Genomic DNA, 247,003 nt, shown 5'->3' on the forward strand with positions numbered 1-247,003 from the left:
GAAGACAAGGACAGGCCACAAACCCTGGCTTGAGACCTCCAGTCCAGCAACAACACAAACTTACACCTGCACCAGATAAACACAGAGGAGGCACTGAGCTACTCTGAAGGATGTGATACCCATTACAGATGGCTGGTTCAAGGCAAGCTTGTAACTTCTGCTCTTTCTTGAAACCTCATTGAAGTGTGAAGGAAGCTACTTTGGGGTTTCTCCAGAAGCTCCATCTGTCTTGTCGTTATCACTGTAACTGTGGAGGGGTCATAACAACAGGATTCTAGAAACTGGACAGCAAAAGGCCAAATGCTGATTGATTTGATCAAAAGTGCCCTAAGTTACAGAGAGCCGAAGACACAATTCATCTAACATACCCAGGAAATGCAGGCGCTGGAAGGTGTGGAGCTGTGGGTGGAGCATAAGACTGAGGGGAGTGGGGTTGGGGATTTAGCTCAGTGGTAGAGCACTTGCCTAGCAAGCGCAAGGCCCTGGGTTCGGTCCCCAGCTCCAAAAAAAAGATAAAAGAAAGAAAAAAAGACTGAGGGGAGTTCAGAGTAAGAAACAGAGGTGTGGCTGTGCAGGGAAATTCCTGAGACTCCTCCCCCTCCCCCAGGCTCAGAGGAATGGAGGTGTGGCTATGCTAGGAAAGCCCACAGCAACACACACAGACACACACACACACAAACACACACACAGACACACACACAGGCGCACACACAAAGACACACACACACAGACACACAGACACACACAGACACAGACACAAAGACACACACAGACACACAGACACAGACACAGACACAGACACACACACACACACACACACACACCTGCATCTTGTAGGTCAAAGGGGTTGCAAAGGACCTTTTCTGATGCAGGATGTTATGAGTTAAGTGAATGCCTGCACTGAACTGTGAGGAAGTGAACAATCACTCCTATTTCTTCAGACTTTATTTTGAATTTTAAGTGCAACTAAATCAAACTAGGATAAAATACTAATAGTAACTACAGTAACTGCTAATTACATTATAGCTTCCATGATCTCTGAACAAATTCCTGGAGGTCAGACAGTCTGAGAACTCTGAAAATGTTTGTTGATATAACATAGTACGAGGATAAACACTGCCTTGCATTCTAAGTAGAGGAGGGGCAAAGTGATGGAAACTCGCTATTTCTTCAGTGAGATATATAAATCCAGGAAGACTCCACGCCAAGTGAGTGAGTAAGAAATAAAAGCCACGTCCCGCCTCTTTAGGTCGGTCTTGCTGACAAATTAATTTCCATGTCATGCTTAAAAACAAAAGTGGATGTCAGGGTGAAGGCCAGGCTAGGTTAGGTTAGGTTAGGTTAGGCTAGGCTAGGTTAGGTTAGGTTAGGTTAGGTTAGGCTAGGTTAGGTCAGGCTAGGCTAGGCTAGGTCAGGTCAGGTCAGGTCAGGTCAGGTCAGGCTAGGTTAGGTTAGGCTAGGTTAAGTTAGGTTAGGTTAGGCTAGGTTAAGTTAGGTTAGGTTAGGCTAGGTTAGTTTATGTCAGGCTAGGCTAGGTCAGGTCAGGTCAGGTCAGGTCAGGTCAGGCTAGGTTAGGTTAGGCTAGGTTAAGTTAGGTTAGGTTAGGCTAGGTTAAGTTAGGTTAGGTTAGGCTAGGTTAGTTTATGTCAGGCTAGGTTAGGTTAGGTTAGGCTAGGCTAGGCTAGGTTAGGTTAGGTCAGGTCAGGTCAGGTCAGGTCAGGCTAGGTTAGGCTAGGTTAGGCTAGGTTAGGTTAGGTTAGGCTAGGCTAGGTTAGGCTAGGTTAGGCTAGGTTAGGCTAGGTTAGGTTAGGTTAGGTTAGGCTAGGCTAGGCTAGGTTAGGTTAGGTCAGGTCAGGTCAGGTCAGGTCAGGTCAGGCTAGGTTAGGCTAGGTTAGGTTAGGTTAGGCTAGGTTAGGCTAGGTTAAGTTGGATGAGGGCAGTGGGCGCTCACACACTGAAAGCAGCCCTGAGGGCAGGTAGTCATGACCACGGCTGTGTTATGAATAAACTAAAATACACTTAAGAGGAGCAGAAGGTGGGGCTGGGGAGAAGGCTCCGAGGTTGGGAGCACTGACTGCTCTTGCAGAGGACCTGGGTTTGGTTCCCTGTGTCAGTACTGTGGCTCACAACTGCCAGAAACTCCAACTCCAGGGCACCTGGTACCTTGGCTGGCCCCCACAAGCTTCTTTATGCACTAGCATGCACTCTTGTACACACATGCACATGCACACGCACGTGCACACACACACACACACTCTAAATTAAAAGAATATATTTCAAAGAATAGCTAAGGTAATGTATTTTATTGTTTATTTCACCACCATTTTTTAAAAAAAACTGAATAAACACAACGTTTGGATTTTAGTGCCTTTTGGGATTTCAGATCCCAGAGCTGTGGCCACAGGTCAATACTCGAATAAGGACTACTAACCCAATCTCAGAGCCGGTTATGGGGCTGTCTGTGCCTCTCTTCCCTTTGCAAGTCAAAGCTGCCACAGCTCTTGGCATCGGGCAGTGGCTGCGTTCACACTGTTGCTGCTTGCCGAGTTTTCTCTTTGTATTGACACAACTTATGAGGAGCAACAGCTGGAGGGAGCACCCAGGCAGTGCGGGTGTCCAGAGGGAACGTGCTGGGAGAGCCTCTGAGGGTCAGCACTGGGCACCCTGGGAGAGCCTGTGAGGGTCAGCACTGGGCGCCCTGGCTTTTCCCAGTGATTTCTCAGCAGCAGGGCATCGAGCAGAGATCCCACTGCAGACAAGCACACATCCAGACATGTCCAGACACAGTGGGTCCCCCTTGCTGCCCTGGTCAAGCCACGCCCTGGCATCTCAGGCCCGTGTGTCATGCCTTCAGTTCCTTCTGCTCATTTCACCTCCGTTCTCTTCTCAGCCCCTAAGGTACAGCTCTTTGTAGTACATAAGTTAACAATGAGCACTGTAGGCATCTATGCGAATTTGTAGGGAGACTTCCCTCTTCCAAGACATCTCACTTCTGTGCTGCTGGAGGCCTTTGCCCCGGAGGTGGAGGAGGATGAAAATAATCCCTGTTAAAGCCTGGGTTTCTCAGGCACTAGTCCAAGTACTCTGTGCATGTTATTAAAGTGATATTACAAACTTATATTTAACAGTTAGAAAAATGGAGGCTGGGGTTGGGGATTTAGTTCAGTGGTAGAGCGCTTGCTTAGGAAGCGCAAGGCCCTGGGTTCGGTCCCCAGCTCCGAAAAAAAGAAAGAAAAAGAAAAATGGAGGCTGTGAGGAGATTAGTTTTTTCTGGTCACACAGCAGGTAGCAGTTCCAGGAAAGGCATGGAGGAGTCACACATCCTCGACCTACCTCAGCCTCTACAGAGGACTGTGACTGTCAACACATGGCAGCCAGAGCAGAGTGCTGTGGAATAGGCAGAAGCCACCCCGGGACTTCGACAGCCCAGCAGGTTCTCCTAACTGCCTCTTCCTGTGTTTCAAGCGGAAGGCTCTTTCTCAGAGTAACTAGCGAGTAGACATATTGCTACAGATCTCGTGAGATGCTCGGATAAAGAGGTAGAGTGAGGCTGTTGGTGAGCCCAGTGCCACGGAGAAAGAACGGTTAGAGCAGAACAGAGGAGCGAATACTAAAGTTCCACAGAGCCTGTCCTTAACACAGATCTGTGCCTGTGCAGAGAGAAGAGACTCTCGGATTGGCCGCAGCGAAATGAAGTTGCTTTCTCTGCAGGTCCTTGGCTGGGTAGCTCAGTCGGGCCACCTCCCACTCCCCGACTGAGACTGCCTTAGACAACACAGGAGGGCAAGAAAGGGCCCACTGCTTTCTCTCCACATACAGAATGGGGTCTAACATGAGGCCCCTCGTGCACTGGGAACAAAAGGGAAGTCTTCATCCCTGTCCCCAGAGCTCTCAGTCTCTTACCACATCCTCTCATTCTAGCGGTCTCTCCAAATCTCTAAACTCCTTCCCAGTATGCAGCACTCTGTCTCCCAGCAGAAGCAGGTGCAAGAGGAAAACATTTAGAAAACATGCCAAACACATGGGTGTTCCATTCTTGTCAGGTGCAGACACATATGCACTGACATCCCAACACGTGTGTTTACCTTAATGTCACTCTCAGGGTCAAGTATATGACACAGTGGCTATCCTTAGAGTGTCATGTTAATATACAATATTTACATGTAAACTACAGCCCTAATTCCTAGCTCTGGTCACACCCCACCAGTGTGTGTGTGTGTGTTTGTGTGTATGTTTGTGTGTGTGTATGTGTGGGTGCATTTGTGTGTATGTGTGTTGTGTATGTGTGTGTATGTGTTTGTGTTTGTGTGTGTATGTGAGTGTGTAGGTGTGTGTGTATATGTGTTTGTGTTTGTGTGTGTATGTGAGTGTGTATGTGTGTATGTGTGTATATGTGTATGTGTGTGTATGTGTGTATGTGTGTGTATGTGTGTGTATGTGTATGTGTGTTGTGTATGTGTATGTGTGTGTATGTGTGTGTGTGTATGTGTGGGTGCATGTGTGTGTATGTGTGTTGTGTATGTGTGTGTATGTGTATGTGTGTTTGTGTGTGTATGTGAGTGTGTATGTGTGTATGTGTGTGTACATGTATATGTGTGTATGTGTGTGTATGTGTGTGTATGTGTGTATGTGTGTGTGTGTGTGTGTGTGTGTTACCTCTCCTGCACCATGTCGTCAGAAGGCTCTGAAATGCACTCTAACAGTGAAACGGAGAATAAATCTTGGGAGCAACAATCCAAGCTTTGTTGTAGTTCACAGGAAGATGCGAGACTGAGGAGAAGAGGTGAACACGCAATAGCACAGAGAGGTTGCTATGGTAACAACTCTTCAACTGCAATCCATCTGCGCTATTACAACCCGGCAATGCCAACACTCATTTCCTCCTGGCCGAGCTGAGGTCTCTGCCGTGAGAGCTACTTACAGGGCAAGAGATTTTCATTTTACCAAGATTCGTCTGCCTTTTCTAGAAATAATAATCGAGATACACAAAGTAACGATTGATTCTCCCGTGCAGGCATTCCTCGGATATCAAAAGAAACATTACGCCCACAGATGTCAGCCTGAACATTGTCAGCACTGCTCTCTCTGTGCATGAATGGCAGCATGGACTTCCCGAGGGCTCAGGACAGAAGTCCACACCACTGAGCAGAGAGAGCACGGCACAAAAGGGTCAGCCCAGCCCGAGGGAGACCAAGGCGGAATGCGGCCACGAATGTGAAGTTACACAGGGCTACATAGCATGACCTCAGCTCCAAAACAAACAGGCAGCTTATAAAAAGTGTACCTACAATTTTACACACAAAGCAAACGTGTGCATAAGAAGTGCCCGCTACCTTTAAGTAAGAGCTCTGCATGTGGTCTTTAAACTTAAGTTTTACTACTAATTCCAAAACGTGCCCCAAGGTGCCTCCAGCTTCATTTATCTCACTGTTAATTAATCTCAAAACAAACAACAACAACAACAAGAACAACAAGAACAACAAACCCACCAACCAACAGCTATGCGCTACTCTCAGAGTCTGTCTACTGTCCAACGGTCCAGCCAGCCCTCTGCCAGCTGCCCGGAGAAACGAGCCGCCCTCAGGAACAGGGATGCTTACCACTGTGGACCAAAAGGTCACACCAGCTCGAGCAAACGTGAATCTAAGCTAATTTAGGGCTGGACAGGAGAAGACATGCAATGGATGGGAGACTCTTCGGAGAGCTTAGCCTTCGATAAGCTGAGAGGATTAAATGCAAGGTTCTCTTAGGGCTAGTTAAAAGAACACCTGTGCATATTCTTTCTCTAATACCCCTGATTATTTTCATAGAAATATTATCTAGAGGTGGCTCAGCAGTTATGACTACACACTGCTCTTGCCAGAGCCCTGATGTTCTCAGCGCCTGCAAGGAACCATGGCGTTGGCCTGAGAGGCATGTGTCATATGCTTTTTAGTTAGAGTCCATGGCTTCTGGGGCACAACATGCCTTCCGGTTCCTGAGAGACCGATGTGCTCCCTCAGGCAGCAAAGCAGCAGTCAGCCCATTAGCTTCTCTGTGTGCTCCCTCGGAAGTCAAGGAAGCATGGGAGCTCGACAGGCCGATCGGTCTTAGCCATTACTCTCGTGCTCCCTGTAGAACCTGCAAGCATCACGGTGTCCTGGCAACTGCATCTGCATCCATCATGGCAACCACCGTTATCTTCTCTTTCTGATAAGGGATACGATGTCTGCTCTCCATAAAACTGTCACAGCCTCGGTCTTGCTGTGGACCCTCAGATGCCTTGATTTAATTCCTTGTGGCCATATCAGGTGACCTTGGCCTGGTGTGGGTGCTTACAAGACAACACCCTTGTCAGGCAGCTCACATCTGCCCAGAACGCCAGCTCCAGGGAGGTCTGATAGCTCCAGCCTCTGTGGGCACTCACACACACATGCACACACACATACACACACACATATGCACACACACACATTAAATATAACAAAAATAATATTTTGAAAAGAAATCTCCGAAACCTAAAAAAGATACCTTTATTGACACCTTCCATTGCAAAGGCATTCATTATCTTGAGTGACTTCCAGTCAAAGGGAATCATGTGGTTGGTCATCCAGTAACAAGGATTCTGTGGACAGAAGAGGAGGTGGGCACACATTTCATTCCGAAGTCATACATAGTTTACTCTGAGTGTAAACTTATGTAGACATGCTGTCTGAACTCCTGTGTTTGAAGTCTGACTTTGAAGATTTCTAGGAATGGCTAAGTGGCACTTTGTATCACATCTCAATTCGTATTCAGACCCATTGGAAACCCTCACCATGTTTGTATGTAAAAGGCCATCAGACCAGGTTTTCCCACAGGCATCAACCTAACCGCAAACATCAACACACACACACACACACACACACACACACACACACACACTATTGAAAGTGTCACAGGCATAAAACTTAAATGATCAAAGATAATTTAGACAGGAATCTTGGTCTAAGGTCTATTCTGAAATCATAAACAAAAAATGTTTGGGTCATTTTGTGCTCCTTACATTTTATTAGCATATCAGAGGGGTCCCTATCTTAAAACTATCAGCAATTGTCACTTCAGTTCGGCATGAGAAAGGGCAGAGGCACCAGAGTAAAAGACTCTAGGCTTCTTCCTTTCTATGTACACAATATCATCATCAGCTCATAAGTACACAGCAGCAGCAGCAGTAATAAGTGTACGTTAATTAAACTTCAGACTGAGTTTTAAAAGAAACGAACAACCCACGCATCAATGGCGTGCCTTGTTTTAAATGAGGAGGTTTTTTTTTAACACAGGTGAAAATCACTGCAAGCAGAAACTGTAAGTGACCAGGTTGTGAATATTCCATGAGTAAAGTTTATCATTGCTGAAGGAATTACTGAATAGAGAGTGCGATTCCAGCTTTCTCAGGGTTCCTACGACAGGAAATGGAATTACAGCCATATCCTTGGAAGGCAGAGGCAGGTGGATCTCTGTGAGTTCCAGGCCAGCCTGCTCTACCTAGACAGTTCCAGGCCAGCTAGCATTACATAGAGAGACCCTGTGACCCTGTGTCTAAAAAGGGAAAAGAAAGAGAAGCTGGGTTTTAAGCAGTGTTTGTTGAACGAGGAGGAATGTGGCTGGAAGGAAAAGCAAAAGCAAAGACTTTTCCATTTAGAAACGGCATATGGTCAAACAGGAGAAGTGGATACCAAGTAGAGTGTGCGAGGCAACTTGTTTGGCTAGGTTATCAAAAGTTAAAACAACAATAAAAGACAATTGCACGTTTGTTAACGTTTGGGCAGGTGTCTTGTTGTAGAACATGTAGGAGCACAGCCAAGGGCAGCACGTCCTTAGAGTTGATTATTTGGAGATCATAAACCTGTGGCCAGGAGGCCAAGCATTAAGACTGCCTTGCTGTGAGATTTAGCCAATCATGGGCCTGAGCTCCTGAGATGAAGTCTGTCTGAAACATCAGATCTTAGAGCAAAGTAGGCAAAGAGAGGAGTTAAGCACTAAGACAGTGCAGGACCTAGGAACCCTGCAAGGTAATCTATTAGGAAGCCCAAGAGACCTGCAGGGATTAGAACACTGGCCTCCTGGACTCAAGGAGGGACATGGAACCGTTCATGGTGAGCCTCTCAGACAAGCTTTAAGACCGCAACCGTTTCGAATGGTTTTTGGATCTCTCAATCGTTATTTCTCCCTCTTTCACACTGCCACATCTGAGACCTGTGATGGAGAGGAGGTCACTGTGCCCAAGAAGGGAATGTACAAAGGAAAAAGATACACAGATATTTCTTTTAAAATGTGAATGAGGAGGCTGGAGAGATGGCTTGGCGGTTAAGAGCAATGGCTGCTCTTCTAGAGGACCAGGATTTAGTGGTAGCTTATAACTGTCTGTACCTCCAGCCCCAGAAATCTGACCCCAGTCTTCTGGTCTCTGTGGACACCAGGTGTGCATATGGTGCACAGACATACATGCAAGCAAAACACCTATATAAACTAAATAAACAACAACAACAACATGTTCCTGTGTACCATACCTATGCCTGGAACCCAGGGAGGCCAGTAGGCGGCAGATCTCTTGGAACTGGATTAGCAGATGGCTGTGAGGTATCATGTGGGTGCTGGCAACCAAACCTGGGTCTGTGGCAAGAGCAGCCAGTGCTTTTAACTGCTGTGCTGTCTCTCTGGAGAGACACTCAGACATTTACAGAGAATTAAGAAGCCAAGCAGAACTCACTACCAGTCCGCACTCTCCCTGCTTCTGTGAACTGTAAGGTCATCACTACATGATGTCACTAACTCAGGAGAGAACCCAGGACATAAAGTATTTGCATATAGTAAACTGGACTCCTTGTTTGTTTTGTTTTTCGAGATGGGGTTTCTTTGTGTAATAGTCCTGGCTTTCTAGGAAATTGCTTTGAAGACCAGGCTGGCCTCAAAGTCACAGAGATCTGCCTGCCTCTGCCTCCCAAGCGCTGGGATTAAAGGTGTACACCACCATGCTCAGAGTGAACTTTTATTTTTTCATAAATAAAAACAATTTACCCATTGAAACTCCAGGAGATCCCAAAAGCTTGGCTGGGTGAAAAGCAAACTCTGGCGATGTTGGCCCAAAGGACTGACAGTTCTTGCCCAAGTCCTGGCTGTCCTCGGCGGGTCCACACTGCACCGGCTCACAGGCTTCCCACGTCTTCGGATTTTCATCAAATCTCTCATTCGCAAGTTGACGATCAGAAGACACCCTCGGAGAGCAACAGGTACTAGGCTGGCTACTTAAAACTTCTGAGAGAACAAACTCTCCATCAGTTAGCCTGCAAGCCACTCTTTCCTGACATTTGAAAGTCAAAGGTGTTCTTTTGTTCTTAAAAGATACCATGCAAAAGGCAGACAGGTAATGTAGCATGAGAGAAGGGACAGGGTTTTTATAAAAATACACAGCACACCCTAGTCTGTTAAAGGGTAGGCGATAAGAACAGGACTTCCCAGTCACACTTAGAGACTCTTGGAGGAGGGTATCAAGGTAAAACCATGGCAGATGGCGGTCGAAGATCATCACTTCTTGCTTTCCCTCAACTTTATTGATTATATCAGAAATATCTTTCTCCAGAGAGAAGGTGTTCAGCCTGTGACTCTCTGTTAAGAGGTCGCATTTCTCCTCTTCCGGGTTGATATGAGTCTGTCCCAGTAACTTAAAGTCTGGTGGCAAATTGCAAATCTCCCACTGCATCCCTCGTGCTCCCTTTGCTGATTCACAGGGGTGCTCTGGGGAGTTCAGATTGGGGGCATCGATGCTGGAGACATCTGCTCCTGGGCTTCTGGGTAAACCTACAGTTTCAGCTTTGGGAGACAAGTCTATCAGCAGCTTCTTCTCCATTGGTATTTCTGGGCTGCTTCCTGAGACTGCTGCTCCTTCAGAAGTGGAAATCAACTTAACCAATTGTTCCTCCCTGTCATGGCTGCTCAGTCTACGAGTCCTAGCTCTCTTGGGTCTCTGTTCACACACAAACTTATGAGGTCCCTCCGGCCAACTGTCCAAATATGGCTGACTCTCAGACCCGAGCTGCGATTCTTCATCACACAAACGGGCTGTAAAAAAAGCCCAGCAGTCGCTTTGGACTCCTCGTTCCTTTTGCAAGATTTTCTCTGATGTCCTGGTTCCACCCTGATGATTCACGGCAAACTCATCTGGGCGACTTTTATCCATCACCTCTGTCTTCCACATAAATGAACACCGGGTTTTAGCAAATGCGTCCTGGGTGTCTAAGATGGAGTTATGTCTGTTCCTCAGATGCTGTTCCGCCCTCGCGGCCGGGTAGCCGTCCCTCACTCCACGGGAAAGATGAGTGCTTATACGCCAAGAGGCGGATGGTAGCCCTCTTCCCTCATCGTCCTCCCCCTCCTTGGGGAAGCAGTCCTGAGCTGTCTCAACTGTACACACAGTAGTTTGGAAACTGTTGGAGAGCTTTCTGTCTCGCCAACTTTGCTCTCCATGGTCGTTTCCACCACTGGCTGCTTCATTCTGTAGGCCACCAGTTAAGGGATACGCTGGTTCTCTCTTGGCCTCTTCAAAGCCTTCTGCTTCCCTGTGGGACAGACCCTGGCCTCTAGGTGCAAGGCGGCCTATGGTTGAGAGTGAGTTCTCATTACAACCGTTGTTCCTTTTCTTTCCTGTCCTGTTTTTCTTCTGCTTGGTTTTGTCAAGAGTGTATCCACTTTTCCTTAAGACTCTTCCTCTGAAATACAGAGAACAAAGAAAACGCATAACAGGTTTATGTGAGATTAGCAAACTCTAAAATATTACTGTGCAGAGCTCGCTGGCATAGGAGTGCTGCTGTACTTTGTACTGTGTTTATAACCACTCTTTTTTTTTTTAATATTTTTTAATTTATTCATTTATTATATATAAGTACACTGTAGCTGTCTTCAGATACACCAGAAGAGGGCATCGGATCTCTTTACAGATGGTTGTGAGCCACCATGTGGTTGATGGGAATTGAACTCAGGACCTCTGAAAGAGCAGTCGGGACTCTTAACTGCTGAGCCATCTCTGCAGCCCGTTTATAACCACTCTTAATAAGACTTTAAAGTCTGCTACACTGACATTAGGGCACGCTGAGGAAGTTAAAGTTCACAGGCACCCACACCTTTCATAAGCCAACAGCTTTATGAAAACCTAACATTTATAGTAAAGGAAATAAGAAGCATGTACAGAATGGATATCTACTATTTTGTGATATTTTAAAGGAATTGGTGAATTAATTATAGCCCTGTTTAGAACCTCAGCAGCAGCTATCTTAGAATGAAACAGATGTTATAATACTTTAGATTAGAAAGGTAAGAAGTGGCTGGAAGAGCCTCAGTATGCCAGCTTCCTCTGTAGTTTTAATGATCAGGCTACGTAGACCAAAAGACTGACAATTAAGGTGTCCCATCACATTTTACGCAGTACTTACTAATGGCGATATATTTGGAATGTGATTGTCTTGCTAGTGTTGACCCTAAACCAGAGGCTAGGCCCCTTTTATGTGAGGTATTGGTGGCCACAGTGACTGGAAATGTGTTACAGCATATGACACTGAAACTAACAACCCTGGGATGCACAGTGTGACAAGCTATGCCACCTGGAGAGAAACAAGATCCTTCTCATCACTCACAGTAGATGTGCGTAGCTCTTCAGAAGTGAACATGATACTTGTGGCTGCTGAGCACATCCAACCTGTGGCCCATGAGCTCCATGCATCCCAGAATAGTTATGAATGTAGCCCAACACCGAACTGCGAGCTTACTCAGACCACTGTGAGGTTTTTGCATGTGTGCTCTTGTTTCTCTCTCTCTCTCTCTCTCTCTCTCTCTCTCTCTCTCTCTCTCTCTCTCTCTCTCCTTCCCTCCCTCCCTCCTCTGTCCGTCCCTCCCTTCCTTCCTTTACCTCAACTGCATAGTTCTCAGTCACGCATCTTAGAAATGAGGACATGGCTCAATGTCCAAAGGGTGACACTCCTGAAAGACGATGCCAAGGGACCATGTTTGGTCCTTTTGTGTGATTTAGTGAACATTCTAATTGTGCACATAAAGACTAGTTTTCCTCCCTTCCACAGTGAATGAGCAGAGTTAGAGACAAGGCGTAGACAACTGACTAGAAGGAGAACAACAGAAACAGGAAACGGGCTGAAGAGATGGCTCAGTTGTTAAGAGCACTGCTCTCACCGAGCGTCTAGGTTTGGTTGCCAGCACCGGCATGGTGGCTCGCAACGGACTGTGACTCCATTCCAGGGGATCAGATACCTCTTCTGGCCTCTGAAGGCACCGAGCATGCACCTAACATACATACCTGCATGTAGGCAAAATGCACATACAAAATAAATAACTTTAAAAAAAAAGAAACAGGACAGAGACAGCAAGGATAGAGCGATAAGAAATACATGGGCCCTGGGTTCGGTCCCCAGCTCTGAAAAAAAGAACCAAAAAAAGAAAGAAAAAAAAAAAAAAAGAAAGACATGGAAGTCAGCAAAGAGACAAATGCAGAAGGACAAAAATGCAAGAGTTGGCGCTCTCTCTCTCTCTCTCTCTCTCTCTCTCTCTCTCTCTCTCGGTCATGTGAGTGCATGTGTATGTACAGGTATACTTGCCTGTGAGTGTCCAGAGGCCGGAGGTCAATGCTCCCTGTCCCCTCTATCACTTACTACAGTTTAAGGCCTCCTACTGGACCCAAAGCTCACTGATTTGGCTAGACAGGCTGTCCAGCAAGTCCCCGGGGCTAGCCTGTCTCCTGCCTCCCCAGTGCTGGAGTAGCATGCATAGCATCGCCTGGCTTTCTGCTTCCAAACGTAGGTGCTAGGGATCCACTCAGCTCCTTAAGAATATGCCTCAAGCACATTACCCACTAATGCCATCTCACCGGCCTCACAGATATGATTTGTAAACCCACTGTGGTCTCTAACCAGTATTCTACGCTGCTAACTTCTCAGAGACAGGATATAGGAACCCTTTGTGTCACCTAATTGTTGCTGCCCTTGCTCACACATCCCCAAGTGTTGGCTTAGAAAGACAGGAAGGAAGGCTGAACACTAGTCATAAAACCCATACCTGAGCCATCCTAGAACTAAGTAGCCTTGTCTCACTCTGCGATCCTCCGCTCAGGTGTTGGGGGTGACGAATGTGTGCCGTCGGGACCAGCTGCTGCTCCCGCTGCTCTTAGTTTTCTGAGTCTCCTATGTGGCCTCGGATGGCCTGGAGCTCAGTTTGTAGTCCAAGGTACCCTTGAACTCTGGGAGGTCTGCCTGCCTTTGCCTCTTGGATGCTGGGATGAAAGGTCATCACACTCAGCTGTGTTGTTGTTATTATTATTATTGTTAAGTTTTATGTCAACATGACAGAAGCTAAAGTCATCTGAGGGGAGGGCACCCCCAATTAAGAAGATGCCTCCATAAGATCTGGCTGGATGGAGCGCGTAGGGCAATTTCTTAACTAGTAATTGATGGGGAAGGCTCGAGCCTAGTGTGTGCGTAGTACAACACTGGGTGATGGCTCTGGGTTCTATAAGAAAGCAGGCTGAACAAGCCATGTGAACTAAGGCAGTAAGCAGAACCCTTCATGGCTTCTCCTCTGTAAGAGTTTCTGCCTCCAGGTTTCTGTCCTGTTTGAGTTCCTGTCCTGACTCCCTTTGAGGATGAACAGCAGTCCTGTGGATATAGAAGCCAAAAAACCCTTTCCCTCCCAAGTTGCTTTAGTCATGGTGTCTTATCACAGCAATAGTAACTCCAATGGGGACCATTATTCTTATTTTTCTAGACAGGGTCTCTCTGTAGAGCCCTGGCTGTTCTGGAACTCACTCTGTAGCCCAGGCTAAAACTCTCGGCAATCCTCTGCCTCAGCATTCCAGGTGCTGGGTTTAGAGGCGTGAGCGACCACACTTCAAATTCACGAATGCTCTCTCAAGTTACCGTCCTTTTTCTAGAAGCAGTGAGCCAGGCCTTCTGGAAAACAATCATAAATCAGCAACCTTGTTAAGCTGCTGTGAGACAAGAGGTGGTGGTGGTGGTGGTGGTGGTGGTGGTGGTGGTGGTGGTGGTGGTGGTGGTGGTGGTGGTGGTGGTGGTAACTTCCGTTGGAACGTGTTTGCCTCTGAGGTAGCTGATCAGTAGATGCATTTTCCTCAGGAACATGCATCTACACACTGTAAGAGGCTCATCAGAGTTGTGTCAAGGACTGTCGAACCTGATCTCGATTGTACTGAGTCACTTAAGGATGAATGGCCCTGTTAGGAGAGAAAACATCACTAAGTACGAGTGAGTCATAAGCAGGAAGTCGGGAGGGCTGAAGGCGCAGCCTTGACAGGAAGGGAGAAATGAGAACCAAGCCAGGTAAACACATCTGTTATGAGTAAGACTAGATGATGGCTCGGGGCAGGGTGGGCAGGAGGAGCACAATGTACTTCTCAGGAATTAGAAGGGGCTCTTGGGGACGAGCTAACCTGACCAAAGGTTAGAGAGCATCCACATGAAGCCGGCCCAAACGGACGATGGAGAAAAGCAGGGAAAGGGGGGATAAGAAGAAAGGCCCTGGTAAGCAATGAGTTCATGAAGAAAAGCTGATTGGGAGAAGGTGGGCACACCCACCGTCCATCGCCCACCGCAGAACCCCACACACCATCCCCGGTGTATGTGCTCCTTCCAATCGGAGGTCAAAGCACAGCAGATTAGAAAAACTCTTGCAGCTTTGTGGAAGGACTACAGTTGGGGTAACCCAGATCAGGTCTGATACTGGCTCCATAATCTGCTAGCTGGTAGGATCACAGATAGATGTGTCTCCTTCCTAAAATGGGGGTAATGTTTCCTTCTTGTGGAATGGCTATATAGATTATTAATACAGGGGCTCTTAAATGACATCTATTTAGCTGATAGGACAGATGACCAAATCTTTCCTCTCCCTCTTTTAAATGACAGGGACACAGGCTGATGGCACACTGAATATTCCCAGCTAGATGACTGGTGGCATAACATGGTCTTTTAGCTTCTAGTGTTTAGAACTGTGCTTTTCAAAGAGCCAAGGAGCTTATCCTCAAACCTGTCCCTATCGGTTATAACTGGTAGGATAGTGATGTGGTTTATCTTAGGAGAGGTGAGATGCTAAAGCAGTTGTAACATTTGTCTCAGAAGTCATGAAACCCTGTCACCTCGCCCTCATACTGCTTCGAAAATGTTTGTAGGTTCATTTTTTTTTTAATCACTATAAACTAGAAGTTCCTGGCAACCCATTGCAGGCCTGGCCTATGTGTGAAAGGGGAAACAAGAGAGGAAAGGCAGGGATGAGGGCTGGGAATCAGAAGGTCAAAGCCATGGTCGTGTGGATGTCTGTGAAGAAGCGACTGAGACGTCCCTAAGCTCCCACTGGTCTACAGAGTGAGCTACAGGACAGCCAGGGCTGCACAGCGAGACCCTGACTCAAGAAAAAAAAATGCTATTTCTCATGCACACCACTGGTGCAGTCAGAAGGCAATGGTAAAAAGAAAATGTATCTTAAAGTTCTTTTTATTTACTTAAAATTCCAAGCACATGCAAGGCTTTGACTGTATTCACCCCATCCCTCCTTCCTTCCTCCTTCCTTCCTACCTACCCCTCTTCCTTTCTCTTTTCTTTTGTGATCCACTGTGTTTTATTATTTTTGCACATGAGCATGGGGGATTATTCACTTGAGTAAGGTCAACTTACCAGTGGCTATGCCCCCTGTAGTCCTTACTTTAACATTAAAAAGTTAATATAAACGTAGTCATTTGATAGACAAGAGTTCTATTCCCTGGGAACTTGCTGAAATTTGTAGGTGTTGTTGATGTGTGTGAGGCTGTCTACCTTCCCTGTACTGTCACTTTAAATGTGTCACCACTCCTGTGCTACAAAGAGAGCTAACTTACATTGCTTTTGGACTATGAGAGCTAAGTAACCCTGTGTGGGATTTTTGATTTTGTTTTTGTTTGTTTGTTTGTTTTAGTCTAACTGCATTCAGAATTTTTTTTTTTGGTTCTTTTTTTCGGAGCTGGGGACCGAACCCAGGGCCTTGCGCTTCTTGGTAAGCGCTCTACCACTGAGCTAAATCCCCAGCCCCCAGAATTTTTATATCAACCATTTTCAAACTGTCTGGTCTAATTTTTGACTATTCTCTAAGTAGCTGACCCAGCTTTGACTTCTACCACACAGTACGACAAAAAGCACACAGGCCAGGGAGGCTCCTGATCTAACCTCACTAGATCTTTGCACACAGACCTGAACCACTTCCAATAGAAAGGTTTGAAAGGTACTCATGGGGACTTGGTGCGCAGAGCATGTGGCATCGACATTAGCCACTGAGATGCTTCATAGGGACATGAGTCACATATCACAGTTAATAAAAAGGAGAGGACCCAGATATAAATCTGCACACCTATGTGAAGGAGCCACAAATGCATACCATTAAAAGAAGACAGCATCTTCAACTAATGGTGCTGGTCACTCTGGATGTCCTCAAGAATAATACCAATAGATCCATACTTATCACCCTGCACAACGCAACGCCAAATGGATCGAAGACCTCAGCATAAAACCAGGCTAAACCTGATGGGAGAGAAAGCGTGGGACGGCTCTGAACTTACTGCCACAGGAAAAGACCTTCAAGGCAGAACATCATTAGCACAGACACTGAGATCAAGAATAAATGAATGTGATACCACGAAACTGAAAGGCTTCTGTGTAGCAAAGGACACCTCATTAACACAAAGTGTCAGGCTACAGAATGGGAAGAGATTTTTTTTTACCAGTTACACATCTGATCGAGAGCTAATATCCAATATATATTAAGGACTACAGATATTATAAAAAACAAACAGTACAATTAAAGACTGGGGCAGAGAGCTAAACAGAGAATTGTCAAAGAAGAAACTCAAATGGCTGAGAAACACCTCACAGAATGTTCAACCCTTAGCTATCACAGAAATGCAAATCGAAACTCCTCTGGGATTCCATCTTGCATCTGTCAGATGCTACGATGGTGACACAGATGGTGGCTCATGCTGGTGAGCGTGTGACATAAGGGAAGCCTCCTCCATTGTGGGAGGGAGTGCAAGCCTGTGCAGCCACTGTGGAAGTCAGTGTGGGGTTCCCCAGCAAGAGGGGAGAATCTCCCTAAGATCCAGCTGCAGCACTCGGACACATAACCAGAGGACGCTTCGTCCCACCACAGAGACACTTGCTCAACCAAGCTCGCTGCTGCTATTCGTAATAGCAAAAAACTGAATGTCCCTCAGTAGAACAAGAAACGTGGTATGAGCACGGTGGAGTATTACTCAGCTGTTAAAAAGAAAATGATGCCATGAAACCTGTAGATAAATGGATGGGACCAGAAAGAATCATCCTGAGTAAGGTAGGCATCCACTTACATGTGGGTATTAGTTGCTAAGGCAAAGATACCCAAGCCACAATCCACGGAACCACAGAGGCTAGGTGTAGAGTCAGGGACTTGGGGAGGGGGAGACAGATATTAGGGAAGAGAAATAGGATAGTTATGAATGGACAAGGTGGCTGAAATGAGAAGGTCAAGTTGGGAGGGAGAGGGGGGAGGGAGATGAGGTAGGAACAGCTAGAATTAAAGGCCCTCTGAGGGCTAGTATGGAGACCTAACGTAGTAGAGGCTTCCGGAACCTCTCTCTCTCTCTCTCTCTCTCTCTCTCTCTCTATATATATATATATATATATATATATATATATATATACACACATATATATATACATACACATATATATATATATATAAAGGCCCTCTGAGGGCTAGTATGGAGACCTAACGTAGTAGAGACTTCCGGAACCTCTCTCTCTATATATCTATATATATATATATACACATATATATATAACCGGACACCTCTTGTCACCAAATGAAGCTTGCAATCCAGGAACGGATTACATGTAATTGAACTGTTGACCCCATGGGACCCCCCATATGACCCAGGCTGTTGCTCTCCACAAATGGATTCTTTGACCATGGAGAAATCCAGCTGGTGCCCACCCCTTGTTCTGGCATCTTTGGTACAGGGAGGTACTCTGCATGCTACCAAAAGAGAAACGTAAGTACCAGTTAAGCCACAGTCTCTTGGATAGACAATGGTGTCCTGCCTGCAAGCTATGCCAGAGCAATGGTAGTGCGGGGCTCTCGGGAGTAGTCAGCCAATCACTGATTTCATTTAAGGCTACCTCCCTCCATACCCATCAGTGCTTGGATGGCCGAGAAGCTGAGCTCCAGGAACTGGGGTAAAACCAAACATTACTGTTTTGGGAAAAAGAAACACAACAATAAAATAGCCCTGCGACACCCTGCTGTACTCACAGATCAGTGTCTTGCTCAGCCATCATCACAGATGCTTCCTCCTGCCGCAGATGGGAACACGCGCAGAGAGTCACAACCAGACACGCAGAGTTAGACCTAAAGGGAATGTCTCCGTCAAATCCCTTCCCGCAGGACTCAGGGAACCCCTTAACGAGGAGGCAGAAAGCATGTAAGAAGCAGAGGGGATGGAGGTCGCTGAGGAAAGGCCTTGTAAGTCAACGTGATCGAAGCTCTTAGTGAACTGAGGCAGAGGCAGCATGTGCTAGGCCGGCAGGAGGCAAGGCCAGGTCCTCTGTGGGTACATTACAGCTCTCAGGTTAGTACTTTTATGAGATTCCTGAATGCGTGAGTGTTTGATTCTCATGCCTTCTCTTTGGCTCTTTTCCTTTTGTTTGTTTTGTCCAACGCCAATGTGTTAGTTTTATTTTATTTTAAAAATGTGGGAGTTGGGGATTTAGCTCAGTAGTAGAGCACTTGCCTAGGAAGTGCAAGGCCCTGGGTTCGGTCCTCAGCCCCCCCCCCCCCAAAAAAAGAAAAAAAAATGTGAGCACTGAGTGAACTGATGTATTTGTGCTGCGGGTGAAAATGTATCTAATACCAGAGCTGAAATACAGCAGTGCCCGCATCAGTGCAGACGCTCATTCTTGTGTGTGCATCCCTTGCATGCAAGCTGGTCCTGTCTACAGAACGGAACGTGGGGAAGATGAGGAATAAAAAGGCCTCTTGCTTTTGCCCCATTCGTCCTTATTCTTTAGACTGTTGGTGTATAACTTACATGCAGGTTGGTGTACCTGAAGATACAGCGGGCCCAACAGCCCTTCCACAGCGTGTGTGCTCCCTGGGTACTGCACCGGGCCGAGTCCTTCCGGCCACAGGCATCGCTCAGATGGAGCATCTGCCATTTGCAGAAGCTGCCCAGGGCACTGTCTTCACCTCGAAGGTGGAGTAACACGGCTTTAAGCCACGCTTCCGAATACATCTGATTTTTACTTCCTTTTCCTGCTTGCAGTTTTTACTGTTTGATTCCTATTACTTCCTACAAGACCCTAGCAGATATATCGCCAGGGAAGTGATCTGGAAACTGACTTTTCTGATGGACCAGCTGACTTCTTGGATATTATGTATCCTGAGACTTAAGGACTTACATCTAAAAGGTCGGAGTCATTGGCCATAGAAACCACTGTCTTTTTTTTTTTTTTTTTTGCAGAAAGGTGATCCACACTCATTACTCCAATGTCCTGTCCTCCAGCCTTGGCTTCATTACGTTATACATGCACTTGTGGGGCTATGGGGTGCTGCTCTTTTGGTACTGGAGACCACACCTATGACAGCTGAGCTACACACCCAGCGGCTGGACCGTAAAAGCATCCATGTGAATGGTATGTTCCTGGCTTCAGTCTTCCGTGGGCTTTATCAGCATCACCGCATTTGTTCGACAGAATCACTTATAATTAATAGTTCCGGGATGTTGGTGAGTGGGGCAAGTTCCTTGGCCCTTCCACAGCCAAAGAAGCTTCACGCCAAAGTTTTTTATTTAAAGTCAGAATGGGGGTACAAAACCAAGTGGCTAAAAGTGGGTCTCTTTTCAATCATGCTCCATGTTTTTAACATTTGAAAAAAATCAGCCTTTGCACAGCAGCCCTAGAACCCGTGTGGATTTCTCTTTAAGCGGGGTTGACAATGAAGCACTGAACCTACCGACTATGACTTCACATGCCAGTCAGGGGCAAGATTCAGATATGGGAAAGAAGGACGGAAAGACTGGAGTCCTGGAGGCATGACGTCCTCGGCCTTCCACTGACAACAGAGTAAGGGGATCCGCCTCTGAGGACTTCCTCTCCTATGAGAGGAGGAGGAGGTGGCCTACACATTTAGCACTAAGGGCCTAGTCCTGTAGCCTGTCACATTCTACCAGACAGAGATCAGTAATGATGTTTAGTATCAGAGTCTATTAAAAAGAGAGGGGAGGGGGACAAACGTATTCTCTCCATGCTGTAGGAGGTGGAGAGAGCTCTGACTGAAGTCCTAAGTGAATGTGTGTGTTGACAAGAGCCAGATCTGTCAAAGACCCCAAAGCCTCAAACCCAGGAAGGAACGCCATAGCAAAGCCCTCACTGGGACCCAAATGGGATGGTTGACAGTGTGTGGACAGTCTACGATGGCTCTCTTCCCCTGGATGTTTACTGACTGAAGACTGCTCCCCTACTGACATCCTGGTCAAATTATATAAACCTGTCTCGTGTTTGGCCGAATGTAATAAGGTGCGACCTTTGCCCAACCGTCTACACTAACTCTGAGTGTCTGCTCAACACCACACTGAGTTAAGTGCTGTGGTTTTCCCAACCAGGGGTCTGGACAACCCGATCCCAGCTTTCTGTCCATCGGTCTGCCTGTCCGTGTGTCTTTTCTTCATTCCCTCAATGCCCTTGTCAATGCAGCTTGATGCAAAAGTCACGACTGGGCAGCGACTTGTACAAGCCACGACGCTGGAGCGTCCGTCATGAGAACAGTGATCTGTTTTCTTGATGTGACTGAAGGCCATTGCTGCTTCACTACCCCCGGTGAGGTGTGAGCTCTCCTCACCACGGAAAGCTGCCATACTCTCTAATGTTCTGTCTCCTTGCTCAATGTCTCCACCGTATTCTCTCCCCTCTTTAGTCCCTACCTTAGAGTGTCGCCATCCAGCCTGCCTTGTTTCTTTTCTAAGAGCCCACCTCCAGGTTCTAAGTGGAGTGTCTCGTTTCTGACATTATTTGTATTAAGTGTCCATCTAAATGTTTACCCAAATATTGTCTCTGTCACTTCTACAGTCAACACTCACTCGGAGCCCGTGTCTTGAAATGGATACAATACACACGAGCGTCAAGGACTGAGAGCTAACAGATTCTTTGCACTGTTTGTCACACGGTTTGTGTGTCTTCCTCTGTGACTGTCCCTTCATTCCCCCGTTCTCTTAGCTCCTAACCCTAGAAATGAATAAGTGAAATTCTCCCTTTAAGTTCTCTAAAGGCACAGACTTCCCCAGGTGGTCACTCTGCCCAGCGGTGACCTCCAGGACCTCAGCTCCATCACTAACAGATCCGGCCACATCAACCACGTCTCTGCTCCATTAATTGTTTCAGTTTTCAGACTTATTCCTAAAACTGGGAGGTATAGATATACATCATCAAACTATTAATCATTAACATTCTAAGTATGAAGCCATCCTCTACTTCCTGGACCCAGGAAAGGTTGAAGGTGTAATTCTAACCTTCAGTTAGCAAAAAGCAGATTTGAGAGGGGCACTAATCACCCATATCAACCACTCTTGTTTCAGTTCTCTGAGACTCCACCTATTCCATCCAAGAATTAGGAGGAAAAAAAAAAACAAACCAGCAGCAGATACTCAAGAATATATACATCCCAGACATCGAGGGGCTAACCTGTGGTCCCAGCTTGCAAGACTACTGAAATACTTATCACTAGGCAGATGGAGCCACCAGCCTTCCTAATCATGTAGTTCAATCCTTCAAGATTTCTACAGATACATCGACTAACAGGACAATGACTGGGGACGCCAAAGAGTCCCTAGATTCTTTCCTTAGCACAGCAATCAAGCTGCACCCTGACTGTTTAAAATCCACGACATTAACTTTCCATTCCCCCCTCCACCCCCACTGAAATGTGCTTCTTGAACCAGAAGCACGTTTCTGTTCCCTTGAGTTTCTTATAGGCTAGCCTGTGCTCTTCCTTCCCCTGCCTGGCCCTCTGCCAGACCTTCGGAGGTTAGTGGGTCTTGACAGGAATGGAGCTGCCCTCCAGCTCAGATGTGACACCAAAAGCATGAGTTTTGAATGAAGCAGTTAGTAAGAGAACAGATATGCTAGCTAGTCCCACTATACTGCTACATAATCTCTGTATTATCTTTGTATGAAGACACAGGCTGCTAGGTTCTCTCTTTTGACATATTTATAGTCTGCTCTGGTGAAGAATGTCAGACATTTGTTCACTATACCAAAGGACTAAGTTAATAAGCAGACACTACCAAATTCCTCAGGGCCATCTTGTCCTGCTCCTCACTCAAGAGTTCAAGATAACCCTTGAATCTGTCACTCTTGTGGTATTCTGGCCTAAGACAAGTCAACCCTATGTTAGGATAGGGAGGGTGGGAAGGACTGTGTGGAGAGCAAACCAACTGCATGGACTCCTACTTCTCAGAGACAAACAAGGAATGGGGACATGCTAGGGAACCTGATGTCCTTGTCAAATGACTGAACCCATTTCCAAAGTAAAGCTCATGACTTCTATAATAGAGAGAGCAGCAGAAATTAAGGAGAAACACATCTTTCATTCTGGTGCTTTCTAGCAGAAGAAAATAGGAACCATGCCCAGGGAGTGGTGCCTCTCTCAGGACCAGGACTGTGTACTAATGGAAAAAGACTAATGAGTCAACTAATTGTCACACAAATTCAGAGACTCCCATGCTATGAAACGTTTAGGTTTTGTTGTTGTTTTCTGTTTCTAGTAGTGAGCAGTCAATTCAGGCCTAGCACAATCTAGGCAAACCTCCCCTGTTACTAAGACAGCCTTTCCTTGTTTGCTTTGCTTTTTGAGACAGGGTCTCACTAAGGCACCAGGCTGGCCTTGAACTTACTGTATCACCCAGGCTCCTGCTTCTGCTTCCCATGTGCTAGTTGACAGGCGTGTACCATACCCTACTATGTTTAGTTTCTCCTAACCTAGATGTTGGATAGTTGAAGACTAAGAGGTGATTCTCTATGTCACAGGCTCTGGAACACCAGGTGACAGAAGCCACCCTGAGAGATGTCTCACCCCAGTACCTTGAGATATTTACGATCACCAAAATTAAGCCAAAAAATCAACTTGATTAAGTATGAGGTAGCTGAAGCTACACTGAACCAAGATAAAAGGAGCACCATTCCCTGGGGGTGGTCCCAATTTTCTTCTGTTAGAAAGCACCGGCATGAAAGACATGTTTCCTCGATGTCTGTCTCCCTCTCTATTGTAGGAATGTTACCTTGGAAATGGGTTCCCAAGCATGCTCCCTTTCCTTGTTTGTCTCTGAGAAGTAGGAGTCCCCAAGGGAGAAAACTAACTGAGAAATAGAGGAAACTGCACTACTAAAACGGCCAGAAATGCTCACTCAGTAGAGTAACCCCACTCCCTGTATTAATCTTGTGCAGTTACCAACCAATGCCTGTAGGTGCTCAACCTCTCCAGCTGTTCAACATACAATGTGTTTGACCTCCTAGTTGGTAAGACAGCCAGAGGGACCTTTTCTACTGTTACTAACAGGGCAACATAAATTGTTACCTTACAGAGGTAGGGCAGGAAGAGTTTTGTTACTTGTTTATCAGATAAAGAAGTTGTGGTTGCATTGTTTAAAAAACTTCATAGATTTTTGACAGTATTTGTATGTGTACTGGATAAAGTATTATTGTACAGTTTGGTGTACTGACCTGTATTTTAATTTTTTTTTCTAGGAACTCACCTTAAGTATATGGGTGGATTTTTTTTTTTTAAAGTAAGGGTTTCAGGTAATTCAGACTGGCCTCCAACTTGCTACCTGGTCAAAGATGACTGTGAACTTCTGACCCTCCACCCTTCACAGTCCAAATGGTGGGATTACAGTCGTGTACCACACTCAGTTTTGTGTAGAGCTGGGATTGAACTTGGAAGCTGCACATAAGAGGCAAGCCCTCTACTGACCGGGCGCCACCTCTAGTCCCATGGGATATTCTCAAGCTCTACTCTTATTAGACTGAGCAGCAGCTATTTAAAGCAGGTAAGTCTGACTCACTTCCAAAGAGGTCCAGGGACTTCCTCGGTGATTCCTGTTGTCTAGGTCCTGGTTTGGTCTCTGACCACTTCTCTGGAGCAGGACTTTCAAACAGCATGACCGGTAGCTTTTCCAGTGGGTGACAAACAGAACCTGTAAGGGGAGCTCCCAGGCTTTCGGAGAAGCCTCTTCGGTCAATTCTAGCATAGTCTTTAAAGGAAGCAGAGAACGCTGAGACTCACTGAAGTCTCCTACCTTATATGCCAAATATGCTCCCGTCTTCCCCTTGATTTCATTGTCATTGTTTTAAAACGTTTTTGTGTACATATGTGGCTGTGCAAGGAGTCCAGAGTCCAGTGGAGTCCAGTGTCCTGCTCTCCCCCTCTCTCCCTTGAGACAGAGTCTCTCACTGACCTGCAGCGGGTAGCAAGTCCAAGTGATTCTTCCTCACCAACCCACAGCCACCGCGGTTACTGGTGCGCATGACCCTACCTGGATTTTTACATGGGTTCTGGGGATTTAAACTCAGTACCGGACATCTGTGCAGCGAGGGCTCTTACCTGCTGAGCCGTCTCCCTAGTCTCCCTTTGACTGAGGTCACAGTTGCCTTACACGGGTTCCTGCAAGTTATAGAATCCTGCCGCCATCTTGCTACAGTAAAGTCATTCCATAAATGGTAGGCGGGCTGGTCTGCCCTCTTTGCTCAGAAATCAGCGGCCTCCTTTCTCAGCGTGGTAAAGGCCCACAGGCCGCAGATGATCTCGTTTCTTGAGTTTTTGACCTGCTTTTTACTGTACTCTGCCCTAGCCTGACTGGGCTTCCAGGTTGACCAGTTTCTTTGCTTTTCCTTGACTACAGTCTCATCTCTCCAAGACCCCCACTTGAAGGACTCTGCCTGAAATGCTTCTTCCCTGCTCTCTGCAATTTGCTCTCAAGTTTCAGTTTAGATGTTGCCAGTCACTCCAAGAAAAACGGCAGCCATTTCCTTCCTCCTTGCCTTTGTGCTCACACTCACAGGGCCTTTTTACCCTTCGTGGTGGACCGTATGACTTCTCTATAGCAGGGTGGCTTCCCCGCACTGACTGGGGAAAGGCAGAGGCCATTTATTCCGCCAGTGCAGCATCTCTGCCACACAGCACAATGCCGCTATTGTAGGGGCTCAAGAACGACTGTAGTGCAGATTCCCATCCCCTGCACCCAGTGCAGCCATTCAGTTGCCACCGCCTACGCCTTTCTATATCCTTGTCTTTGCTAAATCCCACCTTTAGACGATTTAGTCATTAATTCCCGTGGACACTTTCCCCCGACACTGCACTTTCCCCTCTGCCCGTTAATTATCCTCCAGTAAACGGTGGAAGCACGATGCCACTGTGACATACTTGTGCACACAACGGATGTTCACTGCCTCCTTTCGCTACAGGCTTTCCAACCAGGAAGAAGCAATTTTTCCTGCCCTCGAATTTCAGCTCCCACCCATTACTCTCCACAGCAAGAACTCGTAGGAAAAAGCATTCTGAGCTGTGCATGGTAGGCCATGCTTGTAATCTCAGCACTCGGGGGTGGGGGTGGGGGGGCGGAGGCAGGAGGATCACAGGTCCAAGTGTTGGTATTCTGTCTAAGCTCCATCCCCACTGCTACTTGGCAACGGCCAGCTGTGCCTGACTATAAAGGGGGTTGCTTGCCCCTCCTCCCTCTCTTACCCCCTCTTGCTCTTTGTTCTTCGCTGCTCTTGGCCCCCCGACCCCCTCCAGCCCCTAACGTGCCCATGGCTGGCCTCGCCTCTCCTCTTCTTCTCCTCACATTAAACCTCTCCACCAGGATCACAGGTGCAAGGCTACCATGGGCGGGCTCTACAGTAAGTTCCGGGGAGTCTGGGTTACAGAACAGAAACAGAAACAAACAGAACACAAAGGCTTTCTTCTTTTCCATACTTTCCCCATTTTCAGTTACTAGGCTATTTTTTCCCGGGCCCTGAGTCATTTGCCCAGTCTAAACTCAGTTTATACGTCACTGGTTTTGGTCTATGGAGTTAATCTTCATGCCTCTGCAGAACTTTCACAATAGAGTAAGAATAAATGGAAGAAATTTCCCTCTGCTCACGCCTTACCAAGCTCCATGTCTTCCAAGGGCAGTAAAGTCAGTGAAGGAAGGCTCTAGTCCAACCTAAAAATGTATCCCTCCCAGGCCGGGTGACACAGTGCACACTTGTAAGGCCATTACTCAGGAGAAGGGGGAGGCAGGAGGACCAGGAGGTCAAGGTTATTCTCAGCTATACAGGGACTATGAAGCCAGCCTGGACTATATGAGAAAGTGTCAAAAAAAGGAGGAGGAGGAGGAGGGAGGAAGAAAAGAAGAGGGAAAGGAGGAGGAAGAAGGATCCTCCAAGTCTAGCACCAGGGAGCTCCAACATCTCTAAACTCAGCAGGCACTTGCACGCACGTGTGCATATCCTTATAGGCACACGATTAAAAATGTTTCTTTTAAAATGCAGTAACTAGCCCCTTATCATAAAACTCCAGCAAACAGACAAATAAAGCAAGCCTGGAGGAGTCCCAGACCACTCACACCAAGACTGCAATTCTTTTCTCCATCCAACCATACTCAGTTCCACTTTGGTTCCTGACAACAGACTGTCTGTCTGTCTCTCATGCCCTCTTCCAGTCTTTTCTCAGCCTAGCCTTTCCGAGCACAGCGTTTGGTGTTAACTTCCTTTTACTCTGGTTGCCTTAGACAGATGCCCACCAGAGCTTCAGGCCCAGAGATCCATTATGAACTCTGTGTCTTCAGCAGGTCAACCTAGCTTCCAGGATGGAGGGATTTATAACACTGAACACACAGCTCTCGGTGGGCTGGGCTTGTAGCTCAGTAGTAGAGCAGGCTATTAGCATGCTTGAGCCCTGGATTTAATTCACAAAACTACATGTCTCTGTACACACACACACACACACACACACACACACACACACACACACACACACTTCTAGAGAGCTCTGTACCCATTCTATATTACAAGAACTGAACCACATCTTGCTTGTAAGGTTTTAGTGATTAATAAAACTGATAAGCTGTCTTTTCTTGATTGCTTTTCTCTGCTGAACGCTATAGATCTTGCCTACTAATATGATTTTTATTTTTTGAGACAAAGTCTCCCTATGCAGCTTAAGTTGGTCTCCAACTTATGATTCTATTAAGTCCATCTCTCGAGTACAAGAGTTAAAGTGTATATCCCACATCTGAACAAATAAAATCACGTTTCCATGAACTGCATCTAGACATTTTTTCTGAGTATGGGAACCTAAGTGAAATGAGAGCACTGGCACACTATGGAGAGGTCAGAGCAGCGCTCATTTAAAAGTCAACAGGCTGACGGGGTTCTATCGCAGGCTGTGTGTGTGTGGGCGTCTCTCCTGCCCCTCCTGTGCATGCCTGCTCACCTGTCTGCTGCCTTCCCACAACTCTGTCACTTCCGTAGCTGTTTATAGAAACACACCCTGCGTCTGCTCAATCTGATGTTCCTATCTTGAATGACTCATTCATAGGAGCCCAGGCTGCAATTAACTAGCAATTTCACATGGGCACACGAACATCACACAGAACGTTATGTACTCTGGGGCTGGGGGTGGGGGGGTCCTCCATGAAAAACAAGAGGCCGGAAAAGAGGGCCGACGATCGCCATTGCTCTTTACATTGTTTTAAATGGTTTTTAAAGGAAGAGAATGGCATACAAACTGGACGTTAAAACAAAACCCTGCTTTGTTTCTTTTTTAAAAGAGTATCTGCATGGGCTGTTTTATGACTATCCACGAAATAAATGCTACAGCACTTGGTCAGAAATAGGCTTATTATCCGCTACTCGTTGGTAAAGCAAACCCACAATACACAGAGACAGCAACAAAATACTAATTTTTGTTTCGTAATCATACTAAATTATAAAGAACTAGGTGTATGAACATTCCAACCTCAAACAGGATAGCAGTTTTACTGAATTCTACTAAAACTCCACACAATGTAGGTGAAGAAACATCTTGCCAGTATCTATAGAGACACATATGTCGGGGCTGCAAGAATGGCTGAGCAGGGAGAACTTGCAGTTCAGTTCAATTCCCAGAACCTACGCCCTGTTTCACAAAGGCCTGGAACCCCAGCTTCAGGGGGAGCCGATGCTCTTTTATGACCTACACGGGTATTACATGCATGCTATGTACATATGCACATATACACAGGCAGGCAAGACGCTCATATACGTAAAATAAAAACAAGTATGATTTTTCCTTTTTTCTTTTTTTCGGAGCTGGGGACTGAACCCAGGGCCTTGCGCTTGCTAGGCAAGTGCTCTACCACTGAGCTAAATCCCCAACCCCAAGAAGTATGTTTTCAAAAGTACATGTATCAGTGAGTGAATCATTCTACGGGCTAATTCCTGTCCATGAGTAATTTTGGCAAGTCTAATGAAAAATAAGTTTCACTCTTCTGGGCCTTTCCTAGCATCTCTAACCAGTTTAGAGAATCTAATCTAATCTAAAGGTACGAAACCAGACCTCAAGAGCTCTGAGAGGGATGTCACCAGAAGTGTTCACAGGGCACCAAGTGCAGTGACTCTGGCTTTAGACGTTTTTGGAGTCACCTTAGGGATGATTCTAAAGGGCAGTGGAAGCTAGAAACCTCCAATATGATTTAGAATTGCAAGTAGCATGAATCAGTGCCCTTAACCACTGAGCCATCTCTCCATCTCCAGCCCAATATAATTTTTTTAAAATATGCATAAATTGGAAGTACTTTGTGGCTTAAAAAGAAAACCCATGGGGGCTGGAGAGGTGGCTCAGAGGTGAGGAGCACTGACTGCTCTTCCAGAGGTCCTGAGTTCAATTCCAAGCACCCACATGGTGGCTCATAACCATCTGTAATGGAATCCAATGCCCTCTTCGGGTGTGTCTGAGGACAGCTACAGTGTACTTATAAAGAAAGCCCACTAATTCCCATGTAGACGTGGAACAACGTATGATTTTGCTCTTGATAGCACTGCCTTGATACTGACGGCTGCTGACTGATCAGGATGGTGGCTGCTGCTGGTTGTGGTATCTATGGCAATGGCTTAAAAGGACGGAGTGTCTGTACTGCCTGACTCTTCCATTTATGAGGTTTTTCTGTAATGTGAGCTGCTGTTTGACAGCCTTCTGTACATGTAATAAAGTTCAAATCACCGCCTACATTGATACAATATTCTCAATTTTGCTGTCATTTTACCATCACTCACACTTTTTGAAGGATAGACCCCAGGGAACTTTTCTTTGATCATATGTAGGAAGCAAACTCCAACTGTGACATTTTACAGTGAGATTATACTCAGGTATATCTTCATTCTCGCTTATAGCCCTGGTTCTCTTGCTATTCTGTCATCTCTGCGATTAACTTGTCCCCTGAAGTCTTTAACCACTCAGAGTCATTCTGGAAGGCAGAATGTTCTGTTCTCCCATGAATCACATCTTATAATGGTGATCCTTTCCGGCATTTTGGTTTCACTTTGATAGATTCTCCAAGGGACTCAGCACTTCAGCTAGAGCCTTATGGTTTTCCTTTAAAGGTTAGACTTAAGAAGGTGGAGTTACTCCTTAATTCATGTGCTATAGAATGGATTATGTCATCAGGCAGGAGAACTGATCTCATCATACGTTTCCATCAGCATTCTTCAATGACAGCCCAGGGGTGTAGCCACAGAATGCTTTTGCTCATCAGGTCTCAGTACTAGACTAGACCCAGATGTGCTGTTATCAAGGTTCTGTTGATGCATTTGTTCAGTATAGACAGGGTACCTTCCAAATGACTGAGGCCCTAGGACTAGTGAATTTGGTAATTAAGCACTAGATGCAACTTAAGAGTTAGCAGTTGTGGGCTGGAGAGGTGGCTCAGCGGTTAAGAGCACTCACTGACTGCTCTTCCAGAGGTCCTGAGTTCAAATCCCAGCAACCACATGGTGGCTCACAACCATCTGTAATGAGATCTGATGCCCTCTTCTGGTGTGTCTAAAGACAGCTATAGTATACTGAATAAAAACAGTTATAGTATAAGTCTTTAAAAAAAAAAAGTTACCAGTTGCCAGAAATCCTGATGAGACATTTTTTAGCTCTTGAAGCCAAGGCTTCTCAGTAGCCATGAAAGTCCTGTATGGCATTCTCTTCCAATTAAAAACCTTAATTTACAGTGAATGGTGTTTAGTGTGGCCACCTTCCTCAATTACCTTAAGGTCTTTAGAAGTGATGAAAGCACTACACGGCATCTTCTTTAAATGGTCACCCTCACAGATTACCTTAGCTAGGTTTTCTGGATGATTTGATTCAGCTTCTGTGCCAAATTTGCTGCTATGACTGCCCTTTTCTTAGAGATGGTGTCTTTCCTTAGCTCTTGTGAACCAATTTCTGCTAGCTTCAAACTTTCTATACTCAGCTTCAGTAGAACTGACGTTTTTTGTTAGGGCCATTGCTTACTGGAATGTTGAGGTTAGTTTGATGGTTCAATGGTCAAGAGTACTGGCTGGTCTTCCAGAGAGCAGCTATGTTCAATTCCCAGCTCCCAACTGCGGTGGCTGAACAGCTCTTAACTGCAGTTCTAGGGGTTCCAAGCCCTCTTCTGGCCTCCACAGGTGTCTGGATATACATGGTGCAACACCAAAGAAGCAGGCCAAACACTCATGCACATAAATACCTTAAAGCTCTCTTTTAAATTGAAAACAAATCTTTTATTCTGCATTCAAATCACGGCTGATTGCTTGGCACAAGAGGACTAGCTTTTGGCCCATCTCCGCTTTCAGCATACCTTTCTCAATGATCCTTTACTTAAAAAAAATAACAATTATTTACTTTGTACACGCTTTGTACACATGTGTGCATGCATGTGCATGTGGGTCAGGCCACTGTGCAACTGTGGAGGTCAGAGGACAACTTGTTTTCACTCTGTGGATTCTAGGCCCTTGGCTTTTCAGATTGGCAGTAAGTGCCATCACCCACTAGGTCATCTTGCTGGCCATTTTTTTTTTCTTTTTTTTTTTTTTCCGGAGCTGGGGACCGAACCCAGGACCTTGTGCTTCCTAGCCAAGCGCTCTACCACTGAGCTCAATCCCCAACCCCTGGCCATTGTTTTTTAATATTTATTGGAAGTAAGACTTCCCTTTCTCTAGAACACTTAGGGCTACTGCTGGGTTAAATCGGTCAACTTTCAAAGATGGCGGCAGATGGAATAACTTGACCTTACTTTTCTGGTCCCACCACTCGCACACACACATTGTACTCATTGGTCATTGTGTTCAGTTTCTCAGAAGCCTAAAAAAGTCAGGGCTAGCACGATGACTCAGATGCTTCACAAACACAAACCCACAGGAACTAAGTGATGGCATACACTTGCAATTGCAGGGCTGCAGAGAGGGATGTAGGTTCCGAGAGCCCACTGCTAAGCCAGCCTAGCCTAACCGGTGAGTTCCAGGCCAGTGAGAACTTCTGATTTATTACCTCATCAAAGGCTGCCCACCTGCGATCATATTCTAAGTACAGGGATTATGACCTCATACACAAATGTGAGTTGGACATACTCTAGTGTACAACACTGGCAAAGGACTCTTTCTGCAGTAGCCTCCCAAATTTAACCCATTTTCTCAACTCTTACATCCAAAATCTCATCTAAGTGCCTTTAAAATCAGGTATGGCAGGACTCATGATTTATTCTTCCCCTTTTTTTTTTTTTCTTTTTTTTTTTTTTTTCCGGAGCTGGGGACCGAACCCAGAGCCTTCCGCTTCCTAGGCAAGCGCTCTACCACTGAGCTAAACCCCCAACCCCTCATGATTTATTCTAATGCAGAATTCTCCTCAGCTATGAGCCTGTGAAGCCAGAAAAGTTATCTCTTTCAAAATTCCAAAGGCGAGATAAACACGAGACACCCCCCTCCCAAAAGCAAGAAATCAGAATACGGTAGGCCACATAGTTAAGTCCTGCAATCTGGCAAGGTAAATGCCATTACTGTTTTTATTGGCAGTGATGGTTTTCAGACAGGGTCTTTGTGGTTCAGGCTGTGTAGCTGACTGACCTTGACTTTTTGATCCTCCTCCCTCCGCCTCTTGAACGGTGTAGTTACATCTTCTACCACACCAACTGGGGACTGAACCTTAGAGCCTTGCTTATGTTAGGCAAGCACTCTTTTTTTATATATAATTTTTTAAAAAGATTTATTTATTATATAAGTACACTGTAGCTGTCTTCAGAGACATCAGAAGAGGGCATTGGATCCCATTACAGATGGTTGTGAGCCACCATGTGGTTGCTGGGAATTGAACTCAGGACCTCTGGGAGAGCAGTCAGTGCACTGAAGTGCTGAGCCATCTCTCCAGCCCCTAGGCAAGGATACCAAATTGAGTCCACACCCAGCCCTTAGATTAATTCTCACAAATCCCTTTGAGCAAGATATAGTAAGACCTATAATCCTATGATTTGAGACTGAAGCTGTAAGTCTGAAGCTAGTCTAGGCTACTGAGTAATTGTTTAAAAGGAAGAAAATTCTTTCTAGGTTCCATACTGCATTATTTAGCTTAATATGAGTGGGAATTCTGCCTTTTAGGCCCAGGGTAAGAACATACCTCTGCCACACTAAGGGGTGCCTTATAGTAAGGACCTGACTCCTCTGCTCCTGTGCTAACAGTGGCCCTATTTAGATCTTCTGGATCAGTGTTCTTAACCTTCCTTATGCTGTGACCCTTTAATACAATTCTTGATATTTTGATGGTCCTCAATCATAAAATTATTTTTGTTGCTACTTCATTGCTGTAACTTTCGCTAGGTTATGAATAGTAATGTAAATGGTAATATAAACATGTAAAGAGGTCTTGGTTTGAAGCCAGTGTTCTGACCTGTGTTTTGTTGAAGATAACACAGAGGCACAAGGAGCCAGCCCTCTAGACACCCATGTTGGAATCCCTGACCTCTGGCTGAAGCCCTTCTCTGCTCTGGCTTTCACTACTTGCTGCTCACATAGCTGTCAAGATACACCCTTTCCAGATCATTACTTGTAACTTCTCAATATGGCCTGAGCGTTTTTCTAAATTTTCAAGTTTTAGTTCTTCTGGGCTTAATAAGTCATTCCTCAACTTTCCTCTATCACATTTTACTGTAAGCCACAAAGGACATCAGGCCACACCACTTTTTCCTTAGAACTGTCAGCTTTAGGAGCTGGCAAGATGACTTAGCAGGTAAGGGTGTCTGCTATGGACCTGACAACCTGAATTTGATACCTTGATCTCATATGGTGCAAGTATCAGGTCCAAAGGAGATTCCAACTCCCTAGATTTCAAAAGGCTGTCCAATATCCAGAGATGATCTCAAAGTGGACTACAGTCTCCGCAGGCTAGATAAAAGCTGGCACTCCTCAGGAACTTGGAAAACTGGTCTCTGGGACAAATGGCAACCAATGGTGCCTATTTGCATATCAAGTTCCTGCTGAGCCACACAATGAGGCATGCCCTTTAATCCCAGCTCACAGGAGGCAGAGCTCTCAGTTCAAGGCCAGCCAAGAATCCAGAGAACCCGTCTTAAAAAAAAAATAAAATAAATAAATAAATAAATAAATAAATAAATAAAAATCAAAGACCAACAGAACCTGAAACGCTGACCTCCAGGGTTCCTCGGTGCCTGTTACAAATTTCCAAGTCATTCTAGCTTTCTAGCCCTTCTCACAACTTCCTCTGCCCTCAGCTCCCTCCAGGTCATAGGCCTTCTCTCCTCCAGCTACTCTTTTTTTTTTTTTTTTTCTCCTTAGCTGAGGACTGAACCCAGGGCCTTGCGCTTGCTAGGCAATCGCTCTACCACTGAGCTAAATCCCCAACCCCCCAGCTACTCATTCTTACAGCTACACTATTTTCACGACGTTTTCTCTATTCCCTGATGTTCATGTGCAGTCTGCTGGTCATGGTCAGTCTACATGTTTCTCTGCTCTGGACTCTTCCAGATGCTTCTGGCTTTTCTCTTTCATGTCTACAACCAAAACCTCCCCTTAACCACATCACAGTCATTGCATTGTCAGCTCACAAAACAAGGAGAGAACTGACTCTCCCCGAGTCGTTCCTGACCTTTCCTCCTGCCTGCCATGCACAAGCATGTGCACACATGCATATACTGTATCACAGTGCAGTGAAACCAAAACGTTCTAGCTAAATATCCAAACTCATCACTTATGAGTGCAGGTATTTTCTACAAAACATAATTTGGGGGCTGGTGAGAGCACATACTGCTCTTGCTTGTAATGCCCTACCTGGTGTCCTCTGGTGTCCTCATACCTTCAGTTCTTGGACTAAGTCTGTGAATCAACTGCTTCTTGTCCTTGAAGGATGTGGTCTCAGGTACTTACATTGTACTATATCTACAAATGTAGGCATGTTCTGAGTACTAGAGGTTAGAATTTCAATGTATGCATTAGGAAATCACAGTTCAGCCTCAAACAAGTTGGAATAAGTTGGAACTATGTTCACTTATCTAAAAACTGAGTAACACTTTTTGCAGCCAACATGCTAGCTGATCATGCAATGGAGGGGCAAAAAAGATATAATCCTTAACTCACAGAGATGGCGGTTCAGTGGTACGGGTCACAGGCAAGTGAAGGAAGGAACGAAGGAATATATAACAATATACTGAAGTCCTAGAATGTGCAGACAGGAAGAGTATGGAAGCAAAACATGTGCAGAAACTTCCAGAAAGAGGAGATAAGTCAGTGCATTCAAGGACAGTAAAGCAAAAAAGACAAGACACAGGTCTGCAGCTGGGTGAGAAAGAGGGATGATGTAATCCAGCATATTAATTACCACATCACGGTTACCAGACTTTGTCCTAAGAACAATAGGGAAACAACTGAGGCTTTAAACATAATTATGCTTTTCTGAGATAGGGCTTCTCTGTGTCGCCCTGGCTGTTCTAGAACTAAGTAGATCAGGCTGGCCTCAAACTCAGAGATTCACCTGCCTCTGGCTCCTGAGCACTGGGATTAAAGGACACCACTCCCTGGCCACGATGTTTTCATTCTGAAAAGATTACTGGAGGGAAGAGACACAGGGTTAGTGATACTGTTTTGCCTGAATACAGGGAATAAGAGCACTCCTTGTATGAAAACCTGTTAAATGTTGGCTGTTAAAAACTCACATTCAAGAAGTATTTTAGGTGGAAAATTCACAAATCCCCTTTGATGGATTGAAAACAAGCTGGGTGGTGGTGCAGCCTTTAATCCCAGCATTCCAGCAATGAGGCAGAGGCAGGTGGATCTCTGTAAATTCAAGTCCAGCCTGGACTACAAAGTGAGTGCCAGGGCAGCCAGGGATATCACACGAAAAAAATCTTTGTCTCAGAAAAGCCACCAAAAAAGAAAAAAAAAAAAAAAAAAAGTCACCTGCTTGGGGCTGTTGGATCTCTGAGTTTGAGGCCATCTTGGTCCAGGACAGTCTATACCGAAACACCATGGCTTGAAAAACCAAAAACCAAACCAACCAAAGCAAAAAAGAAACATACCACCCCCACTAACAAAGAAAATGAAAAGTATCAGGTTTCAAGTTCTCCATTTGCAAAACCCAATGGGAAGGTAAATACATCTACACATTCCAGAAAATTTTGAAGACCTGGATCTGGAGAGACCACAGGTTTATTATTATTTTCAAGCCTTTCAGGATCGAAAACAGAAGTCTGATTATTCAGAACAAACTAGAGCTGAAAAGAGAAACAGAGATATAGGAAATACACTTGGGGTCATTACTATTCACTCCTACAGAATGACAAACACTGGTTTAGGCTTTTGTGGCTGCAGCTATGAACCAAACAAACTCTAGCAGGGAATGGTGGGTGGGACATGTCTTGATCCCCAGCACTTCAGAGGCAGAAACAGGCAGATCTCTGTAGGTTCCTGGCCAGCCTGTTTTACATAGTAAGTTCTAGGCCAGCCTCAGATGCATAGTGACAAACTAAATAATACCTAATCCAGTAGTATTGACAACAGAACAGTGGATTGGGTCAAGGAAGGTAAGGACAGTAAAGATGGAGAGCAATAATGTAAATAAGGAGGGCTATAAACGAGGTCCAGAAGAAAATGCAAAGAACCTACTATGTAGAATTAAAGGAGAATTTTAATTAATGTGTATAAATATACATATATATATTACTACTGAGTCACAGTTCCAAGGTCTTAATTTAGACTAAACTAGTTGCTGTGTAGATAAAAATTATGGGGTAGCAGTGGGGAGGAGGGGCCATGACTACTACATGCAAATGAGAAATAATGAGGTCACTGGAAAGGACAAGAATAGGAAACTGTCTATAACTGAAATGTAAGGAATTTGAAAATTAAAGAGTTAAGAGGAATAGAAGGCAGCAAAGAAGTCTTTCAAGAAACACAGCCAGAGATAGGGACACAATGTCAAAGAAGCATAAAGTATCTGCCAAGCATTATTTACTTCTTATGTATGTGTGACTGGACGTCAACTCATCAAGACCATAAGAGGAAGTGCAGCTCCCTGGAGCCGGAGAAGTGGTTGAGGCACCTGATGTGGGAACTGGGAACCAAATCCTGCCCTTCTAGATGAGTACGAAGACTTTTAACTGCTCCTGGCATGTGTTATAACGGAGGTGGGGTGGGTGTGCCAAAGCACATATATGGAGACTAGAGAACAACTTAGCAGAGGTGGTTTTCTTTCTACCTTTAGACAGGTCCTGGAAATTGAACTGAAGTCCTTGGCCTGGGCAGGAAGTGCTCTACCCAGTGAGTCAGGCCAGCTAAGGCTAAGCATATTGTTGTTTCCTTGTTTTTTTGTTTTGTTTTGTTGGGTTTCTCTGTGTAGTCCTGGCTACCCTGAAATTGGATCTGTAGATCATGCTGGCCTCAAACTAAGAGATCTTGTCTGCCTCTGCCTCCTGAGTGCTGGGATTAAAGGCATGTGCCAGCGCTGTTGGACAATGCTAAATATCTTAATGAAAAGATTCAAAACTCAAATGCTACAAAATAGCCAAAGATAAGCAATGAATAATGCACATCAATATAAATGAACATTCTTGAGATTTCCATGTTAAGTAAAATGAGAGAGTGGGAATTGGTTGACTATAATCAATAACAAATGAGGAAATAAGACATTAAGTACAGATTGTTTATGAGGTTTAAAATTCAGTGAATCTTGCCCCCCCTCCCCAAAAAAAATGTTTAACAGAGGCTTGAATGTGTTTAAATGCTGAAGCAAAAATCTCAGGAACAAGGATGGGGTTGCAGTCAGAAAAAGAAGAAAGACCTGGTGATATAAACTGAGATTCCAGACAAGTGAGAGATAGAGCCACTAGCCTTCATCTTAGGGCTTCACTGCTGTGAACCAACATTATGACCAGGTAACTCTTAGAACACCATTTAATCGGGGCTGGCTTACAGGTTCAGACTGTCATCAAGGCGGGAGCATGGGAGTGTCCAAACAGACGGCTGGAGAAGCTGAGGTCTACATCTTCATCTGCAGGCCTCTAATACAAGACTGGCTCCCAGGCATCTAGGACAAGGGTCTTAAAGCCCATGCCCACACTGAGACACCCACTCCAACAAGGCCACATCTCCTAATAGTGCCCAAGCATATACAAACCATCAGAGCCTCTAACGAAATGGAGTGTAGATAGGATAAATGTGGGCTCACACTGCATGACTCATTTAATAATAAATTGTTCTTTTCTTACTAAAAATCACAACCCAGGAACATTTTGAAGTTTCCTAAGACAATAAAAAGTTGGGATTAGCTTGAATCAGTTAAATAATAAACTGATTAATACATGTTTTAAAAATTATGGACTGGAGAGATGGCTCAGTGGTTAAGAGCACTGACTGCTCTTCCAGAGGTCATGAGTTCAATTCCCAGCAACCACATGGTGGCTCACAACCATCTGTAATGAGATCTGGTGCCCTCTTCTGGCCTGCAGCCACACATGCAGGCAGAATGCTGTACATAAAATAAATAAATAAATCTTTTAAAAATTATGTAGACAGATGCACTGCAAATACTAATCTTCACTGTCATAAAATATATGTTCAAAGTTCATCATGTTCTTGGAAAGGAACGGGGGGAGGAGGGGGAGTGTCAGGAGCCATCTAGGAGAGGCTAGCAGGTGATCTTCCAGACACATTTCACCTTGAACTACTATGAATGAACCTTTAGAGGCAATGCCCAAGGGACAAATCTCAGGATTAGATTCCTGCAGCTGATAAACCTTTTCTGTCCTTATAAAATTAATATAATAACCCCTGGGCAATAGCCTACCATACCACTACTGGGCAGGTTTTCGGCAGATCGTCAAAGATGTTCTGTCTTATGGTGATGATATACTAATTATTTCTTAAGTCCTAATGATGACTCTATAAGAATTCTTAAGATTCTTCTAGTAACTACTAAGTACTTTATCATCAGGGCTGCAACTAGAGCTCTCTCTGACATGAAAAACAAAAAACAAAAATCCCTGCCAGTCTTCAGGAACCATGAGTTAACTGTGTCTGAGATAGAAAGCAGGCATTTACCACTTAGAATACACTCTACAGAGCTGTAAAACAATTAACCACGGGTCATAAAGGAAGGAATGATGTGGGTTCAGGACAGAAGATAAAAGATCAACTGGGCTTATCTATCAAAATCTTATTGTTAACTTAGATATGAGAATTAGAGTTTTTAACTTTCAATGAACTTATGGAGCTAGGGACAGAAGATGTATATCTAGTTAAATAACTAGACTTAATGAAAACACATGTACACATTTCTGTTGTAAACTCCTATTCAACTTATGATTTGAATTTGTTTAAATTTGTGGTGAGCTTTGAGATAGATACAATGTGATCTATTCTAAAATAGGTACAAAAACATACAAACAAACAAACTAGAAAATATGGCATCAGGAGGCAGGAGAGCGGAATTAGAAGAAAGAGAGGAGTGCACAGAATGCAGAAAGAGGCGAAGGAAGAATGCAGAGCGTGGAAAGATCAGCCTCTCTTCACTACGGGGCAGAGCAGTCTTCTTAACAGCAAGGCAAGCTTAGTCTTACTGAAGAGGAAATATCTTTTTTTTTTCTTACAGATTCGGGTTTAATTCACTTAGCAATAAAAGGGTAGACGCCTTTTTCCTCTATGCAATAAAGGTTGAAAGCCTAATTTTCATCCAGAATGAGTTCTTTCTACACAGATGCTTTTGCTCCACATGCATATGTGTGCACGCGCTCATGTATGAATATGAAATAAGTAGCTGGGCCCCACAACAGTGTATGAGGTACATGAATGTGTGTACATGAATGAGTATATGAATGTGTGTGTTTATGCATATTTGCTTGTATATGTAAAAATTCTTGCCTCTGTGAGCTGACTGTCTCCTCCTGGTTCAATACAAGTTTACTGTTCTACGACTCCTTCCTGACTGGCATGCAAGAAGCAAGGCGCCTGGGCAAGAGAGAAAGATGCCCCAGTAATTAACCCTTTGCCTAACCACCCCTACCCCTTCCGCTGTTAATAAACACGTGTCAATTCACCAGAGGCCTGCTGCTTCTGGCTTCAGAGTAGCTTAAAAGGCAGGTAAACATCACTCTAGAAGCAACCTTAATGTCTCTAAAGACCAAGTCTTGCACCCACCAATGCTCCTTCCTGACTGCTTCACAGAGAGGACCCAGGTAGGAGCTAAGCTCCCAGCTGTGGAGAGATTTTCTGTTTTGAAATGTATACTGAGGATCAGACGCCCCACTCCTTTTGAGGACTTTAGAAAAAGCTCATGAACATTCTAGTGGATCACTTAAGATCAGGATAACAACTATCTGGACTTTTTCTTTTCAGATTTGTCTAGGGAAGTGCTGATAACTATAAATGACCTAAAAAAGTAACCAAAAGTATTAACAGACTTGATCATAGCTCATGATCATCTCTAAAGTCTCCTGATAACGTCAATCTGGAGAAAGGGGCTCTGGTATACACCGTGTAGTTATATCTGATTGTTTCAGGGAGAAGCCCAGGGCCCAGTGTCATACTTAACCATGCCCATGGACTTCGGTTAAAAAAAGAGTAAACCTGTACAGATACCACAAACATGAAAGAAACAAGACCCAAGCTTCCACGGCACTGAAATTCTGAAGACGGTATGACATGACAATCTTTCTTATTGTTTCATTCTGGCCTCTCCTGGTTTTTAAATGGCAAATGGTAAGGAGGTCATGGGATACCATTTTCAACTATTGTTCCTTAGAATCTTAAGGATATCATTTCTCTTATTCTTAATTATTTAAAAATGTGGGGCTGGGGATTTAGCTCAGTGGTAGAGCGCTTACCTAGGAAGCGCAAGGCCCTGGGTTCGGTCCCCAGCTCCGAAAAAAAAGAACCAAAAAAAAAAAAATGTTAGCCCATTTTCTATGCTTGTATTTGACAGAATTATAAATAAAACACTGCAAACTGGAACTGTAGCCAGTGTTATAATTTACTATTTTCCAAGAATAGTACATCTACTGCTTTCCAGTTCATGAGTTCAAAGTTACCATAACCCAGTCATAACTTTCATTTAGCCTTTCTACTTAGAGCAAAATCTAAATTGTCATCAATAAATGATACTACCACAAACTACTCTTAAGCAATTTTTTTTTTCAGAGCTGAGGACCGAACCCAGGGCCTTGCACTTGCTAGGCAAGCACTCTACCACTGAGCTATATCCTGAACCCCGACTCTTAAGCAATTAAGAAACAAAAGTCAAGCCTAATTCATTAATTTATTTTAGTAAAAACAAAGTCAAATACTCAACTCTCCAGTGCATAAACATTTTCCTTATAAAACGTATTTAATTCCATGTTATTTATAAAGCGAACTTAAAAAATTGCTTCCTCTACTCTTTAATTTTTGAAAATTAATTTAAAGCATCAAAAAAGGAAAACAGATGCAGTTTCCACAACACTTACAGCTAATACAGCTAAGATAATAAGCAGGCAAAACAGAAAAAGAAATGAGACCATGCATAAATAATGTTTACCTATTTTAGGGAATGCTGTCTGAAAATTAAGCATTACTAAAAAACCCAATTTGTGCAATTTAATAATCCATTTATTGAATACTACACACTTCGAATGTGAATTAAAATGAGAAAATTTTAAAATAAATGTCAAGCATTAAAAACACAACAGCAAATATTAACATTTTTATCAATATATAATTTGTGTAAAGCACTTAAACATTGTTATTGGGTTGGGGATTTAGCTCAGTGGTAGAGTGCTTGCCTAGCAAACGCAAGGCCCTGGGTTCGGTCCCCAGCTCCGAAAAATAGAAAAGAAAAAAAAAAACAACAACAACAAAAAAACAACATTGTTATTAATTTCTCCTCTTTCAGTATTGACTTTCAAAAACCGAGTAAGTACTACAGATTTAATCTAAATAAAAAGCAGGCTGTGTGGTTAAAGATAAAGATACAGTCCTCTCTAGATTTAAAGTTTTCCATCCCTCACTAGAGAAATATACATAGGACAAATTGTTCGACTTAAATGATGTTTCTTTTTCTAAAAGCCTGCACTAGCACTATGACTAACAACTGCAGGCATTAGCTGACGGAAGTCATTTACACAAGTGTCAGTCAGACAACTCGTGCTGCAACAGCACCACTGAGTGAGGCTTGACTCTAACAACGATCTGTGCATCAGTCTTCAGCTGTAACCCAGCAACTGAACCTCCATCACAATTCGGTGCCAAACACTTCCTCCTAAAAGCTATACATCAAATTATTACACCATGTTTAGGAGAATCTCAATCAACGAGTACCACAATGATAGAGTCTTAAAATAAACCTTTCAAATAAGCCTTTTTTGTTTCAAAACTGTACTAACCCACAGGGTCAAGAGAGTAAGTGCTGACCTGCTGTGGCGGGCGGCAGGGGAAGTCCATGCAGACGCTGGGTTCAGTGGCTCACAGGAAGGAAAAATCAGTTACATAGTTTTGCTAGGCACTTACCCACCATCCTCACTAAGAATGCCATGGGGCCACAGGAAGCAGAAAACAGAAGGAAAGCACATACAGGAAAAGACTATGGAAGAAAAGAAACATGACTTCTAAAACTATAAGAGAAAATCTACAAGCCCTTCCTAAACAAATAGTCTTTCAGTTTGATGTATATAAAAACAAAGCAAAGCCAGGTCAGAGCTCCAACAGGAGGCGGTGTAACACCAGCTAACGGAGGTGAACTCATTAGCCTAAAGGTAACGTTTAGGATTCACATATGAAAAGACAACCAAGACTAGAACACAATGAGCAACCCCCGAACAAACCCCAATCTTTTAGTGAACTCTAGTAAATGTAAACACAAGTTTAACCACAAATACAACCAAGAGGCCAACAACCCAGGGGCTTCTTTCTCAGTTTCCCATTCATTTACAAAAGGTGTTCAAACTTTGTAAAAAGTGAACAAGAATTACTAAGAGCTAGATGTGGCCTTTAATCCCAGCAATTGGGAAGCGGAAGCAGGTGGATTTCTGTGAGTTCTAAGCCAGCCTGGTCTACAGGGTGAGTTCCAGGATAGCCAGGGCCACAAAGAGAAGCCCTGTCTTGAAAAAAAAAAAAAAAAAAAAAAAGAGCTAGGCTATCACCCTCAACACAAAGTCCAGTCTTGTCCAGTCTTCAGTTCCCACCAAACAAGTGTAATGCTAGGCAATGTGATTCTGTCTGTAATTCTGAGGCTAGTGCTTACACCATGGCTGTGTCTGAGCTACAAAAACACTGTTATTAACACAGCTTACTGACGTTAACGAATCACATGCTGAGAGGTGTAGAATGTATATCATCATTGCAATACAACACCTGAAATGTGACAGGGTTACTAATAAATCTTTGAAGAAAAATAGATTATTCCTAATACAAATAACTAAAGCTTCTATTAAATATCGAAAAAAGATCAATTAAAACTTCCCAATTCAAGGAAGAATGGTGGTGCTTCCTATAATCTCAGCACTTGGGAGATGGCGGCTGGGAAGATCCGGAGTTTAAGGTCCCCCTCAGCCATGCGGTGAGTTTGAAGCCAATTGTGGGTTATATGGAACCACACTTTTTTTTTTTTTATAAAAATGGTAAGAATCATTCTCTTTACTGTTGATGATCTGATGATCTTTCCCCCAAGAATTATCTTGTGGGTCTAAGAATGGCTCAGTGGGTAAAAACATTTGTCACCTCAACTACCTGAGTTTGAGCCTAGACCCTCACTCACATGATGGGAGAACCAATTCTTCCAACACACGTGTATGCATGCAAACACACACTGGCACAATTAAACATGCACAAAACTCGAAGAGTTATTTGTGGCACAACATCCTTTTTCCTGTATGAAACCCGAAAGTGACAATGTGTTAAGAATTCACAAGGTTGTTCTAAATCATTGTTTATATACAGTCTATTCGTTATAATCTAGATACTGACACTATAATCATTCTTCCACAAGTCTTCCAAGTTTAACTGCACTAAATCAATACTACTATACCATTCAATGTTTCCTCTGAAATTTAAAAAGCACAAAATGGTGAGAATTCTTTAGGCTTAAAACAGTTGATAATTTGGAAGACAGAGAAATAACTCAGTGGTGAAGACGACCAGGTTCAGTTCTCAGCACCCACCTGGCAGCTTACAACCATCTATAATTCTGCTTCCAGGGGAATCCAATGCCTTCTGACATCCTAGGGTACTGCATTCATGGTAGACACACACATACACACACACATACATACATACATATATACATACACACACACACACATATACATACAGGAACAACATTATGTATAAACAAAAACAAGACAATGTGAATCAACTAAATTGAAATCAACCTAAATATTCCTTTTTAAAAAAAAGAACAAAATTGGAATAATCACTAATGGCCCTTATACAATCTATTTCAACAGACAACTCCTTGCTCCCCTGAGGACAGTCTAAAGAAAAAAAATTTGGCACGTATACAAAGAAATTATTGTTTTAATAGTACTTTAATTTAAAAACAAACAAATTTTTTTTTTTTTTTAGAGCTGAGGACCGAACCCAGGGCCTTGTGCTTGCTAGGCAAGCGCTCTACCACTGAGCTAAATCCCCAACCCCCCCAAAATTTTTTATACCAAGAATTTTTTTTGACACATGGTTTCATTGAAATTTGTTATGTTGGCCAGTCTAGCCTTGAACTCGAAGACATCTATCTATCTGTCTGCCTCTCCCTGTTGGTGCTGGGATTAAAGGCATATGTCTCTGTGCCCAAGATGTCAACGTTATTCTGTAACAACTGCCATCTCCAACAAGAGTAAACTTACAATATAACTGATAATTTAAATGGGGAAAGTCATAAATTGTTCAATACATAAAACAACTTTAAAATCACTAATCTAATGTACCCTCTATACCATCACTGAATTATCTCTTGAGTAACCTTACTATCAAAATGGAACTAAAGTCTGCACAACTCTAGTGCACACATCACTGTACATGGAGTATAAATTAGAAAGTTACAAAGTTAGCCCTTCTTAGTTAAAGGATTCATGAAAACACACATTTGCACACCAGTGGACTAAGAAGTAAACACGTCTGTTGAGGACACTACTAATGACAGTAACTGTGAACTGTATTTCTCCAACATTCCAAATGCCCTAAATCTGATTTAACACACTACTCATTTCACTTATCATTACTCAGAAAATTGGTTTCTGACAAGTCTGTAATAAAGATGTAAATAAAATATGAACACTTTGATTGAAATTTATCAATATATAAAACTAGAAAGTTCAATAATCTATATTAAATAAGAAATAAGCAAGCTTCAAGTACCTAAATCGGGGTTGGGGATTTAGCTCAGTGGTAGAGCGCTTGCCTAGCAGGCGCAAGGCCCTGGGTTCGGTCCCCAGCTCCGAAAAAAAGAAAAAAAAAAAAAAGTACCTAAATCAACTGTCACTTTAACAACAAACCCAATTATTTTATTTCATAATATTACTTTTAAACAGATAAAATACATAAAGCAGTGTTTTCTTTAATGGTGGTAAAGGAAATAAATAAAATAAAACTACCTACTTGAATAGCAATACTGAAGTTCAACTTACTTATATTGAGTGCTTTAGCAATAAAATTATAACAAATATAACTATAAATGTGTTTATCATATTTACTCAAAGGCTAACACCAGAGAAAACCCCAAGTAATTCTAATTTGATCTTACTGAATTAGAATAGAGGCCGTGTGACAGATCTTAAATACAATGACTAATGGCTACTGGGTTCTGTGTGGCCTTGGTAACATTCAATTACATTCAAATAAAAGAAAAAGATGCTGAAAAGGAATAGGTAAATTTTGCATTGGCTTTTTAGCACCCAATGTCTCTGATTAGTTGATTTTAATAATTTTCATTGCACAGTCACTCATTATTGTTACTTGTTTTTTAAAAAATTAGTCACAATGCTGAACCAGTTTTCTACCTTTAAAGGGTCTTAAAGAATACTGACTTTCCTGCTTTAAACAGAATTAGCAATTTTAAAAATTAAACAGAAATGATCAATGCTCTCTGAATGATTTTGTTTTCTGTTTGGGGGGGGGACACAAAGTCTCACTATGGACCTCTAGCTGTCCTAGACTTGCTCTGAAGACCAGGCTGGCCTCAAACTCAAGAGATCGGTCTGCTTCTTTGCCTCCTGAATTGAATATTAATCAGAAATACAAGGAAATAAATCTGTCAAAAAAAATCTAGGAACTTACTTATTCATAATCTGTATCTTGCAAAGGCAAGTCTCTATCCTGTCAAAGATGGCTGGCTAACTAAGAGCTCATTATTCAAAAAGCACTAGATTAAGCTGGGCATGGTGGTTGTAAACCTTTAATGCCAGCACTTGGGAGACAGAGACAGGTAGATCTCTGAGTTTGAGGGTAGCCTGATCTACAAAGTGAGTTCAGGACAGCTAGGGCCACACAGAGAAACCCTGTCTCAAGAAACCAAACTAACTATACCAAAACAAAGCAAAGACCAACCACACACTGGATTATTAGCACTCTGAAATGAAGCCTTTAAATCATGTGTGCATGGACAAGTCTGCACATGAGTACAGGTCCATGACAGGCGAGAGGTACTGAGATTCCATGGAACTGGAGTTACAAGGCGTTTTGAGCTACCTCATGTGGGTACTGGGAATCAAACTTGAGTCCTTTGGAAGAGCACTTGGTCTTAACCACTGAGCCATGTCTCCAGTCCTAAATAAAGTTTCTTAAAGACACAGCATATCTAACAGTTGTTTTACCTATCCCTAAGCTTAATTTTTTAGTATGACTTTCAAACTGTGCCAATCTAAATAATATACTAGAAAACATACATCTAAATTAAGAAGCAATCTTATGTTAAAAATATGTATAACCTATACGTATATATGCATATTATACCTACACCTACACATGAACATGTGTCAGCATATTTTTACTGTGTGTTTAGTTAAAGATGAACAAACGCATACAAACATTCATGTGCTAAACAAGGTAAATGGCATAAGTTGGGCTCTACTCAAATATGAGCAGCGTAGAGCAATGCAGGGAAACACAGTCACAGCAGCTTAGTGAAAAGACCTTGCCTGCAATGCTACATTCTCAGTCTCACGACTTGAAAAAAAAAATCAGCAAAATGTTTTAAAATAACACACAAAAATTACACAATTTAAGATAGGCTATTTAGAAAAAGGTTGAAAGTGGTAAAATATTAATATGCAAAGCATACACAGGATCAGGATAAATTAACTTGAAATCACCCTGCAATTAACTAGGCTTTTTCTTAAGAAAATAAAGCAGAGATGTAAGATTTTCTGCACAACACTGGAAACAAAGGTACTGTAGTAAGAGTCGGGGGAGTCTCTCTCCTGGACTACTCCCTAGGAACAGATGAGGCAAAGCTGTGCCTGAGGTTGGGAATGAATTACAGCTAAGTCTTTAAATTCTAAGTAAAGAATATAATCTGGGGAGGGGAGCTGCTCAGTGAAAGAAACAGAACTGGCTTCACAGTGAGAACTAGAGCCAGAGGAAACACACCTCACAGGACAATGCTCTTTGCCAGCACTAACAACTGTCCAAAATATTTTTATATCAGAATTATATTACATCAAATTGAACAACAACAATACTAAACTGCACCATTATCAGAACTGCCTGCCAGGTTTTTAAACTATATGACCTGACTTGCCTCTGTTGGCCTTCTACAGATCCAACTAGAAAGTAGGGAATGGTCTAAGGATGACAGATGCTGTCACTGGATTAGGTGAACCTAGAGAACAGAGAACCTCCCAACTGTGCTCCCTAGGAAAGGAAGGGGTCTTCACATGCTTTTCTGTGTTGGTCCTACTGAATCCATCCCAACAGAGATGGACATCATACGTAAATAAATGACTCATGAGGTGACTACTATACCCACGGTCTAACACTCGCTGGGAAATTCTGTCTCAACTAAGTTGGAATGCTAATTATGACTTAGGGCTAATTCTGTCACATTATGAATTAGCTGAAACATAATTTACTGGTATGCCAAATTAAAGGAATCAACTATAAAGTATTTTATAAAATGCTGACATTTCTGTATATTTAGGGTAAAGAAACAAAAATGCTGGGTTTTATAAAAATGTAAAGTATGAACTATTAAAAAAGCAGTTCAACTGTATTGAAAAATAGATAAAGAAGTTTAAAATAGTTTTAGAAAAAAAAATCCTTATTCTTTTTTCATTCTATCAGTCACAATAATCAGAAATATTATCACAAAAGATTATAAAAACATTTAAAATACAATTTTAGGCAATTTTTATTTGTATTTTAGTATCTAAACAACTTGCAGGGAATACCCTTGTGGAGCAACAGAGTGGTTTTATTTGAAGCTATTTGAAAGTCACGACAGGCTCACTACTATGTTCTCAAAAGCAGTCAATATGTCAGCCAGAACAGCCAACTTCTCAATAGTCATCTGTGATAGATACTTGACTATGTGAGCCTAGAGAGCCTCCCCACCTCTGGTCCCCCTGGAGAGGAAGGGGTGTTTGTGTGCTTTTCTGTGTTGGTTCCACTGAATTCATCACGATGGAGATGGACATTTGAAATTCATAACGGTCTAACATCTGAGCAATCTTCTTTCGAGACACGCCATGTTTATTCCTCCTACCAAAAAAAAAGGAAAAAGATTTTAAATCTTTTTTTGTCTAATTTTTTAATAAAGTATAGGTTTAGAGATTCAACTGTTTTAAATATAAAGTCTAAATGATATTTTATAAACACAAGAAGAAATAATTAGCTTTAGAAGCAGACTCATACTTGCTATTTTAGAGGACGACATTAACTATACCTTCTTATAGAACGGCTCATTGAAAACATTAGGCATATAGCAAAATAAAAGATGTTTTCTAAAATTTGTTCTGTTAAAGAGAGAGAAAGAACATGAAGTTGGAGGGTGGGATCTGGGAGAGGGGAGGGGAAAGAATACGATCATGCAATTTCTTTAAACATTTTAAAAGAGAAAAATTTTAAATTTTAAAAGAAGAATGATTATGAGATAGTGTTATGGGAGTTACACACACACACACACACACACACACACACACACACACACACACACACAAATGGATTTCCTAGTATTTATCAAAAAATAAAAAAAAATCAGTTACTTTATGACGCTTTTTTATCTTGTTAATTATTATTGGGTTTTTGAGGCAGCTCTGTTGTTGTTGTTATAGGTTTTTTTGAGACAGGTCTCAGTATTAGCTTGGCTGTCCGAGAACTGACTGTGTAGACAAGAGACCTGCATCCATCTGTCTGTGTCTGTCAAGCGCTGGGATTGAAGGTGTGCACCAGCTTTCCCCACTTCCCAGCTTTTCCTGCTTTATTTAAGACTTTTCTATTACTAGGACCTTCTTATTAGGAGTAAGCACGATGCTGATTGAAAGATTAGGTACAAATAATACGTAATATATGATCTCATATTTACACATGTTCATGTAAGCTGGAAAAGGGCAAAATTAAACCATAATATCAAGGCAAAAATTACAAGGTAAAGTTTCCAGAAAATGTAAGCAGTAAGAGATTACCAGGTCTTCCCCCAGAACTGGATTTGACAATGTTCTGAGAGAACAGTTGTGTTGTCATACGGAGGTGACAGCTGAGCATGTGTCACATTCAGCTTTGGACTCTCTATGGCCTGGATTACAGGCATGGGGCACTAAGCCTAGCTCTTCCTGTAATTTTATGTGAGTTCTGGACAAAAAAGTCATGTACTCTTATAGTTTCTTACTACATGACTGACCTTAAGACAACACATAGGAGCAGGCTTTCTCTATTTGTAGCATTGTTCCTGCTTTAGTAGCTATTTTTTTTTCTAGAAATAGGCCATAAATGCATCTAACTTTTCTAATCTAATTTTGTTTTATTTGAGACAGGGTTTCTCTGTGTAGCCTTGGCTGTCCTAGAACTCACCCTGTAGACCTGGGTGCTGGGATAAGACAGGCCTGTGCTAATCTGCTCCTAATCTGATGTTTTACAATCAAAGGAGTAAGAGCAACCACAGAGACAGACGGGCATAATAAAGAGATACAAGGTTAAAAATCGACAGGAAATGGAATAGGGGAATTTGTCAATGGGAGATCACCAGCTCAGCATTCTTGAAACCCTAGGTTCAATCCCAAACACAACAACTGAAATATGATTTTAAAAAATTGGTAAAATATGATTAAATCTACAAGGGCCAAAATCAGCTATTTGATTCTATTCAATTCTTCCAAAATTCAAACTATCATATCAGTTAAAATAAAGTGGCTGCTAATTTTTTTTTTTTTTTTTGGTTCTTTTTTTCGGAGCTGGGGACCGAACCCAGGGCCTTGTGCTTCCTAGGTAAGCGCTCTACCACTGAGCTAAATCCCCAGCCCCGGCTGCTAATTTATATGAAGAAATTATTGTGCTAGGCATGGTGGCTCACATCTTCATACTTAAAAGGCTGGAGCAGGTGGATCTCTGAGTTTGAGGCCTTCCTGATCTACACAGTGAGGTCCAAGACAGCTAGAACTAAAGAGTAAAAACCCATTTCAAAACAAAACAAAACAACAAAACAACCAAAACTCTAATGACTACAGTCTATCAAACGTAAATGAAGCCATAATTATAGGACAGTGTAATCACCCAGTCATTTGCATGCCATGATTCAACTGTCTTTAGTTTAAATCTCCATGTCTTCTACTTCCAGTGCAGTATACAGTTGGTATGCAAATAGTGCCCACCAGGTATCATCATCAGCTCACAGCACACCAGTCACCAGGAGAGCAGTTAAAGGAATGGAAGATGGAGAAACACTTGGGCTCCACACACAGAACAAGAGCCTGAAAGCTAAGACACAGTTTATGGCAGAATGTGTGCTTGATGTGCATAGAGGAGGGCTCTATAAACACTAGCAGAAAATAAAAAATAGCATTTTGAAGCAAGATGGGGCAAACTTCGATGGAAGATGAAGAGTGAAAAGGACAGTTTAAAAAGAGGACTGACATTTCTACAGTTCTATGAATACACTAAAAATCACTGAATTGAATACTTTATTTAATGGGGAAGTTGTAAGGTATATGAACTATACTTCAATAAAATTGGTACTGAAGAGGAAGGGAGTCAGAGCAGGGAAAGGAAAGAGTGAGGAGACAGGCAGTGGCGTGAAGGGAAGGGCACTGCAAGCACAGCCGAGAGCGAGGCTCCAAGTCCGGAGTCCACAGTCTCTCCTGGGCCTCTCGTTCTGAAATCTACAGGGATCTGAAGCACGCTTGCCTAGCATGCATGTAACTCTGGGCTTACTTCACTAAATATGATATAAAACAAAACCTCTCAACAGCCCAGAAACAAAACTCACAAACCCTTTGTTTTCTTGGGCAGAAAATAACCTATTTACAGAAACTAGAACATCCAGACTCTTACTTAACAGGATTGGTCATAATTTGCAGCAGAAATGTTAAGATGTCTGAAACAGCATATTGCCCCCAATTCTGATGAGTAAAGACAAGTTAAACACACCACATTACCATTCCAGAAGGAAACTGTGTGGCAACCCCCACACGCTGAGCTGCCAAGGCTCTGGCACAGAATTATGGGAAGATGGAAAAGCCAGAGCAAGATGAAAACACAAGGCACAAAGGCGACGGAGGGGCCCACCAGGGGACATGATGGTGAAGGGATGATGGCAAGGCCCTAATGTCACATAGTCAGTCAATAAGCTTATCTCAAGAATTCATATTAAGAAAAAACCAAGCACACTTAGCAAAAGATAACTGGTAAACTTTGACAAGGCAAAGCTCTTCAAAAACTTGCTCCTCTTAAAAAAATAAATAGTCCCTGGTCCCAACTGGCAAAGATGACAAGCAAGGGCAGAGAGAACCTAACCATGCAAAGATAAATCAAAGAAACAAGATAAGGATTCAATAAAATAAGGCTCTTACTTTTCTAATTCTTCAGGGTCAAACTTCCACCAAGTTTCCGGTTCATGAAACTCTACTCTGTATCCTTTTCCTATGGCCTACACAGGGGAGGGGAGACAAAACCCAGAGAACAATCTTAAGGAAAAGAAGGCACACAGATACAAGTTTCATCTGACAACAAGAAGGCTGCCCAACCAAGAAAGATGCTTCTTGGTAAATGTTTGGGCTATATAACTGGACAACTTCCAATTACTATCTTCAGGTCCAGGAGTAACTAAGGAGAGGAGCACATTCAATCATCATGAACACCATTCTCTCTCTCTTTTTAAGAGACTATAAAACTCAACAAACTTATTTAGAAAGCCAAGGGGAAATAAAATAGCTTGATGATAAAGATCACAGACTAACCTAGTTTTCAGAATATGGAAATCTGTTAAGAATAAATAACAACTCACATGTCTATTACTTACCATTTCCACATAGGGTTTCATTTCCCAGGCTTGTGTATTAGTGTTGTCTATGATAACTGGAGATCTCCCCTGATCGATAGCTTGTTTTGCTGAAATAAAAGCATATAAAAAAAAAACCTGTAGCATCTCTTTAATTAGTGCCATGAAATACAAGACATGCCAGGTATATTCTTTGGACTAGATGTTGGTTTTAACAAACAAATCAACAAACCACAAAAACCATCTTGGACCATTTTGTTCACTTAACAGCTACTGAAGCTTTCAGTCGAGATGTAATAACCTCAATCAATCAATCTCTCTCTCTTTTAAAAAGATTTATTTCATGTGTATGAGTACACTGTCTCTGTATTCAGGCACACCAGAAGAGGGCATCAGATCTCATTACAGTTGGTTGTGAGCCACCATGTGGTTGCTGGGAATTGAACTCAGGACCTCTGGAAGAGCAGTCAGTGCTCTTAACTGCTGAGCCATCTCTCCAGCCCCTAGACCTAATCTCATTAACAGGAAATATAGGTGATAAAAACACAGAAAGCAAAAATTAACTTACATAGAAAAAATTTTCCTTTCCTTTTTTTTTTTTTTTTTTTTTTCCGGAGCTGGGGACCGAACTCACTGAGCTAAATCCCCAACCCCGAAAAAATTTTCAAATGAAAAGTGTAACACTGAAAAGCAATCGTAAGCACGAATAGGTCAGAGTGGTAGGCATTTCTGTAAAATAAATGATGTGCGAGAGATGGCTCGACAGAGAAGCAGGACAATGGTGCACATCTGTTGTCCCAGAACTCTACAGCAAGACAAAGGCAGAGACAGAAAAACAGACCTAGACCTTACAGTGCAGTCAGCCTGGACTACAGAGCACACCAACAGAAACAAGAGGACCCTAGTCATAACAAGATGCAAAGTGAGAATCACTCCTGAAAAGTGTTCTCTGATATTCACACAGACTGGGCTCATGTGTTCCTGCCCTCATACATACATGCATGCATATATACATACATGCATGCATGCATATACGAAGACACACATAATAAATACAAATGAAAAAGGATTTAAGTGATGCATTTGAAATGCTAGTGTAAAAGAAAGACATTATTCACAAGTAAAACTTCATCTATCAAGTAGCTCGATACCATGTGATTTCTTAGGATCATGATTCTCGAATGTGACTGAGGAGAATGCAGCATTTAAAAATAAAAGATTTATTTATTATGAATGTTAGTACCCTGCCATTCTCTTCAGACACACCAAAAGAGGGCATCAAATCCCATCACAGATAGTTGTGAGCCACCATGTGGTTGCTGGGAATTGAACTCAGGACCTCTGGAAGAGCAGTCAGTGCTCTTAACTGCTGAGCCATCTCTCCAGCCCTAGAATGCAACTTTAAGTCTAAACTCTAGGGCTGGAGAGATGGCTCAGCCGTTAAAGGCTAGGCTCACAACCAAATATATAAGTCTAAACTCTATCACTCTGTACCAACACCATCTCTTGACTATGAGGGAAGAAGCATTGTTATAGTGATTTGTTAATTGACAGCTGTGTTTGTATACCTCAGGGATATCAGATAAAAAACCATTAACTTCAGAAAAATTTTAAAAGCTTAACGCAAAGACAGAATTTTCTTGATATTCAGGACCCAGACCACTAAATTCAACATAACGTACTAAGGCATGTCCAGCCTACAGTCCACATGTGGCTCAGTGCCGCCATGATTTGTGGCTCAGTACAAAATTGTAAACTCATCTGAAATACCATGAGGCTTACTTTTTGTAAAATAATAATGATCATTCATACATACATACATACATACATACATACATACATACATACATACACAGTTCTCAAGAGTGAACGCTGTAGAGGACAGGGGTGTGTTGCAATGTCAAAGGATTGGATGTACCTGTTTACAAAGGAAGGAGGAAATGCCCCTCACTGGCTCACCAGTTTGAATAATCAATCCCTAGATGGTAGTAACACTGTTTGAAAGGGCCAAAGTAAGTACCTTTAAGAGGTGGGGCATGGCTGGAAGAAATGGGTCATTGGAGGTAAGCTTTTGAGGTTTGACAGTCCAACTCCTTCCTATACCAGTCCTGTACGATGCACCACATTCCTGTTATGCCTTGCCTCCCGTGTATCCCTTCTTAAACCTTAAGTTGCTTTTTGCTGTCTATTGGGTCTCAGCAAAAAGAAAGCACTTAATACAGATGTTTAGGGCAGGCATATTTTAAAGACTAGTTTGACTTACTTACTGAGCCATCTTGTCAACTTAAATGTAGGTTTTTTAAACATAACTTATAGTACATATGTTTTTTAGTTCTAGATCTGCACATTATAATCATTTAGAAAATTAAAAACAAACAACTTAGAGCAAGGCGGGTGGCTTAGATGTTAAGAGCACTGGCTGCCCCTCTAGAGGACGTAGGTTCAATTCCCTGCACCCACAGCTCTCTATTGTGGTATACCTATTGGCTCAAAAATTGTCTGTAACTCCAGTACCAGGGATCTACAGCCAGATAAAATGCCTATAGACATAAAATATTTAAAATGAAAACATTTTTAAAGGTCCACAGCTGCTTGGGCAGTGGTGGTGCACACCTTTGATCCCAGCACTCAGTAGGCAGAGGTAGGTGAGTTCTAGGCCAGCCTAGTCTACAGAGCAAGTTCCAGGACAGCCAGAGCTACACAGAAACAAAACAAAACAAAAAATTTTAATTGAAAAAGTTTAAAGATCACAGCTTTTGGGTCTCATTCTAAATCAAACTGAAGCAGCATCTTCAGTCTGAGTCCAAGGAGTCTGCAATTTTTTTAAGGGGGAGGGAGGGAGGGAGGGAGGGAGGGAGGGAAATCCCTCACCTGATACAAGTGGGCTGTCAGGATTAAAATCACACTCATGGTATAAAGAAACTGACCCCTGTTTTCTAAAATAAATTATCAGATAGGGTTCTTTTAGTATCAACCTGTATAGCAAAACTAAAATCGGTATTTTTATTAAGATTTAAAGACATCAGCATTATTCAGGGTAGAAATAACTTTTACACTACAAAACAAAGGTATCAGAGTCCTTGGAATTATCCCTAAGGTGTAGAAGAAAACAGCCTACTGAAATTCACAATCTTACAATCTTGACCAGAGAAGGCAAACAATCATTACCATGTCTTACATAAGAAGAAATTAGGACTCCAATCTGTTAACAGTTTGTCAAAGCCATTCAGCTGCTAAAAGTGTAAGGCAGAAATAAAACCTAGATACGACTTGTAGTTAATACTCCATCCCAGGAGCCTTGGCCCAAAACAAACCTCTGTTCTGGTTCCAGTCATGGGCATCACCAAGCTGATTAACATTGTACCTGTACCCATCTTGATGATGAAAGTAGTCATCAGTGCTGAACACGATGCCATCACGACTCTGACCAAGCAGAATTCTGTTAACAAAAGAAATCATAAGATCTAAAACCAGACAAAGGAACCACGGGACAAACAAATTAGCAATGGAATCTTGGCATTGACTCCTTAAGGTTCTGTGGCAGAGCAGCAGAGGAACCCATGATTTCAGACTCTTCAGATTTTAAACATCACTTCATATTTCACTCTATCCAACCACAGAAATGAAAACTAATCCAGCATTTGATTGTAATTTTAGAACAGCACGCATTGCTTTCCAATAACATCAGTTAACAACTATGCCTGCTTTAGCTTTCTGTGAACTGGTATTAAGAATAAGTAACCTAAAGACCAAGTAAGATTAAGGACGCCATCCATCTGGGAAAATGTATTTGACCAAAGACAGCTTTCAAATTCATTTCCATTAAACACAAACATACGAACTCACATGTGAGAGTAATAAAGAGCCCAAGACATAAGACTGAAGGACTGGAGAGATGGCTCAGTGGTTAAGAGCACTGACTGCGGGGCTGGGGATTTAGCTCAGTGGTAGAGCGCTTACCTAGGAAGCGCAAGGCCCTGGGTTCGTCCGAAAAAAAGAACCAAAAAAAAAAAAAAAAAAAAAAAAAAGAGCACTGACTGCTCTTCCAGAGCTCAATTCCCAGCAACCACATGGTGGCTCACAGCCATCTGTAATGAAATCTGATGCCCTCTTCTGGTGTGTCTGAAAACAGAGTGTACTCATATAAATGAATGAATGAATGAATGAATGAATGAATGAACAATCTATCTTAAAAAAAAGACTAAAAACCTATGATTCTCTAAAGTATAACACTAAATTTAGATTGTTACATGAAATTAATCACTGAATACTAAATAAAGTTTCCTCAGATCATGTCAGTTAACAAGTAAGCTCTGCCTGGAAAATAAAGCCAAAAAATGGTAGCATTTTACAGTAATAATTAGTAAGCAGGAAATATGAACAGAAAGACAAACAATGGAATTTGAAAAGAATCCAGAATCCCAAACCATCAGTTCCAACTGAAGCTTCTAGTTATTCAATCACAGTATTATTCCACAAACAGACAAACAGCAAAAGAAAATCAAATACACTATACTTACCTCGGCCTGTACAAGTAATTTACACTATGTAAACTCAAGGGAAAGAGTGTTTCTCTTGAAATTATAATTGTTCCCTGGTATTAGCAAGGGAGATCCTTCAGATACCAAAATCTGCTGATACTTAAGCCTTGTGTATACAATTGTGTGGTATTTGCACACCACCTACACACACCTTCCATGTGCTTTAAATAACTTCTGGATGACTCAACAGTACCTAAAACAATGTAAATAATCTTATACCACGCATTGCTTAAGGAATGATGAGGGGAGAGAAATCTAAAGCAGAAACTTCTCACTATCAAGAGGATCTCCACAATCAGAGAGACTGGGCGTGTACTGAGAAAGGGAAAACACAGAAAGATAAGGATTTGGATCCAACAAAAGTATTTTGCAGTTTCACGCCTCCCTCTCAACTGTTCAGCAACCAGGAGATGTGAGGATTGCAGGAGGGGTAGACAGTGGAGAAGCAGCTTGAGATTCAGACAAGCAGGTCCTGGGGTGAGTCAAGAGCACTTCCTACCAGAAGGCAGGACATCAACTGTTAACAGGACAAACCACTCTCCTCTCCACAGCCTATAAAATGTTGTGATAGATACAAATGTCTCAAAATAGGCAAACATAATTCTAGTTACAGGATTATAATGTATTACATTATTTTAGAGCAAATTATACTAATCACACTAAATGAAAATGAATGTTTGGTTGTCTTGTGTACTTCTTTGGGAGAAATGGAACTGGATTTTTTTTTTTTTTTTTTTTGGAAAAGACTAAGGAAGGAAACCAGTTGGGGTGGGGTCAAGGAGTGAAAATTTACATATAAAATGCTACAATGGCATTGGTTAGTTTGTATAATAGCCTAGTTTCAAAAATCCATGGAAGATAAAATTTTAAGTATTTTGTGAATGGGAAAAAAAAAAAGGTTGTGGCTAGAGAGATGGCTCAGTGGTTAAGAACACTGACTCCTCTTTCAGAAGTTTTCGGTTTGATTCCTAGCACTCATGTCAACCATGTTTAACTCCAGTTTCAGGGGATCCAATGTTTCTTTCTGACCTAAGGACACCGGGCACGCACATGCAGGCAAAACACTTAACAAAAATTTTTTTAAAAATCTAAAAAGTTTTTTAAAAATTAAAATGTCATAATAATAGCATTTAAAACCAGAGCTCAATCACTCAAAAATATATTTTGATTATGACTAACCACATAACTAATTATATTCAACAATACCAGAATCTAGATTGTCATTCTAGATTCATGCTTTTATTTGGTTCTATAACCTATTAACAGATGGTTTTTGTTTTTGTTTTTTTTATATTTTATTTATTTATTATATATGAGTAACTGTAGCTGTCTTCAGACACACCAGAAGAGGGCATCGGATCTCATTACAGATGGTTGTGAGCCACCATGTGGTTGCTGGGATTTGAACTCAGGACCTTTGGAAGAGCAGTCGGTGCTCTTAACCACTGAGCCATCTCTCCAGCCCTAACAGATGGTTTTTAAGATACTAATAAAAACATGAACAAATCTCCATCAAGAACTTCTTAAATATATAAATAATGAGCAAAAGTTGAGCCTGATGAGACATTTTCTTCCCAGACAGCATGAAGTGTACATGGATCCTTTTCAAACTCAACAACCATCTTAGGTTATGAAGATTTAATTCAGGAAATTCAATTAGCACTTATCAATCTAGGGAGATGGGAATATCATACTAAGCATGTGAACCAGAAATAATAACATCAGTATTTTAGAAATCCTTACACTCAGAATTATCTCCAGTCAGGTATTCTAAATGAATTCTCAGAATGCTAATATTCTGGACTAATTAAACACTATTAGTGGCCATTTAAGTCACACTTTGTCAAGAGTCATCTTTGTATGTCTCACATATATCTAGTCAATATCATTCAATTCTCAAAACACTGATAGTCTGGCATTAAACAAGCCCAGCACAGAAAGTAATAATAAAAGCTCAAACATCAGAGTTCAATACGTAGCAGCAGGTAAGGTTTTCTAAGTGGATTTGGTTACCAGCTTCTAAGGTGGATCACTAACTTCCAGGTGAGCCATGGGGCCTACATAGTTCTAGAGTTCTAGGCCGGACAAGGCTACCATCTCAAACGACCAAAACAATCAAGTCAGTGGCTCTTAACTTTAAAACCCCCAACCATAAAATTACTTTGTTACTACTTCATAACTGTAATTTTGCTACTGTTATAAATCATAATGTAACTATCTGATATGTGACCCTGTGGAAGTTCACCCCATAGGTTGAGCACCACTGATGCTGAACCTGGCACAGGTGAAACCCTGGAAGAGGAGTACTGATGGCTATCTACTTAATATTTGTCGGATAAGAATAAAGAACTATAAGACCACAGACAAGTATTTCTATTGAGTTCAATAAAGACCATTCTCTCCCAAAGGAAGTTAGGGGGAAAAAAAAAAACAGAAAAAAAGTCACTTTCAAACAGTGCTTTACTGTAACCAATGATCTGAAAACAACCATTAATTTATCATCTCGTAGTTTCGAAAATCAGCAGTTTCACTGCAAGAAGTGGCCAGGCCCGTCTTCTTTCTCCAAGCTTTGGGGAGCTGCCTTGTCTTTTCTCGTTTCTGCAGGTTAGACATAGTATCTTGGTTTGTGGGGCCTTTGGCCCTTAGTACAAACTGGGCAAAGTGGAGTCTCCACTCTGACTTCTGCTTGTCTGTGACCTTCCTTCCTGCCACATTCAAATTAAGAAGCTTTGTGATTACACCAGGCTCACACAAGATAATCACGTCATCTCAAATATTTAACCTCAAGACCCTTTACCTCAGAAGGCAACATGCACAGCACTCACAGAAAATGTTTTAAGGGGCTGGAGAGATGGCTCAGCGGTTAAGGGCACCGACTGCTCTTCCAGAGGTCCTGAGTTCAATTCCCAGCAACCACATGGTGGCTCACAACCATCTGTAAAGAGACCCGATGCCCTCTTCTGGTGTATCTGAAGACAGCTACAGTGTACTTATATATAATAAATGAATAAATCTTTAAAAAAAAAAAAAAAAAAAGAAAATGTTTTAAATTAAAATGTCAACATTAAAAGTTGTTTTCTAAAGTTCTTTCATCTTTTTATATCCTGGATTGTAAATGATCAGGGATTTTTTAGCAACTCTTTACTCTTTAGCCACATTTATTTTGTGTTTTTGGGGGGCAGGGGTTGGATGGGGTGGAGGGAGATGGGGACATAACATGTGGGTTCCAGGGATCAAATTCTGGTCATCAGGTTGACAGCACTGAGACATCTTGCTAGCCCAGATTACCATATTTCCTCAATCCTTAACTTTTTTCCTAGATTTTTTTTTTAAACCTTGGTCCTTTATCCATCTAGAAGTCATTTTTGAATGTCATTAAGATAGAAGGTAGAATTTTAAATATTTTTTTTATAAATCTGTTAAATATACCATTACTGAACATTTTCCTAACTGCGCTAAAATACCAGTAACTAATAGCATTTACATTGTACTGGGCATTTTAAGGAATCCACAGATTATCTAAGTACACACGTGGGAGAGTATGTATAAGGCCTATGTAAATATGATGATGTCCTTAAGTATCAAAAGTGTTTGATACCTGTACAGGAGCCTGCAACAAAATACCAAGAGACAACTGAATAGCCTCTTGCCTCAGAATCCTCAACAAAAGCTACACATGGCAGTACTAGTGGGAAATTCACAAGTTTTAGTACACCTTGCACTACACACTGACATCTGGAATGAATGAATGAATGAAGTCATCAGCAAAAATGTCTTGGGCACTTACCATGCTGGAGACAGTATGGTTTTAGGCAAGTTTTGGAGTTGCCTCTAAAAGTGCAAAGATCTAGTTCTAGTATTTACCAGGGACATGCTAAGAGATAAGTCTACTAAACCACTGTATATCCTAATTTCTGTAATTATTATTTACCTCCACTGAGGGTCAGAACAAATTACAGCTGTTGTTACCAAGCTTGGTACAACAATACTGAGCAGATTTAAATATAAAATATATTATATTCAACACAATTGTTATAATTTACCTTAAAATATTTTAGCACAGATGAGACCATTTGGATAATTAGGCTGTACCCTAGGCAGTTGCATAATCAAAGAAATCATATCCCTTGCTAGTTAAGCCTGGACTATTCTCCAAATGTACAAACTAAAAGCTGTTACAAGTATTTCAACAACCTGCTACCTTTCATAAACACCATAAATTTTGCTGATGAACTAGACCGCTTGTTTCTGAAAATACCCTCACAAGTGAAAAGCAGAGTAAAAGAACTTCAATTAGATAAAGTATTTTTAACTATCCCTCTTCCCTTGCACAATTTAACAACACTTTGGATCTATACTCTACCTGTCTAGAAATAACACCCAAGGCCTGGTCTTTAAATGGTTCTACGTCCAAATAATGGATCAGAGTACTCTGTTTACCTAAGGACAACTACAATGGTAACAGAATTCTAATCAAATATCCTTGAATCCTGTGCCTCAGATGAATCTGTCAAAGTGTTGTTAGGTAGCCTGGAAGGGCAACCCCCACTCTACCACACTTACAAAGGTGATAAGAAATGTGTTTCTCCCTTGCTTAGTTCTAAGTATCGAAAGCCAGCATCTGTGTTAGAATTCAGTCTAAAACTTTCATTAAAAGCTAGTTGCAAGCCAAGTGTAGTGATTTATGCCTGTAATCCCAGAGTATAAAGAGCTTCCTAAGTTTGAGGCCAGCCTCTACTACATGGCAAATTTGAAGTTAGCCTGAGATTTCTTAGAAGATTCTATCTCAAAAAAAACAAGGGCTAGCTAGGGATAAAGCTCAGTGATAGAATGTTTGCACAGTGTGCTTAAGGCTCAGGTCTATCCCTAAGTATCCCTCCCCATCAAGATCAAGTAAAAGTAGGAGTAGTAATCAATAATATTTACCCCCCAAATCAAGCAATAATAATAATAATAAACAAGCAGGTGCAGAAACAAGTAACCCTTGCCTTCTTATAACCAAAATGGCTTAGATCAGCCATCAATAAATGAAAAGATAATACTGTCTTATGTAGCTGATACTGAACACGAAGTAGAAAAGTTTAGTAAAGGGTATATAAACTTAGAAATTACTAAGAACACAAAGATAAATAAAACCCTCAAAAAGTTAGTGTCCTGTCTGCAATGCCAACAGTTGGGAAGCGAGAGCACCATAGGGCATGAGTTCCAGGACAGCCAGAGCTCCTTACTCACAGTGGGACTACACAGTAAGTTCCAGACTACCTCAGGCTACCATACTGAGACACTGTCTCAAAATGAAGAAACAAACAAAAGGCATTTAAAACAACCTTCAAATAAGCCACTGTATCAGCAGCAGGAGTGAACAGTGCTAAAGGGATGGAGATGGTGAAATAAAGACTACTAGGAATGGGACTCACTATATCACACTGAAACTAATTTAAATTTCCAAATCTGCAGGGTTCTTATCTAACAATTCATTCTTTTCTTCAGACTTGTTTCTGAAGCTAATGCTTCTATGAAAATATTTCTTACCAGAAGGTTTTACACTCTGTGCCAAACAATCCAAAGGTTAGTGATTTAAACATAAAGGGAGGGGTTGGGGATTTAGCTCAGTGGTAGAGCGCTTGCCTAGGAAGCGCAAGGCCCTGGGTTCGGTCCCCAACTCCGAAAAAAAGAAAAAAAGAAAAAAACAAAAAAACATAAAGGGGTCAAGCCAGATACGGTGGCATACACCTTTAATCTTGGGATGTAGAGACAGGCAGATTTCTGTGACTTTGAACTAGTTTAGTCTACATAGTGAGTTCGAGGACAGCCAGGGCTACATAGAGACAATGTCTCAAACAAAACAAAAAAAACAAAAAAACACACACACAAACAAACAAACAACACCCCCCCACCCCCCCCACCCCCGCCAAATAAATCAACCACCAATCTCTGTTCTAAGTAGCCTGAGGTAGGGCTGGAGAGATGGCTCAGCGGTTAAGAGCACCCGACTGCTCTTCCAGAGGTTATGAGTTCAATTCCCAGCAACCACATGGTGGCTCACAACCATCTGTAAAGAGTTCCAATGCCCTCTTCTGGTGTATCTGAAGACAGCTACAGTGTACTTATATATAATAAATAAATAAATCTTTAAAAAAAAAAAAAGTAGCCTGAGGTAGTCTAGGACTTACTGTGTAGTCCAGCATGTCCTGACATGTAGTAGATACTAAAAATGAATACAGGGCTACTGAGACTCAAATATAGTAGATAGATGGATAAATAAAAACTTAAAGCCTTTAAAAAATAGAAACACAGGGGAAAATATATTATCATTTTGATCTCATTGCTTCTCAGTTGGGGGGGGTCTTAGTTTCTGATAACCTCAACTATTTCCTCTAGGTTTTATTCCTGTAAGAGGAAAGCATAACCCATCTCACCAAGCTTCCAGGTCAGTATAGTCTCCAAATTGAAAATTGTGATATAAATGGCACTTATTAGCATGCATCCATCTTTCCACTCTTTTTCTTAAAAAATATTACTGTCACCGTGATCTTCAGACACACCAGAAGAGGAGGGCATAAGATCCCCTACAGATGGTTGTGAACCACCATGTGGTTGCTGGAAATTGAACTCAAGACCTCTGGAAGAACAACTAGTGTTCTTAACCACTGAGCCATCTCTCCATTCTTAAATGTTTGCCTTTTCTCCAATCAAATATACCCATAATTACCTCTACCAAATCTCTCACTACATTTAAGTGTTCTTGGAATTTTACTGAGCTTAATTTCAACATTCTCCAATCTGTTGTTATATTTTTCTATATTCAGTTCTAGCTAGTTCTAACTAGTAGACTTACTTTATTCAATTTTCAAAGCTTAACTATTTTCTGGTAGTCGAAATCTAGAACACTGTCTCTTTGTACAATTTCACTCTTCTGAGTCTTAATTTCATACTCTCTACAAAATCTTTACCTAAATAACATGAATCAAAATACAAAGAAAATTTAAATTGCTTATAATCTAGCTTGAAAATCTGTATTATAAACTGAATGTCTGGTTTTTGTCTAAAGAAGTGGCTCTCAACCTGTGGTGGGTCCCAACCCCTTTAGGGACTGAGTGACCCTTTCACAGGGGTCACCATGACCACTGGAAAATCCAGATACTTACATTACAATTCATAACAGTGGCAAAATTCATTATGAAGTGATAATGAAAATAATTTTATGGTTGGGAGTCATAACATAAGGAACTGTATTAAAGAGTCGCAGCATTAGAAAGGTAGAGTTTAGCTCAGCGGTAGAGCGCTTGCCTAACGAGCACAAGGCCCTGGGTTCGGTCCCCAGCCCCGGAAAAAAAAAAGAAAAAAAAAAAAAAGAAATTTTATTTTCTTTGGACCATTATTAAAGAAATTTCTTTAGAGCATACAAAGGAATTTTATTTCTTTAGACCATATTACAAGTAAATATAAGTTCTTCAGATATTTTTTTACCGAGTGATAACCATTTTAAAACCTTGATTAGCATACATCCTATGTAACTGCAAGAAATTTACAGTTATTTTCCAGTTACAGAAATTGTGCTGTACTGTCTTTAAATTGTAAACTAGAAATACGAAATATTTTCTAACACAATAAAAATACTACCAGTTCTAACTCCACTAATTCAGAGTGCTCAATCCAACACATTTAAAAATTTAAAACTGGTTCTTAAAAAAATAAAATAAAATAAAAATTTAAAACTGCTCAGCGGTTAAGAGCTCTGACTGCGGGGTTGGGGATTTGGCTCAGTGGTAGAGCGCTTACCTAGGAAGCGCAAGGTCCTGGGTTCGGTCCCCGGGGGTGGGGAGGGGGGGAGAGCTCTGACTGCTCTTCCAGAGGTCCTGAGTTCAATTCCCAGCAACCACATGGTGGCTCACAACCATCTGTAAGGAAATCTGATGCCCTCTTCTGGTGTGTCTGAAGACAGCTATAGCGTACTCATGGTTTGGTCCCCAGCGCCAAAAAAGAAAAAGAAAAAAAAAAAAGAACACTGGACGCTTTTTCTAAGGACCAGGGTTCAATTCCCAGAACTCACATGGTGACTCACAACTGTTTGTTAACTCTAGTTCCAGGAGATCTGATGCATTTTTGGTCTTCAGAAAATGGTGCACAGATGCACATGGAAACAAAACACCCATAAACACAGAATGAAAATATGTGTGTGTGTGTGTGTGTGTGTAAATCTCTCATAATCAGGCATGAACATGGCATGATGATCAATACACTCAATATTCCTTTCCTTTGATTATCTTTTTTTTTCAAATTCTAAGAAAATAAACATCCCCTACTCCCCTATTAAAGAAAGCAAACTTGCTCATCAGCAGAAAGTAAAAAGCACCAAGCCCATCCCAGGTGAACTGCGGAATCACGGCTTCCAACAAAAGGGAAGGAAAGAAGCTACAGGCAAATCAGAAAAAGGAGCTTCTAAGAAATCACACACCATGGTATATGTGTCCTCGAAGTCAACCCCAGAGATGCAGTGCCCACAGCAGTACTGAGGTGCTGTGTGGTGGGCCTTGCTAATCGTGGGACAACTTTGTGGAGCATATGCATAAACCAGTGCTAAGACCTAGTATGTTCATGCCTCTGTGACCAGGAATTCAGATGTGGCTGTGATTGTGACTCAGAAGTTCCTTAAGTGATGATCTTGCTCAGAACTATGAATCACAGGGATCACACCATTATCAGAAGAGAAAGTTATAATTCAAACCTCTTTGCTGTATTGGATATGGAGTTTGAATATTGTGATTAAATAATGTATCTTAAGAACCAAAAATTTAAAAATAGAACACTTAAAATTATTTATTATAAAAATAAAAGTACCAAAGCCCAGCTTTTCTAGTAGAATCTAGCTGTTTTTGAAGTTATAAAGGCTAGTTAAGTAGCACTGCTTTTGTTACTGTTTTAATGTAGCTTACTTTTAAAGCTCTCAAGAGAAACTAAATGTACACCAATTCCTTTTCCACTATTATACATCTCTTAAAGTATTTCCAGTCAGATGTCACTCCCAAATACAACACATAAAAGATTTCCTACAAGAAACACAAAAGCACTTATCAGTGGTAAGTCATTTATTTTTAAGCAATAATAATCTAGTATTCACTCAGGATCCTGTACTTACCGAGACAATGTTGTTTTTCCAGAACCGGGGAGGCCTCGCAGAAGAATAAGTAATTTCTGCAATTTATTTAACCTGTCCTCTTGAAAGCACTGGTTCACAAACCTGTCTGCTTCATTATGCATGTCCATGGAAGGATCTTGCCAGCACTCTCTGATTTCACAGAAACCATTCTTCACACTGTCATCTTGTACACCATAGCCATTTCCAAAGGGGTGGACATTGCCAGGCACATCATAGTTAGCATACTCATCGTTCTGATCCAAAGTCAAACAGCTCCAGCCGTCCTGATAACTGTCTATGTAACACCCACTCTGCAACCGAGCGTCATCTCGCGCATGGAAAACGCTTGGTGGTGGATGTAGTGGGGCACCAAATCTTTGAATATTAAAGTAATTAAAACTGGGCAGAGGATCATGGGGTATGACAAAAGGATGTACTGACTGCCACTCAGGCCTGAAGGAAGGAAATGAAGTATCACAAAATGCAGGTATCAACTGTTCATCACAGGGATAGTCTGATTCATCTTCCAGGTATGGTTGATAGCCGCAGTGTGACTGAAGAACAGTGCTCAGATCTTTACTTTCCCCCTCAGGTTTTAAGGTATTGCAGGCCTGGTCATGAGAAAGAGTCTGTTCCTGGGAAGGTTCTGGTTCCTTACAACTGCCTTGGGAAGCTTCATTTTCATTTTCCAGTTCTTCGATTTCTTTGTAAAACTGCGATAACTCTGTGTCAATCTCCAATTTTTTGGAGTTAAATTTTTGTTTTTCCTCTTGTCTTCTTTTGCTATCTGTATTATTGAAAGTAGCTGTCTCATTCTTCCTCTCACGGCATTTCTTTTTTTCAGGGGGTTTGTAAATGGGGCCTATGAATGCTTTACTTGTGCTATAGATTTCATCATCCCTGGCTGGTGCTAAAGGCTTTCCATCCTGCAAAGCTTGTGAACCGATGGATTCAGTGCCACCCACTTTATCACCAGGCATCTCCTTGTGCAAAGGCTTTAACACATCTGTACTGGTTTTGTCTTCTCCAGGACAAACACGTCTTCTGAAGTTAATGGTGGCCACAGGGAGCCTATTATTTTTAGTTTTCTCTTGGATTCTGTGACTATCAGGTCCACCTCGATGGGGGAAAACACCATCATCTACAGCTGATTTCAACTTTTTATAACATGGTTCCCTTGTTAGTTCTTTTCCAGGTCCCAAAAACTTAGCTTCAATTTCACTATAAGGCATCTGAGGAGTAAAGCATACAATTATTAGGACATATTTTTTAAAAATATAAACAGGGGTTGGGGATTTAGCTCAGTGGTAGAGCGCTTGCCTAGCAAGCGCAAGGCCCTGGGTTTGGTCCCCAGCGCCGAAAAAAGAAAAAAAAAAAAGAAAGTAAAAATATAAACAAAAGTGTTTTCTTGAGAGGAATTTTAGGATTTTTTTTTTTTTTGGTTCTTTTTTTCGGAACTGGGGACCGAACCCAGGGCCTTGCGCTTCCTAGGCAAGCACTCTATCACTGAGCTAAATCCCCAACCCCGATTTTAGGATTTTTTACACAAGCATTTAATAGTAGGATCTTCTCAACTACAGTCAAACTATAATTTTATAATCACGTATTTCTTAAATATTTATTTATTTAGTATATACCATACAGCTTTCTGCCTGCATGTATTCCCACAGGCCAGAAGAGGACACTAGATCTGATTACAGATGGTTGTGAGCCACCATGTGGTTGCTGGGTGTTGAACTCAAGACCTCTGAAGAGCAGACAGTGTTCTTAATCTCGGAGCCATCTCTCCAGCCCATATAATCACGTATTTTAAGTTCTGTTATAATAATTTATGGGAGGAGTCTGAAGTTATTATCATCTAAAAATATATGTGCACCTCATTTTTTGGAGGTACAGAAGATGAACTTATCTCATGCAAGCTAAACAAACACTCTACTACAGAGTTATGGCCTATGTCTTCTTCATGTTGTGAGAGTGTCGAAGTTGACAAGGGTGGCCTTGAATCCACTCTGTAGAATACAGTGAAGCCCTGAACTTTGCATCCTTCTGAGTTGCTGAGATTACAAGCCTATCTTTAACCAATCCACTCTAGAGTTTAGGAACCTAAATTTGGAAACTTAAATCCATATTGTGTGTATTTATATGTGTATGTATAGATCCAGAATTGAACATGTGTTTCTAAATTGAATTTAAACATGAATACCTTCCTGTTTAAAAATCACCATGTCTTTTGGAGTATAAGCTTCAATTTCCAAACTTCAATCATCTCTCTTTAGCATCCAAATACCAGATCAACTAAAATGCAGCCTTGGGGGCCTTTTCCTTTCAAGTAGTGTAAAAGCAGTTCCCAATTGAGTGTAAGAATTTGAAAAAAAAAAAAAGTTTTGAGTTTCAGTGACGATACAAATTATGCTCAGGAAAAATAATCAGGAAACTTTAAAAATCAAAACATTCAACTTTTCTAGTAGTTTCTCTAACTTAAAAAGTTCACTTTTCAGGCAGGGTGGTTTATGGCTGTAAACACTAGCGTTTGGGAGATGGAGAAAGGAAGATCAGGAGTTTACAACCAGCCTGGACTACAGAGTAAGTTCAATTACCCAAGACCCTGTCAATAAACTAACTTAATTAAAATTACACTTCTCTTGACAGGCCATGGTAGCTCAAACCTGTAATGCTGTCAATGGGAGAGTTCCAGTCCAGTATGGGCTGTCTACACAAATGGCTTCCATAGCAACCTGGTTTAGAGAGACTATGCCTTAAAAAAAAAAAATCACAACTTCGCTTCTCCTATCTTTTTTTTTTTTAACCGTTAAGAAACCAAAAGCTCTCTTTTAGTCAGTACTTCACTCGGCCTGCTCTTGGAAGCAAAACTAAAACCCCCACAAAGTAGGGAATAAAGGAGACAGGCCATTAGCAGAGATGAAGGAAGCTCCAACTGCGGAGAAAGCCATTTTCCCGGAAACAGCCCCCACCTCAGCCACATCCTCCCATTTCCTCATTCTAACGTCAGAGATACCCGAGGAAGAGCAGAGGGTGCACTAACATCGCCAGTACCCTACCTGGGCCCCCAGGCCTCCTGACCCCTAGGCAAGCTGCCAGGACAGAGGCGTCCCAGCTTCTCCGTCCCTAAGGAAAACGTCAAGATCCCTTCTAAGAATCCGGGGAGGCCTCGAAGGCTGAAAGGTTTCTTTTGGGGCTTCCACGCTCACAAATAGAAAGAATCGCGTCAAGCCACCAGTGAAAACTCGGCCGTTCACCTCAGATGAAACCGGAAATACCTCCCTTAACTACACCGGGACGCTTGCTCACCTCAAGCCACAGCTCTGTATGTACTTCCACCACCTTCCTCCCCAAGTCCTCCCCCAAAAAGAACTTCCGCGAATACACGAACCTCTGGGAAGTCGAGAGACCGTCCAAAACGTAGCTACTAAACGGAGCTGGAAAGAGACGCGAGACTGGAGCAGTTCCATACACAAGATGGCCGCCACCTCTTGGATTACCCATGCAGCACCGCGGGCTCACGCCAGGCATTATGGGGATTGAAGTCCGGCGTTCCCTGCAATCCTAGTTTACCTCGTGCCACCGAGACTCAGTCTTCCAGAGTCCATTGCATGACGCCTGTGCTATTTTGGCCACAAACGTAGACTCAGTCTTGTTCCCAGTCCTGGAGTTGGGGAAGTTAGTTAAAGAAACACCAACTTTGTAAAGGCAGCGACGTTCTCTGGCGTTCGCGACTAAAGGAAAAGAACAAGAGTGCTTGGCGCCCCCAGGTGGATGCGCAAGCCTCTGTGGTGAGTGAACAGTTTTCGGGCTTTTTAAGAGACAAAAGAATCAGACTAGGCTTCAAAGGAGAAAACATTTTGTATAACGGAATTCGGTTGCTATGGTTTCTCAGAAAGTAATTATACTTTCTGAAACTCCCACTCTTTGTTTCATTTGGACCCCCACAAGAAAATCGGCCATCTCGTATTCGAATAGGTCTTGGCTCCAACACAATAATGTTTTAATTTGAAAGTATAATAGCTAAAAGTCACAGTGTAGAATATTTACATTAGAATGCTTAACACCATTATTATGACCCAGAGGGCTCACAACCTATCCTCTTGCAGGATCTTCTTGAAATACAATTTTTACAGCAACTTTTGTTTCCTCGTATTTAGCTTCAAGTTCTGCATCATTTTTATAAAAATAAACACTTAAAAAATTACTATGTGTTTTATCTGAGTAAACACACACACACACACACACACACACACACACACAGAGTGAGTGTCTGGTGCACAGGAAAACCAGGAGTGTGTCAGATCTCATGGAAACCAGGTTGACCTTAAATGCCATATAAGCCAAGGTAATTTCACCTAGAATTTAGAATTTCTGATTCTCCTGCTTGGATTACAGGCCTGCACCTCTATACCCACCCTAAGGGAAACATTTTTCTTTTTGACATTCATGGTGATGTCATCTCATTGTAATATCTTACATTTTAATAACATGTCATTGAAAAGTTAAATAGTAGGAATACTTTTATTTTCTCATTTTTCCTTGCACATGCTGAGCTGGCAGTTTTCTACTGCCATAACTCCTGGCCAGTATTGGGTCCTGGGGATTGAGTTCAGGTTGTCCAGGCTTAGCAGTGAGTGCCTTTATCTACTGAGCCCTCTCACCAGCCCAAATAAAATTTCAAAGATGAAGTTTCCATATACTTCCTGTGTTGGTCCATTTAAACTGTTAAAAATGCCTTTCTTTCATTTTTAAGTATTAGAAATCTAGAGGTTGGGGATTTAGCTCAGTGGTAGAGCGCTTGCTTAGCAACCGCAAGGCCCTGGGTTCGGTCCCCAGCTCCGAAAAAAGAAAAAAAAAAAAGTATTAGAAATCTATTCCCATAGTTTTTTTTTTTTTCTTTTTTTCGGAGCTGGGGACCGAACCCAGGGCCTTGCGCTTGCTAGGCAAGTGCTCTACCACTGAGCTAAATCCCCAACCCCTATTCCCATAGTTTTGGAGGTTACAAAGTCCAAGATAATTTGTGAGGGCATCTCCTTGGGTATAAATACTGCATCTTCTAGCCATTTCTCCTATCTCTCAACATGGACAGACAGGGCAAACAGCACCTTCTAAATTTATGTGTGTGTGTGTGTGTGTGTGTGTGTGTGTGTGTGTGTGTGTGTGTGTGTAAAAGTATGTGTGAGCATGTGCATTCGCGTATATACCATTACGCTTGTGTAAAGGTCAAAGGGCAACTTTTCAGGAGTTGGTTCTCTCCATCCGCCTTACTTTGAGGCAGGATCTCTCTTGTTTTATTGTTGTACTATGTCTCTCTTGTTTTATTGTTGTACTATGTATTCTAGGCTAGCTGGTCTCCTGTACACTTCTGGCTGATTCTCCTGTCTGTATGGTCCACCTTGCAGTAGGTGCCACCTCACCCAGGTTCCTATCATGGCTTCTGGGGATTGAATTCGGGTCATCAATTGGGCCCTACACATCCATGTGGGCTCTTCAGCAATGAGTTTATCACCCTTAATGCTATCAGTTGGTGACTGAGTTTCAAATGCGAAGGGGAAGGACACATGTAGACCACACTATCTCTGCCCAGAGATGAGAGGATCTAAAGAATACCCCCAACAAAGCAGAGTGAGTTCTAGAGAGTCAAATGTCATAAAACCTGGAGAGGTACTTGAGGGAGGGACAGTGACAGTGGACACTTATTGAGAGTTATGAGTGTTAAAGAAAGGTCAGAGTAAAGAGGTGAGAGTGAAGAAGAAAAGGCCGTTCATAAGAGCATTGTGTAAGAGAGAGAAAACCCATTTACTTCTGGAAGCAAAGAAAAGCTGGATGAGTGTCTTGGCCTGCTTCTCCAATCCCATTTTCTACCCTCCTATTGTGAAGACTCTGGTGGAGTGTTCTAGAATGCAACACCAACTCTATTGTCTATTCAGCCCATTACCCCTAGCAACCTCCCACATCCCATCATCCCACATGTCGTCATCCCACAGTGGGTGGAAACGTGTTCCTTTAACATCTACTGGCTTTGCCCTTCAGTCCTAAGAGTAGAACCTAGGACCTCAGGTGTAGCAGGTAAGCCCTCTACCACTGAGCCATGTGTTCAAGCCCCCACTGACATCTTGAAATATATTTGGTTTTCATATAAAAGTGTACGTACCGCCTCCTTCAGTCTGGGCCTTCTGTGGAGCGCTGGAACCTGAGAGCATCCTCTGGATATAGACACCCTCTTAAAAAAGATTCTGGTGTCGCTGTCCGAGATCACATATATGATGGCTATTCTTTCTTTCTTTCTTTCTTTCTTTCTTTCTTTCTTTCTTTCTTTCTTTCTTTCTTTCTTTTTTTTCTATTCTTTTTTTCGGAGCTGGGGACCGAACCCAGGGCCTTGTGCTTGCTAGGCAAGCGCTCTACCACTGAGCCAAATCTCCAACCCCATGATGGCTATTCTTGGTTGTCAGCTTGACTGTCTGGAATGAGCTATAATCCAGACGTGGAGGGCACACCTCTGAAAGGTTTTCTGCTTGGTTCGAAGTCGGAGAAACCTTGAGATGGGAAGTCACATGCCTTTGATCCAGATCTTGAGGTGGGAAGAGACGCCTTTGACTCAGACTTTGTGGTCATACTTTCAGCTGGAAGTATATAAGGACATGGGTGCAGGGAGCTTTTGCTCTTCATCTGCTTGCCCTCGCCTTGCTGGCACATCCATTCCTTCACTGGCATTGGGGCCTTCTTCTTTGGGATTCCAGCAGATACAGAAGACCAGCTGAGATATCTAGCCTTGTGGGACAGAGCAACTACTGGGTTCCCGGACTTCCCAGTCACAGCTGCCCATTACTGGATTAGCTGGACCACAGCCTGTAAGTTATTCTAATAAATTCCATATATGTATATATATATTCATTCTATAAGTTCTGTGACTCTACTGAACCCTGAGTAAAACAGAATATTACTTACCATTTGCAGTATGTAGCAATTTGATGTGCCGTTTTGTACATCTGCTGTTGAGATTTTTCAGAACTACTGCAGCGTATTTCACAAGTCTCAGTTGCTGTGATCTGTATTTGTAAACTATGGGCTTTCAGTCCAGAGTGCTCATATATAGTGTGTCTGAAGACTTTCTAAATGAATCATGTATTTGATTCAGTAGATAGTACTAGTCTCATCTTTATCTTACAAACCCAAAAATGGGGGGCTTTGAACATTGTTCAAGATCCAATTCTAGTAAGCAGGAGAGACAGAAGAGTTTGAATTCAAGCCATCTACTCTAGGTAATGATCACCTTGGGGGCTATCCTGATTGATTGATTGATTGATTGATTGATTGACTTAGGTTTTTGAAGACAGGGTTTGTCACTGTATATCCCTGGCTGTCCTGGAACTCATTGATTAGCTCTGTCTGATGTAATGTCCTTTCAATTATCAACTAAAACCTTGGGAATGCAGCTACCTAGCAAGAAAACAGCTTTCCCCCACCAGAGAGCTAAGAATGTCATCACACACAGCTTCTGAGACATGACATTTCTCACTGGACAGTGACCTGCCTTCCTGCTATTTCCCACCAGTTTTTTTTTTTTTTTTTTTTGGAATTGCTATTCTGTATGGTTGTGTTTCGTTCTGAAACTATAAAAATCTGGGCTGGGGAGATGACTGAGTGGGTAAAGTGGCCTGAATTCCCTCCCTTGCATCAACACAAGAGCTGGACGTAGCAATGTGTTTCAGGAGTGCTGGCTGCTACTAGGGGGTCAAGACTGGCAGATTCTATGGATTTACTGGCCGGTCGGTCTGACCAAAACAGTGAGCTCCAGATTTGGTGAGAGACCTTGTCTCAGAAAAATGTATATGGAATGATAATGGAAAACATCTGACATCCACCTCCACCTGCACATATGGGCAAGTGCACGCACGCACGCACATACGCACGCACATATATATCACACTCACACACACACACTAAAATGCATGCAACTACTTCTGTTCTTAAGAGTCAGAGGAAGGCAGATCTCAGTGAGTTCGTAGCCTGGTCTATACAGTGAGTTCCAAGCCAGCTAAGGCTACATAGTGAGACCCAGTCTCAAAATCCAACCCCACCCCCCAAAAAATCAGCAACACACCCACCCAACTTCAAAACAGAACCCCAAACTGAAGGAGCTATTGAGGCCACTTGAATCAATGTTCTTGGGCCATGTTGCTCATGGATCGGAGAAACACTCTCTCATTTCCTTTTAGGTAAGATTATTGGTATTAAATTTTTATCTGGAGGCTGGAGGGATGGCACGGTGGTTAAGAGCAGTGGCTGCTTTTGCAGAGCCCCCAGCATTTTCCCAGCACCCATGTGGTATCATGACCATATGTAACTCCAGTTCCAGGGGATCCAGTGCCCTCTTCTGGCCTCTACCGACACCAGGTATACATGTGGTACAGAGAAAAAGTGCAGGTGAACACTTAAGTGCATAAAAATAAACCTTTTAAATAAAATGCATTGACAATTCCATAATTATTTTCTTTCATCTCTTTTCATGTACTGGGCTTCTTTCTCTAGACAATTCTGCCTCTCGCTTGTCTTTGGGGCGTGTGTGCTTTCTATGAGAGGGATCACCTCAAGTTATGATTCAAACAAGTGAGAGAAAATGTAGAAGTAAGGAAATTATTTCATATATTCCAAACATTGAAGAAAATCAGTAAAATGTAAATGGATATAGAGACCGGAGAACCTATTAGTTTTAAGTTCTCTTTATTTTCTGACGGAGTCTGCAGTGGCCAGAAGTGGGCATCAGATTCCCTGGAACTGGAATTGGAGGCAGTTGTGAGTCACCGTGTGGGTGTTGTGATCTGAAGCTAGGTGCTCTGCTAGGGCAGTCAGTGCTCTAACCATCTGTCCAGCCCAATTGAAAAAAGTGTGCTTAACTGCATGTCTGTCTGTGCACCACATGCATGCAGTGTTCAAGGAGGCCAGAAGAGGGCGTCATACCTCCTGGGACTGGAGTCACTGATGGTTGTGAGCCACTGTTTGGGTGCTGGGAATGCAACCCAGCAAGAGTAACAAGTGCTATTAACCCCTGAGCCAACTCCCCAGCCCTGGCCCTGGCTTTTGTTTTTCTTCAGATCATACTGTATTCTTGATTACTTTTTATACTTCTTTTTTGTCTTTTTCTTTTCTCTTTGTTTTTTTTTATTTTTATTCATTTATTATATATATAAGTACACTGTCGCTGTCTTCAGACACACCAGAAGAGGACATCGGATCTCTTTACAGATGGTTGTGAGCCACCATGTGGTTGCTGGGAATTGAACTCAGGACCTCTGGAAGAGTAGTCGGGTGCTCTTAACCGCTGAGCCATCTCTCCAGCCCCTTCTCTTTGTTTTTATTTTGTTTGTTTATTTGTTTGTTTTTCAAGATGGGGTTTGTCTGTTTAATAGCCCTGGCTGTCCTGGAACTCACTCTGTAGACCAGGCTGGCCTTGAACTCCAAGAGCTCCGCCTGCCTCTACCAAACAAGCACTGGGACTAAAGGTGTGCCACCCCTCTCAGCTATAATTTTTGTATTATGGGCCGAAAAGTTATGCACAATCTATAGATGTTTCCAGATGACTTTTGGCATTCTCCCACTCCCTGCAATTCAGACCCATTTCTCCTGGATTAAAGATAATGACTGTGGGGCTGGAGAGATGGCTCAGGGGTTAAGAGCACCCTGCTGCTCTTCCAGAGGTCCTGAGTTCAATTCCCAGCAACCACATGGTGGCTCACAACCATCTGTAAAGAGATATGATGCCCTCCTCTGGTGTGTCTGATGACAGCTACAGTGTACTTATATATAATAAATGAATAAATCTTTAAAAAAAAAGATAATGACTGTGGCATCCTTGCTTTGTCTACTGGCAATTTAAATCCTGTTGCAGACTGTCAGAGATCATTTATGTAGCCTTTCGGACGTGCCTTGAGTTAGGTTACTCTTTCTTCCTTTCCCCATGAGCTGCCAAGCCTGTTTTGCTGCTGTTGGGAAGCCATTTATAAAGTGCTGTACGTTCAATGGAGTCTAGTTAGGATTCTTGACCTTAACTTTGGACCCTATGAGGAATAACTACATAAGCAGAGTCAGAGTGATGTGATTGGCAGAATGTCTCCGAAAGATATTCATGTAGAACCTTTTAAAATGTAAGGGGACATTAAGGCATAAGAATGAATTAAGTTTGCTAATCAGCTCATCCTAAATGAGGCAGATTACTCTGGATTACCCACCTGGGCGCTGAGTCGTCATAGCAACTGAAAAGTGGATGAGAGGGGCAGGAGGGAGCTGGAGAGAGCCACAAGATGAGGGAAGCGGCCTAAAGGGATGCTGTGGTTTTGACTGAAGACAGAGGAGGAGAGACATAAACCAAGAAACCAAATCAACCTCCACAGGGCAGGAAGGGCATCCATCTAGCATCTCCCCCTCCACAGCCCTCCAGAAAGGACCACAGCCTTGCTGACACTGCAGTATTAGCTCAGAGAGTCACCTGTCAGTCTCCCAGCTGCAGCTGAATAAGGTAATTGGTGTAGTTTATGCACAAAGTTGATTTGCTGTGGCAGTAAATGAAGGATGGATGGGCACTGGATGTGCACTTTTCCTCACCAAAGACACTTGTAACCATGTCTATATAAGACCAACATTTTTTTTTTCTTTTTTTTTTTCGGAGTTGGGGACCGAACCTTCCGCTTGCTAGGCAAGTGCTCTACCACTGAGCTAAATCCCCAACCAAGATCAACATTTCTTTACACCACTCCTTTTCCAGGATTAGCAAATACAACTGAGTTTTGGGGCGGCTCCAATTCCCAATTATCTGAGGTTATATCCCATCCAATTATTTTATCCCAAGGAATTTCACATTGACAATTTCGAAATCCTCAAAATAGAAACAATACTTCTGTTGGGCTGGAGAGGTAGTTTAGAGGTTTAGAGCACTCACGGCTCTTGTAGAGGACCCGGGTTTGGTTCCTGGCTCACAGCTGCCTGCAACTCCAACTCCAGGGGATCTAGCACTGTCCTTCTGACCTCCAGTCCTAGACTCACAAGATGGTATTATTGGGAACTGGTGGAGACTAGGAGAGGAACTGTCATAGGAGGAAATGGGCCACAGGAGCCAGGCCTGGAAGTGTAACGCTGTTCAAGAGATATGTCCAGTAGGCTGCTTTCTGGTCGCCAGGAGGTGATGAGCTTTAGTGTGATGGTCCGCCTCACCCAAGCTTGGAAAGAATACAGCCAGCCAACCATCATACATGGAAACCTCTGAACCCGTGAGCCAAGATAATCCGCATCTTTCTTTTTAAGTGTTTTGGCACAGTGATGAACATTGATTAGTGGATTAATGCATGCGTGGTAAAACTGGCAACACCCCGGCAAATGATTAGCGGCTCTAAACTGTCAAGACTGTGCCCCCACCAGAATGGTGTACCGAGCACTCAGGTGCTGCGTGCCTTTTATAGCAATGGGAACCATGGCAGTGAGTAGTCTCTGCCTTCTTGCTCTCATTCTGTTGCTCCCAAGAAACTTACCTGTACCTTTAGGGTGTCTCAGAATTGAGAAAACAGCAAAGAGCTGGAAGCTTGTTTTCCTCCTTCCTTCCTTCCTTTCTATTTTGTTTTGTTTTTGAGACAGGCTCACACTGTGTAGCCTTAGCTGTCCTGGAACTCACTGTGTAGACCAGGCTGACCTCAAACCCTACTGAGATCTGCCTGTCCTTGCCTCCCAAAGGCTGAGGTGAAAGGTTGTGGGACCACGCCTGCCTAAGAAGCCAGAGCCAGAGCCTTTCCTTTTAGACCTGGGTAGATCTCCTACTCTTTCCTTGTTGGGAACACTGAAGCTGTATCAGAAAGTTCCCAAGGCTTAGTGGATGCACAAAATGAATGGAAGTCTGTAGTACGGGCTCTCAGAATAGTGAAGACAGAGCTGTTCCAGGAGCCCTGCTGAGAGAGGAAACGAATAGGTGGAGTAGGTGCGAGAAGCTGAAGGTGCTCGGTCTGCTAGGATTTATGGTTCACCTCTAGCACAAAACCAGTGGCTTATAACCCTGCGTTGCCTGCCTTTTGTTTCAAATATCCTATCATAAGCTCCTAATTCATCTCGGTTGCTCATTGTTGAAACAGACACTCTGAACCATACCTAATGCCAAAGGCATCGTAGCAGGGAGATCCTTCTCACTGCAGGGATGGGACAGCATCAAAGAGCAAAAGGTGACCAAGACTTGTCAGCTCTGGCAGGGACTTGGGGGTGAAGAGAGACCTCCGTCTTAGCCCACCCAGCCCACAGCTGCAACAGCGACAGCAGAAGCGGCAAGGGAGGATGAACCTCATTTTCTGGATGGTACCCTTGTGGTCTTCCAATTACTTCTCCCTTCATTAAGGGGGGTTCTTGAGCAGTGAGATCAGCACTGGATCCCTAGGCCTACCAACTAGTAAGGAGCCAAGTAGACATTGATACTCTTCCATTTACACAGCACATAATCCATGCTGCACCGCGGGGTTTAAAACATCGCACAAGTGGTGGAACACAATTTAAAAAATTAAAAAAAAAAAAAAGCCGGCATAGGCAGAGGCAGGCAGATCTCTGAACTCGAAGGCAGCCTGGTCTACGTAGTGAGATCAAGGCTAGCCTGGTGTATGTACACAGTGAGCTTCAGGCCAGCTAGGGCGGCAAAGTGAGACGCTGTCCAAAAAAGGTAAGAAGAAAAACCAAAAGGCCAAAGCCAGCGGCTTTTTGCAGTCTACAGATTTCCCGCCAAAAGCCTGGGAGGCTGAGTCAATGCTGAGAAGGCACTGACAGCTGCCCATCACTCTGCTGCCAAGGAGACAGAGGCGGCCGCGAGAGCAGGGCGGAGCCTGCGCGTGCGCGCCGCCGGATGGGGGGGCGGGGCCCGGAGCGCGGGCTAAGGAGCGCGTGCGCGCGCGCCTGAGTGAGAAGCGGTCTGGCCGGCAGGGGGCGCTGAGAACCCACGCGGCGCTCTGCCTGCCCCCCGGGCGCCGTCCGCCGCGGTTCGATTGGAGCAGCCGCGGAGCTGCTCTTGGCGCCATTTTGAAGCGGAGAGGAGGAGGAACGGCCTAGACTGGCTGCGGAAGGGGAGGGGGGGGGAGGAGGCGATTGGATGCGGCGGCGGCGGCGGCGGCGGCGGCGGCGAGGGCGGCGGATCCCCGAGATCGGCGGAGCGCGAGGAGTGTAGGAGCCGGGTGGCCGGAGGTAGGAGCGACTCGGGTAACGGAAAGGGAGCGCCTCTTCCTCGCCTCAGCGCCCCACGCTCCATTTTCCAGCGGGGTGTGCGCGCGTGGAGCCGTCGCCCGCCGAGCCTCGCGTGTCCCGGTGTCCTCGCGGGGCTGCGGTGGGGCCGGGGGCGGGGAGGCCGCGGGCCGCCGCTCGCACGGGCCCAGAGTGACCTTTGCGGGGGCCGCGGCCGCGCCCCTCCCCCTCCCCCGCCTCCCGAAGCGAAGCCCCCCGCGCGGCTTCCCCCTTCCGGCTACCCGAGGGCCCGGCGCGAGGGGCGGCGCGCTCGCCGCACTGCTCGAGAGTCGGGGAACAGCCGCGAGCCGGCCGAGAGAGTCCTCGGGCGACCGCGGGTGCAGCCCCACGGCGGTGCGGACGGCGTGCAGTGCGGGCTCGCCCGCCTCTGCACCGTTATTCCACTGACACTCTAAAAGTTTGCGATCCGGGAGAAGCCCGGGCGGCGGCGGCGGCGGCCGTGGGTCTGCTTTTTGTTTTGTTTCGTTTTTTGCTCTGTAGGTTAAAGACTGATGTATGCACGTAGGAGCAGGCATGTAGCATGCAGCCGACAGGTGTTTGCAGGGTTGACTGAACCCCGAAACTCAGCACCTGCTCTTCAGCGCTGCATGCTATTCCAGTACGAGCCCCGGAGGGGTTTGAAAGAAGAGTGATTCCCTCGCTCCATCCTCAGGAACCTTACCAAGAATTAAAAGTCTCCCACCCTCTCTTTTTGATTTCAAAGAACGCTGCTCTGATACTTGTGTTAGGAATTGATGGGTGACAGTAATCGCTCCAAGGAGCCATGTCTTAGTTGAATACTTGCTGAAGCTTTTGGATGTATTGTTTCATTTTGAAGGTTGGTCTGAGGTTCTGAGATAGTTGGGGAGGCCTGTGTACTTCACGAATAACCTTTAAAAAGCCAGGTGTATTTAGGGTAGGAGGTGGGCTATTGCTAAGTCATGACTGAAATCGTGAATGGCAATATAAGCATTGTTCTCAGCACATGTACGTAAGAGTTCCAGGAGTGGGTATTTTCAGTGCTAACTTTTATAAAAGTCAAGTAAAATGTCACAAGCGCGGGTTTCAGGGGCCATCTCTTGGCTGTGCACTAGGTATGTCAGATGCTAGTGTTTGGGGGACAGTAAAATGAACACTTGGGAGGTATGGCAAGTCACTGTGGAACAGTTAATCTTCCATTGCATGGTGACAGCATAAATCCTAACCCATTTCCAGCGGCCAATTTGGAAGTAAAAAGTTACACGTCACATAAGATGAATACATTCATTCCCCAAACTTAAATATTAAATACTCTTTGGGGTGGTGGGTGGGGTAGTGGCTCTCTGTGTAGCCCAGATTAGCCTGGAACTGGCAATCTTCCTGGCCTCACGAGCTGGGATTACATCGCCACACCCGGCTCATTAAAACCACCTTGAATCAAAATGTTATTTCTTTGAACTCATATTTGCATATGATGTAAATTTAAAAATACATATATAGAAAAGATGTGTTTTAAAGTTTACTACTAAAGTAGTAACTTTTTCCTTACAGCACAGATGTTTTCCTCTTAGTTGGGTTCTGTTTGAAGTGTCTCTGATGAGAGAGTAATGCTAGACTTTTGCCCTTTTTTTCCTTTTTAAAAGAACTTTGTCGTTTTGGTTGAACCTTTCATGACGATTCGTCATTAACCTTGCTTTTGCTGCAGCTTTTAATGTTCTGGTTGCCTTTAATCCCTTGGCTTCGGTCCCCTCTCCCCTTCTCAGTCGGAAGAGATCTTTTGATGATGGTGACCCTCGTCATGAGCTGATTTGAACTTGGCTTGTAGCAGGGTTCTAGACAGCTGTTTGAGGACCACTGTTTACATTTGAAGTGTATCCTGAGATGGTGCTATAGCTTTGGGTAACCAAGAGCAGCATTCCAAGGACCAGGCTCTAAGAGCCATTCATTGGCTCAGCCTAAGCAGAATAATGACACTTTGGCTTAGACAGGTCTTGCTCAGGTGAACAGAGAAGGGGTGGGAGAGCTAAACTTTGGGAGGAAAGGAATAATTTGGGGGCTGCGTTTTTCTTATTCCCCTTCACATATTTGGAGATGGTCCTTTGGCTCCCAGCATGTTACTTCTTGGATCACATTTGCCTAGCCTTAGTTAGGAGAGCTAGTTCACTCTGGTTTTCGGATTCTTAGGTGACATAGGATACTGTAAGTGTGGACGTTTATGTTTCCTTCGCAGGTGTTAGAAATCTATAGAGGAGCGTGAGGCTTGTTGCCAGCCCTCTTACAATTGAGAAGTTAGGTGTAGAGGAAATGGCCCTGCATGGTTACAGTCATCCTTAAGTGGGCGAATGAGACGCTGAGAAGTTTCCCGATGGTCTGTGCTGCTTTGTTTAGGACTTACCTGTAATTGAAGTCATTCATCCCCTCCATCTGTGTGCTCACTTCCCTCTCCTTTCAGCCTCAAAGTCAACTGACTGTTTTAGACTCTGGCTTTAACAACTGCTGTGCAGAGGGAGAAGTCGGTTCAGCTAACTTCTCTCAGAAGCTAACCAACCTCTTGGAGCCTCTGTCTCTAAGAGCTGCTTGCTTTTTTAATGACACTGTCAGACATCCATCCATCCACCCACCCATCCATCCATCTGACCAACAAGAGTTTAAACTTGGAAGCCAAAGTGATTTGGAAGAGTTAGTGTTGGACTTGTTTTGTTACTGTGTACATGAGAGCATTATTTACTCTGAAACTCAGTTCAGTGCACAGGTCATTTGTCACTGCTGTTTACAACACATTGTATTTGTTCTGTGTATCCCTGCTCCATAGATAAAGATTGCAGAAAAAATAATTTAGTTTAAAAATATGAGCAATTTCCTCACAAATATTAGCCTTTGCTTTTCTGAAACACTGTCTCACTCTGTTAGCCCAGGCTAGCCTCAAACTCAGGTGTCCTCCTGCCTCAGCCTCCCGAGTCTTAGGATAACAGGTGTGAGCCAGTGTACTCAGTGTTTTCTAAGTTTACTGAAGAGACGTTTGCAGTTCTGACTCCTTGGAGAGTTAGCCCTGTCTTCTCATTTTCTTTCATGAACCACCTGATTTTCAACATTTTCCTCGGTACTTGAAAAGTACTTTCTAATCCTTTCTCACTAATTAGTTCAAAATTACTAAGCGTGCAGCATTGAGCGTCACTGTGTTTACTGGCAGCTCGTTATGTGCCTTAGGAAAATTAAGGTGGTAAACTCCATGCATAAAACGTCAGTGCTGTGAAGCCATCAGTATGAGACCTTAAGTACCTCCATAGTCACGCTCTGCAGTGACTCGACGTGAGGAGCGAGCAGCTGTCGTGGTGGACTTTCATAAGACAACAAGTCAGGAGTGTGGAGGACACACAGAGCAGAGGAGGAAGGTGTTTGGGACATCTTTTAGGTCTAAAAGTGCTGGTCTGCTCTGCTGCCCGTCTGATGAAGAGAATGCTGTGAACGGATTCATGGAAAATGTATACTACCGACTGTCCATCGCATTCTAAGGACGACGCAGCGAACAGAAAGACCTGAGCTGTGGCAGGAGAGAGTGATGGTTAGAGACCTATGCTGCAGTGGTGAGGGCTGGGCAAAGAGCGTCTTGCTGCTGCTGAAGGGAGAAGGCAAGGCTCCTGAAGGAGAGTGAACTAGGCCAAGCTCACGTTACAGACATCTGTCTATGTTATAGACAGTGCTTAGGGCCCTGAGAGAGACTTGAGGGTTGTGTCACCCCCCCACCCCCCCACCCCCACACACTTTGATTTCAGGAACAGTGAAGAGACATTGAGGGAAGCCGTATTCTGAATGACGTATGGTCTTATTGAGGTTCTGAATGAAGTATGGTCTTAACTGAGATTCTTTCAGACAGTTTTAGCCTTCAGTCATGAGACTGGTAGAGGGTGGAGGGTAGGGTTGGTGAGATAGCTCAGTGGGTAATGACACTTGTAGTTCAGCTTGACCACCTGAGGTCTAAGTCTGGGACAGATGGAGGAAGAACCAACTCAGGCAAGCTGCCCTCTGATCGTCCGCACGCACACACCGAAATAAATAAATAAATTCAATAAAAAGAATTGTGTGTATATATATATATATATTAAAGATTTATTTATTATATATAAGTACACTGTCTCTGTCTTCAGACACACCAGGAGAGGGCATCAGATTTCATTACAGATGGTTGTGAGCCACCATATGGTTGCTGGAAATTGAGCTCAGCCAATGCTCTTAACCACTGAGCCATCTCTCCACCTCAAGAATTGTATATTTTAAGCTAAAAAGTTGTACATGTAAAAAAACGAATTCTTCTAGTGGTACAGAAAACTGAAAGTTAAAAAATAAAATTCCAGTAACCTACTACTAACAAATGCTAGAATATTTACTTAAAAATATTTCTAGGAGCAGTATTATGCTTTGTTTTTTTTTTTTGTTTTTTTTTTTTTTTTTCTTTTCTATTTTTCGGAGCTGGGGACCGAACCCAGGGCCTTGTGCTTGCTAGGCAAGCGCTCTACCACTGAGCTAAATCCCCAACCCCCTGTTGTGTTTTTTTAAGAAAGAAACTTGCCGGGCAGTGGTGGTCCACACCTTTAATCCCATCGCTTGGAAGGCAGAGGCAGGTGAATCCTTGAGTTCAAGGCCAACCTGGACTACAGAGTTAGTTCCAGGACAACCAGGGCTAAACAGAAAACCTGTCTTGAGAAACCACTACCACCACCACCACCATCATCAACAACAACAAAAAATAAAAAGAAAAAAGAAAAGAATAAAAAAAGGAAAGAAAGTTTCCCTCTTTAGGTTAAAGTGTTTTTTTGTACTGCCACAGAGATATCAACAGAATTAAAAAATAGTATTTTAGTGAGGGTGCCTACCACAGTTAAGTGATATTAGTCTGCGGGGGCGTTTGTTAAACTTCGTGCTGTCTCTATTTGCTTGTCTAAGAGGGAACACCTTTGTCTGAAGCGCATTACTGGGAAGTCGCTGGGGTCCAGTTGCTGTGCTTTCATTTCTTGCTGACCCCCTCCTCAGCTAGGACTAAGGCATCTGAGAAGGAGAGGTGAGACTGAACTTTGGAAGAGGAATGTGATTTGGACCTTGAGGGGAATTGGGTCTGGAAGGAGAGGCTAATGTGCTAGGAGGCTTTGAACAGCTGAGAGTCCAGCTCAGGGTATTGAGGGCCCAAAGAGGCAGAGCCAGGAGGAAGGGTTGGAGATCTGGGAGCCAGGATAGATGAATTTTGTGAGGAGTCAACTCTGCCTTGTACTGTCCCATCGCTCACCCTTTCAACTTTCGAGTGTTGTTACATTTTTATCCATATTGTCATTTGATTCATTACTCTGCATGAGTGACAGTCCAGACCCTGTTTCTCCAGATTTGAGAGCTTAGTTTAGCTCTCCTGAAAAAGGACTTGAGTGTCCTTCAGACCAGTCAAGGTAGCAGGTTTTTTTTCTTGGCATCCTTTAGTTCTATTTCCTGGTCCTTCCTGGGACCCCTCCATAAATGCTGTCGGTGGCCTCATATGCCGAAGTGTATAGAAAACTTGGACTGTAGGTGTGTGTGCTTGTAAGAGTTGTTAGTTTGTCTCCTGTCTTCCCATCCCTCCCTCCCTCCCCCTGCGGGTACAGGTGTACACAGCCTCATGTGTGCCCCAGTGCCTGTGGTGTAGGTCAGAGGACAGACAGGTTTTCAGAAGTGGGCTTTTACCTTCCATTTTGTGTTTTTTTTTTTTTTTTTTAATTTGGTTTTTCTAGACAGTTTCTCTTTTTAGCCCTGGCTGGTCACCATGTCTGGGCAGGATCTTTCTTGTATTTCTGCTGTTCTGGTACCCTGTGAGCTTTCAGACCAGTTTGTTTCCACCTCCCATCTTGTTACAGGAGTGCTGGGCTTATAGACAACAAGCTGTCACAATCAGGGTTTTTTTTTTATTTTTAAATGTGGGTTCTTTGGGCTGGAGAGATGGCTCAGCCGTTAAAGGCTAGGCTCACAACCAAAAATATAAATGTGGGTTCTAGGATTGAACTGAGGCCTTAGGCAAACACTTTCACCTGTCAGGCCGTATTGATAGCCCCGGCTCCACCTAAGAGGAATTTTTTTTGTCCTTTGTTTTTTTGGCTTAGGAGATGATTGGCTTAAAAAACCCTTCTTTCTGATTTTTTTGTGTGCATGTGAGTGCGTGCGCATGTGCGCGAGTGTGTGTCACACACATATTATCCTCAAATGCTGGTCCTTTTGTCATGTTTGCCCCTAGTCTAGGCTGTTGGTTAGTTTTAAGTGTCTGAATTTAGTTACTACAAATAGGGGACAGGATGGATTTGACACTAGTGGTAGTGGTTGAGGTCGAACATTTGGTGCTTATTTAGAGAGCATCCTTTTACCACAAAAGGTTACCTAGCCTAAAATCGTTAATTGTGCCAAAGTTGAGGCAATCCTGTCTGGGCCGAATCGTCCTGGTGGGCTTGTGTTCCCCACCGGGTTCGTTGAGCTGGGCACGCCCCAAACTTAGAGCAGCAAACCACAGTAGTGCTTCAGACTCTCACTCTGCAGCCCTGGGTGCTTTCTCCCTCCTTACTCTCAGCACCCTCCTTTTGACTTCCCTTTCCCCAGCTTGTGAGGTTTCATACTAGAGCAGGTTTTCTAGCATTTCAGACTGGACACCCAGCTAGTGTGATGGGGCACTCTTAGTCAGGCACTCAGGCAGAGCTCAAGGCCAGCCTAGTCTAAAGATGGAGTTCTGGGACAGCTAGGGCTACACAGAGAAGCTCTGTTTAGGGAAAAAAAAAAGCAAGACAGATGAGCAGACTGAAAATCCATAGTAATTTAAGCATTTGCTAAGTTGTTTAGTGATTGGAGTTCTGTCTAAGGACAACACCAAGAGCTTGACTATTGTTCATTTCACTCAAAATCAGGACAGCTAGACTTTCTGTCCTGTTACTAACTAGCCATGTGTAAATCCCCTAGTTTTGAAGAAAAAAAAAAACCCCCCCGTCTTTCAAAATCTGTAATTAAGTACAGTAGTAACAGATAACTCATTTAAAAATAGTTTTACTGAGGTAAATGAGGTACCATATGATTTTTCCTATTGGAAATATACAGTTAATTGTTTTCCCGTATGTTTACAGATCCATACAATCATCACCACAACCATCACATCTCCTGTTACAAAGGTGTTCCAAAGCAATCAGGCCGGCCGGCCTTCCTCCGTCCCTCTCTCTTTCCCTTTTAAGATTTATTTTATGTATGTGAGTACACTGTAGCTGTCTGCAGACACACCAGAAGAGGGCATCGGATCCCATTATAGATGGTTGTGAGCCACCGTGTGGTTGCTGGGATTTGAACTCAGGACCTCTGGAAGAGCAGACAGTGCTCTTAACCTCTGAGCTGTGTCTCCAGCCATAGGCATTACTTTTTTCACTTCTTATGTCATTAGTTTTTGGGATAAACTAGGACAATGGTTTGTTTATACTGGGGAAACATGCTAAAGACACAGTGAAACATGCTTATAACTTCTGTGTGAGGGCAAGCATGACACTGCGCATCCTAGGACTCTGTGGGTGTGGTGTGCTGAGGCAAGAAGATTGGGAGTTTGAACCTACTGTGAGCTACAAGTGATGCCCTGTTTCAGAAATCAACCAGACTTGTTTGCAGCGTGCTTGGTGATGAGAGTCTAACAGTGTGACGATCGTGAATGGATGTTTACATGTCTTATTTGGGAAAATGGCTCAGTGCGGCTGGAGATGGAGAGAAAAGATAGTCCTGTAATAAATATATTTGGGTAGGACAAAAGAGGCTGTTCCAGGAAGGCATAACCAACAAGGAATCTGACTGCAGACAAACGTGTTGTTCTGTGTAAGAGTCGTGTAATACACTTTGTCAGAGAGGAACACTTGGCAGGGTGTCAGTTCTGTGCTGCAGAGCGGAGCCATCTGAAGGCCATGGTCTCCTTCCCCTGTGTGCTGGTGTTCAGTGATTGCTCTGGGAGCCTCAGCCACACTTGGGCATCTCTGGTCTACTGTGAGCCTGGAAAGTAAGTTTTAAATTACATCTAGTAAGTGGTTGATGCCTCCAAGAAGAGGATATTAACTTGTAGTCTTGTGACTAAGTAACTAACTTGCCTCTCTAGTTTATTTTCTTGAGGTTTGGTTTCACCCCAGGTTAATTGACTTTATAGGATAAGTAATTCCTAAGTAAATTGGTTCTTATACATGTTTTCCTTTGTCTGCCCCTCCCCCATTATTTGCATCCATTTTAAACTCATTTTAAAAAATAATTTTGCTGAGGGATCACTCACACACATATGACCTTGCCTATTGGAAGTACAGTTTTTTCCTGGCTTGCTTTCCCTCGCTGTGTAGCTGTGCTGCCCCTAGTGTGACATCGCTCACTTTGTTCCTGTCTTCTCCTCTGACTTTCCCCATTTTCCTTTCAACTCACTAACAGACCGTCCAGCATCGTGTCAGACTCTGGAGTGCATCCCTGCATTTCTTCCTGCTCCCCCATCGTGTTAGTGATGTGTTAATGCAGCTGCTTACAGACACAGCCCACCTCATGCTTCCCTCAGTTTTACACTCATACTGGAAAGTTAACTTCTGCGCCCTTTTCTTTTTTTTTTTTTTTTTTCTTTTCTTTTTTTAGGAGCTGGGGACCGAACCCAGGGCCACACGCTTGCTAGGCAAGCGCTCTACCACTGAGCTAAATCCCCAACCCCCGCCCCTTTTATTTTTTACATTGGAAAATATACCCGGAGATCTCCTCTTACCTGTATGTAAAGTACTTTCCCTCTCTGTGGACAAGGACAGTGTTTATTGTTATATCACAGTTTCACTGGCTTATTGATTGTTTCCAGCTTTTACTGTGCGAGGACATTTTTATACCACAGTTGCACTAGGTTATTGATCCAGTTTTTACTGCTGTACAACTGCTGTTACTCTGTGCATGTGAGGATTTGTTTGTGGTGCAGGGTCCTAGCCATGGAGTTGCTGTGCCAGAATACAGCAGGTAGAATTCACACGGTGTCACTTTGTACATCACAGAGTTTGTAGCACTGCTGTATATGTGAAAACACTTGTTTCTCTGTAACATCGCCATATATAAAAGTGTATATATGTAAGTATATAATAAACCAGTTAGAAACCTTGTCAATCCGACAGGTGAAAATAGTATCACTTCTATTTTAATTTACATATTCCTGGTACATGAACCTGAGCGTCATTTCCTGTGCTTGAGCCATTTTATTTTTTCTGAGCCAAGTATGTTTTTCATTTCTTTCTCTCCCCCATTCTCCACTGAGTATGTTTTCATCTGTCTCTCTCTGTCTCTGTTTCTCTCTCTCTCATATTTGAGACCTCTCCCCAGTCTCTTTGAGTCTGCTAAAAGTAGGTTGCCTACTTAGCCCTGCTTTGCTGTCGTGCTGCCTCCCTTCTTGTGCCGCATCGTTCATGGCTACCCAACTTCTACTGGGGCAATCTGCAGAGCTTTTCTTACCTGCCTCAGTGGAAACTCCCACATTTCATGAGTTAATTTTCTTTTACTTTCTATTTTGTTGTTGTTGTTATCTTGTCTTTCTCTGTACCCCTGGTTGGCTTAGAACTTGAGATTTGGATTGGACTGGCCTTTAGTTCTACCCGGTGTTTCCTGCCTCTGCCTCCGCCGTGCTGGGATTATTGTTGAGGATCTCCGTCCGACGGCGTGGACAGCTTTGGTTCTGATGTTGTGATGATACCGATACTCTTTCCTGTAGTTATTGGCTGTCTCTGTTGTGGTAGAATCCCCCCGCCCCCCCCCCCTTTTTTTTCTTTTTTCCTTGAGGCATCATCTCACTGTGTAGTGCTGACTGCCCTAGAACTCACGTTTCTCCTGCCTCTGACTCTCAAGTGCTGGGATTAAAGGTGCGTGCCACCACACCTGACCTCTGCTAGAGTTTTTTTTCTTCAAAGTTTTTTGTTGTTAAAAAGTTGCTGTCTTGGGTCTGGAGTGATGGCTCAGTGGTCCAGAGGTCCTGAGTTCAGTTCCCAGCAACCACTGGTGGTTCACAACCATTGTAATGGGATTTGATGCCCTCTTCTGGTGTTCATAGAGATAGTGTATGCGTACTCATATACATAACATAAATAAGAATGTAGCTGTGTTAAAATGCTCTACGTTGACATTTGTCGTGTGTGTGTGTGTGTGTGTGTGTGTGTGTGTGTGTGTGTGTATATGTGTGTGTGTGTGTGTAGGCACACTGCATGTGGGGTCCGAGGACTGCTCTACTACAGGGGTTGGCTCTCTCTACCATGTGAGGTTTTGGACACCAAACTCTTTTGTTGGCTCCTGATTATCTTTTTGTTGTTGACTTGTAGGGTTTTTGGTGATAGAAATCAAACCCATGGCCTCATACATGAGGCAAGCATTTTGCCAGATGAGCAGGGTCCCCAGTCCTTCCTTAATCATCCTGGGTATTAATGCCTTGCCAGGCCACTGGCTTTCTCCCATCATGTAACAGATCTTGTTCTTAACGTAGATTTTGATGAGTTCCAGGTTTTAGTTGTTGAGCTCTAATCAATCAGTTTTAACTGTGCTATGGTTTTAAGTTATAATAACCCTCTACCTATCCCCAAACCGTGAAAAAAAAATTTTGTGCTTATTTTGTTGTGTAGAAGATTCTTAGCTGTGTTAGTCAGGTTTCCTTTATTATACCAGATAGGTGAGATAACTAGGCAATAAAGCATTAAATTGGGCTGGAGAGATGGATGGCTCAGTGATTAAGAGTGGTTAAGGTCCTGAGTTCAATTCCCACGACCACATGGTGACTCACAACCATAAGTAATTGGATCTGGTGTGTCAAGGACAGTGCAGTCATATACATAAAATAAATATTTAAAACAAATAAAAAAGAATTAGATTGCATTTAATTACACTTCAAGAAAAGTAAACAAAACGATTTTCAGTGAATGTGTGAGCTGATACTGTATTTATTTTCTTCTGTTGCCTCTGTATAGTGAGAGGTTCCATTCTGTGCTCTGGTAGCTATGTTGTTGGGCCTCTGGAGAGAGTACTGGCTGGCAATGGTGGATGTGCTGTGGCTAGAAAGGGAGGGATGGGAAGGAGCTTTTGAGGGACACTCAGTAACCTGAAGCCTCCCGCTAGGCAGCACCTTTTAAAGCTTCCGCCACCACTTGGGGATCACATTCAAGATCCAAAATCAGTAGTAGGCTTTACAGAGACTTAATCCATTTCAGAATAAACGAAAGTATGTGCCTATGTGAGTGCGTGCCTTTGTGAGTGAGTGCCTTTGTGAGTGAGTGCCTATGTGAGTGTATGCAGTAGTTTCATGAAAATGAAAATGAAGATTCATGAAAAGAAGGCGTCTTCATTCCCGCACCATTGTTAGCTTTCCTGAACTGAGTGAGTTACCTTTGTGTCCTCCCTATGTCTTTGAATGTTGTGTGAGCACCTTTGTGGCCGCTGTGTTTATTCATTCATTCATTGGCTTATCCTATGAAGGAATCAGACCATCTTGATATCTGTGGCATTATTTATATAGGGAGTTTGTTCTGTTTTTTCTTGTAGCCCTGGCAACCTTGGAATTTGCTATGTAGACTAGGCTAGCCTCAAACTCAGATACTCCTGTCTTTACCTCCCGATTAATAGGACTGAAGGTTTCTGCCACCAAGTCTGATTATAGTGAGCATTAAGAGCTTTCAAATTGGCAGACGGTGGAGAAATGGCCCAGCAACTTAAGCGACTTAAGTCGCTTATTGCTATTTCAGAGGGTTGGAGTTTGGTTCCCAGCACGCCTGTCAGATGGCTCGAAACTTCTGTAACTCCAAATGCAGAGGATCCAGTGACGACCCCTTCAGTGACTCCTTGCATGCTTGTTAACTTGCTTCCTCTCTCCCTCGGTCCTCCCTCCCTCCCACTTTCCTTCCTCTCTCCTCCTCCCTCTCTCCCTCCCTCCTTACTTCTCTCCTTCTCTCACCTTCACATAAACAAATAAAATCAATCATATGGTATAAATCCTCTTTAACATTTATTTTTACGGGGCTGGGGGTTTAGCTCAGCGGTAGAGCGCTTGCCTAGCAAGCGCAAGGCCCTGGGTTCGGTCCCCAGCTCCGAAAAAAGAAAAAAAAAATTTATTTTTACGCCATTCTAGTTGCCTATACATTTTCAAGTCAGTTTTGTCAGTAGTAGGTCTCTGGGTGCTCTGATTGTGGTTATCCCGATAAATCTGTGCGGGTATAACTGACCCCATAGTTAACAACACTGAATTTGGTAGCCAGCCTCTTACATGGTTTCTAGCAATCCCTGCCTCCTGCTAATTTGTGCTCCCTTGTAGCCACCCGTCTACATAGTACCAGCCTTGGTTTGATAACAGTTTATGAAAGATAGCATTGGTTATCAGTCGTCATTCCGAGGAAAGGTACTACTAATTGGAAACGTCTGGTAGTTTCCTTTTTGCTGGCAGATTGCACTGCTGCAGTTTCATGTTTGTTTAGAGGAGAAAGGAGACTCCTGGGTTAAGAGTCGAAAGATCTTCCATTCTTCCACTGACTGCAGACCTAAGTCACTTAGTTTGACTGCATCCTCGTGGTCCTGAGTCCTTGGGGAGCTAACTTTGACCCTTCCTTGCCCATGCGAGGCAAAGCACTCTACCACTGATCTCTGTCCGGGCCTGGCCTTGTGTATGGACACCTTCTATCTCCTCCCCTTTGCTGTCTTCTTCCTTAAGGCAGTGTCTCAGGTGGTACAGATTCTTGAGCTCACAGTGATCTTTCTGCTTCAGCCTCCTGAGTGCAGGATCGCAGCTTCCCTCTTGGCTTTTTAAGCTCCGTCCTGTAATTTTGTAGTGATGCTGTAAGGGATCCCTGCTCACTGTGGATGTTCACAGTTAGCATTAACTGTATCCCTGTCTGTAAAAGATCCTTACAGTGGCCTTGTATTTAACATTCACACGTTAAATTTGTATGTATAATTTGCCTTTTTTATGTTGCTTTTTTCTTTTTTTGCTTCAAATAGATTTTTAAAAAAGATTTATTTATTCATTATATATAAGTACACTGTAGCTGTCTTCAGACACACCAGTAGAGGGCATTAGATCCCATTACAGATGGTTGTGAGCCGCCATGTGGTTGCTGGGAATTGAACTCAGGACCTCTGGAAGAGCAGTCAGTGCTCTTAATCACTGAGCCGTCTCTCCAACCCTCAAATAGATATCTTTTAAAGAATTTAAAAGAAGATTTGAAGACCTTTGTAAATAATTACATATTTGTTATTTCAAGTTTTCTTTCTATCTTGTATTTGAGTTACTTCCTTTCAGCATTTAAGATCAGTCTGGCCTCTAGTCACCACACCCAAGGAAATATCCTTTTTTTTTTTAAAGATCGATTTATTATATATAAGTACACTACAGCTATCTTAAGACACACCAGAAGAGGGCATCAGACCTCATTACAGATGGTTGTGAGCCACTATGTGGTTGCTGGTATTTGAACTCGGGACCTCTGGAAGAGCAGTCAGTGCTCTTAACCACTGAGCCATCTCTCCAGCCCCACCAAGGAAATATTCTTAATGTTGTTGTAAAATACAGGTTTTAATGAAGATTTTAAGTGATTATATAGTTTACTCTTATTTTTCTAGTTTGTGGGGTTTTTTTCCTCTCGGTGTAGAATTGTAGCTTGAAAGTCTTAAGTACCCCCCTATCCCCTTTAGGTTTCCATCAGTTTTTAACAATTTGATGTTTATTTAGTATTCAGTTGGAGGCTTGCTAAACTTAATTTGCAATTGATATTCTCCAAATTTGGGACATTATAACCATTAGTTAGAGAATATTTTCCCTACCCAATTCACTTTTATTGTTCTTTCATGTTACATGCTATCCTAAAGGTTGGTTGGTTATTTTTATTTTTTGTTTTTTTGAGACAGGATTTCTTTGTATAGGTAGCCCTGGCTGTCCTGGAACTCACTCTGTAGACCGGGCTGGCTTTGAACTTAGAGTTCCACCTGCCTCTGCCTCCTGTGTGGGTCACCACCACCCAGCTTCTCTTCTCCTTTTAAACATTTATGTTTAGTTACGTGTGTGAAGAGCACATGGCTTCTTACAGAGGCAGGAGAGAGCTGCAGTTAGGTGGTTGGGAGCCATTAGAGATGGTATTGGGTACTGACGTTGGGTCTCTGCAAGAGCAGCACATGATTTGAATCTCAGTCTCACAGTCCCTTCGGTCTTCCTCTTCTGAATGCAATTATGAGTACATTTAGTGGCTGGCTGATTGTCCCTTTGTGGACATTGCACTGTGTGGCATTGTACTTAAGCCCGGGTGTCCATTCATCCTTGCTCACCTGATCACACTGCTTTCCTGCAGTGGAGCTCAGCCTATGCTTTTCTTCCAGCTTTAGTTGCTTTCTCCTGGGCTCCCTGAGATCTGAGTATGAAATTCAAGGATCAGTGAAGAACGGGGGTTAATTTTTATTCTGCCCTTTTAACTCTGAACTTTTTAAAAAATTTTTACCTTTTAATTTGCAACTACCATGTGATCTCCAGAATGAGGGGTTTTCGGCTTGAACCTCTGCTGTCCGGTCCTGCTGTCCTGCCCTGCTGTCCACTCTGGGAATGGATGCTCCTGGGAAAGGCTGTATATGTTGAAATCTCCCTCCCTCTCTTCTTCCAGAGCTCAAACCTCTACTGTTGTCTTGCTCAGGGTTGCTTTCTTCTGCCTTTTTCCTTAAAAATGTGTTTTCTAGACTGCAGCTGACAGGGGAAGGCTAATTTAGTGAGTGTGGTGGGAGCTTTACAGATTTATTTTCAGTTAAAGTCTTGAAAAATGCTGCTGACTTTATGTACAGCATGTTTTAGGGTTACGTGTTTTAAGACTATGGTAAAACTCGCTGTTGCTTTCTTACAATTCTTGGTATGAACAGGTAGTGGAGTAGACCAGGCTCTCAGATGTCTGGTGAAAGGGGCAGCTGCCTGTCTACAGTTGTCCTTCCTGAGGCACCGCATACACAGCGCTGTTACACATACTCAGATGATATTGGGGAAAAAATCATTTTTTAAAAAATAACTTCTTTTGATATTTTCCTTTGAGGAAAAAATCACTGAAATATAAGTATTTGTCTGAGTGGCTTCTATGTCAGATTGAAGGAGTAGTCGTGTGCTTATCCTTAAAATGGTTAGCTAGGCCTCGGCCCAAGTGCAGAGGACCATTCCTAAGAACCTGTGTCCAGGCTAGTGAAGTGTGGTTAAGAGGTAAGGGAGTGAGTGAGTCTTAGGGATGGTGCATAGTGCCTCTTAATGGAGTATTGTTTTTGTAGGGTTAGGACAGATGTAAGGCAGACTTGTATCATCAGAATACATACAGTAAAGTTTGACAGATTGTGGACAGCGATTACTTCTTTGTTTTGAAGTAAATCAATTGTGAGAAAGTATATTAAAACCCTTTAACATTTATTTACGTGTTTTCTTTGTGTGCATAAGCACACATGAAGTTCAGCATATATGTGTGGATCAGAGGACAATTCCTAGGAGTTCTTATTCTTTCCCACCCGTGGGTTCTGGGGATCTGTTAAGTGAGGCTGAATCAACATGCCAGGGTTTCCGTATATTCGCATTAAACTACAATGCCACACATTCAAACAGGCCACCATTAGGCATACTTATAACTATCTTCAAAAGAAGATAGATAGTGTGTGTGTGTGTGTGTGTGTGTGTGTGTGTGTGTGTGAGAGAGAGAGAGAGTATGTGTGTGTGTGAGAGTGTGTGTGTGTGAGAGAGAGAGAGTGTGTGTGTGTGTGTGAGAGAGAGAGAGAGAGAGAGAGAGTGTGTGTGTGTGTGTGTGTGTGTGTGTGTGTGTGTAAACTTTGCTCATAACTTTACCTACTGAACCATCTCACTGACCAGGAGGGTACATTTCAAAATTGGAATTTGTTCTTCTAAGAAATAAATGCCTTTGCAAGTGTTTGGTTTGTTTGTTTGTCTTTAAACTTAAATCTTCAAATAGTCTTGCTGATTAAAAGGCAATGAGGAAGGGGCTGGAGAGATGGCTCAGAGGTTGAGAGCGCTGACTGCTTGCTCTTCCAGAGGTCCTGAGTTCAAATTCCAGCAACCACATGGTGGCTCACAACCATCTGTAATGGGATCTGATGCCCTCTTCTGGTGTGTCTGAAGACAGCGACAGTGTACTCATATAAATTAAATAAATAATACTTTTTTTAAAAAAAGTCAATGAGGAGCGCATGACTCTGCGTGTGGCTTTCTGTTTAATTAGGTTATATGCTTACAAGGAGTGGCAGGTGGAGATAGTCAGCACATAGTGTCATGTAATCATAACTATATTTTTTTCTCTGTCAACTTTAATTTGATCAGAGAAGGAGATTGTTTTGTTGAGTGATTGTTTTTTTGTTTGTTTTTAAGATAGAGGAGTTTTCTCCTGAGTCTGATGGTGGCTTGAGGTCTGTAGGATTGGCAGTTTGGAAAGGGTGTATATGTGGAACTGGGGAGAAGAAAGGAACCTGCAAGGTGGACTTGGGAGTCCTGGAAATGCCTGAACTGTTAGCCCAAAGCTGTAACTTGTGAGGTTTGGACGATGCGGGAGCACACGGCTTTGAAGGTGGGCGTAGACCTCTCAGTACTGTGGGAGGGAGCCAGAGGAAAGGTGGCGAGAGCTAGAAGAGCTGTGGACCCAGTCACTGCCCCATCCTGTGAAGGTGAGCCAGGAAAACCAGAGGCTGAGATGGTGGCAGACAGAACTGTTTTTTCTGTTATTTTCTGAACATAAGCACAACTTCTTCACTTTCTGTTTTAGGAGTTTCTTGGAGGCCATCTATAATTCATAGCCATGCAGAGAAAAGAATTTGGAGAAAAGTAGTTGCAATGTAAAGACGTTGATACGGCCATTGTAGCCCATCCCTGTTAAATCACACCTTTGCTATACATTATTCAACTTTTGTTGTTCAGATAGCAGACAAACTTCAGAGAGCTTATAGTCATTTTCTCTGTTTTTGAAGTAGTTTCTCTTTACATAAGTCACAATTAATACTCATTGTTTTATAACATATTGTAGCATGAGATACCATTAATAGGTGGATGTGGGAAGGGAGATGAAACTGTAATTCGGTTGCTATATAATACTTTTGTATTAAAATAAGCAGAATCACTCCGTTATTTCTGCAGCCAGTTATGTGGTTATGGTATCTGTAATTACTGACTTCCCTCGTCGTTCCACAGCCCCTGTCTTTGGCAGGTATTCCCGCTGTTTGTGGTTTCCTGTCTGGTGAGGTGACCCAAACTCATTCTTTAAGGGGCTGGGCAATTAGAAGTTCTTCTGGACTGTTTCCCTGACTTTAATTATAGTACATGGAAATTGTAAACACATCCTAGAGGAGCTTCTGCACTCCGGACATGCCTTCTCTTAGCCCTCTTGTGCGGAGGCGAGCCAGCCACTCTAGTTAGCTGGTTGATTCAGACATGAGGACAAGGTGGTGGGGCAGCAGTCAGTTACAGTTAGTGACACTATTGCAGCCCCCCTTCCTTAGGAGCCAAGGGAGCGCCGCCATCCTGAGCCTCTCCCATCCCACCTGTGTTTCAGGAATGCCAGGTAAGAGCTGACACTGAGCCATACCCCTGTAAGAGCAGGAAGAAGAAAAGGTGAAAGAAATAATAACATCTATATACAGATAGAAATAAGCCAATAGCGGAAAATAAGTGACGAAGACAGAACTGGAGTAATTCCTTGAAGAAGAAATGGTTAATTGAAGGGTTGGTTTTATTTGGAAGTGCTTACTCTTATGTGAGCATACATACAGGAGGCATCGTCCGTGAGCAGATGTGCATACAGGCTGATAGATGGTGTGAATCATACGTATCAGTGACTTAGGAAGCAAAGCTGGCAGTTAGATTGAGAATGAAAACCTGGGATGGTGGTAGGTAGGTGCCTGGAATAAGTAAACAGGAAAGGAGTGGACTCACTACCGCACTAATGTTCTTCTCCTTCACCGTGCAAGTGAATCGTACCTAACAGTGCTCACCGCAGTGATTGTTACTACCCTTGGGAAGTGCAGGATAAACTGAGTGCACAGACGTAGCTGTTAGCAATTGAGTTCTTGTTGTAATTTTTTTTTTTCTTTTTTGGGAGTGTGGGAGGTTTGTTTGCCTAAGGCAGACAATTACATTAGAGTTTTTATTTTTTATCTTTAATACTACTTATTTTATGTGTATGAGTACACTGTCTCTGTATTCAGGCACACCAGAAGAAGGCATCGGATCCCATTACAGATGGTTGTGAGCCACCATGTGGTTGCTGGGAATTGAACTCAGGACCTCTGGGAGAGCAGTCAGTGCTCCTAACCACTGAGCCATCCCTCCAGCTTCACATTAGAGTTTTTTTTTTTTTTTTTTTTTTTTACATTAGAGTTTTTATAAATTACTTTTATGTCAAATGCTGAGGATAAGATATTTGCTCTTCCAGAAAGGAAGCTATTACTGTAGCGTGTATGCCAGTGTCGCTTGTGCTTTGGCTCTGGAAGTTCATGAACTGGTGATTGGGAGGGCGTGTTGGGGTCAGGCTGTACATCTGCACACCCACCTCTTCTAACAAAGTAGTTCCCAAATAGTAGTTGTTGAAACACTGAGTGTAGCTTTTCTGAACATACATGGCATTAATGTAATAAAGTGCTATTTACTAAACAACAGCGAATGCATTACCACACGCGAATCTGAAGAGCAGATGGGTAGTTTTAATCACGTGAGCTAGATTTGTCTAATTTCATCTGAGCTGATGGACTCTTCATGTATCTCGGCTACCTGGTAGGTTGGCTGGGGGACCTGCCTGGTCTAGGACAGCCTTTGACACTGATGGTGGGGTGGTTGATTCTCTGCTGGAAGACAGGGAAAGGGGGGCTGAGAGTCTGAGAGTGACTGGAAACATGAAAGGTCGTGCCGAGTCTGCACTTGGAGCTGCTTGGTGTCACCTGTTGTGGCCAAGGCAAGTCCGGAGACCAGACAAAATTGAAGATGTAGGAAAATCAGCTCCTACGTCTGAAGGGAGACAACCTCATTGTTGCATTGAGAGAGAGCATGAATGCCAGGAGGACTAGAGAGTTCAATTTTTAATCCTTTAGCCGCACAATTGTGACCTCACACAAATCTCTCTTACAGTCTGTCTCCAAACCTGTAGAAAGGATTAAGTAATGTATGTAAAATGTATGTAAAGTGCTTATGATATAGTTTCCCCTTAGGTAAGGCTTTGTCAGCCATACTCAGCCCAAAAATACTGAATGAGAACTTAAGAAGTACTTCACAGATTTTAGATTTCTGCTGCTCTCAGGAGTCGTAGCAGTATGAGAGCCTCTGTCCAGCCGTCTCTGTTTGTGTCTGGGGCCTGTCTGTTAGCACTTCATAAGCATCTCAGTTACTCGATTGGCTTTCCTGGCATGATGGGCCTGTATTCAGATAACAGCTATTTCAGTTGGTGGTGGCCCGAAGTGCAAGAGCAGCGCTGCAGACCAGTCGATGCTTCCCTAGGTGACGTGCTTGTTTTTGTTTGGCTTAGTAAGAAAAGAGAGAAAACCAATGCTGAGTTGCTAAGGGTAATTTATTATGTCTCGTTGATAAGTCAATCATGTATATGCAGGAAAATGCAAAAAATACATATGTTCATATATACATATATGTATGTGTGTGCATATGGTCTGATATTGTGGTTTCAAGCATCTTCTAGAGCTATTCAACTTACCACTTTCTTATTGGGAAGGGGGCTGTCGCAGTGTCTGGATGTCTGCCAGTAATGCTTAATACATAGGAAGCGCCATTGTTACTTATTAATAAGAATTACTCATGTACTTTTTTAAATGATTTTTAAAAAAATTTTTTATGTGTATTGGTGTTTTGCCTGCATGTGGGTTGAGTGCCCTGAAACTGGAGTTCCAGACAGTTGTGAGCTGCTATCGAGTTGCTGGGAATTGAACACCAGTCCTCTGGAAGAGCAGCCATTGAGCCATGTCTCCAGTCCCCATACTCCTGGACTTTTTATTTATGACTAAATACTTATAATAATCTGTGATACTTTATGATTTCCTTACATTTGAGGAGACATTCCTAAACTATCAAAGCAGTGTTGTCAACCTTTCTAATGCTGCTGCCCTTTAATACAGTTCTCGTGCTATGTTGGCTCCCAACCATAACATTATTTTTATTGCTATAACTGTAGTTTCGCTACTGCTGTGAATTGTAATGTAGATATCTGTATTTTCTGGTCTTAGGTGACCCCAGTGAAAGGGTCATTCAACCCCAAAAGGGTGGTTACCTACCAGTTGAGAACTGTTGTACTAAATTGTTAGTTAATGTAAACTCTCCATTTGTACACACACACACACACACACACTCCTACCCTTAAATATAACATTCTTCCCCTTTTCTTTTTCACTCATTATAGGGTCTACATGGCTGGCCTCCAACTCAGAGTTGGATCTGCCTGCTTCTGCCTCCTGAGTGCTGGGATTCAAAGGCGCGGTCTGCATGCCTGGCCCAGAGTTCTTCCTTTGAGGAGCAGGACAGTTGTGGAATATACGCCCTCTGGAACTTTAAGTCTTAGTCCTGCCCTTGTAGCTATTTAGTTCAGGACAGAGCTAATCCGTATCTTTAAATGCTTTTGTAGTTTCTGCTGCAACAGTCTCCACCTTGTTTCTCCTGCTTTATTCCCAGTGTTAATTTCTTCCTCCCTACTAATCGTGCGTGTCAGAGACTTATCTATTCTGTTTTCACACAGCTTTTTAAAAACGGTTTCAGTTCTTTTCACCTTGAATGTTTTAAGTCCTAAGGCTTACGGCTATCTTTAGTGGTTATGTTTTATATGTGTTTGGCTAATTTAAAGAATTCTTTTGTTTCTCGTTTGGGTGTTTTGACTTAATGTATGTGTGCAGCACATGTGTACCTAGTACCTACGGAGACCATAGGACGGCATTGGGCCCTGAAACTGGAGTTGCAGATGGTCTTGAGCTGCCGTGTGGGTGTGACCTGAACCCGAGTGCCAGTGCTGCTGCTCCATTCCTCCAGCCCATGTTGTGTTTGTTAGTTTTATGAAAGAGTTAGAATTATTTTATGGTGTGTGTGTTTTTACATTTCCTAACATATGGTGTGTCTTCTTGATTTATTAACTTAATTGCAGTTTCATTAAGCTTTTCTGCTCATAACCCCATCTTGCCTGAGAAATACTTATTTAACCTGGAGTATAGATGTAAGCACAGTTGAATATTTATTATTTGCTTAAGATTTATTTATTTTAGTTATGTGAGTACACTGTAGCTGTCTTCAGACACACCAGAAGAGGGCATTGGATTCCATTACAGATGGTTGTGAGCCACCATGTGGTTGCTGGGAATTGAACTCAGAACCTCAGTGCTCTTAACTGCTGAACCATTTTGCCAAATCCCTGAATATTTATTAATTATAAAGGAATTTGTTTGAAAACAATTTTTGGTATTCATATCATTTTTAAATTATCAAACAAAAATATATTTGCATGTTAGCAAAATAGATTTGCTTTTTTTTTAACATAAAAATTAAATCTTGGTTAAGTATTTGATACTGCAGAATTGAACATTTCAACATTTTCCAGTGATAAATATTTTGATTTTATAATCACCAGTGTTGAGAGTAACCTTCACAAAAATACATAGTACAGTATGGCAGATGCATGCTTAGGACTGTTTTAAAAATTGTTTGAAATTCTGTCTTAATCACAAGCCAAGATATGATTTTGTTGTTGTTGTTGTTGTTGTATGTTATAGTATGTATATGTCTGTCTGTCTGTCTCTCTCTTTGTGTATGTGTGTGTGTGTGTAGGTCAGAGGTTGGTGTTGGGTGTCCTCCTTGGTTCTGCCAACCTTTTTTTTTTTTGAGATAGATAGAGGTTTTTCCTCAAGCCTGGAGCTCATTGCTTTCGTTACAGTAGCTAGTTCCTGATCTGTCTCTGCTTCTCAGTGCTGGGCTTACAGATGACCGACCGTTCCCACTTTCAGCTTTGACGTGAGCACTGGGGATCCAGACTCAGGTCCTCATGCTTGTGTGGCTGACTAAGCCATTTCTCTAGCACCATATTTAACAATTTTTAATGAAACTCAAGTCAGCAATTCAGAACAGCAGTTTTCACAATCTTACATGTGAGCACAGTGTAGTACCGAGATGATCTGATGTTTAGATGTGGAGGAATGCAGTAGGAAGTAGTAACTGAACCACCACGCTCCTCTAAGAACAGGGAAAGCAGCACTGGCCACAGCATGCCTCTCGGGGCTCAGCTGAGGTGCTGTGAGGTGGGTTGGTGGATGTTGTCGTCTCTCACAGTGCTGCTTATTTAGCTCTTACTTGTGTTTTATCTTCATTGTGTATCTGAGTTTGCTCACTTACATTTTAACTCTGCTAGAGCTCACACCGTTCACATTCACTCACTTGATCCCAAATGGTGCTTAGGATCCACACTTTAAGAAGCTGGGCTCTAAAAATCAGTAAATCAATAAATCAATTTTGTTAATTGTGACCTCTAGTTTTTTCTAGTGTATCATCTATCAGTAGTGAGAAAGATATTTTAAAACTTCTCTTGCAAAACAAAAACAAAAACAGCCCCAGAATTTGTATGATGTATGTGTCTGACATAATCTGGGTCTATTAGTTGTCATATTTAATAGTTTATCACATTTAACAGTTTACGTACGTGAGTTTGAATCACTTTGTTGGTGGCTTGAATCATCATTTCAGGTTGACTGCCTGCGGGCCAGAGCCCTAGGGATCCTCCTGTCCCCACCTCCCCAGTGCTGGGATGCTTTCAGGGTGAGAGCTGCATTGGCTGAGCCAGCCTCTCCAAGCTCTGCTCACTTGGTCTCTAAGAATTCAGGTACTAGTCCAGCAGCGGTGGCGTAGTCCCCAGCACTCAGGAGGCAGAGGACAGTGGGTCTCTGAGTTCCAGGCCAGCCTGGTCTACAGATTTCTGGGACAGCTAGGGTTACCCAGAGAAACCCTGTCTCTAAAATCCAACAAAGCAAAACAAACAAACAAAATGTCACAAACACAAAGGCTGCTTTTTAAATCAGTATCCTTTTCCAATGTCCACATTAATGTTGCTTAGTATATTATTTTCCACTGTTTGTTTTTCAAATTATACTTGTTATTATCTACAGTGATTGATTGTGTGGTGTGTGTGTGTGTGTGTGTGCGCGCGCGCGCGTGTATCTTTTATTTTTTCTTTTCTTTTTTTATTTGAAGAGGTGTTCTCACTGTGAAGCCTTAGCTGGCCTCTTATTTAGACCTTGAATTCACAGAGTTAAGCCTGCCTCTGCCCTGAGAGTGTTGGGATTATCGTGCCACTATGCCCGGAAGATTAAAACTGTTCATTTGGTGTTGTGTGTATATTTGTAGAGGGAGATACTATGTGCTTGTGGAAGTCAGTTCTCTCCTTTTACCATGTGTTCTGGGGACCAAACTCATATTGTCAAGCTTCACTGCAGGTGCCTTTGCCTGCAGAGCCATCCATCTTAACTGGCCCGTGACAGTTTTGTTTTGATGTTTTGATTTGTATTGGCGATGCTTGTTGTATAGATAATGTCACCCTATATTCTTCATGTATCAAATATATGTCCATATAGTCATACAAATGTTATATGTTAATGTAATATTTACATATTGTACACACATTTAAGCACACATCACAGTGTATTTGAGTTTGTTCAGTTATCCTCTGTCTCAATCACAGATTTAAGACAATGGTTACTTTATGGATGTTATTGAAATACTTTTTCCCCCTTCATCTTGGGGGCTTGTTGGTTTACTAAGTTAATGCTGTTAATTCTTTTCCTAATTCTCATTCTTGAGGTTATTGTCCTGAGCTTTCATGACTGTTGTATCTGAGTGTGGCATGCCTTAGAATGTCATCTGTTATGCCAGCATAATGGACCTGAATTTTTTCAATTTTATGCTTCCCTTGTGTTTTACAGGATATTTTGTTAGCTGTAGTACTCTTGGTTAGTAGTTACGTTGTCACTTGATGCGGAGTTCACCAAGCCGTGCTTTCCTGGCCTTAGAGTGTCTACTGGCAGGTCTGCTGGTACTCGGTAGGTTTGCCTCTGTAAGTGACCAGGTGTGCCTCTTGGGCAGCTTTCTGGACTCTTGGGTCTTTAGTATATGACATGGAAAGGCAGATTTCTGGTCTTGTCTGTTTGAGGTTCCTCCTCCAGGCCAATTAGCATATACATAAAGGGACAGAGAAAAGAGAAAAGGTGGCTTAGGTTATTTTAATTATAACTTCACAATATAATTTTACATGTCTTAGAAAACTGCCACCTGTGAGTGCATATAAATATTGATTGAACCAACATTGTGGCTTCTGATGCGTGCCTTAGCCTCTGTTTTACTCTTTCCTTCCCAAATAGAAATTGGAATACAGCAGGCCAAATACATGGCTGTGTTAAACAGGTTGAAATTTTGAACAGTCTCCTACGCACGCACGCACGCACGCACGCACGCACGCACTCACCCGTTGTGCGCATTTACCCCAGTGTCCTGCCTACCATGTGCTACAGCCAGCCTTCCTTCTCCGCAGTCATTGTTCGGAATGAATTTGTAGTTCTGATTAATCGCTTTCTACTTGGTCCGCAAGTGCGAGCTCTCCATTAAAATGAAGCATCTGCAGGGCTTTGCATTCCTTCTCTCTTAACTATAACACGAGTAAACCTCACATTCAGCAACAGAAAAGCAAAGCTGTGAGAGAAATAAAAACGAGATTTTTAAAGTAAGATAAAAATAATACTGAAAAATAATAATAAAAAGGAAGGAAAAAGGAAGAAAACAAAAACAAAAAGAAGAAAACTAATCAGGGGCGGTTTCTTTTGGAGCCATGATACTGGAACCGCCAGTTGGAGAGAGTAAGTTAGGAGGTTGTCATTGAGCTCTGCCGTAGTTCCTTTGTGTTCTCTATACGTGCTGGTGTTGTGTGTGACTGTGGACCCGGGTCAGTGGGTGTTACTTAGACAAATCCCTTGTGTGTACCAGTAGCTACTATTGGCTGCAGTGAGCTTTACAGGCTGTGTCTGGGCACTCCTGGTTCAAGAGATAAACTGAGAGGTTTCTCTTTACTGGGGAAGCAAGCAGAGCTAGCACTGAGTTCTTGACTCGGGTGGTATGGATGGGGTTTCTGCGAGACTGAAGGAGACAAGCTTCCTGCCTGCTGGTGACCTCTTCATACTTTCACACCTTCCTCAACTCTAGCTGCCTCATTGGAGCAAGCTGCACACAGGAAGTACCTGTGGTGATTTGAATGGTCTGAACCCACAGGCCATGAGTTTGAATGCTTGCTTGACCCATGGGAGTGGCACTACTAGGAGGCGTAGCCTTGTGGGAAGAGTTGTGCCACTCTAGGGCTGGGCTTTGAGGTCTTCTATGTTCGAGCTATGGCTCACAGTCTCTCTGCATATTGTGGAGCGACTGTAGAACTCTCAGCTCCTTCTCCAGCACCGTGTGTGCCTGCATGCTGCCATGCATCTCATTCTGACAGCAGTGGACTGAAACTCTGAACCTGCAAGCCAGCACTGAGTAAATGGTGTCTTCACAGCAAGGAAACCCTAGCTCAGACACCACAGCAGTTGAGCTTGATTTTTGTCGGAGCGCAGTCATCAGCCTCTGTGCCCCCACAGCTAGGTCTTCCTGCCGCTCATTCTCAGTGGATCTATGCTGGCCGACTCACTCCCCGCATCCCGGGTCCACAGCAGGTCTTTGTTTCTGATTTTCTCTTCTTGAGACAGAGTCTCTGATAGCCCTGGTTGGCTTTGAACTCATTACAGAATGTGTAGGGGCTGGCCTTGGCCTGCTCATCTTCCTACTTCTCTCAGGTACTTGGATTATAGGCATGTACCAGCACACATAATTTTGAGGACTGCTTCTTGATGTTTTTTTCCTGCCCAGAAAATATGATAGACTGTGTTCTCAGGCTCTTGGTTTGTGAAACAGATTAGAACATTTTTGGTAAATCTTTGAAAGAGTCATATTACGTTAGACTCAGATTTGAGGCAGGTTCCTTCATTGGCCTCTGAGACTTGAAAAATCAATGCTAGATAGGCATGAGGACTAATGAAGTTTTCCCGTGTGCGTGTGAAGTTAAAGCCATCTGTAGTTAATGCCATCTGTAACCTTATGCTTTTCCACCCACACTCAGGTTCACGAAATTATGCTTCTGAGACTTACTACTTTCTAAATAAATGTCTAGGCCAAAAGCTTTGCTTATTCTCCAACTAGCTCATAACTTACTTTCCCATGTGTTCTTAGTCATTCCACGTGGCTGGTTACCTAGTCCTCAGTTTCATGAGGCTGTCTTCTGTGTCTGGGCAAATCTCCCACCCTGACTCAATCCCAGCATTCCTTTCTCTCTGTCAGATGTCCTGCCTTCTAATCCTGTCTCAGCTCATTGACAAATCAGCATTTTATTGACAGGTGAATCTTTTTACACAGTATACAAGACATTATCTCTACACCCATGCAGAAGGGTAGCAAGCATATCCCCATATAGAAAACTCTTGGCTTCACAGGTTTTTTTTTTTTTTTCCCAGAGCTGGGGACCGAACCCAGGGCCTTGCGCTCGCTAGGCAAGTGCTCTACCACTGAGCTAAATCCCCAACCCCCGGTTTCACAGGTTTTTGAGGTAGACATATGACTGGAGTGTAATGAGGAAACTTTCTGATTTGGAACATATTCTTATAACAGAAACTGTTTAAAACTTTCAGCAAGACAGTAATGGAAAGATGTTGGCATATCAAGGTCTTCCTAGCTGTGGTGTGAACAGTGACTTAGAGGTAACTCAGCCAGTCTGTGAGGAAGTGTGGCGACTCCGTAAGGGCGATGGGGTTAGTTTGCTTTGCAGGAAGCACTTACTCAACTTGCTTATTAATTTTCAATATCAGAAAGGAATTGGCAAGGATCATTTCTTGTTTTCTGGGAGATACAAGTAGGTGCCCAAAGGTGACACTGAAACAGAGAAGATGGGAGAACGAGAGTTCTGTGGAGTGGCAGAAAGCTCAGAGACTATTGCTTATTAGTGTAGGCCCCTAATTTCTCCATGTCATTGATAGTACCCATATGTCAGTATTGAGGCCACTGTGTGTGCATGCACAGTATGCTCAGAGAAGTGACTTGTTCTGTTGTCTTTATCGTTTTGAAGGTCTGCTAACAAAGCTTCGCACCTTGGGAGAGAAATTTCTGTAGTCAAAAAGAGCAAAGTAGATGGGATTAGGCTCTGGTAGACTGTTAATGTTTAGAGGTATTGTGAGTTAGACATTTCCTGGGGAGATGCAACACACGCATTTACGCATCCCAGATAGGGAGCCCACAACAGAACAAAGTATGGGTACCGCTCAAGTCCACCTTGGTGAACCACTGAATTTTATGAGGGTTACTTAGAGAACTGAGGGCAAAGGGTTACTTAGAAGAGAAGTGACTCAAAGACAGCTGTACCGTCAAAAACCACTCAACTTGGGTGACAGCTCATAAAAGCTGGGAACCTGGAGCATACCACATAGCCTGCAGGCTCACTCACTCAGCTTGTCATCTCTGAGAGTGACTCTCAGTGGTCTTTATTGCTCACTCTGGGAGGGGATTAGTGAAACTGGTCAGTTTCAGGGACTTCCTGAAGCTAATTTGAGTTCTTTACCTTTTACATTAAGGAGATTCCCTGGGTGATGAATTTTTTTTTAAATTTTTTTTGAAATGTTTTAATCTCAGAATGTGTTAATCTCAGAGGAAGCTGCTATACAAAAAGAAGAAGGGGAAAAAGGGCAAAAATGTGACCAGTTAAGTAGGAGGAAAAAAAAATCCGTAAAAGGTAAAAGTGCATTAGAGATTTAAGGAGAATATTGTTTTGAGAAAGATGTTTTGGTCAACTCCATATCGTCTTGCTAGAATGGAGTACATAAGGGTCAAAAAAGTGTTTCGTTTGATTTAGTACCATAGGACCCTAGAGCATTTATTCAGCTTTTATTGTATGGCAAATCACCCATGATTTAATTCCTAATTCTAGTTCTTCGAATAGCCAAATTGGATTTGGGTGATCTGGGTAGTTCTACTGATCTGAATGAGGCTTCTGTAGGTATGTGATTTCCTGGTAGTTTGGCTAGGGCTGGCTTCTTGTTGACCATGTCTGGATTAACCAGTCCCTTTCTTCATATGGTTTTTAATTGATATTTTGAATTGGGGTCTTATATAGCCAACAAACCTCAAACTTGGTATGTAACTGAGGATGACCTCGAACTCCCTAATCTGTCTACCTTATTTGGATACAGATCTGTGCCACCATACCTGGCTCTCTCTTCTGATTTAACAAATGGATAAACTACAGAGGGACAGTGTGGGCTTGCACACATGTCTAGAACCCCAGGTTAGCAAACTCCCACACAAGGACCTTACTGAGTTTGCCAGTTTCTCATTGGTCATAGCCTGGTGAGATTCAGATTTAAGACCTGGAAACCCTTCTTAACTTGTTGGGGGTGTGGATCAGATCCAAAGGCCTTGTTTATGGTAAACAGGTGCTCCATTGAGTTGTGCCTCTAGCCCATCCGCACTTTTTTTTTTTTTTAAAGATTTATTTACTTCATGTATATGAGTACACTGTCACTGTCTTCATGCACACTAGAAGAGGGCATCAGATCCCATTACAGATGGTTGTGAGCCACCATGTGGGTGCTGGGATTTGAACTCAGGACCTCTGGAAGAACAGTCAGTGCTCTTAACCACTGAGCCATCTCTCCAGCCCCCCCATCCGCACTTTTTGATGGGAAAATCCAATTAGTTACATTGCATGTTTGTAGATAGAAACAGGGAAATTGTTGACTTTTGCAGTCTGCAACATTGATCATGGCAAAAGCATGATGTGGAATTTAGTGGATCTGAGAAGCTGTATTGGATTAGTATGAGAAATGTAGTCAAAACACATATTTTTTCTTCCGTGAATACTTGCCTGCCTTCATCCAAGAACAGCATTTGAATACTGAAAGGATCTAGTTGACACCGTTTGATATGTGGGGTAGAAACACAGAGTTGATGAGGTGAAGCTTCCCGAGAGCTGCAGATCCTGGGACCCTGTATACCACAGTGGGTTAGATTTTTATGTGAGGAACAGAAGATGGTGTATTTAGATGCTTCATTTGATGATAGAAGCCTGAGGAAGTTTCTGTGTGAACTTCCGTGTTTTCAATGAAACCAAGAGAAGAGGTGCCTGAGATTTATAGTAGAGAAGTCCAGTTATGTTGTTGTAATTAGACATTGAGTTGAATACTGACCAGAGAAATAAAAGGATTCCAATAAATGAGAAATGTCACAACATTTAAGCTACTTTTAAAGAGAGTTTACTGGATACTTTTTGCATTGCTTGGTAGAAACTGATTTTCGTTGAGATATGTTTGAACTTATTAAACTTTCCTTTTGGTTTGTTTTTGTTTTTGAGACTGGGTTTTAACTGTGTAGCCTTGGCTCTTCTGGAACTCACTATGTAGACTCAGCTGGCCTCAAACTCAGAGATCCACTTGCTTCCTTCTGCTGGGACCAAAGGTGTGCACCACCATGCCTGGCTTTGTTTGTGTGTGTGTGTGTGTGTGTGTGTGTGTGTGTGTGTGTGTGCATGCATGCATGCGTGTGCGTGTGTGCGTGTGTGTGCGTGTATGTGTGTGTGTTTCTTACAAAAGATTAACATGAGATATGACATCTGCTTTTTTAAAAAAACATTAACAAAACATGGACTCACAAATTGCCTTTTTTTCGAAAAGAACTATTGAAACTGCAGTCTTTTTTTCAATGACTTTAGATTCCTTCCAGAATCCTCTTGGACTCCAGAGTCTGCAGGTGTTCAACTCCCATACATAAAGTGAGTAAATGTGTGCATAGACACCCACATCTTCTTCTATGCGTGGTATCATCTCTCCATGACTTGTGCTTCCTAATGCAGTGTGTGCGTTAAGAGTGTTAAGCTGGGGGTTGGGGATTTAGCTCAGTGGTAGAGTGCTTGCCTAGCAAGCGCAAGGCCCTGGGTTCGGTCCCCAGCTCCTAAAAAAAGAAAAGGAAAAAAAAAAAAAAAGAGTGTTAAGCTGCATCGCTTTGAGGATAATGGTTAAGTCTGCACACTGAACACAAAGGAAAACAGAACTTTCTTGCTCTGTATTTTATTAGTACACATAGGATTAATTAATTAAAACCAAACAGCTTTGTAGTGGTGATTTTTCTCTCTTCACCGGACATGGCATTGCACATACTACTGACCGAAGAACTAGTCGTCGTTCAGTACATGAGAGATGTTAATGCTCTCTCTCGAAGTATCAAGGACTAACAGTGCCTGTTGTGTTTGAATCTGATGCTGAGTTATTGTGCACATCGGAAGCAGCCTTTAGTTCTAACAGTTGGAATATAAATAAATGTTGCTGTAGGTTTATGTTTTTAACTGAGAATAGTTTTTTTCTTTTTTTCAGTTGGAAGTTTCTCTTTCTAGTTTTTTCCATTGTCCTTGACAAGAATAGGCCTAATTTCTCATTTTGTTTAATTGCTGTGTGGATTATCTTTAATGAGTGTGCCACCTGCTGGTTTTCAGAAGACTGCAGTGTCTTTGCAACTCTGTAGTTGTCCTGATTCTGCCTTAAACCTGGAGGTGAGATCCCTGGAGAGAAAACCGCTCTTAATAAACACGACCATGTAGGGATTCTAGTAGTAGGCTTGCTTTGATTCTCTGACAGTGAACTTGATGAAGCGTTGGGAATTATTAAGAAAAATGATGAGAGGGGTTGGGGATTTAGCTCAGTGGTAGAGCGCTTGCCTAGGAAGCGCAAGGCCCTGGGTTCGGTCCCCAGCTCCGAAAAAAAGAACCAAAAAAAAAAAAAAGAAAAATGATGAGAATGTCAAGATTCATGTCTAACTAGATCAGTGCTATTTTTCTGTTTCATCCAATGAAAAAAATCTTACATATCTTTGAGTCAAGGAATACTGGGTAAATTGATTTTCTTCTCCTTAGGACTATTAGTGTGATCTAGTGTGCATGTTTCTTTTAGATGGTAGAGTGCTCAGCCCTAAGTGGAATGAGCCTGTCACACTTCTACCCTTAAGACTCAGGGTCTTTGAGGAAGAGGGGGCAGAAAGATTTCAAGAGCCAGGTAATGGATAACTTTAAGAAAACTGGTTTTTGGACACAGAGGGAACGGTTGCAGAACTCAGAGCAGTTGAGATGGGCACAGAATTCCACCTCTAGCTGAGGAGTTAGTGGGATTTGATGGCCGCTGGGAGAGGAGAGAACCAGTTTTCTTAATGGTATTACCCCAATAGGTCAGACACTATTAAGAGTTCTTGGCCAACACATTGGATACCATGAGTTAATTAAAAGAAAAAAGGAAAGAAAGGAAGGAAGGAAGAAAAGAAAAGAAACAAACTCAAAGATGGATAGATTAGGAGGTAAAGGGGAGGGGGGTGGACATGACCAAATTATATTGTATGATATTCACAAAGTATTAATCAAAATAGTTTTTAAAAATAAATACACATTTCTTTCATTTCTTCTTTTGGGGGATGGAGTGTTAAGGCAGGATTTCACTATATAGCCCTGGCTGTCCTGGAATTTTCTATGTAGACCAGGCTGGCCTAGGACTCATAGAGATCCTCCTGTCTTAGTTTCTCGAGTGCTAGGATTAAAGGTGTTGGCTACCGCAACTGGCTTTAAAAAATAGAATCATGTTTCTTTTAAATAACTGAGTTTTACAAGGATGATAGTTAGATCATGTTCTTATATCTTTTTGTTTTGTTTTGTTTTAAATTGCACGCAACTCAGTGGTTAAGAATACTGGCTGCTCTTGCAGAAGACCTAGGTTCTGTCAGAACATTTCTTCACCACCAGAAACAAAATGTAAATGCAACAATAGACGTAAAAATTTAAAATTTAAGTGCTTTCTGAAAGTTTCAAATCATCCACTGAAAATAGGGGATCTTAGGTTGTCATCATTACTCTATAAATAGATGATACAATTAGTTAATAGTTTTAGACTTACTTATTTTTAGTTCATGTGTATGGGTGTTTTACCTGTATGCATGTATATGCATCAAACAGGCAGTGCCCACAGACACCAATAAAGGGCATTGGATCCCCTGGGACTGGAGTCACTGATGGTTGTGAGCCACTGTGTGGGTGAAGGGAATGCAACCCAGCAAGGGCACCAAGCGCTATTAACCACGAAGCCAACTCTGCAACCTACAGAAAGTGTGGATTTTTTTAAGTTTAGGTTTTACTATTTTATTGTTCAACTTTTGGAGTGTCAGTATGTACCCTAGACTGGTCCTGAGCCCTGACCCTCCTTTTTCTATGTCCCAAGTACTGGGATCATAGGCATATGCTGTCACGCACAGTTAAATTCTTATTTGAAATGGAGAAGGAAGTTAGTAAAATTAGTGCATTGTTCCCTAGTATGTATTGTATATAAAATAGATTCTCATAAGCTTCATTTTATGTAAATTCTTTTTAAAGCAGTTCCTCTTCTTTCTTTGCATATGAGGGAGATTCTGTTGAGAGGAACCTGGCAGATCCCCTTGGGTCTGTCAGTCTGGAAGGTGCATTTCTGTCTCAGTTTTTTCCCCTTCATTTCCTGCTCTCTCTCCTGCCTTGCTTCCTTTCTGCTTCCTTCCCGTTTCTTTTTATTTATCTTGTATTTAGATTTTGTCTTCCGAAAACATTCTTTTAAAATACCCATGCACATGTTGACAGCAGCTATACTGAAGTTGGAAGGATACAGAGAAAATTAGCAAGGCCCTATGCAAGGATGGCACCCAAATTCCTGAAGCAGTCCACATTTGTGAATAAAAAGAAGTATCCAACCAAGTTCAAGAAGTATTCGTGGTCATTTTGTGTGTTTTCACTCAACAGTTGCCACCATATCAGCCTGGAAGACAGCCGTGCTTCCAGGCGTTATATCCATTATGCTCCCTGACTCTCCATTTCTCCCCATCAGTAGATTTATTCCCTCAAGGTTCAGTCTTGGAACCTCAGCTCATCCGAACCCTCCCCCTTTTCTTTTGCGACAGTCTTACTCCTGGCTGGCCTGGAGTTTGCTGCTGACCCTGACCTTGTGACAATCCTATTCTGTCACCTGAGTGCTAATTTTATGGGTGTGTGTCGCTGCTGGAGTTCACATGGCGTGTCCTCCCTCTCCCCCTCATCTGTCTCTCCTCTCTTCTGTCTTGTGTGCAGGTGTGTATGTGTCTATGCAGATGAGTGTGTGGTTGTTAGTGTGTGGTCTGGAACCTTAGGTATTTTTCTTTTCAGGAGCCCATCTTTCTTGCTTTTTAGGCAGGGAATCTCAGTGATCTTCAATTCCCTGGTTTTAGAATTGATTGCAAGTGTGCACCATCACGTCTAGCTTTCTATTTTTTAATTAATTAATTAATTTAAAACTTTGTATTGGTTCTTTGTGAATTTGACATCATATGCACCAATCCCACTCATCTTCCCCTCCCCTCATACCCAGCCTTTACCTTTGCAACCTGTCCCCGCAACAGAGAAAAAGAATTTGTTGTGGAAGTGGCAGTGCGTCAGTGTGTCCCCCAGTACACCCTTTTGTCCACACTTTTTTGCTTGCAAATGTTCATTGCAGTGACTCATTGGTCTGCTGTGAGGCCTCTGCTACTCTATCAATGCTGGATCCTCACTGGGACTCCTCAGATATCTTGTTGTGGTCCTGTGTCATGGAGATCTGTAGTTTTGTAGATGTTGGGGTACGCCATTTTAAAGGCCTGAATCTGGACCTGAGAGGCATCTGAGCTGATCGGAAGTCAGCTCTCCCCTCTCACACTTGCTTATACACAGCCTCTGCAACCAGGGCCAGCTCTGTCCTGGCGCTCAGGTGAGGTGCACAGGCTCTCCTAAGTGTCACAGCTAGTAAGGGACATGGCCAGTTCTTTCGCTCTAATGGCAGCTCTTCTGCCTGCTGTAGATCTTCACCACCACCCAGCACACGAGAGCAGGGCCCTCAGGCTGGCTCACCTACAACCACTGCATCCAGGGCCAGCTCTGTTGTGCTGCCCAGGTGAGGTGCAGGGCCTGCTCTTCCTAGTGCCGCAGAAGGTTAGAGGCAGGGCCGGCTCTCCTTGCTCTTACGATGCTCTCCCACCTGCTGTAGGTGGCAAGGGGTAAAGGTGGGGGAGGGCATCTCTTATCACCCACACTGCCACATGGCAGTCAAGTTGGGGCCAGCTCTTAACCCACCCTGCCATTAGGGTCACCTGTACTGTGCTTCTCAGCAGAGGTACAGGGCTGCTCTCCTGAGTACTGTAGCAGGTCAAGGTCAGAGCCAGCTCTCCTGTTCTCATGACCCTGTCTGGGCCAGCTCTTCTAGTTGTTGCTTGGTGGAGAGGGCAGAAGTGAGGGGAGGGGATCTCTCCCTTGATGATGCCATCACACAGCAGACAGGCCTGTTCTCCCATATTCACACCCTCAGGGCCAGCTTTCCAGGGTCTGTGCTGCCCTGATGAGGGGCAGGGCCAGTTCTGCTCTGAGGACCTTGGGGCCAGCTTCCCTGCCTGCCGTAAGTGGCAAGGGGTAAGGAGCTGCATCTCTTCCCAGCCCATGCCACCACACAGGAGACAGGGGGTGGGGTTTAGCTCTCCTGTTTCTTGCCTCCAGGGCCAGCTCTCCCTCAGTGCCCAGGTGAGCGGTGACACCAATTCTGCACAGCCCTCAGATATGCCATGTCCTCAGGTAACATAGTCTCCAGTCTTCATTATGCCCACATCCTTCTGTCTCTCTTTCTCTTCCATTTCCCCACCACCACTTACTTGTTCCTCCTAGTGTGTCCACTGTCTCTGAGTGGTCTTGGGAGTCCCGTGCCCCACCCAAGTGGCTTATTGCAAGGGTCATCTGTCTCAGGCTTACTTCTGCCCAGGCCTGTAGTCCCAGGCAGGGTTCCTTTAGTCTCTGGCTTGTTCCTTGTCTTGGGAGCCCATTCAGGCCCCTCGCACCAGATTGGTGGTTGTTTCAAGCTCACATTTTTCAGGGAATGTTAGGCTACACCGAGTGTAGACGCCCAGCCCCTCTTCTCTCTGCCACCTACTGACGCACGTGTGACATAGCAGCCTCACTGGGACAGGTCATATCTGACTTTTTTTTGTGAACGCTGGGGATCAAACCCAGGTCTTCATGCTTATGTCACAAGCACTTTAACTGCTTGACATGTTTCCTCAATTTTACATTCATGTCTTTTTTCCCCTTTATTTCATGTGTATGGGTATTTTGCCTGAATGTTTGGCTTGTACCACATATGTGCAGCAACTGCTGAAGCCAGAAACAGGCAGTGGTGAGTGGATCCTCTGGAACTTGAGCTAGAGACGGTCATGAGCCTTCATGTGGGGTTGGGGATTAAACCCAGATTCTCTGGAAGAGCAGCCAGTGCTCTTTAGTGCTGAGCCATTTCTCTGTCCCTTGCATCACATTTTTAAAAATTAAGCATTTAAACTTGGATAGCATAAGCGGTCGATATTAAAATATTGTATGGTCTTTTCAATAAAACTTTAGAATGAGGTTTAGACCTATAAAATAGAGCTGCCCTTTAGGATTTATGACTTAATTTTCCTCAAGATAAGACTTTCCCACCATCTCTGTTAGAACCAGGGATACATTTTATACATTGCTCACCATTGTATTGGTGTGTGTGTTCACTTGTGTGCTCTCGTTGGAGCCAGAAGCTTATGTCGGATCCTTTCCTCTATTGTTCTCCATGTGGTATTTCATCAGGTTCTTGTTGAAACTTAAGCTGAGTGTTTAAGCTGGATTGTCTGTCCATCCAGCCCCTGCATCTGTGTGTGTCCTTCTTCCCAGTGCTGGGCTACAGGTTTGTGTCAGCATGCCCAGCCTCTGGAGATGCTGGGGAGACGTGGACCCTTATGCGTATGCAGCAAGCGTTGAACACATGGAACAGACTGTTGATTTAGCTGCTCTGTGTTGTGTCTGTAGTGTACACAGTGGGTAGCTGCTCTGTGTTGTGTCTGTAGTGTATACAGTGGGTAACTGCTGTGTGTTGTGTATGTAGTGTACACAGTGGGAAGCTGCTCTGTGTTGTGTCTGTAGTGTATACAGTGGTTAGCTGCTCTGTGTTGTGTATGTAGTGTATACAGTGGGGTAGCTGCTCTGTGTTGTGTATGTAGTGTATACAGTGGGTAGCTGCTCTGTGTTGTGTATGCAGTGTATACAGTGGTTAGCTGCTCTGTGTTGTGTATGTAGTGTATACAGTGGGTAGCTGCTCTGTGTTGTGTATGTAGTGTATACAGTGGTTAGCTGCTCTGTGTTGTGTATGTAGTGTATACAGTGGTTAGCTGCTCTGTGTTGTGTATGTAGTGTATACAGTGGTTAGCTGCTCTGTGTTGTGTATGCAGTGTATACAGTGGGGTAGCTGCTCTGTGTTGTGTATGCAGTCTATACAGTGGGTAGCTGCTCTGTGTTGTGTATGCAGTGTATACAGTGGGGTAGCTGCTCTGTGTTGTGTATGCAGTGTATACAGTGGTTAGCTGCTCTGTGTTGTGTATGTAGTGTACACAGTGGGAAGCTGCTCTGTGTTGTGTCTGTAGTGTATACAGTGGTTAGCTGCTCTGTGTTGTGTATGCAGTGTATACAGTGGTTAGCTGCTCTGTGTTGTGTATGCAGTGTACACAGTGGGAAGCTGCTCTGTGTTGTGTCTGTAGTGTATACAGTGGTTAGCTGCTCTGTGTTGTGTATGTAGTGTATACAGTGGGGTAGCTGCTCTGTGTTGTGTATGTAGTGTATACAGTGGGTAGCTGCTCTGTGTTGTGTATGCAGTGTATACAGTGGTTAGCTGCTCTGTGTTGTGTATGTAGTGTATACAGTGGGTAGCTGCTCTGTGTTGTGTATGTAGTGTATACAGTGGTTAGCTGCTCTGTGTTGTGTATGTAGTGTATACAGTGGGTAGCTGCTCTGTGTTGTGTCTGTAGTGTATACAGTGGTTAGCTGCTCTGTGTTGTGTATGTAGTGTATACAGTGGGGTAGCTGCTCTGTGTTGTGTATGCAGTGTATACAGTGGGTAGCTGCTCTGTGTTGTGTATGCAGTCTATACAGTGGGTAGCTGCTCTGTGTTGTGTATGCAGTGTATACAGTGGGGTAGCTGCTCTGTGTTGTGTATGCAGTATATACAGTGGGGAGCTGCTCTGTTGTGTGTGTCTGAGTGTATACAGTGGGTAGCTACTCTGTGTTGTGTATGTAGTGTATACAGTGGGTAGCTGCTGTGTGTTGTGTCTGTAGTGTATACAGTGGGTAGCTGCTCTGTGTTGTGTCTGTAGTGTATACAGTGGGTAGCTGCTCTGTGTTGTGTATGTAGTGTATACAGTGGGAAGCTGCTCTGTGTTGTGTCTGTAGTGTATACAGTGGGTAACTGCTGTGTGTTGTGTATGTAGTATATACAGTGGGGAGCTGCTCTGTATTGTGTCTGTAGTGTATACAGTGGGGTAGCTGCTCTGTGTTGTGTCTGTAGTGTATACAGTGGGTAGCTACTCTGTGTTGTGTATGTAGTGTATACAGTGGGGAGCTGCTCTGTGTTGTGTCTGTAGTGTATACAGTGGTTAGCTGCTCTGTGTTGTGTATGTAGTGTATACAGTGGGGTAGCTGCTCTGTGTTGTGTATGTAGTGTATACAGTGGGTAGCTGCTCTGTGTTGTGTATGCAGTGTATACAGTGGTTAGCTGCTCTGTGTTGTGTATGTAGTGTATACAGTGGGTAGCTGCTCTGTGTTGTGTATGTAGTGTATACAGTGGTTAGCTGCTCTGTGTTGTGTATGTAGTGTATACAGTGGGTAGCTGCTCTGTGTTGTGTCTGTAGTGTATACAGTGGTTAGCTGCTCTGTGTTGTGTATGTAGTGTATACAGTGGGGTAGCTGCTCTGTGTTGTGTATGCAGTGTATACAGTGGGTAGCTGCTCTGTGTTGTGTATGCAGTCTATACAGTGGGTAGCTGCTCTGTGTTGTGTACGCAGTGTATACAGTGGGGTAGCTGCTCTGTGTTGTGTATGCAGTATATACAGTGGGGAGCTGCTCTGTTGTGTGTGTCTGAGTGTATACAGTGGGTAGCTACTCTGTGTTGTGTATGTAGTGTATACAGTGGGTAGCTGCTGTGTGTTGTGTCTGTAGTGTATACAGTGGGTAGCTGCTCTGTGTTGTGTCTGTAGTGTATACAGTGGGTAGCTGCTCTGTGTTGTGTATGTAGTGTATACAGTGGGAAGCTGCTCTGTGTTGTGTCTGTAGTGTATACAGTGGGTAACTGCTGTGTGTTGTGTATGTAGTATATACAGTGGGGAGCTGCTCTGTATTGTGTCTGTAGTGTATACAGTGGGGTAGCTGCTCTGTGTTGTGTCTGTAGTGTATACAGTGGGTAGCTACTCTGTGTTGTGTATGTAGTGTATACAGTGGGGAGCTGCTCTGTGTTGTGTATGCAGTGTATACAGTGGTTAGCTGCTCTGTGTTGTGTATGTAGTGTATACAGTGGGGTAGCTGCTCTGTGTTGTGTATGTAGTGTATACAGTGGGTAGCTGCTCTGTGTTGTGTATGCAGTGTATACAGTGGTTAGCTGCTCTGTGTTGTGTATGTAGTGTATACAGTGGGTAGCTGCTCTGTGTTGTGTATGTAGTGTATACAGTGGTTAGCTGCTCTGTGTTGTGTATGTAGTGTATACAGTGGGTAGCTGCTCTGTGTTGTGTCTGTAGTGTATACAGTGGTTAGCTGCTCTGTGTTGTGTATGTAGTGTATACAGTGGGGTAGCTGCTCTGTGTTGTGTATGCAGTGTATACAGTGGGTAGCTGCTCTGTGTTGTGTATGCAGTCTATACAGTGGGTAGCTGCTCTGTGTTGTGTATGCAGTGTATACAGTGGGGTAGCTGCTCTGTGTTGTGTATGCAGTATATACAGTGGGGAGCTGCTCTGTTGTGTGTGTCTGAGTGTATACAGTGGGTAGCTACTCTGTGTTGTGTATGTAGTGTATACAGTGGGTAGCTGCTGTGTGTTGTGTCTGTAGTGTATACAGTGGGTAGCTGCTCTGTGTTGTGTCTGTAGTGTATACAGTGGGTAGCTGCTCTGTGTTGTGTATGTAGTGTATACAGTGGGAAGCTGCTCTGTGTTGTGTCTGTAGTGTATACAGTGGGTAACTGCTGTGTGTTGTGTATGTAGTATATACAGTGGGGAGCTGCTCTGTATTGTGTCTGTAGTGTATACAGTGGGGTAGCTGCTCTGTGTTGTGTCTGTAGTGTATACAGTGGGTAGCTACTCTGTGTTGTGTATGTAGTGTATACAGTGGGGAGCTGCTCTGTGTTGTGTATGCAGTGTATACAGTGGGGTAGCTGCTCTGTGTTGTGTCTGTAGTGTATACAGTGGGTAGCTACTCTGTTGTGTATGTAGTGTATACAGTGGGGAGCTGCTCTGTGTTGTGTATGTAGTGTATACAGTGGGGAGCTGCTCTGTGTTGTGTATGTAGTGTATACAGTGGGGAGCTGCTCTGTATTGTGTCTGTAGTGTATACAGTGGGTAGCTACTCTGTTGTGTATGTAGTGTATACAGTGGGGAGCTGCTCTGTGTTGTGTCTGTAGTGTATACAGTGGTTAGCTGCTCTGTGTTGTGTATGTAGTGTATACAGTGGGGTAGCTGCTCTGTGTTGTGTATGCAGTGTATACAGTGGGGTAGCTGCTCTGTGTTGTGTATGTAGTGTATACAGTGGGTAGCCACTCTGTGTTGTGTATGCAGTGTATACAGTGGGTAGCTGCTCTGTGTTGTGTATGTAGTGTATACAGTGGGTAGCCACTCTGTGTTGTGTATGCAGTGTATACAGTGGGTAGCTGCTCTGTGTTGTATATGTAGTGTATACAGTGGGGTAATAGAGGACATTCCACCAAATCAGTTTTCAGATAATATTTAAATGGCTTGCTTTTCAGGAACAAATAATTTTCTAGTCATTTCCTCTTTTTTCTGTTAAAATACTTTTCGCTCTTTGGGTCAGCATCGTAAGCCATTGCCCGAATCCCTTTTCATATCGCTGTTTCCTAAACGGGCTGTCTTCCATGGTTCTCCACCTGAGAGTTGCAGCCCTTTCATAGGGGTTGCCCAAGATCATTATGATTCACAACAGTAGCAAGATTAGTTATGAAATAGCACAAAAGTAGTTTTATGGTTGCGGGGGGGGGGGGTTGGCCAGCACGAGGCACCGTATTAAAGGGTTGCAGCATTAGAAGGCTGAAAACCCCTGGTTTCTTCCCCTGTCTAATCTGCGCTGCACAGTGGCTACATTTTTCATGCCTGTCTACCTCCACCCCTGCCTTTAATGACAAATTCTGAATCTGCATTGCAGACTTGATATTTCTCTAAATAGTTGTCATTGATTCAGCAAGTACTTTCTGAATACCTACTACTACTAATGCTCATCATGTAGCATAAAGTCATGCCTGTCCTTGTCTCAGAAGTCTATGATTTGGTAGAGATGGAAGTCTAGTGAGTATACTACGATAATGTGCCATTTCACTAGGCTCAGGATAACTAGGTGTTGGAGGAGGGCCTCTTCTGCTGGGTGGGAGTCAGGGTGAGTGACCATGTACACTTAATGACTCTCGGGTTCATGGTAAGTACGTCCAAACTGCTTAGAATACCACGGCTTGTAAAGATTCAGTGCTGACTCAGGAACCTGCCCCATTGTTGGCTCTTACTGTTTTCATTTTTTAAAGATTTATTTATTATATATAAGTACACTGTAGCTGTCTTCAGACACACCAGAAGAGGGCATCAGATCCCATTACAGATGGTTGTGAGCCACCATGTGTTGGCTGGGAATTGAACTCAGGACCTCTGGAAGAGCAGTCAGTGCTCTTAACCTCTGAGCCATCTCTCCAGCCTTACTGTTTTCATTTTAGCTTCCTTTTCTTTCCTGTACATTTTGGGAGCATCACCCTAGCCTTCAGTGACAAGCCTGAACCGTGCCAGTCTTTTCTCTCACTGTTATACATTGCCTTTCACCATCATACTTTCTAGAAATGCCACCATTTAAAGTCTCCTTCCCAGGCTTCCTGTTTGCTCTTTCTGTTACTGTGATTTCAGAGTCTACTGTGGCTTGTTGTTGACAGCTGTTTCTCGGTAGACTCTTGAGTCCTTTTTATTCATCTCCCTCATAGTTACTGCCGAGATGTGTGTAAGAAACTGGTACACGGCAACTTGAGTTCCCAAATACTCGAGTACGCATATTCTGTGCTGTCTACCCTTGAACAGCTCATCCATGCTGACTCTTAAGCTGCAGGCTTTGTGCGTTGTGAAGTCAGCTTCTTTAGTAATCATGCTCCCGGGAGCGCCTTGTCCGAGGCTTTGATGCTTACGCTGTTTGTTCAAAGGAGCACACCCTTGAGCGTGGGTCTTGGCAGATAGTGCTTACTCTCTCTTCACATTCTTCTCCATTTGGCTTGATATCTGATTACCAATCCACTCACCATCACTAATGTTTGTGTGAAGTACGGCAACAGCAGTGCGTCTTGCTCCATCCTGACTGACTGATGCTGTCTTTCTTCCTCCGTCACTGTCTGGTTCGTGCTTATGAGTCTGTTAGTAGACCATCTTATGTCCCCTTGGATTGTTTTCCCTCCCCAGACCATGTTGTCCAGATCACTTTAGCTTTCTATTGGGTTTTAGTATTTGCTAGAACCAAGTCCATTCACTGTTTTTAATTCCTTTAATGTCTCGGTATTTGGGGATGGATGGATGGATGGATATATATAGTCTTCCCCATATTCTCCTTTCTCCCTTTCCTGTTTCCTTTCTGGTTTTGCTCTTTTCATACTTAGTTTTGTTTTTTTTTTCCAAAGATTTATTTTAGTTATATGAGTACACTGTCACTGTCTTCAGACACCAGAAGAGAGCATCAGATCTCATTACAGATGGTTGTGAGCCACCATGTGGTTGCTGGGATTTGAACTCAGGACATCTCGAAGAGCAGTCAGTGCTCTTAACTGCTGAGCCATCTCTTCAGCCCAATTTTTTTTTCTTTTTTCTTTTTTTTCGGAGCTGGGGACCGAACCCAGGGCCTTGCGCTTGCTAGGCAAGCTCTCTACCACTGAACTAAATCCCCAACCCCTCCAGCCCAAATTTTAAACATTAAAATACAGTTAGATCATTCCTTCTCTTCCTTTCTCTCCCACCTCCTTTGTCACCCAACAGCCTCTACCTCCGCTCCCTCTTGAAATTATGGTCTCATTTTATTGTTATTGCTACACACACAGATCCCTAAATGCATGGCTGTCTTTCTGTTTTTTTTCGTTTTGTTTTTTAACACAAAGCCTCATGTAGCTCAGACTAGCCAGGAAATTGCTACTTCTCAGACCAACCCTGGACTCAGGTCTCTGTTTCTAGGATTTCAGGTGTGTTTCACTATGCCCAGCTGTCATGTTTCTACCACCAACCCCAAGTCGTCCTCGGTTGCACCTGGGCTCCATTCACTGAGCTGCACCCTCACTTCAGAACCAAAGCTCGATTTGATGATTGCATTGAGTCTCTAGTCTACAGGACGCTGTAGTTCTGCATTTCAGACTGCAGTATCTTTTCAAATAGATAGTTTTCATAATTACCTCAGGCTTCATCGAAGGTGAATCTTTCCATTTTGTTTTTCTGTGAAACTTCTTTGTTGTTTCTATGACTAAAAGTTTGCTTTTTTTACACTTGAAAAACTTTCATTTTTAAATATTATAAACAATGTCACAGAAATAGTATTTTGAACTTGTCACCATCCTGCACCTGCTCCTCTGAATACTTACATACTTAGAGCAAACCCAAGAGGTTGACATGGGTGCAGTACTTGGTGGTAGGTTTTTGTTTTTGTTTTTGTTTTTGTTTTTGTTTTTGTTTTTGTTTTTGTTTTTGTTTTTGTTTTTCGGAGCTGGGGACCAAACCCAGGGCCTTGTGCTTGCTAGGCAAGCGCTCTACCACTGAGCTAAATCCCCAACCCCGGTGGTAGGTTTTTACATAATGAACTCTTGAAACTTTTTGTTTTGCTTTTGTTTTTTTTTTTGAGACAGTTTATTTGTATGTCCCGGACTGTCCTGGCACTCGTTCTGTAGATCAGTCTGGCCTTAAACTACAGAGATCCGCCTGCCCCTGCCTCGTGAGTGCTGGGATTAGCGGTGTGCACCACCACCCAGTGCATTTTGTGTTTCTAATTTATGTGCACCACTACCACTCAGTGAAGTTTTAGTTTTAAGTTTACATATTATTGCCTGCATGCATGTATGTGCAACACTTTGTGCCCAGTGCCTGCAGAGACCAGAAAAGGACACCAGATCCCCTGGAATTGGAGTTAAAAACAATTGTGAAGTGCTATGTGCGCTAGGAATTGAACCTGAGTTCTCGGGACGAGCAGCCAGTGCTTGTAACTTCTGAGCTGTCTCTCCAGATCCCCTACGCCTCAGATTTTGCTCATCATTGTCTGCAGTATCTGTAGTTCTGTGGTGTGGGCCCTGAGAGCAGTGGATTTCTACCTTCCTAATGCTGCAACCCTTAATACAGTCCTTGTCGTACTGATCCCAATCATAAAGTTTCTACAGTTACGAATCATGTTAACATCTGTGTTTTCTCGTGGTCTTAGGAGACCCCTGTGAATGGGCTGTTTGACTCTCAACACGGTTGCACCTCCCGGGTTGATAACCGCTGCTGTAGTTTCAAGTACGCACATGGCTGTCAGGAGGGAGTTGCCTTCTTCCTTACTTCTCCACCCACCTTTGTTTCCTTAAAGCTCCTCATCTGCTTTCTACTTCTAGAGTATTATTTTGAGACAGTTAAATAAGGAAATCATAACATGTGTAACCCTTTGGGCCTGACTCTTTCCTTTGTGCATAGTGACTGTTACACTACTGTGTACTTTAACCTATTAAAGACATTTGGAATGCTTTCACTGTGGGAATATTTTCTATAAGTGTAAGTTTTCATTTTTCTTAGAAAATGTCCAGTAGTGTGATTTCTGGCTCTGTGGGTTAAATACTTCTTTTTTTTTTTCATTTTAATAAGAAAGGGCCAGACTTCTTTTTACTGCTTCTATGCAGCCAGTGATCCGTGCCAATTTGCTTTTTCACAGTCTTGCCTGCTGTAGTGTCATTTTATTCCAGGCATTTGTACAGTGTGTAATGAGACCTTGAGGTTGAGTTTGTGTTCTTACAGACAGTGCTGCTGAATCTTCTCATGCACTTACCTGTTGCTTGTGTATTCTCCAAACATCTGTTCATTTCTTTTGACACTTTATGATTGTATTTTATGTATCAGAGTTCTACAAGTCACCTATCAGATAAGTGTTTTACATGTATTTTCTAACTTGACTACTGTTTTAACGTTGTAGAGCTTTCTCTGTATGGTGTAGAATTTTTATAGAGGCGTGTACTTCCATTAACTCCAGTGCTAATCTGTGTTATTGTTTGAAGTGATTGTTGGTTGACTCCACAGTTGTATTAATATACCAGTTTACTGTGCTTGATAGACACTTGCGTTTGTTCTCAATGCTTGTGAATGTCTTACGTGAGACATGTTTGCTTGTTTCTCTTGAGCACACACAAAGAAGTGGACCCAGGAACCCTGCACGCATGCATGCACACACAGACACGCACACACACTCACGCATGCACGTATATAAATATGATGTGCTGCGTATGTTGAAGTTTTCTTGAATTATTCCTGTAATTTTGAATTTATTGTCTTTGGCTTCTTGAATCTGTGATTGCTGTCTTATGATATGTGCATTTGTGTGGCCTGCTCAGTCGTCTGTGGGTCTCAAGATAGACCCCCTCCTCACGTATTTAGTTCTGTGTTTCTCTGGTTGTGCCCTGGATGATTTCTTTTGTCCGAATTCTGATATCTTTGCTGTATGCAAATGAACTTGTCTCTCCAGCTTTTATTGGCTGCTGTTCTGCATGTCCAACCATTTGTTTTTTATAATTACTCTTTACAGATTTTCAGAGTTGTCTTTTATTTAAGTTTTTGATGGGTATAAATATTCTGTCCCTCTTGTCACACGTGAGCACTGAAACTGAATACTGTTTTTGTCCTGTTGGCAGATCACATCAGAGATAAGATGGATAGAATACTGTAGCGTTTGCTTTAATTCTGTGGAGTGTTGGGATTTTTTTTCCCCTAGATTTTTTTTCTGAATCATTTATGGCACTTTATTTTTTTTATTAAATAAGTATACTTATGTTAATTCTTTGAGAATTTCATGTAACTTGTTTTGATCAGATTTACCCTTGTTCCTGCCCCTACTTTGAACATTTGTTTGTTTATTTGTTTATTGTTGTGTGTTTTGTTGGGGAGAATTATTGCAAACTACACAGCTTGCTACTAATGAAATAAGAAGTCAGTTTGTTTGCCTCAGTAATTTTGGGAAATGTTCAGTAGAATACTTAGCAGTAGATGTCCAAATTGTTCTAAATTATGAGGCGGATACAGATCGTTCGGTAACATCTTATCTGTTACATTTATTATAGAACATGCTTGCTTTTAGTTTGTACCTAATAATTTTCTTCCTTTAGGGGTACAGACATTTCCATCATGGCTCATTCAAAGACAAGAACCAACGATGGCAAAATTACTTACCCTCCTGGTGTCAAGGAGATCTCAGATAAAATCTCTAAAGAGGAGATGGTGAGGCGGCTAAAGGTGAGTGGACATTGTGTGCTTCAGATTGCTGGGCAGTAGGTTGTAGCCCTTTCTGGTGGGGATCTTCATGGAGGGCCATGGAGCTTGCTTTGTTAGGGATTTCTTTTAAAGTAGCAAATGGCAGAGAGAGCTGTGGGAACAGGGCAGTAAGGAACAGTGGATCCTACTGCTCTTTGGAGAGTGATTAGCACATGTCCCATGATATTTTTGTTCTGTCTATTACCAAGTTATTTGTGCTTTCTTCACATTTGATGCCCACTACCCCTCCTCCATCAAATCTTCAGGTCTGGGAAAGGAAGTTTGAAGTATTTATAGGAGTCCTAGGCTATAGGTTACCTTCTGGTAGGTTATTTTTAGGGTAAGAGAGCGTGACTGTTAGTGTCTGTCTCTGCTTCTGGCACACTGTAATAAACCAAGATGGGCAGTAAAGCTTACAGGAGACATTCTCCATGACAGGGGTCTCTAGATTGTGTCTCACCTTTTTCTTCAGGGCATTAGGGGTCCCTGTGACAGCTCAAATGTTTAAGTACCAGTAACAGACAAGGTACAAAACAACAGATTTGTTACTCAGGATTATTGTTCTATTTAAGCAAAATTTTCCTTCTGTGTGGACACGTGTGTGTGTGTGTGTGTGTGTGTGTCTGTGTCTGTGTCTGTGTCTGTGTCTGGTGTGTTAACTAGACATTTGTTACAATTTTTTCATTTCTTTCAACTGATGCAAAATGTTTTACATATTAAAAATAATACTCACTAGTGGGTCACATGTACATTTTGTAATGTCTACTGATCTGCTGTTACTTATGTGATTGTCAGTGTTGGGAAAACTTGTCTTCATCACTAAAGTCTGGGAGCCTTACAGAACAGTAATATGTAAGGTTGCGGTATCATGTATGCATGTGTAAGGGACGCATACTTTTCTAAGTATGTCTACATTTTCTTGATCTGTTGAATTTTATGGAACTAATGTATTTCTTCCCTCAGGTTTACCCCAGGAGTGGTAGGCCATGCTGTCTATCATGTTTATGGGGAACGCTGTGAAGACAGAGCATGCACACACAAGCTGATTGACATTTAGTATCTTTATGCATACTGTTAGATCTCTTTAAGTTAGATGCCTCGTCTGAATTATAATCGGGGGTTCTCTGTACCCCGACTTAAGGCAGGTGTTGATGTGGAGCCTAGGCTGCTCTGGACCTCCATATGTAGCCCACACTGCCTTCGAATTTATAATCTAGCCTAAGCCTTCTGAGCACTGGGATTAGTGATAGTTTTAGTGATTTACCATACTGTTTGAATACACAATAGTGAAAAGTTCCTGTTATCTGGGTCTGGAGCAGATTTGATGGTTTCATTGTCTTCATATTCAGTGTTGTGTACCCTCTATTACTGTCCGATCGTGTGTCCAGCAGCAAGCTGGCCAGTGCAGTCTTAGCTTCAGAAGAAGAGAAAGTAGAGTGAGTCGGGGATGATGATGCTTTTTGCTATTTACTCATGTAAGTTTTATGAATTATGACAATTTGTTAACATACAGGTTATCCTATAATTTCTGGGTTTTCCTATAACATTTTATTCAAAATAGACTTCATTTCCCACTCTTGCATAAAGAGATTATAAGGAAAATAACTAGTTCTGTGGACCTTTCTCTCTATTTGCCCTTGTGACTTTCATGGCGCAGAGGTGCTGAGAGCTAATGTCTTGAGAGTGTTGCAGTGGAAGTGTCAGGACAGCAGGCCTAGATCTGGGTCCTCTCACTTTGTGTTGGCTCTGTTGGATTTGGTATCAGGCATGGCAGAGCAGAGGGTTGTTCTCTGAACAGCATTGTCTCCCATGGCTGCTCCGGGAGATCCTAGGGAATACAGCATTTCTCACTTAGAGCTACAGGCCTCTGGTAAGTCAGAAGCCACAGGCCATGATGCTCAGTAGCCCTGTTGAGAGGTTAGCATGTGCAGCGCCACCTAGTGGATACTGTATGGTTACCTTTCGTCAGAGTGAGGTCGAAACTCGTGTTCTCTCAGGTTTGACAGTTTTCTTGATTCTCACTTAAATAAAGAATAGAGATCATTTTGTTGAATTTTATTTGAAGTAAGGATAGTTGGAGAAAACCATTTCTACTGATATTAACCTTAGAGAAAACTTCATAGAATTTAAACTATATAATTTTTTTTTGCATCCCCCTTTTATAAAAATAATTGTGAAGACAGATCTGTTTCGTGCAACCTGTGTCTGCTTAACACATACCTGGATTATCTCGCTGAACCAATGAAATACCCATATCTTATTTCCTTTTACTGTGGCCTATAACATGCTTAGTGTGTGACTGTGACACTTAACTTATGTCATGGTAACTGAAGGTTGCATTTTTCTTTAAGAACACATCTTTGACATCCTTTAAAAAATAGGTTTATTTTTATTTTTCAATTATGTCTTTTTGCTTGGTATGAGCATGCAAATTCAGTGTCCCCAGAGGACAAAGGAGTCACAAGTGATTGTGAGCTACCTGATCTGGGTGCTGGCAGCTGAACTTGGGACGTCTGGAAGAGAAGCGCATGCTCTGAATGCTGACCCATCTCTCGGTCCCAGCAGTTTTTCTTGAATCTGTTTATATGGTCTTTTAGGGAGGCTGAAATAGAAAAATCACATCTGGAGCGGTTTAATGGCTAAAAGATATATTGTTGCTATGGCAAAGTACTTGACAAAAACAGTTTAAGGAAGGAGAGTTTATTTTGGGCTCACAGTTCAGGGTATACTTCACCATGACAAGGGAAGATCTGGTAACTGGTGTGAAGCAGTTGGTGCCATTGGACCCACCGTCGGTGAGCAGAGAGATGAACACAGCCCACACCACTGTTCTCTCATTCCACCAGGAGCCCGGGCCATCCACGTTCACTAGTGGCTCTCATGTCTTCAGGCAGACTTCCTGGAAACAGTTCTGTAGACAGACATTTCTGTAGATACATTTCCATGTGATTCTAAATCCATTCAGATTGTTAGGGAAGATTAACTATAACAGATAGAAATTTACATTTTCATACCAGGTGTTTTCTTTAGGATTAGATCAATTAGAAAAAAAAAAGAAAAATGTGTGCTTTTTAAGTTTATAGTATTTTTATAGTGAGACAAAAAGTTTCCACAGAGACAAACTGAGTAATGACCACTATATAGTGTGAATCCTAAACTAAGTCTGCTTAGACGATGTGTAGATGGATGACAGTCATTTCCTTTACTTTAAACTAGTGATTCGGGCTGGAGAGATCGCTCAGAGGTTGAGAGCACTGACTGCTTTTCCAGAGGTCCTGAGTTCAAATCCCAGCAACCACATGGTGGCTCATGGCTATCTGTAATGAGATCTGATGCCGTCTTCTGGTGTGTCTGAAGACAGCTACAGTGTACTTATATATAATAAATAAATAAATCTTTAAACTAGTGATTCTCATCTGTGTGGTGTGACCCCCTTTGCGGGGTCAAACAGCCCTTTCACAGGGGTCACTTAAGACCACAGGAAAACATGGATATTTGCATTAGATACAGCTCATAACAGTAGCAAAATTACAGTCATGGAGTGGCCACAAAAATAATTTTATAGTTGGGTCAACACAGCATGAGGAACTGTATTAAAGGGTCTCAGAGTTAGAAAGGTTGAGAACCACTGCTTTAAACATTGAGTGTAATGAGTTCTTTTTGAGGTGGAGTTTTGTTTTGTAGCCCAAACTAGACTTGAAATCATGATCCTACTGCCTTATCCTTTTGGTCTTTGTATTACAGGCATCTGCGGCCAAGCCTGGTTAAAATATTTTAGTCATATTTTAAAAATTGTTTACTCTCCATTTGTAAAAGGATCTCATTCTGTGTTTTTCTGGTGAACTTTTATTTTGAATGTTTATTTTGAGTGAACTTTTGTAAGTCCTGTAGCCTTTCATCTGACGAGACTATTTACAGGAAACATCTGACTATTCGATGATCTTTGTGTATAGATGGTTGTAAAAACATTCATGGACATGGACCAGGACTCTGAAGAGGAAAAGGAACTGTATCTAAACCTAGCTTTACACCTTGCTTCTGACTTCTTCCTCAAGCATCCTGATAAAGATGTCCGTTTACTGGTGGCTTGCTGCCTTGCTGATATTTTCAGGATTTACGCTCCTGAGGCTCCTTACACATCTCCCGATAAACTAAAGGTAAGTATTGAAAGGAAGTACTACCCGTCTGACTAAATCGAATGAGATATTAAGAGTTTCTTTGAATTCTGTTATATTGCCTGGACCAGACTTTTATTAAACTTCTGTTTCCTGGGAAAGTTACTTTTGAAATACAATTTCTGACCCTCGGAATGAGCCGATTAAGGGGGTCACACGCTGGTGCTGTACACACTTACTCTCTCTCTCTCTCTCTCTCTCTCTCTCTCTCTCACTCACTCTTCTCTCCAAAGGAATGAATTTATATTTATTCTGGAGCCAAATATGAATGCCTATGCCCCAAGACCACAGATTTAGATGACATTATCCAAATCCTGTGTTCTCTATGTGCTAACAGTTTGTAGTAATAGAACAGTAGAAAGACATTAAAATCAAGGCCTCTTTTTTTACATCCGTGTAAACACCAGGTAGATGGATTATAGTGGCGTGGAGAAGTCTCTGTTACAGGCCCATGGCGTAGTGGAAGCTTGCATTCTGTTCATATATTCCAGAAGGCACAGGGGTATTAGGTCACAGAGGTCTGGGCATGTATGGTTATGAAGGGGGCTAAAGCGAGCCCAGAATGGTTGGTTTGTAGACTTGCAGCGTGCAGCGTGCCTCAGCCGCAAAAGTCCTGTGACGCCAGTCAGTCATCTTGCAGAATCTCGAGCATCAATCACCAAGGTTCTTTTCCTGGTAGTGTGGGCTCACACAATGGATACTGTGCTTTTCATGTTGTGTCTCCATGATGCTATATGCCTTTCATGATGATTCAGAGTATTCTCTTTTCTTGAGAAAATTATTAATGAAGACCATACCCATTGTTTAAAAGATAGCACTTATGGGGAGCCTGGAGAAGAGCTGTATAAACGATTCCAAATGCCTGTGTGACAAATGATTCTGGAAGCTAATGGTCAAAACTGACTCTCCTTAGGAAGATTTCTCATCCACGTAAGAAAAAGTCGCAGATGGCTAGCTTTAGTCAGAAATGTTAATGTTATCTGTAATGAGATCAACCACCTCCAAGTCAGACATGGCCTTAGACGCTGGAATTTCTAGTTGATAATTGGAATGAGAAACTTGCTCCCTTGACCACCTCTTCCAACTCAGTAAAATTCTAGTCAAGTGTCAGACATGTCAGTCATGTGAGCTGGTGTGTGCTTCCTTTTCCCCTGGATAACCAGCTATCTGAATGTCTAGGGAATGGGGCATTTGGTGTAGGCCAAGGCTCCTCCTCACCACATGCTCCATTGACATCCTCGCAACAAGAATAAAGTATAAAGACTGCCACTGTGCATCCCACTTGCCTCTCTTGTGGGCTTCTCGGACTGTGTGAGCAGTGCTAGCTCAAGGCTGAGAGAATGAAAAGGCATCCTGGAAGAGAGAAGGGTGTAGACCTGTTCTGTGTCAGGACAGCTATGAGAAGAATTTGCAGTCAGTGAGATTCAAGAAAGGTCTGTGTGGATTAGCCGACATATTCAAAAATCTGTTGGTTTGTTCCTCTTGGGGCTAGAACTTAAGAGTCACTGTGTTTGAAGGGTGCCAAGTGTTGATGGGATCGTTTTTCTTCCAAGTGCCCTCAAGTTCCACTCTTTTCCTTTTGTTTCCAGTAGTGCCACATTTATTAGTATTATGTGTTAGGAGATTGTCAGTTCTGTTCTTCCCTTCTGGTCTCAGTGTTTTACTGGCAGGAGCAAACTCTTATTGGACATTTGGCTTATTAGGAGATTATGAGCGAATTGACAGTTATTACTAACTTCTGATAGAGCTAGTGTGCCAAGTAATCTTTTAGATAGAAAGGAAGGGCTTATCCATGGAGGTTATGTTTTGTGCATTACTACCATCAAGGCAGCCATTTATAAAGGATGTACATTTTTAACAGTCTTTGTTTTTATTTTATGTGCGTTAAAAATTTGCCTGCATGTGTGACTGTGTAAGATTGTTGAATCCCCTGGAACTGGAATTACATACAGTTGTGAGCTGCCATATGGGTGCTGGGAATTGAACCTGGGTCCTCTGGAGCCATCTCTCTAGCCCCAAGGATGTACTTTTTATAGTACTTGAAATATAACTGAATAAAACCAGTCATTTGCATATAATATTTTTGCCTTTTAAAATGCATATCCATGAGTTTTTTGTCTATCTTTAAAAGACCCAGGTAGGTACTACGGGAAGTATTAAAAAACCAAACAAAACAAAAACCTAAAATATGAGGGGGGGGGAGGTTGAGAAATGATCCAGGGAAGCAAGTTCCTGCAGTGTACTGACGGCTAAGGAGCTAGCCAGACTGAGTTCCATTTCTCCTTCTCAAAGGCTGAGCTTCTAATGTGTTATGCTATTACTTGCTAATTTTTGTTTTGGGATTTTATGTTTCTCAAAAAAAGTGGGTTTATTTTGTTGTTGTTGTTGTTTGCCGCATACTTGCATTGTTTCCCGTGTTGTTCATTTCAGGGGAGTGCTCAGCTCTCGGTTTCTGCCACGCCTTTATTCAGATAGTGGCATGAATTTTATTTGACTCACTTTTTAAACTTGTTTATTTAATCTGTTGTATGATGATCATTTTTTCTGTACACTGACACTATCCCACCCCTCTATGTATATTTTTGTGTGTGTGTGTGTGTGTGTGTGTGTGTGTGTGTGTGTGTAGGGAAGTATAATGTTTTCCTTTAAAGAATAATGATGTATATCATGTTTTTCACGCATTGTATTCATCGGTAAGATAATAGCATCTTTTTTTGTCGTTTTTTGAGACAAGGTTTCTCTGTGTAGCCCCAGCTGTCCTGGAACTCACTCTGTAGACCAGGCTGGTCTCTACTCAACAGAGATCCACCTGCCTGCGCCTCCCAAGTGCTGGGATCAAAGGTGTGTGCCTGTCTGTCAGGGTCTTTATGTAAAGCCGCACTGTAAAACAGTTCTGCCCTTCTTTCTGTTCTTTCCAGTTCATTCTCACGTTCACAAGGTTGGTGGTGAGCTGGGGCTCATCCTGCTAGTGCGATGTATATTTCCTTTTAGCGTTCATAATCTAAGCAAAACTTTGGTTTTTTTTTAAAGGATATATTTATGTTTATAACAAGGCAATTGAAGGGACTGGAGGACACAAAGAGCCCTCAATTCAATAGGTATTTTTATTTACTTGAGGTAAGCAATACATTGTTACTTGAGATTTTTTTTTCCATTCTTGTATATTTTTAGTATCTAATATATTTGCCTTTTCCCTACTTCTTTCTTTTAGAACATTGCATGGGTTAAATCATATAACATATGCTTTGAGTTAGAAGATAGCAATGAAATCTTTACTCAACTATACAGAACATTATTCTCAGTTATAAAGTAAGTTGATTTTTAAATAAGTGACATTTCTTTTTAATTGTAAAGCTTTTCTGTTTACTGTGAATCTGCATAAACTGTTATTATAAACATTGCCTTAAGATTATAAATGAACTTACAATTATTCTTTGTATAGTTCTTTTTTTTAAAGATTTATTTATTTATTATATATAAGTACATTGTAACTGTCTTCAGACACACCAGAAGAGGGCACCAGATCCCATTACAGATGGTTGTAAGCCACCATGCGGTTGCTAGGAATTGAACTCAGGACCTCTGGAAGAGCAGTCAGTGCTCTTAACTGCTGAGCCATCTCTCTAGCCCATCTTTGTGTAGTTCTAAATGAATAGAATTTATTATTACGTATTTGTTAGGATAGCAAATTAGACTAAGTTTTTGGATTATATTATTTCTGATTATATACCATGTTAATTTTTGTTGTCATTGAGACAGGGTTTCACTCTGAGCGCTGGCTGTCCTTAGAACTCTTATGTAAACCAAGCTGGCCTTAGCCTCACAGAGATGAGCCTGCTTCTGCTTCCCAGGTACTGGGATCAGCGCTGTGCCCCATCACATTTGGCTCACATTGACTTTTTAATACATCTGATTGTTTGAAAGTTTTGCTTATCTATAAAACTTAATAGAATTTGGGGCTGGGGATTTAGCTCAGTGGTAGAGCGCTTACCTAGGAAGCGCAAGGCCCTGGGTTCGATCCCCAGCTCCGAAAAAAAGAACCAAAAAAAAAAAAAAAAAACTTAATAGAATTTTAAAATACTTTGTCCAATTTAAGATGAAACTAAGATTGTATTTCATTTTACTACTTTGGTTGTAAGAAGGGCTAAAATTAGGGGAAAGTAATTTAGTAATATAGTTTAAAAATAAATTTCTCTCATTGTAAGAGCAGAGAGAAAGAAGCTTGACATGCAGACATCTCTCAGCGCTTTTGTAAAGTACAGTGTTGCTACTGTTGTATCTGTCTGGGTTGAAATCAAATGCCTGTTTTGGGTTCCAGCAATGGCCACAATCAGAAAGTTCACATGCACATGGTGGACCTTATGAGCTCTATCATCTGTGAAGGTGACACAGTATCGCAGGAGCTCCTAGATACAGTCTTAGTGAATCTGGTGCCTGCTCATAAGGTATGTGAAGTGTGTCTAAACCCTGTTCAATTGAGGATTTATTTTTATGTTATAAATAGAATTTATACTGCTTTAATCTTAGTTGTGTAGACTTTACTGGTTGAATAATATTAAGATATTTGTGTAAGATATAACAAAACTCCTTACATTTCTTAGTCGACAGTTGAATGAAGAAATAATGAATGAACAATAATTCATGTGATAAAGTATTTGGGGTCAGTGAGTTTTGAGTAGGGTGCATTTCTCACTCTCTGTGGTGCTTATTAGCATAGCAGTGTGGATGCTGGCCCTCTCAGCATTGCAGATGCCTCTTACCTGGCACCCTGGTTTTTCTCATCCTGCCCCTACCCTAAACTTCTCATTCTCACATAGCCCTACCATTTGGCCATGTGTTCTCTGTGCTCCTCTCTCTCCTCCCTCCTCCCACTTCCCTCCTCCCTCCTCTCATGGCTTGGTCCACTCTGCTTGTCTTGTTTAGTAAAGGACTTTCTTCCTGCTCTGGATTCATCTAGATGCCTCCTAAAATCCACAGTAAAAACCTTACCCTCAGCCGTATCTTGGAGAAGTCATTTTCTGGTGCTGCAGCGCCCACTTTATACAGGAGTGGGTTAACAGCCGCTTAGATACTGCTGTGTATATAACCTTATGTGTTGGGACCTCAGCGGAAAAGGTGGCTAATGCAGAGACGGAGCTCAGTGACCAGTGAGTCTGCAGTGTGTGCATTTCCCTATGTATGTGTCTGTGTTCTGACTTTTGAAAATGTTCCAGTCAGGTAAGCAGTTGGAATGACAGTTGAATGATTGAGAAGGAGTTGAGTTTCAACAGAGCAACATAGACATTACCAGTATAAACAAATATTTGCTTAAATTCTTCTCTTATAAATTTAAGGGCTGTGTAGCACGATACTGTCTTAGTCTTACATTATATAGGTACAAATAATCCTTCATTGAAAATGAACCTTTAATTTATAGGGAGGTAGGGGTTGGGGATTTAGCTCAGTGGTAGAGCGCTTGCCTAGCAAGTGCAAGGCCCTGGGTTCGGTCCCCAGCTCCGAAAAAAAAAATTATAGGAAGGTGTTAATGCTGAGAGTAAGCAGGCTCAACAAAAAACTCGAGATGATACATTTATTAGATGAAAAATCAGGTGTTGATATGGGCTCTGATCGCCTATCCAGTCTGTGGTTATTCGGGTGTCTGATTTGCTGCTTCCTAATTCTGCCCTGCTCAGCCATATATCTGTCACTGAGAAACACCTTGAGAAGGAGGGCAGAGGCAGCGATTAGATCCCCTGGGAACGTACTGCACACCTCCCACATACACGTTGCCCCCTTCCCAGGCACACAGCACATCCTCCTGGGGTGCAGAGCTTCTCCTTTGTCTTTAGGGCCCACAGGGTTAGGATTTCTGTTTATTATCATTTGAAACAACTGTACTTTCCGATAAGGGGCACACTATTGGAGGCAGCCCACCAGGGAGCTTGGCCTGTTGTCTCAAGCCTTTAGTAGGTGGGCAGTATCATCAGCTCCAGCACTGGGCATTTAGGGAGACTTCTAAAGTTGATGAGGCAGGCTCCCTATGGGGGCTGTAACTGACCAGATTCTTAGCCCATTGGAACCCACATCCATGCCAACACCTAGCAGAAAAGGCTCTCCCAGGCGCAGATTAAGTGGCTAGCTTGATTTTTTTTTTTTCTGTACCCTGCAGCTGATTAGCAGGGAAGTTCTAGGCCTTTGTCTCTTCAGACTGTTGTCATGAAATTTCCATTTGTAAGAAATGGTAGCTCTGTTTCCTTAGCTTATGTTACTTAAGTAACAGTCTACACAAATGGTGCTTCCTGAGGCCTGTTTTCCTTGGCCCACTGCAGAGAACTTGTGTAAGAACAAGAACGCTGAGATCTGACTGTCTCCGACATGAGTAAAGTCTCACAGTTCAATCCTTGGCTTAGTCTGCTTAGCTTAGAGAGAACAGTTTTGGGGTAAACTTTTCGGTCATTTGTAAAATTGTCGTTCTTTATACCTTAGCGAACACTTTTGAACTGAATAACATATTCAAACAAAGTTGAAAAGAAGTCTTAAGTAGATTAAAGATAGTTTAAATTAAGATGATCTTAATTAAAGATAGTTTAAATCAATTAAGGGCATCAAACAGAGTTAAGACCACTGAAGAGCTTGGTGACTAGAGGGTGAGCCCTGGGCCCCACAGGACAGACCCATGACTGCAAGTTGTCCTTTGACCATCACATGTTTGCAGTGGCATGTGTATGTTCACACACCACACTCTAGATCAATAAAATAGAATCAGAATAAGAGTTAAAAACTCACAGTAACTGGACATAAAAATCACAGTGAGGAGAAGAGCTTACTAGGAGTGAAGTGTGGTTAGTGATTGTGGATTGACGTGTATTCTTAGTTTAAGGATGTTAAGAGAAGGAGGATAGGCAGTAATGTAAGACTTGAGTTCACCACATCATGTGGCTGTCACATGGCGCTGGAGACTAATGCAGTTTGTTGGTGATGATAGGAGAAACAGCTAAAATAGAGTCATGGAAGGACTGAGAAGACTCAACAGGCAACTACATGCTAAGAAAACAAGAAAGTAAATGATATTAATATTGCTGACAGGACCATAGCTTAGTTGGTAAACTGGTTTTGAACCCAAGTCTGATCTCCCAAACTCACTAAAAAAAGCCACATGTAGTATTGTGTACTTGTAGTCTTGGCTGTTGGTGACAGACGGATCAGCTAGCCTAGCCTGCTGAAGAAAAAAATGGAGAAGGAAGAGAAGGAAAAGTCGGTTGGTGTCTAAGGAATGATATCCTTAGGTTGTCCCCTTGCCTCATGCATGTACATACATATATACATATGTGTATACTACTCCTTCCTGCCTAGAACATGTGTGTTCGTACATGCACACAAATATTTTACGTAGTCAGTTTTTGAGGCAGGACCTCATGTATAACCAAACCGGCTTCAGACTCATTTTGTAGCTGAAGATAACCTGAGTTTTTGATTATTCTGTCTTCACCTCTTGAGAGTATCCCTAGGATTACAGTTGTGTGCACCCTGCCCAGTTATATAGTAGGTGTTCCCACATGTTAGGCAGACACACTCTACCAATTGACCTTTATCTTGAGTCTTCATATAGTCTAGTCCTAAAGCAGAGATTGATGAATTATGAAGAGAATGAAACAGTCATTATTTATTGGGTCAATTTAAAGTTCAGACCAAGCGTTTATAGAAATACTGACTATTTGAAACACAATACTACAAGCTTAATGTCAAACATCATTAGTTTGATAAATTATAATGACAACTTTCTGGTGCAAGAATTCATAAAAATCAGAATAAAATATAAAAGCAAAATAAAATCAGTCAAGTAGAAATGAATGAAATAAGAAAAGAGTGACATTACTTGAAAACTTCAATTTGTACTTTGAAAAATATATTAGGCAAAATCGTAGCAAATTAAATCAAAGAAAGGGTGATAATATCAATATGTAGTTAAAATGGACAAGAAGTATGAAGACCGTTAAAGGACAGTTTCATGATCAGTAATCTCTGAATACATTTGAAATTAGACTAAACTAATTCTCAGAAAACAGTCACTTGCCCCATGCCCTCAGCAGTAAAAACTTAGTTGATCTTGAACCACTTGAGTATGTCGGCAGCGCAGCAGCAGCAGCAGCAGCAGCAGCAGCGAACCACGCTGATGGGGGGAGACTCCCCTGACTATTTATGGGGCAAACTGCCTAACGAATAATCACCCGAATTCCAGAGCGTAGGAAAGGGAGAGAGAGTATCACTCAGTGCCACATGTGAAGAGAGAGGAGTCACAGACATAAGCACCATCTTCCCGAGGACTCGGAAGAGCTAATCCACAAGAACAGATGCAGGGTTTCATTTGTAAAACTGACTCGCAACTCCATTAAAAAAGTTACCGTAGAGGGTTGGGGATTTAGCTCAGTGGTAGAGCACTTGCCTAGCAAGCGCAAGGCCCTGGGTTCGGTCCCCAGCTTCGAAAAAAAGAAAAAAGAAAAAAAAAAGTTACCATAGTCACTGCCAGAGTGGCGTAAAGTAACACCATTAACAACCAGATTGGCTTTGTGTTTACAAAGATGGACTAATGCCCCCAAAGATTAGAAAGATAAAAAGCCTTGAAGTCATTTTCAAATGAGGATGTTGTTCAGAGACGTACAGCAGTACCCAGAAAAATCAGAAAAGACTACATGTGGCAGATTTAAGATGGATTAAATATGTTATAACAAGTTTTCATTTGTAACTTTGAGAAGATACACTTAGCAGATTAACATGTGATCTTACAGTTTATACATTACCTCTTGTCAAACCATTGTAGTTGTCTGACAAAGCACAGAAGAAGGCTTAATGAGCAGAGAGATTTGCTGTTTTAGAATATGGGAGAATGTCATGATGACTTCAGTTTTCTGCATATGGATCTATAATCCAATCAAATAGAGCAGATAATTTGGCAAATGGAGTCTAAAATTCACACAAAGGAGCAAATGGCTCATAATAGCCAAGTAATTTTGAAGAAGAATAAAGGAGTGGGGCTTGCTGTTAAGATATTTCTTTTATGTCTTTCATATATAATTAGGTAATGTGGACAAAAGGATTTCTGAAAGTAATGGAAAGTTTACGTATGGATACATAGTTATTTTAGAAGCTTAGAATGTGCTACAGATCATTACGAGATAATCAACTATCAGTTGTGTTAAGGTAGTTGATTACGCATACGAAAAATAAATTCACATTATTTCATATTATACAGAAACATAAAAACTAACTCTAAAGTGAACCCCACATATATCAAGTCACACAAAAGGTGTGTGTGTGTGCGTGCATGTGCATGTGTGTAAGAGGTCACAAGCTTCTCTGGTGCTGAAGTTAGGGCTGTGAGCTGACCGAGGTGGGTTTTCTGAGCTGTCAGTAAGGGCTTCCATCGCTAAGCTGTCACTACAAGGTGCAGCCTGCCCGCCCTCTTGTGATGCTTTGGTTTTCCTGGACCTGTCATGTAGCAGACTATGTTTGGACTCATCTGAACCACTTTGATTTGGGGATGATGTTTAGAACAACTAAATACTACTTCTTTTATCTAATAAACATCCACTGACCATTTCTATATGGTTAATCTGTTACGAAGGGGAGCTGAAAAGAATGAGGTTATTTTTGATGGGAAAGATCTTGTGATCTAATAGGCCAGATTTCTCTAAGAAAAGTCACTTGACTGTCTTTCTTTTGTGGATACGTCTCTCAAGAGTAGCTTTTAAAATACAAATAATATTTTGCTTTTCACAGTTGAAGTACCGGGCTATAGTTCTGTGGTAGAACTCAGTAAGCCCACAGTAGGAAACTGGACGAGGTCCTCACCTCTGCAGACAAAGGAACATGTCTAGCTATGTAAATGTATATCTATTTATGTATATATAATGTATATATAATATGATACTATTGGTGTTTTCCAGAACTTAAACAAGCAAGCGTATGATTTGGCAAAGGCGTTGCTGAAGAGGACCGCTCAAGCTATTGAACCCTATATTACCAATGTAAGTGTCACAGCTGACTCAGGACGGTTAAGATGAGAGTTTGAAGACCAATGGAAGCACATCTCAGAGGGTGGCCCACACTGCTCAAGTTTCTGTTACTGTTCATCCAGGGAGAGTCCAATTCTTCTCTCTTAAAAGTTTCTTTTGTTTCATATTTTTGAGAAGGTTAACTCTTGTCTGTGCCTTTATCTCTTTCTTTCAGGTTCCTAGAGACCACAATTTTGATAGTTAAGATAGTCAGTTTCTAGTGTTAGCAATAGAGTTAAAGGCTAATCAGATAGAACATGTGGTGCCGTCTGCTGTTCAGAGAAGCTGCTTACATCTCCTTGGAGATGAAGTTGATCTGTGCAGTGAGATGGTATGAACCAGCGTTAGGACCTAGACATTGGAGGCAAATGTGACTGCAGTACAGGTTGGTGGAAGTTGATTGTACATTGTTGTCCCCGAGAGAGATTTCTATAAAGCGGCCTTTTCTGAGGAAGAGGGAGGTTTGCAGTGACATGAACCCTTTTAAATATCACCCTACTTCTGAGTGACTCTCCTGTATTTATTTTAGAAGAGACAGGTTTAGACCCATGTCACTTAGATTAAGCTTCATTTGCTCTCCGAAGTTCTTTGAGCTGTGTCACTCAGGTGGCGCCATCCACATCATGCTGTGTGTGAATCTGTGTATGAATGGTGATGCCTCTCAGAGTACAATCAGTTCAGTGTTAAGATAGCCCTGGGCTTGTTGAACAGTTCTTTCCATTTGCCTTCTACCTCCAGGCAGCCACAAGGATGTGAATCCGTCTGCTTGAGAAAAGTGAGACAGTCTTTTATGTACATGTAGTTTACTAATCCTAAGCTTATAGAAAGACAATTTTTTTGTATTATATAATAGTTTAAGGCAGGGTGTAAAAGGCATGCCATGAAAAGTAACGTGCACTAGAACTCAGCCTTGTAAATTCCTGCTTTTCTTTCTTTGGAGCTGAGGACCGAACCCAGGGTAAATTCCTGCTTTTGTTTGATCTCAGAGTTCTAGCGTATGATGGACGCTTCAGAAAAATAAAATTTATTTTGATGGTGAAGTTTGAAAATCAGAGGATTAATGCTATGACTTACCGTAATAGCCCAGGGCTGTCCATGTGTTCACAGTTGTTTCACTGGTGGGTGTTGCTTGACAGGAGTTGGCTGAATTGTGTTTGTGATTGTTGACTTTGTGTCATCGGCACCCCAGGAATGCAGACCCAGCCTCAGGCTTCCTAAGTGTACCCACCTTTGCCTGTTTCAAGTGCTTCTGAATGAAGACTTCCATTCCCGGTCTAGTCCACTGGCTGCGCCCTGCCTGGGGTCTTTAAGCCAGCACTTCTAAGTGAGATGTGTTTTGATGCCTTTTCCTAAGATTTGGGAAAATAAATCTTTGACTGAGTAACTAAAGCAAAGTGAGTAAAGTGATGTTTTCGGGGACCATATGATTTAAGGTGATTATGCTGGTCTTTGAATTGGGAGGTGTGTTTGGCAATGGATGATGAAGAAAAGGCCCAAGGAGAATTTTCAGCAATCTCAGATAAGTAAATGTGAAAATCCTCCCGTTACATTAATTTCCTGCTGTTCTTGCCCGTAGAGCCAGATGCTTCATCTCTCCCACATGCCCATGGTTTTATTGTCCTCTTTAGCATTTGGGGCGGGCAAACGGCAGTAGACTTATTTATCACCCCTAGCGTGTGTGTGTGTGTGTGTGTGTGTGTGTGTGTGTGTGTGTGTGTGTGTTTGTGTGTGTGTGTTTGTGTGTGTGTGTGTGTGTGTGCGTGCCTGCCTGCCTGCCTGTCTGCCTGCCTGCCTGCCTGCCTGCCTGTGTGCACTCGCACAAATGTACATGTGTGTTGTATTCATGTGTATATACCCACCCGTATGGATATTGTGCATGGTGTATGCATATGTGGAAGCAGAGTGCCTTGATGTGGGGTGTCATCTTCAGTAGCTCTCTACCTCTTAAGAATTATTATTTTTAAGGCAGAGTTTCTCATACGCCTCGAGAGTGACAATTGGGTAAGACTGGCTGTCCAGTTAGCCATCAGGGTTCTTCCATTTCTACCTCCCCATCACTGTTTTATAGGTGCATGCACTGTCCCCGTGGGTGCTGGATATTCGCACTGACCTCTTCATGCTTGCACAGCATACGTTTTGCCCGCTGAGCCATCTCTTTGGCCTCACTGACCATGATTATGTTTTCCTCTGTTTTTATTCCTTGCTTTATTTGAGAGTTAGGAGTGAAGTCATTGGGAATTGCTTTTGTCCCTCCCTCTGAGACTGTTCCTTATAAGCCTTATTTTTTACTTGAATTTCGGGTACTTCTGTATGAAAACACTTTGTGGTGATTTGAGTGTGTCGTGGTATAAGATTAGTGCAGTGGTAGGATCCGTCTTGTTTGTGCGTGCATGCTAGGTGATGTGACGGTTCCGACTTGCACTCCTTGCTGGTAGCATCAGCAGGAGCAGGCACTGAGGGGTGGTTCTTCTCGCTGCCTTTCACAGTGTGCACATGCACACTCTGAGCTCTGTCCTTTGTGTGCCGGTTCCTCTCTACATTAATACTGAAGAGCTCTGTGTGCGCTGTACAGTCCTGTTTGCTTTTTCTCTTGTAATGGGGTTTTACTGGATTAGTCACACTGACCACAAGCCTGCAGGCTCCAGTTTTACTTCTGCTTCTTGAGTAGCTCAAAGTACAGGTATCACCCATAATGCCCTGAGACTCTGTCTTTCTTTCTTTTTTTTTTTTCTTTTCTTTTTCTTTTTTTGTTTTTTTAGGAGCTGGGGACCGAACCCAGGGCCTTGTGCTTGCTAGGCAAGCTCTGTCTTTCTAAAAATAGAATTGGTTTTGGAACCGCAGAGGTGGTGACTCCGCAGCTAAGAGCACCACTGTTCTTAAAGAGGAGCCAGGCTCAGTTCCTACCCACACGGTGGCTCTCAACTGTCTGTGAACCCAGTTCCATGGGATCTTTTGGTCTCCAAGGGCCAGACACACATAGCCCACAGATAAATATGCAAGCAAAGCACTCATAAATAAAGTTATAATAATGGCAGTTTGTGTTGTAACCACACACAAGTTGAAAAGAAAAGCAAAACAGTGACTGAAAAGAAAACATACATAGCGGCGATTCAGAAATGTCTTAAATTTATTACTTAGTAATTTTTTATTGCGTTGTTTTAGTAACACATATTAGAATATAGTTCAAAATTACTGTGTTGAACTAAAAAGATTCTTTGATTTGTTGAAACAAAAAATCTTTATGTTGCTTAATCTTATGAGTCTTTGTTTCTGCTTATATAAGTGGGGATCAGTCCTTGTATATTTGTCTAGGAATAACTTATCTATTTACTCATTTTTAAAGGTTATATATTAAAGGCCCACTCCGTGCTGGCACTGTGTCAGACTCATTTGGTCACCATTCTTCCGGAGATGGATGTTCAGTGAACTTCAAATTTTTTATAGCTTCTCTTGCTTTTTAAAAAATACATTGTTTAGTTATTATGATAAATAATGGGTCCTAATATGACATTCCTGTTCATTCCTGTGCCTTCTTCATAGTCAAGCCCTCACTATACGTCCTCATCTGTCCTTCACAGCCTTTTTTATCTCCTCCTCTTCTGGAAATTCGCTCCAAATAGTCTTCCCTGGTGTGTGTGTGTGTGTGTGTGTGTGTGTGTGTGTGTGTGGTGTGTGTGTGGTGTGTGTGTGGTGTGTGTGTGTGGTGTGTGTGTGTGTGGTGTGTGTGTTTGTGGGGGTGGGTGGGTGTGGTGTGTGTGTTTGGTGTGTGTGTGTGGGGTGGGGGTGTGTCGTGTGGAGTGTGTGTGTATATGTGTGTGTCGTGTGGAGTGTGTGTGTGTGTGGTGTGGGGGGGTGGGGGTGTGTCGTGTGGTGTGTGTGTATATGTGTGTGTGTGGTGTGTGTGGTGTGTGTGGTGTGGTATGTGTGGGGGGAGTGGGGGTGTGTGGTGTAGTGTGTGTGTGTGTGTGTGTGGTGTGGTGTGGGGGGGTGGGTGTGGTGTGTGTGGTGTGTGGGTGGGTGGGTGGGTGTGGTGTGGTGTGGTGTGTGTGTGGGGGTGTGTGGTGTGTGTGTGTGTGTGTGTAGTTCAGCCTAGACAGAGGAGCAGAGAGTCCTACGTCTTGGTGCCAGGGCAGCCAGGAGAAGACTCTTCTTGTGCAGGCAACCAGGAGTATGGTCTCTCTGCCACACTGGATAGAGCTTGAGCATAAGACCTCAAAGCCTACGCCCACAGTGACTACCTCCTAGTAGTGCCACTTCCAGTGGGCCACTGGGCCATCTCTCCAGTCTCCTTAATATTTTTTTTTTTATAAAGAGGAAAAAATTTATAAGTACAAAATTTAAAAACGCATTTCCACTTGAACTAGAATTTAACATCTTGGTATCTTGACATTTCCACAAAATTGGTGATTAGAAAAAAGTCAAGTTTTTTTAGAAAACCAAAAAAGGAGGGAAATTTGTTCTTTTCTTTTTAAAAAAAATTTTATTCTTTGTATTGTCTAAGTTACATACATACATATATTATACACATACATATACATACGTATACACACATATATATACACATACATATACATACACACACACACATATATATATGTCTATATATATGTCATATATATATGTTTTGAAGAGACACAAGCCAAGGCAACTTGTATTTAAAAAAACAAAACAAAACCCAAAAACATTAGATTGGGGCTTGCTTACAGTTTGAGCAGTTTAGTTCCTTCTCAGCATGGTGGCAAGGTGACAGCAGGCATGATGCCTGAGAAGGAGCTGAGAGCAGCATCTCGATCCCCAGGCAACCAGCAGAGGATACAGTGACAGGAACTTCAGAACCCACCCCAGTGACACACTTCCTCCAACATGGCCACATTCCTTAATTCTTTCAAAAAAGTTGCCTTCCTTGGTGGCTAAGTATGGATATGAGCCTGTGTGGCCATTCTTACTCCAGCCTCCAGGGAATTTCATACAGGTGTTTGATCATCTCCTTTCTTCCTTGATGGCCCGTAGTGTTTGGTCTGGTAGTTCACAGTGTTCAGTCTTTATTTATAAAGCCCAGGAGCTAGAGGTAAGCCAAAGGAGGAGTGAGGTCTCAGTCTTTGTACCGTTAGAATCCAAGAGAAGCAAATTACTCATTAACCCTCAGAGGCACTCAGAGCACCTGGTGTGGTATGAATCCTTAAATCTTTCTCTGACATGGGAAGACATAGGGCACTGCTAAGAGTGTGTGATGTATATTCTGGGTTAATTTTATACATTTTAAAAGAAGTTATTTATTTTAAAGGTTTTGAGACAGAGCTTCACTGTGTATTCCTTGTTGGCTTGGAACTCTCTATGTGGACCAGGCTGGCCTTGAACTCATGGGGATCTGCCTCCCTCTGAAGTATTAGGGCTAAAGACATACACCACTACACCTAGATTCAATTTTGAAAGATTTTAAACAGAGAGGAACTTGGTCATTTTGCCTAGTATCTTCACTCATTTGAGCTGTAGCATGATGAATGGTTTGACTTGGAAATTCAAAGCCTTTGCCTGTGCATGTGTATATGGAGTTTTTAATTAATTAATGTTGCAAACTTTGTAAGTGTACACATTGTTTATCGTAGTACAAAGGAGGATGAAAAGGACTAGAAAGACATATTAAAAATGTAAAGCTGTGGGCTGGAGAGATGGCTCAGTGGTTAGGAGCACTGGCTGCTCTTCCAGAGGTCCTGCGTTCAAATCCCAGCAACCACATGGTGGCTCACAACCATCTGTAATGGGATCTGATGCCCTCTTCTGGTGTGTCTGAAGACAGCTACAGTGTACTTGTATATAATAAATAAATAAATCTTTAAAAAAATGTAAAACTGTATATTTGAAAAGTGAGTAAAGCACTATGAATATGTAAGAAAGTTTTATTTTAAATGCTGTAATTTTCTTTATGCTAATGTAAACAAGGTATGATCTCTTGCCATTAAGAAATTTATCTAGTGAGGTGATTAAATCATTATCTTAGGGTTCTTAGGAGAAGAACTGATAACATGAGAGTATGTATGTGTGTATGCATGTATGCATGTGTACACTCATGCCTGTGAGTGAATTTACTGGGATTGGCTCCTGCTGTCATGGAGGCTGACAAAGCCCCAGCAGACTAAAGCTGGAGATCAGGAAAGCTGATGTGTGACACTCGGGCCACATCCAGAGGCTGAGTGAGACACGTGGGTGTTGCTTGTGCAGATCTTTGTATGCAGAGCCTGGAGAGCCTGGAGTTTTGATGTCCAAGGTCAGGAGGAGAAGGAGGAGCTCACCCCTCATTTGCCTTTACATGCCGCTTCCCCTATGGACACTAATATTTCCACTTCTACTGTGGATTCATAGTCTTGTCTGAAAACTTCTTTGATGATAACCCAAGAATTAATATTTTAGCAGAATATCACTCAGGGTACAGTTCAGTATTTTATTGGAGAAACAGAACTGTGGCCGGGAAGGGTGTTTGCTGATGTTGATCATAGTCAATGCGAATTATCTGTGACATTGTCTGCAAAGTGCGCTCCATGTTTTAGGTGATAGTGGTTTCCCACATCACAGAAAATGTTTCTGTGTTGCTCGTTTGACTTCATTTATAGTAAGAACATTTTTAATTAAATAATAAAACCCGAGACAGTTTATCTATGGCATTTCTTTTAATGACATTTTCTTAACAGTTTTTTAATCAGGTTCTGATGCTTGGGAAAACATCTATCAGTGATTTGTCTGAGCATGTCTTTGATTTGATCTTGGAACTCTACAACATTGACAGCCATTTGCTGCTTTCTGTTCTGCCCCAGCTTGAGTTTAAATTAAAGGTAACTATTGTAAAAATATTATGACTGTGTCAACAAATTCAATGAAGAGCATTGCTTGTTGATTTTTTAATTCTTAAAATTGTTTTACTGACTCCAACATGAGAAAGAATGTTGTTGTTGCTTATCTCTGGATCTCCAGTGCCTGCTGTGGTATCTCCCAAGGCGAAGGTAGGCATCTCATTAGTAAACACCACTTAAAGGTGACCAGCAGATGCACCAGCCTCTGCATGTTTCCCGGGACAGTTCCTGGGGTGAGGTTAACTTTTGAGGTAAGCATTTAGCTTCCATTTCAAAGCACAGTGTGTAGCAGGCTCTCAGGCTCTAGACTGGGCATTGAAAGTGGCTTAGGATTCACCTATAGCGTGGCATGCTCCTCTGTTCTGTCTTACACAGCTGTCTGTGCTTTAAGTCTGTTTCCTTTCAGTACTGAAAATCTGTTATTTTTTTTTTCTAGCATGTCTCTATTCCTCTGACATTAAATGATGCTATAAATTGAGTATCTTTTGAAGAATTGGGGAATATAATTTCTTTCCCAAGTCATTGCAAGATTAAAGCCAGCCAGTTTACTAGTTTTTGATGGCTTCCAGTAAATAATCCAGAAAAGTTACTAGATGATTTTCTTGTATCATTTTCTTATTCCTAAAATTTTTTCTATCACTTTAAAAAACAAAATAAGTAGTTTATATATTTTTTTTCCTTTTTTTTTCTGGTGCTGAGGACCGAACCCAGGGCCTTGCGCTTGCTAGGCAAGCGCTCGACCACTGAGCTAAATCTCCAACCCCTACAAGTAGTTTATATTGATAGCATACTAAATAGCTGGTAACTTGTTCTTATTTTAGTAGAGTACATTTTTTTAAATGTATTTCTTTTTTCTTTCTTTTTTTAAAATGTATTTCTTAAGTGAGCCCTTTCATTAATTGGCCTTCCTGTCTTCTTTCAAATTTGGTTAGTAATTTTGGTGAGGCAAGACAATCAAATATTCCTCCCACCTCCTTCCCACCTTCCCTCTCCCTCCCTTCCTCTCTCCCTCCCTTCTTGTTTTGCAAGACAGGGTTTCTCTGTATAGCCCTGGCTGTCCTGGAACTCACTCTGTAGACCAGGCTAGCCTCATTCACAGAGAGCTGTCTGCCTCTGCCTCCTGGTTGCTGGGCAGACTCGTATGAGCACTCCCACCGCCCTGCTGATAGTTACTTGTTAGTTAATCTGTTCCTAATTGCATTTTCCTACACACTATGAGGAATATAAAAATAAGTAAGCTCTCATCCCTGCTTTCAGCCAACTTAATGAGTAGTGTGGGAGGAAGAGGGAAACACTGAGCTCTCTTATGAGACTAGTGTTGATGGATTTTACAATTCTCATAAGCCTTTACAAAACACAATCCAGAATTTTTAATTGTAAGACATATGCCTAGATTGGGCAGATCTAGGACTAGACTAACTTATTCCCAGCTATAAGGCCCCTTGTCACTCTTTCGTTTCTCCTGGCCATGAGGTTCTAGCCCAAGGCAGCCTCCTCTACCTCTCTCTTTTTCCTCTCCTCTCTCTCTACCTGCTTTGGGGCTTCCAGTCCATCCCCTCCACTGCCCAATCACAGGCTCTGGCCTTTTATTGAGTATATAAATGGGGAGGATGTTATTGGCATCCATTAACATTAGAAGATAAGCAGCATCAGGCCAACCCACTACAGATTGGATGCAGTGAGGATCAGGTGGGTGTGGACAGTACTCAAAGGCAGGAAGCCCTGTGAGGAGGAAGCACGAAGTCCTAAGGCCTTTAAAGTACAGTTAGGATGTACAGAGTTTAGACATTTGGCTCTCGTCACAATTTTCATTTGTGGAGCAAAAGAAACAAGTTGCCAGAAGAGTTAGGCTCTATTTTGGGGACTCTTGACTGCAAGCCTGTGGCACTACTGTAAAATTTAAGACGTATCCGTGTAGTGACACCCATACATAGCACCTTGAACTTGGCTTCGTTTGCTACGCCTGATTGTTGCACTCTGGAAGCCCAGCGTTTGCACTGGTCGGTTGTTCACTTAACCACTGTCACTCGGTGGTAACAGTCAAACTGCAAAAGGCAGAGATGTGCCTGCTGCATACTCAGTGCTTCAGCACACTGCTGACTTCCTGTAGGAATCTGATGTTTTTGCATAAACTCACTCCTGCTGGGGACCAGCTTTATTATAGAGTTCTCTGTTTATTGTAGGTCTCATTTCTCTCAGTGTCTGGTCTTAAAAAAATAAAACATAAACTTTCAAGAATCCTTAGTATGTTTTAAAATACACTGTGCGTAGAAATTAACCTGAGTTGGAGGAGGGCCTTTTAACATTTACTAGGAACCTCAGGAGGTTTTCACACAACAGTGCTGCATTGCTGTAACTTGAGATGAATCAGCATTTATTACAGCACTCCGTCTTGCGAAAAGCTTTGTTACACTTGACCATTCTGGATTCAGAAGGGGTTTGTTTGTTTGTTTGTTTGTTTGTTTGTTTGGAGGGTCTGGGAAATCCTAGGAATAGGCCATGTTCTGAGTGTTTACTTTGAAGTTTAAAGACATTGTGTGGTTTTTGCTCTTTTGTTTTTTGTTCTATCTAGAGCAATGACAATGAAGAACGCCTCCAGGTTGTTAAACTCCTGGCAAAAATGTTTGGGGCAAAGGACTCAGAATTGGCCTCTCAAAACAAACCACTCTGGCAGTGCTACTTGGGCAGGTACAATTTGCTTTTTCTGTTTGTATATGTTCTGTTTTTATATGTTTATATCTGTTTCTATTTGAAAGATGTGGTTCTATTTTTAGAAATATGGTACACATTTAAGCTATGTTGTCAGAAATCTTAAGAATGAAGCGTTTTCAGGCTGGGGATGTAACTCAGTTGGTAGAGTGCTTTCCTAGTGTGCCCGGGGTCCCAGTGCCACATAAACCAAGTGTAGTGAGGCAGGAGGATCAGAAGTTTAAGGCCTTGGCAATAGTCTGGACTACATGAAACCCTGATTTAAAAATAAATAAATGAACTTAAAAGATTTTCTATTTTGTAGTTTTCAATGTTGATAATAAGTAGCTATATTTAAATTTTTGGTTTATCTTTATTTTATTTTGTCTTTGGTGATGTTTGAAAAGTGGTGCATTTTAGAGGCTGTCTCATAGTTTTTGTCTCATAAGATAATAAAGCAATAATTATAATTGAAAGTGCAGCTCGGAGTGATGTGGCTCCTCCCCTAAGGCTGTTATCTGATGGATTATGTGGAGGCATCGGCTGGGCAAGGATACCAGTGAAGCCAACAGCAGATGTAGCCTCGTGTAGACGCGCGCACATCTTTAATTCTAGCGCTCCTGAGCAGAGGCAGGCAAAGCTCTAGGTTTTACACCAGCCAGATACACCTTGCCTTCTTTCCCTGCGCCCTCCAGCCGCTTTCCTTCCTGGTCTCCAGAGGCTTTGGCGACTCTCCTGCCTGGGTTATGAGCAAATACAGCCTTTGTATTTCTTAGGGGAGGATGGTTTCAGTTCTCTGTGTGCTTAGAGTGGCCCGTGAAGCTCCTGAAATGCTTGAGTGTGCTTGTATTTTTACCGCGTACTTGGGAAAGGTTCATTACTTTTACTAAAGAGCTCTTTGACCTTAAAAATACTAAAGCACTGTAGATAATTCCAGCTCAAACAACTTTGACCCTGAGGAGGGAGGATTTTATTCCTTCAAATTATGCTCAGACCAAAAAGCAGTCACATTGTTAACAAAGAAATAGGATTTAAGACTTCAATTCCATTTTCTTTGTGTTTCAATATTTGTATTGCTATTATTGCCCTCCCCTTTGATGACTATCATTAATTTTAATAAATTTCATCTTTTGGTGTAAATTTTCTTTCTTTTTTTTCTTTTCTTTTCTTTAGGAGAATAGGGTCTCACTATGTAGACCAGGCTGGTCTCAAACTCAGAGATCAGCTTGACTCTGCCTGGGGAGTGCTGGGATTAGAGATAAACAACACCGCCAAGCTAGTCTGAATTTTTCTGATTTTTGCGGGGGTACATGCCTTTTTACTTTCTTATTTTTTAAATTTCCAATCTGAATTTGTAGCTATGATTTTAGTCAGTGCAAACATTTTGCTTTTTCTTTTCGGACAATAAGACAAAGTATTTAAGCAGTTTAAGCTAATGCAGCTCCGTTTGAGGTGCATTTTACTTAGTTAAAAACTGTATGTGGCTGAATGAAAGGGATCCATCCTAAGCCTTGTTGTGCAAATGTTGCAGAGTGCATCTTCGGGGTGGCATGGAATTAGCATGGAATCGGAAATGGATGGTGGCTGGGTGTGTGTGTGTGTGCTCACACGGGTGTGTGCACGCGCATGGGCGTGTGCACGCGCATGGGCACTGCCACTGAAATGGTTGTGTAGGTACTTCTATACTTTCAAGTTAGGAATTAGATTAGCCAAGCAGTCCAATTAAAATGCTTGCTCAGAAAATCCTAGTGTAAGCATATATCACCTTTTGTCCCACTGTAGCTCCTGCTTTAAATTTAATAACATAAAACCTCTCACAGTATTAAAAAAAAAATCACTAAATTTGGGCTGGGAATGGAGGTCCATGGTGGAACTCTTATCTAGCGTGTGTAAGGCCCAGGTTTTGATTCTCACCACCACAGTAGGACAAAGCAAAAGAGTACTGAGTACCCTGACTCTGATGCAGCACACCGTAATCCTGTGACAGGGAGCCTGCAGGTCTCTCATACCAGCCGGGCCTACATAGAGTTCCAGGTCAGCCAAGACCGCATAGTGAGACCCTGTCTCAGGCAGTCAAAACCACAAAAGCAAAATCCCCACCAAACTTGGGGAGCTAAACATATTTTAACAGATATATTTCTTTATAATGATGATAAGTTATATGCATATTTGAGAAATGATGAGACCTGGATTCAAAACAACCTTTACAGGGTCTTGAGAGAATTATACTTCATGGAACAAATATTTCTTCATGATAAGAGCATCTTAAGTAATATGCTGCTGCTGAATTTGGAGACACGTGTCTCTTTAAAAGCATGCTGTTTGAGGGGTGCGGTGGAAACCGAGAATTGAACCAGGGTCCTGTGCATGCTCTGTCTTTATGCTCTTAGATTCCAGGGATTGAATTTAGGCCATGAGATTTTCAGGTGCTTTTACCTGCTGAGTTAACTAGCCAGACTAGATGTTGTTTCTTTTGGTGTTAAATGATAAAAATACTGGAGCCTTTTGATTTTACAGAAGACACAGACTTAATGACTAGAAGCCCTTGACTTTAATGTTATTGACACCTACACAGAGCCTACAAGGCACTGTTCTGTTCTTGGAGCTGCTGGGTATGGGTTTTGAGCATTAATGATTAAGGGACAATTAGATGTCATGTGCATGCTAATGGAGGAATACAGTGCCATCAGATAATCTCATTAAGGATCCCAGTGCCCAAAGCAGTCATGTGTCAAACTCTGACTAACAATTTCTCAGAGATGATATGGAATTTAAGTGTTTCTCTGAAATATAAACATGCATATATATTTATAAGATACATAACATGCACAGACATACTTACATACTTCAGAGCAGACGTTTGAAATGCAGTATTGATGGGAAAACATTTGTGTTGCACGCAGCTTTTGCTACCCTGCCTAGGCTCCAGGAATGGCCGCACTACCACCCACCACCCAGCTTCCCTTGAATCCATGGGTAAAACACACACACACACAGGCTGATCATTCAGCTTCCCTCTGAGACCGTTGCTGGGCACTGCCATCTCCCACCTGGAAAACTGTGCCATTATCAATATTCTTGTCACCGCACCTCTCCACTTGCCCTAAACTTTAGTTGCTTGTTATTTCTAGTCCCTGCTAGACATTTCCAACTTTCCGCCACCACAGGCCACCATTCCTCCCCAGATCTCACAAGGCTACTTGTTTTTCTTCTCTCTGAAGCCTGGGAGCTGTCTCCTTTCAGCTTCCCACTACCTCCCAGGACCCGGAAGTCCCAGCAGTTGGCCTATGGCATCTTTACTGATAGATCAGGAACCAGTAGGGGAACAGCCCCACACATTGTCATTATTAGTCCAATGGAGAGCACAGGCTCCTCTAACAGAATCTAAATAGAGATTGTCCTAGTTTTGTGGTAATGTGCCCACAACTGTAAATGGTCTGGTCCCACTATGGATTTTCCTCCATGCAGCTATGTATCCACATGCATGTGAGTGTGCCTGTGTACCTGTGCTCATTGAGGCCGGATGTTTACCTTGGGTGTCATCGTACAGAGGCCGCCATCTCACCTGATTGTTACCTAGAGTGTCCCGGCAGTACCGACCTTGGGAATTGCTCTGGGCCGGCTAGACAGGCGCTTCCGTTTGACATGGGTCATTAGTATATGCCACCTCACTCATCTTTTTTTTTTTTTTTTTTTTTGGCAGATGTGTGAATTAAACTCGAATCCTTTACCAAGGATTAGTAAAGACTAATCCCATTATCTTCCCAGGCCCCACTTGGAATTTTCTCATATATGTATATATTTCTCATATATATATTTCTTATATATACAGATATTTCTTACATATATTTGTTAATAAGCAGAATAAATAGGAGTTGAGTATAGATGAAATTCCTATTTTGGCTGTCCTAAAGAGCACTCTTTCTATTAGGTTCAATGACATCCATGTGCCAATACGCCTGGAATGTGTGAAGTTTGCCAGCCACTGCCTCATGAACCATCCCGATTTAGCAAAGGATTTAACAGGTAACAGCATGTCTCCATGGATGCTTTTCAGTCGGGGGGGGGGGGGGTTGGCGGGGAGAATACTTTTCCAGGGAAAACCTTTTTTTTTTTTTTTGTAGGTGTTTCTGATAGCTGTCTTTTCTCATTATTATGGAGCTTTTGAAGCTAGGAACCCCCAACTCCCCCCACCCTTTTTTATTGGATATTTTTTTATTTACATTTCAAATGTTATCTCTTTTCTGGTTTCCCCTCCAGAAATGCACTATCTCCCCCTGCTTTTATGAGGTTGCTCCCCAACCCATCCACAAACTCCCTCTCCCTCCCCACCCCAACATTCCCCTACACTGGAGCATTGAGCTTTGATAGCACCAAGGGCCTCTCGTCCCATTGATGCTCAACAAGGCCATCCTCTGTTACATATGAGTCTGGAGCCATAGGTCCATCCCCGTGCATTTTTGGGATGCTGGTTTAGAACCTGGGAGGTCTGGGGTGTCTGGTTGGTTGATATGGTTGTCCTTTTTTTTTTTTTTTTTTTTTTTTTGGTTCTTTTTTTCGGAGCTGGGGACCGAACCCAGGGCCTTGCGCTTCCTAGGTAAGCGCTCTACCACTGAGCTAAATCCACAGCCCCATGGTTGTCCTTCTTGTGGGGTTGCGAACCCCTTCAGCTCCTTCAGTACTTGCCTTAACACCTCCATTGGGGACCCTGCGTTCAGTTCAGTGGTTGACTGCGAGCATCCACCTCTGTATTTGTCATGCTCTGGCTGAGCCTCTCAGGAGACAGCTATATCAGGCTCCTGTCAGCATGCACTTCTTGGCATCAGCAATATTGTCTGGGTTTGGTGGCTGTATGTATATGGGCTGGATCCCCAGGTGGGGCAGTCTCTGAATGGCCTTTCCTTCAGTCTCTGCTCCACACTTTGTCTTCATATTTCCTTCTGTGAGTATTTTGTTCCCCCTTCTAAGAAGGACTGAAGCATCCACACTTTGGTCTTCCTTCTTGAGTTTCATGTGGTCTGTGAATTGTATCTTGGGTAATTTGAGCTTTTGGGCTAATATCTACTTATCAGTGAGTGCATGCTATGTGTTTTTTGTGATTGGGTTACCTCACCCAGGTTGGTATTTTCTAGTTCTATCCATTTGCCTAAGAATTTCATGAAGTCATCGTTATGGCTGAGTAGTACTCCATTGTGTAGATGGGCCACATTTTCTGTATCCATTCCTCTGTTGATGGGCATCTGGGTTCTTTCCAGCTTGAAGCTAGGATTTTTTTTTTTTTTTTTTTTTTTTTGGGTTCTTTTTTTCGGAGCTGGGAACCGAACCCAGGGCCTTGCGCTTTCTAGGCAAACGCTCTACCACTGAGCTAAATCCCCAATCCCAGGATTTTTAATGTGTAGGTCCTGTGCATACTGGAAACAGCTTTTTACAAATAATTTCATGAACTAAGGCAGTTCTTTTGTTTAAGAACTACTGTGCACATTTTCACGTATTTGAATTTGCCTCGGTCTTGATTTTTAAGATTAATACTAATGCTCTGATTGTTTATGAACTTTATGCAAGTCATTTAACTGGGAGCAAAGTTAACCATAGTTAGTGGAGATAACTTAAAATCTGTTGTAAGCTGTTCACCTCCAATTTTTGAAGTAATGAAAATATCATATACCTGTTCACTTTTTAAAATTATGAGATAGTTCATAGAATAACGGTTAATATAACAGTCATGTATATCTTTTGCACAAATGTTAACATTTGCTGTCTTATGAAATTAAAAAGCAAAGAAAAGATAATTACAGCCAGAATCCTCTCAGGCTGTTCTCCTTAGTGGTTCTGCAGGACCCCGTTCTCTATGGTTTGCATAGTTTTCATGGTTTTTATAGCCATCTCCTGTTTGTCTCCTTGTATAGCCAGCTGATCATAGTTTTGTCCTGTAAAGCTTTCAGTGGAATTGTGTGTGACTTTGGTTGAACTTCTGTCTGTATTATGTGATTTTTCTTTGCATTGCCCGTTTCTGTCCCTTGTTTCCTATAGATTTTCTTTGTTCTCATCTTTTCTTGCCTGTCTATTCTTTTGCATTTGAACAGTTACTTATCTAGCCCCTCTTTCTGTGTCTCTGTCTTTCATATGTATGTGTTGTTGTGTTGTGTCTATGTCTGTTTTTCTCTCACTTGTTCTCCCGGCCTCCTCTCTCCTGGATATTCTTCTATAAATATATTTATAGTACAATATTTTATGTTATATTCATAATATAATTGATATTTATCTTATGTTATACCATTTAATCTATGTGAATATAATATTTGTAATATAATATAATGCCATTATAATATTATTAATGCAGTATTTTCTGAATCTGGTTTTGATGGGGAGAGTTTTTTCCTCTTTAAAAACATTAGCAATAACTTCTTTTTTTTCCTACCTTCTATTTGCTTTTGGTTTTTTTTTTTTATTATTAGATTCTTTCCTCAGACATTTTAGTAATTCATAGCCATGTGCTCATGGCTAATAACGAGCGTGCACACACATGCATGTGAAGTACATAAAAGGCCATATGAAGGGTTGGGGATTTAGCTCAGTGGTAGAGCGCTTGCCTAGCAAGCGCAAGGCCCTGGGTTCGGTCCCCAGCTCCGGAAAAAAAAAAAAAAAAAAGAAAAAAAAGAAAAAAAAAAGGCCATATGAAGAGTGCTAACTGGAAACAGTGGGTCTATAGCTCCTAAGATTCGCTTTGCGGTGAGGAGTTGTTTTCTAGGTTTTTTTTTTTTTTAATTCACTTTACATCCTGTTCACAACTCCCTCCTCCCATCACTCCCTCCCAATCCTTCCCCTTATACCCCCATCCCCTTCTCCTCTGAGAGAGTGTCTCCAAGGAGCTAGGCCTCTCTCACTGAGGCCAGATGAGGCAGTCCAGGTAGAAGAACTTATCCCACGGACAGGCAATAGCTTTTGGGATAGCCCCACTCCCGCCTCCAACTCCCAGCTCAAGTTTTTCAGCACCCACATGAAGCTGCATGTCTGCTACATATGAGCAGGGAGGCCTGGGTCCAGCCCATTATGTTTTTTGATTGATGGTTCAGTCTCTGAGAGCCAAGGGTCCAGGTTAGTTGATTCCTTTGGTCCTCTAGGAGGGTCTTAGTTACGATACCTCAGCTTCAGCTGTTTGCTCGCAGGGAAGCCAGGTCTCCTTAGCCAGTATCTGAGCTTCACCTTTTAGCAGCCATACTCAGGACTTCTCTAATTATGTGACAGAAATGGCACTACCCCACTGTTTCCCAGTGATGCCAGACGAGTTGATTAGTTTATTCTTTTAAATGGAAACTGATGATGACATGCTTAACAGTGACACACCTCATGTGTGGGATCAGCTTCCCTCCCTGAGAGTGCAGACTTCACTTCTCAGTTGCAGATGACATTTAGATTGTGAGGGAAAGGCCAGTCCCACTCCTTGCCTCTTCCCTTCCCTTGCTCTTAATTTTCTTGAAATATTAAACATTCTACTTAGGGTTTGCTTTTGCTCTGTTGATTTGCAAAGATCTTTCCAGTCTTTTAAAGCAATATGATAATTATTAAAGCTTCCATTTTAATCAGAAGATCTTATCTTTCAGAGTATCTTAAAGTGAGGTCACACGACCCTGAAGAAGCTATTAGACATGATGTCATTGTGTCTATAGTAACAGCTGCTAAAAAGGACATTCTTCTTGTCAACGATCACCTACTCAACTTTGTGAGAGAGCGAACGTTGGACAAACGGGTGAGTAGGAGTTGATAATCCCCAGAGGGTTTGTCTTTGTGTGTTTTATTTTGTTATTTTTGAGACAGAGTCTGTCTGTGTGGCTAGCCCCTGGATTCTTAGAATTCTCTCTCTAGTCTAGGCTAGCCCTGAACTCAAAGTGATACACCTGTCCCTGCCTCCTGAGTGCTGAGATTGAAGATGTGAACTTCCATACCCAGCCGAGGTTCTCATTGTTTGTTTTTTCCAGACAGAATTTCTCTGTGTAGCTCCGACGGTTCTAGAACTTAGTCTGTTGACCAGGGTAGCCTTGACCTCGAAGAGATCTATAGTTAGTCTTTGCTATTTTGTGGGTTCTTCTTTTTGCCACCCTTTGTCCCCTCCCCAACCCCAGTTCACCGGATCTGATCACTGGATAGAAGAGGAGAAAAGGGGGGGGGGAGCGCTCTCTGAATCTAATTCCATTCCTTTGTTTCTTCTTTGAGCACAACTGCTAACACCACAGCCAACCCCTCTGAATGCCCAACAGCTCTCACCCTCTCCTCCCAGGGTGCTAGCATTGATAGAACCCTCTGAAAAGTTCCCAGAATCCCAATACCCAACACTTGAAGATACATCTGCAGCTGGCAAAGCTACACCTCAGCTGCTGTGGACAGTCTGAAACAGCCCCCATGTCCCTACACCTGGATTAAAATGAAAACACATTCTTACAATTTCTCTGTGTTTTTAAAGAAAGCAGAATTCCAAAATTGTCACTGCAGAAATCATCTGCTCCTGCCCCCCTAGAGCGTCAGTTAAAGGTTTGCAGTTCTACGCTTAACCTCGAGTTTCATTCTTAGTACCCGAAGTTCAATTGTGTTTCATTTAAAAGATCCCTTTTCTTTCCTAAATAATGAACTTTTAAGTTGAAAGCATCTGAGGTGCAGCCAGGTAAAGTAGGATGTGTAAAGTGACTCGTTGGATACTGGCACTCAGCTGGCTTTTTGTCTTCCATCAAGGACCCCAGCTGTGGGATGGTTCTGCCACATTTAGAATAAGTTATCCTTCCTCAGGTAAACCTACCTGGAAACGTTCTTCACTGATAAACACCAGTCCTTGGCAGTTCTAAATCAAGTCGGGTTGACCTCAAAGATTAAACTCCACACTATTCTATTGCTTCACATTGTGGGAGCTTTTGTTTCTCTGCATATCCCTGGCTGTCCTACAACTCATTCTGTAGGCCAGCCTACCTGCCTGTGCCTCCTGAGTGCTGGGAGTAAAGGCGTGTACTGCCACCATTGTAATAGAAGCATTTTTATAAAATAACCTTTATATGTTTGTTTTAAGTGGAGAGTACGCAAAGAAGCCATGATGGGACTTGCCCAGATTTACAAGAAATACGCTTTACAGTCAGCGGCTGGCAAGGACGCTGCCAAGCAGATATGCTGGGTCAAGGACAAGCTGCTGCATATATACTATCAGAACAGCATTGATGACCGGTGAGTCGGCCACGCTCCCACGCTCCCCCCAGCAACTTGCTGAGTGTTGGATGTTATATACATTCTTTGTGCTTTCTTTATGGCTTTAACTATCCTCTTGCCTTTCGGATAGGCTAAGCGGAATGCGTAGTTTTCTTGCCAACAGAGCCACAAGTGAAGCATACATAGGTAACTTCTGCATGAGGAGAGTTTCCTCATTTGTTTTCATGCGCTTAACTTTTTATAGGGTGATGTCTATAGCTGGTGTAATTTCAAGTTTTTGTCTTAGAGAAAACACATGAAAAGTGTGTTTATTAAATTTTAAACAGGGGCTGGAGAGATGGCTCAATGGTTAAGAGCACTATATATATATATATATATCAAAAAAATTTTAAACAGTTTTTATTGAAAATCTTTTGGAAATTTTAGGTTAAAAAATTTTCTCCCACTCAGGACTAAAAACACTTAGGAATTTCTAAGAAACATGTTATCTCCCTAAAAGTAGATGGATAACTCGTATGGATAAAAGCCAATTAGCCTTCAGTAGACCCCTAAAGAAGCCATACACCAGTAGTTCTCAAATTAATGCAGTTCCTCATGTAAATAAAATTATTTCGTTGCTACTTCATAACTGTAATTTTCTAATATTATGAATCGTAATGTAAATATTTGATATGCAAGATAATCTGATATGGTTGTTTGACCCCCCCTTAACCACTTTCATACATTGTTAAAATTTTATGATATATCTTAGGAACTTTTTAGATGTGCATGTGTGGCACCAGTGCACAGATTTCTGTTATGACTTGGTAAGACACCTTTGCGTCCTATTCCTGGGTGTCTGGATGCGAAGGGAGTGGTTAACTGCCCTGGGTATGCATGGCACAGGAGCCTGGCCGGCCAAAGCAGCTCCTGGCCTTTTCCTTCGTGCTTTCCCTTAGCCGTGTCTTGTAGCTTTAACTTGATGATGATATTTGTGTCTTTAGAGGGACCTGCTGTAGTTTTCTCAACTTCATTGTACTGATATGGAAATTTGCTCTATGATACGCAATGTCCAAGGTCATTTATAATAGCCCTGTATAATAGCCCTAAATAGAGATTTAGTCGTCCTTTTGGTTCCTCTTAGATAGAAGAAGTCTGTTCTCCACTGTGGAAAGGAGCTTACTTAATTCATGATTTTATAGTTTTACAGATGGACTCAGTACACTTTTCTCTCCCAGGTTGCTTGTTGAGCGGATCTTTGCTCAGTACATGGTTCCTCACAACTTGGAAACTACGGAGCGGATGAAGTGCTTGTACTACTTGTATGCTACCCTGGACCTGAATGCCGTGAAGTACGTATGTCTCCAGTGTCCTGGCGCTCCTTTTCTCTAGCAGCTTAGGGGAGGAGGCTCAGTGTGTCATGTAAACTCTATGTTGATGTAAGCATTGTTTAATGGTCCCAAGCACAAGCAACTACTGGGCTATTTGTTTTTCTTTTTAGAAAGTTCTGTTGCCAACCTGTGATGTCAGCAGACATCCCTGCAGCGGCTAGAGCTGCTTGGCATGAAGTCACTAAGGATTTGACTTCTCTCTCTCTCTAGATTTTCATGTTGGTGGCATTTCAAGAGAGGTGATATACCTATTTCCCCCACCCCCCAGGTGTTAAAAAGGTCCAGATTATGAAAATACTATCTTCCTACTCTTACCACGGTACTAATTTCATTATTTTGTAGTGCAGTAGAATAAAATTGCTTTGCTGTTTGTTCTCAACTTAGTGTTGTAGGTTAGCATTAAGGACATCTCACAAAAACATTGTTATTTCCATGTTTCATTAGCTGTCTGGGAGGGAACTGGCCCTTTTATATAGTAGATTTATGCTAGTCTAATTGAGACATTGTAAAGTGTGAAGATTTCCAGAAGGTGTAGAAGTTGAGGCTCAGATATTCCAGTAAACATAGTTAGATCCATTGAGGAGTGCGTGCTTTGGATGTCTAAGGGTACTTTTGAATGGCCTTCCTTAGTTCCACAGTTCTGTGTGCCACAGCTACTCTACCTGGAGGTGTAGTTGTTGGCACACGCTGTGTGGCTAGCACGGGAACCTGGACCTCTGTCTCTGCTTTCACCCTGCAATTGAAAAATAGCAGCAGACGTCTATGTTTGTACAAGATGAGCAGCCTCCTGCAGAGCTCAATTTACAGTCAAGCAGTGAAGATAGCCGGGGTTTGAAGTCAGTGCTGCTTGCTTACAACATTCAGTCTTTTAACTGTGCAGAACAGTACATACGACTATGGTTTTAGTTAATTTTACTACGCTGGGGATGTTTTTCAGAAATGGATGCATTCAATTGCTGGTTTGCTTTAGCTTGGTTGCTCATCCTTTTTTCTATGGTTCAGCTGAACGACCCATTAGAGTGAATTGAGGGGATCAATACCTGTTCTCTTGGAACACATGTCACTTGGAAATCCCAGGAAAATCTGGCATTGACCAAATACCACTTAAGAGTAAATTAATAAGCATACTTTTAATAAGAATCCAGAAGCAGCACTAAGAAATCCTTCATGGAAGAACTTAAAATTATGAGTCTGTATACTTGTTTTTATTTTGTGAGAAAGGAAGGAATCATGTTCAAGAAAAACAAAAGGTTCAAAGATTTCTGTAAATCTAAATAGCTGTGAATTTTGAGAGTGTGGCTTTAGAAGAAAGTAGGAGGCATGGAGGCTGGTACTTAATCAGCCATGTACAATCCTGCAAGTGTCCTGGTCCCTCCCTTGCTCAGCAGGACGGTCTTCAGAACCTTTCTTCACTGGTATTTCTAAATAACACATAAGAGAATAGGTAATAAATAAAGTATAAAATATGTAAATGTCTTTATATCATATGTGCACCCAGGCAGAAATGTTGACTGATGTGTCAGTCAACACACACACACACACACACACACACACACACAGACTAAACTCATCCTTACCCCCCCCAAAAAAAGGTCAGAATATCTCGTTTCTAAATCCAAAGAATGAAAGATAATTGATGGGATGTTTAATGCCAGAAATGGAAATGAAAAGGAGAAAACAAGTCTGCGTGAAAAGAAGAGAGTACAGGTAACAGTCACAGTGCTACCAAACTACTTTTCACTTAAATGTCAGTATATTTGATTGAATTTAAAAGTTAAACACTTGCCAGACTGTGGTTGCACACACCTTTAATCCCAGACCCTCAGGGGCAGAGGCAGGCAGTATCTCTGAGTTCCAGGCCAGCCTGGTCTACAAAGCGAGTTCATGAACATTGCATGTACTCCTTGTCTCAAAAAAAAAAAAAAAAAAAGAGCTGGAGAGATGGCTGAGTGGTTAAGAGCACTGGCTGCTTTCCCATAGATCCTGAGTTCAAGTCCCAGCAACTACACGGCAGCCCACAAATGTCTGCAACTCATGGGAATCTGACACCCTCAAACACCAGTGCACATAAAATAAAATTAAAGAAATTATAAAAAAGGAAGGACTCATTTTTAAGAGGCGTGCTGTGAAATAAAACCGTTGAAAATAAACTTCTGTTTGGACTAGTACATAAGGGTTTTGGTTTTATAAAAGTGGTTCAGAGGGATATTTAAATGTTTCAAGGTGAAGTATTCTAAAGTGGCTTAGTGCACTGACTGTTGCACTAGCTGATTGTTTTAGCTACTTTTCTGGAACTTAATTTATACTTTATCTCTGTTTCCCCCAAAGTCTTTACATTTTCTTGTATGTGATAATAACAAAACCCACATACATGTGAGTGACGAGACCCGGTGACAGTTAACATTCCTATGAGTGTGTCGCCCAGCTCCTCTACCCTCTGTCTTCCTGGCAGAGAAACACAGCAGTCTGCTCTTCTAGCTTACAAACAGCTTTGAAGAATCAAATGCATGCTTGCGCATGTGTCTTTCCTGTAACCATTTAGTTTTGAATATCACATAGATAGATTATTTTATATATATGGTCCAGTGACATTTTTATTCTTGTTCTGTTTTGATCCAGGGTCTTTCTTTGTAGCCTTGGTTGGCCTGGAACTCATAGAGCTCTGCCTGCCTCATCGTTCTGAGTGCCTGGATTAATTTTCACCCTTATTGCCTTGTTGTCCCCCTTCTGCTCTTATTGAACTTCTAATCAGTATAATAAATATAGGCAAATTCTCTTGCTATTTAATATTTTGATTAAATACATTGTAATAGAAATTTTTTATTTCTTACAATTTTCTTAAATACATTGTAATAGAAATTCTTAGTCAATGAGGGCCATTTTAAAATTTCAGCTAAGGTCGTAGTTTATGAATTAGATTTGGGGGAATTTTATATTTAAGTGATAAATAATACACAATTTTATCTGTTTTAATTCTAGCCAACTTTCAACATGTGGATCTTTCAAAAGTTATAAATTACGATTTTTCTACGAGACAGAGTATGTTTGACTTTGGAGTTCAGAAGTAATTTCACAGAGTGTTTTCCTGAACATTTTTGTTTTATATATGCAACACATAGTTTGTTTTAGACTTTCATAGATCTCTGACAAGTGACCATTTTGTTTTTAGTTAGTTTGTGAATTTACCTTCATCACTAATGCCAGTGAAACTGTGGGCCTTTCACACTTGAAAACAGTAAACTATCACTGTTTAAAGGGTGAGATGTCCAGTGCTGAGAATGTTTTAATTCTCTTACTGTTAGCGAGTTCCCAAGTTTAAACTAGATTGTATCTTTTTAATAAAACGATATCTAGTGGCATTTCGAAACCTAGATATAGAAGAGAATGAAAATACTGAACAGTTGTCTTTCTGTCCCTTCGGGAAAGCTGGTCTTCCTCGGGTCTGCGTTTTCTCAGTGGTGTTGGAATCCCACCCGAAAATAAGTGTGGGCCTGGAGGGCTCAGTGCGTAAAGTGCTTTGCACGTACACGCTTCCGAGCTTAGCTTTCCAGCCTGGTTAGTGCACAGCAGCGGTGTGGGTGAGCTGAGGGTCTCTGCAGCTCGCTCCTCAGCCACCTCTGCTTACTCGGGAGAGACCAGTCTCCACAGCTGAAGGAAGGCATCTGAGGGGCGAGCCTCGATGTTTTCTTCTGACCTCCATGCACATGGGTATCCTGCACATCCAAATACATGCACAATAGTCCTGCATGTACACGCACACAAAGGAAACTGAGGAAAAATACTCTTTAATTTCCTTAGAAATGATGTTGTGCTGAAGTTCTGTAACAGTGTATGTAGTTACTAGGAAGACATGTTGCCAGCAGTAGATAATTTCAGTTTACACATGGTAGGGTAAATATCTTCCCAACAGTTATGCCTGTTGATGCTTCTCTCGGATTCCATGTTGCACATACAGCACATTACATCGTCAGTCCACCCTTTATTTCTCAGGTTCACGGTCTCCTGTCAGTGCCTGCTTATCTTACAGACACGCTCCATTTCATCTGTTTACACCAGTGCAGCAGCTTGGCTGGCTCCTGCCGCTGGCACATTGAGTCTTGCTTCTGGGATGCCAGTTACTACCCTGTGGATTGTAGCTCAGTGCTCCTGTTTCGTTTTTCACCTCGCCCTTTCTTATTACAATTAGGTAGTCAGAATGTTCTGAAAGGACTTCTAGCCTGGTGTTTGTATATTTTTGTGTTTTTCAGGGCATTGAATGAAATGTGGAAATGTCAAAATCTACTCCGACATCAAGTAAAGGATTTGCTTGATTTAATTAAACAACCAAAAGTAAGCTAATTTTAAAGAATGAGTATTAGATAGCTTGTATGATAATTGTTACCATAATTACAGCTTTATAAGTATCTTTATAACTTAGAATTCATATTGTGGTGATTTTATGGTAGTCTGTGTGTCTATAAGCTTGGGGACAATGGTCTCTGAGGTTTTCTCAGGACTGTCTAGGTTTTTGGCTTTTTGGTTTGGTCTTGTTTTCAGACAGTGTCTCTGAGCTGGACCTTGCCTGGACCTTGTTTATGGCTATCAGGCTCCGGAGCTCCCTGTCTCCATCTGCCGTGCAGCACTAGACGTGCCACCATGTCTACCGTGCTACGTGGCTCTAGGAGTCAAACTCAGGGCCTGGTACTCATAAAACAAGCAGTCTTACCACCCCCTTAAAATGTGGTATGCATCTGGTATGTACTTATTTTATTTGGGGGCATTTAGTGTGATTTTAAGTTCCTTCCCTTTCTGAAAATGATGCCTGTGAAATATATTAATCTAAAAAATGTATCTGGTCATTTTGAATTGCATTCAGAGAAAACAAATTGGTCACTTTTTTTCTTCTTTTTTTCGGAGCTGGGAACCGAACCCAGGGCCTTGCGCTTGCTAGGCAAACGCTCTACCACTGAGCTAAATCCCCAACCCAATTGGTCACTTTTTATTACTAACTCAGAGTTCTTGCTTTTGACATCCTTCAATCACATGCACCACCTGTGTGTAGGATGAAGGCAAACAGCATGAGGTTGTTTCCTTCAGGAAGAAAATGTCTATGTCGCCTGCAAACTCTTTGTTATGTCACAGAAACTGCCTTAGTGATTTATTGTCACTCACCAATTTTTTAAAAAAAAATTTTGTGATTTTAAAAACTAAGGCATCTCATAACACTTGTTTGCATAGTTCAAGTTTATATTTGAGAGGTTTTCTGTTTTGTTTTAAGTAGGCTAATTGTAACCTTTTTTGTTTTGTTGTATTGGTTTTTGTCTATTTGTTTTTCAAGACGCGTTTTTTTTGAGTAACGGTGACTGTCCTGGAACTCACTTTGTAGACCAGGCTGTCCTTAAACTTTTCACCTACCTGTCTCTGCCTCCTGAGTCCCGGGATCAAAGGTGTGTGCCACCCCTTCCCACCCCCACCTCCCTGGCCCTTTTTATAAAACAGGATCTCACTATGTAGCCCTTACTGGCCTGAAACTCAACAAGTAGATTGGGCTAGCTTGGAACTCGCAGATCCCTTCCTGCTTCAGCTTCCTGAGTGCTAGGCCTAGCACCTTATGTTTTCACTGGACATGATTTACTCTTTTAACTGTGTTCCTTGAGTAGCTCACCTGTTGGGATCTGCTTTTCTCAATACTAGACTCTTCAACAGCGCTTTAGCGGCTTCCATGGCAGGCATGGTTGAGTGTTACCATGCTGGAAGTCAGCATGCTTCTGTTAGAAGCATCTGGAACTGCTTCTCTTTTGTTACCCCGTTTTTTATTAATTTACCTTGGAGGGGGAGATACAAATGTGCAACAGTGTTACTGAAATGTGGTATGTTCTTGTATTCACGTGGGTGGATAACACTAGTCTTGATTTTGGGAACATTGAAGTCGTCATAGTGTCTAGACAGTATGCTAGGAGCTCCCACCAAGTGTTCCGTGACTCTGGTGAGATGTCAAACCTGCCTGCATTTGAGACTCTCACCATGGAACTGTTCTTTCTTGCCTACTGATAAAAACTTAGCATGGTCACATGGCTTCTGTACTTTTAACCCCACCCATTTACCTAGGATTTAAAATCTGTAAAGAAAGATACAGCCATGGTCAGGAGTGTTGTTGAAGATGCCTGTGTGTTTTTCTTAGTGAATTGTAATGCTCGATTTTTGTATGTAATTTACAGACAGATGCCAGTGTCAAGGCCATATTTTCTAAAGTGATGGTTATTACAAGTAAGTGTTTTAAATCTTTATAAAGTTTAAGTTAATTGAAGGTTTTACATTATTTAATTATTTTAATTTTACATTGTAATACTCTAGGAAATTATTAGTGTTTTTGCTTGCTATACAATAGACAGCTCACTTCCATTTTTCTCTGATTTTCATTTATTCTGTGTTATCCAGATTTTTTAAATTTCTCATTACATAAGAAAAGCTTGAGAAAAGCTTTAATGTGTGTTATTTTTGAGAATTAAGTCATTACAAGGTTTTCTGTAAGCATCGAGTCTGCGTTGCTTCCTCTGCTGCTGTCAGCCTCTGGCATTAGGTGCTTTTCTCCTCAGCTGGTCACTCACTGCTGACAGGAGAGTCGGGAACACTGGTGCAGTGTGGGTAATAAAGACGAGGTCGTAGGCTGAGCTAAGCACTGCAGCGCTTTAGAGCGAGCACCAAGACACTGAAGAGAACAGTAACTTAGTGGCTGTCACTTGGTTGCTCTCTTGAACTCCACTTTGAATGGAGCATTCAGAGCTGAGGTCCCACTGAGACTCAGGTAGAGAGCTGTCCAGGCGGCCCTTCTGGGAGCATTCCAGCTTCTAGTCCAGCCCTTTGCAGCTGGCTGTGGACACTGTCGTCCTCCTGAGGACCTCGTTCTTTGTTGTCTTTCTGGTTCTTTTCAGCATTCACTTCTCTTCTAGAAAAGAGTCTTTTCTGGTTCTCCGTATCTTGCAGGCATCACCAGTGTAGAGAAGGGTTGCTGTGCGTTTATGAGATGCTGCATTTGTATTTTGGTTGGGTTTTCTCCTTTTCCCCCTTTTACCTCCTTTATTTTCCCTAAGAGCAGGCCTTAATATGATGCCTGTCCATATCTTAAATTATCTACAAACACTGTTAAATTCCACTGATTATTAGTAATCTGTGGGACATAAGTTATAAAGTTCTAAACTAGAACTCTCAACAGCTTGTTCCCAATACTTTTCAGCTTAAATTTTACTTTTTAAAAATTATGGTGCAGATGTTTGTCTTTTAGAAGTCGTTGTGTTTATTTACTTTTGAGACAGACTCTCATCTAGCCCTGGTCACTTCGTAGACCTTGGCTGGCATGACTTCAGAGATTCACCTACCAATGGCTTCCAAGTGTAGGCCACCAAACTAGGCCTCCCTTCTTGTCTGCTAGTTTTTTCTTATATATAGAGACATGAAAGGGCCATCCATAGAGCAAGTATTTCATACGATTAGCACAGGAAGTATCCTTACGATGGTGGAGACATTTTTGCTGAGACTTAAGGACTGCTCAGACTTAGGATTTCAGAGACTTGTAAACTTTCTGTGTTACATTTAAGATAGGTATAATTTATTTTATTAGTTATGCTAGTCTAGTTTTTTTCTAAGCAATTAAACTGCCAGGAAGAGCAGAACCAGTAAAGACCACCGTTGTCTTAGCCCCTCTAAGAGCTGTGATGTACACAGTAGAGGAGTGCCGTGAACTCAGTGGAGTGGTCCTTTCTTGCCAGGAGGGACTTACGCAGCAGTCACAAGGGGTGGCTTGCTCAGCGCCTCTCAGTAACACGTGCTGCATACGGTTTGGATAATCTGGGGGTTGCTTTACAATGTCCAAGCAGATGTGGGACAATGTAATGAACCGTCTCTCCTAAGGACTTTTGCAGGAAAGTGTGAGCAGTGACTAAGGAACAGGGTGTTGCTTAGGCTGCCAGTCAGCCAGATGCTGTCAGGAGCTCTTTAGAAGACTTGACCTTTCCTGTGGACATCTCTTAACCCTCATGCTTTTTCCTGTTTTCTCCAAAGCGGATTTCTCTTACAGATTTTAAGTATTTATGGTGCTTTACAATTTGTTAAACTAAGAGCAATTTGTAGATGATGATTATTAATTAGAAATACAAAATAGAATGTATTTTTTTAATCAGCTTGAGAAATTACGAAACTTTATTTTATTTAAGGAAATTTGCCAGATCCTGGTAAGGCCCAGGACTTCATGAAGAAATTCACACAAGTGTTGGAAGATGATGAGAAAATACGGAAACAGCTGGAGGCCCTTGTTAGCCCTACATGCTCCTGCAAGCAGGCTGAAGGCTGTGTGGTAAGGGAGAGCCCATGTGTGGACATCCACATGTGGACATGCATAGAACTCTTTCAGTACACATATCTCATTTTTACAAAAGAAACTTAGGCTTATTTCAACTTAGGAAATGCTAAATAATTAACAATTCAGATAAATTATGGTCCTTCTCCAGAGAGAGTTGCCATTAATATAATGCCTTTCAAAATGAAATTATCTTATATAAAGAATTTTATACATTTCATTTCCATTGGGTTTTATAGTGTTAAATTTCATATGTGCTCCGTAGCTGGGTGAGCACTGACATTCTCGGCTCTTTCTCACAGCTCCCCCTTCTCCTTTCTTTTGGAGTGGGGTCTTGCTGCCCCACGAGGCTCGAGCTAAACCCCTGCTATACTTTGCCATGGCACTGACATTCAGTTTCATACCCATGCTTCTGGCTCTACTGTGCAACACTTTCATAGCAATGTTTTACAAGCTCTTGACTTCTACAGATTATTAGAAGACGTAATTACTTGGATGAATGGTGTGTTTTTCATGCCTTTAACATGTAGTTCTCAATCATAATTCTGTGCACTGATTGTTAGAAACAAAACCCAAGGAAAAACAAAACAGTTTGATATGAATTATGTTAGTTGCTTAGATTCTGACCACTTTTCTCCTTCCTTATGTTTTTTTAATCATTCATACTTCCTTTGTGAGTTGAATGTTTAAAATCTTTGCCTATTTTTATAGAATAATTTTTTTATCTTGCAACTAGGTAGTTTGTAACATGTCATTATTAAGCTGCAAGTAATTTTCTGTCAGCTTTCATTTTGTTTGTGATGTCCTTTTTATATCATATCAATTTTTACCTAGGTATGGTTTAAATATTTACCTCTTGGGTTTTGCTTTTGGTGCCTTGATCATAAAATTCCATTCCATTGCAATGATTGGTGTTAATTATCAGCTTGATTTGTAAGACAGTCTCTGAGCATGTCTGTGAGGAATTATCTGGTTGTATTAATTGAAGTAGGAAGACAGATCCACTGTGGGCAGCACCATTCCCTAGGCAGGGCATCCTGAACTGTTTGTATATGAAGAAAAAGCTGAGCTCCTGTGCATGCATTAGTTGTCCTCAGTTCTGATTATGGTGTGATATGACCAGCTCCCTCAAGCTCAGCTGTGTCCTCTGTGCTGTGCCTGACTATATAACTTGGGGACTGTTAGCCCAAATAGTGTTTTTTACTCATCTATCTCCTGAGATTCATTTTAGAAAAAAGATGATTCTTGGGTCTTTCCCAGGTGGGCTGAGTGAGAATCTTCAGAATGAAATCCAGGAATGTAGTTTCTTAACAGTTCTCTGTGGTAATAATGCTGGCTAAAGTTTGTCTTTCTGATTCTGGTTTTACTCTTCTATTCGTATTCTTTTGAATCGTGTTTGATGTATGCCATGAGGTTGGAATCTCACCTCGTTTTTACTCAAAGCAGTTGTTGAGGTTTTTCTCTATTGCAGAGTGTGCACCTTATTTACTTGGAATGTACTCGATTCTTAATCTAGATTTTTTTTTTTAACTTAACTATAGAGTTCTGTTTTTCAGCATTAGAATTACAGAATGTTAGAGGCTTTTTAATATTTTAAAATATGTTTAAGTATATTTTTATAAAAGTTTACAAATCTGCATTTCAGCGTGAAATAACTAAGAAGCTGGGAAACCCTAAACAGCCTACGAACCCCTTCTTGGAGATGATCAAGTTCCTCCTGGAGAGGATAGCCCCTGTGCACATTGACACTGAGTCTATCAGGTACTTGGACTTGAGCAGTAAAACTCCTCAGTGTGTCCCAACGGTGCAGGACCACAGTCACGGCAGCTGCTCATCTTTGTTTGCATGTGTGGTCGGTCACCTGTCCTGTCTGTCTATGTAACATGGTTACTCATGTGCAGTCCGCCAGCTTCTCCTCTTTCACTTTATTACTTTACCTCAGCTCAGAAGACCCTCTCTGGGTGTTACTGTTCTATCTAGGAAGGAAGCATAGCTAAGATTTTGCCTTTATAGAAATGGGAGAAACAGAATCGTACGCATTGAGATCATCATAAGCCGGAGGAACTGGACAGGGATACAGGGTGTTTTGAAGCTACCCGCCATCTGTTACATTATAGTATAGGGTGCTCTGCCCGGGATTAGATGTGGATGCTATTAACACTGAGCATTGGGGCTCCAGTTTATTCTTTCACCCTTAGGAAACCACGGATTTAGGTGCTGCATGGAGGAGGGAGGAGGAAGATAACTTAAGCTTTTGCTTGCTGTGGTGCTCTGTGAATAGATGCTGGGAGGATGGGAGAGAAAGATGGGATACGTGAGGAAAGTATAAAGAGTACCCCTGGAAGGGGTTGGAATACAGGGCTTCAGGTCCACATAAAGAATCCTGTTATCGTGAAGAGAGTAAAAAGCCCCTCCCCCTTTTTGAAGTAGATGAGACAACATGTAATTATCATTTGGACATGGCAAGAAATTTTTTACTTTTCCCCCTTCCTTTCTCCCCTTTCTGTGTGTCTTGTATTTACTTAGATAAGTTCTCATGTAGCCTGAGTTGTCCTTGAACTTGCCATGCATGTAGCTGTGGATGACCTGAGTTCCTGACCCTCCTGCTTTTATCCTCCAAGTGCTGGGATCGTTGGAATAAGCCACCTCACATGGCTGTGTTTCTTGTTTTTTAAGTAACATTGAGTTCGACATGAAATTGAGAAATTGAATAGTAATGAAAAATAATGTGGACAGATATGGAAACCCTTTTACAGAATGGAAATTGAGAGGTGTGAGAAGTCCAGGTTGTTTCAGGTTTCTTACACTTAACAATGGTGAACATTTTTACAAGCAAGACCAAGAGTCGCCCTTTGGTTTCCGTGGTCAGGAACTTAGTTCTCCAGCGGGTACGTGAGAACGTAAGGCCCACAAGTGCAGGTTCTGCTTCTAATAGGCCTGGGAGAAGCGAGGTGGAATGGGAACTGCCTTACAGGTTTGGAACGATGGCAGGTGTCCGATTAGATCAGAAGTGGCGCAGACCCTTCAGAGACAAGCTCTGTCAGTCCTGTCAGCAGTCTCTGCATTTTATAGATGGGCGAATGGTGAGACCTTTACATTTTTTTTTATTATAACTGATAAACATTTAAATAAGGGAAAAAAATCCCACCAAACATTTCTTGGCTAACTGTATTTCTTTGGGGGAATTCTTTTATTTTATTTTATTTTTCTATGGATACCTCAGAGGAACATATTTCTTTTGTTAATTGATTACAGGAATGTTAAGACTATGAGCCAAACATTTGATTCTAAGTCTATTAATAAATAGTAAATTACATAATTCTTTTTGGTTTTTGATTTCTTTTTGACTTTGGTATATTAAGTAATTTCGTGTTCTACATTTTCATCTGTAATTGGTCTGGAATTTATGAGAGCATCAGGGTTCTTCTGTTTTTATTGTACGTAATAGTTGGTTGAATTAATCATTTATTGAAAAAGTTGATTTATTTCCATTTTTTGAAGTGTTTTCTCCTTGTTGAACAAATTCTTGTATGTTTTGCATGAACCTGTGTTGATTTTTCTGAGGTATTCCTGGCAGATTTGTCTCACAGAGGAAGCCTTTTACTGCTCCTCCCTCCTGTTTGGCAGCAGGCATGCATTGGTCTGCCAGACAGACAGGCGTGTGCATGGGTTCAGACTTCCTGTTCCCCAAGGACATGGGATTCTGTCAGCAGCTTGGATTCCTGGATACCTTACGTCTTTTGGCTTCTCCGTGTACATACCCTCTGTGCTTTTTAGCTCATTGCTGCTGATAGAGAAAATCACTTGTCCTGGGAACTTTGTTTGTATCACCTCACTGATTTATTTTTTTATTTTTGGTTTATATCTTAGGTTAGCATACAAAGCGTGTCTCATTACATAGGATGCACTTGTCTTTGTTCCTCACTGAATACCGTAGCAGATTTTAAAGTAACTTGCCAATTTTTTTTTGTTTTCTGGCTGATGCTTTCCCTGAGGCTGTGTGTATGATCAGTTCATGTTCCTCTGCTACGTTCTCTGTCATTCTGTCTCTGACTTTCTCTGTAGTTCTTTTTAGATGAAACTGTTAGTATGTGTGTGTTTATTTACTTGTGGCCCTCCTACCATTCTTATAGAAGAAAGCAAAAGTTACAATTTTAATCTCCCTACTATGTAGAAGAATCATGGTACTGCTGGTAGTAGGATTCAGGTGGGGTATTTTTATTTGGGTAATTTGAGGTATGAAACCAGGGAAAAGTCATTTTATGGAAACTTAAAAGGGAAAACTATGTAAATGAAAATACTTGAGAGAAATAAATGTTTTTAGTGTGGACATGATTACATATATGTACGTGTGTAGAGTGGTGCATCTGCAGAGACCCACGTGTGGAAGTCAGGACCTCTTACAGGATTGGCTCTTTCTTACCTTGCATGTCTTGTGGATCATGCTCAAGTATCCAGGCTGGATGGCAAGCCCGGAGCCATTTTGCCAGCCAAAATAGACTTTGTATGTAAGACAATTTTAAATCCTTATTAGAGAGGCAGGTATGCTTTAGCCCACTGTTTGGTACTAAATTTGAGCATAAAATAGTTTTGAAGAAACATCTCTACCAGGTATTCCAGGGAACATTGCATAAACCGTTATCCTGGCGTGTTTTATCTCCGTACTGTTACTTCATTACTTGGTGCTTGTGAGAAGATCAACTGTGCTTTGGTGTGAATGACTGCGTCAGGTCAGTATCAGCGCATGACTGAGGTTTGTGTGCAGTAACACTAGCCCAATTCTACAGCTGAGAAACATCGCTGCTTTTCCCATGCTCTCTTACAAGGCTTTGTTGTTTCTGTCACAATTTTAGAGTCTGTGATTTCTGACTCTTAGCCCAGAGTCTTGTGTAGTAAATAGTTTTAGAACGATAAACCTTCTCCTGAGAAGACACTAGTAAAGGTATGGTGGCATTCAAAAAGGAAGTCAGGTCCCATTTTGGTTTCATTTGAATGGGCAAAGGAAGAGAACATACTTTGAAAAGATTATTTTGGTGTAAGTTGTTTTATAATAATGTTTGGAGGGTTGGGGATTTAGCTCAGTGGTAGAGCGCTTGCCTAGGAAGCGCAAGGCCCTGGGTTCGGTCCCCAGCTCCAAAAAAAAAAAAAATGTTTGGAAAACAACCATACAAGAATCGTGTGTGCTGTGTAGCTATTTAATATTTAGGTCCTTTTCTCGGACTGCTATCGTATTACAGCAGAAAGAAATAAGCCTCGTGTTTTCTTCTCGCCCTGCAGCGCTCTTATCAAGCAGGTGAATAAGTCGATAGATGGGACAGCAGATGATGAGGACGAGGGCGTCCCCACAGATCAGGCTATCCGCGCGGGCCTCGAGCTGCTGAAGGTAAGAGCGCTCACTCATCTGCACCTGAGTGTCGCCGAGACAGCGGGTCTGTGTCATCTTTGAAGGCCTGTATGCCGCTCCGACTGGTCTGAACACGGATATGTAGGCACAGGTCTGCTCGGCTTGCCTTCCAAATTCTGATGTTAGGGCTCAGGTCACTTATTCCTAAGATTTTTTTTCTCAAAGTTGTGTGACCTAATGAGAGGAGTCTTGGTTTAGAAAATAATCAAGTGGAAATTTCTCCAGGTTTTAAGTTCTGTCATCAAACTTAATTTTAGTTTAGAGGGCGTCACCAAGACTCATTAGTGACAAGAGTGGGTGGTGCTCAGCGTGAGCCTCTTGACTGTATGCACATCACCACATTGTTGACAACATAACAGTACTGAAGTAGTTAGAAGCCTTTCAGTCATAAACACGATTTTAAACTTTTATTGTAATTAGTTTTATTTAGTTAAAGTGCAGTTTTATTTAAAAGCGTTGGTTTTCAGCTGGTATTGATATGGGCTGAGAGGTTGGGATGTCAGCTGTCTCTGAGCACTTCTTGCCAGTGTCTCAGAGGGGTACAGCATGTCACACAGAGTCTCCGAGTGCGCGCTCGCTCCTAGCAAGAAAGTGAGTGTGAAGTAGCGACGCTCCACTTCAGCATAACATATCACTGCAGATTTCTTACTCTTTAGAGTTACCAAGTTTTATTCATATAAACAGTGCTAAAATAAAATTTGTGTGTAATGTCTTTTACAAGCCAGAATGTCATTACTGGGTTCAAGAGAACAAGGACCTTCGAATTTTTTGGAGATATACACATAAAATTAAAATTTTATAGACACATTTTTTATATATAAATCTGTATGCTCTTTATAAAGAAATTGTATATAATTGTTTCCCCAGAGTTTACAGCTGTTGAAATCTTTCTGGTGCTTAATCTGGAATCCCAGTGAAGCCAACCTGTAGGGGTCTTGCTTAAATTGTTTGTATTGATAGTCATTTACTATATAGAATGTTCTATGCTTTATTCAAATAATATAAACTTTATTCATTGGGAAAAAATAAACATTCTTTTCATAACATTTTACAGAGAAATTTCTCCTAGATGCCATTCTTTTTTTTTTTTTTTAAGAATTTTAAGTGTTTAATATTTATTTATTTATTTTTCATGTATGTGAGTACACTGTAGCTGTCTTCAGACACACCAGAAGAGGGCATCAGATCCCATTACAGATGGTTGTGAGCCACCATGTCGTTGCTGGGATTTGAACTCAGAACCTCTGGAAGAGCAATCTGTGCTCTTAACCACTGAGCCATCTCTCCAGCCCCTAGATGCCATTCTTAGTATGAGAAAGTAGCAGTCTCTTTATTCAGTGTTTACAAACATGTTGTGCTACCATTATAAAGGATTACGCTAATCTGCTAAGTCTGAGCAGTACTGTAATCTCTACAGTGTTACTAGTGATCAACCTCCTGTACATTAAAAATTCCTGACTCCATTAATTTTTTATTGTTTGTATACCTTCTGATAACTCAATCTTTTCCTTAGAATTTTGATTTGAATGAACTTTTAAAATTTTCTTTGCTTTTTAATGGGAAATATTTGATGAATAGAAATTATTATACTGAGGTTATAAACATTGGTATGACAAGTAAGTAGAATATTACACGGTCACTTTGGTTTGGAATGTTATGTGGCTTTATCACTTTGACAAAGTATGTAAGAAAGGAAGCTGCGGGGAGAGGGGCTTCTCCTGCTCACAGTTCTCGGGCCTTTGTGCAGAGTCACTCAGTCTCATTCGTCCCTGAGTGGTGGTGAGGCAAGGATACCATGGCAGGGGGTGTTCTAGACTAGAGATGGTTACTTCGTAGCCATTGAGAAGCATAGAGAAAAGAAGGGTTTAGAGTTTGTTCCTCATATATACTCTTCCAAAAATATATACCCTTCCAAGGCACCCCTTAGCTGTGAATTCGTAAGTGGATTAGTCCTTTGGGGAAGTTAGAATCCTCACAGCCCCACTGGTCTTCATGCACTCGTCATCTTCCGACCAGACAGGGTCCTCTGGGTGAGACCCTTGTAGATCGATGGAACTATACGATTTCTCCTTGGCATCTAAAGCTCGTTCATCTCATCTTGTACAACATGTTTTCCTTTTCATTGGAGCTTCAAGGTTTGGCAATTCCATTGTTTTGAAACAATTAAACTTCAAAATCTTTGAGAATCAAGAACATCTTAGAGTACTTGTAGAAAATCAAAAACAAGTTGCACGCTTTTGATGTGTTCAAGGCATACTTGTCTGTTCCAAAAGGGAGGCATGGGTGCAAAGCACAGGGAGGTGGGACTGAAGCAAGGTCAGATACCAGCGAGCGAAGCATTGCATCCTGTAACTCTGTCCAGCATCTGCAGCACACAGTGTGAGCTTCGAAGGGCTTGGGCAGCCCTGCCCCTATACCCTTTCTTCCCACAGGACTTAGAATCATTCTTATGGCCTGGTTCTGTGCACTGCCTAGAATTTTCCTTAGCAGACATTTTGTGGACTGGCATCTCCACCTTTCTAGGGTCTTCAATACAGCCCTGAGTTCACTCTGAGCCGCATATTTCTCTGTCAGGGGCTCTCAACAGGGAATCTGATCCTGGTTTGAAGTCTGCATGAATATTTCCATGACTCAAAACGGTTGCATTTTGCGTGTCTGAAACTCTAGCATTACATGGAAGATGCCAGAGTTTGTCACCAAATCAAGGAGGTGCTGGACACACTTGGCTGTGGCTGCGGCAGCCATGCTGGGAAGTGATTTCTGGACAAGTGGCTACTTACCCACGTAGGGCCTGTCGGAGCCTTCCTGTTAAAGCCGTCCGGTGGTTTTATGCTCTTGTGTTCCTCAGTCCTGGTGCAGAGTATTTGGCTTCGTTTTGCTCATCTCTTCAGTAACCACTTAGTCTTCAACCCAGCTTGCTTTATCAGTAAACTGCAGGTTTTACATTCTTTGTTTTGTCTTTTTGTTCCTTATTCTTTATGTAATGCTCACTAAAAGCTGCCAGTAATCTTCGTGCTGTATTCCAAATACCAAAGAATCTTGACATTTTCCCTACCAGTTCTCTACTGTCGTTTTTAAATATAGCCTCACGCACATTCTCAGGGCTCCGACAAAACAGAGACAAGTTGCTAGACACAGCTGCCTGTCTCTAGGGCAGCTCCCAGTAGAACCCTGGTCTGTTACTGTCAGCCTTCTGGGTGCCCCCAACCCTCCAAGCTCCCACTGTAATCACTCAGTAAACTGCAGCCAAAGAAGGCCGCCACCTTTCCCAGTTTCTCTATAAAGCAGCTTCAAAGGCTTCTGAGCTACCTGATGAGATGTCATGGTGCCAGTTTTTGGTGCCCATTTTCTCTGTTAGCCAGCCTGTCATCACCGTGATACCATACCGAGGAAAGCCAAGGACTTCCTTGGCTCCTAGATGTAGAGATTTTACCCCAGGGTCACTTGTCTTCATGACTGCCCCGTGATGGCACAGAGATATCCTGGAGGGAGCACACAGTAGACTATGGTGCTTGGCCTATGGCAGCAGGAGGCAGGGACAGAGTAAGAGTCAGGTCCTTCAAAGGCGTGCCCTAGTTGCCTACATTTTATATTCACACCATGGGAAACCATAAACTGTGATGACTTAGATTATACTGAGTATTCAAAATGCTGTATTAGTTTCCTGAGTGATTTTTATCTTTGCCATCACACCTGTCATGTATTTCCCTGAAATTTGTATTGATTTTATTGAACTTTTAAGCTTTCTTTACATCTTTGTTAATAATGTTGTTTATTCTGATTATTTACAAATCTTTGAAATAAGACTATATAGTAATTTTATGCTGTTTGGTATTGTTACATTTGTATTCAGATTTCATTATCCTACACTTTTAATCCTATAATGGGGCTGAGAAGATGGCTCCGGGTGAAGTGCTCGCTTTATAAGCATGAGGACCTGAGTTTGGATCCCTAGTGTGAGCGAGACAGGCAGGCAGGTCCTGGGCAATTGTGTGCTAGCTCCAATAGCTGAAACTGTGAGCTTCAGAGTCAGTGGGATACCCCGTTTGGAAAGACAGAAGGTGGAGAGTTATAGAGAAAGATAACCACAGTGACCTCTGACCACCACATGCTCACAGACAGATGAACACACTCATATATTTCACTCACTCATGCACACATACACGCACGCACAACCTAAGGTTGGCTTTTTTTAAATTTAAATATGACCTATTCTAAAAGAATATACCAAGAAATATTTGATGTTATTTTCTATTACTAGGTATGTGTTTCTCTTGGTGTTATTAATTTTCTGTTACCTGTTTTTGTTTGTTTTGATTTGATTTATTTTGACACTGCGTCTTGTATGTATGTAGACCAGACTCATGGACATCTGCCTGCATCCTGAGTGTTGGGATCAGATGTGTGCACAGCTAGACCCACTCTAGTGCGGCTTTTTGTTTGCTTTATTTGTCCTTGAGACAGTCTCATGGAGTAGGCTGGTCTCCCTTGTGGACAGTTGAGGACAACCCTGGCTTGCTGATCCTCCTTAGACATACGGATGATGATGATGATGGGATTGTGGGCGTGCACCGCCAGCCTCAGTTCTGTGCGATGTGGGGATCAGTGCAGGGCTGCGTGTGTGTTAGGAAAGCAAGTCTATTATGGTCTGTGCCACCGCTCTGAACGTGACGATTTCTTTTACTGCTTTTACCGTGCTGATTTGGTTATTTACTTTAGTACCTTTTACGATCTGGTAGTATACATTTCCTAACTTATTTTTTTAAAATCTAATCTCTTCTAATGGTTATTTGGGGGGGGGGAGTAATATTTTGTTAAGCTTCCTATATATCCCCGTTTTCTTACCCTTATGTCAGACCTCTTAAAATAATCAAAGTCCAAATTATTTTGACTAGAAATATATTAACCTTCCACACAGGAACATAGCATAGTTAATCCTGAATTGATTCTCGACTAGTATTATTTCTAGTGTGTACTTTACATGTGTATTACTAACATGAAAAGTCTTTACAGGTAATGTTTCTAAACCCTTCGCAGGTGCTGTCTTTTACACACCCTATCTCATTCCACTCTGCCGAGACGTTTGAATCCCTGCTGGCTTGTCTGAAGATGGATGATGAAAAGGTGGCGGAAGCTGCCCTACAAATTTTCAAAAACACAGGAAGCAAAATCGAAGAGGATTTCCCTCACATCAGATCGTGAGTTTGGCTTTTTCTGATAAATATTTTGGATATACTGTTTCTAGAGAAATTAAGTTTTGAGGAAAATTATGTTAATTCTTTATGATTGAGTGTAGACTTTCCTTTCTTATGAGAAAACATTGGTTGGTATTTTAGGTTTATAAGATCGAAGACAAGTATGGTACGTCTTTCTGATGCTTTAGTGTTGCTTAAAAACTTAAAAGTTATTTCATCATAAAGTAGTTCCTGCTGTACAAGCACAGAATGGACAGTTCAGGTGCATCTAAGGCACTTGAGAAATGCCAGAGGTGCTAATCGAGTGTGCGTGCGCGCAAGCTGTTCTGAGCCCATTTGTGCAACTTCCCCTGCACGGGTCACAGGACAGCTTCCCGTAGAGTTGCTCTCTTCCTTTTGGGTTCTGGGAGAATTGAATTCAGATCACCTCATGTGCATATTAAGTGCTTTTATCTACCGAGTAAGTAAGTAGATATAAAAGGCAAACACCTGCCAGGAATTTACATGTTTGGTAAGAATAAGAAGCACTATTGTTTGGAACTTTTTGTTAACTTTCAAGTGAGTTCAGGATATATATTTTTTAATGGGATGATACTCTTGCTACCCAGATCAGATCAGAGAGCAGAGCGGCTGTACACACGGACTGTGTCTACCCATACACCGTATTGTATGTTCACTTGATAGGTTAGCTCAGTGAAAATGTCCGCACTACCCAACAGGATGTTACTAATCTAAGTGAGGAATCTAACATTCAGACAAGCTGATGGTTCTAGGTCATAACCAGCAAGAAGTGAATCTGTGGTTTGAATTTAGACTTAATCATAATATCTGTGGAACAATATCCCTTTAGTCAAAGTTTCTGCTTTTTTCCTTATTTCTTTTCCTTATTGGCTTTTGTAGTTAGCATGTAAGATAATGGGCCTTGTTACCTACTTACACACACACACACACACACACACACACACACACACACGATATGTATGTGTCTCCTTTTACTTCACTTATATTTGCCCTTTCCATAATCCCTATTTATTTTGGGTGTGTGTGTGCATGCGTGTGCATGGCACTCTGGTTGGACATCTTGGCTGCTGTGCTGCACTAATGTGATTGCAAATGCTCCGACACACTTTGGATTCTAGCTGATGTGTACCCAGGAGCGAGCTGGACAACAGGATCACTTAGTTATTTTAAGTTCTATTCTGTGTTTGAGGAAACTGCTTACTGATTCCTGTAGCGGCCCTCAGCCATGCGTAAGTCCCATTCTCAGATGTCCTTCCTTGTCAGCATCTCAGGTTTACTTTGTATTTTTCTGATGTCTGAGGAGTTGAACACTTGCAAGTGTTTGTCTCATTTTGGTAAATGTCCGTTCCATTAATCTGTCCATTACTGATTGACTTGGGGGTGTGGATTTTAGTTTGTTTGGTGTTTTAAGTGTGGGATACTTTATAGTTTCTAGATTCTAATTTGCTGTCAGATACAGAATTGTTATAAGTTTGAATTGTGAATGCTGTCACTGTTACTATTTTTGTTGTTGTTGTGCACTAGGTTCTAAATTTTGTGCAGTTCCATTTGTTGATTCTTGGGATTATTTCCTGAGCTATTGTTATTTTCAGAAAGTCCCAACCTAGGCCTCTATCCTGAAGCTTCCCTCTAGAGCTTTCAGAGTCTTACGTTAAGGTCTTTTTGATCCACATCTGTTCAGAGTGAGATGTTCTTTCCTGCATGCTGAGGAGATCCCGTTTTTCCTGTGCCATTTGCTGCAGAGGCTGACCCTTTCGTCACCTTCAGGATTCAGGGGCCTGTGCTTGTCTTTTAAGCCCTCTGTGGCTAAGCTTGGCTCATGTTTGCTTTGTTAGTTATCAGGAGAGCCAGCCTGGTTGTAGCTTCTTCCATTTGCTTGGTACGTGCCTTTGACTCTCGAGTCTGTGAGCGTCTGTCACTGACGCATGCTTCTTAGATATAGGACATAGCTGGATCTTGTTTATTAGCAAGTCTATGTATTTTAATTGGAGTTAATAAAATTTCCACTTCATCAGAGAGAGAGGCTGGCTAATTCCTAAAGCCTTTGGCTCTCTTTCTAGTTGGTGGGTTATTGTGCATTGCTTTATCTCTTTCCTGCTAGTGGTAGTGGTTTCGAGGCCTTACATTTTGAGTGTGATAGATTTCCTTTGCAGGTCTTTCTTCACGCTCTTCATGTTTTTCTCACGTGAAACTGGTCTCCTCTGCTCTCTTCATTTCTTTCCTGTGCATGGTCTTCATCTGGGGATGTTTTTTGCAGTGTTATTGTGATTTTTCTTTGGAACAAGAACATTTGTCTGTTTACCTCAGATAGGGCATCAGTGATGAGGGATAGGGGGAAATTCCACCCAAATTTAACCCAGTAAGCCATTGAGTTTATTGGGGTTATCCATAACAGTGTGGGTGAGAGGTTATTTACAGGAGTTCCAGTGATTCAAAGGCAATTGCGTCACCAAAGCCAGCACAGGAGACAGCTGATAAACGTTATTCGCCTGAGACTCCTGCCTGACCTGTGTGGAACACCACTCGGGAGACTTCCCCAAACGTTCTCTGCTTTTACAGCCCTGTGGAGGACTCTCAGGGGTGTAAATCTTCAGACTTTATGGAGCCTGGGAAACTTGATTAGCGTCTTGATTCTTACAAGTTCCCTAAGTCATAGGAGCCCCCGGTCTCCCTCTTCTCTCCAGGAGAAAAGGATTCAGTTCTGGGAAAATTACAGCATTGCAGCTGGGGTGGTGACAGAGCGTTGCTTTAATTCATGCTGGTTTTAGAATGTCATTATGTCCTGGTCAATTTTGAAAGATAACTTTACTGGATATAGGAATCCGATTGGCAGTAAAATACCTGCTTTTCTGACTGCTAGAGATTTCCTGGGGCAGCCTGGTGAATTCCTGTATTTGCTTTTATGGGCTGGTGTTTATTATTGGTAGATAATAAACTGTGTTTTACACTTTCTGTGTCTTGACTATGATGTATTCTGAAGAGCTTCTCTGCTCATGACGATTTGCCATTGTAAACACCTCTTTGTGCTGGGATGCTCATTTTGTTAGGTTTGAGAAATATTTTACAATTTTATTGAATAGATTCTCTAGGCCTTTACTTTTTATTGATCTCTCCTGCACGAATTCTTAAGTCTGGCATCTTGATCTTGTCTCCGTGTTCTTGGAAGTTGTTAGTAGATTTCAGACTGGGACAAATGGCTGAGGTGCTCATCAACATATCAGAGTCGACCTGGCCCCCAGGTTCTCCTTGCAGCCCTCAGTCCCTTCCTGTTACTGGGCCCTCCCAGTCCCCATATCCCTACTTCATGAAGCCTCCAGCCTGGGGAGCGGGGCTGCTCTTCCTTGTATAATCCAACCTTTTTGGTTGCTGGCCCTCTTTGTTTCTTTAGCTTCCTGGCTGCTGTACCTACTTTTGCTTTTCCCCTCCTCCTTCTCTTCCCAAGGCTCAGCTCAGCCTGGTCACATGGTCGCTGTCCACTCTCCCAGGTGTCCTGCCTCTGTTTAGACTCTCCCACGTACCTTTAATAAACTGTCTCTTCCACCATACCTAGAGCAGTCATGCTCTTTTCCTTTTTCTTCTTTTGTTCATTCAGTTGTCAGGATCATTTATTTACTTTTTACCCCTTTAATGTTTGAATGTAGTGTTTTCCTGGCCTTGTGACCGTCTCTCATGAAGTTCTTTGATCTCTGTGGTCTAGTCCACTGTGAGTTTTTCTGTAGAGTTTTTTTTATTTGATTCCTGAGCTTTTTGTTTCCTATATTTCTGAACCTCTCCCTCCTGCCCAGAATTCCAGTTTCCTTTCTGATTTTTCTCTTCACTTTTCCCTGTCCTGCTGTCTCTCTTTCCAGGCCTTGCACCGATTGATTAACTGCATTCACCTCTTTGAAGTTATTGATAACTTCTACAAGTAAACTTAGAAATTCTTCTAATTTTAGGATCCTTGAATTCAGTGGAGGAATTATGATCTTTTTTGAGGGCTCTGGTTGACTTTTTTTATGCTCTGTGTGTGTGTGTGTGTGTGTGTGTGTGTGTGCGCTGTGTTTATTTTTGGGTTTTTTTTTTTTTTTTTTTTTTTTTTTTTTTTGAGCTGGGGACCGAACCCAGGACCTTGCGCTTGCTAGGCAAGCGCTCTACCACTGAGCTAAATCCCCAACCTTGTGTTTATTTCTGAATTATGATTGACACGTCTATTATTTTGGCTCTCTTACAATCTGGGGTCTACTTAGTGAGTAGCTTTTCCTTGAACCCTCACTCCCTGGCACTCCTCAGAGAGGACAGAGCAAACCGCTGTCCCAGTACCTCCATCCAGCTCAACAGGATGCAGAAAGATTTGAAATGATAACTGTCAGTGACAGGAAATTGGAAACGGCACAGTTGACTCAAAATGTGCAATGGGTTAAAGTTGTTTAGGTGAACAGATTAGCAAATGACTGTTTAAGGAAGCAGCCAGGAAAGGGAGAGATTAGAACAGAAGTAGAGGTAGCTTAAAGAAAAAAAGCCAGGCATGGTGGGACATGCCTTTCATCATAGCACTTGGGAGGAGAGGCTGGTGGATTCTGAGTTTGAAGTTAGTCTGGTCCACCCTCGCAAGCTCCGGGACATCCAGGGCTACATAGGAAGACACTGCATGCACAGGTTCAAGCCAGATGGGGTCCCACCTCTAACCAAGAGGTTATCTGTAATTGATAGCTGTTGCAAAGAAGAAAGGAGCTTCCTCCAATAGAGTCTCCCTGGGTATAGTAACCTCACTGCAGGCCTCATGCCCAGGAGAAGTTGGCCAAGACAAAACGAATTCATTGGTACTTTGGTAAACTTTTTTTTCTTTTTGTTTTGCTCCGTTTGGGCATTTTTGTCGATGGATGTTTTGCTTGTGTGTTTTGTTTTTTTCTTGTGTCTATGTGTGTATGTGTTGCCTGTTTGTTGAAGAGAAAGAAAAACCATAAAAATTGGGTAGAAAGGACATGATCAAAATGCATTATGTAAGAAGAGAAGTAGTGTAGTATGATGGAGAGGAAGGTACGAGACATTAATACACAAAAGGAAAGAAGATTGCTCGAAAATGAGAACTAACGCACGTGATAAGTATAAGAAGGAAGGAAGTTTTAAAAAGCTAAAATTTTATTTTTTAAGAATAATAATCTTAAAGCCAAGTAGTACTAAAAGTACAGTAGAAAGGGAAGGGAATACACGTGGAAAAGGAGAAGACAGTGGAAAACCAGGAACAAGTGTAGATAAATGTCAGAGGCAGAAAATAGAAAGTCAAAAAACCTTTTAAAATATGGAGTAAAATATCAACAGTATAGTAAAGTAAGAAACAGAGAGGGGAAATTTCCCCACGTATGTTAGAATGGCTTCCTAGGTTACACAAGTAGGGGATGTCTGCCAGAGCCATCCTGCTCACTGTAGTCATTTCCCTTTCCATGGGAGGGCCGTCTGTGGCCACATTGATAGTCCCAAGTCACTGAGACTGGAGTCTGATCTTAGCTTGTTGGATCTGGTCCCTCTTTCCTGATGAATATAGGTTGAGTTGTTTACTTGAGAAGGACAATTTATCAATGACTCTACCACTGAAGAAAATGATGCCCCTTCCTTGGCAACCATTTCCTTACTGCCTGGAGCTGCTTGGATGGGTAGGGCCTTCTGAGAACCCGCTTTGCCCCATGATGGAATGTTATCTTGTATAGGTAGCCATGTCTGTTGTGGCTTGCTTCATGGGTGCATAGACATGATGTGTGGAGAAGATGTTCTTTGACAGAGTCCTCCCAGCACCCTCCCTCACTTACCCCTCTTCTGCAGTGCTCACTGAGCCTTGGGGAGGGTGATCAAGATGGCCTGTTACCAATTTCTGTATTGACTGTTCTCCTATATAAACAGAAGTTTCTCTGACCATGGTTGAGACAGTACTAATTTCAGGATATAAACATAAATTTTGCTTTTCTTTTTTTTTTAAGAGCCTTGCTTCCTGTCCTACATCACAAATCCAAAAAAGGACCACCTCGTCAGGCCAAGTACGCCATCCACTGCATTCATGCCATATTTTCCAGTAAAGAGACCCAGTTTGCACAGATATTTGAGGTAATGAAAAAATTTAATTTCTTACAAAATAAATTCTGACTTTGCAGAATATTGTCATTTGGAGATGTATGATATATTGTGTACTGTCAGGATGTGACTCGGTAAAATCAGCACCAGTGGTAGTTAAAATAGGAAAACTGGCCGTTCACAGCTTTACAACTACTTCAGGTTCAGAACTCAAACATGGCCTGATACTGTTTGACACTGCCCTATGTATTGTGTTTGGGGGCTTTTTCACCGAGTGCTTATTGTATGTATTCATAATCAATGATAGTATTGCTCTGTCAGTTTACAAGGTTAACAGTTTGTAACTCAGTCCAGTTGGTAAGGTAAATAGGTTAGATCAGTGGCCAAGCTAACTGCTAATATAAAGTAGGTGTTTGTAGCGTCTCCCGTTGTCCCTCTGCATGTTACATAGCTTTCACCTTGGACAGTGTCTTATTGTAGACTATGAGAATAGCCTCTGTGTTATTATTAAAACAAACTAGCAGAAAAGTCCGTAAAAATGGTTGTTATAATATTTACATCTTTGAATGGAAGTCAAAGCAGTTATTTCATTATTTTTATGTATCACATTAAGATATCTAGTAAGTTATACCCTGCATCTTTATGTGTCAAGTATTTTATTTGAATTTCTGAGCACTTGCTCATGTCTATTTTTATTTTTAAAGATGACTTTATTAGGATATTTTTGTTTTTATTGATTAATTTTTTTTCTTTTTTCTTTTTTCTTTTTTTTTCGGAGCTGGGGACCGAACCCAGGGCCTTGTGCTTGCTAGGCAAGCGCTCTACCACTGAGCTAAATCCCCAACCCCTTGATTAATTTTTTAATGATAGTCATTTTGAGAATAATGTTGATATAACTTGGCATGGTGATTTTTCTCTGTGGTACTCTTGCTGTAATGTGGCAGGCTTGCTGGCCTTCGAGAACATAGTTCTTAGTGATCGTTAGCTTTCTTGCAGTTGCTAGTATTCCATGATTTGGCCATTTATTTTTCTTATTCCAAAAATAATTTTATTAATATATTATTGGAAATTATCAAATAACAATAACAAAGTAAGTAGAAATATTTATGCAACCTGGTTTGTTTATAGTGTGAGCAGCAGAGTAGCACCCAGGAGTAAACACAGTGGAAGTATTGAGGGAAATGACCAGGAATAGCAGAAGCTCAACTCACCTTGCTTTCAGTGAAAGCTCATGTTGCTCTAGTGTGTCAGGAAAGCATAGTTTATGTTGTCGTCTGTGTTAGTGTTGGAACATAGAACCCACATTTGCTTTGCTGTGTGTTTGTACTTGATGCATGCCTTTGTGTGTGTGTTTACATGTGTCCTGCTTGTAGAGACATGGCATGTCATCCTCAACTGCTTGGCAACGTTGCTTTTGAAACAGGATCTCCTGCTGGACTTGGAGCTCATGCTCAGCTGGCCAGAGAGCCCCGGGCTCCTGCTGCCTCTGCTTCCCCAGCGCTGGGTCACACCGGTCCTCAGCCTGATTTATGCAGTGCTGACGCCCATACTCAGTTTTTATACTTGTGCATTAAGCGCTTGTCACCTGAACCTGCTTCCAAAGCCATCACATATTTTCATGAAAATGAAACCTTGGTGTGTTAGCTAGGTGCCCTCCCCCATCCCAGGCGCTTGCTTACTTTGCACGGGTACCATGTTGTCAGTAATACATTTTTCCAGAGATTCCTCAGTTGATACACAAGTACGGACATAAAATATGCACATACTGTGTGTCTCCCTCCCTTAACACTGATGATGGCATATTTCAGTCATTCTCCCAATTCTATTTTTAAACTTTAAAAACAATGTTCAGTTATCATTCTAAGTAAATTTGACATTCTTTAGTTGTTTCAAAATACTTATTAATGGTTTGATCTTAAATCATATGAAAAATAGTCTTGTTATGGGATTTAGTACTTGATGCTATAATGATTGAAGACACCCAAAGTTTAGTTAACTACACATAGGAAGAACTTGTTTTGCTACGGAAAATTCAAAAGGCTTAGGGACACCTTCTGATTGGTGATTCTTTGTGTGCCTACTGGAGCCCTGCCCTCTGGACCTGAGTCAGGGAAGGGGAGAGAGCTATGGAGAAGGCTTGGTGCTTACTCTGCCTCAGAGTGGGCAAGTGTGTCCTACCTCATCTTCATTCCCCTTCCATGACCAGATGGCACATGGCCTCCCTCGCAACTGCAGACGAAGCTGCATGGCAGAATCTGGCTGCTGCTTAGGAAGCAGGCGCAGGGTGGAGATTGATGAGCCCTGGTAGGCTTTGGCATTCAAACACATAGTCATCGATATATACTCCATAATAAGATTGATGTTGAAGTGTTTCCTTACCTGCTTCTAAAATAGGAGTTAGGCAAAACTGAAAAGACTTAAATGTGATGTCCTCCAACTGTTGGTGAACTGTTGGTCTACACTCAAGCTTGCGTTGCACTTGCAGTGTCTAGAATTGGAAGATGAGGTGCACAAGCAGTATTGTTGTGGTACAGAGGGTAAATATATTTCCTTTGCCTCACCTCCAGCCTCTGCATAAAAGCCTGGACCCCAGCAACCTGGAGCACCTGATCACCCCGCTGGTCACCATTGGTCACATCGCTCTGCTCGCGCCTGATCAGTTCGCTGCCCCACTCAAGTCCTTGGTAGCAACTTTCATTGTGAAGGACCTTCTCATGAACGATCGGGTGAGCTGTACTTAGACTCTTCCCGGCGTGTGTTCCACAGTTTAGATTAAAGAGAGGCGCAGTGCCTAATGGTTGCTTTCATTTCAGGGCATTCGATCTGAAGTAGACCCTTTGGGAGGTAGAAAATAACACTCAGTTGAGGCTACTTCAGTTTCATGCAATTAAGTTATATAAGGACACAAGATTTTGATTAAGTGGGAGACTTTTTGGGAAGGAGACAAATACTATAGCCTGCCAGGTCTTGTAATCCTCCTGTCTCAGTCTTCTGAGTAGCTCAATTATAGACTTGTACCACAAAGCCTGACTAAGATTTTTTAGAATATCTTTTGTCTTTTTTAAAAGACAAAACTGCGTTTCTTTGGGCTGGTGAGATAGCTAAGAGAGCACTTGCTACGCAGCCTGGAGAGCAGAGTGAGACAACCACACGTAACAGTCAGGCATGTGGCTCGTGCTTGCAGTCCCAAAACTGCCTACGTGGACGCGGGTAGACCCTGGAGCTTGCTGTCCAGCCGGCCCAGCTAAATGAGTGCACTTCACTTCCCGTGGAGGGTAGACACTGAAGATGACACAGTTCACACACAGCTGCACACTAACTTGTTAGTGCCAGGGTTTTAGCCTTGTCTTTGCTTAGCAGCCTGAGTTAATTGAGTCATCAACCTCTTAGAACGGTCTGCAAACAGACTCTGTAGTAAACGTCAGTCATAGCCCACACCTGCAGACGAAGTCCAATGTTCCAGCTGGTACTGCTGGGACTACTTCTTTCAGGGACATTTCCTAAATGGGGTTAATGAATCATAAATACTGAATGTTGTTATTAAGAAGGTATACATTTTGTTTGTTCAGTAAATCTTAGTTGGCCGTGAGAATTCGTGCTTCTTAGTTTAATGTTTTCATCTTTTGCGTAGCTTCCAGGAAAAAAGACAACTAAGCTTTGGGTTCCTGATGAAGAAGTCTCCCCTGAGACAATGGTCAAAGTGAGTGCTACGCGTACATCTGTCTATCAAGTAATAGACGCGGGTGGCTGTTAAAGTGGAGTGCGAGAGTCTGGGGCAGTGGTGTGCAGCCCAGGGCTTGTGAAAAGCAGCGTGTAAGCTAGGCTGAGGGGGAACGACTCGAAAGCTGCTTCTAGATGTCTGCTTCTTCGAAATTGGCCTTTTAATGACAAGTGAATGCTGCTCTTCTCCATGATATACTCTTGTTTAGTTGTAATGCTAATCCAGTTTTCAGAATGAGCTTTTCCTTGATAGTTTATTTAAAAATGTTTAATAGTTACATATAAGGAATTACTTGTCACTGAAGTACAGAGCATTGATTTGTTACACTCATGTGGTATGTGCCAACTTCATTTCGGTGTGTTTGTCAGTATTTGAAGATTAGGAGCAAATATATAGAATGTTGACATTTTTTCCTTAGAGTTTCTACCTGCCTTCTGGGCTCTCTCCCACACTGTGTGCCCCGCTCTCCTTCTCATAGTATGTATTCGTTATACTCCATATGCTCGGTTACAGTTGCATAGTGTACAGCCTTCGATCCTGGAGTCTGCACTCATAGAGCAGCCCTTTGCTCCTGGAGTCCATCATGGGATGCTCCTGCTTGCACCTGGGTCTTGGCATCGTCTTAAGCAGCAGCCTTCTGTTGTAGAGGCAGCACTAGATGGATGATCTTGAGGCCATTTATACTGAATGTGCGCTCACCGGGCACTCAGGAAAGGAAGGTCTGGAATTAGCGAGAGCCAGCACCATTCATGCTCAGTTATTGCTGCCTGAGATGAATTACAAAACAAAAGCACAGTGTGTCAAAGCCTGTAGTGAGCGCAGAAGTGCGCACGTGCTGTAGCAGCATAAAATCTACAAAGACGATATCCATCCTTAGGTAGAAAATGCTGACTACCGTGCGCAGTTGGGGACCTTTTGTGGTTATGAACGTTAGCATGATTCAATTCTAGGTCCCAAAGGACGGGGAACATGCTTGGGAAACATTAGAGTTAAGCAACTAAAGAACTCATCTTCAGTAAACAGGGTTTGGGTTTTGTTTTGTTTTGTTTGTCTACCTCATACCTGGAGGTTGAAACAACTCTAACCTAAAACACTGTGTTATCTTCCTGTATATAAAAAGAGTAATAATGTATTTTGTCTTATCTTAAGAAACATTATTTTAGTTCTTACGGTTGATGTGGAAATTGTTTAAACATAACAATGTTGTTTTGGTCAACTTGTCTTTTAAATAGATTCAGGCTATTAAGATGATGGTTCGCTGGCTGCTCGGAATGAAAAATAATCACAGTAAATCAGGAACTTCCACCCTCAGATTACTAACTACGATACTGCATAGTGATGGGGACTTGACAGAACAAGGGAAAATTAGGTATGGATTACTGTTTCCGGTCATTTGGGTTGTGTAGCATTTCAACCTTGGTGTAACTGTTGTATGTTAGACTTTATTTTCCAAAAGATGATTAGTTTGGAGGTATTCATGTGTTTTTATTGTAATATGATTTTTCATGGTGGTTATGAGAAAATAGCAGTCAGGCGTCTGACAGTTGTGCTGTGTAGACACTGAGTATTTTAAAGGATGGGCTCTGGTGTCACAGTTTGTGTACAGCAGTCAGTGCAGAGATCTCCAACTACTGTTGGAAGGTCATGCTAGTGTCTCAAGGGAAGAACAAGCTGTTGGATCTGTTTTTAGAATAAACAAAAGAATGTATAAATGTTCTTAGTGCATGTCATTTAAAACACAACTTTTATTTGCATGATGAAACATAATTTAGTGCTTCTGGTTCATCTGTAAGTTCACATCTATGGACTCAACTACCTAGGGATCTGAAATAAGGCAGAAAGCGATTACTTCCTCTGTACTGAGAATGCAGAGACTTCCCTTACCCTTTCCTGCACCACGTAGCCTCGCCACTGTTGGTCATCTGAGGAATGAAGTGTGTGGGGAGATTGTTCAGAATCCATGCAAAAATGACGTCATTTTTCTGTGAGGGACTGAAGCATTGATTTTGTTAGGGGTTAACTGACTGTACTATGATTGAAATTTAGATCCCGAAACTACATACTCCAGGCAGATTCAAACCCTGGCTCCTAGTGCTTTCTAGTTAGGTGACCTTTACCGAGTCACTTCAGCTTCTCAGTGTCCCACACTCCTATCGTGCCACTGTTACATGTTAGCTAACATGTTAGGATGCTCGACATGTTGATGGCATTACGTAGCAACAGGAATGTGGGTGACAGTAAGGATTCTTTTCTCGGCGTTAGCTGAAGTGTGCGTGTGTTGTTAATGCTGTTAGAGGCACTGCTCAGCAGTCTAAGTTGGAGAAGAACTTTCCTTGTTAGTGCATCTAAGTGCTGTAATGAGACCACCTTTCCATCTTCATTCTCGTCTTCCAGCACCCTCTCCCCTCCCCATCTGATAGTGCGGCCATCAGGGCTAGGACTTCAAATGCTAGGAAAATGCTATTAACACGGAGCCACCACCCCACCCCAGTCTGTCCTTTATTCATAGTGTCCCCCGTGCCTAGCATTTAACAGCATGTATTTCTTAAGCGAAGTAATAAAAATAAAACTTACCCTGTGCATTCTATAGACAGTTCACGTGCTTACCATTTTTAGTCTAATTTGTTGTTCTCCCTCAATAATTTAGACATGTCTATGTCTAGGAGTTGCATATCTGTAGGAAGCACACTGTGATTTAAGCTTCGTACTGTATTTGAGATAAATTTGTACTGCTCATCTCAGCCTGGCAGAGAAAATTTTCAGCATTAATACATCTTGCCTCAGTTTATTAACTCCTTTGCTTTTGTATGAATTCATTTATATTAATTATTATATTAATTATCCCTGACTATACTTTTGAAGCTGAGAACATTGGCAGACTACATTCAAATGCACATCTCCCGCTTATCAGCTGCTTTTATTGTGAGCTCTTTTACTTCTGTGTGCCTTCGGTGGTAATTTAGCTACTACACCCACTTCCTTTCCTCTTCCATGTTTACCTCAGTAGTTGTGAGAGACACGTTAGCAAGTAGAGACATTCATTGCCGATCCGTAAGTAAGCGCCACGTACTCAGAAATCTATACTTCTAGGCAAATCAACATACAGGTAGATGTCTTCTAGTGCCACTTAAGTTAGGATGTATAGGATGAGAAAATTAACAGAATGGCTTTAGCAGTAGCTAACACCGACATATTTAAGGGTAAATGGCTCTGTGCTGTGTGTAGACTGATTGTCTCACTGCTGTGCCCTCATATGGACACAGAAAGTACAAGCAGGCTCTTCCCCGACTCAGCCTCTTTATAAATCCACTAGCCCCATTCTTGAGGGCTCTGTCTGCTTGACATCCTCACCTTCCAGAAAGCCATCCCTTGGAATGACTTCTTGGCTTGGGGTTTCAGAGCACACATTCTGAGGAGATGAACAGTGTTCACCGTAGGGCTTTCTGCTTTCTTCTTACAGAGGATTATTTTATACTAGATGTATGAAGTTAGGAATACTTTTCTTTTCTCCAGACAGGTTGAAGTCTTGCTTACATTGTTTCTGCTTCTCTCTCAGTAAACCGGACATGTCCCGCCTGAGACTTGCTGCTGGGAGTGCTATTGTGAAGCTGGCGCAAGAGCCCTGTTACCACGAGATCATCACACTGGAGCAGTACCAGCTGTGCGCACTGGCCATCAATGTAAGGACCGTGGCCAGCAGGGATGCCCTTGGCCTTTAGGAAGGAAATTGCTCGGCACCATCAAAGCCTTGAATGTTTGTTTTCTTTCATAAGAAACACTGCAAAGGTCTAAAACTGACATACAGCACAGTGTGTGTGAGTAAGTCGTGCTGGTCTGTAAACCTCCTGTAAGCACTTACGAGCCTTACGCTGGCTGAACCATTGCTCTACAAGGACGTATAGGGCACCGACTTAAGACGCCAGTCACCAGCTTCCATCAACGGCTCAGCGCTCAGCCTTGTGTTCTGTGTCTGCTTAGGAACACCTTCTGTATATGCGTAGCTCTGATTAACACCGACTGGGCCATGGCTCTAGTACTCATTCCTCAGTGCGCCTTGACTGCAGCTGCTCCTCTCTCTGGAAGGTTTCGGGTTTGCTTGTGCTTATCACTTGTTGGGATCCATTTAAATTTCAGTCACCAACAGGAGCAGTGCTATGTAACGTAGACCAAGGAGATGAAGGCCAGGCTTCTCCCTAGGGGTGAACACAACAGCTCCTCCTGGGCTTCGAGCCGTGCATCTGTTCGCAAATGGCTATCATTGCTGCAGGTGTTGATTTCAGAATTACAAATTCCTAAATATGGAATATGATGAGGAGAGCAACTGCTCACAACATTTTATAAAGCTATGTTCTTGGGTTTTTCTTTTTTAAGACATGGGGTAGACAGTGAAACTGCGTAAACACATACCAACCTAAAGGCGTGCTTCAAGCTTGTCTCCTGGTACATTTTTCTGCTCGTTGCAGAAGCCTTGACTCTCAGAGCTCCCCTGTGGTGTGCAGTCACTGTCCTCTGCTGTACGCATCTGGGACTCTCACTGAGACTGTGGGAGACCTTGCCTGTTAATGGATAGATCTCCTTAACCACAGTTCTCATCATGTTAGTCTCCTGGTCACCACATTTAAGAGCAAAAGAACCATAGGTGTTTGAAAGAAAAACAACACTTTTTATAACCTGATTGCTAAGCTGCTCTGTTGTTTGGATTTAAACACACACTTTAACATCTGTTCAGTAGAGTACCTACAGCAGCAGTTCTCAATCTGTGGGTCACAACCCCCTTGGGGGTCACATAAGACCATTGGAAAACACAGATATTTACATTACAACTCCTAAGAATAGCAAAATTACAGTTACAAAGTAGCAGTGAAAATAGTTTTATGGCTGGAGTCACCACAGCATTGGGACCGTCCGTAGAGGTTCTAGGAAATGTCGAGAACCCTTGCTCTGGAGTCACCTACTTCAGTCCGGGAAACTGATCACTCTGTCTACTCCTCTGGCTTTGTCTCCTCCTCCAATCTCCAGATATCTGCATTTAACCCTGTGTGGCAGTGAGGGTTCAGATGCGATCTTTCCCACAAGATATCACATGACTTAACATGGCGCCGGCCTCCTCTTACTTAGAAAATAAAAACTTTCAACTCTCAGGATTACTAGTGGATTCTTGCCCATCACCTTGGCTCGCCATCTGTTGTTGTAAAAATATAAAAATAAAAGAAGTTTTAGTTGTCTTTTACCCCGCTGGGTCTACACCTCTGTGCCCCAAGATTATCTGCTAGATATCTTGGTGGAAACACATCCCAGCCGCACACTTTCTTACACTCAAACCCTCACATAAAAGACCACACAACACAATAATCTTAGATCCAATTGGTAAGATATAATTGCCCACTTAAACATACAAAGCCCGGTACTATCCATCCCTTAGGAACATTGATAACAACCTGTAAATACACAGAGCAGAATCTTAACATCACCTGCCATGGCTTCTCCCCTCTCTCCATCTCCTCTCTGTCTCTTTCCGTCTCCTCCTCTTCCTTCAAACTTCTCTCCCGCCCATCCTTCCTTCTCCTCCAATGACAAGCCTCCTTCTATCCTGTATCCCTCCCCCCCCACCTGTACTTTACAAATTCAATGGAGAGGGGGTTCTGGTGAAGTCACCTGATTCCTGAGTAGTGACAGGGCAGCTGTCCTTGGGGCAGTGGAATTAGCATCAAAATACAGATAACTCCAGGGCAAACCACAACAACTGCTCTGGTTTTCCTGGTGGGATCCCTTGGATTTTGTCTTTGCTTCATACAGTGCTCTCAGCCTCGTGCTTTCACCCTTTGTACTTGAGACTTGTTTTTGTTCTTGAGTTGAAGCTCTTTAAAAGTGGAATTGTTGTATAATGAACAGACAGTAAGTGTGAAGGAGTAGAGATTGAATAATATGACAGCACATTTAATACGTGCTTATGTACTCTGTTATTCTGAGCTCTATTCGTTCTAGGTCCTAGGAATACAAAGCTGAATGAATCAGGGCTGCAGTCCCTGAAAGCTAACAGCCTCTCAGAACAGAGAACACAGAAAGTGTTGAGTGAGGGGCACAGACTAACCCAACTGCTTCTGAGGTGCTCCACGAATTTTTAAGGACAGTTTGTGTTCAGAGGTCTTAGTCTAGTGAAGTCAGAAATCAAGTTCATAGTAGGGATGAGATCTGCTCTGACGAAGGGGGTCTAAAAACTTTGTGATTTTTTTTTTCTTATATTTAGCTAATTATTTTATAACCATAGCCATATGTATCAAGTGTTCGCCTTCATGAGAGCTTCTTTTTGGTGAGACTATATTGCTATTCCTTTTTTAAGATTTTTAGGGACTGGGGATTTAGCTCAGTGGTAGAGCGCTTACCTAGGAAGCGCAAGGCCCTGGGTTTGGTCCCCAGCTCCGAAAAAAAAGAACCAAAAAAAAAAAAAAAAGATTTTTATGTTAGGGTATCCATCTTCTTAAAGCTTGTGAAAACCTAATTGAAACTCTTGACGCGCCCCCAACATTCACAGTGTGGCCTTTCTGGAGTTAATTGTTAGCTCCGTGTCTGAGGCGATCGCTCTCCAGCACTAACAACTGAATGAAGGCTCTTGGTTCTGAAGTGGTTCTGCAGGCTGGCTTCATAACAAGTGTGCACTGGGCTTTTAAATGCTGAACTGTTAACAGGGCAAAACCGTTGTGAAGGGCTGTGTCTTAGGAGTGTGTGTAGGAAGGTGGGAGGATGGGATGTCTGAGCTAATAGCATTTAAAGAATGGTCTACTCACTGACGAATATGTTTATAGTAAGTTGACTTTGGTACAAGGTTTTAAATTGGCCTTTTTATAGTAAATTGGTTATTTTACTGACAGATGTATATATTTGATTCTCATTAACACGGATAAAGGGTAATTTTATTGAGTGTGTCAATAGAAGGACTGATTTTCTCTGAACACTTGAAAGTTTTCTTAAAAGTGGTAGGAGTGCTGCAGTTGAATGAAAGGGAGTACATCCAATGAGAGCTTTAAAGGTGAGCATGTGATACAGCTCCACTCTGACTGCATTAACTAGGCGCAGTGGTTCCTGCCCAGAATCTCAGCATTGAGGAGGCTATGGCGTAGAGCAGTGTGCCCCTGGGTCAAGAAAACTAAAAACAAATCCTGGGGCTGGCAAGATGGCTCACCCATCAGGAGTACTGACTGCTTTTCTAGACGACCTGTCTATGTTTGGTTCCCAGCACCCACAGCTGTCTGGACCTCCAGTTCCAGGGGTTCTTTTTTTTTTTTTTTTTTTTTTTTTTTTTTTGGTTCTTTTTTTCGGAGCTGGGGACCGAACCCAAGGCCTTGCACTTCCTAGGCAAGCGCTCTGCCACTGAGCCAAATCCCCAGCCCAGTTCCAGGGGTTCTTACAACCTCTTTTGGACTTCACGGGCACAAGTACCCACATGTACACATTACAAACCTTTCTGCAAAACATGCATGCATATAAAAATAAGACTTTGAAAAACAAAGCCCAGGAAACACCCAGTGCTAGGGTAGAGCCCAGTTCGTGTAGAGCTCTAGTCTGACAGTGTTTAGGATGCTAGGTCTAATCCCTGCATTGCAAAGAAATGGTGAAGGTAAGTGCAAGACATGTATATGACTTCGCCAGGCACTCCAGACAGAAGCAGTGATGTACTCGTGCAGTCAAAGAGAACACACAAGTTGAGAGGGTGTAATCATGAAGGTGTCTGTATGTCAGAGACATGGACTGTAGCTGTTGCCTTTAGCTTAGAAAAAATTCCAATCCACTGTGCTAGTCTGTGATATGAGGGTGCACAGAGACATTGTTCCTGTCCGAGGAGCCAGCAAATAAACAAGGCAGACATCTAAACCACTTTACAACTGTGGTAAAAGATGTGCAGAGCTTAGACTAGTGTAGGACACAGGTTATGCTGCTTCGGAGCACATGGAAGAGTTTGCTAGAGAAGTGGTTGGGTGAAGCAAGTCATAAGGTAACAAGGCACAGGGTAACTAGTAACTTGCTTTCCTCCACAATTAAAAAAGTAGTTTGAGTTTTCTGGAAATGATTAGAAACTTTTACCTCAACAGTTAAGCATTCTAATCTGAATAGTTCTTTAAAAGTGATAAAAGGAAAGTGCATTTATTGGACAGGTTTTACATATATATAAAATCTCCCTCCTCAGAGTCCCTCCCCTCATCCACCTGCCCTCTCCTCTGAGACAGCGAGACAGAGCTGCCCTCAGGCACCCCCACCCCACTCCCCACCACCCTACAGGTGGGTGCTGCACCAAGTCTCTGGAGAATGAGGCAGGACAAAGCAGCCTTCTGCTACATGTTTGCCAGGAGCCTCGGTCCAGCCTGTGTATTGAAAATCTTTCTACTAAATGAAAAGCTACCAATGAGATCATGTTTCCACCGTATTCCATTTGTGTTTGGAAGTTCTAGGGATCACCCCAACATTTTGGCTGAGAGGCCAGTGCTGTGCTGAGCTATATGCCCAGCCCTAACTTTATTAGTAGTATTTTAACCGTACTCAGGTTGGGAGTGGTGTACTAGTTTCATGTTTTAAGAGTATCTTTAATGTTGTCTGACACACATAACTGGCGGTTACTAGGTTCGGTTCAGTACCATCACCTTGAGGTGGAGTTGCAGCCGCTGTTCTGCAGATGGATTCAGGGGTTGCAGATCCACTTGGTCATGTCGGAGGGTAATACTTCTTACTGCTGGAGCCAACACCTGGAATCATTTTATCTTCACAGGACGAGTGCTATCAAGTCAGGCAGGTGTTTGCTCAGAAACTTCACAAAGGCCTCTCCCGCTTACGGCTCCCACTAGAGTACATGGCCATCTGTGCTCTCTGTGCCAAAGACCCGGTGAAAGAGCGGAGAGCGCATGCCAGGCAGTGCCTGGTGAAGAACATCACTGTGAGGAGGGAGTACCTGAAGCAGCACGCGGCTGTTAGTGGTGAGTGCACGGTTGGTGAAGAGGCCTCACAGCTCCTGTCAGTTGTAGTCTTAGGGAGTAAACCACACTCCTGTCATTTATTCCTGTGTATACTTCTGTCTTCCAATAGCCACTTTTCACTTCTTGTATTGAAAAATCTATGTAAATGCGTGAGTGTCCAAGTCTCATTGTCTTTTGTAAATGGCTAAATGAATAGAGACAATCTGACATTGGAGGTGTCTGTCGTGGGTCTTTGTTCTGAAATGTAGCTAACATTCATGTGGGTTGTATGTGCCTGCTTTTCCTGGCTCCCTTTGACTCCCAAGGTATGCTGCTTCACTTGTGGTGACCTGTCACCCTCCCAGTCCCTCAAGTTGTTGGATCAGAAGCGTTCTCTGTGTGTGTCTCCCTCTATTCATCACAAGTCCCATGAGATCTCCCAGATGTCGTGGGTGTCTCCTCCGCTCCTAGCACTTGAGTTGGAGTGTCACAGACACTCTGTAATGCCCACTGTGCTGTACCACACTGCTGTATGTTACCCTTCTGGAACAGACAGTCTGTCCCTCCCTCCCTTCTTGGTCAAAATACCTGTAGGTTCTCAAGTGCTCACAGTGCCCTTGAAACACCAATGGCTATTCGTATTTTGTGCTCAGCTCATGTTTAAACTTCCCACTGTACATACCTGTGGTTTGTGTGCAGGGTTACTTGAAGTTTTGGGCAACTTGGCTCTTCCTACTATGTTCTCAGCTCGGGAAATTACTTTCTCTTCTCGACCTAGCTGGGAAGTACAGTGTACCACATTGAGTCATTGAGGATTCGCATGAGCATCAGTTGGCCACTGCCATCTTGTTTCCCTTTCTCCTCACCTGGGAACAAGGCTGTGTAGTCACATTGTGCCTCTGCCTCTGCAGGTTACTTAATACACGCCTTAGCGCGCTTGTGTGTAGTTGCTGTAATCATCCTCTCCCTGTGCTTGTTAATGTGTTGGAAGATAGTGTGCCTAAAGCACTTGGCATATAATGAACGGCCCGGAGAGTCACCAGTCATACTAGCTATTTCAGGTCCTTTCTTCACATCTTCCATCTCGTTATTCTTTAGTGGGTGACTTACATGGTCACATATATTTTTATGTTACATAGATACAAAGAAGTAAGCACTGTATAAGTATGTGACATAATTTAGCTTAAATATTACTATAATTTGAAATTGCTGGTTTTTTTTTTTTCTCTCACATTTGCTTCTTCATAACCATTTATTTACACAGAAGCTCTTCAAAGACAGACTGGTGCTTATTGGCATACATTACGCTCCTGGTTGAACATCTGACTAAAGTGGAAATAGGAGACCAAATCCAGGTCTTTTGCATACCGTTTCCTGAATATAGTTTGCTGCGTGCCTTTCTGACCTCTGTCTGCCGTACAATTTGCTATTCTGGGCAATAGATAAAAGTACTTGGATTTCAACTGAGAGTTATTTGTATTTACACTGTCAGAGGAGCTCTGTTAGTTTGGATAGTCCTTTTGTTACAAACTGACCATTATGTCTGTTCTCATGCCCACTCTGAGAGCTTGCCAGAGAATATCAACACAGTCCTTGCGGCATAAGAAAGAGTGGATCTATGGATCTTACATGTCAGTCTTGAAAACTGCATCATATTTGCCCTTGCTGACCAGCACCTAATGCTGGCTGCCTAGGCAGTGTAAACTGCTCCCCGCCTCTTACACAGGGTGTCTGAGTGTGCTCTTCATGCTGTGGTAAATCACTGGGGTGTAGGAAGTCTACAGAAGAGCGTGTAATTTGATCTTTCTAACCTGGATGTTTTTGTTTGCTTTTTTTCTTCCTTTTTTTGTTTTGTTTTTTGTTTTTCAGAAAAATTATTGTCTCTTCTCCCAGAGTATGTTGTTCCGTATACAATTCACCTTTTGGCACATGACCCCGACTATGTCAAAGTGCAGGATATTGAACAACTTAAAGATGTGAAAGAGTAAGACTTTTCTCATCCCACTTTCCTGTTTTCTGAAATTGTTTGTACTTCCTTACCGCTGACAATGAGATAGTAACTTTAGTTTTAATTAAAGTTGTTGTATGTTTCACTTTGCTAAGATTCTTTTTTAGTCTCTCATCTGTTTTGTTTTTTCATCTCTGTACGTTAGATTTCTTGCCCAATTTCCAAAATGTGACTTAAACTACTAAACTTTAGTTCTGTTTCTCTGCAGCTATGACGTTATTTTTCTACTGAAGTAACCCACTCAAACTTTCTCTGCAGTTCTCATCTTTTATTTCCCACTAAAATGTAGGTGTTCACATGAGGTGACTTGGTAATGTTCTCACTCAGGTAGAAAGCGCATGTGTCTTTGTAACGACAGAAGAGTTTCGTCACAATGGGCCACACTCACAGCCAGGGGGTATTCTAGTTCTAACTCCATTGCTGTTCTCTAAAGACACTGTCTTGTGTGGGACAGGGTAGGGAATGGCATGGTACCGAGAGACACTTTGAGACCAGCATAATTCCTAGAATAAGAAATTGAGGTGGTCCCTATTTCCGTTGTTATAAAAGGTAACTATTAAGATTTTGAGTCAGTTAATTTAGAATACTGTTGATATACCAGTAAGAGAAAATGATGGTTTGTGTCTTGATTCATGGAGATAATTAGTTATTTGAAATCTTGCAGGAAAATAAAATTTAACTTACCACGGCAAGGGGAAAATCCATTATCCCTTTTATTTGCCATAATGTCTGTTATTAGAATCCGATCTCTAAAATCAGTTCTGTGTCAGAGTGGATCTCAGTAATGAAAGGCTCTGGCTGCTTTTCTCTGCTGAGAGCACGCACTTGAGAGTTTGCCTTTCTTGACTCCCTGGTTTTTTCATTCTGTGGAGCACAACCTGAGCCATTGCATTTTCTTCTGGAATAGTCTCTTGCTTCCTGTTTCTTATTCCTGTTGTCTTATTCCTTTCTATAGCAGCTGTATCCTATGCCTTTCTTACAGGGCAGAGTGGTTAAGGTCTTCCCTTGGCAAGTGAAGCCTGTGAGGTGTCGCCATGCCTTTTGTCCTCAGGTTAACTCTGGCTTGGGCGCTGTGCTCTTTTGAAGATGTCCTCTCAGGACACCTCAGTTGCCCCCTTGCATTGTTTTATGGCCGGTCTTTTTACTTGTCACAGAATGAAGTTTGAATTGTTTTGTTCTTCCCATCTTGTGTTTCCTTTCAACCTTTCTCATGCAGAAAATTTGCTGAGAATCTGAGCTTCTCTGCATGTTTGGCCTGCTGTCCATGTGTGTCACTAGGCCTGCTGTCATGTGTGTAACGAGGGCTTCTCCCGCTGTTCATTTTGACCTGTAGCTGCTTCTGTTAAATGTCTTCCTCTGCTGGAATCAGAATCTAGATATTAGTATTGAGAATCATTGAATCAGTATTTAACAAGATTTTTCCGGGTGTCTTCTTTGTTCTTGTGTTCTTAGATGCCTTTGGTTTGTTCTGGAGATATTGATGGCTAAAAATGAAAACAACAGCCATGCATTTATCAGAAAGATGGTAGAAAATATTAAACAGACAAAAGATGCTCAAGGACCAGATGATACAAAAATGAATGAAGTATGTAATTCATGATAAGTAATTTTGATGTCATACTGATTTAAATGTTTTAAGTATAGAATATACTTTCATGTTTTACAAACATTTTTCTATTACAGATAATTGAGATTGCTGGTACAGAATTATTATACCAAAACTAGTGTTGATTTAGTAGTAATTCTAGTACTGAATCACACTGATCTTGTACTCATATAAGCTACGATATTTATCTAGAAGTTTTCTTTCATTAGTTTACTCTTAGCCTAAATCCATGCTCTAGAATTACACCTGAGTCTAAGATGCCAGTCTTAATAACTAACTAAAACCTACCATTGCAGAAATTGTACACCGTGTGTGATGTAGCCATGAACATCATCATGTCAAAGAGCACCACATACAGTCTGGAGTCCCCAAAAGACCCAGTGTTGCCTGCTCGGTTTTTCACCCAGCCTGACAAGGTAATTCCGGAGTTGACATGGAGTGTGTGCTCGGCACTGGGCTGTGGGAAGATAAGTCAGTAGTAAGAGCTGCTCGAACCGCAGGAAAGGGTACCAGGCTCAGAAAGGTGACTGTGGACCAGATGTGAGCCAGAGTGTGGAGGCTTGGAAGGGTTAGACACTGATTAGGAAGATCCAGAGTTTGTTTCAAAGTCTAAAGCTGTGCTAAGAGCACAAGCAGGGTTTACCCAGACATTTTGAGTTAATGCCCTTTGATTCAGAATGAGAGTCAGAAGGCTGCTGTAGCATCTGAACCTGCAAGCCCTTGATCAGGTGGTGTGGAAAACAGAGCACGGACACTGGGATAGGCCCAAAGCTCTGAGAGGCATACAAGGAGAGTCATAAGCCATACCCTATACGATGTCGCATACGCAGCTCGTCCCTGGGCTCATTGAATAACAATGTGGAAGGCATCATCATCATCTCTGTGTTGAGAACAGTCTACCAATTACGGTCTTGGCAGCACATCTAGATTAACATGACCTCGTGGGTTTACCTAGTTATTAAAGGGCTTGTCTCTTTTTTACACAACTTGCTTTGATATGAGCAGCACAGCAAGGGTCTGTGTGGCTTCCTCTCTTGAGTGCTGTGCAGGGATGGGTGCTGTCTGGCACATTGATATGGGAATTGCTATGAGGTTACTCTTATTAGAACCACTGCCTGAATTTCATGTTTGAACTAATTAGTTTAAATAAATATGAACTTAATTAAAGTAAAAGCTCTTGTGTACTCGGTTGACTTTTTGTTTCTCACAGGAGCTATTCTAGAGCCCACTGACTGCTTTTTCTCTTTGCTTACAGAATTTTAGTAACACCAAAAATTACCTGCCTCCAGAAATGAAATCATTTTTCACTCCTGGAAAAGTATGTTTTGAGAATTGCTTTAGTATTTATGTGCTAGTTAATTTTAGTATAATTATTGACCTAATTATGTTATTTTAATTCTTTAAGAATTTTTATGTCTCAAGGTAGAAAATATATAATTAGCTAATTTCCATTTGTGGGTTTAAAATTAATTGTGCTTATGTAGATGCCAGCTAAGATGTGCTTTAAAAAACCTTACAGCAAAGCCATGAAGACCTTTACCCTTTAGACTTGTTATACCAACTTAGATAACAATCTTTAAAAAGAGGTCTTACATCCTTCCATAGCAAGGCTCCATTTTCTGACGGGTCTGTGTTCCATTTCTTGTCTTAATCTGTGAAGATCTTTTCCTCCAAATAACGGAAACTCAACTGCTAAGCTGTATCTGGGGATTTGGTCTTTGTCTGTTCTGAAACTGAGCTGGGCAGCCCAGGCTGGCTTTGAGTTTGCAGTACCCTGGCGTCCTACGTGCTGGAATTACAGGCATACGTGGTTACAAGTTTTTAAGTTATGCAAGTGATACTCAACTTACTGTCTTTCTTTTGCTTAGGGATAGAGAATCTTTTATGATTTGTGTGTAAATACATCGAAGTTGTTGCTAGGAAGTCTTGATATGGTTCTTTTAATGTTAACCAAATAGGAAGAGTTATGCATTTCTCGTTTCAGCCTAAAACAGCCAATGTCCTCGGAGCAGTTAATAAGCCGCTTTCATCGGCAGGCAAACAGTCTCAGACCAAATCCTCACGGATGGAAACCGTGAGCAACGCGAGCAGCAGCTCAAACCCAAGCTCTCCTGGAAGAATAAAGGGGAGGCAAGTGCACTCAGGAGAGGCCAAGTTTATACGTGGTTCTCAGGGCTGTGAGAGCTAAAGTAATACAAATAGATGTAGCGATGACAGTGAGCAGACATGACACATGACACTTGGCTTTCCTTACAAGAGACTGGACGAGTCTCTGCTAGTGCTCACAGTAACTATTCGACCTCATGATTTACCAGCCATGCAGTCAGCAGTTCACTTGCGGCTCATTCACACAATGGAATCCCTGAATCCTTATAAAGAGTGCGGTCAGGACTGGAAAGATGCCTCATGGTTAAGAGCACTGGCCACTCCTCCAGAGGAGCCAGGTTTGGTTCCCAGGAGCGCACAGCTATCTCCTCTAACATGAGTTTCAGGGTTTCTGACACGCTTTCTGGCCTCTGCAAGCATTGCATACATGTGGTGTCTAGACATACATGCAAACAAAACTCATACATGGAGCTCAGGGGCCAGAGAGCTGGCTCACTGAATAAGGTCCCTGCTGCCAAGCGGACAGCCTGAGCTTGATCCCTGGGACTCACATGGCAGAAGGGAAAGACAACTTTTCTAGATGGCCTCTGGCCTCTGCATGTGTGTCAGTGCTTGAGTGAATGTGTACCGGACAGTAAATGAAACGTGGGGGTTCTGGGTTTGGTTTTGGGTCATTTTTAACCAATGAGATCTCTGCTCCCATGGGAGTGCACGAGTGAGGTCGGTTGTGTGGAGTGCAGGGTGGGGTGCCTTTACTGGGAAATAGTTGATAAACATGCTGGGTTGGGAACACATACAGCATCTTAACAGGGTTCATAAAGCTTAATGTGAGTGTGTATTTTATACTGTTGGAAATGGTTTGACTTTTTTTAGTATGTATATGTATAAACTTAGTTTTAAAATAGTTTAGCAAGGATTTTTTTTTTTAACTTGTAAAAGGCATCCTCTTGTTGACTAGCACTTGAGGTGTAGGAGTTCAATAGTATGTAAACAGATGTGTTAGTTTTGAGACAAGGTCTCTCTCTATATGGCTATTCTAGAACTTGCCGTATAGACCAGACTGATCTTGAGCTCACAGAAGTCTCCCTGCTTCTGCCTCCTGAGGTTCTGAGATGGAAGACATAAGTCGTTGTATCCAGTAAAAAAGTTTGAAAGATAAGTGCGCAAGGATGCTGCAGCAGACAGAGCTCTCTAAGGGGGAGAGCACGTGCGGTCACCCCACGCCGTGAGCCTCCACGAGCTGATCTCAGCCCCGCACAGGCTTACAGACAAGGATAATCGCACACAATCAGTGTTTATGTTGTAAAAGGAGGAAGAAGTTACTGCTTGAAGAAGAATTAAAGATGAAATGGAAGGACGGGCAGGGCAGGGCAAGGTACACTTAGGCCAGCTCGATACACTAACAGGCTTTAATTTCCGTGCTCTGCCCCAAAGTGAAATCTAGTTTTGAAAATGTCGTATGGTAAAATGGATTCATTTTTTATTTCCTTCATTTATTAAATGGGCTACATCGCTTACTGATTTGGTACAAGATATGATGGAAAAAGTTCTTGCTTTTGAAGTTAGAAAGCTATACAGTGTAACAATAGAACATTTTGAAGGTTATTTGATTGTAGAAATAACTCCGTGTGTCTCTGTTCAAAGGCTGGATAGCACTGAAATGGACCACAGTGAGAATGAAGATTACACGATGTCTTCACCCTTGCCAGGGAAGAAAAGTGACAAGAGAGAAGACTCTGACCTTGTAAGGGTGAGATGCCTGGGTGGCTGCGATGCTCCTAACTGTAACCGCTTTAGTCTCTGTGCTTTCAGACAGGTAGTTATGGTTGCTGTTGAATTTGTCACGGTAGTCACATTCCGTGGCTTTAGTTTCCAACTCAGTGTTACAGTTTATTGTGAGTTTATGTGTTACTGTCTTCAGGTAAATAATTTTAATTCTTTGTCTTTAGATTCAGACATGTCAGTTCCATACTCAGAATTGTTTGCTTTCCTTTTTCTTTTTTATGCAATACTTTTGACCTGGCCTTAGGGAGAATGGAATGTGGGTGCCAAAGCCTCCTTCCTCCTGTGATGATGTCCCTTTCAGGTTTTAAATATTAACAGAAATAGCTTCTATGGTAGCTATCATTCACAAATTTGGTGAAGATTCACTGAGATACAGGTTTCATATTCCAGTACAGCCCAGTGGGTTTGCTAACTGGGTCTGTTTGGACTCCCCAGTTGAGCTAAGAACGATTCTTGAGTGACTGACGGGGCTTTCAGAACCCGTTTCCTTATCTGTGAACTGGATAGTTGGGCTCGCCAGCCTAACGATAATGAGTTATTATTCATTAACTGAATAAACGTGTCAGCCCACATGAGTAGTCGATGCTGTCCCATTGTTGCAATGATTCATGCCTTTGAGCAGTAGCCACCATAGAGTAAATGTGGCGGACTCTTGAGAAACAGATGAGAATTTTCAATAAAATAATTACCATTGCTCTCTTTGGGATCTTACTTGCCCCTTCTGTTTCCCACTAGCATTTTTCAGTTATTTTCAGGTTTCTTCAGTTTATTGAGCTAGCACAGTTACTGTTCTTTCCATTTTATAATTAACCTTTTTACTAAATCCTCATTAGTCAATTAGCTGGTGCCCAGTGGGCTGGAGAGATGGCTCAGCCGTTGACAACCCTTGGTTGTTTTTCTGAGGACCCAGGTTTGATTCTTAGCAAAGTCCTCTTGTGACCTCCATGGGCGCCAGACGTGTGGTGCATAGATAACACATGCAAACAAAACACTCACACACACTTGGAAAGGCTCTACACATGAAGCATTAGAGATTGATAATTTAGAAAAATGGAGAATCAATAACAGAAAGAGGTTCTATTGCTAGGTTTTTAGAAGAGAAGCTTGAAGTTAGTAAAAATATCTATATTTTTTAGTTCTACTTAATCAAGAAAACCCTTTATTGTTGTACTCATACTTAACATGGAATAATTGACAAGTTCATGATTTTCTCTTTGTAACAGAAACAAAAGTGTTTGAGGACAGGCTTGGGTTTATAGTAAGTTCCAGGCTAGTCTGGATGCTGTACATAGGGAGGCTGTGGCCAAGGAACAAACAAAACAGCAGCAGCAACAAACCCAAGCACACACAGTCTGGCGTGTGCGTGCATGCGTGTGTGTGTTCGTGTTCGTGTGTTTGTGTATAGTTTGTGTCTGGTGATTTTGCTACATCTGTGATACAGAGAGACAAGGTGGGCACACAGTCTCAGACAGAACTTTAAGCAGAATCTAAGGAAGTAGCAGAGAGCGCTTGTGTGGGAAATCTTAAAACCAAGAGACGTGGAAGACTGTTCTGTAGTCTTCTGTGAGGGGAACAAACCAAGTTGAACTGGTAATAGTTTTCTTCCAAGTGAATATGTAGTAAAATTTTAGTGATGTTTTTCCAATGTGGAAGAGAAGTAGACATTCCAACACGACAGCATAGCTAGTCCAGTCCACAGGACAGGGTTCTAGTCAGTGAGGTAGGGTGGCTGCCGCAGGCTCCAGAGACTCTTTCTTAGGGTAGGAAGAGGATCTAATCTTAGCAAATTAAGTTCCTAGAGGAAGAAAAAGATGAAGAGAAACAGGACCTCTACTCTGAGGACTCCTTCATGAGTCACCTCCACCAAATTATCCCCCAAAGGTCTTGCTCCAATAGCACCACACTGGGATGCGAGGTTTTCAACAGCTGAGGGACACATTTAGACCCTACTGAAAAGGGAAATAGAGGTCGGATATATTCCAAAGAGTAGGTTTCCCAGAAAGTGACCTAGACCAAAGAAATAACACCAAGAACACAATTGGGCAGTTCACAGAAAGTGCCACACCTTTTCTTTCTCCCTCCCTCCATATCTTCCTCCCTTCCCCCCTCCCTCCCTCCCTCTTCTTTCATCCTTTCTTTCTTCCTTTCCTTTCTTTTGTGGAATTTATTTTTATTTTTGAGGCAGTCTCAAGTCTCAGTCTGGCTTTGAACTCCGTATATAAGAAGATAACATTGAGGCTCCAATGTCTGCCCACTCCCACCCCACCTTGGCGCACTGGTGTCATTGCTGAGCCACACCGTGTCTGACATTATGCAGTGTGCATTGCAGGCAAACACTTTCACCAGCCCACAAGTTTTTTTAAATAAAACGTCCATATGCCAGATCTGCCCCCCCCCTCTATCTCTCTCTATCTCCAGGTGAATAGACAGTGGGAGTGGGTGCTTGAGTGTCACCTCTACCTTCCCTGAGAGACACCATACAGTAAAGTACCAATTTGAGAGGCTTCCCTTCAAAGCTCTCCTAAATTTAAGACTGAAGACAGTTGCTCACCAGTGGATGACCCCTTACCTGGGAGTACACGGGTAGTGCAGATTAGAGCTGGGATTATTTAATGTTAACAGGAGTGTGTGCAAGAAGTTGAATGGATAGGGCTGATAGGGGTGGGTCTTGGAGGACCGGGAGGGCAAATGTGATCAAAGTGCATTGTATCAAGTTCTCGAATAACTAATAAAAATGGGGGGGGGTGTTTGTTTTATAAATTAAATTCTACTCATACTCCAAAGAATTTTTTTTTCTTTTCTTTTTTTCGGAGCTGGGGACCAAACCCAGGGCCTTGTGCTTGCTAGGCAAGCGCTCTACCACTGAGCTAAATCCCCAACCCCCCAAAGAATTTTTAAAATTAAATTTTAGTAACTGGCCAGGTTAAGTGGCCCATGTTTGTCCACCCAGCTACTCTGAACTCAGCGTGGGAGGGGAGTTCGATGCTAGTCTGACAGCATCATGAAGCCTTCTTCATTCTACAAATCAAATCAGTAAACATTAAACGGCTGTGGTGGCCCTGTATTTAAGAGCTGTCTGGGGTTGGGGATTTAGCTCAGTGGTAGAGCGCTTGCTAGGCAAGGCCCTGGGTTCGGTCCCCAGCTCCGAAAAAGAGAAAAGAAAAAAAAAAAAAGAGCTGTCACAGGTTTTAGCAGTTGTCAGTGCTCAGAATGCTAATGGTTTTATTTGTTTGTTTGTCATGTTGGAGCTTGAACCCAGGGCCTGCACATGGTAGGCAAGGGCTTTGCCACCAAATCACACCCTAAGTAAGCCTAGCAATTTCATTTTTCAAAATTTAATTTTAAAAATTGTGATCCTCCTCCCTCCAGTCTGAGTTGGAGAAGCCTAGAAGTCGGAAAAAAGCATCTGTCACAGACCCAGAAGAGAAATTAGGTATGGATGACCTTAGTAAGCTGGTCCAGGAACAGAAACCTAAAGGCAGTCAGCGGGGCCGGAAAAGAGGCCATGCGGCTTCAGAATCAGAGGAGCAGCAGTGGCCTGAGGAGAAGAGGCACAAAGAGGAGCTCCTGGGAAATGAGGACGAGCAGAACAGCCCCCCGAAGAAGGGCAAGAGAGGCAGGCCACCAAAGCCTCTTGGGGGGACATCCAAGGAAGAGCCAGTGGTGAAAACATCCAAGAAGGGAAACAAGAAGAAGCCTGCACCTCCTGTAGTAGACGAAGATGAAGAAGAAGAAAGACAAATGGGAAACACAGAACAGAAGTCAAAGAGCAAACAGCAGCGCACGTCCAAGAGGGCTCAGCAGAGGTGAGTGTGTGCAGGCCTAGGCCAGACTGTGACTGTGACTGTGCCTGCCGTAATGCAGTCTTAATTTGATGCTATCCACATTTGGGTCTTCCTCAAAGCAGAGCAGAATCTCCTGAGACTAGTGCAGTTGAATCCACACAGTCCACACCACAGAAAGGACGGGGAAGACCATCAAAAACGCCATCACCATCACAACCCAAAAAAAATATGTAAGTTGTAAATAATATTAAATTTCAAACCAATTTCAAATTATTTTGCAAACTTTATAAGTTTATAAGCATATTTATTGCTGTATTTAAATTCCAAATATTTTGTCCAAATATTATTCAAATATAAGATATTTTTATAAACTTATCTAGGGAATTAACAGCCCAATTAATATTTGTACATTTTTATAGGTCTAGAGAAGTCTTTATAAATGAATGCCAAATAGTTATGTAGTCTTATGGTGTACACACGTGCTGTTTCCCAGTAGTCACTATGCCTCAGCCAGGTTTCCTCATAGCTGCAGGCTACAGCTCCTCTCAGTCATTCCCCTAGTGAACTTTCGGCACTGGCATCTTTGCGTCCTTATGCTTACTTATGCAAATGCATTAACAGGAGAGGCAGAGCTTTGAGTCTGCCCAAGTCACCAGCACAGCACAAGCACCAGCGCTGCGAGCTGCACAGCAGACAGGGGCGTCTCCCGTTAGAAAGTACAGCCAGAGCATCATGTCCTGTTAGTCAGAAATGCCGTCTTCTCCTACGCATGCTCACTGTGTAGCTGTAACCAGTACTTGGCTTTCAAAACATTAGTGCAGAGTTGGCACCAAAATAGGAGGTCATCGTTGGGTACCTTTAAAATCAAGTATAATTACATCATCTTGGTAATGGTTCTATCAAGCCCTGATCGTATACTTGCCTTTCTTTAGTTTCCGCACATCTCAGCTAAGTACTTGGGTACCATAGAGTTTTTCCTGTTCCTGTGTGCTCCATAGGAAAAGGAAAAGTTGCCCGAGTGTCTGCTAGTGCCTAACTCCATGTAATTTCTCTATAATGTTAGAAGTACAGGTAAGTACCTTATCATGACAGCTTCCTGACTGCTGGATCCAACGAGCAAGAAACTACTGTAGTCAATATTTAAAATATCTCATCTTTGTAATTCTTTTAATATCTGGGCATCATAAACTTAAGGGCTTTAAGTGGTTATGATTTCCCCCTCAAGTTTCATAAGGTCTTTCCATGAACCTTCAGAACCAAAGTACATTTTTTTTCAGCATAGAAGGATACTTTTTACCTTGTCAGACTGTTTTCAATTTTCTAGACAGTTGTTTTCCAGATCTGGAATAATATGTCATAATTTGTGTGCTTTTTGTGTTCTAACTGTAATGTAGTTGAGAACACTGTCACCCATGTCGTTCTCTGTGGTGGCACATCACAGAGCCAGTTCTTATCCTCACGAGACTTGCTCTGCAGTGGACAGGCGGGCACTAAGGAGAAACACACGAATAGGAAGCTATGACTCGGATGTTTATCTTGAAATATGTAGGGCATCTTAAGAGAATATAGTGGAAAGAAGTTGGGGGAATTTTCTTTCTGGAATGTGACAGTGAATTAACTATTGAAACTAATAGAAGAGATGGGATGAGATGACTCACTGGGTAAAGACTGTTCCTGCCATGTCTTACTGCCTGAGTTCAATCCCCAGTACCCACATGGCAGGAGAAAGAACCAGTTCCCTGAATGCCCTGTGACTTCCACAGGCTGTCTGTGGCACATGTGTGTTCACACAGTATATAAATACAAAACAAGTAGGAGGGAGGAGGGAGAGAATGCTGTAGGCAAAGTTTCTGAAGTGGGGAGATTTTGGTAAATCCAAGGAACTGCAAAAGGCAAAAAGGTTCAGTAGATTGTCACAGTGAGGAACAGGCAGGCAGGCCAGGACCGGAAGGGACTTACAGGTTCATTCTTGGTGCAGTGCAGGGGTTTGTCTGGGGTGATGGCGTCTGTTCTGTTTTCAGAGGATCACTGTAAGGAAAGGGCAGGTGCTAGGAATGCATGGTGCCAGCAGTGTCAGGGAAGCTGGGTGCATCTGTGTGCTGGATTTGGATTCTCTCTGCAGTCCAATGCGCTCGCTGTTCTCAGCTCAGAGGATGCTCGCTTTGAGGCTTAGTGAAGACTGTGATAAGGAGGAAAGATGAGGCAGATGCTGGCTTCAGGTTGTTGTGAAGTCCTTTATGGTGATAGGCTGGGTGACACCTTTTTTCCTTTTCTAGAAACTGTAAGATCCTAAGAGTAATGCTTATGGGTCAAGATGAAAATTTATTTCTCATCTCATGACATAATTGAGAATAAAAATGACCAAAATTCATAAACTATTTAAGACATTTCTTATAGTGAATTAACACACAACTTAACATCGGGATTCTCATTTTATTTTCTGTGTTTTCCTTTAGCCGTGTAGGACGCTCCAAACAGGTAGCTACTAAAGAAAACGATTCAAGTGAAGAAATGGATGTGCTTCAGGCCAGCTCTCCTGTCAGCGACGACACTACGCAGGAAGGAGCAGAAGAGGAGGATATTTCTGCAGGAAATGTATGTCCTTTTTGAAGTGTCACATATGTGGTATTACAAAATGCAAAAACTGAGCCAGTAAATATTTAGTCAGCTCCATTATAACACTTGCTGTTGTCGATAATTCTAGACATTTATGCCTTTGTAGATTAGTTCGCTGTGTTATTTTACTTACCAGCTAGGATAATGAAGAAACAGCGTTGAGGGGAGCTTGAACTGAGAATGATGGGGATTGCGATGTCTAGAGAATGTGTCAGCTGAGTGCAGAGGAGTCCAACAAGTTTCTCGCTGCCAGTCTCGGCATGGGAACCCCTGAAGTACTGTGTATTTGTACTCATGGATGTCTTTGACGTTTCTGTTCTGAGTCTCCTGATAGAAACCAGAAGAAGCCCCACTGAGTAAAAGTGAACCTTAAAGTCCAGTGAGCCTTTGGGATTGAGTTGTAAACGGCCTTTCTGTGGCTGGCAGTGCTGCTGCTTTTACAGAAGTAGGAGCTGGTACTTTTCCAGAGACTTCCTTCTTTTAAATAGCAGATGCTATTGCTAGCTATCTCATACTGTCTGTCTGTCTGTCTGTCCACCCACCCACATCCCAAGTGCTGTCCCTCCTCCTGGTCCCCTACCACATACTTCTTATTGAGGGGAAAATTAATCCAAATAGGAACTGTGTTCCTGATACATTAGTGCTAAAATTTTAGATCAGCCCAGTCAGTTCTTTTCATTTTGGAGACTTGAGTTGTTTGGTCGGTTCCCAGTGTTAGACTCTGGGCCAGTTCTGTTTCACGTGGTTCAGTGGTTCCATCCCGAGGGTTTGTGTAGATGAGTCTCCACAAAATCATCTCAAAGCAGGTCAGCTTTGTTTCTTAAGGACTTAGAGGAAGGGGGTTAGAACCTAAGATGAATCATTTGTAGTAATGGAGAACAGCTGATTATCAGGTCCATTCACGCAAAGCCCTGCTCCTTTTCCTTCTGCTGGTTTATCCTGACCATGTTTTGAGTCAGAGTTTTAAGCTTCCTGTAGGCCTTGCTAGTAAACGGTAGTATGATTAAACTCAGTTGTGTAGCTGTGTCTCCAAGTACCGGGAGCCAAACTGACTAACTTCTGACATAAAATGACCTAGCCCTAGAGTCAAGTGTTTTTTTTCCACAGACAGGAAGTGGGACAATGGCGGCTCTGAGAGTAGTTGTTACTCACCTGGGACACCCCGAGCTCTGTGGATGACTCTAAACATTAATACAGAAGGAACATACCCTGTTGCCTGGCAAAGGTCGACTGTGGGCTTGTCTATACGTAGACACCATAGAGGCCTTGATTTCTGAGGATAGAAAGAGAGGACAGCTTTAGGAAAAGAAATGCAAAGAAATTCAGAAATGTATGAGAATAACGATTGTTTAAAATGGTGGTTGGTACTGTAACTGTGGGTGTGCTCACATTGGTCTTCTGTTGACTTGTCTCCTCAGGTACGGCGGCGAAGCTCCAAACGAGAGAGACGATGAACATGCCATTAACTTTCTTTATGAAAGCTTTGGGAAAAAAATAACATTTTTTTGTCAAGTATGAGGCTAAATAAAGCCCTTGATGCACAAAACGGGACTGCCAAAGTGTGGACAGTTGGACTTTTGATGACCATGAATTTGTGGTCACATGCATCAGCCATTCACAGAGTGATGACATTGACTCCAGAGTCTTGTGAAAGTGTCATGTGTGACGGCTGTGTAGGCATAAACTAAAGAGAAGCGTGTAAATAGTCCCACTCCCCATCTCTGACTTCTAAAGTGCTTGTATAGCTTTTATCTACGGCTTTAAACTGACAGTACCCAGCTGCTTACTGGATCTATTAATTTGAAAAGCATTTGCTAGGGTGGATCTTAAGCAGCAGTCTGTCAGTGTTTATATTGGAATTCTCTGCAATTTTACTGTGAAAACTTGTTTTCAACAATTGGTGTCATTTTCTTGATGTCACTACTTGTTGGAGTTAAGTGGTCTCTTCCTGCCCCTTCACAGCTCATCTGTGTGTACTCCAGGGCACCCGTCATCTCCGAGTGCTAAGCCTCTGTCGCCAGCGCTAATGCCTCTGTTTGGGGCACTGCACGGGGCGGGAGATAGTCCTGAACTTACCTGATGACTTTACACCTCAGTATTGCTCCCAGAATTTTCTGGCCTTTCATGGCAATGAAAATTTTAAGAAAGAGATTTAAAATATTTTAATTTTAAAGAGTGTGTTATAAAATAATGTACTAAATTCTTTATTCCATTCTATCATCTTTTTTCAGTTTATATTAATCTACTGTATCAATAAAATTCTGTAATTTGAATGGGCTTTTAATAGTCTAGAATGTTATTGTGTATAGATATTCTTGAACATTATGTTCAGAAATGCAAATTATTACACTATAATATAAAATCTGATATATACACATTAGGAAAGTTCTCATTCTCTATAACCATGTAAAGTTAATCAGAAACAAAAAATTTTATTGATGCAGTGTATCTTTATAAATCTGTTCTTGAAAGCCAAGTGTTTTGTATTTTATAGTGAGTTGCATGTTTATGAAAAAATTGCTGATCATGAGATGTGCTTTTCTGTAAATTCATACTTAGCCATAGTATATGATAGATGACCCCTTAACATAGTTTTTCATCAAGAGTTTATAATTGTACTTTATTTTGGAGCCAAAAAAATTGTTTTTGGGGGAGGGGCTGGGTGGCAGTGATTTATCTAGTTTGGGCTGAGACTTTAGGCGTCACACTCACAAACGCTGAGACTCCCACTGCGTCCAGAACAGGAGAAGTGGACACTTGCCTGGGTTTAATTTAGAGGTCTGCAGAGTCTAAAAATGGATCATCGAGGAGGCTCACAGCGCCCTTTACATAGAGTGTGAGCTGAAATGTATTGGGTGCCACCTTATGCTCCCCTGAATTAACTTTAGGTTTCTGGGTGCAGGGTTGTTTTTGCACAGTTGTTAACAATAGAAAAGAAAGTTACATTCTGCGCTACCGAGTTTACTATACCAAGTAGCAGCAGTTTCACACAGTACGCCTTTGTGTTTAAGGTGTGTTTCCAAAACTGAATATAATCAATTGGGATGCTATACAGAAGTGACTATTTTAGAAATGACATCGTGCTATTTTCTAGTATGTATTGCAGATGATGTGATTATTTTTCTTTTTAATATTTCCTCATGTTTATGAAACACTTTATTTTTAAAAAGATGTTTGAATTGTGTCTTAATCTTTCAGTGTTTAACTTCATTTGCAACAGTGTTGGCACCAGTGGTGATGGGAGGCGCTGTCTGTCAGGACAGCTAATGCTGGATTAGGACACTTTGAGTTTTAAATGTTTCATTAGCTCAGCTCTCCAAACAATGATGTTTCCATCTCAGCAGTACAGAAGCATGTTTTTAAATTTATGGCAAAAATAATAAAGGATAGCACTGTATTTTTGTCGTTAACAACTTCATTGGAAATATTTATGGAAACATGTTCAAAACCATTTTATAAGACATACGAAATTATTATGGAGGATTTTTATTTGCATGATCATAGTTCACCAGATTTCACTGCACATTAATGCTGTGCATCAGTTCATGGCAAACATGGTCATCGTAGACTTTGTGTTCAATGCCAGTGAGTCTGTAATTCTACAGCCCACCCGTTCACCTTTTGGAAGGACTATAATGTAAAATTTCCATTTCTTGTGTAGAGAAATAGGTGCAATAATGATCAAGTTTTTATGTCCTGAGTCTCCGTCCTGGGAGCTTCTTCTTATGTTAAACTTAACACGTCATGTACTAACATCTGGAGAGCCACATACTTTAAAGTAAATTAAAGTAAAGCTAAGTATGTGTCCAGCATCTGTGCCGACAGCCGTTAGCACACGCTGCTGCGGCCATGCTCTTTTGAGCTGTATAGCTCATTGTAACAGACGCCCTGGCGGATCTGATGACTCCCGGGTGAGCCTCGCTTGCTGCAGTGCCACACTAAGCTCTCCCAGTGATCCCCACTGTGTGTGTAAATGAGAAATGTGCTGTAAAACTTGTTCTAGACATTAAAGTTTAAATGACTTTCTACATCTTCCTACAGCTTGCAAGTTTGACTTTTAAGGTTCCCTTTGCCTCCTCGAAGGATATCGGGGATGTGATGATTTGTTTAACTTAGGCATAACTCCACTGCATAGTGTTATGTTACCATAACGAACAGTTGGTTCTAGATGACAAGTTTCCAGACACAGTTTTGGATTTTCTGTGAACTTAAATAAACGTAGAAGCTCATGTAATTATATTCCTATGTGACTCAATATATATTTACCAGAGAAAGTCATGTTTGGTGATTTTTTAACTTTAGAATCATTTCTTTCCCAGTGACAATTTTCTAAACTTCATGTTTAAACTTTTCATGCAAAATCTTGCCTTGCAAAAATTTACTTAAGACCACTAAAGTTAATGAATTGCATAATTAAAAAAGCAGTAATATAAAACCTGAAGCTAAGGACTGTGCAGATACATTACCAGGAAGTTTTATTTGCTCAGTAAACATCATGAACCCACTGCATGCCAGTCACTCAGTTTTCACTCAGATTGAGGTTCAGTCAGTACAGACCAATCCCCTGCCTTCGAGATATTTACGTTGCTTTGGAAGTAAGTGAATTAAAAAAGAAAAGTGGGAAATGCTGCACTCTGGAAAAGGTGATTGGGAAGAACCTGCTACATAGATAGAAATTAGGTGGGGTACTCAGAGCGAGGTCGGGAGTCGCTGTGTGTTCGTGACTGGAGGCCGTCTTGGTCATCTGAAAGTGCTCGTGTTGCCTGGTGCTGAGACGCCGCTTGCTGCTCCTTTAACTGCCATTTGTAGTTGTTTCTTACATTTGCCTCCTGTGTTTACTGTGTGCATCTCTGGGGCTTGTTGATGTGAAGACCTGTCCTTTATCTAATTGATCCTCTAAAGAGGATAAATCCTTCTGATTAGTTGTAAACTCTTGTTTCTCCTGTTGCTTTTTTTTCTCCTCATCTGGCCCTTTGTTTTCTTAGAGCCTTTAGCTCTGTTTGATTGTTTTATTTGATCTCTTCTAGTAGTGTTTTAGTTCCTACTTGGTTGTGTTCTTTAATGGTTTCCCTGCAGGTTACAGTAGGCATTTGCCTTCCTGTAGGCTGGCGTACTGGTGCATTTACCGTCTTCACCACAGCCGGGCCTCCCAGCACCTCGGCTGTGTGCTGCTACTCTGTGCAGTGGTCAGGTTGTATCTGACTGATGGTTACTATTGCGATAGCATTGCTGCCTACTGGTCTTTGATGGATCTGTGCATTTTCTCTTTACCCTTTTGTGCCTCGTCTCAGTTTATTTCCCTTAAGCATAGAGAGCATTTGAGACTGCCTTACTGTGCTGGTCTGCTGGCCATTAGCCAGCCAAATGGCATCCCACTGTCCTCTGGTTTTTTACCTTTTTCCTGGAGAAGTCGGTCTTTGCTCTTGAAACCCACATGTGTAGAGACTGTGTGACTCTAAAGGATCCCCGTCCTGTCGGTCATCCGTCCTGGTGGACAGTCTCAATGATCTCTTGGGCCTTTCTATTTACTTTTCACTGAGGTGGAGTTTCCTTAATTCAGAGCTACCATTTCGTGGCTTCAAATGCTCTCATACTGACTTTGTCCTACCCCGGCATTGTTCTCAGTGTTTACACTGCTGTGAGATACAGATCCCATCCGCTTCTGGTGGCTGCAGACCTAAGTCCTGCACCTCTCCGAGCATTGTGGTCCATCGTGTCTAGATACTGTGTTCTGTAGGATTTTCCATCAGTGCGTGTTCCCACCTAGCCAGCCTTTTCTTCACGCTCTGTGTTGTTAGCACCATCCTAAGCCACCACTCGCTAGGGTAGACAGAAGGTGTACCAATTCAAAAAAGATGCTTTTCCTAAAGAGGGTGAGGTGTTAAAAATTGTTTCATTAAAAGTGAAGGAGCCTCAGATTGTCACAGCGTATGTTACACTCTGCATATGCCATTGTGCCATCCCATCCTCACTATAGCTCTATGTGGTGGCTGGACAAAGACCTCTTGAATACATGAAGGAACGGATCAACAGTCATTATATGCTGGAGTTAGTTTTCAAGTGGTGAGGGAAGGTTTGATTGCATTTGTTATTCTGCAGAGCCATGTTCTTGCTTCACTATGTCAGACACTAATAAACCAGCGTTAGTTAATTAAGTATTAATAAGTCTCCTATAGTGACAGTATGATTCTCAAGTAATGTTGGGAGTTTTTGTTGAGTTGAGAGAATGGCTAAAATACTGGCTTGTTTTGTTTTGCTTAGGCTACTACCAGTTTGCCTGCATGGTTTCCCATGATGCCACAGCTCTTACCTATGGGAAACATTGTACTGGAGTTGGTGAGTCCAGTGTTCACAGAGCAGATACAGTCTGGGGCCATGATCTTGGCCAGAACTTCAAACTCTGATTAGATTAATGCAGCTTCCTTGAAGCAGGCTGCTTTTGTAAGATTGCCAGACTTCTGAAGAGGAGAGCAGAGTTAACATTTCAGCTGCATTCGCTCCTTTCAGCTCACCCTTCCCCTGAATGCTGACAGCCGGCATAAAACCACGGGAAAGGTGGGGATACCGTGAGCACCGGCGCATGGTGTACTGGTTACTTTTTTGTTACTTTAACAATACCCAACAAAAGCAGTTTAAGAGAGGAAGAGTTTGTTTTCACTGTAAACATCTACCCTACATCGGAGTGAAGAGGTCGGGGAAGAAGGAGTCTTCATGGCGAGGGAAGCATTGGGACGCCTTCCTCCTCAGAGACCCCACAGTGGGACAGGAAGCAGGCTGGGCAGTTGGCTTTCAAGGCCCTTGAGGACCCAGAGAGCCAGACCCTCTAGGTAGGCCTCACCTCACCTCCTGAAGGTCACCTCTTCCCAAAATATCACAAACAGCTGGGGGCCAGATACTCAAACTGTCTAAGCTTCCGAAGTCCCCATAGTCTTACAGTTACAGTGTTGATCAAAAGTTCAGTCTCTTCTGAGCATCAGGGCAGTCTCTTAACTGAGTCCTTACGAAATGAACATCCAAGTTAGCATACATGCAACATATGAAGGGGCAGAATAAGGCAACATCCCAAAAACGAAACGTGGGACATCGAGAAATTGACCCAAGCAAGACCAAGACAAATACCAAACCCTTGTCCCCACATAGGCGGGGTCATTGTGCTCTTGCAGGCTGTGGTGGATCCCAGCTCTCATCTGTAGCACATTTGACCTCTCTTGGGTCATCTCCACTTGGAGCCTGTTGTTTTCCTCAGTGAATGCTCTTGCTGGGTCTCCACTGTAACTCAGACCTCTCTAGAGCTCCTGGCGTCCTTGCCGAGAGTCAGATCCTCCCACGTGATGCTTGCCCGCAGTGGCTTTGCAAGACTTTGACCCAAGCTTCCAGAACCTCTTCACTCATTCTTTTTTTTTTTTTTTTTTTTTTTTTTTGGTTCTTTTTTTCAGAGCTGGGGACCGAACCCAGGGCCTTGCGCTTCCTAGGCAAGCGCTCTACCACTGAGCTAAATCCCCAACCCCCTCTTCACTCATTCTTAACCTACACACCAACACCAAGTTCTGCTCCCTAAAAGCAGCTTAGCTCCTCTCTGCAGCCAGGAAGCACCTGCCTAGCCAATCATAGGCAGCTTCCCAATAGGGAAGGCTGAAGCCTTTGATGGATAGGGCCTTTAACCAAGTGCTTGGTGGGCCAGTTTGTCTTTAATGGCATTAGTTACAGCTCCATTGTTAAGTGTCTGCCTTGTCCACAACCTTAACAGTGGCTGTAAACCTTTCCCTAGTATATCTTTGTGCTCTCACTGCGGTTCTTAAGAATAACGGTCAGTAACCACACCTTAGGCTGGCTGTTACTCTGAGTTTCTTCTGCCAAGCAACTCGGTCTGTGACTTAACTCGGCAGCAGTCAGAATTCCAGGGCGTGAGGCGAATGCAGCCAGATCCTTTGCTGTAATGAGTATGAAGGTTCTGTGGCTCAGTCCCTGGAGAGCACTGGTTCTCAACCGTCCTCGTGCTGGGACCCTGTAACACCCCACGTGTGGTGATCCCAGCCATAACATTATTTTTGTTGCTACTTCATAACTAATTTTGTGACTGCTATGAATCATAACATAAATATCTGATATGCAGGATATCTGATGTGCAGCTCCCATGAAAGAAAGGGTTGTTCAACCCTGCAAAGGGGTCGTGACCCAGAGTTTGAGAACCACTGCTGTAGCAGTCCTCATGGGGCGGGCCCTCTGTTGCTGTTTATTCTAAGTGCTGATCCTCTAACGCCTCACCCAAATGATCTGCTTACATGCTTGGGTCTCTCTAGCCTGTAGCTCCAATCCCCTCAACATTTCTCCTGAGAACCATTTCTAAGAGGCTATGGACTACACACAGTCAGGTTTATGAAATAGACAATAGCCCTATTTGTTGATGTCAGTAATCTGGGTTGGTAGTGTCTCATCTCCATGGCAGGACATCTGATGACAGCAGCGGAAGGGAGGAGGGTCCTTGTTTGGTTTTCTGGCTCGCAGTTCAAGGGGCTCCAAGTCCATAGCGGCAGGGCATATGGTTCCCTGACAGTAGAGCGTTCAGCTAGGACTCCATATTCGGCTGAAGGGGAAGCAGCGCTTTGCTGTAAACCTCCCTCCCACCCTCACCCTCACCCTGAGTCCTCTAGGTAATCCCTTCTCCCAAAGGTTCCAAAACACTGCCACTAGCCATAGACCATGTGCGGAGACACATGTGCGTGTTGAGGACATTTGACGTCTTACAGCATCGGAACATTGGGGGCTTTGTTCTTTGTGGGATGGAGACCAGTTTGGCTGAAGCAGGTTTATGCTGTAATTTACTTGGAAAAGTGGTTTAGGAGGACATTGTGTGTGTTGGGGCACGGGTGGAGGTGCGGGGGAGTGGATTTGAAACTAAAGAAGGAACAGTGGCAGCTTCTTTTTTTTTTCCCAGAGCTGGGGACTGAACCCAGGGCCTTGCGCTTGCTAGGCAAGCGCTCTACCACTGAGCTAAATCCCCAACCCCTTCCTTTAATAATTCTTAATGCCAATTTTTTTTTGGATGGGTTTTGAGTTTTAGTCAGTCATACCTTGTGTCTTACTTTTCTGTGAAGAGAGACCATGACTAACTAAGGCAACTTAGAGAAGAACAAATTTCAGAGGGTGAGCCCATGGTCACCCTGTCAGGGAGCATGGCAGCAGACAGGCAGGGATGGTGCTGGGAACAGGAGCTGAGCTTACATTTAATCCACAAGTAGAGACCTGAGAGTGGTGTAGGCTTGGGAACCTCAAGGCCTGTTGCCAGTGACACCAGACCTCCAAGAAGGCCACCCCTCCCCTTCCTAATCTTTCTCAAGCAGTCACCCAACTGGACACCAAACATTCAAACCTGTGAGCCTACGGGAGCCTTCTAATTCAGACCGCCATACTTTGTGAAGCTACATTTCCGATCTTAAAAGACGGTACGGTTTGAGTTTTACACATGCTGTGCGAGTGTATCATCTTTTGGGAGTCTGCATACCAAGTTTTCTTTGCGCATAGAATCTTTTTTTCTTGTTACGTGTTACAGAAATGTTTTCTCTTTCATTTGTTTGAGATGTTGGAGATCACAGTCTGAATGCTAAATTAAGTAAGTATTCTACCAGAGCTACATTCCCAATCCCCCACACCTTTTTTTTACTCTTATTTCAAGAAAAACAAAAAACAACAAACGTACTACGTTGTCTAGCTTGGCCCTGAACTGACTGTTTTCCGGGCAGACCTCGAGTTTGAAATCTCCCTGCATCAACCATCCTCTGAGGTCTCTTAGTGACTCAGCACCACCCAGCCCAGCCCAGGGTCCTGTCACTGTGACCTCCTCTAATGTGCTGGTCTCTTTCATTTTCCTTCTGTGTTTATGGTTATTATAAGATTTTTAAAATACTTTCCTATCTTTTTTTTTCTTTTCTTTTCTTTTTTTCCGGAGCTGGGGACCGAACCCAGGGCCTTGCGCTTGCTAGGCAAGCGCTCTACCACTGAGCTAAATCCCCAACCCCTCCTATCTTCTTCTAATACTTTAGCCTTTTAAGTTACTTAGGCCTGGGACTATTTGCACATTGCATGTCACTGACACAGATATGGGGACTGAGTCTCCCCATGCCTCAGTCTCCTTCTGAGCTCCTGTCATTAATCTCTGTGCCTGTGTCACCATTACCTTCCTACATCTATGTGGTATGTTTCTGTACTTTCTATAAGAAGTGTTTTAGTCTTGATTTTTAAAATACCTGGTGATTCTTAGCCTTGGTCTTTTCTCAGACAACTCAGCTTGCTAAGTTCCATATGGAAGATCCTGGTGGTATGTTTAGAAAAAGCCTCCCATATATAAACTACTCTGCAAAAGATGAAAGAATTTTTGATGTTTTGGTTTTTTGTTTTGCTTTTGTTGTCGTTGAGACAGGGGTTCTCTGTGTAGCCTTGGCTGTCCTTGAACTCATTTTTTGGTCCAGGCTGGCCTTGAACTTGAAATCTGCCATCCTCTGCCTCCTAAGAGCTGGGATTAACAGCATGCCCTGTCTGCCACAACCCTGCTAAGAATGAAAATGGTTATGCCAGCCCGTCCGGGGCAGTCATGGGGTGTGATGTGAGTGTCACAGACAGGAGTTTCTCCAGCTGCTGTGTAGAGCTGCTCTGAGGAGGTCTGAGTTACACTAGTCTGTGTTGTGCCTGATCCTGTGGTTGAACTCACCAGCCCCAGGGATGAACCTATGAGGATTAGTCTAAAAACATTCTCTCCTTATTTTAGTACCGGTGTCTGCCAGGATTGGGTAGTCTGGAATGAACTGGGAGATCTGTCCGTGGTTTTCTGTGAAAGTTGTATCAAGTAGGGTCGCCTCTTTAAGATTTCACATTGTGATTTATTTTCTCTTCAGCCCAAGAATATTTTACAAAACCAAGAATAGTATAATAAACACTCATGGTTTCGTGCCCCAGTTTAAGTGGTGTTAGCCTTTTGTTCTTTATTGTACTTTGTACAGACACTGCCTCTCTGTGTCTCCCTGCTCCCTGCAGGTGAGCAAAAAAAAAATCCCAGAAACTTTTAACAAAATGTTTCTTTTGCTTGAATAGTGAATATTTGATACTGTGGGTGTCACAGTGCTGTAGAATGACAAAATTTGCCCCTGTCCCTCAGAGAGAGCATTTTCTTTTATTGAAAATGCTAAAAAGTGCAGCGAATGCTTACACACACACGCATACACGCCCATTCTCTTGTCGTTTAAACTCAGAAATACCGTGTTAGTCCTCACGGTCCCTCCTAGCTCCATTCTGCATGTTTTCAGAATATTTAGCACAATTTGTTTTACAGCACCATAGAGAATACCTAGGTTTTTATATTTGCATTTTAACCTTTGGGATTTTGCTGTCAAAGCATGTGTCGTAAACTCAGTGCTGGGGTCATTGGTCCGACGATCTTGTCCCCTTGTAGGTAAGAGGGTGATAGTCCTTAAAGCATTTGTCTTGAAAGAAAAGACAGAAATGCATGTCACCACTTCTCTTGTTGCTGTGACAGAATACTTGACAGAAGGCCACCTAAGCATGGGGGAGGGGTTCGTGGTTCTGCCTCACTGCTAGGGTTTGTGAACTCTGCTTGGGCAGATGAAACAGGAGGCTTTAGCTAGCCTAAGGTAGGGCAGGCTAAAGAGCTCGGGGTTGGTTTCCAAACCCCTAAGGGGGTGTCTAGTCACCACTGGGAACTTCATAGAGTCAGGAAAGAGGCAGGGCCATGTGGGCCTGCAGTGAGGAGTGAGGGGGTAGGGGGTGGAGGGAGGATCTCTGGCTTAGCTCAGGATGGCTTAGCTCCGATGAGTGTCTGGTAGGATGGAGGGCCTTCTGCGGAGGCTTAGCAGCCCTGTATAATGAAGAGTTACCGAGGTGTCTCTTCGGCAGTAACAAACCTACAGACAGAGACCAAGTATCACCTTTCATTTCCCGACTGCTTACGACTTGTATTTGTTTATTTGGTTTATGGCTCCAGAGGACTAAGAGGCCATCATGGTGAGGAAGTGTAGTAGCAGGCAGTAGACACAGCAGCCAGAGCAGAAGCAGAAGTTTCCTTATTGAACCATAGCACAAAGCGGAGAGAGCGAACTGAACATGGTGTAAGCCTTCATTTTCAAATCCTAGCCCCATGCTGGCCACCTCCAAGGCCATACCTCATAAGCCTCCCTAAACAACACCAGCAACTGCAAATGCCTGAGGCTGTCGGGAGACCTCGAATTCAGATCACCCATTAAGCTTCTTCTAGGTCCCCCATGTAGTGCATGCCTTTAGTTTCATCACCTAAGGAGGCGCACAGACTGGTCCCTGTGACTGACACCAGCGTGGTCCACATAGATAAAGCCAAGCCAGCAACATGGTGAGAACCTGCCCATTGGGCTGACCAGCTGACATACCACACATGCCCGGATCCAGGGCTCTGAGTTGGCCCACCATAACATCTACCCCATGGATGAACTGCGATGAACCATGAAGGGACTGGTTCAACAGATCCAAAGTAGCAGGACCTCCGTGACACAGAGCAAAACAGGACATCCAAGAGGAGTTCCAGTGAGGATCCAAGAGAGTCCCAGTGAGGATCCCAGAGGAGTCCCAGTGAGGATCCAGTATTGATGGTGTAGCCGAAGCCAGAGGCCTGGGACCTCATTGCAATGCACATTTGCAAGAAAAGAAGCGTGGACAAAGTGGGAGGCTCTGTGACACACGGTGACACACTACAGCTTCCATAAGAATTTTCTTGAGGGGGCTGGGGATTTAGCTCAGTGGTAGAGCGCTTACCTAGGAAGCGCAAGGCCCTGGGTTCGGTCCCCAGCTCCGGGGGGGTGGGGGGGGGAAAGAATTTTCTTGAGGGGTTGGGGATTTAGCTCAGTAGTAGAGCACTTGCCTAGGAAGCGCAAGGCCCTGGATTTGGTCCCCAGCTCCGAAAAAAAAGAACCAAAAAAAAAAAAAAATTTTTTTTTTCCTTGAGTGTGAGTGGGGGTGTGTGCAAGGGCAGGGGGGCAGAGGGTTTAAGAAGAAGGTGAGTAGGATTGAGGTACATGATTTGAAATTCACAGTCAATACAAAGTTAAAAGAATAACACACACACACACACACACACACACACACACACACACACAAAACAAGCTGATTTATCCTTTTCATGGCTCAAGTGTTTACAGAATAGCTAAACCCGGATGTGACCTTTTAGAGCCCTTCTCAGAGTTGAAAGTTGATTGCTGTTTACAGCAGATGCATTTTTCCAGGTGTGATCTCCCAACTCACACTGGAGCACTTTCCACCCGTGACTTGTGTTCCCAGCCACCTGGTCTCTTCCTGCCCAGATCACTCCCATCTGCCATCGCCATAGCCATCCCTTTGTCTCCTGGGAGACAGACCTGCATAGAAGACCAAGTCAAGCCAGAAAAAGCTTTACTGTCCATGCCAGTGCAGCCCTTGAAAGCAAAAGACCTAAAAGAAGCAGAAAACTGTATATTCTATAAATCAAAAAGCCAAGCGAACACAACAGAAACAGCTCTGAATTTGTACCACACATGAGGAAGAATCTTTGCCAAGTAACAGAGGCCTAAATCAAGTGAACCCCCAAAGCAGTTGCAATAGGCAGCTCAAGCTTGGGAAGGAAGTCTGAAAATGTTGCTCCGTGGAAACTACCTGTGAAGAAACATCCCCTGTGACAAGCGACACAGGATTGAGGGGAACCTTGGTGAATTGCTTATCCTTTCTCCAGAGGAGGAGAGCTGGTGTGGGAGTGAGAACCCTTGGCAGGGAGAGGGAAGTCACAGCTGCATGCCTGCCTCACTTGCAGCTGTCTACCGAGTTCAGCTGAGAGAGAAGCATCGGATCGGTCTCCGGGGACTCCGGAAGCAGGGCTGGCTGCCTGCCCTGAAGGAGTGATGCAAAACTGGAGCACTGATGTGCTTCACCACCTTGGGAAACCCAAATCGAAACTGCCAGCACCTTCATGCCACCAGTTGCGAAAGTCCCACAGTGCTCTGGATGTTATAAATGGAAGGCCCGGGTAGAGTTTTCATTCTCAGACAGTGAATTAAAGTAGAAGTGAACCCAATGTCTGCCCCTCCTACCTTCATCACCCCTTGAACAGAGGACAGCATCAGGGAAGAGTTTAGATGTTTATGCTCAGAGAATTAGAGGCCTCGAGTTCTGGAAAAGAATTTGCAGGAATGATTGCGAGATAAAGACTGAGTCTGCTCAGTCTTGAGTAGTGCTCAGAGCATGGCAAGGATCAAAATAAGATCTGTCATGTTAAGTCCTGTGCCTACAAGACCACACCCTTTTCCAGCCTCCATGGGCACCCGCATGCATGTTGTGACTATACCCTCATACAGAAATAACCCCCCGGGGGTGGTTTCTGGTGTAGCCCTGGCTGACCTGGAACTCATTCTGTAGACCAGGCTGTCCGAACCCAGGGATCCTCCTGCCTCTGCTTCCCCAAGTGCTGGGACCGTTAAACCCAATTGCTTCGGAAATTTCTCTGATGCCTCTAAGTGTGTGTCCGTGTGTGTAGGCAGTTAGGAGGCCTTTGATGAATACTTAAAATGTGCCATAGTGAAACCACCAGCTCTCCAAAGCAGGAGGACTCGAGTGTTAAAGGCTGGGCTGCACAATCAGACTCTTGGCTTTGCGACTTCTCAGGGAGGTAAATAACCTTCACCAAGTTATTTCGTATAGCGTCTCATATTCAGCCAGGCATGGTGGCACACACCTTCTATTCAACACTTGGGAGGCAGAGAGGCAGGTCGGGCCTCTGATTTCAAGCCCAGCCTATTCTATATAGGAGTTCCAGGGCAGCCAGGGCCTCGGAATGAAATCCTGCCTCAAAACAAAAGCAAGACAGCACCAACAGATAACCTACATGTAAGAACACCCTCTGCACTTCATGCTAAAAAGAAAACATTGCTGAGGTAATGAGGGAGAGCTGTGTGCTCCCTGAACCAGACTGCATCGCTAACACGGGCCCTTGGTGGTCAGAAGGATGAGGAATTACTCTAAGCACCATAATCATATGCAGAGGACCTTCTGACTACTTTGCTCAGGACAGATAGAAGGGCTGCTGTGCTAACGGGGGTGACAAATGACTAGAGTGACCTCAATGGACCAGGGAGATGATGGATGCAATAAAGGGGGTTACATTAAGATATGCACTAAAGGCAGAGCCACCAGAATTCACTGAAGCATTGCTGGGTGTGAGCTGTACGAGAAGGCATCTGACCCCAAGCAAGATGGAGTTATCCTTAGCTGTGGGATGCTAAACCATTGAGAGGAAGTCCTATGGCCCCAGTTGGAATGAGCCTATAGCCATGTCATACGAAGCATGAGGAACTTAAGTTAACGGGAGTGGATTCCTAGTTTCACACAACTATAATGTTCCCTCAAGAACCTACAATGATTGGACAGGCAGGAGCACCTCGGCCCATGCATTGAGTGGGCATGAAAGACCCCCAGAGCGGGGAGATCCTCACTCAAGTCTCAGGGTGACCTGACCGCCCCAAGAACTCACAAGAGACCGATCTTGATGCAATCAACAAGGTTTATTGGCAGGGATGACAGAAACCAGTGCACTGGGGTTGAGACTCGTATCCCACGCAGGGGTAGAGGAGTTTGACCTCGAATGGTTGGGAAAAACTGTATCGAATCACAAGGAAGAACCTCCTGTTTCTCATGATTATTCTTTAATAAGATTTCAATCTAACTTTATGGTTAACCAGTTCCTGCTACTATGGTCAGCTGCTATTATGGTCAGCTAGTTTCTTGAACAAAGTGGCTGAACCAGCTGGTACAATTATTCTTTCTGTGATCAGCTAGTTTCTGGAACAGGCAGTTCCAGGGCCTGCTTTTGGCTTCAACTTTTGTCTAGGGGGCAGTTTTAAGTTTTTTCTTTTCACGCACAGTTAAGCCCAACACAGACTACTGCAGAAGCTGCTCACCTGCTATCTTGCCTCTGTTGTGAGGTGTCCTTGGACATGTGTCTAAGCCAATGAAAGTCAGTGTTAGCCAACCAGGCAACTACACTGAGTGTTTGGGATCCTACTGCAACCCTGAGTCTTTCTCAGGGTGAGCTGTTAAGCGTGCGCGCGCGCGCGCGCGCGCGCACACACACACACACATGCACACACACAGCCCTGACATACTTCAGTTAATAAGTGCAGTTAGCTGAAAGCAGAACTATAGAAGCCCCAAAGCCAGGTTAGTATGTTTACAGACTTTCTCAGAACTTTGGACTTAGATGGATTAGGCCTTTGTTTTAGTTTTGGCAGGCGGCGCTGTCTACATGCTGAGTTTTATGGCCTGAATGGTACCGCCATCATGGAGTCAGTCCTGCTAAGGTAGAAGTCAGAGCTGCTGTGCAGCTTAAAATCCCCCAGGACATCAGCTACAGGATGCCAACAGTGTACCACAGGGTGCCTACAGTAGGACTACAGAGATCTGTGATCTCGTTCTGATGTCTCTGACTTCATCCTTCCCTATTCTCTTCCTTGGACCCTGCCTCCTCACAGACTTGTTCAACAACCCTTTAAAACACAGGGAGATGTCCAGGTAACAGTATCTATCTATCTATCTATCTATCTATCTATCTATCTATCTATCTATCTATCTATCTATCTAATAATTTCCTCTCCCACATGGTGGGGTGTCATGTTCTCCTGATACCCACCAGCTCGTTCCTGGCTTCCTTCCTTCTTGCTCTCTCCTGTCTTTATTTTTGACTCTGTAGTCACACCCCCCTCAGAGTAGATCAGCTCATTTTTACATTTTATTTCCTGTCATCCTCCGTTTGGGTATGAGAGACCTGGCAGGCAGGCTGCACGTTTGCAGTGTGAACAAAGGAATTCCACTTGGCAGTTGCTGACACGAGAACAGGGAAGCCAGGCAATTCTCAGCATTACACAAGCAGTCGGTAGCAGAGTTAGGAGGTGAACAGAAGTAGCCATGTTTAAACCTCTTTGTAACTGGAACCAGATCATAAATGTTTTCTCTTATGATGCTGATGAACACTTACAATACAAACTTGCATTTTCACTTTGAAGCCTGTCTACTGCACGTTAAGGTTCTTTCTGCCCTAGCAGCCAGTTCTACTGATCTTAGCACTCATCTAATTAGTCTCTAATGTGGGTAGCAAACGCTATGAGCAAGACCCCAACACAGGGTTCTTCCATGGCCGCCATAGCTGCCTCGGTAGCGTTATTAAAACAGCAGTGATATTTGTTACACATTTAAAACTTCTATTAAAAGTATAGACCTGATTGGAAAAACTAGAGGCTACAACAACAACAACAAAACAAAAACCCCATTGCCCTCTCCAATCAAATCTCCCCAGCCCCTAAGAGGCACTGCCTTCATATGGCCCTGCCGGAAGCTGGGGAAAGAGTCTTCTCCATCTTTCTTCCAATCACACCCAAAACAATTGCATTTGCTTTTACCATGGCCTCAAAGGTCTTAGGTCTTCGAGTCCTCTGCCGACTGGAAGAGGAGTGTCCCTCCAATGCAGGGAACCTGTCTTCCTAGAGGGAGTTTCTAGGCCTATATCTCCCCATCCCCCACTGGCTGGCTCACTAAACTCCTATGTGTGACGCTCACTAAACTCCTATGTGTGACGAAGGCGCTTGCCTGCCTCAAAAATGACCAGCAGTTCAGGTCAAAAGACTAAGGCCTGTTGACGGGCAAGGGATTTGGAGGCCAGGAAGAAGGCAGAAAAGGCCAAGGTCCAAAGCACAATAAACACGAAAAGAAAAACGAGATGCAGCATGGCTCGCCCATTAGCGCAGACTCGAGGGGCCACAGCCTGAGGTGAGAACTCCGTGGGTCTGATGAGATGCTCGCAGGAAGGCTCTGGGAACCTTGTGGAGGCTTAAGGCGTCCAGTCCATGATCTTAGCTGCTAATGTTTGTGATGTAAGTTTTATTTGGTTTGGATACAATGTGATTTCAGTGTTACTGAAATGTGTTTCTATTCTTAGACTCTTACCATTTGTTATAATTGCCCCGTCGTAGTTCACTTTGTGAAAAGGGAGGCGCCTTGGGTTTGTATTGCCCAACATGTCCAGAATGCATTGACGACTCTTGCTTGTTAACACCCAGGGGGAACTACTTTATGTCAAGAAAAATTCCCTTTCAAAAACAAAGCAGGCAGATGTCTGTGACTTCGAGGCCAGCCTGGTCTACAGAGTGAGTTTTCCAAGTCAGTCAAGGCTGTATTTTAAGACCCAGTCTCAAAAACAAAAAGAAAACAAAAGAGTGGGCCCCAAATATTAGAAATGTTCTTATTGTTCTTTTAAATGTCCCTGGCTGCCTCTGTTTTCCTTTTCTTAGTATGCATTACGTTATAATTCTCCTGACCTTGTTTTACTTTGTCAGTGTGCCCAGAAACAGTCCTCTTACCTCCCACAAAAAGCAGAGCCTCATATTTTTATGCTGCAATCATTCCTGGAGTCTGTGGAATCTGCCGTAATGAATCAACATTTGTGCTCCGGGAGAATATGTTGCTTTTCCAGGAAACTGGGCATATTTATTTATTTTTATCAGAACAGGTTGATATAAAATCATAGAATTTCATTCCATTTTATGTTTTTATTTTTCTTTTGTAAATACATTTGCTAGTCTCAGAGATATCATGCAGTCAGTCAAGATCTCATTAGATGAAAGGCTCTGAGCTCACTGGCAATATTGTTAACAGTCTTCTTGCTATGTGCAAATTTCAAAGCTCTTAGATTTGGAGGATAGAAAGGTGCAGACTTTGAACTAGGGACATATTTTAGTGTTTTGCCTTTTAAACTAAAGTTCTAAAAGCTTTTGTATAAACAAAACAGTGTCTAGGGTTGCTGTGTTCCAGGAAGGATTGAAAAGAATCAAAGGGAGAAAGTATACCCAACAAATAACAAGAAGAAAACAGAATTACAAATGTAAAGCAAGTATTTATTCCTGAGACAAAAGCATCAGGATTTATAATATTTATATTTATAAATATTTAATTAAATTTATAATATTTATATTTATGAGAAAAGCATCGCCTATAGGAATAAAAGGTTCATTTCCCTGGGATATACATCATTCTGTCTATGCGTGCCTGAAATGGCTTCACCATGAGAAGGGCTGGTGGTGAACAGAATTAGGAAGTCTGTTGTCAAAATGTGTGAGGTTAATTGCTGCACTATGCTCCACCAGAAAACTTCTTACTGCAGAACCCTGCAACTGGCCAGGGCGCCCAGAGTAAGTGATAGAGTGGCCTAGATGGGGCTTAAGGAACTTTCCTTAGGAAAGAGGGACTTGAAAGAGTAAGAGCCGGAGGACTAGTTATTCGGATGTTCAGTAAAAAAGATGTCTTCTGGCCAGGCACATACCTTTAATCCCAGCACTTAGGAGGCAGAGAGGGGCCAGCCTGGTCTACAGAGTTTGTTCCAGGACAGCCTGGCTACACAGAGAAACCCTGCCTCAACCTTCCCCATTACTCCCATCCCCCAACCCCAAAAGATGTCTTCTGGACATGACATAGCTATTGCACTCACGAACTCACTAAAGCTAAGATTATCTGCACAAGATCTCTACAAGATGGGGCCTGTCGGGTGTTTACTCAAAATGAGTGAGGAGCCCATGTGACCCATGAGAGACTGCGAGTAGTTAATCGTTGTGGATATTCTAGTTAGGTTTCTGTTGCTGTGAGAAAACACTGATCAAAAGCAACTTGGAGAGGATTTATTTAGCTCACATGTCCCAGTCCCAGTCCAACATTGAGGGAAGCCAAGTGTGGCAGTTTGAATAGGTTTGGCCCCATAGATTCATGTTTTTCAATGCTTGACCATAGGGAGTGGAGCTATAAGGAGATGTGGCCTGGTTGGAGGAAGTGTGTGACTGTGTAGGTGGACTTGAAGGTTTCTCATGCTCAAGCTCTGCTCACAGTGGAATCAGAGCCTCCTCCTGGTTGCCCGTGGAGGACAGTCTTCTCCTGGCTGCCTGTGGATTAAGATGTTGAACTCTCAGTTCCTTCTCCAGCACCATGTCTGCCTGCCACTACTGTGCTTCCTGCCATGATAATGGACTGAACCTCTAAAACTGTGAGCCAGCCCCAACTAAATGCTTTCTTTTATAAGAGCTTCTTTGATTATTGTGTATCTTCACAGCAGTAAAAACCCTAACTAAGACACCAAGGTAGGAACCTGGAAGCCAGAACTGAAGAAGAGACTACAGAGGAATGCTGCTCAGTGGCTTGTTCCCCCATGGCTTGTTCAGCCTGCCTTTTAACAACCCATTAGCACCCACCCAGGAGTACCACACGCAAAGGGTTGGGTGGCTCCCTACCAATTACCAATGAAGAAAATGCCTCAGGGACTAACTAGCCCACTGGTGATCTGGTGATCTGATGGAGGCGTCTTCCCCACTGAGGTTCCTCTTCCCACTCTGCAACTGTATCACTGGAGGAGTAAATGCCAGTTTTATCAGTGGTGTTGCCACTCGTAAGTTACCCATACTCCAGTAAAGAACTCCCCACTCGAGGTCATGCAAACAACCCCTGATTGAACTCAGGGGACGTCTCAAGGGAAGACGTGAACGTGGGAGGAAAAGTTGCAAAGGGGAGATTCAGTGTGAGAGGAAAGGGATAAGAGAAGGGAATGAGGATTAAGAGTTTAAAACGGGAAAAATGTGAGCTGGGTCCCTGTCTACCATCAAGGTAAACGCAGCAGTAAAGGTTAAGAATACAAACATGTGGGGTTGGGGATTTAGCTCAGTGGTAGACGCTTGCCTAGCAAGCACAAGGCCCTGGGTTCGGTCCTCAGCTCCGGAAAAGAATACAAACATGTAACAGTAAATGTGACCGGTAAGAAGTTTAGATGATGCACATTTTATCTTAGAATCCTGTGTGTGTGTGTGTGTGTGTGTGTGTGTGTGTGTGTGTGTGTGTGTAAGAGAGAGAGAGAGAGAGACAGAGAGAGACAGAGAGACAGAGACAGAAAGAGTCAGAGACAGAGACAGCATACAGCGTATGATTGTAAAAATAGACGCTGGAGAGTGTTGATGAGGACGTGGGAGAATCCAGAACACTAACATGTTGCTGGGGGGACCAGAGACTTATGACCTGGCAACTTCATCCTCATGAACATGCAAGTGTATCTCTGTGTAAAAGTTTACGTGAATGTCATTCATTGTTCTTAATTAATAAAGGGAAGGTGCAAGACCAATGCCTTTAACGAACAGGAAAGTATAATTGGGCGTGTTAATCCCTGTCTCGGTCACTTTTCTATGGCTGTGAAGAGACATTATGACCCAGAGAACTTACAAAAGAAAGCATTTAATAAGGGGAGCTTGCTGTCAGTTAATAACGACCATTGGGACAGTGGCATGGCATAGAAAAGCAGGCATGGTGCTGGATTGAGCGGTAGCTGAGCGTTTACATCTGATACACAAACCCAAGGTGAGAGGGAGGGGAGGGAGTGAGAGGGAGGGGGAGGGGGAAAGGGTGGGGAAGGGGGAGGGAAGAGGAGAAAAAGGCAGACAGTCAGACTGGTATGGGCTTTTCAATCCTCAAAGCCCACCCCTAGTGACACACCTCGTCCAACAAGACCACACCTCCTAATCCTTCCCCAGACAGTTTTTTTTTTTTTAAGATTTATTTATTATATATAAGTACACTGTAGCTGTCTTCAGATACACCAGAAGAGGGCATCGGATCCCATCACAGATGGTTGTGATCCACCATGTGGTTGCTGGGATTTGAACTCAGGACCTCTGTAAGAGCAGTCAGTGCTCTTAACCGCTGAGCCATCTCTCAAGCCCCCCCTTCCCCCCGACAGTTCTACCAACTGGGGACCAAGCATTCAAACATGAGATGTACCTGGGCACTCCCGTGCTCATAACAGCATTATTGACGCCAACCAAGGTCTGGAAGGCACCTGCCTGTCCACTAACGGATGGATAAAGACAGTACAGCGTGCTCAGGATGGGCTGTAATTGGCCTTCGGTGTTGGCAGACAGCAGTGATTGACCTGCGGGGTGCATGATCAGGAGTGCAATAACCCAGACACAGAGCCAAACTTGACAGTCATTTCTATGTGCAGTGTAAGAGAGCTGAACTTGTGCAGACCAACACAAGAATGGCTGTTTCCCGGTGCCACGAGGCAGGGGAAAGGGTAGCTATGGATCCTGGGGGACCAAGGTCAGTTATGTTGGATGAATTGCTCTGACAGACAGCATGGCAAGTGTACTCAACGTCGGCTTGAGACATTGCCAGGAGTTGATCTCTCAACTGTTTTACCCACACACATACTTCCCCCCCTCCTTCCCTCTCTCACCCACACAGACAGACAGACAGACAGACACACACACACCTCTCTCCCTGTTCGTCTCCCTCTCCCTCTGTCTCAGACAGACAGACAGACAGACAGACAGACAGACAGACACACGGACTAGCCACTGGCTGTTATTTCTATCAGCGAGAGAGCCATCTATGTGGGTTGTGGCTTCATGTGTTGGCTCAGTGCCTCTCCTCTGGGTCCCCGCTCCTGGTATACTCCTTTACTGCCTAGGGTCCTCCATCTTTACAGCGGATGCTGTGCTTTCCTATGGTGGTTTCCCTGGTTTGCTCCCTCACCTGGTCCATGAAGCACAAACCTCTTTTGCCAGCCCTCCTTGCTGTTTTGTTTTCCGTTCCCAGGGCTGTGATTTGATTAAGACATCAGTGCTTCCAATTTTGCCCTTCCTTTGCTGTTGTACTTCTTAACTTGACACTCGCTGAACAAACCTCTTAAGAATCCCCACACACTTACGGATGCTTTGTGTGTAAATGCCAAGGTTGACAAACCGCTCTGAGAAATTTAATTTAAAAAAACTGAATGCGCTTAGTTGAAGAATTGAGAAGTGGCATTTCATTTGCTCCTAAATATATTTACATATAACGAGGCTGTCATCTGATGCTGGAACTCAAGAGAGACTGAGCTCTTAGGAACGGGTTCAGATTATGCAGATTCAATCAAATTCAACAGTGTGGCTCTCTCCGTGTCTCCGTGCCCCTGAGGTTGCTGGGGAGGGGCACAGTAGACGCTTGTGCTGAGCTCCAGGCTGCATGGGAAGCGATGAGCGCGTGTGGTTGGACCGACGCGTGGTAGAATCCAGCTGGCACCAAGGCGATGTTTACTGAGATGAGATTAGTGAGAGAGATCACCAGTCAATACATGGACGCTTTAAGAGAGCAGCCTTGCTGTTCAAGCAGTTGTAGCTAGGAGCATGAGGTCAGGTAGACACCCCCAGCTTCTAGAAAAGCAGCCTCACCTCATTGTCCCACGAGCTCTGTTGTGCCGCTTATTAGAACATGATTAGAGGGATTGGGGATTTAGCTCAGTGGTAGAGCGCTTGCCTAGGAAGCGCAAGGCCCTGGGTTCCGTCCCCAGCTCCGAAAAAAAAGAACCCAAAAAAAAAAAAAAAAAAAAAAAAAAAAAAAAGAACATGATTAGATTTGTTGCTAACGTCATACGAGTCCCGATTGCCATCTCATCTCCGCGGAGATGGAGAACGAGAGTTCTGATCCCAAGTAAGGGGGTTAGGGATTTAGCTCAGTGGTAGAGTGCTTGCCTAGCAACCGCAAGGCCCTGGGTTCGGTCCCCAGCTCCGGGGGAAAAAAAAAAAAGGAAAAAAAAAAAGTGCACACCCAAGTAAGACACGTGTGGTAAGAACGGCTCAGATGTTGATGGGGACAATTGCTGTGGCTGCGATTTTAATATTGATGCTGTTTTCTGAGGTGTCTCCATCTGTCTCTAAGACCCTGATATGAAACCAGAGCGAAGAAAACCCGTCTCCTTAGGCCAAGCTCCAGTCAGTCCCCTAGGCCTTTCGCGGTTATTCTTTAGGATTCTGTTCTTTGTTTTATGTATTAGGAATGGAACAGGCAGAATACATGTCCAGAGGGGGGTTGTTCAAGCTGCCTTAATGGTATGGTCTGGGTACTCGAGAACGCAATAGTTACGTAAGGCTGAATGCTTCAGTCCCAGTGCGCTGCTGAAGGCCTGGAGGCTTCATGGGAACGCTGCGGCTGGGTCTGTGTTGGGAGGCTGAAGAAGCTGGGTCCCATGTCAGGGAGGAGTGCGACAGTAATATTGGTGAAGGCAGGATAGATGTGGTTCCGGCAAAGCAGAAACAGGAAGGCGAGCATAGTAAATAGAGGGTTCCCCTCCGAAGGCCCCGCTCATATTTTGGGTGGGTCCCGCCTTCAACTATCCTTATCAAGATAACCCCCTCAGGCGTGCCTAGTGACTTAGCTTTTAGTTCATTCCATACCCTGTCAGGTTGATAACTAACAGTGACCACCACATTCCAGCACCCAACCACGACAGGGTGCAGGCTGCAACCAAGTCAGTTCCCAGCCATCCCCCCACACCTTGACACCGTGGCGTACACCTTTAACGCCAGTACTCCCGGCGCAGAGGCAGGCAGATCTCTGAGTTCAAGGCCAGCCTGGTCTACAGAGCGAGTTCCAGGACAGCCAGAGCTATATAGTGGGACCCTATCTCAAAAACAAGCAAGCAAACAAAAGCATACCTGTAAGCATCTTAGACTACAGTGTCCAAATTTAAAACAGTATTCATAAGATGAATAGTTGGCAGGACAGTGAGTTAAATTAACCAAGAATAAGGCTGCACTTGTGTCTTAAGGTTTTGATGGCTTGAGATCCTGGAAGTATAAAATTATAAAATATAACATTTCATATTTTAATCTATATTATATGTTATATAAATATATCTTATATATTATACAATATTTTACATAGTTATAGTATATATCAATATAATGTTTTATATATTTATATAAAATATATTTTATATATTTATATTATATATTGATAGAGATTATTTTATATATTTATATTGTGTTTATATAAAATATTTTATATATTTATATAACTGTATTTTATATGTTTGTATTAATATATTTATATAAAATATTTTATAACTATAAAATGTATCTTTTATATTGCAACATATAAAATATAGAGTGTAACACTTTTCCCCACCACAGTCCTTATCTATGAATTTGCTCCTTGAAAACCCATTTTGTTAGCTTAAACAGAGACAACGTAGTCTGTAACCAAACACTCTTGCATGAGCCAACTCATGGCCTGAAGCCAATAGCAAAGAAATGATTACAGGTATTGGCAGGTTGGCGGACTTCAAACAGGAGAACGACCCATTGACAGGGATGATAACAGTTCCTTTTGGTGAGCGAGTCACAGATTTTTTGGAGGGAACGCATATGCACATAATTCACCTTTCAATTTATTAAAACCATTAAACTTATTAAATAAAATTTGTTTGTGTATGTGTTTGTCCAGGGTGGTGGTGATGTTACTCCGGTATCTAATGTACATTTTCCGCTATTGGTCACAGCATGATTATTATCTTTTTATGTAGCTATACACATTCCCATCAGGATCGTGTGTGCGTGTGTGTGTATGTGTGTGTGTGTGTGTGTGTGTGCGTGCATGTGTGTGTGAGTGTGTGTGCATGTATGTGTGTGCGTGTGTGTGTGCATGTGTGAGTGTATGTGTGTGCATGTGCGTGCGTGTGCACGCAAACACACTTTTATGGCATTTGTTTTATTTGGTGATTGCGAGTCTTCCATTGACCTACGGAATAATTAGCACCAGTGTGCTGGGATCTTTATAAGAATGAGTTCTCAATTTCTGTTGGTTTTCAGATGAAATCTCAGTGTGCACCTCATGCCTCAGATGTGTGTGATTCTCCTGTTCAGGTCTTTCCAGTATGCCTGAGGCATTATTATTATTATTATTATTATTATTATTATTATTATTAGTAGTAGTAGTAGTAGTAGTAGTAGTAGTAGTAGTATCATCATCGAATGTATTACATCTGGACCACAGTTTTCCCTCCTGCCTTCCCTCCTATTTTCTCTTTCACCTACAGGGATTTTTTGGTTTTGGTTTTGTTTTTTGAAACAGGGTTTCTTTTTGTATCCCTATCTGTCCCGGAATCTACTCTATAGACCAGGCTGGCCTCGAACTCAGAGATCCACTCACCTCTGCCTCCCGAGTGCTGGGAATAAAGGTGTGTACCACCACTGCCAGTCTTCACCCACAGGGACCTTAAAGCGGTGAAATTTGGATTTTTATGGCTCAAGGTAGAATGGGTTCCCAGCTAGCACATTAGAATGCCCCTTCTGAGAACAGCCATGGCAGAAGCTGGAGCTAACTAATTATAAGGACCTTAAACTTACAGAAGCATGAGAATATGGTGCAAGATTCTCTTCCTCCTGCAGGTGGCTTCTCCATGTCTATTACTCAGACTCAGATACACCGTTTCAATTCTGTAGCACTGAGGTTTGCATGGCAAAGATTTGTCACATGCCGAACAAAGAAAAAGAAATATTCTTCAGAGTTTGGACTAGCCCTGGAGGGAAGGACACTTTATTTTTTAATTTTAAAAGATATATTTGTGTGTATGGGTGGTTGAGGCGTGTGCAGCTGTGTACCATGAGCATGCAGTTCCCGGGGATGCCAGAAGAGGGTGTCAGAGACTCAGGAACTGGAGTTAGAGATGGTTGTGAGCCGCTACTAGGTGATGAGACCCAATCCCAGGTTTCTGCAGGAGCAGTCAAGGCTCTTAACTGCTGAGCCATGTCTCCAGCTTCCAGGAAGGAAGGAGAATTTAAGGATTACACTTCTCCCGGATTCCTACCTCTGTGTTCTGCCTCAAGTGAGAACTCAGCCATTTGTGCTGTGATCTGGTAGGTTTTGTTATTTTTGATCTCTTGGTCGGATTGAAAAGCCACATTCTTGCCTGCATAGGATCGGAGCCTGGCTCACTGGGCAAACATCGTGCAGGAAGCTGTGTCAGGAGCATAGCCTGAAATACGATGTTTGTTGTTTGTTTGTTGTTGTTGTTTTGTAAATAATGAGCCTGAATTGCAAATGCAGGACAAGATTTTCCTGTGAAGCAGGGCAGCCCCTAGCTGAGTGCACTAGAAAGCGCTGTGTACTTCTGATGGAGTTGAAAGACAGAAAGAGCAGCCGGTTCCTGCCAGGGCAGCGGGCTCCAAGTCTTTTGATTTTTACATAAAAGGGACTTTTGTAGTTTAGTCTACAGATATTCGAAAATAGTTCGTCATATATGTATAAATGCACAGTAACACAATTTCTTTCAGGTGGCCTGCAGAAAGCCAAGAGCCAAAGTCCAAAAATAAGAAGGTTACTGACGGTGGCTCCACATGTTAGGTGAGCACCGCACCGGTGAGCTACGGCCTCCGCCGGCCCGGAAGGCCCTGAATCTGGACAGCTGTCCTCTTCCTGATCCCTTGGCGCTCGAGGTTTTAAACTTACTGTGAACAGCAAATGAATGGGGACCACCATGGTAACGCTCTGTTCCTGTGAGCCACCCTGTTTAACCTCAGAAATGCACTATTCAAATTATGACACCTTATTTAATATATATTATTGATATATTAAGGTTGAACTCCAGGTCAATAGCACTAACTAAGTTTCTAGAACCCACACTTTGTCTCCACTGGGCACATCCCAAACTCCTTGCACTTAGAAACAGGAGACACCGTGGTTGGGAGACATTTAAAAATTTTTTATTAATTCTTTGAGATTTTTGTACAGTGAATTTTTCTCCCAAGGCCGTCTGGCTCTTTAATGCTGGAGACAGGAAGAAATGGTTGCTGGGAGGTTGGCTCTGGGCTGCCCAGTTCTCAAAGTCCCTCTAGCATCATGCGGCTATGGGCCTTGAGTCCTTGAAGGTGAGGCTGTCACTGAGCTCCGTCTGTGTGGAAAGAACTCTTTCAGTCCATGAGCTTGAGAGCTTCAGGCAGTATCAACTCCAGGAAAGAACATATCCCAGGGCCAGAGAGATGCGTGACGTATCTGGGACTACTATGTCAATGAAGAAGTCACGGCCCAAATCCACCTGCAGGCATAACTCCAAGGGGTTAGTCTCCTCAGATCATTGACGTTTTCTCAGTTGAAGGTATATGCCCGGCCACTCATACACCTTTTCTCAATGGCCCAGCACCTTCTGAAGCACGTTCACCCACACAATATGGAAGACCCACCATTGGGAGGGCTGTTGCCATGACGGGCTTCTCGGACCACCCGCAACAACTCATACAATGTATTTCGATCACACTCACCCCCCCCCCAGTCCTCCTAGTAACTCCTCCCAGACTCACCACCACCTTCCTACTCTCCACTCTCTGACTACACATCCTCCTCTTTGTTTTTTGACCCATTAGACTCCACTGGTGTACACCTGACTACCAGGGACCACACCCTTAAAGAAAACTGATTCTCTTGCTCCAGAAGCCATCCACCAATGGCTAGACAGGAGTGGGGGATCAGTAATCCCTTCCCAGTCCATGAGGAATGCTGGCTGGCTTGCTTTTGTGTAGGCAGTCACAGCTGCTGTGAGTCCCCGAGTCCAGAAGACTCTGGTTGGCCCTGGTCCTCTCAAACCTCTGACTCTACACTCTTTCCTTCTCCTCTTCCATTAAGGTGCTTGGGAGCCATTTTAAATGGTGATATTGCCAAGAAAAACCACGGGAATGCAAGAAGCGTGACATTGAATAGCCTGTGGGCAGTTGCAATGCTTATATCTCTGGCTGAACAAGGCTGGCTCTTGAGATGTCTGAAGCATTGGTTATGTCCCTGAAGGTCTTCAAAGACTCGGGGACAGATGAGTTTTAGTGAGAGGATAAGTTCCTCCGTGTGGAGTACATAAGTAGTCAAGGCCAGGGTCTTCAACCCCTCCTTGCTTAATCAGTGAACTAGAGATTTCCGTTCACATCAGAAGACGTCTAAGAGGAGTCAGTTGTAATCTGGGAGGAGTCAGTGACGTAAAGTCCTCTCATCCTGTTGCCTCTCCTACCTTCCTTCCAGCCTCACCTCCTGACCTCGTCCTGCCCACAGGCATAGTCCTCCAGTTTCCCAGGGAGCCGTGGTCCTGCATCTCTCTACTCTGCAGGACTTGCCCTAAGACATCGATCTCATGCACATGCAGTTTATCCTGCCCTTGTTGAAGGGGCCGCTACTTGGATCTAGCCTTAATCTCTTAGCACCTCGTCCTCCACGAAGGCAGATGAAGACCACGCCTTTTTCCCTTCCGAGCCCTTACACCGTGCCTGGCGATCTTGAAGGTACTGCATAATTGCATGCACACGAATGAGTGTATGAGACATTTTAAGGCTGGAGAGATGGCTCAGTGGTTAAGAGCACTGACTGCTCTTCCAGAGGTCCTGAGTTCAAATCCCAGCAATCACATGGTGGCTCACAACCATCTGTAATGGGATCCGATGCTCTCATCTGGTGTGTCTGAAGACAGCTACAGTGTACTCATATACAAAATATATAAATAAATCTTAAAAAAAAGAGACATTTTAATTTTGTGCTCGTCATTTGGGTCCTCGCTACGTAGCACATTGCTCTCCATGTGTTTGTTGAGCCAGTAGGGGGTGGGGGTGGGATATACTTAGGTTTCTCTAGGCACAGGACTCACAGGTAGCCAGCCCCTTTGTTAGTAGTTATTTCGTGACTTCATTAAAGCCCAATTTTCTTTCCTCATGTGGGGGGACAATGATGTTGGCATTTAAATGGCAGGATCACATTATTAATCCTTAAGCCTCTCTCCACAGAGATTGGGGATTTAGCTCAGTGGCAGAGCGCTTGCCTAGCAAGCGCAAGGCCCTGGGTTCGGTTCCCAGCTCCGAAAAAAAGAACCAAAAAAAAAAAAAAAGCCTCTCTCCACAGGGTGATGTTCCCCTATAGCGTTTATTATCCTGATATGTCTAGGAGCGCCTTTGTCCCCTCCTTGCTCTGGCATCCAGGAAGATGCACTGCAGCAAGCATCGGTCTATGACCGCGACCATAGTTGTGTTTTTATTGGCGTTCATCTTCCTCACAACTCATCAGAGGCTAAGAATGAGCTGTTCAACAACAAAGGGCTCTCTTGCTGCCTTTGCGATAGACGGAATAGGCAGAGAAGATGCCATAGTTGTGTGAAATGGTCTGATTTGAAACTAATTATAAGGAGCGCCAGTACCTACTCATCAAATACGCAGGCAAGGGCCTGTGGTCCTGTTCCTAATATCACTGGACGAACGTGGAGCACGGAGTAAACACACATAAAGTAAATAAAACCCCACCCATTTCTAGTAATGTCTGGAAATCTCATGATGGCCGATAACATCAGAATCACAAAATAGGATGTTTCCTCCTGCAACTGTCTCACTGTGCAAGTGCATGTGTGCACAACTCTCTCTCTCTCTCTCTCTCTCTCTCTCTCTCTCTCTCTCTCTGTGTGTGTGTGTGTGTGTGTGTGTGTGTGTGTGTGTGTGTGTGTGTGTGTTCGGGGGGAGGTGCTGGTGGTTCTGAGTAACTGTTTTCTGGCCTTGAATTGAAGTCCCGAGTTCTCCCTCTCTACCTATAATTGGTTCCTGAATCATCTTAGCTTACAGGTAGTTCCTAATCTGATGCTATTCTGGGCTTCAAAGCCAGGGCTCAGGTTCTCCGTCCATCACCTTGAAGATGAAAACCAGGGGGTGGAAGGTTCAAAGTTCCCTTGATTCTCATAGCAAATGAAACATGAAGAAAAGAGTTTTCCTAAGCCGTGCATGGAGCAAGGAGGGGACCATAGGGCATTGCTTTCCTAGTGTGATGTGTGGGCGCCTTCCTCTGAGAGGAGACAGAGCACAAAGTGAACCTCTGCCCTCTCTGTCCTCCACCGAGGACTTTATGACAAACTGGGTACAATAGAGACGGGTCAACGGTCGGAGCCCACAAGTCCAGCAGTGACATGTTGCCATGGGCTTTAAGTGACTCAGAGCAGGGTGGCGGAAGGTTAGAGGGGCTCCATGGGCCCTTTGCCCCCAAATATTTACTTCACTCATGCCCATGATGTCAGAGTTGATTCTCTTATCCCAAGACTTTCTTTACTGAATCTGCCTTTTGTGAGAGTCCCTCTCCTCGGTGAGCTGCCTGAATGGTCTCAGTTATGGTGTTCTATCAGGTCAAGATATTTACTTCAGACCATTTTATGCTGTTACAGGTCCGAGGACAATGATGATGATGATGATGATGATGATGGTGGTGGTGGTGGTGGTGGTGGTGATGATGGTGATGATGATGGTGGTGATGGTGATGATGATGGTTGTTATGGTGGTGGTGATGACGGTGGTTATGGTGGTGGTGGTGATGATGATGATAATGGTGGTTATGGTTGTGATGATGATAACAATATTTTGTATACTTTTAAAACCTAGTTTAGAGATGAAAGATAAACACGAACATTCATCTATTTTTATGCCCTAACAACTTTACTGTGAGTCACAGATTCCATCTAGGGTCCCCTGTCTTCCAGCCTGAACCCTTCCACTTTACCCCCAATAGTTGGTAAGGACCCATTTGTCCACTATCTCCAAGCCCTAAAGTCTCCGTTGATCCCTGGCTGTCAGCTTGCTGCCTCTCTTCCCACGGCCATCCTTCTCTCATGGGACCTAGAATGTGAAACCAAACCCATGACTTCTCTTTTCTTCGTTTTCTTTTCGTTTTCCGAGTCAGGGTTTATGTAGCCAGGACTGGCCTCAAACTCACAAAGAACTGCCAACTAGTTCTGCCTCCTGTGATGGGATTAAAGGCACAGAGCACCGTGTACAACTCATTAAGTGTCTATTGTATTATTTTTGTTGTTACTGTTGTTGTTGTTGTTGTTGTTACTCTCCCAGGGAAAAACCAAGCAATATTAGATGTGTTCTCTGGTAGCGCACTGCACCACATGCTCGGCTGTAATTTAGAAGGGTCTTAGTCCTTTGCGCTGTCTGACAAACTGAGTGGCAGGAACACAGTAGACCTTTACCCCTCTGTCTGGAGGCCAGGAAGTCTGAGCTTCAGGTGGCGATGGGTCTGCTGTCTGGCTCATACACCAGCTCTTCACCCCTGGGAGGTCTTTCATAAGGACATTATTAAAAACTCGTTAAAATCATGTCCCAAAGTCTTTGCTTCATGGCCATCATGTTGTGGGGTTAAAGTTTAACATTTAAGTCTGGGGAATCACACATTGTACCCAGCAGCTGGGACTTCAAACATCTCTTCAGTGCTAGGGAAGAAATCACAGAATACCAGGAAAATCAGATCTCACTCTTCGAAGGTATTTTTAGATACATTTCTAGACATTTGGATGATCCCAAATACCATGGGTCATCAACTTCTTTACTGTAGTACAAGACAGGATGAAAAAAAATTAAAAGGAAGGCATGGCTGTTCCTTGGTGTGGTGGAGGAGGAAGTTTATTGAGGGAGAGCACAGCCAGAGGCAGGGGCATCTGGGAGAGTCCAGAGTGAATGCGACCTGAGGAGGAGGGAGGGAGCACCAGGAGACCAAGAGACCAGGAAGGTAAATGATTTTTTGTTTGTTTTAATTAATTTATTATATATAAGTACACTGTAGCTGTCTTCAGACACACCAGAAGAGGGCATCAGATCCCATTACAGATGGTTGTGAGCCACCATGTGGTTGCTGGGATTTGAACTCAGGACCTCTGGAAGAGCAGTCGGTGCTCCTAACCTCTGAGCCATCTCTCCAGCCACCCCCCCCCCTTTTTTTAAAAAGTAAATACATCAGAATAGCCAAAATGCCTGGCTCACCAACCTCATAAAGGGGACAAAACCAGGCAGAGGTATGGAAGGTAACCCTCAGAAAGTTAGAGCGAACAAAAGCAGGCAAAACAGGAAGTGAGGACCAACCGTGGAAGAGTGTTCTTACCAACACATAACTAAATTAGATGTCACTTATGATACTGTGGACATCACAGATGCCCTCATGTACGATCTGAATCTTTTCCCGCTATGACATGAGTTCCTCAGAGAAGGCCCCAAACATGAGGACAGTCTACACCAAACACTGTGTGGAGTTTAGTTGTTGAATTAGCCAGTGTGAGAGATAAAGAGGAGAAGAGAGGAGAGGGCAGTCAGAGAGGCTGCGGGTGTTGGGGCAGGCAGGACAGACTTCTGTAACCAAGGAAGTAAATCAGAAGAAAAGTCAGTACATTCCTGTTCATCTGGGCTGACATTTTCAGCAGCCCTCATTCCCTAGAGCAGAGCAAGGGGCTCCATTGCTGGTGGCGGTTTCCCTCCAAGTGAGGGTGGTTTTCAAGAAGTTAGACATGAGCAAACCTATTAAGAAATGGGGTTCAGATCTAGACAGAAAATTCTCAACAGAACAATCCCTAATGGCTGAGAAGCACTTAAAGAAAAGTTCGATGTCCTTAGTTATCGGGGAAATGTAAATCAAAAGGACTCTGAGATTCCACCTTATGCTGGTTAGAATGGCTAAGATCAAAAATTCAGCTGACAACTCAAGCTGGTGAGGATGTGGAGCAAGGGGAGCGAACACTCCTCCCCTGCTGCTGGGATTGTAAACTCATACGTCCACTTTGGAAATCAATTTAGCAGTTTCTCGGAAAATTGGAAATAGTTTTACCTCAAGACCCAGCTGTTGTTGCAAAAATAGAAAAAATAAAAAAGTATGGTTGTCTTTTACCCTCTTTAGGTCCAGTACTGCAGTGCCAAGATATCTTCTGGATATCTTAATTCTCAGTCAGCAAAGCTTCTCACCCAATTTGCTCCATCCCATATCACACTGCTGTAGGCCTCTCTCTGAGCCTGGCAGCAATCTCTCTACCTATCTAGATCCCAAGGCAGGTTTCCCAACTCTGTGGTGGCCCAAACCAGCCGCCCCACACTCCATTACACTTAAATCTACACATGAAAGGACACACAACACAATAACCTTTGACCCAACTGGTAAGATATAATTGCCCACTTAAACATACAAAATCCAGTACCATCCATCCCTTAAGAACATTAATAACAACCTTCAAATACACAGAGCAGAATCTTAACATCAGCCTCCATTGTCCTGCCACGACTTCTCTCTCTCTCCCTCCTGTCTATTCCTCCTTTCCGTTCCAGTCTCCTCCTCCTCCTTCAAACTTTTCTCCCGCCCATCCTTCCTTCTCCTCCAATGACAGGCCTCCTTCTACCCTTTACCTGCCCCTCACCTGTACTTTACAAATTCAATGGAGAGAAGGTTCTGGTGAAGTCACCTGAGTCCTGAGCATGTGACAGGGCAGCTGTCCTTGGGGGCAGTGGAATTAGCATCAAAATACAGATAACTCCAGGGCAAACCACAACACCCAGCTATACCACTCCTGGGCATATACCCAAAAGATGCCCCACCATCCCACAAAGACACGTGCTCAACTGTGTTCACAACAGCTTCATTCATAATGGCCAGAAACTGGAAACGACCCAGATGTCCCTCAACCGAAGAATGGACGAAGAAAGTGTGGCGCGTCTACACAGTGGAACGCTCTTGTGTGGCGCGTCTACACAGTGGAACGCTCTTGTGTGGCGCGTCTACACAGTGGAACGCTCTTGTGTGGCGCGTCTACACAGTGGAACGCTCTTGTGTGGCGCGTCTACACAGTGGAACGCTCTTGTGTGGCGCGTCTACACAGTGGAACGCTCTTGTGTGGCGCGTCTACACAGTGGAATGTCTAGAAAAACAAAGACATCGTGCAATTTGCAGGCAAACAGATGGAACTAGAAAATGTCATCCTGAGTGAGGTAACCCAGACCCCGAGAGACGTTGGGGTGTGTGTAATCACTGACAAGTGGGTATTAGCCATGAAGGATAGCCACGCTACAACCCCCAGACCCAAAGAAGTAATAAGGAGGGCCTGAGGGAAGATGCTCCGATCTTCCTCAGAAGGGGACACAAGTTGGGAGGTGGATGGCAGGAGGGACTGGTCGGGAGTGGGGTGGGGTGGGGGTGGGAATCAGGTGTGGGGAACAGGGATTGATGGGGCTGGGAGAGGAAAGGGAAATCTGTGGGTATGGGGCTGGGTGGCGAGGAGGCATCTCTGGGACAAGCAGCAGGCGACCTGGCTTGGGGAAGCTCCTGGGAGTGGATGGGGGTGACCCTAGCTGAGACTCCTAACATCAGGGGATACAGAGGCCGGGTGGCTTTCTCATATAGCCAGGTAGAACTTCCAGTGCAGGAAGGGGGACACCAACCCATCCACAAAACCATTGATCCCAAATTTGTCCTGCCTACAAGAGGAGCAGGAATGCAGATGGAGCAGAGACGGAGGGAATGGCCGACCAGTGCCTGGATCAACTTGAGACCCATCGCATGGGAGAGAGCCAGCCCCTGGACACTATTGTAATATTCTGCTAGGCTTGCAGCCAGGAGCCTAGCACAACTGTCCTCTGAGAGGCTCCACCCAGCAGCTGGCTGAAACAGATGCAGAGGCCCGCAGCCAAACATTAGGCAGGGCTAGGGGAGTCTTGTGGGAGAGCAGGAGGAAGCATTGAGGAGAAGGGGAAGGGAGAGTGGGGGAGGGGTGTGTGTGAGGTTGGGTGTGGGAGGAGAGGAGGGGAGGCTGCGATTGGGACGTTAAGTGAATAAGTAAATTAAGGGGGAAAGAAGATAGGCACCTGTTCTTGTATGAAGGCAAGGTGCTTGAGTGACTTGGCTGTTTGGATATTTTATTTATATAAATATATATATATATATATAAAATTTAAATGTATGTATATATAGTATATATAGTATGCATGTATGTACAACTGTTAAGAACAGCCATAAACCTCAGACCTGGGCTCTGGAAGGCTCCCTCTCTGGCATCCGGTAACTTTTTCTTGAGACTGTGAATCTGGCTTCCTTTCTGAAGCGATAAGCAAGCCCCGGGGTCCTATGCAGAGATGTTTAGCATGTGCCTGGTGGGAGGGGGCGGGACTGGAATTAATGCCACTGTGCAGTTCAGATAGCACAGCCTCAAAGCCCCACAGTGTCCTCCACCACACACCAGCAGCTGAGCAAAGGGCAATGTCCCCAGGCTACCAGCTTGTTCCAACAGTTTGCCTAGGGACAATCACAGTAACAGAGCCACCTGGATGGCCAGAGCTGGGAAAGAAAGTAAACTCTTTTTCAAAAAAAGCATTTAAGAGGAAGTGGCTAAATAATGTTCCAGGCCCCAAATGAACTGCATTCTTTGAGACTTTATCTGTTTTCCTGGTGTCATTTATTCAGTGTCACATTGTAGGCATTCTTGTCACACAGTAGGCACCTAGGAAACATTGATAAATTTGGTTTCTGTCTCTGCCTTTGTAAGTGGGGATTTGGGAATCATAGGTAGTTGCAAGCTATGTTTTTATGTTTTTCTCTTCCTAGGAACAACATATATCTAAACAACCCCCTTCTCCCCTAAGACAGATCTCATCATGTAAGTCTGTCCTTTCCTCTCCACTCTTTCTCTCTCCTACGCACAACAGGCTCTTTCTCTGTAGCCTATGCTAGCCTTGAACTCACAATCCTGCTTCAGCCTCCTGAGACCATGTCAAGATGCGTGGACAAAGTCCTAAGGATGAATTGCAGCCTTGTGTCTTAAGGGGCATATGTCTTACCTGGAGGGTCTTTTCCAGGGCAGGCTTTAGTTCTCGGGGCCTGCAGTGGGGCTTACAAGTCTGCAT

General features: G+C 42.8%; 2 protein-coding genes, 1 long non-coding RNA gene, 1 other non-coding gene and 1 pseudogene across 25 annotated transcripts; 3 read left to right on the plus strand and 2 right to left on the minus strand.

The window, feature by feature from the left end:
* Positions 1-6,487: 6,487 nt before the first annotated feature.
* Positions 6,488-71,548, minus strand: N4bp2l2 (NEDD4 binding protein 2-like 2). 11 transcript variants are annotated; one of them, XM_063271110.1, is made up of 10 exons: positions 71,501-71,548; positions 69,086-69,358; positions 65,695-66,926; positions 55,329-55,453; positions 52,036-52,124; positions 51,587-51,663; positions 48,138-48,284; positions 18,340-18,435; positions 9,037-10,724; positions 6,488-6,604 (listed from the first exon to the last, which is right to left on the minus strand). In XM_063271110.1, the coding sequence occupies exons 3-10, from the start codon at positions 66,924-66,926 to the stop codon at positions 6,564-6,566; spliced, it is 3,495 nt and encodes a 1,164-aa protein (XP_063127180.1). In that variant the 5' UTR covers positions 69,086-69,358; positions 71,501-71,548; the 3' UTR covers positions 6,488-6,563. The 11 variants fall into 11 exon arrangements, with proteins under 11 accessions (XP_063127180.1, XP_063127181.1, NP_001387887.1 ...); XM_063271111.1 differs by lacking the exon at positions 18,340-18,435; NM_001400958.1 differs by lacking the exon at positions 71,501-71,548 and having other exon boundaries at positions 69,004-69,197.
* An 86-nt stretch (positions 71,549-71,634) lies between these two features.
* Pds5b (PDS5 cohesin associated factor B) lies at positions 71,635-214,729 on the plus strand. 12 transcript variants are annotated; one of them, XM_039089323.2, is made up of 36 exons: positions 71,635-71,766; positions 72,438-72,548; positions 124,453-124,579; positions 128,551-128,754; positions 131,803-131,889; positions 131,984-132,081; positions 133,091-133,217; positions 138,696-138,776; positions 145,490-145,630; positions 148,221-148,336; positions 152,268-152,362; positions 155,938-156,083; positions 157,389-157,540; positions 158,740-158,853; positions 163,140-163,221; positions 165,090-165,138; positions 167,082-167,221; positions 168,870-168,985; positions 172,502-172,607; positions 177,666-177,826; positions 183,796-183,919; positions 186,454-186,612; positions 187,518-187,586; positions 188,840-188,976; positions 191,164-191,287; positions 196,366-196,570; positions 198,419-198,533; positions 200,010-200,142; positions 200,460-200,579; positions 201,419-201,481; positions 202,148-202,293; positions 203,914-204,019; positions 207,424-207,860; positions 207,959-208,069; positions 210,296-210,434; positions 211,874-214,694. In XM_039089323.2, exons 3-36 carry the CDS (start codon positions 124,472-124,474, stop codon positions 211,907-211,909), a joined length of 4,347 nt encoding a protein of 1,448 aa, XP_038945251.1. In that variant the 5' UTR covers positions 71,635-71,766; positions 72,438-72,548; positions 124,453-124,471; the 3' UTR covers positions 211,910-214,694. The 12 variants fall into 12 exon arrangements, 11 of the variants coding, with proteins under 11 accessions (XP_038945251.1, XP_038945252.1, XP_063127318.1 ...); XM_039089324.1 differs by having other exon boundaries at positions 71,642-71,766; positions 72,321-72,548; XM_063271248.1 differs by having other exon boundaries at positions 71,751-71,766; positions 72,441-72,548.
* On the plus strand, positions 111,623-111,728 carry LOC120096101 (U6 spliceosomal RNA). The gene has a single exon (XR_005492132.1). It is a non-coding gene; the product is annotated as a U6 spliceosomal RNA (small nuclear RNA).
* Positions 113,925-114,016, minus strand: LOC120096119 (small nucleolar RNA SNORA17; annotated as a pseudogene).
* Positions 214,730-227,889: 13,160 nt separating the features above from the next.
* LOC120095865 (uncharacterized) lies at positions 227,890-239,843 on the plus strand. Its single transcript, XR_005491740.2, has 3 exons — positions 227,890-228,275; positions 237,626-237,695; positions 239,355-239,843. It is a non-coding gene; the product is annotated as an uncharacterized LOC120095865 (long non-coding RNA).
* The last annotated feature ends 7,160 nt before the right edge of the window (positions 239,844-247,003 follow it).

The sequence above is a fragment of the Rattus norvegicus genome, chromosome 12 (assembly GCF_036323735.1).
Source record: "Rattus norvegicus strain BN/NHsdMcwi chromosome 12, GRCr8, whole genome shotgun sequence".
Lineage (NCBI taxonomy): Eukaryota > Metazoa > Chordata > Mammalia > Rodentia > Muridae > Rattus > Rattus norvegicus.

Coding starts and splice junctions, on each gene's coding strand:
- Pds5b (NM_001102383.2), top strand. CDS start 124,472: ATGGCTCATTCAAAGACAAGAACCAACGATGGCAAAATTACTTACCCT. Junction 145,631..148,220: donor AGCTTGAGTTTAAATTAAAG/GTAACTATTGTA, acceptor TGTTCTATCTAG/AGCAATGACAATGAAGAACG. Junction 167,222..168,869: donor AGCAGGCTGAAGGCTGTGTG/GTAAGGGAGAGC, acceptor TCTGCATTTCAG/CGTGAAATAACTAAGAAGCT.
- N4bp2l2 (XM_039089151.2), bottom strand. CDS start 69,225: ATGCCTGGCGTGAGCCCGCGGTGCTGCATGGGTAATCCAAGAGGTGGC. Junction 52,125..55,328: donor TGACTGGAACCAGAACAGAG/GTTTGTTTTGGG, acceptor CTTTTATTTCAG/CAAAACAAGCTATCGATCAG. Junction 48,285..51,586: donor GACCCTGAAGAATTAGAAAA/GTAAGAGCCTTA, acceptor TTTTTTTGGTAG/GAGGAATAAACATGGCGTGT.